At 44.3% G+C, this 288,358-nt stretch overlaps 3 protein-coding genes and 1 long non-coding RNA gene across 19 annotated transcripts; 1 reads left to right on the top strand and 3 right to left on the bottom strand.

Moving 5' to 3' along the window:
- Positions 1 to 15,163: 15,163 nt before the first annotated feature.
- On the bottom strand, positions 15,164 to 36,295 carry LOC128343328 (uncharacterized). Its single transcript, XR_008315474.1, has 3 exons — positions 36,162 to 36,295; positions 17,647 to 17,810; positions 15,164 to 15,362 (listed from the first exon to the last, which is right to left on the bottom strand). It is a non-coding gene; the product is annotated as an uncharacterized LOC128343328 (long non-coding RNA).
- Positions 36,296 to 70,171: 33,876 nt separating this feature from the next.
- On the bottom strand, positions 70,172 to 111,203 carry LOC128342786 (zinc finger BED domain-containing protein 4-like). Of its 6 annotated transcripts, none has more exons than XM_053290688.1 (6): positions 111,034 to 111,203; positions 109,566 to 109,653; positions 88,577 to 88,653; positions 74,989 to 75,182; positions 74,282 to 74,393; positions 70,172 to 73,984 (listed from the first exon to the last, which is right to left on the bottom strand). In XM_053290688.1, exon 6 carries the CDS (start codon positions 73,699 to 73,701, stop codon positions 71,110 to 71,112), a length of 2,592 nt encoding a protein of 863 aa, XP_053146663.1. In that variant the 5' UTR covers positions 73,702 to 73,984; positions 74,282 to 74,393; positions 74,989 to 75,182; positions 88,577 to 88,653; positions 109,566 to 109,653; positions 111,034 to 111,203; the 3' UTR covers positions 70,172 to 71,109. The 6 variants fall into 6 exon arrangements, with proteins under 6 accessions (XP_053146663.1, XP_053146665.1, XP_053146666.1 ...); XM_053290690.1 differs by lacking the exon at positions 111,034 to 111,203 and adding an exon at positions 78,022 to 78,173 and having other exon boundaries at positions 109,566 to 110,056; XM_053290691.1 differs by lacking the exon at positions 88,577 to 88,653.
- Positions 110,089 to 219,433, top strand: CHD1 (chromodomain helicase DNA binding protein 1). 5 transcript variants are annotated; one of them, XM_053290684.1, is made up of 37 exons: positions 110,089 to 110,414; positions 113,396 to 113,591; positions 138,256 to 138,457; positions 139,294 to 139,398; positions 154,769 to 154,836; positions 157,417 to 157,566; positions 160,089 to 160,354; positions 162,607 to 162,832; positions 165,237 to 165,337; positions 167,767 to 167,945; positions 168,315 to 168,442; positions 169,482 to 169,698; positions 174,189 to 174,278; positions 174,644 to 174,834; positions 178,594 to 178,782; positions 179,112 to 179,274; positions 180,563 to 180,715; positions 180,839 to 180,910; positions 181,241 to 181,390; positions 192,370 to 192,518; positions 194,408 to 194,504; positions 194,601 to 194,696; positions 196,267 to 196,443; positions 196,577 to 196,737; positions 197,993 to 198,034; positions 198,452 to 198,582; positions 199,321 to 199,459; positions 199,932 to 200,082; positions 200,822 to 200,944; positions 201,262 to 201,399; positions 203,290 to 203,532; positions 203,886 to 204,026; positions 211,101 to 211,279; positions 212,462 to 212,558; positions 213,236 to 213,290; positions 215,758 to 215,968; positions 218,451 to 219,433. In XM_053290684.1, the coding sequence occupies exons 2-37, from the start codon at positions 113,539 to 113,541 to the stop codon at positions 218,794 to 218,796; spliced, it is 5,379 nt and encodes a 1,792-aa protein (XP_053146659.1). In that variant the 5' UTR covers positions 110,089 to 110,414; positions 113,396 to 113,538; the 3' UTR covers positions 218,797 to 219,433. The 5 variants fall into 5 exon arrangements, with proteins under 5 accessions (XP_053146659.1, XP_053146658.1, XP_053146657.1 ...); XM_053290683.1 differs by having other exon boundaries at positions 215,755 to 215,968; XM_053290682.1 differs by having other exon boundaries at positions 213,233 to 213,290.
- A 16,078-nt stretch (positions 219,434 to 235,511) lies between these two features.
- RGMB (repulsive guidance molecule BMP co-receptor b) lies at positions 235,512 to 287,424 on the bottom strand. 7 transcript variants are annotated; one of them, XM_053298372.1, is made up of 6 exons: positions 287,050 to 287,424; positions 286,652 to 286,869; positions 285,038 to 285,127; positions 278,966 to 279,198; positions 265,248 to 265,762; positions 235,512 to 240,500 (listed from the first exon to the last, which is right to left on the bottom strand). In XM_053298372.1, exons 3-6 carry the CDS (start codon positions 285,040 to 285,042, stop codon positions 239,838 to 239,840), a joined length of 1,416 nt encoding a protein of 471 aa, XP_053154347.1. In that variant the 5' UTR covers positions 285,043 to 285,127; positions 286,652 to 286,869; positions 287,050 to 287,424; the 3' UTR covers positions 235,512 to 239,837. The 7 variants fall into 7 exon arrangements, with proteins under 7 accessions (XP_053154347.1, XP_053154346.1, XP_053154350.1 ...); XM_053298371.1 differs by lacking the exon at positions 287,050 to 287,424 and having other exon boundaries at positions 286,652 to 286,980; XM_053298375.1 differs by lacking the exons at positions 285,038 to 285,127; positions 286,652 to 286,869; positions 287,050 to 287,424 and adding an exon at positions 279,893 to 279,937.
- Between the last annotated feature and the right edge of the window lie 934 nt (positions 287,425 to 288,358).

Below are 288,358 nucleotides of genomic sequence, written 5' to 3'. Positions count from 1 at the left end.
GGAACAAAATGGCAAATATGGTTCAATGTAAGCAAGTGTAAAGTGATGCATATTGGGGCCAAAACAAAACAAAACCCCAATGTCACATGTACACTGCTGGGGATTTGAGCTGTCAATAACTGACCAGGAGAGAGATCTTGGGGTTGTTGTGGACAGATCGTTGGAAGTGTCAACTCAATGCATGACAGCTATGAAAAGGGCCAATTTTATTTTATTTTATTCATTCATTCATTCATTCATTCATTCATTCATTCATCAAACTTATATACCGCCCAAACCTTTGTCTCTGGGCGGTTAACATAAAACAATTAAAACACATATAAAAGTTAAAACAAATCAACAGTTTAAAATCAACCATAAAATTAAAACAGACAATTTTAAAAAGCAGAGAAAGCTTGGATGAAAAGATGGGTTTTCAGGTGCTTTTTAAAAATTGCCAGAGATAGGGAGGATTGTATCTCTTTTTAAAAAAAATTTATTCAATTTTATTCAATTTTTATTAAATTTTATTTTTATTCAATTTTTCACAGCATAAGATACACACATGCACACACAAAAAGAAAAAAGGGGGGAAAGAAAGAAAGAAAACACACAAAAAAGACAAGAGGACTACCAAGAGGATTGTATCTCAACAGGGAGCGCATTCCACAATCTCGGGGCAGTGACCGAGAAGGCTCGTCTCTGTGTAGCCACCAAACAAGTTGGTGGTAACTGGAGACAGAACTCCTCAGATGACCTCAATGGGCAGTGGGGCTCGTAGTGAAGAAGACGCTCTCTTAAATACCCAGGGCCTAGGCTGTTTAGGGCTTTGTATTTTGTCCAGAAACCTATTGGCAGCCAGTGTAGCTCCATCAGTAAAGGAGTAAGGTGGTCTCTCCAAGATGACCCAGAGACCAACCTGGCTGCCGCATTCTGAACCAACTGAAGTTTCCAGACAACGTACAAAGGCAGCCCCACATAGAGAACATTACAAAAGTCAAGTCTGGAGCTTACCAGCAGATGTACCACTGTTTTGAGGTCATTGATCTCGAGAAACGGGCACAGCTGGTGTATCAGCCGGAGCTGATAGAGAGCACCCCTGGCCACCGCCTCAACCTGAGAAACCAGGGAGCAGTGTGAATCCAGAAGTACTCCCAGACTGCGAACCTGTTCGTTTGGGGAAGTATGACCCCCATCTAGAACAGGCAGATCAAAATCGTCTCTAGAGTTCTGACCCTGCACAATAAGTACCTCCGTCTTATCTGGATTCAGCTTCAGTTTATTCTCCCTCATCCAGCCCATTACTGCTTCCAGGCAGGCATTTAGGGAGGATATGCCAGCTCCTGAAGAAGTTGACATGGTGAAGTAGATCTGGGTGTCATCAGCATACTGGTAACACCCAGCTCCAAATCTCCTGATGATCTCTCCCAGTGGTTTCATGTAGATGTTAAAAAGCATTGGAGAGAGTATGGAGCCTTCAGGGACACCATACTTAACCTCAGATTTCGAAGAGCAACTATCTCCAATCGACACCATCTGGAATCTGCCTGAGAGGTAGGAGTGGAACCACTGTAAAACACAGTGCCTCCCACCCCCAACACCCTCAGATGTTCCAGAAGGATACTATGGTCGATAGTATCGAAAGCTGCCAAGAGATCCAAAAGGACCAACGGAGTCACACTTCCTCTGTCAATTCCCAATTGGAGATCATCCATCAGGCCGACCAATGCAGTCTCCACCCCATAGCCCACCCAAAAACCAGTTTGAAATGGGTCTAGATAATCAGTTTCCTTCAAGACTGCCTGGAGCTGAGAGGCCACCACCCTCTCAATTACCTTGCCCAGCCATGGGAGGTTGGAAACAGGCCTATGGAGGTTGGAAGCAGGCCCAACTCTGAGGGATCTAATGCAGGCTTCTTTAGAAGAGGTCTAATGATTGTCTCCTTAAGACAAAGAGGCATCCTGTCTTCCCTCAGAGAAGCATTTATGATTTCCACCAGCCTGTCTACAACAGCCTCCCTGCTGGATAGAACAAAGCATGATGGACAAGGGTCAAGAGAACAAGTGGTAGGCCTCACCACTCCAAACAGGATTCACAAACTGAAACCGATCCAGTCGAATCCCATAAAAGGAGTTGTTTGGCACCTCTAGTTCAGACATCAAATTAATAGGGATGGGCCCGGACTGGTCCGGAGGCCATTCTAAAGGCCTCCGGAACAGTCCGGAATGGTCCGGACCTGGGCAGTCCGGTTCGGGTGGTTGGGGGGCTTTAAGAGCGGGTGGAGGGTTTACTTATCCCTCCCGCCTCTTTCTCATTCTGGCGCCGTAAGTTTAGTAGTAATTGGGGCGGCCGGATACCTCCCTGCCGCCCCTTCCCCGCTGCTGCTCTGCAAAACTCCCAAAAGTCCTTTGCGGGCGCGCACGTCATAGAGATGTGAAGCGCGCACACGATGTGCATGCGTGCAAAGGACTTCTGGGAGTTTTGCAGAGCAGCAGTGGGGAAGGGGCGGCAGGGAGGTATCCGGCCGCCCCAATTACTACTAAACATACGGCGCCAGAACAGGAAAGAGGCGGGAGGGGTAAGTAAACCCTCCACCCGCTCTTAAAGCCACCCCCACCCCAGTGCCAGACCGCAGTTTGGCGGTTCCGTGCACACTCCTACAAATTAATTGTGGAGGGCAGGATGCCTCCTTGTCTTAAGGAGGCTATTATCCAACCATTTTTGAAGAAACCTGCTTTGGATCCCTCAGAGTTAGCTAATTACAGGCCTGTCTCTAATCTCCCTTGGTTGGGCAAGGTGATTGAGCAAGTGGTTGCTTCTAAGTTCCAGGCAGTTTTGGATGACACAGATTATTTAGATCCTTTCCAGACTGGTTTCCGGGTGGGCTATGGGGTTGAGACTGCCTTGGTCGTCCTGATGGATGATCCCAATTGGCGATCGACAGAGGGAGTGTGACTCTGCTTATCCTTTTGGATCCCTTGGCGGCTTTCAATACCATTGACCATGGTATCCTGCTGGGTTGCTTGAAGGAGGTGGGCTTGGGTGGCACTGTTTTACAGTGGTTCTGCTCCTACCTCTCTGGCAGATTCCAGATGGTGTCGCTTGGAGACTATTGCTCTGAAAAGTGATAGCTGATGTGTGGGGTTCCACAAGGCTCCATACTGTCTCCAATGCTTTTTAACATCTACATGAAACCACTGGGAGAGATCATCAGGAAGTTTGGTCTGGGATGCTATCAATATGCTGATGACACTCAGATCAATTTCTCTATACCAACATCATCAGGAAATTGCATGACCACCCCTAAGTGACTGCCTGGAGGCAATATTGGGCTGGATGAGAGATAACAGACTGAAGTTGAATCCAAACAAGACAGAAATATTATCTCTAGGGGGTTGGGATCTGAGAGATGGTATAGATCTGCCTGTTCTGGATGGGGTTACACTCCCCTAAGAGATCAGGTCCGTAGTCTGGGAATGCTCCTGGATCCCAAACTCTCCCTGGTTTCTCAAGTTGAGGCTGTGGCCAGGAGTGCTTTTTATAAGCTTCGGCTGATACGCCAGATATGTCCATTCTTGGAGAGAAGTGACCTTAAAACAGTGGTACATATGCTGGTAAGCTCTAGGCTTGACTACTGTAATGCACTCTAGGTGGGGGTGCCTTTGTAGGTAGTTCCGAAACTACATTTGGTACAGAATGCGGCAGCCAGACTGGTCTCTGGGTTTACCTGAAGGGACCATATATCATCAATTCTAAAAGAACTGCACTGGCTGCCGATAGGTTTCCGAATGAAATATAAAGTGCTAGTTATTACCTATAAGGCCCTTAACAGCTTAGGTCCAGGGTATTTAAGAGAGTGCCTTCTCTGTCGTGAGCCCTGTCACCTATTAAGATCATCTGGAGAGGTCCGACTACGGTTGCCACAAACTTTTGTGGTGGCAGCTCGGGACCGAGCCTTTTCTGTGGCTGCTGCAGGGCTTTGGAACGTGCTCCCTGCTGAAATAAGAGCATCTCCTTCTCTATTTGCTTTTATGAGGATCCTGAAGATGTACTTATTTTCCCAGGCCTTCAACTGAGATTCGATTTTTAAATTTTAATGTGTTTTTAACATGTTTTTATCTAATTTTTATCTTATGGATTTTAAATGTGTTATGTTTTATGTTTGAACTCTGTACACTGCCTAGAGATTTTTATACTAGGCAGTATATAAATTAAATGCATGCATACATACATAGTGGAGTCTCCATCTAGGTCGGCCCGAATCTGGGAGATTTTATCTGCGAAAAACGCTTTAAACACATTGCAGCAGGTATCTGATGATTCCAAATTCTGGTTCAAGGGAGCAGGGGCAGATACTAGTCCCCTCACAACCCTGAACAACTCCGTTGGACATGAACTCGCAGAGGCAATGCAAGCAGAAAAGGTCCACTTCTTTACCGCACATATTACCTGAGCATAGATCTTTAAATGTGCTCTGTGTTGCAATCTGTGGGATTCAAGTCGAGTCTTTCTCCACTTGCGCTCCAGTCACCTACCTTGCCACTTCAGCCCTCATAGATCTTCTGTATACCAAGGAGCCAATTTTGAAGCGGGTTGGAGGGGTCGCTTGGGAGCAATCGTGTCTACTGCCCTGGTTTATTTATTATTATTTATTTATTAGATTTATATACCGCCCTTCCAAAATGGCTCAGGGTGGTTCACAGCATGATAAAAACAATTTTAAAAATCAACAATTAAAAACTATTAAAACAATAAAACCAATAAAATAGCTAAAAACCCTGAAAATCAGGGCAACAATTTAAAACAGTTAATCATTTAAAACCCTGGAAGGCCAGACCAAATAGGTAGGTTTTAAGGGCTCTCCTGAAGGACGGCAATGATCTCAAATTACGAATTTCTGCCGGGAGTGCATTCCATAGCCCAGGAGCAGCTACAGAGAAGGCCCGCCTCTGCGTTGCCACCAGACGAACCGGTGGCAACTGGAGATGGACCTCCTCAGATGATCTTAAGGTTCGGTGGGGATCATGTAAAAGAATGCAATCTCTTAGATAACAACTTGGTTAGCAAGTTGTTCCAATTCTCAACCAGGGCATCAACAGGATCACTGGCAAAGCCAACAATGAATCCCTCTAAGGCTTCTTGGAATCCTGCTGGATCCAATATCCTCTTCAGGCGGACCATTCTAACAGGCCCCTCGCCTATTAGCAATTCCGTGCTAGGAGTCATTAGGAAGGGGACTGAAAATAAAAATGCTAATATTGTATTGTGCTTATATTAATCTATGGTGAAGCCACATTTGGAGTACTGAGTGCAGTTCTGGTCACCATATCTTAAGGAAATTGAAGAACTGGAAAAGGTACAGAAGGGGGCAACTAAGATCAGGAGACTGGAGCACCTTTGTGAGGCAAAGCTATAGCATCTGGGGCTTTTTAGTTTGGAAAAGAGATGACTATGGGGAGACATGATCGAGGTTTATAAAATTATGCATGGAGTAGAGAAAGTGGACAGAATAAATTTTTCTCCCTCTTTCACAACACTAGAACCAGGGGTCATCCCACGAAACTAAAGGCTAGGAAATTTAGGACCAACAAAAGGAAGTACTTTTTCACACTGCACATAATTAACAGCCGGAGGCGTATTTAGGGACAATAGCACCTAGGGCAAGCACTGAAATTGCACCCCCTGTCCAAACATCTGACACCCACCTTTCAGATAACTTTACCATAATATCTGCTGAAAAATACAAGTCAAGCTTGTTAATCTTTTAATATTTCAAAAACTATATGGCAGTGGACATAGCCAGACCAAAAAATGCTCGAAAACTACAAATTTCAGTATGCTGGAGCTCATGAAATACCCAAATACTATGTGGAGGTATACTTGGAAAACTAAACAGAAGTGCCTATCTAATTCTCTACTATGCACTGTAGCATCACTATTGCATCAATAAATGGAGAATTTGACTTTTCCCAGATACTCTGAAAATAATTAAAGGATATACAGAGTAAACTGCGTCACTGCTTGGAATATATTCTAGTATTTCAGACAGTTAAAATGAGAGAAAGAGAGCAAGAAACTCCCAGTGGGCCTTAATACTAAGGATTTCACACTGATTCAAAGACAAACTCACCATTAATAGCCATATTATTAAAACATCATATTTAACTCACTTATCACAAGAAGCAAAGTAAAAGCAAATGAATACAATCCTAGCTCATAAGCTTCAGCTCAGTATTCACAAGCCCTGATTCTCTGTACATAGTTCCAATCTGAATATGTGTACAGTGACTTATATTATATTAGTTTTTTTAAAAAACAATTCACCTGTAGCCCCTTCGAGGGGCTTCCTAAAGGCCATGAGGGGGTCTGCAAAGGTTGCCCTACCCCCTCTGGCCTCTAGGGCCTCACAGGGACCATTTGAGCATGTGCGGTGGCTATTAAAAAATTTAAAAAAAAAATGGCTGGAAACAAAATGGCCTCCACGCATGCTCAAGTGGCCTCTGTGAGGTCTGGCATGGCCTAGGGACTCACAGAGGCCATTTGAACATGCACGGTGGCCATTTTGTTTTTGGTGGCCATTTTTGATTTTTTTTTTTTAATGGCGCCCCCTTCAAGTGGCGTCCGGGGCACATGCCCTGCCTGCCCCACCCTAGATACGCCCCTGTTAACAGCCAACAGCCTGGATGGCTTTAAGAAGGGTTTAGATAAATTCACAGAGGGCAGGTCTATCAATGGCTTCTAGTCTGATAGCTATAGGCCACATCCAGCCTAAAAGACAAGATGCCTCAAAATACCAGTTGCAGGAGAGCAACAGCAGGTGAGAGGGCATGCCCTCACTTCTTGCCTGTTGGCTTCTCAGAGGCATCTGATGGTTCACTGTATGAAACAGGATGCTGTACTAGCTTAGGCCTTAGGCCTATGATCAGATCCAGAAGGTCTGTTCTTATTACTCCCCCCAGCACCTTGTTACGTTTTTTACTAAACAAGACAGTCCCTCTTGTATGGGATATCATTTACAATAACAGATTATGCTAATTAACAAATATATGTCAAGGGAATAATCTGGAATAGAATAAGGCTTTAGGAAATTTTACAAGATCTGGACACCACGTATAAATACACTGATACAGGGAAGCCAGTTTGAATAAACACCTTCAAGCATGATCTACAATTTACCTCCAATTTTTTTTCTCGTGGTAGTGGGTTTGCAGTCCTGTCTGGTGCCTTCTGGACCTCCAGACCCTGGTAAAGCGTTCCCTTCCTGCCCCTGTTTGGACCCTGGTAAAAGCTGCTTTCATAAAACTAGACCAGTGTTCCAGCAATTTGACAGATGTTCATTTCAACATCAACAAGGCAAGCTTTGTTCTTCCAGCATTTTACACCAGCAATGTCACATCCCTTCTTTGTATTAACACTTGGAGTGAATGGAGCACCGTTTTCTCTCTCATGCTTCTTTTGTTTAATTCAAGGACAGCAAAGCTAATTTATGGCACTCCTTTAAAATATTTTATCTTTATGGGCCACTCCACTAGGACAACATAAAATAGACAGTAATTTATTTCTATGCAGTAGTTACAAAAGCAAGTGCCTTGATTGATGGGGTTGAGTGCCATGATGAGATATTTAACTATCACTGCTGATCATCATGAATAAAGTCCATTTAATGCTTAAGCAAACATTACCATCCACTGCAATCATGCTTCCAATGATATGCACATGACTCCTACTGAAATCAGCAGGAGTCTGGCATAAGATATGATAGAACTGCAGCCAATAATCTAGATGAGAGTGTGTGAAGGGAAGTTGAACAAGAGCTCCCCCATCCTCTCTCATGGACAGGAGGAAGATCTTTTCCAACATACAAACCTCTATTACTCTGCCTGGAACTCCGGTGAACATTGAGAAGCACTTCAGGTATCATTGCATGAAGCACTTACTGTATTTATATCTTAGGCCCAAGCAGCATGTTAAATTAAGCATGACATTGAAACTGATGTGTTCTTTTTTCCAAATTGGAACTCAGGAGGTGTAGTCCATAAGGGGACTGCAACATGTTGGGGGGAAGGATTCAAATATATGCCCTGCCGATCCCAATATAGATTGGAGGCCCCAATGGCTGCTATTTGTCCTGGGAGGAAAGCTCCCATTGGCACAATTGAAAGCTTCCATCCTGGGGCAAATAGCAGCTGTGGGGTAAATGTGATCCAGATCAGGATTGTGGTGGGGGCAGGTGGTTAAAGACCCCACACACAACTCAGACCCCACCACAGCTCCTACTTAGAAAAAAAAAGCATATCAGCTCTAATGAAGCACTTAAAGAGAATGTGCAGTTTGGCGTCTAATGATAATGCTCTACAATGCATCTTACTTCTTTGGGGAAAGCACTAAAAGTCCCAATAGGAGGGGACATTTTAGTTAGATAACTATTTTGTATATGAATTGGAATTGACTCTCCTCGTGGAAGTGGCACTGAACAAGCTGCTTACATTTGAACAAACGTTCTCCATCATAAGCACCTTTTTTCTCTCCAGAATAAAATGAGTATTTCCATTGTACAGAAAAGAGAAACGAGCTGAAGAAAACATTGCTTGCAACTTTCATGTTGAACAACTACTGCAGGGTAAGAATATCATCTTCCAGCTCAACTCAATGTGTGGCAGCTGTGGAAAAGGCCTATTTCATGCTAGAGATCATTAGGAAGGGGATTGAAAATAAAACTGCTAATATTATACTGCTCTTATACAAAACGATGGTGCGGCCACACCAGGAGTACTGCATACAATTCTGGTCACCATATCTTAAAAAGGACATTGTAGAACTGGAAAAGGTGCGGAAGAGGGCAACCAATATGATCAGGGGCCTAGAACACCTTCCTTATGAGGCAAGGCTACAACACCTGGGGCTATTTAGGTTAGAAAAAAGATGACTGCGGGGAGACATAATAGAGGTCTATAAAATCATGCATGGTGTGGAGAAAGTGGAATGAGAGAAATTCTTCTCCCTCTCACATAACACTAGAACCAGGAGTCATCCCATGAAATTGATTGCCAGGAAATTTAGGGCCAGCAAACAGCAGTACTTTTTCACAGAATGCATAATCAACTTGTGGGATTTTCTGCCACAAGATGTGGTGACAGCCAACAACCTGGATGACTTTAGGAGAGGTTTGGATAACTTCATGGAGGAGAGGTCTATCATCGGCTACTAGTTGAAGGGCTACAGGTCACCTCTAGCCTCAAAGGCAGGATGCCTCTGAGTACCCGTTGCAGGGGAGTAACAGCAGGAAAGATGGCATGCCCTCAACTCCTGCCTGTAGGCTTCCAACTGCATCTGGTAGACCATGGTGTGAAACAGGACGCTGGACTAGATGGGCCTTGGGCCTGATCCAGCAGGGCTGTTCTTATGTACTTTGTATTACTATGATTGTCATAGTAATACATAGCCTATTAATACATAATACATAGTGGGAGGAGAGCTGGTCTTGTAGTAGCAAGCATGACTTGTCCCCATAGCTAAGCAGGGTCTGCCCTGGTTGCATATGAATGGGAGACTTGATGAATATCTGCAAGATATTCCCCTCAGGGGATGAAGCCGCTCTGGGAAGAGCAGAAGGTTTCAAGTTCCCTCTCTGGCTTCTCCAGGATAGGGCTGAGAGAGATTCCTGCCTGCAACCTTGGAGAAGCCGCTGCCAGTCTGTGAAGACAATACTGAGCTAGATGGACCAATGGTCTGACTCAGTATATGGCAGTTTCCTATGTTCCTATGTCATCCTCATGAAGCTCTTTTTCCATTACTGATGAAATGGGAAGGGATGGCATCCTAATGTGAATAGCCTTCTCTTCTAAACTTTTGGTTTTATAAAGCAAGGCGAGGCTACAGTGAACAGTGTCTTCATTATGGTTCTTTACCCAAGCCACACAAAACCTCAGAAACTATCTTGAAGAAATCTCTGTAAGGAAAGTTTCAGATCAAAGAGGATACCATGGATGATTCAGGGGTTTTGCTGTTTTTCCTCTCGTAACAGAGACAGCCTATGGTTATGTCCCCAAGCATGTTCTTCAGTTTGAAAGTAAGTAAGAAAGAATTAATAGTTGCCTCCAGTTTTTTTTCTTTTTGGAAGAGGAATGAATGTTTTTTTTAAAGATGTATATTGATGACTTGGGTAAATATTAATGATGGGCAAAGCTCAGGAGAATTGAGAGCTTGGTTTGGATGACTACTCAAAACCTAACTAAAAGAGTGTGCTCTCTTTGATGTGGAAATCAGGCTGGGAATCTTGGAATAGGCTACCAGGAAATTAATGCCGATTTTGAGCTTGATCCAGATTTGAGATACCTTGCAGAATTATATTCCTTTGCTCACTGCTACTGAAAGCTCCACCTGTGTGGAGAATCACAATTTCTAAAAAGTTGCTAGCTAAAAAATTTTTTTGCTAACAAATAAAAATATTCCTTTGTTTTATTTTTCAGATGACATTGAAGTTCAGTGTTGAAGTTGGAGAAAAATTGGCATCAAGTCAGTATTTTCACATGCTGCATATTTAATATTGTGAAAACTATTCATTTATTCATCATATTTATATACCTCCTGACATGTGTGTCCCTAGGTGGTATACATGATTTAAAAATACAACCATAAACACAGAATAAAAGCAATTAAAATTGTTTTACAGAGTAAAAACAATTTAAACACAGTTTAAAATAATTTCTAACTAAAAGCCTGAGAAAACAGGTGCATCTTGAGGTTCTTTTTAAAGGTTGCCAAAGCTGGAGAAACCCTTATTTTGACAAGGAGCACATTCCAAAGCTCTGGGGCACCTATAGAGAAGGCCCGGTGCCATGCTGCTGCCAAACAAGCCATGGTAACCATAGTCACACCTCCCCATATTATTTTAAGAGGTGACTGGGTTCATGACAAAGGAGGCACTCTCTTAAATACCCTGGACCCATGACATTAAGATCTTAACAGGTGATAAATCAGCTCTTTGTATTTTGCTTGGAAACCTAATAGCAGCCTGAGCAAGATTTTATCTGTCCTCTTCCACTCTGTTCTAGAGGCCAAGCTAGATGTTCAGGGCAATGGCCTGTCCATATACAAATAGTGTTTGCCCTGTTCACCTATAGAGCAAGAATGGAGGAGGGTCTACACCTAATACCAAAAATATCACGTGAGAGAAGAGAGTACCTCTTCCACAATCTTACTTTGCTGCACTTGGTTGCTTTAAGAGTTTTCTTCCAGTGTGGTTCACTTCCAGTATTGGAGCTGGACTGGGGGGAAACTGCTTAAAAGTAGTGATAAGAAGGAGAGGGAACAGGGTTAACTACACTCCCTTCCCCTACACACTCCTCTTGGTATAAAATGTAGACCACCCCCCCACTCCCACTTCCCCACCATAAGTGGGCTGTATAGGAAGAAAATGGCTTAAAGCTACTAAGTACAGCAAAGCAAGATTGGGGAAGCAGAATTACTATTCTCCCTGACATGGTCCTTTCGGTACAAAATGTAAGACCACCCTCAATTTCCTGCTTTATGTAAACTGTCCTGAGCCTTTCTGGAAGGGTGGTATAAAAATTGAGCAAATAATTAAATAAAAATAAGTGAATGGGACAAGCAAGTGTGCAATGAACATGCAGTTTCCTCTAACATCTAAGCCCTATTTAGACATTAAACAAAAGATGCTGTGCTTGTGTACAGCATCTAAAATGAAGCAGGAAGTCCCGCCCCAGTCCCATCACTTGCCCCCATCTTTGCAGTGCTCACAGATACATCAGCAATCATCTGAAAAGGCAAACACTGTATCAGTTACCGTGGGCATTTCTGCAGTTGGGAGGTTGGAATGCCCCCACTCTCCTGATCACGGAACTGCCCTCGTATTCCACACAGTCACTTCTACCCAGGTTTTCCTCTTACCTTGCTTCCACACAACCAAAAATTGGGAGCACACACAGCTCCCAAACCTGGGTAGAACAGTTTTTGATTGTGTGAATGACCTCAAAGAGTAGCAGGGGGTAGTACTGAAATCTTCACCCAGCCCACAGCTTTTCCACTCTAAATTGGTCCCCAAACTACTTTTCCCCCAGTAGGTTTTGTTTCAAGATATGGGCAATACATTGTAAACCCTCATTTAGAGGGAACGAAATCTGGAGAATAAAGAAGTGTAATAAAGAGTGTAATAAAGTGTAATAAAGAAGTGTAATAAAGAATAAAGAGGTGTAAGTGGGGGAAATATTAAGAACCCCTTCTTTGCCCCCCTCCACATTTTTCCCCCAAATATGGAATTGGGGTTCTAATGCATATGTCTCTGAGTATCATATAGTGTGTCCCTCTGTGTCATACACTTGGCAAAGCTTCCTGAATGTACTCCAGACAATGCGTATCTCAGAGCTAGCACACACATTACAATGATGCACAACTTTAGGCCATTTGTGGACATCCTCTTCGTTGAGGTTTGGAGTATGTGTAAGTAAGAATATGTTTCTAAATAACTTTTGCCAAAGTCTATTGTACTTCACTGGACCAGTTCTGCTGATACTTTCCCCCCAGAATGGGTCTATGCAATTAAAGGGAGATGTGCCAAGAGCGTGGCCTTTATGGTTTCTTTTGCAGATGTACCAGTGTCCTCCCAGCATGTCCCTTTATAATGTGTGGTGGGATCATTTGAAATGCACATAGAGGAGGAGTTCAGATGATCCACCCGTCACACGCATCACAATCGGTGCACTCTCAAATCACATGGGTTGGAAAAATAATGTCCAAACTGGCCCATTGAAATATCAGTAATATAGCCATGGTCCAGACTCCAGGCATAATACTAATCAAGTCTTGCTTTTTGATCAGTGCAAAGTAGTCTTCAGTCACTCAGAAAGAATCGTTTTCGAAAGCAGCTTTTCTCTCAGTACTTGACTCAAAATAGTTAAAATCAGTACTGTGGGCAGGATGGCCATGAGTTACACAAAACAAAGAAAGGTATCCTTAACTGATGTTGACAAGAACTCAACTTGATAGGACTACATAGAGCCCTTGCAAAATCTTTAGCTGATTTAAAATGCATGTTTGCAGATGAAAAAGATTAGTTTTATTCTGTGCTAATTATGTACCAGCATACTTGTCCTGGAAGAAATGGATATTAGGATAAACATTTTAACTATTACAACTTTTTAGAAAGAAAGATCCCTTCAATAATGGAGTCAATAATGGATTTTGGAAACTTTAAATACTGACAAAAGCAAAGAAATGAAACGTAATGCCAAATCCTCCTCACCTGCTGTTTGCCATTTAAGGTTTTTCTTACTTCTGCATTGTTTGCAGCCTCCTTGAACAAAATGTATATGAAAGAGGTCATTTTTTAAATCACAAATTCATAATCATTTCACTGTACAAGCTCATGGAAGAGACTTCTTGCCTTTAGAATGCCTCAGCTTGGTGTACTGAATACATGTGGCTTTTCATTATTCTGTGTTCTGTATGAAAGGAGCAGGAGCTCACCACAGATGTTTCCAGGACTATTTTAATAGAAAAACAGCAAAGTTACTTTATTAAAAGCAAGATTTTTAATTAAAATGAGAGTTCTAAAAGCCATTGCATTCATATATATTAGTGGTAGTGTCAAAGTAGAGCTGGAATGAAATTTTATTTTATTTATTTATTTATTTATATTTATTGTTAAATTTATATACCACCTTTCATTAAAGCAATCCCAAGGCAGTTTACAGCACACACACACAAAAAAATTAACACAGGATGGTAAAAAAGACACAATTAAAATATTAAGTGGGGAAAAAATATTAAACAAATCTGATTAGAAAATTTAAAACAAAAGCATCAAAGCAATAAAAAACTATAAAGAGCAGCAGCAGAGAATCAAATAAATGCCTGGGCAAAAAGCCAAGATTTTACACTTTTTCTAAAAGCTGTGATGGAGACCAAGGAGCGAATAGCCACTGGGAGAGCATTCCAGAGTCTGGGGGCAGCAACAGAGAAGGCCCTGTCCTGCATGCCTGACAACTGAGCCTCACTCATTGTTGGTACCCAGAGCAAAGCCCCCTCAGATTATCTTGTCAAGCGGGCAGCAACCCTTGGAAGCAGGCAGTCCCTCATGTATCCCGGGCCCAAACCGTTTAGGGCTTTTAAGGTCAAAACCAGCACCTTGAATTGGACCCAGAAACAAACTGGTAGCCAGTGCAGCTCTTTCAAAATGGGTGTGATGTGCTCCCACCGGGCAGCTCCGGATAAGACCCTAGCTGCCGCATTTTGCACGAGCTGCAGTTTCCGGGTGTTCTTCAAGGGCAGCCCCACGTAGAGCGCATTACAGTAATCCAGCCTTGACGTGACTAAGGCATGGGTAACTGTGGCCAGATCTACCTTCTCGAGAAAGAGACAGAGCTGGTGCACTAGCTGAAGCCATGCAAAGGCACCCCTGGCCACCTCCTCCACCTGAGCTTCCAAAAGCAGAGCCGGGTCCATTAATACCCCCAAGCTGCATACTTGCTCCTTCAAGGGGAGTGCAACCCCATCCAGAACCGGTAAAATCTCCTCATCTCGATTGGCTCTCCTACTGACCAACAGTACCTCCATCTTGTCTGGATTCAATTTCAGTTTATTAGCCCACATCCAAACCATCATGGCCTCCAGCCTCCGATTCAGGACATCCACCGCCTCCCTAGGATCAGGTGATAAGGGAGAATTGCACAACAAACCTTAACATTTTTTAAATTTCACCATTCAGGTTTCAAATTTTAATGTTGAAAGTAACATTTTGCTTCATTCAAAGTTGTTTATATGTGTTTGTTGCAACTTTTGGTTGTATTAATTTCAGCAGGTGCCTAGTACAAAACCAGGCTATCTGCATGTAAGAGAGAAAACACAAAATTTGAATAATCTCTTTAACTGGAAGCAATAATTAAACTTCTGTACAAGTAATTATTTATTGCCAAATCCCAGATCTTAGTTTTTGATATTGTAAAGAGCAATACTTTCTTCTGTTTACTTAAATTGTTGTTATTACAAAACATGAACTAATAAATTATCTTTTAAAAAAGAAATAATTTCACAGACTATCTACTATCAAATAGTACATATAATTACCAACTCTCCAGGACTGACCTGGAGTCTTTGGAAGTAACATTAATCTCCAGGTGATTACTGAAAGTTGTCCTGCAGATGTTAATGGCTTGATATTGTTTAAAGATATTGTGAAAAATATTGAGGGAAAGATGTCCAGAAATAGCTTCAGTCAGAGTTGGCAAGCTACATCCCACTAAATGTTGTCTGTAAAATGCTAAATATCATTATACAGGTGGCCTTTGTCATCTGTGGAGGTTGTGTTTCCCCTAATTTCCACGGAAATGAGATCTTAAGTTAATTGCAATTGGGAAGTTAGGTTCCTGCAGGGCAAAAAAAAAGGGGGGGGTATTAAAAGGCAGAAATAACGTACCATGCCATGGTATGCAGGTCTCTAGCTGTCCAGCAATGCCCCCCACAACCCCCAATTCCTCCATTTCCCCATGAAAAATCATGGGATTTTTTTAAAAAAGAAAGAGCCACAAAATGGCTCTGTTGGCAAAAGAGTGGACGGAAGTGACCTCGGAGGTCATATACGGCCACCTAGGTCGTATAGGTGAATTTTAACCCTTATTTGTACCCATGAATAACGGGGTTGGGTCTCCACAGCCCTATCGCAGATACTCTAAATCACAGGTGCCGGGTCTGTGGATAACGAGGGCCACCTGTACAAAACACGATTGCATATGTGGAAGGAATAATGAAATGAAAACCCCCAAATAGACTCTCCATATGGCCCCCTGAAACATTCCTGACACTTCAAACTAGGCATCCATGACATCTTTTGTTTTTAGGAACAAAGAACATAGGAAACTGCCATATACTGAGTCAGACCATTGGTCTATCTAGCTCAGTAGTGTCTTCACAGACTGGCAGCAGCTTCTCCAAGGTTGCAGGCAGGAATCTCTCTCAGCCCTATCTTGGAGAAGCCAGGGAGGGAACTTGGAACCTAGATGCTCTTCCCAGAGCAGCTCCATCCCCTGTGGGGAATATCTTGCAGTGCTCACACATCAAGTCTCCCATTCATATGCAACCAGGACAGACCCTGCTTAGCTAAGGGGACAAGTCATGCTTGCTACCACAAGACCAGCTCTCCTCCTTTCTGCACATTCTCGTTTTCCTCACTTAGGTGTTTAAACCATCCAGTTCTTCTTTCTGGATCTGCCTACGTGTTAGAGTCAGCAAGCCTCTCAGATCCCTACATGCAACATTTGGCTTCCCAGTTGTGTTCCCTCTAAGCTGCGCAGATGCGCACCCACGCACAAAAGTTTAGCTACCCGATCAGCCAATTCCAGCAGCCGCACAGTCTTGCCCTGCACTGGAATGTCTGCTTCAATTGTCACCTTACCGCCTTCCCTAGTGCCATCTTTTCCCCCTGCCACCATATTGCCTCTCTCCTGCAAGCTCCGGTGTGACTCGTGAGACTCCCAGATGATGGCAGGGCAGTGAGGGCTGGCTGTGCTGTTGCCTGCCAGCCTCCCTGCCTGCAGAACAATCCAGCCAGGCTTGGTGCACATGGCAATGGTGCTGTCGAGCTGGTTGAGAAGGCTGCCGAGCAGATGGCTGCTTCTGCCTGGCCATTCAGGGTGCGCCAAGTCTCAGGCGAGGGGGAATGAGTGTGAGGCAGCAGCAACCGGCAGGCAGGAACCATGGTCGCCTGGAGCCGAGCAGCTGCCTCTCAGATCTCGCTCTCACCTCCCTCATGCATTAAGTGGCTGAGTGCTGGTGACATCAGCAGCAACTAGAGACTGCTCCTTGCCCTTCTCCTGTGCATCCCATTGCTACATTGACAGTGATCTTCTCTTTGGGCTCCCCTCCCCCTTTCTTTTCCTCTCATTCCATCTTTCCTTCAAAATCTGACCTTCTTGTTGGGAATTCTCTCTGGTAAGCGAATCCCTTTTTCATTATAGCAGAGAGCACAGAGGCACAACACAGCGGAATTTGGTTAGGCGTGCGTGTATGCTGAGAGTAAAGTAACTTGGAGCCAGTTCATAGTTTCAAATCAATATATATGGCATTTATTAAAGAACTCCATTCTAGATAGGAAAGTGAGGAGTTAGGATCTCTAATCTCTCAGTAGCTGGATGCAGATGGATTCTGCATCTTCTCTGCACATATGGTGCAGGGAGAGAGGAGCTTGCATGTTGCAAGGTAGAAGGAACAGGAAGAGATGGGAGAGAGGAAGGAAGTGTCCCTGAGAGTAGCAATCTACATTCCAAAGGGATAGTGTCAGAGCAGTAGAGAAGGGATGACCAATGTCTTGACCCTCTAGCCCTCTGACTCACTAGTCTGTCCTCCTATGTCACTGAGACAAGAGACAGCGCAAAGTCTTTCACTTCTAACACTTCTTGCCTTCTCTTGTCTGTTTTTCCTCTCCCCTATCAAACTGCATTCTTATCCCCCCCCCGCCCCTGAACATTGTCCTCACTCTTTTTCTCTTAGTTTCTCTTTCTGCTGTTCTCTTTACGTCCCCGGTGTTCCCCCTCATTTCTCCCATTCTCCCTCCCATGACAGTCCTTATTTCTGCTGGAGCTTTTACAGACAGGGCTGTTACCCTGAAACTCCTCCAGAAGAGATTGTGTGCATTCACACACCAGCCAAACTTACCCTGAAGTCCATCTGAGATTTTGGTAAACACTCCATACACAAATCAGGCTTTGTCTTCCAAATTCTAGCTTATCTTGATGTATTTCCAGGTTTTTAAAACGCTGATGTAGACTCATTGTGTTCCTAACCAAGGAGCTCTCCTTTGCTTGCTCTCTCCCCATTGGCTAGAAGGAAAACACAAAGGCATGCAATGTGAACCTGCATCAAAAGCAAACCAGATAGTGAAAGGGAGGGGCTGCTTCCCTCAGATGCCTCCAGTGCAATTCGAAGTGGCTTTGCTCAACATTTACCCCGCAGCATGAAGCCATGTGTGAATAACTCCCGGTTGCTTCTGTGCTTTAAGACCCTGAAGATTAACCACATGCAACAATCTCAGCCTTTTGTCTAGTCTATTTGTTATTTGTCAGTATTCTCTCCCGTAACTGTCCCTGAGGATGAAGACTGTGGGAGGGAATGGCAGGGTGTCCCTTTTCACAAATTCAAGTTGCATTTCATAAGGGTTGAGAAGAACCAAGCTTTTATCCACTTAAAAAAAATCAATTAATGTGTTGCTAATGGGTGGGAGGGAGGTGTTGGGGTGAAGTTTGAAAAACGATTAGGCAGCTGCCTGCAATGCATCCAGAGATATTAACTGGTGCGGAAAATAATCAGCACTCACCAACAAAATGCCTTTCCTAGCATTACCTGCTTGCAAAGCCCTTCTTTCCCCACATGTCATAGTGGGGTAGCCAAATGGCCACCTGAGGTAAGGAGGTGAGCCCAACATGGGGAGATAATGAGGCGCTTCACATGACACGTGTGACGCACCTGACAGGGTTCTGCGGGGAGAGTGGGCTTAGCCTGTTCTCCCCGCAGCCGAGCAGCCGCTCATAGCCAGGCAGCCAGATCGGCCACTCACACAGCTGACGGCTCCATGAGGGAGCCAGCGAGGGCTGCAGGGATCAAGGGCCACGCAGGCCCCAGGAGTCCCAGGATGCCCCATGCGAGCATGCAGGGCATCCTGGAAAGACCCCCTGAGCCCAGGAGGCTGTTTGCTGCCTCCTGGCAGGGCTATCCTCGTGTGTTGTCATGGCGTGGAGCCACGCAGTGGCAGCACATGAGCAACCAAATGGGGTTAGTGGAGCGCTAGCTCCACTAACTTCATTGAAGGAGAGGGGTACTTTACGTGGTTTGCTGTACGGAGCAGCACGGCTCCCGTGGCAGCAGACGACAGGAGAAATCGGGCTAGGCTCCCTTCGCCTGATTTCTCCTGGTCGTGTGAATAGCTTCAATGTTTTTAGAAAAAACTGGGCTGTAACACCTTGTTACACATGCTTGCTTCTTGCCTTTGGAATACTGTGAGGTCTCTGTTGCTTGTAAAATGAAAGAAAATGTGATTCTTTGGGAGAAAATAACTAGGGGTGTGCACAAAACCAGCTTGGTCTGTGTGGTTTGAATTAGAACCAGGGTGGGTAGGTTCGGTTTTGGTTTTGCTCAACCCCCCACCCAGTTTGGTCAAATTCGAACCCAACTCAAATTTCAGTTCTACCAGTTCTAAGAGGTTCTACACAGGGTATAATGGGGACTTGAACTGACTCATTATTCCCCATTCAGAGCACCCAGAGGTGCCTACCACCAACTGAACCCCAAAGCAATCTGACACTCTTGTAATTTTGAATGATTTTTTGGGAAGGTTTTTCTTTTCTTTTTTTAAATTCCCCCCCAAAGGGAAAAATGGGGAATTGAGGATTCCCCAATTGCCCCTCTGGGGGGTTGCTGGGCACCAAAATGGGTTTGGGGGCAAGGCATCCTGTGCCATAATTCCCCCCAGCAGCCCCAAGCCGGTGGGGCTCATGATTTTTGTTTTATAATTTTTTAAAGATTTTAACCTGTCTCAATGCAATGAATAGAAATTTCTCCCCTATTCAAAAATATAGAATAGCCTATGACCTAATGAACTCTGTGTGACCTCAGAGTTCACAGGCCTCCACTCCTTCAGTTAGCTCAATGTTAAAGTGAAATTTGAGTGAATTGGCCGATGCTCTTCATTTCTTTTGTCTGTAGTCTATTGAAGAATGTGCAGCACAATCCTGTGCACATTTGCTCAAAAGTAAATCCCACTGAGTTCAATGAATTCCCCACCCCCCGCCCCAAGTAGATGTGCATGGAATTCCAGCTTTATAGAGTTACTACTAAACTGGCTCACTTGAGACATAATAGGAAACCATGGTTTCACTCTAAGACCTGTCTTGCCATCTTCCCCACAATATCCCACGACTTGAATGAGTCCTGATTCACCTCTCCCCTCCCCGCTTGGCCTAAGTAGGAGAATGAAACTTCTGCTTTTGATTTTAAACTAACCACAGCTTTATTTGTTGTCCAAACTCAGGGAATGAAGGTTCTTCACCCAAATGATGAAGAAACCTTAATTAATTAAAATTAACTCTGGTTCCCAGAGTTTAGATGACATGATTAATTTAAAACTGAAAGCAGAAGCAATCGTCTCCAAGAAGTTTTTTACACAGGGCTTTTAAAGCCCTTAAACTCACATCTTCTCTGGAATGGAGGGGGTGCATTCACATAGCCAGATTTACCCCAAAGTCCCTGTGAGTTATCGTAACAATTCACACACCATTCAGGTTTTTCACTGAGCATTAGAGTGTAACTCAATTTATATCCAGGGTAAAAACAATCCACTATTTGTGTTGGTTTTGGGGGACATTTTGAGTTCACAGTAAAGCCTCCCAGTACAGTGGACTCACCTGTTGAGTGTAAAAGTCCCTGTGTGTAAAGCCTGCTGTGTGTAGAAGTCCCTGGTGCACCAAGGAGAAGGAGAGGGGAAGTGTGTGAGCTTGTGGCTCTCTGGGACTTGTTCAAATAGTGAGAATAGTTTCCCATCTGAACTGGGAATATCTTCTGTAAATATAATCCATACCTAATATTTTCTAAAATCCTGAAATTCTTCTTTAAAAGTGATGTGGGCAACTCAGGAAATATTAGATTGTGAAATGGATGAGTAACTTCCAGGAGTTATAGTAGAATGAGAGTAATATTTGTGAAATCCACCAGTAGAAGAAACAAAGACAACCCCATTTAGTCTTGCATTATCTGTTTTACTTTCTTAAGCACAACATATCATAACGTTACACTTCGTAGTCACAAGGTATTCATGGGACAAACTAAGCCTGTTATCTAAACTCCACATAGCCACCTTGAGAAAGGTTGGTTAGTAGACAGGATACAAAACTAAACAAATCAATATCCACTGTTAACATTTCTTACATTGCTATATTCAGGAGACAGGGTCATAACACTCTTTATGACATGACTGTTAATGGTCTCAAAAGGCATCCTAGGAGTCTGTAGTTGTTAGAAGCTATTGAAAAACAGCAAAGCTATTCTCACGACCAGCAGGAACTGGGCTATAATGATGTGCCCAGACCAGTCCGGAGGCCATTCTACAGGCCTCCGGACCGGTCTGGACATGGGCGGTTCGGGTGATTTGGGGTGGGGGGTTCCTTTAAGAGTGGGAGGAGGGTTTACTTACCCCTCCGACCACTTTCCCCCTCCGGCACCCGTAGTTTTGTTAGTATTGGGGCAGCAGGATACCTCCCTGCCGCCACTCCCTTGTTTGGCTGGAAAAGGCTTCAATAAGGCTTTTGCGCGTGCGCACATCGCATGCGCGCTTCACGTCTCCGTGATGTGCAGAGATGTGAGAACTGTCTGTCCCACCACCACCCACCACCAGTCAGTCAAGTCAGCCAGTCACCTTTGCTGGAAGCTGCGCACCAGCAGCCACACAATGAGCGGCAGGTTCTCGTGCTTGTTGTAGGTGGGCAGCAGCACCGAGTACTTGTCTGGGGAAGCAGCCATGATGATGGCGGCGGCACGGAGGAGGCCGAGCCAGAGGAGCTCAGGCGGTGCTTGCGCAGGGGAGGGGAGGGCTTCCCTCCTCCACTCGGGGCTTTCCCGGAGGCGGAAGGGGCCAGGACTCCTTGGCAGTGGCAGCTTCTTCTCCCTCCCTCCGGACTCCTCAGCCTCTCGTGCACACTTTCTCTCCCCCGCCACAGCTGAGGCGATGGCGATGGGAAACGCGGCAGGGCTTCCCTTCCATGAGCGCCCCACCGATGAGGCGGCTTCTCCCGAGGCAATTCCTCCGCTTCCGCCCCGTGCTGCGCTCAGCCGGACGGAGATCCAGCGCTGCTCACGGCAGCTGGTGCTGCCAGACCTGGGCGTGCACAGGCAGCTGCGTCTCTCCAGCTGCTCGGTGCTGGTGGTGGGCTGGGCCGCGACGTGTGCAAAAGGCTTATTGAAGCCTTTTCCAGCCAAACGAGGGAAGGGGTGGCAGGGAGGTATCCTGCTGCCCCAATACTAACAAAACTACGGGCGCTGGAGGGGGAAAGCGGCAGGAGGGGTAAGTAAACCCTCCCCCCACTCTTAAAGGAACCCCCCACCCCAGTGCCAGACCACAGTTCTGCGGTTCCGTGGACACCCCTACCGGGCTAAGGGAACCCAGCCCGGTTTCTGCAGCTCATGAGAACCAACAGGCTTGAGGGTGAGCCCAGTGGCTCCACGGCGGCAAGCCCGCCTAATAGCCACCCTCTTTAAAAAGTTTAAGGGAGCAAGCACTCCGTTAACCTCATTTGTTAGTCGTGTGTCTGCCATGGCTACTTGCAGCCATGGCAGACACACTCAGGGGTGGGGGCGGATCCCAGGAATGCACCGTGCACTCAAGTGGTGCATTACTGAGGCTCTGGGGGGCAGGATGCCTTGCAAAAGTGCTTTCCTTCACCTGGCCCCCGGAACTGCCGAGCGAGACACTGGAACACGGGATTCCAGCTGCCACTCATCTGGGTGGGGGATCTGTCCACCCAGTGATGGGTACGTGATTGTCTGTGGGGAGAGTGGGTCAAAGCCGCTCTTCCCGCAAACCTCCTCCCAGCGCATCACACTGTTTGTGTGAAGCTCCTCAGTGTTTGCAATGCAAATCTGAATTTTGATGCTGTTATGCAAGGTTTCTAAGCCTAGGTCCTGTTGTTAATTGATTTTTGGCTACTCCTGAGAACATGGGGACGCGGACGGGGGTGGGGAGGAATACCACAGAGCGCCAATATGCATGCAAATTTCCATTGGAACAAGGTGTGTTGCATTATTTACACATCATATATCATTCTTCTTGAACATTTCTCCCTGTCAGTGTCAAACCGCATTTGATTTTCTTTTTACAATTGTCTCTCAGTAAGAAGGCCTGTGCTCATTTTGTTGTCCAGAACTGAGAAGTATGCATTACGTTTCATAGGCATCCAAACACATGAAAATGATCCAACTCACCCTTGTTGTTTCCTGCATCCATCACCTTCTGAAAACCTAGCCTTTAACCTGTTAGAGCAGATCTCAGAGCTTTTATTTTATCACACTGCTTACTCCTGATCTCTTTTAGCCTATTTGGGTTATTATTCTTATGTTTTTAATGGGGGCTATAAGCTGTTTTGAATGTAGTTGGAAAGGTGAGATAAGTATGTTAAATAAATATAACACATCCTCTGACTAGAAAATAAAATTTGTGAATAATCTCTAAGGCCCAGTTCAGAAATGGAAAAAGAAAGGAGGGCGCTGAAAGTCATAAGTCTCATAAGATCTATCCTCAAGTAGGCCATTAACATTTCAATAAGAAACTGAGACTGAAAATAATGTGTGGGATCCAGTCTCCCTGACCACAAATGAGCAGAGGAGGAAAATATTTCAGTAGCAGCGGTTATGTGCCTAATGGAGTGCCACTGTGGAGGAACCCAACCTTTGAGTGCTCTGGAGGAACAGTCACAAGAATGAGGAAGCGTGCCTTATTGGTTTGGATACCAGCCAATGAATTCCCTGCGGTTACCCTGAGAGTCTGTAGTTGAACCCAAATCTTCTAGATCAAGAATGAACTGTTCCACTGCTGAATCACACTTTGTTTACAGTTGGATTATGCAACTTGTAACCCACAAGTGAATCGTGTCCACCAGCCATGTTTTCTGCCTCAAGGCCTTGAAAAACCCCTCTTTCACTGAGTGGGTTAACACATAATAGCAGCAAATAATTACAGAAGAGCCACCAGTTCCCGGTGGCCGTATGTCCCCACTACAGCTGCTGCTTCCATGTCATGCAAACCTGGAAATGTTGGGTGGAGAAGGTTTGATGCCTACCTCTGCCTGACATTTACCTGACATCTCTAACCAACTTATGAAGTTGGGAAGAGAATGTTGGAAAGAGGTAAGGTTACCTGACATTCTCTACCCAACATTTCTGGGTTTGCACAGCAGAGAAGCAGCAGCAGGAAGCAGTGTGTACCTACCAAGAGCCAGAAGTTCTTCTGTACCTATCTGCTGGCATTATGTGTGAACCCGCCCACCGTCTGCCATGGTCTGCAGAAATAAGATTAGGTCTGAAGAAATAGGATTGTCAAGCACTTGACAGACCACAATACATGACTAGTGGGCTGCGTTACAACTTTGTAGATCAGATGTTTTCTAGACTAGTTTAGTGTCCTTGCAAATAATACTGCAATTTGCCCTCCTCAGATAACTTCAGAGCATTTTCTTGTTTTTAATTTGTGATGTATTCATTTACACCTGTAATGTGTGCAAATTGCTAATGTTCCAGTTGGATTTTTTGGGTTGTTCTCACAACATGCAAGGTGGAGGAGAAAGTTTCCTGATTTTCAAATCCTAAAGAACAATCTGGAAATATAGAAAAGCATAATAGATATCTGCCTCAACTCTTTTCTCCTCACAGTCTTGTTAAAAACACTTTTCTTTCCTTGTTTCCCCACTTATTATCAAGGAAGAAAAAACTAAAGGGCAAAATTGTTCCAAAAACAATTAAAACTGAAGCATCAGAAGATAAAATCTCCTTCAGTTTCTAACAGGGCCAAGATGCTCTCACCCCAGTTACTGGGAGAAATGTTCTTCATCCTCAGTTGGAAGAGCAAGAAGTACTAACAGTAGAGTTAATGAGGCAAAGGTGTTCTAAACTTAGAACAGGCAACTAATTACAAGCTTTGACATTGTCTCAACAAACAAAGAACAGTTATGGTCATGTCTTATTCAGAAGCAAGCAGAACAAGGGTTGTCACCAACATAAAGAAAACTTAATCCATTAAGTCTGCACAAATTAATAAAGTGATCATCTGAAAGAAAAAAGCAACTCCCTTTTATTTTTTATTAATTAATTAAATTTTATATCCTGCTCTGCCTCCAAGGAGCCTAGAGCGGTGTACAGTTATGTTTATCCTCAGAACAAACCTGTGAGGTGGGTTTGGCTGAGAGGGTTGTGACTGGTTCAGAGTCACCCATAAATGATGCATCTTTTCACTGCATAATGTATCATCTTAGAGGAGTTATGTGTCTACTGTGTGAAAAGGGCATGCCTCTTCTACACATCACCTGCAATTTGCAATGTTTGGAAGTTGTGATCTTCAAAATAATTGCATGTTTTAAAAAGGCCTTGCCCTTTTCAGGGGCACCTTTTCAATCTAAATGGAACACAAGGTTATACTGCTAACTTTATTTAAACTCAATTGTTGAATGTCTGGTATACCTTTAAGACTTTGCAGTTCCTGTTTGTATATCAATCTGTATAGATTCTCAACCATCCAAGCTCAGAACTGCAGGGAATCCATTTACTTCTTTATTAATATGGTTCCTGTTGGCATTAGAACCCTGGCAGCATCTGCTCTCAGCTACAAGGTCTCAGTGACCATTTGGGGGTGGGGATAAGGGTCATGGATAAAAGTGTTGGGCTCCTCCCCTCTTTGTTCTTCCAGTGTTCATCTCCATTTTGTCTCTCCAGAGATGAAAGTAAAAGAAATTGGGCCTGTTTCACACTAACTTGGGATACACATAGAGAGAGAAGAGGATGGAAGCTATTTACTTAACCAAAAACAGAATATAAATGATTTACTAGAGTATGTGGTACTTACAGAGGCCAAAGAAATGAGTACACCTATGAAAACAGGTTACCTAAAATAGAAAGAGAGTGAACTTCTGCCGGACAAAAATAAGTACAGGACAGTGATTGGAAAATGTAGCTATGATAATTAGTATATGTAGCTATGATAACAAGACCAGATATAGCTGCATCTGTGGGAATCTTGAGTAGGAAAGTAAGCACAAACAGCAAAGATGACTGGACTGCAGTAAAAAGACTAGGCAGGTACCTAAAAGGGACAATCCATCTAAAATTGAAGTTGCCTGTGGACCCAAATTAGTAGGTTATATGGATGCAGACTGGGCTGAGGATCAAACAGCCCAGAAGTAAGCCAGTGGTTATGTATTAGGAACATAAGAACAGCCCTGATGGATCAGGCCCAAGGCCCATCTAGTCCAGCATCCTGTTTCAAACAGTGGCCAACCAGATGCCACTGGAAGCCTACAGCAGGAGTTGAGGGCATGTCCTCTCTCCTGCTGTTACTCCCCTGCAACTGGAACTCAGAGGCATCCTACCTTATATAGGCTGGAGGTGGCCTGTAGCCCTCAGACTAGTAGCCGACCTGTCCTCCATAACATTATCCAAGCCCCTCTCAAAGCCACCTCTCAAAGGTGACAGTTGTTCGCTGTCACCACATCTTGTGGCAGAGAATTCCACAAGTTGATTGTGTGTTGTATGAAAAAATACTTCTGTTTGCTGGTCCTAAATTTCCCAACAATCTGTTTATACTGTTTATTTGTTTATTTCGGCCCAAGGCCAGCATATTAAAAAAACAGCAACAACAATCAATTTCATGGGATGACCCCTGATTCTAGTGTTATGTGAAAGGGAGAAAAATTTCTCTCTATCCACTTTCTCCACTCCATGCACGATTTTATAGACCTCTATCATGTCTCCCTGCATTCATCTTTTTTCTAAACTAGAAAGCCCCAGGGGTTGTAGTCTTTCCTCATAAGAAAGGTGCTCTATTATTTATTTATTTGATTTCTATTCCGCCCTTCCAAAAATGGCTCAGGGCGGTTTACACAGAGAAATAATAAATAAATAAGTTGGATCCCTGTCTCCAAAGGGCTCACAATCTAAAAAGAAACACAAGATTTAGGCCCCTGATCCTCTTGGTTGCCCTCTTCTGTACCTTTTCCAGTTCTACAATGTCCTTTTTTAGATGTGGTGACCAGAATTGTACACAGTAGTCCAGGTGTGGCTGCACCATAGTTTTGTATAAAGGCATTATAATATTAGCCATTTTATTTTCAATCCCCCTCCTAATGATCCCTAGCATGGGATTGGCCTTTTTCACAGCTGCAGCACTTTCAACAAGCTGTCCACTACAACCCCAAGATCACTTTTATTGATCGGTCACTGACAGCTCAGATCCCATCAATGTATACTTGAAGCTGGGGTTTATCATCCCAATATGCATCACTTTACACTTGCCAACACTGAAACGCATTTGCCATTTTGTCACCCGCTTCCCCAGTTTGGAGAGATCCTTTTGGAGCTCCTCACAATCCATTTTGGATTTCACTACCCAAAAGAGTTTGGTATCATCTGCAAATCTGGCCACCTCGCTGCTTACCCCTACTTCTAGTTTTAGAAGTATGAATAAATTATGAATAAATTAAAAAGCACCGGCCCCACTACAGATCCCTGGGGGGGACCCCTCTTCTTATTTTCCCCCATTGTGAAAACTCTCTGTTTATACCTACCCTCTGTTTCCTGCCTTTCAACCAGTTAGCAATCCACACATGTACTTGTCCCCTTAGCCCATAACTGCGAAGTTTCCTCAGGAGTCTTTGATGAGGAACTTTGTCAAAAGCTTTTTGGAAGTCCAGGTAGACTATGTCAACTGGATCACCTTCATCCACACACTTGCTGACACTGTCAAAGAACTCAAAAAGGTTGATGAGGCAAGATTTACCTTTGCAGAAGTCATGCTGGTTCTCTCCCAGCAGGGCCTGTTCTTCTATGTGCTTTACAATTTTATCTTTGAGGATGCTTTCCATCAATTTGCCTGGAACAGACTTTAAGTTAACTGGCCTGTAATTTCCCAGATCACCCTGGATCCCTTTTTGAAAATCGGTGTTACATTTCCTACTTTCCAGTCCTCTGATACAGAGCCCGATTTCAGGGATAAGTTATATATTTTAGCAAGGAGGCCAGCAATTTCACATTTGAGTTCTTTGAGGACTCTAGGATGGATGCCATCCAGCCCTGGCGATTTGCTAGTTTCCAGTTTTTCCAGACAGTTTAGAACATCATCTCTTATCACTGCTATCTGACTCAGTTCGTTAGCCTCCATACCTAAAAAGCCTGTTTCAGGAACAGGTATATGCTCAGTATGCTCTGCCATAAAGACAGATGCAAAGAACTCATTAAGCTTCTCTGCAACCTCCATATCCTCCTTAATAATCCCTTTCATTCCCTCATTATCCAAATGTCCAACCTGGCAGGTTTCCTGCATGTGATGTATTTAAAGACGTTTTTGTTATTCCCCTTGATGCTTTTAGCTAAATGTTCCTCAAACCCTCTTTTTGCCTCCCTTATTGTCACCTTCCATTTCTTTTGCCAGAGTTTGTATTCCTTTCTGTTTTTCTCATTTGTGCAGGCCTTCCAATTTCGGAAGGAAGTATTCTTCCCTTTTATGGTGTTACCGTCCAGGCCTGATTTATATACTAAATATGCTCATTAGCTAGCATACAAAATTAGGTCTGGCTCATAGTGTCACTAAGTGACCAAGTTCTTTTATATGGTGACCATGTAGGATCTGGGCGCATAGAAGAAAGGAGATCAAACCAATCCTCAAAGATTCAATGGGCTTTATTGAGTATAAAAGAGTAACAACATAATCTAGCAGAAAGCAGAACACTCTATCAATATTACTAACAGTATTTTAAACAGAACATCCTAGCCACAACCAGTGTTCCTAACTACCATATGTGTGTGTATATTAAATCTTCCTAGAGCCTAATACAATTCAGATACAGATGGAAAAAAAGGGGGGGGGAAGGCTGAGGGCTGGCATGGTTTGGGGGAGATCAGGAATTAGTAGGGGGAGAGGGGAAGGGAGCAGGAGAAGGGGAAGGGATGAGGGTATTCCAGGCTCGTAGGGGCAGCATATTTACCAGGATCAGAGACTTGAGAGTGGAGATCTTTTCAGCTGAGGTAGCGAGGCTTCTTGGCTGGGGACAGGAGTTGTTGCAGTTGCTCAGATCACGGCTGAGAGCCAGAGCACCATGGCTGGATAAGTCTTGACTTCTCACTGCACAGTAGAAGTCACAGACAGCTCCTGTCCATGGACAGAGTTCCTGCCTTTAGCCCCGTGGCTTAGCAGCAAACTCTGGCATTGCTGTGAGCAAATCTTGCTGTAGGCACAAGATTGCTAAACTCTCTGTCCAGTAGCCTGCTTCTTTATAGTGTAATTTTTTTCTTTGATCTCTCTCTCTCATAGAGTCTATTCAAATCTCATCTTTTCCTGGGTTCTCAAAAGGTGACAACTTGCTGCTACCTTCTGGACAATGTCTTTTTAATTATTCAGGATATTGGCCAGTCCAGAGAGATCTCAATCTCATCTTCTGTAAACTGTATGCTTAGGAAGGAAGCGGGGAACATTGCCCAAAGCAAATCTGCATCTCAGAGCAACAAATTGCATCTTCCCCGATTTGCCGGTCTGACCCCAAAAGGTGTTAAAAGTCAGGAGTTAGTGAGAGAATTAGTTCTATTTGTGTGAGACAGCAATTACATTATTCCTTGTGTACCTCTATCTTGTGTGTAATTATAACAAGAGAATATTTAAAGTAACATGGCTAGGGCAGAAGCATCAGTGAGGTAAGAATTAAAGTCTACAGGCGGATCTCTGTATGCATCTACCTATGTTGAATCTCTATAGAGAGCGATTGAGTTAATCTTTGGCAAGAATTAGCATGGATTTCTTGCAACAGGAGAGAGCCGCCTCTGGCCTCTCCACAGACATTATGAGTCAAATTTTAGCATTTAGATATAGCAATCAGCATTCAGGCCTGGCTTTTGTATTCCTTTGAGCAGTCATTTCACAACACAATGCTGGATTGTCTCCTGCTTCACAGAGCAGTTTGAGATCTAGTATGCCAGTTCACCTCGAGTTCAGGTATTATTTCATTTCTTAATATAAAATGAAATCAGACACAGGCCTATATTTCACATACTTCTGAGTTGGTACCTCTGGTTCTGATATGTTGATATGGACCGTCCATAACATATTTTATGCCCAAATGTCCTGCAGGGGGAGTGTGTTTTACTCAACCCCTCCTGGATCAATGGGTCTTTTATTTACACTACAGTTATTTGCTCCAAAGATCTCTTGAATGGATCTTCCTGGTTTGTTTTCCTCTTCTGCCAATTTAGCGATTTCATTTCTCTGACACAGCTCTCTTGTGCAAAGCGTGATCTGGCTAGTGCTGTCTCTGAGAGGTTTTACCTGCACTTTTGTGCTTCTCAAATGACTGCTTTCAGGGGTGTTCAATTGAACCACTACCAATCCATCAACTTCCTGTTGTGATTGGACTGGGGCCAATTGGCCTTCTCCAAACTTCTGGGTTTCTGCCAGTATGTCAGATGGGGACTCCCACCCCTCACCAGACTGTTGTGTGCACTCACACGACTCAGCTAATCTGTCTGACTCCAATGCTGGCAACACCCTTTGTTGCAGGCCTTCCAATTTCGGACAGAAGTATTCTTCCCTTTTATGGCCTCCATGACTTTACCTGTTATCCATGCTGGCATCCTCCTGGACTTAGTGGTACCTTTCCTCCTTTTGGGTATACAATCTAACTGGGCTTCTAGTATTGTGGTTTTGAGTAAACTCCATGCATTCTGGAGTGAAGTGACTCTCCTGATTTTCCCTTTCAGCTTTCTTTTCACCATACTCCTCATTTTGGAGAAGTTTCCTCTTCTGAAATTCAAAGTGCCTGTGTTAGACTTCTTTGGTGATTCTCTCCTCACGTGCATGCTGAATTTGATCACACTATGGTCATTGTTCCCTAAAGGGTCGATGATACTGACATCACGGACCAGGTCCTGGGTGCCACTCAGAATTAAGTCCAAGGTCGCCTTCTTTCTGGTTGGTTCCAAGACCAACTGTTCTAGGGCACAGTCATTCAATGTATCTAGAAATTTGACCTCTTTGTCATGACCTGACTGTGAATTTACCCAGTCTATGTGTGGGTAATTGAAGTCACCCATTATTACTGCCCTGCCTCTCCTTGAAGCTTTCCTGATTTCCTCTTGCAGCTCCCAGTCACTGTCAGCATTTTGATCCAGAGGGTGATAGCACGCCTCCAGTAGCACATTTCCTTTCAGTCCTTGTATTGTCACCCACAGGGTTTCTGTGGAGGACTCCAGTCCACCTAGGTTTTCTAACTTGTTAGATTCTATCCCTTCTTTAACATACATTGCTACCCCTCCTCCAAGGCGCCCCTCCCTGTCCTTTCGCTTATGGTGGTGCAGTACTGGCTGCCAATACATTTCTGGCAAAATACATACAATGTACTTGTTATCACCTATAAAGCCATTAATGGCTTGGGTCCTGGGTACTTAAGAGAGCACCTTCTCTGTCATGAACTCTGTCACCTATTAAGATCATCTGGAGAGGTCCAGTTACTGTTGCCACCAGCTTAACACTAACTGAGATGATGTTGCTTTTTTCAATATTTTTTCCAATATTTTTCACAATGTCAAGCCATTAACATATCCAGGATTGCTTCCAATAGTCACTATTAGTCACTTGGAATATGATACTGATCCTTGAAATTCCAGGCCAATACTGGGTTGGCAACCCCACCTGGAGAGGGCTGGCATGTAATGTACATCATGAATTTGCCCCCTTGCAATATACAGGGAAGTTTCAGGAGGGAAGAAAAGAAAAAAGGAGCCTCCCGACCATCTGTCAAGCACCAGGCTTTGACTGGATCAAGGGGATCATCCAGGTCCTGGGAATATCTGGAGGAGGTCCCAGGAAGCACCCAGGAATCAGGCTGGGCCAGTCCAGGAGTTGTAGCAAGGGACCCACTTGAGCAGAGCTGTGGCTTTAGGCAGGAGCAAAGAGACAGAGCTCCTTCCAGAACCCTCATGGACCCTGGCTTTGCTCTGGAGGAAGACACAGAGACTCAAAGCCCCCACTGGTGCTGGGGCTCCCCAGCCTCCATCAACTGCACCACACTCCTCGAGGGAGGCCTCGCCCAGTCCTCCAGCCCACAAGTGACAGCACAATTGGGAAGCCCTGCAGGTGAGGCGGAGTGCCTGTTTGGCAAACTGTCAGTTGCCAGAAGATGGGTCTCCACTGGAGGAGGAGTAAGAGCCAGAAAGGCCTACTTGTGAGGAGGATTTCCAGCAACACATTCAGGAAGGACAGGCTGTGGCCTTTTTCTGGCCTTCTTAAGCCTTCTCAGTCCTCACAGTCTTTGCTGGAAGCAACAGGTTATCTAGAGCTCCTGCTGCTTGAGATGCTGTCCTGTTCTCCAGCCTCAGAGAACTGAGGCTGAAGAACAGGACAACAACTCAAGGAGCAGCTGGCCCTGGTCCTATTTCTATTAACTTGCTGGAGTCAACAGCGGGTCCCTTAGCCTTGGGGCTGTCTGGCCATATGGGAGCAGGATGATTCTCCATGGTGGTTCTGGGGAACAGCTGTTCATTAGACAAAGAGTCCCATTCCTCTAGCAGTCAGAACTGATACCAGAGGAGGTCCTGACATCTTCCCACTATATAGCAGTAAATCTCTAAGGTCTGCATCTGGCCTTTTTAGCATAATATAACATGATAGGAAGGTTCCAGATATAATTATTTATTATTATTTTATTTTATTTTAAAATATTTATACCCCACCCCTCCAGTGCGCTACTGCTCGGGGCGGCTCACAACAATAAAATAGGTACAAGACACAACAAAGGTAATAAAATTAACAAGCAAGTTAAAAGTCAGGTTAAAACCACACTCATTCATAGCTTCAAATTAAAAGTTATTTAAAAAGCTAAAATCTGAAAATTATAAAAAGCTAAAGAACCTACCAAATGTAACCAAAAATGGAGCATTAAAAAGCCTCCTTTAAAAGTTGTGTTTTAAGTTGTTTTTTAAAATACACTGAGGCAGGGAGCACTGCAAAACTCTTCAGGGAGGGCATTCCAAAGCCAAGGGGGCACTACCAAAAAGGCCCTGTCTCTAGTCTCCTCTGTGTGAAAGAAGAAAGATTATCTTTCTTCTTCCTTTGCAAGCTCTAAGCAGTGCTGCTGGCTAATTGGAGCCCTGAAAAGCTCCTGTTAGGAACATTGCAATATTATGTTGAAGGTCACTACTGATCTTTTCTATTGCTAAACAATTGCTGCTGTGATGAAGCAATGAACATTGAAGCAGTGTTCCCCAAGCTTCTGGTAGTTGAGGAAGGCTTCATTTATAAATTAAATTGGAGATACACTTCACTCTTACACTTGAAAAAAAGGTTTACTTTTAGAGTTAGTGTATGAATGACATGACCTCACAAGAAACCATCTCCTGAGTTTGTGCTCAAGTTCCTGTTCTGGACATGCCTCCTCTGAGTGTAGGTAAATCTGATGCATCCCAGTTATGTTGGCATAACTCAAACTGTACAAACCTAGGAGGAAAATGGGTACTAGATATTTATTAGTTAGTTAGTTAGCTAGCTAGTTAGTTAGTTTAACATATCTGTATGCTACCGAAGTCTCTAGGCGGTTTACAGCAATAAAACAAACACAAAAAAATTTAACAGTTAAAACATATAAAAAGATCAAATTAAAATACCTATAAAAACTACCAAATAGATAAAAAGCTTGGCTGAAGAAATGTGTCTTTAGCTATTTTCTAAAAGCCAACAGGGATGGAGCAGCTCTAATCTCAGCAGGAAGTGTGTTGCACAGCTCTGGGGCAACTACAGAAAAAGCTCCCCTTTGAGTCGTCAGCAGACGAGCCTGAGGCACCCTCAGACAAACCTCCCCTGAAAATCTTAATAGGTGGCAGGCTTCACAATGAAGAAGGCATTCTCTTAAATACCCTGGGCCCAAACCATTAAGGGCTTTATAGGTAATAACCAGCACTTTGTATTTTGCCCAGAAACCTATTGGTAGCCAGTGTAGTTCTTTTAAAACTGGAGTTATATGGTCTGTTCAGGATGTCCTGGAAACCAATCTGGGATAGAACAGACAACCAATAAGGGATGCCCAACAAGCTGCAGGAACACAAACAACACCAAATGGAACTAAGGATCCTCTAGTCACAAACACAGCCTCACTCTCTTGGTATTCACACAGAATTAAAGAAATGCCAGATAGGCACTGGCTGACATCCAGTGGGAGAAGCACCGGTGCTTCTGAAGAGTTCAACTAACTCTCCTGCTGGTTCAGCAAATTTTGATGACCTCTCAGATAAGTTCCTGAGGGTCACACAGCCCTCAGACACATATTTTCAGGTGAAACAGAAGCCTTACATGGGGAAGGGAGGTCACTGGAATTCTCTCTCTCTCTCTCTCTCTCTCTCTCACACACACACACACACACGTTCAGAGTTAGCCTAGAAATCTTCAGAAGTACTAGTACTACACTGGTGTGTTTCCCATTGCACGGGTGCTTTGTTAGTCAGGATGTCAGCCATGATTTTATGTTGAAGTAACAAGGCAACATTGAAGTAGCACACAAATATTACAACCCTTTTAAAAATTATTTTTTTAGCCTTTAAAACAGGGGTAGGCAGTCTTGGGTCTCCAGCTATTGTTGAACAACAACTTCCATCATCCCCAGCCACTATTTATTGTGGCTGGGGATGCTGGGAGTAGTAGTTCAATCAACAACAGCTGGAGACAGAGCCAAAGTTGCCTACCCCTGCTTTAAAACATCCTCATTCACTAAGAAACATGACATCACATCCAAATCGATCCTAGTCTGGGCTACTTTATGGAGCTGTAGGTTCTTTCTTTGGCTTTGGTTCTTTCTTCAGGATGAATCACATAACAAGATGAGGCTCTTAACAGACTGAATTCTAAAAATAAGTTAAAGATTGCAGCTTTCCTCATCAAACAGATGACATAGGTCTTGCAATTAGAAGAGATACAGGTGGTGAAAGGTAATCAAGAGACATGAAGGGATTCTAAACTCCCTTCAGTCAGAAAGTGCTGAGCACCCAAATAAACTTTTACAGTCTTAATTGTTGTCATTTATTCATCTACTTTAATAGCACTTTCAAAACAGTATAATTAATACTTAACTGTGTTTTATTAATATATGGAGGACATTCAAGAAATTGCAGCAGGTGAAGAGGCAGGACACTAGAGCAAAGAGAGATTTTGAGGCTATTCACACAATGGGAGAAAATCGGGCTAACAGAGACTAGCCCAATTTTCTCCCATTGTGAGAACCACCAGGCTCAGCTGCAAGCCCGGTTTTTTAAAATTGTGTGTTGCTGTGTCGTGGCAACTCACAAGTAAACCCCTGACCAGGAGGCTTAAAAGCAGCCTCCTGGCTCAGGGGTGTCTCCAGCATGCCCTGCGTGCTCTAGCAGGGCATGCTGGAGCTTCCAGGGGCTGTGTGGCCCCCAATCCTCCCAGCCCCCACCAGCTCTGTAACAGAGCTGGCAGTCATGTGGGCGGCCACTTCGGCTGCCCGGAGCAGACTGCCTGCTCTTGTGCAGGGAGAGCGGGCTGAGCCAGCTCTCCCCGCTAACCCTCCCCAGGTGGCTCCCACTGATCGTGGGAACCGCCTCTTTGTCTCAGTCTTCTCCACACATTCCCTCACCTCCATATGTATGCTGATCATGTGGAGGACAGAGTGGAGTTAGGCCTGTTGGCTCCACCTACAACCTCAGTGTATTCAGTGGAAGAAAAGAAAAGCGATTCTAGGAGTGCACATTGTTTCCATGTGATCAGGAACCCTGCATGATCAGGGTTCCTGATTGCACATACCACTGTACACATGCAGAGCCTTTTTCACCCCTTCCACAGAAAGTGTGGAAATCAGGAACAGGGTCAGTAGATGAATGGGGGTGGGGATGGGGCCAGTGAGTATATTCCCACCCCTACCACATGCATTCAGTCTGCATGTGAAGGGACCATCTGAAAAGGACTCTTCAGTGGGGTTGCTCCAGTGCCGCAGAAACCATCTCCAGATAATATGTAATTTTTGCCATTTCAGCCATTTCCCAATACGTATTTAGCCATTCTTTCACAGGTACTTTAGAACTACCATTGGCTAACTACTGCTAGGAAATTTCAGGTTTCAGGGCATCCTGATCTCCTCCTGTTGTGACTAAGAGACTAGAGAGAGATTTTGACTGAAAGCCCAAAGATAGCCCATATGCTGTTCTAAGCCATTAACTTCTAAGCCAGTAACTTGCTTAGCCAGCCTATATTTATGTCTTCTTCACATGAAAATTAGGGATGTGCATGAATCAATCTTTTTTTAATTTAATTTGTTCCTAAATCGAATCACCCCTGATTTATTTTGGGTCTGAATCTGGCCAGCTAGAACAGGGGCAATTTGTTTTGCCCACAAATCACACAAAACAGGTAGATTCAGGTATAAATTGTTTTGTACCTGAACCAATCCGCACAGATAGCAGGCTCAGGCAGTGATTCTCTCCGCAGCAGGAAAGGGGTGAAAAAACTTCTCTTCTCTTTTCCTTAATCAGGAAAGCAGGAACAAAAAGCAGAGAATGCACTCCAGGCAGCAGGCAGGCAGGCAAGGAAAACTCCCTCCCTCCCTCTCTTCTCCCATGAGGCAGGAAGGCAGAATAGTGGCTGCCTGCCTCCTTAAGTACATTTGAAAATCACTCCTTCTTTGACCCTTACTCTAGCCAATGCTGGATCAGTCACACCTGGCAACAGAAGATTTGAACGGAATTGAGCCAATCTGGAACCAGCAGTGAATCACCAGCCAATTGTTGCACACTGTAAGTCACCAATCTGAAGCTTGGGAGTGTGGGTTTGTTTTTTGTTTTTTTTTTAAGTCCTGACACAAAATGGAGACAGCAAGAGAGATCACCACAAAATGGAGCTCCGAATCTACAAATTTTTCGGGTCCGAAATCAAGTCGATTTGTTTTGGACTCCAATCTGGCCAGCTAGCACAGGGGCAATGTGTTTTGTCTACAAATCACCCAAAACAGGTAAATTTGGGTACAAACCGTTTTGTACTCAAATCAATTCACATATCCCTAATGAAAATTCTCTTCCTCAACACCTTCAATAACTTTACATGCCACATTTGTCTTTGGAGGCAAAATAATAATAATTTCCCCTACACCTATTGTTTAGGATGCAATGATTCCCTACCTTGTATTGATAAGAACTCAAAATTATTGCCTTGCAGGGAATATCATTTAGATTCTGCTCTGAACCTTGCTCCCTCCCTCTCTCCCTGCTGCTATCTTCCCCAACACACTGAAACTGCAGTTTGACTCTGGCTTTTCTAACCATTAACTGAGGTAAAAAGTTTAGCAATGCCTCATAGGGGACAGTTGTGAAATCTTCCCAGGATCCTTTTAGAGGACACGTTGCCAAGTAAGGATATGCATGAAGCATTTTGTGCACATCCAGGGGCAGGGGAGAGAGGGCACTTTGTAAGGAGGAAGGTAGGTCTTACCTGCCCCACTATTGCTCCTCTGCTGTCCCTCGCCATGCCAAAGGGGCACTGCTTGCATTAAGCAGCAGGGCCCTCTGTTTGCCGGGCTGTATTTGCTTAGGAACAGGAAGGTCCCTGTTCCCAGCAGCCTTTGGGCAGCATCAGGCAAGAAATGGTGACTGAGCATGAGTGGACATCATTTCTCAGACGTGATTAATAAAATAGAATCTAATAAAGATTTTGTAGGAGATTGATATAAAGTTCTATTCCCTTGGCATAATGATGGAATTCTAGTTTATTGGCAAATTCAGGGGTACGGTTGAAATGTAATGATAACACAGAGAAGGTGAAGAGTTATGTGGCTATCACTCATTGGCAAGCTAAAGCAACCCAGAATGTGCCAAAATCATAATAAGCCCTTGTCTACCCAGGCTCATTCTTTGGCTCATGGACTATAGGGAGCTGCAGCCAATCAGGGCCACCCATCACATTTCCTTGTGTGGGGACCATGTGTCTGCTTTCGACACATTATGTATTAAAGTTGCAGAGTCACTGTACGGATATTAGTATAGCTGTGGTAGACATTATTGCCATGCAAACCATGGTGTGGCCTTCACTAAAACAATTAGTACATAGGAAGCTGCCTTATAGTGAGTCAGACCATTGCTCTGTCTAGCTCAGTATCATCTTCACAGACTGGCAGTGGCTTCTCCAAGGTTGCAGGCAGGAATCTCTCTTAGCCCTAGCTTGGAGAAGCCAGGCAGGGAACTTGAAACCTTCTGCTCTTCCCAGAGTGGCTCCATCCCCTGAGGGGAATATTTTACAGTGCTCACACTTCTAGTCTCCCATTCATATGCAAACAGGGTGGACACTAATTAGCTAAGGGGACAAGTCATGCTTGCTACCACAAAAACAGCTCTCCTCCATGACATGGAGTACTCCAGTGACACTATTGAAAATAGTCATAGGTGGCAGGCAAACACTCCTGGTTTCTCAGTATACATTGTCTGCTCTTTCAGATTCTGAGCTTAATTGAAAATCTAGCATTATTTCAAGTTTGTAGCCCATGTACTCCATGCTGTAGTATTGCAATACAAGTATACTTTTGCTGATATATACACACACACCTGCCAACTAAGCATAATACTTTGTATATCCAGTGAAGTGGACTGTAGTTCACAAAAGCTTCTGCTACAATAAATATATTAGTCTATAAGGCTAGAAGAATATTGGTTGCTTTTATTAATGTACACAAGACATTTTTCTTTTTATATTTCATTCTTCTTATACTTAAGACACTTTTAAAAACACTCCTCCTTTTGTTTAACCCAGTTTTTAAAAAATGGGCTTGATAGGTTAACGATACTTTGTTCAGCAACTGGACATGATGTTAAATACAACTGGAGTACTGTAACTGCTATCCTGATCCACTGAGAAATATCCTAGGTAACTGCTTTGAAGTTTATTCTATACGTCAGCACCACCAAGCTCACTCTGTGGATAAGACTCTGATAAGCTCTAGAATTGCAGCAACCCAGAGAGATATATGTTGTAGGAAACAGAAGTACTGAAATCATTGTTGCCATGACAACAAACCCCTAATTCCATTTCCAACGGGAAACTCTTTCCTAGATGGGGAGGAGGGGAGCCTCGCATCTCCAAGCAAAAATAGCATGTACACATTGGGGGTGATCCATGGATCTCAAAAACAGAAAGAGAAACTGGAGCCATCTGTGGACATTTCTGTCCAAAAACAAGGTGGTTTTTCTATTTATGATGATGATGCAAATATAAAACATACACCTGAAACAGAAAGCCATTTCATATGTATCCAGGAGTTGTATTACGGAAGATGCATCCAACTAATGGTACTCTACCAAAACTTGATTACTGTAAAACATCATTATTACCATGGAAAAAAATAGAGGGGAAACTTCTATTTGTCTTTTTGTTTTCTCAAGCTAAGTGCAGTTTTTCCTGGATCATTTGAATATAAGAAACTGAAAGGAGGGAATCAGATCACTGTCTATGGATAACTGATCCATATATTATGGATGTGTTCTCAGAAAAGTTGGTGCATCCTGGCTCCCACTAGATCACAGAGAGAGGACTCTGTGACTAGAGCAGGACACTGTTTACCCCTAGGCCTGTCCTGGGGTAAAGGTTCCTGCCTATCGCAGGAAGGAACATACTCTTTATTTCTGATTATGAAGCAGAATGCCAGAACAAGAACTACTGCATCTACACACTTAGAGGTCTCATGCCAAAACAGTAAAATCATGCCTTGGTTGAAGCCACAGTGTTTCACATGAAAAAAATGTCAAGCTCAGAAATAGCAGAAGTTAGAGACAGAATTGGAAAATGAGGGAGAAGAAAAAAGAGAAACAAAGGAAGAAATTGAAAAGATTGAAACCCTAGCAATTTGACTAATATAAAATTATTCCTAATATGAACCAACTAAACAGGATGGACAAAATGGCAGAAAGTGTGGTGAAAAGAGCGACATTATCATGACTGGCTATTCTAAAATACCTAAAAGTTCTCCATATGAACTATGTCTATCCCCCCATAAACCCGTGCTGTGCTATCAGCTATCTTTTTCAATGTCTCCTGTCCTGCCCTGACCTTAATAAAATTCTCAAGTGGTAGCTTAATGAAGTAACGGAGGGTAAATATAAGGCTACCAAAAATATTTGAGTCCAGATGGCATACCCTTTTCCCTCCCACTTCAGCCTTGCCCTGCTTTCACTTCCTATTGCCTTGCCCTTTGTGTCAGTCAGGCCTGTCTCAATGTTGCTCATGATGTACAATGGGTATTATTATGGGTAACTTGTTAATTCCATTTTGCCTTTGTGACACCTGAAAGTAACCTCTACAAGCCAGAATTTAAAGGTACTCCCGCTAATTACAGACAATTGGATGAGGGAACTGAATGTGTTACACAGAAACCAGGCATAATGTAATTTGAGGACAAGGATGTCTTTGGTAGGAGAGCATGGTGATAAAGTATGGAACTGAGGACATCTGCTGACAGTTGGAGAGAATTAATTTCGTCAAGAAACAGAGGAAGAAGGAAAAGTGAATTCTTTTTTTATGTTCATTAATTTCTCCATTTAAATCCCCTGATAAACTGCTTCTTAAAAGCTAAACTCTAACCCTTAAATTTGTCATTTGGCCAGAAATCGTTGGACTGAAGGTGTAATTCCTTCATACTTTCTTGTTTCCTCTTTAAATTCTATGTGAAGGAGAAAATTTTATTATGGATATTTACTGATAGAAGATCCAGAACTTTTGAGTTTAAAGATATTTCCTGAACCCACTATGCAACATTCCCTTTTAATTTCATAAAATGCTCCAATTCTAGACTTCATGGATATAAATCAATGGATTATATATTCCATAATCTTATTTCAAGTTAAAGTTTGCTTTTACTTTTAATTATTCTCCTTGAGTGTGCATATAAATGGCAGGATATTAACATTTTAAACTAACATAAATACTACTGATGTATCTCGAGTAGCTTGCTTTCCTCTCACATACCAGTCAACACCTGAAAATAGGAACCTGTTGGCAGGTATGCTCTCATAGTTCCCACTCCTCTGATTTGGCGTTGTAGATCTGTATTTAGTATTATCTTCAGCAATAACCCTAATCAGACATCATGTTGTGTGTACAAGTGTCTGTACATATGTACACTTCCTGTGAAAAAGACTGCACATGCACTCATTTAAAAAGTAAACCTGAGACAAGGCTCTCTCAAATGCAGGATACAGATAGGAAGTCAATTGCTATATATATGCTGAACATAATGTGTGAATGACTGTATGTGTGTACAGATTTGTATGTGTACACTCTGACATCTTGACTAAATTTACTTGAAGTACCATTGAAATTAAAAGGACGAGCTAATCATGCATAGCTTGTTCTTTTAATTTCAACTAGCCGACCCCGCACAGAGCATCTGTGTGCTTTTGGGGGCCGGCTACCTCTTCCCCTCCTCCTTCTGCCCCAGTCTCCAGCTGGCCCGTGCCAGGCCCAGGCTGCTGGGCCGAGTACCACCGCTTTGCTTCCGTGGCCGGGCCCACCGCAGCCAGGCCCGCCGCAGCGACCAATTCTCCTGGGTGCGCCTCAGCCAATCAGGCGCCTCCACTGCCCAGTCAATCAGCTGGGCGCTGGGACGCACATTCCAAGGCTCACTCAGGAGAATTAAATATATAGATGAGGCTTCCTCAAGTAAATTTAGCAGGACGTCAGCCACTACACACGGGTTATATGTACATTGAATATAGCATGTAAATAGGTCTCAGATGATCAGCCAGATTTGCATTTATAATACAAGCATCCTGTCGAACATTAAATTTGCTTTGTGGGAAAGGAATAAGAAGGAAAGGTGATCACACCACTTTATGTTTTGCTTTTTTCCAGTGTGTGAGATCACAGCATCATATGCATACCAAAGTACATTACTGATTTATTATATATTCAACTCCCATCCTATATTCCTTCATCCAACACCCCTCTTGTTTCCATCCTCCCTCCCTCTTTCTTGCACACACGAGCATGCACTGCTTCAGAGAAATGCTGAAAGTTGGATCCAATAACAGTGATCTGCAGTACATGTTGTGTTTGTTTATTACATTCCATTGATACCAGACAGTACAGTATGCACCAAAATGCAAACAACACAAAATGGAGCTAGCATTCGAGGCTGCAAACACAGTGCCACGTAGCAGATCTGGCCCATACTGAACAGATTGACCCTGTGGTTATATGACATCCACATATAATGTTCAATGTAGATGGGGCAGTGGGGGGGGGGGCTCATTGGCCACCTGTTCACACTCTCTTGCTCTGCCCCAGCTGCCTCTCTCTCCCTCTCTCTCACCCTACCTTACTGCAGTGTTAACCAAGGGTTAACCCAGTGTTGCGGAACCCGGAAAATTACTAGCCCATGCACTGGGTCAATGCTGTGGCCGAGCTGGGTGGGGCGGGGCAGGAAAGAGGGCAGCCAGGGCAGGGCATGAAGAGCGCAAGCAGGAGGCAGCTGTGGTGAATGGGCCGCTATCACAGCCCCATCTGCACCAGCTGTGACTGGTTCAATACCTGCACATTCTGTATACAGTGTGTACTCGTACAGATCTGTAAGCCTGTACAGTTTCTCACAGATTACATATTTATTTAAGGTATTTAATTGTAAACCTCCCAGAGACTCAAGTTTTGGGTGTTATGGAAATATTTTAAATAAATTAAATAAAAATAATATTTATATACCGCCCCAAACTCACTTCTCTGGATGGTTTACAATAAATAAATAAAATAAGTTAAATAAATACACAATGCTTAGTCTTTACTACCCAACTAGTTAGCAGGTACGCACACCACATGAAAACTATGTGGCCTTCATTCAGGCCTAGTTTCAGGACTGCAGGGTGTAAGTAGGGATTCACACAAGTGACTGTTCCTTTGTACAAAGTATTTCCCTGCACAAAGAAAACTAGATTTCAGGGAGGCATGTTGTAACCTTACCTCCCCCCTAACATGCTAGTTGCTATGTACAAAGAATTATTTTGCACAGAGGAGCATTCAGTGACATACCCTCACTTACATTCTGAAGTGTCCAGAAACAGGTTTACTACATAATGTGCTGTTTGTGAAAATGGTGCCCTTGCAGTTATGATCATTACAATATGCTTTCCAATAGAATGAAATGAAATAAGCTCTACTTCACACCACCAGTTTTTATTTCCTTACAATTGGAAGCTAAAGAGAGAGAAAAAGCGGGAGTGGGGGGAGGCAAGCATTTCAGAAGAACAGACATCTTACTGCATTTCCCAAATAGCTGTTCAATCACCACCTCAAACTGGATTCAAGTCATAAACCTATTCCAGAAAATGCTGATGGTCCATTTCAAGCATACAGATTTTAAAAAATTCTGAGTGGTTTTCAAGACAGATCCTGCAAACATGGCTATTTTTTTTTTTAACACTAAGAACACTTTGGTATTCAAAATTATTTGGAATTATACAGACATAGTAGTACCTGATCTTTAAGTTGAAACTGGGTACAGAGAAATTAGGTGACAAGCGCCACCATCTGTCCAAATGTCATGCAGGGAATTACCAAGATACCACTGTTTGAAAATTGACCCTGAAGAAGATGATTTCACTTGTAGGCAACCTATATTTGGCCATAAATAACAAACCTTTCTTCCCCTTACACTTTCACTCTTTAAATGTGTTCACAGTCCAGGTGCATACTGTACTGGAATGTGGTCTTTTTTGGTTTAACAAAAACCTGTTCAATACGTCTTGAGATATTCGCCTTTGAAGCCTCATCAAAACAGAGTAATGAACTAAGGACACGGCTCATAGATTCTGACATATCAAGGATTTGAGGGCAGAGCTAGGTGCGGGGTGGGGATACTTGTATGTGTTGTAGGAGAGTGACTCCTGTTTCTTAAAATGGCTGCTGAGAAGTTAGTGGCTCCTTTACATTGCAATGGAAGGTATTCAGTCACTTTGAATAGCTCAGTCAAAATATGAGGAGTGGGGATAGCCATGGAGGACTCATGGGGATGTCTCCCCCTGCAGACTTGCACCTAAAATGACTGAAAACAGCACAAAATTTATGTAATGAATCCTCTGGGCCCAATAAATTAAACTAGGGCCTTTTTCAGTCACTTCAGGGCAAAATCCAGAATAAGTTGCATAGCCATCTTCTTCTGCAGGACCTACAGGAAGGGGTTGTTTTCTTCTCCCCACTCTTCACTTTTGTCCCTGAAACAACTGAAAATGACACCAGTTTAATATAATGAAGCCCCCTGGCCTTCATCAGCCAATCCCCCCCCCCGCCCACACACACACATTAAACTGACACCTTTTCCGTAAGAATTACTGTACTGTTGCTGGTAGAGTGCTCTTGCCCCCTTAACCTCTGCTTAGTATGGATATGCAAAACATATTTCAACCCTAACCAGCAACAATATTCACCCAGTGTTCCTAACTAACATATGTGTGTGTATTAAATTTTCCTAGAGCCTAATACAATTCAGATATAGACAGGGGGGAAAGGGGGGGGGGTAAGGAAGGTTGAGGACTGGCATGGGTTGGGTATATCAGAAATTAGTAGAGGGGGTGAGGGGAGGAGAAGGAAGGGAAAGGATGGAGGGATCCAAGGCTTGTGGAGGCAGCATATTACCCAGATCAGAGGCTTGAGAACGGTGGAGCTTTCAGCTGAAGGAGAGAAGCTTTTGGCTGGAGACAGGATCTTTTAGATCAAGCATGCAGTTTGCTCAGAGCACAGCTGAGAGTCAGAGCACCATGGCTAGGGAAGTCTTGACTTCTCAGTGCGCAGTGGAAGTCACAGACAGTTCCTGTCCATGGACAGAGTTCCTGCCTCTAGCCCCGCAGCTTGGGCAGCAAACTCTTGGATTACTCATGAGCAAGTCTTGCTTGTAGGCAGAAGATTGCGTGTAGGCACAAGACTGCTAGTTCAGTAAGCCTCACTCTTTATAATTGTATTTTCCTTTGATCTCTCATAGAGTCTATTCACATCTCCTCATCTTTTCCTGGGTCCCCAAAAGGGTGACAATGCTGTTACCTTCTGGATAATGTCTTTTAATTAGTCAGGATATTAGCCAGCCCAGAGAGATCTCAATCTCATCTTCTGTTAGCTGCTTTCTTGAGGAGGGGACATTGCCCAAGGCAAATCTGCATCTCTGAGCTGCAAATGGGCATCTTCCCTTGTCCCAGATTTGCTAGCCTGATCTCAAAAGGTGTTAAAGTGTTAGAAAAGTAAGACTTAAAGTCTATAGGTGTTTTCTTTGTGTGCATTTACCTATGTTGAATTTCTGTAGCAGAGCAATCATTGACAAAGATTAACATAGACTTCTTGCAACAGGAGAGGGGAGATCAGCCTCTGGCCTCTTCTACAGACATTATCTGATAGTGAGTCACATTTTAGCATTTGGATTGTTCGGGCCTGGTTTTTGTGCTTCCTTGAGTACCCATTTCACAATACAATGCTGGATCGCCTCTTCCCTCACAGACCAGTTGAGATCTGGGGTGTCAATTCACCCTGAGCCCAGGCATTAATTCCTGTCTTAATAAAATTGGAACCCGACACAGGCCTGAATTCCACATACTTCTGAGTTGGTACCTCTGGGTCTAGTATGTTGGGGGGAGGTGTGTCCCCAACAAAATGTTTAGAGCTAGAACAGGGTTATTTTGTGTGTTTCAAGCTCGAAATAAAATGCCCTTAAAATAAAGGGCCTTTTCCAAGCTTAAAACAAAATGGCACTATTTTGACTAGAAACATTTTGAGTGTTTTGAGGGCACTATTTGGGTGGGCTGCTTTCCCCTTGCTGATTGGTTTTGAAGGAAGGAAGGTTTGGTTTTGTGGTTTTCTTCTCACGGCACTGAGTACAATATGCTGTGCTATTGTACAATAGGGAACAATAGCCCTTTTGTGGAATACTACATATAACATCACAATGCACTGGGCAGAAATTAATCAGGTGTACCTGTAGCAAAGGATTAGGTAAGCTGCACCTGTTGGATTTCTGCCTGGATGTATTGCTCCCCAGCGTAATGTCGATCTGAAAGACGAAGGCAAACGTGAATTGAATGAATGGAGCCTAATTTGAAAAGCTGGAGATATTTATTTATTTATTTATTTAAGTACATTTCTATACTGCCCCATACAAAAATGTCCCTGGGCGTTAAAACATTAACACGATTAAAGCAATTTTAAAAGACAGTTAAAAAGCTCTAAAACCCAAAGCTTTAAAATTATAAACTAAAAGCCTGGTTAAACAGGTATGTTTTTAGATCCTTCTTTAAAATATTCAGAGAAGGGGAAACTCTAATTTCATTAGGAAGCGCATTCCAGAGTCCTAGGACAACTCTCGAAAAGGCCCAGTTTCGAGTTGCCACCAACCGAGCCGGCGGTAACCACAACCAGACCTTCCCAGATTACCTTATTAGGCAGTGGGGTTGATGAAGAAGAAGGTGTTCTCTTAAATACAAGAGTGTTCAAAATCTTACTGCTTGTATGGTGCAGAAGTTAAGGTGGCCACCTTAATATGCATTTCCCATGCTTTCTGGAGCATAAGTAAAAACTGTAAGAGCCTTACTCTCATTTTAAGTTGAAGTTTCTTGATATTTTAATCTACACTTGACTGGCAGTAACACTTGACCTATTATTTGAAATGCAGTTTTACATACATAGCAAAAGTGAGCAAATCAGCCCACACAAGTGCTTGAGAAGCTCAGAAACATTAAGGCCCCATTCTGTCTTACATTGTTCACGTACATGCATTTGTCATCACATTCCAAGCATTTTGGTCTGTTTCCCCTGTAAACTGACACACATTTTCTAACCAAATTCTCAATATACATAACATGTAGGTGCATGGTGCTCATGTCAGGAAGGAGACAATACTAAAGTAAGTCTGTGATTCTGAACTTATTTGAGAGTGTGTTAATTAGTGTTAATTACTTCCGAGTAAATTTGCCGTATCTCACTTTCAGAAGAAATATTTATAAGACAAAAATGACAAATACCTGTAATGGTCACTTAACCACCCCAAAGAACTAAATGTCAGAATCAGTGAAGCCAATCATTTTCAAACATTATGACTGCAACCATGAATAAAGGCCAAAGAACATGAGACATAAGGAGATGAGATTATAGAGTTCTTGGTGTCATGTCTAGTTTGGCTCTAAGCCCCTGTTCAGTCATGTGATTGGTCATATCATCCTTCGAGTCATATTCGATGTGCCGTTAAATGTTATCAATTATCCTCCTTTTTAAAATGTTTTCAAACAATGACTGGGGGGCTATCCAGATGTTTTCAAACAATGACTGGAGGCTATCCAGACTGTGCCAGGCACAGAAGAAGAGTATTCATCGCTTTCCACATGAACCACAATTCCTATCAGATCAGGCCCCTGGAGCTGCAGTTCGCACAAGAAGGGAAGCTGCTATTTTCACCTGGGGCATATGGCAACTTTGGGAACTTGACCAAGAGTGAACTATGGCACTTGGGGGAAGGACTAACCACCCTTGGGATGTGCATGAACCTTGGTTCATACCATGGTTCGAATACAAACTGGTTCATGGTTTGGCAAACCGGTTCGTTCCAGTTTGGCCGACCCACAAGTTGGTTCAGCAGTTTGAGTGATGTGCCAAGGGGCGATGAGTGGCATCTTTAAAACTGAGTACAGTAGGTGCTTACCTACATAACTGCCACTCCATGAGCTTCCTGCTGTGGCGGTGCTCCCTCCAGCAGCATGCGCACAGTGGTGGGGGGATGCCGGCACACACATGGCCGCTGTGCATGCACAGAAGCCATTTGCATGGTCAGCATGGTGTTCCATGGCTTCCGCACATGCGTGACGGCCATGTGCATGCTGGTGCCCCACATGGACTGTGGGGGGAGCGCCATGGCAGTAGGAAGAAGCATAGAGCAGCTGCCATGCAGTTAAGGACTTGCTGCACCCACTTGTAAAGGTGGTGCTTGCCTCCCCTCCCCTCCCCATGCCACACTCGAATTGCTGAACCAGTTTGTGGGTCAGTTGAACTGGAATGAACCAGTTCGCCAAACCACAAACCGGTTCATATTTGAACCGCTGCACAAACCGAGGTTTGTGCACATCCCTAAACCTCCCCTCCCTGCATTGCAGTTTCAGTCCACATGGAGCGTCCATATTCAATTATATTGTGGCCTAAAAGTGTTTTGAATTGACCTAAGGTACTCTGTGTATCATTTTCTTCACTAGTCAAACTCTCTAAAGTTGGTAGCTGACATACTGTTCAGGGACCCATGGATCCAAGATCGGACTGTGCACACAGCTTCCAAGACACCGAACAGCCCATGCTCATGTATCACTGCCTGCAAATTCGCCCTGCCTACAAATGGGGGGGGGGGCCCTGTTCCGTGCCTCTTAAGGAAATTGGCATCACTGCTGCACCACTACTGCCATTATTCCCAATGGCTGTAGCAGTACAGCACAGAACAGCCCTGTGTTTGCAAGGAATGAGCACAGGCTGTTCTTTGAGTCAAAAGGTGTATGTGAGACCCACTTTTGGATCCATGAGGCAGTATATCAGCCACTCTGCTACAAGGACACATGATACCAAAGCTACCATTTTTCGTAAATGAATTCATGGCAGCTTACAACAACATTCATTTAAAAGCACTGTAAATGGAAAACGCAGAGAAAACTCTAAAATCGCAGAAATACAGAATAAGGCAATCATTAAAATAGGGCAGTCACAGAGAAATGTAGAGTTAGGGGATGTTTTTGACCTGTTTATTATTATTTATTTCTTGTTGTATGCATTCTTTTTTTAGTGGAGTTTTTATTTCTTTGTTTTGTAGTGAAGAGTAATAATTGAAAACAAATATTTATTTATTTATTTATTTATTTATTTATTTATTTATTTAACATATTCTTATACCACCCAAAACTTACGTCTCTGGGTGGTTTACAACAAAAAATGACAACAGAAAAGTTAAAACATTATTGTTGTTGTTGCTGTTGTTAAAACTTTTATAATGCCCTTCCAAAAGGCTCAGGGCAGTTTACATTAAAACACCATTAAAATCAGTTAATAATTAAAACAAAAATTATAATGCATAAAACAATGATTAACAATTAAAAACATCATAAAACAACAATGAAATAATCAGAACAATTTAAAAACAAGTTTTAAAAAGCTGAGAAAGCCTGGTTGAAGAGATGCGTTTTCAGGTGTTTTCTGAAAATTGCCAGAGATGGGGAGGATTGTATCTCGGCAGGGAGCACATTCCACAATCTCGGGGCAGCAGCCGAGAAGGCCCGTCTATGTGTAGCCACCAAACAAGTTGGTGGCAACTGGAGATGGACCTCCTCAAGTGACCTCAATGGCCTGTGGGGCTCATAGCGAAGAAGACGCTCTCTTAAATATCTCTTAAATAAATATTAGTTAAAACAAATAAACAACAACAGAAAAATTGAAACGGTTAAAATAAATGACAGCAAAAAGTTAAAACATTACAACAATTTAAAATTTCAAAATAATAATTTAATTCAAAACAATATTTAAACTATTAAAATGGTATTTAATTAAGAGCCTGGGTGAATAGATGTCTCTTTAAAGATTTTTTTAAAAAAATTGTCAGAGATGGGGAGGCTCATATTGCAGCAGGGAATATGACAAGACTTTGTTATTATTGGTCAGGATCCAGACTAAGTTAGTCATGGTTAAGTCCCAATGGTTGTTCTGATGCACTGCCTGTGCTGCTGTGGGCATCTAAAATAACACCGGGCCGTTGAGCAAGAGCACTTTGCACAAAATACATAAAATTGCATAAGAGCACTAGCACGCCACAGCCAGCAGTCATAGGGTCATGCATATTACACACACACACATCTCCTCCTAGGTGTACCCATCGTTAATCCCATGTGTGGCAGCTCTCGTGAGAGTTTGTGAGCAGCTTCCAATTAGCAATGGGGACAGAGAAGAAAACAGGGGTGCTGGACAGTGGCAGCGGCGGGCTGCCCAGCCAGCGGGAGCAGGTGGCAGCGGGCAAGCCCAGTCGCCGGGGACAGCGGCGGCGGGCCACCTTGCCACGTGGAGCAGCAGCAAGCAGCAGGCTGACCTGGCCACTGGGAGCAACAGGCAGCAGCAGGCTGCCCGGCTGGCAGGAGCAGGTGGCGGTGGCAGGCTGGCCTTGCTGCTGGGAGCAGCAGGGGGCTACCTGGCCGCCGGGAGCAGGCAGCTGGGAGCAGGCAGTGGTGGGCTGGCCTTGACAGCGGGAATTGGCGGGCAGGCAGGAGGAGGTGGTGGGCCAGCTTTCCGGCCGGCCCACCAATCAGAAAGTGCAGGTGGTGGGGCGGGGGAGAAGAAGCAGGCTGGCCAGCCCACCAGCCAGAAGCCATGGGTGGGGGTGGGGGGAGAAACAGGCCAGGCAATGGGGGAGAAGTGGGCCAGCCGGGCAGCGGAGGTGCAGATGCTATACGCCCAGCCCAGCTAGTATAAATTATTTACATATTTGTGCAAGAGTGCTTGCACACCACAGTGCCAGCATTATTTGTGACACCCACATCATTGTGGGTGGTATGCTGCACACCAGGACAGCCATTGAAATTAATTGTAAGTGATTCATGTATTTCATGACTTCATCTGATTCCTGCCCGCCTTTGTAAATGACAGCATATATTTTGATCCCATAAACTGAAGGAGGAGCATCAGAAGGAAATAAAGCAAATTACCCAGCTTAACAGGGTGTACAGGTAAATCTTTAGTCCTCAATTTGTTTCCCTGCTTGACAGATACAGCCTCACAAACAAATGTTAACTAATGGATCTAATTCTCTATTAGTTACACTAGAATAAGCCTAAGTAATTACTGAAAACAAAGGAACAAAGCCATGGAAAGGAGGGCGGGGGAAATCTATGGAATGGGTGATTATTTGTTATGTGAGAAAGAATATATTCATGTTTGGGTCTCTTTTTTTGGCAATTAGTAAAGCTGGTTTGCTGATCAATTTAATATGCTGTTTAAACAGAACAAGCACAAACAAGCTGGAAGGTGTCATGATAAAAAGAAAAGAGACAGTAGCAATTAATGTGAAATGCAACCTCTATCTCCTGGACTGTATAGGAAATACTGTATAAATTTTTATATCCAGCAATAGTTGCCGAGTTTGTGGTGTTATCTTAAGCCAGCATCTTCCATCTGCCCTCTTCTCCATCACCATATATAGGAAATAGAACAGCTGCTTCAAGATTCAGAAGGAAAAATGGGCCCCCTGAAAAATCTCAGTTGCTGTACCACATGACTTACTTGAATATCATGCATGAAAATAGCTAACAACTAGCCTGTGCTTATTACGCAGGCAACAAGACATTCTGGAAGTACAATAAATGGGAATGCCTCCAACCCTTAATTTAGTATGAGGAGACTGGTTTTCTCAAGCAAAGGGGTGAATTGCCTGAAGTTTCCACTTTTGTGAGAGGTGGGTGCATACACAGCTTCAGAATACAGGCCACACTTGTCATGCTGCTGCTCAAAATGTCTCCAGAAGCCTTTTGGTTTCTTTTGGCACAACACAGTGCAATGGGTTGAGATGCAGTGCAGTGGAGATTCCTGATAGACCCACCCATCCCCTGATTTTGTCCACCAAGCCTTCCTCCAGTCCTGGCCCTTAAGCCCTTTCTGTGCTTTTCTCCAGCTCCAGGATGTGTCTGGAAGCCAATACACACAACCAGAATGTATGCTGAAAGGGTGGGTCACGTGTGCAGAGTTCAGTACATTGTGAAGCTGGTGTCTGATTGATTCACCATGTCATGATTTAATAACTCAACCCATTGCACTGTGCTGTGCCACCAACAGAGTAACTAGATGCTCTAACACAAGGAAAGAGGTCTGTATGGGAAAGGGCTGGCAAGCATTACATTTTCCAGTGTTCCTCACACAGCTTCCCACACAGTATCCACAGCGTCACTGGGGCTTCCCTCGGCTTCACTAAGGACCACCCTAGACCAAATATATCCTTTATTGCTATGTAGGTTGAACAAGTCCTATTCCAATGTTTGGAAATCACTCGATTGACAGACCTCTCTCCTTGTGTTTCAGGCCATATAGAATTATTCCTCAGGAACACCTATATCTCTGGTTATTAATGCAGAGGCTAGAGCATCTAGATACTCTATTGAGACAAAAGTAGAGCTAAACTTTATTTTTCTCTCTCTCCTCTAACTACTAGATTCCTTGATAGTGCCACCTGGGGCATTTCAAACTAGCTTTCGGGCACGTTATGGGGTGGAGCCTGCTTTGGTCAGTCTGATGGATGATCTCCAAAGGGGAATTGACAGAGGGAGTGTGATTCTGTTGCTCCTTTTGGGTCTCTTGGCGGCTTTCGATACCATCAACCATGGTATCCTTTTGGATTGCTTGCAGGGACTGGGCGTAGGGGGCAGTGCTTTGCAGTGGTTCTGCTCATACCTCAGGCAGAATTCAGGAGGTGTTACTTAAAGACTGCTGCACTGTGAAGCAAGAGCTTTTGTATGGTGTCCCTCAGGGCTCCATTTTGTCTCCAATGATTTTTAACATCTACATGAAACCACTGGGAAAGAACATCAGGGGATTTGTTGCAGGGTGCTATTAGTATGCTGATGCACACAAATCTATTTCTCCATGTCAGCTTAGGAACATAGGAAACTGCCATATACTGAGTCAGGTTGCAGGCAGGAATCTCTCTCAGCCCTATCTTGGAGAAGCCAGGGAGGGAACTTGAAACCTTCTGCTCTTCCCAGAGCAGCTTCATCCCCTGAGGGGAATATCTTGCAGTGCTCACACATCAAGTCTCCCATTCATATGCAACCAGGGCAGACCCTGCATAGCTATGGGGACAAGTCATGCTTGTTACAAGACCAGCTCTCCTCTCCATAGAGGTTCATCAGGCAATGGCATAAATTCCCTAAATGCCTGCCTTGAGGCAGTAATGGGCTGTATGAGACTGAACTGAGACTGAACCCAAAAAAGACAGAACTGTATGACAAATTATTAAGGGGATCACCTTTAATTAGGAGTACTACTTCGGATAGGCTAGTACAAGTCCCAAAAAGAAAACAGATCCCGGACACCAGCTGGATTTAGTTCATCAGTTTATTGTTACATCCTAAATATCAGCTAAACTATAGTTCATTCACTCACACATGCATACTTACCAGCCCCACTTAAAGGTGATCAGTTTTTAATGGGGAAAGTTGGGAGAAGCTGGAGGCTCCACGATCTTCTGTGCTGCTCAGAGAAAACCTCTGTTGATGCCTGACTTTAAAAGGGTTGCCTGCCTTTGAAGCTGTTTGCTGTTCCGTGTTTGCATACGTCCTTATCGACTACAGTCCTTGTTTTCCGAGCAACTCCTTTTCCGCTATGTTTGGCATTTTATCCAGTTTTCTCTGGTGCTTTTGGGTCATCTGCATTTCTCTCCCAACATTTATTATGTTTTGGGGGGCTGGTATATCCTTTGCTTACTCATGCACTCTTTCAGACACACACAGAGAGTTCCTTTTATCATTTGTTTAACCAGAAGTAAATCATTCTATTAGGTTTGCTAACAATCCTTGAAGTAGGAGCAATTCCTCTTATCAACATCAATACTTCATTCAGTTATACATGTAGACTATAGAACTACAACAATCACTTTTAATCAAATAATTATACTAGCTGTATTATATGTCAACTGCTCACTGTAGGAAGCCTCAGCTCAGGAAATGGGATAGATGGAAAAGGTTTGCAGTTTGAGAGTACTTCTGGGCCCAAACCTCTCTCTGATACCTCAGATGGAGACAGTGGCCAGGAGTGCTTTCTATCAGCTTCAGCTGGTTCACCAACTGTGCCATTTCCTGGAAGTGAGTGACCTTAAGACAGTGGTGCACATACTGGTAACCTCCAGGCTTGACTACTGCAATGCATTCTATGTGGGGCTGCCTTTGTACATAGTCTGGAAGCTGCAATTGGTGCAGAATGCTGCTGCCAAATTGGTCTCCAGGACATCGTATAGAAACCATATTACTCTGATTCTAAAAGATCTATACTGGCTATCAATAGGTTTCTAGTTAAAATATAAAGTGCTGATTATTACCTATAAAGCCCTTAACAGCTTGGACCCACGGTATTTAAGAGAACAACTTCTTTGTTATGAAAGAGAGAGAGAACGCCTTCTTTGATATGAACAGCACTTCCTATTAAGATCTTCAGGGGCGGTTTATCTGAGGGTGTCACCAGCTCTTATGGTGGCGACTCAAAGGCGTCCCTTCACTGTAGTTGCCCCAGGACTGTGGAATGCACTTCCTGCTGATATTAGAGCTGCTCCATCCCTGTTGGCTTTTAGGAAACAACTGAAGCCACTTCTTTTTCCACCAAGCTTTTTAGTTAGTTTTTGTGTTTTTATGGATATTTTAATCTGGCCTTATGTTTTAACTGTTAAACTCTTGGTTTGTTTTATTCTTGGTTTGTTTTATGCTGAAAACTGCCTAGAGACTTAAGTGGCAGACAGACTCACTGCTTCTACAGAACTTTAAAGCCCACTGGTGAAGCTTCTGAAGACGAGGAGGCTCTGTGCCTACTATGGAGTGTGTCCTCACGCTCCCTTTTCTACTCCCATTGTGAATAACGAATAATGTGAGAACTTACTCCTTAGGAACATAGGAAGCTGCCATATACTGAGTCAGACCATTGGTCCATCTAGCTCAGCATTGTCTACATTGTCGGCAGGAGTGTTCCTCAGCCCTATCTTTAGAGAGGCCAGGGAGGGAACTTAGGACATGCTCTTCCCAGAGTGTCCCCATCCCTAAGGGGAATTTCTTACAGTGCTCACATGTAGTCTCCCATTCAAATGCAACCAGGGCAGATCCTGCTTAGCAAAGGGGACCATTCATGCTTGCTACTACAAGACCAGCAATCCTCCCTTAGTAGGCATAGAGCCTCTGCACTTTCATGAGCCATTCCAGTGGGATTTGAAGTGCCACAGAAGCAGTGAGCACAGTGGCTCACTGTGCGGCATGTGAATCACTTTCTTCTTCTTTTTGCAGTTTAATTTTAAACATGTCCAATAGCAGGATCTTCTGTTTTATAGAATATGAATGCTTTTTTTAAAAAAGTTAACTTTTGTTTTAGTTACATGTTATGTTGGAAACCAACCAGATTTCATGAAGAACAGTGTATAAGTATTTTACATAAACCAATAATATAATCAGGGTTTCTTATGACTTGTAACTGAAGTAAGCAGTATCATACCATCAGCTTAGCTTAGTTGAAAGTCTATTCATTTATAGCTTCATGGTAGGCTAGACTCATGCTTCTATGTAAGTTGTTGGTTAGTATATGAAGCACATCCATCATATGCTGCTCATAAACAGAAAGCTGTTAAGAAAATAATTAAGGTTATTTTTAGCATGCGAATTTCAGAGCACCATTCCAATGGACTTCAAGCAGTGCTATAAATAGATAACTGCTGAATGAGAAATAATAAGGGCATATTCATACAATCAGCCTTCCTGTCCCTTTGAACAATCTTTGAACACACTGGGCCTACTCCTAGGGAACTTTAAGCAGTAAGTAGAACAGAAGAGGGAGTATGTGGTAATTTCTCTCCATATTCACCGAATGCAGGAAGGGGAGAGGAACCATGCCTGTTGACCCTGCCCTCAGATGTGCTTACTAGCCATGCTCCCTGCTGCTGCATGCTCAACTTTCTTGAAAAAGTGGCCATCCTGTTCATGAGTGCAGTGTAGTGCTTACAGTGTTTCCTCACAGACTTTCCTGAGTACCACAGATCGCAGCAGTCCTTGCAGCAGAGACAGGAAGTGGCAACAGACAACTGCTACCAGAGACAGAGACAGAGACAGGTACATAAGAAGCTGCCTTATACCAAATCAGGCCATTGGTCTATCTAGTTCTGTATTATGGACGCTGACTGGCAGCAGTTTCTCCAAGCTTTCAGAAGGAAGTATTTCCTAGTCCTACCTGGAGATGCCAGCGGCTGAACCTGGGAAACTTTGCATCCAAACTGCAGCTGGTCAGAGTAGACAATACTGAGCTATATGGACCAATGGTCTGATACGGTATTAGGGAGTTTCCTATTTCCATTCTCTGTCTCTGTGTTTGGTAGTAGTAGTACTGCAGGAAATGCTGTATACTGCAACTCTGTGTTCACTGAATGCAGGAGGGGAGTGGGACTATGCCCACCAACCCTTCCCCCTGATGCCAACTTGCCCACACACTGTATGCTCTGCCACTGAACTATGGCCCCATCCTCGAAAGTGGCATACAGGGGTCTCCCATCCAGGCACTGACCACACCAAGACCTGCTTAGCTTCAGCCACATGGTTGTATTGTGTGCCCTTAGACCAGTGGTTCCCAACCAGGGTTCCTCCAGATGTTGCTGAACTACAACTCCTAGCATCCCCAGCCACAATAAATTGGATGGCTGAGAACTGCTGCCTTTGACCATACTCTGGAACCCAATGTGCTGTGTTAAATAAACATATTTAAACATATTAAACTAAACAAACAAACATGAAATTATAATACATTAAAATTATTTAATCTATTAATAAGAAATATAAATAAAATAAATATTTAATATAGTTATTAAATACCTTGATACAATTTACAGCTCAGGGGTTCAGGGGGGTAGCTATGATTGAGTGGATGGGTTCAAAGAACCTGGGCCCCCCAGCTCCCTCCCTCCCTCTTTTCTTCATTATCTCCCTCACTCTGAGGGGCTGCCGGGGAGAGGAGTGAACACGGGGTCCTGCTCCCCTAGCTCTGCCCCTGCTGGGGTTGTTATAGAGAAAACAAAGCCACCTAATGGCGAGTGGGGAAATGACTTGACTCGCAAGTCAGAGGTTGCCGGTTCAAATCCCTGCTGGTATGTTTCCCAGACTATGGGAAACAGCTACATTGGGCAGCAGCGATATAGGAAGATGCTGAAAGGCATCATCTCATACTGTGTGGGAGGAGGCAATGATAAACCCCTCCTGTATTCTACCAAAGACAACCATGGGGCTCTGTGGTCACCAGGAGTCGACACTGACTCGATGGCACACTTTACCTTTATACAACAGGATGTATGTAGTATGGCCCCTTTCTCAAGAAAGCTAACTGTGCAGTCACCAAGCAGTTCAGTCTGTGGGCAAACTGGCATCAGGGGAAGGATTGGTGAGCATAATCCCCCTCCCCTCCTGCATTCATTGAACACAGAAATGTGAAAAACATATCAAGACGACAAAGTGTGGGACAGAAAAGGAAATCGCTTAGGAATAAAACAGCATTAGTTAGGTCTGGCCCAACCATAAAAGCAACATCTGAGAAGTGCACTGCAGAATTGCTTGTAGTATTCCAGTGGGTATCCGGGCATCATTCTCAATCACACATGATGGTGTGCATGCATCTTCTGCAGTATTTCAGAGAGCTCTGGCTTATACCTCTCAGATCACATATTACAGCTATTTGAGGCAGCAAAATATCTTGAACCAGCCTTATCAAGAATGAGTCTCTATAATCACCACAGAGGATGGATAATCAGGACAAACCAGAAAGAGAGGACCTCTTCACATAATACATGTTTTGATGCAAATCAAAGATTTTTAAAAGTGTGTACTGGGGGGGAAATGTAGAGAGTAAATGTGACCGACAGGTATTTGAAAAATGTCACGTGTCATTTATTATTATCATTATTAACATCACCACCACTATGGAAATTTGCAGAGTAATAGCTCCAGGTCACTGGTCCTAGGAGCTTACACTCTAATATTTGAATTGGGAAGCAACAGAGATGTAAGAAGATTGAGGCAAGCATAAACAGGTTAAGAATATATGGTCAGTTCAATTGCTGGTACTACTTAGGCTTAATTTCCTTAAGTGATATAGTCCGTGAGCCAGGCCCACAAATTTTGGCCATTGGTACCACTTCAGGAGACGAATGCTCATTGTGATTTTTGGCAACTTCCACCCCCTCCCCACCAGATGGAAAATAGAGCATAGCACTCTTGTACCCTACTGGTACTATATCGGGAAGCAGCGATATAGGAAGATGCTGAAAGGCATAATCTCATACTGTGAAGGAGGAGGCAATGGTAAACCCCTCCTGTATTCTACCAAAGAAAACCACAGGGCTCTGTGGGCACCAGGAGTCAAAATCGACTTGAAGGCACACTTTACCTTTACTGTTGTACTTAGAGCTGCCTCTGTGTTATCACTCCTTCTTTATCTCAGTCCCCAAACAATTACAGATAAAATTGCAGTCATTTTTGCACAGAGGAAAGGGTTAGGGTGGGGTTAGGGTCAGGGGTCAGAGTAGAATGAACAAATTGTTGTACTCTCTTCATGGAGTAATCTCTGGAGGACATCTCCACCAATTCTCATTTCCATTCCTCTGACTACACTGATAACATTCTATAGTAGTTTTTGTGTTTTAAAAACTTTTAAAAGCTTTTAAAACAGCATTGCAGATTTGGCTGCTGCATGCTCACGATGGTCAGGACAATAACAGCATGATAACACACTGAAAGCTGAAAGTATTACAATGCTATCACCTATTTTCCATCTCCAGGAGTGTAAAAATTACAATGGGCATTCATTTCCCCAGATGTAACCAACCACCCCAGCTGGCTAATGTACTAATATGAGAACAGACACACTTGTCAGAAAATAGTTGCAACTTCCTGTTGAATATACCCTTGGAGGTAAACACAGGATCGTTAGCTTGCAATGTGCAAAATGGGTCTCAGTGTAGGCAAGTAGGTCTGAGACTCAGAGGTGCACCTAGGTAATTTGGAGCCTGGCCATAAAGGCCTTTGGAGCTAGGGATGCCATATTCTGGCTTTCCAAATCTGAGTGAATTGTATTATGTGAATTGGCTTTAAAATATTTTTTATTATTTTATGTGAATTGGCTTTAAAATATTTTTTTGAGCAGAATAGTGACTGCATGTTTTGCTCCATAACTCCGCTTCTACAAGGGCTAGAGCTTAGCTTTTCTTTCTTTTTAAATTGAAAGCTGAAATCTGGGCGAATTTGGGTGGGCTAAGCAATCTGGGTGAGATGCTTAAAATCTAGGTGGAAACTTGGAATTGGGGGGGGGGGCATGGCAACTCTATTTGGAGAACACCCCCTGCTGCAAGTTAATCATCCTTCTACACACATACACCATGACACACATGGTATTTTTAACATGTGGGTTCTTGAGGGCACAAACAACAACCGAACTCACAAGAATGTAAGAATATAAAATAGGTATGTTTATGCAAATATGCATTAGCAGAAACATTTCAACACACAACATATTCCCATCCCACATATTTCTTTCACCACTCCCCGTTCTGTCTCTAAAGCACCTGGCACAGGTGACAATCATACTCGGCCACCCAGTGCAAGACCTCAGTGAGGGCCAGTGGTGACCACACCACCCAGGACAGACTAAAGATGACTTGGGGGCCCCAGTGGGTGTGGAGGTCTTGGACTTTGGTCCCAAAGTCCAGGGGTAAGAGCACCACTGCTGAGACTACATGGAGACAGGGCAAGTAGTAACTTCATCTATATGATACATGATGGTGACCCTTCTTGCAACAAATGACAGAGAGGGGGATGATTTCCATTCTTGATAAAACTTTCATAATCAGCCATATAAGGTATTTTATTTTTATTCCAGGGAATTGTAAATTGCTGGGAGTCAAAGTACAGTTTGTCTTGATTGGCTAACTTGACTCAGATGTTTAGTAATTCTGAGCAGCTAAATTCATGCAAACATTTGTTTTATAACTGTCATGACAAAGAGTAGCTACCGGTGCTTCACAAATATGGTGGGGTGAAGCCCTGCCTTAAGCCACACACGACTAGAGTATCCTCCCCAGTTATTGGCACGTGAGATGCACCATAGCTACAATGATCACTCTTACTTGACTGACTACAGTGAGGAAGGGAGCAAATCCAAAGCAATCGGCTTTGCTCCCTCAAGCTGCAAGTGAGCTTTCTTCCTCCTTTGCGTACTAAAGACCTTAGTGAAATTCAAATATTTGCTAACTCCTACAACTAAGCATTGTACAATACTTTGATATCATACATGGTGATTTGGCATTATGTACACAAGCCTAGAGTGAGTCTTGGGCTTGCATACTCTTCCTTGTTCCTATGCATGTGGTGACTTCCTGCCTCCCTCCTGGTCTGAGGCAATTCCAACAGGTTTCCCCAATCTAGCAGACTATGGTTTGTGTTTCTCCAGGGTTTGATCCATAGCTTGATACTATGTCTGAACCACCACCCACCTGTCTTTCTCTCCCTCCTTCAGATAATTGTTAATTCTCACTGGGTTCCTTGTATGCATAAAAAAGGGCTGCAGTGAACTTACTGGCAACATTTGTCAGATATACCTAGGTGTGAACAATGTCAGCTGCTTGAAGTGTTGCTCCTTCATGCTTGCCAGGAAGCCCACAAAACACACGAAATGACATTTTTGATTTTAGACTCACACTGCAGTTGAAGTCCACAGATGGGACACACGACACAATGAGCACAATTCCAAGCTCCACATCTGTGAAGCCTTCCAGTTTTCTTCCATGAAGAGTGAGAAGAACATAGGAAGCTGACTTGTACTGAGTCAGAGCATTGGTCCATCTAGCTCAGTATTGTCAACACTGACTGGCAGTGGCTTCTGGAAATGCCAGGAAGTGAACCTGGGACATTCTGGCTGCAAGCAGATGCTGTGCCACCGAGCTACAGTGCAATCCCCTAAGGGGAATAGCTTATAACAGTCACCCAATAAAATGCAAATAAATAAATAAATGAATGAATGAATAAAGTACGTGCTGGACAAACGGGTCTCCTACATATCTGCAGATGCAAATTGTCCCTTCAGATATTGTGATGTTCACTACAAGACATTAAATAACAACAACAACAACAACAACAAAAAGCAGCTTTACTGGGAACAGCCTATATTCTGCGACGATATCTATAACAACAGCAACAACATTGACAATAAAATTCTGGCATCCCAGGTCCTTGGGAAGGACTCGATGTCTGGATAAAACAAACCAGTCAATAACACCTGTCTGACTGTGTAAACAAGAAATAATAATAATAACAGATGTCTGGATAAAACAAACCAGTCAATAACACCTGGCTGACTGTGTAAACAAGAAATAATATTAACAACTTTATTTGTTAGCCGCCCCATAACAAATTGTTTCCTGGCGGCTCACAAACACTAAATCATAAAAACATTAAATCATAACAGATTTTAAAAGGTGAAAATAAAATACAATACAAAGCAGCATTAAAAACTAATTTTAAAATTAGTTAAAAGCCAGATTTAAAAACCCAAACCTAAAAGGCCTGAGTGGACAGAAAGGTCTTTAGCTGGTGTCTAAAAGAACAAAGTGATGAAGCCAGGCAAACCTCACTAGGGAGGCTATTCCATAAATGGGGTGCAACCACCGAAAAGGTCCTCTCCCTGGTAGCCACCTGCCTTGCCTCGTTTGGCAGGGGCACCCGGAGGAAGGTCTCCAAAGATCTTAAGGTACAGATAGGGACATATGGTGCAAGGTGCTCTCTCAAGTAACCCAGTCCCAAGCCATTTAGGGCTTTAAAGGTTTAAAACCAGCACTTTGAATTGGACCCAGAAACGGACTGGGAGCCAGTACAGCTGACAAAGCACTGGCATAATATGATCAAAACGTCCAGTCCCAGTTAATAACCTTGCAGCCCTATTTTGTACCAGCTGCAGTTTCCAGACCGTTTTCAAAGGCAGCCACAGGTTCAAGACATTGAAGTAGTTTATTCGAGAGGTTACCAGAGCATGAGTAATTGTGACCAAGCTATCTCTGTCCAGGTAAGGTCGCAGTTGGCGTATCAGCCGAAGATGATAAAAGCCACTCTGAGCCACAGAGGCCACTTGAGCCTCTACTGACTGCTGGATCAATGAACATCCCCAGACTGCGAACCTGGTCCTTCAGGGGGAGTGCAACCCCATCTAGAACAGAATGAACATCATTCACCCGGGCAGAGGAACCACCAACCAGCAGTACTTCAGTCTTGTCTGGATCGAACTTATTCACCCTCATCCAGTCCATTACTGCATCTAAGCACCGATTCAGGACAGTTGCCGCTTCACCTGCATCTGATGAAAAAGATAGATATAACTGTCATCTGCATATCGATGACACCTCAAGCCAAATTCCCTGATGACCTCTCCCAGTGGCTTCATGCAGATGTTAAACACCATAGAGGAAAGAATGGGACCTTGTGGAACCACACAACACAACAGCCAAGGGGTTGAGCAGTAGGCCCCCAGGACCACCTTTTGGGATTGAGCCTCGAGGTAAGAGTGAAACCACCTCCAAACAGTGCCTCCCACACCCAACTCAGCAAGCCTATCCAAAAGGATGGTACTGAAAGCTGCTGAGAGATCCAAGAGAATTAACAGGGGTGCACTCCCACATGTCACTCTCTCTGCATATGTCATCCCACAGGGCGACCAAAGCAGTTCCTGTTCCAAAGCCGGGCCTGAAATCTGAATGAAATGGATCTAGATAGTCTGTTTCATCCAAGAGTGTCTGGAGCTGGTCAGCCACAACATACTCAAGCACCTTGCCCAGGAAGGGAGTATTGGCCACAGACCTATAGTTGTTTACATTCTCTGGGTCCAGACTGGGTTTTCCAGACTGGGTTTCTTTAGGAGTGGTCAAATAATAGCTTGATTCAATAATGTTGGGACCACTCCCTCTCTCAATGAGGCTTTTAGAACCTGCTGGACCCAGCTAAAAATTCCAAATCAATTTGACCTGGATTTGGTCGATTTGGGTGCTTCAAGCTTGAAACAAATCTGCCCAGACACTCCTGGCCAAATTCGAGCTCAAATCGAATCACAGCAGATTTGATTTGAATCGATTTGAGATTTGAGTAACTCCTATTAATTTCCCCAGATTCCCAGCTTTCGGGGGGGGGCGGGGCGGGGGGAGCTAAGCTCTAGCCTTTGTAGAAGTGGAGTTATGGAGCAAAATGTGTGGTTACTATTTTTCAAGTGTTTGGGTTCTTTGGTGTATAATAACATTTTCCTCAATGAATCCCTATGAGGATTTATTACACACCTTCATTTCTTCTATTCATTTTGACTGTCTTTTCGAAAGTGCCAACTGTCAACTGCCATGTGCCAACTACACCTGCCACCCCCCACCCGATAGGCAATGGGGTACTATTCAGTTTATGTTCTAGGAATTTTTTCAAGACTCTTTGGTGTCTAATAACCTTTCCTCATAATGAATCCCTATGAAGATTCATTACACACCAAAGAGTCTAAACACCTCAAAAACTCCTAAAATATAAACTGAGTACCCCAGTGGCTTGCAGGTTGGGGGATAGTTGGCACATGGGATGCCACTCATTCCCCACCCCTACCTGCAAAGCAGTGGGGTGAAAATGAACAGAAGAAATGAAGGTGTGTAATGAAGACACCAAAGAATCTAAACATTTCAAAAAAAAAAACCCTAAAAGGTCAACTGTGTCACGCCCTTGCTCTCAGATAGCGAGGAGGAAGGGGAAGCTGACAGCCCTTCAGCTGATGCAGGAGTGCCTGAGGGGCAGAACCCGGCTGTCGGTTCCCAAGAGATGGCTGAGGCAGGTCCGGCTGATGTTTCAGAGCAGGCACAGCAGTCTGAGGCAGCAGAGACAGCAACGTACGAACTGGAGGATGAGCTGTGCAGACAACCCCCACTGACTCCACAGCAGAGGCACGTCACAAGATGGCGGGCACAGCTGGAAACCATCAGGAGAAGTAAGTGCCTTTTGCAGAGAGCTGATAAGCCTTGAATCCCTGCCAGCTGAGAGTTATCAGCTTGTACTATAAAGCACATCTACAGCTTGCAGTTAGCTGCTGGAAGGCAACATATGTCATCCCTGGTGTCGACAGCTTTCAGCCTGAGCCAGAGAGAGAGAAATATTTCCGAGCCGTGTTTCGCTTCTGCAATCCAGTTTGGTCTTTTGGTGAACTATCATCCTAGACTTCCCTACCGGGTGGCCAGATTGCTGACAAACTGAGTAACCCGGTGTATGTGTGGGGGGTGGGTAGGGGTGGGGGTGTAGTTGACACAGCTGTTGACAACTGGCACTGTCCAATGACTGTCAAAATAAACAGAAGAAATAAAGGCATATAATGAATCCTCATAGGGATTCATTATGAGGAAAGGTTATTAGACACCAAAGGTTATTAGACACCAAAAGGTTATTCACTATGAGGGAAGGTTATTAGACACCAAAACACATTGAGTACTCCACTGCTTTGCAGGTGGTGGGGGGTGTAGTTGACACATGGCAGTTGACAATTTGCACTGTCCAATGACAGTCAAAATGAAGAGAAGAAATGAAGATGTGCAATGAATCCTCATAGGGATTCATTATGAGGAAACTTTATTATACACCAAAGACTCAAAACACTTGAAAAATAGTGACCACACATTTTGCTCCAGATCTCCACTTCTACAAGGGCTAGAGCATAGCTTTAAAAAGCAAAATTAAAGCTGGAGATCCATGTTAAGAGTTAAGGATAGGGCAACTCTGAATCCCCATTATTTCCTCAGGCACAAATATACAAAATCAGTAAAAACTAAAGAAACTAAAAAAACTATTAGAAACCAACCGAGTGCCCCACTGCCTTCAAATCTGGGTGGTAGATGGCACACATGGGGACCTACCCATCACCCAAATGTGATGCTGCTAGGACTTTAGAAGAGGGCCAAGTCGATCCAAATCTGAAATGAATCGAATCCAACTCAAATTGAACCTGATCAGATTCGAGTTTGCAGATTGAGTTTGAATCGAATCTGGCTGATTTGATTCAACCTCAAATCGAATAACAAAAAAACGATTTGTAAACATCCCTTGTGTCCAACTCATGGCAAATGTGAGCGACTGTACCCGCAAGGTTCTGTGCAAATGCATCACAGCATGCTACCAATGGTTCTAATGCATCTTGCCCAGGGCCAGATTTCAAAAGGTCCTGCACCACCCAGAAGAGCCCCGCTGAATGACACTGAGAGGATGCAATGATGGATTTTTTTTTTTTAAAAAAATGTTTCTTTTGTTCCATCACTGCCACAGAGTAGGCTTGATAATAAGCTCTAATCTGTGTTCACTTAGATTCATCCCACTTACTTTCCAGCCATCTCCCAGCTTGCTTCATCGTCCTCAGCTCAGGTGTATTCCAAGGAGCTGCACGGGCTCTGCTTTGCAGGAAAGGTCACTTGGGCATGATTGTGTCAACTGCTGGAGCCACCTCTCTGTACCAGAGAGCAACTAGAGCTTCGGCAGCAGCGCCTGCCATACCAGCTGGAAAAATCCCAGAGCCCTCAGGAATCGATCAGAGTCCATCAGTCTCTGGTTGTGGACCATTTTTATAGGTCCCCACCCTTGCAGAGAGGTGTAGCCAATAAGACTCTAAACCACAGAAGGAAGTGATCTGACCATGACAAGGGCATAGATGGCATAGCTCCCAAGTTACTTCATATCATATCAGCCAAGTTACTTCAGTCATTATTTTCTTCCCAAAAGGCTTGCAGTGTTTGGGTTTGATGCCACACCCCGTCTTGGCTAGCTGTCCCCTTTGAGATCTCTAGACACCCTAAGCAAACAATAGACAACACACCATCTGCTCAGAAGTATTAGAACTAGTAATACACAAGCCAATGCACCTGTTAAAAGCTACAGTCTGGATATTTATATTTACTTTTATTTCATTTGATTGTTCATCATGTGAAATTATCCCGGTGAGAGTGAGTCAATAGCAACTTGGAGATTTACCCAATTACTGCTTAATTGTAGCTATTATAAAATCCATAACTTTTGAATTTTGATCCCGAAACCTCACACCTGCAACATAGTTATTTGCAGTACACAGAGGCTCATTCTCTCACTGAATGGAAGCCTTCACTATGTAAATCATTAATAATATTGTTAACACTGTTTAACAGCCTCAGGCAAATCTGGAAAAGGAAAGATTTAAAAAGAAAAAGAAAAAGCAGCAAACTGGATCATACTTATTTGTTTCCAGACAGAAGTAGTATAATCCTACAAAATGGATAGAATAAAATAACAGAATTTTTCAAACATGATGCATCCAACATTTCATAGGATAACTAAATGTGATAATTATAGGGGGTGGCTATAGGCCACCTCCAGCCTAAGAGGCAAGATGCCTCTAAATTAGGGTTGTGTTTGTTTTTAATTTCCCTGTTTTGATTTTGGTCCATAAGAACACAAGAACATAAGAAGAGCCCTGCTGGATCAGGCCCAAGGCCCATCTAGTCCAGCATCCTGTTTTGCACAGTGGCCCACCAGAAGCCGCTGGGAGCCACAGGCAGGAGTTGAGGGCATGTCCTCTCTCCTGCTGTTACTCCCTGCAACTGGTACTCAGAGGCATCCTGAGGCTGGAGGTAGCCTATAGCCCTCCGACTAGTAGCCGCTGATAGACCTCTCCTCCATGAAGTTATCCAAACCCCTCTTAAAGCCATCCAGGTTGTTGGCTGTCACCACATCTTGTGGCAGAGAATTCCACAAGTTGATTATGCGTTGTGTGGAAAAGTACTTCTGTTTGTTGGTCCTAGATTTCCTGGGAATCAATTTCATGCGATGACCCCTGATTCTAGTGTTATGGGAAAGGGAGAAGAATTTCTCTCTATCCACTTTCTCCACACCATGCATGATTTTATAGACCTCTATCATATCTCCCCACAGTCGTCTTTTTTCTGAACTAAAAAACCTCAGGTGTTGTAGCCTTGCCTCATAAGAAAGGTGCTCTAGGCCGTGATCATCTTGGTTGCCCTCTTCTGCACCTTTTCCAGTTCTACAATGTGCTTTTTTAGATGTGGTGACCAGAATTGTACACAGTACTCCAAGTGTGGCCGCACCATAGTTTTGTATAAGGGCATTATAATGTTAGCTGTTTTACTTTCAATCCCCTTCCTATTGATCCCTAGCATGGAATTGGCCTTTTTCACAGGTGCAACACATTGAGTTGACAGTTTCAACAAGCTATCCATCACGACCCCAAGATCTCTCTCCTGGTCAGTCACCAACAGCTCAGATCCCATCAACGTATACTTGAAGTTGGGGGTTTTCGTTCCAATGTGCATCACTTTACACTTGCTAAGATTGAACTGCATTTGCCATTTTTTCGCCCACTCCCCCAGTTTGGAGTGATCTTTTTGGAGCTCCTCACAATCCGTTTTGTATTTTACTATCCGAAAGAGTTTGGTATCATCTGCAAATCTGGCCACCTTGCTGCTTACCCCTGCTTCTAGATCATTTATGAATAAATTAAAAAGGACCGGACCCAGTACATATCCCTGGGGGACCCCTTTTCTTACTTCCCTCCATTGTGAAAACTCTCCATTTACACCTACCCTGTTTCCTGTCTTTCAACCAGTTAGCAATCCACATGTACTTGTCCCCTTATCCCATGACCGCTAAGTTTCCTCAGGAGTCTTTGATGAGGAACTTTGTCAAAAGCTTTTTGGAAGTCCAGGTATACTATGTCAACGGGATCACCTTGATCCACACACTTGTTGACACCCTCAAAGAAGTCCAAAAGGTTGGTGAGGCAAGATTTACCTTTGCAGAAGCCATGCTGGTTCACTGTTCTTCTATGTGCTTTACGATTTTATTCTTGAGGATGCTTTCCATCAATTTGCCTGGAATGGACGTTAAGCTAACTGGCCTATAATTTCCCGGATCGCCCCTGGATCCCTTTTTGAAAATTGGTGTTACATTTGCTACTCTCCAGTCCTCTGGTACAGAGCCCAATTGCAGCGATAAGTTATATATTTTAGCAAGGAGGTCAGCAATTTCACATTTGAGTTCTTTGAGGCCTCTTGGATGGATGCCATCTAGCCCTGGTGAATTGTTAGTTTTCAGTTTTTTCCAGACAATTTAGAACATCATCTCTTGTCACTTCTGACTCAGTTCTTTAGCCTCCATCCCTAAAAAGCCTGGTTCAAAAACAGGTATATGCTCAGTATCCTCTGCTGTGGACGCAAAGAACTCATTCAGCTTCTCTGCAACCTCCATATCCTCCTTAATAATCCCTTTCTCTCCTTCATTGTCTAATGGTCCAACTGCCTCCCTGTCAGGTTTCCTGATGCTGATGTATTTAAAGACGTTTTTGTTATCCCCCTTGATACTTTTGGCTAAATGTTCCTCAAACTCTCTTTTTGCCTCCCTTATTGTCACCTTGCATTTATTTTGCCAGAGTTTGTGTTCCTTTCTGTTCTCTTCATTTGGACAGGCCTTCCAATTTCGGAAGGAAGTCTTATTCCCTTTTATGGCCTCCTTGACTTTACCTGTTATCCATGTTGGCATCCTTCTGGACTTAGCGGTACCTTTCCTCCTTTTGGGTATACAATCTAACTGGGCTTCTAGTATTGTGGTTTTGAGTAAACTCCATGCATTTTGGAGTGAAGTAACTCTCCTGATTTTCCCTTTCAGCTTTCTTTTCACCATACTCCGCATTTTGGAGAAGTTTCCTCTTCTGAAATTCAAAATGTCTGTGTTAGACGTCCTTGGTGATTCTCTCCCCGCATGTATGCTGAATTTGATCACACTATGGTCACTGTTCCCTAAAGGGTCGATGACACTGACATTGTGTACCAGGTCCTGGGTGGCACTCAGAATTAAGTCCAAGGTCGCCTTCTCTCTGTTTGGTTCCAAGACCAACTGTTCTAGGACACAGTCATTTAACGTATCTAGAAATCTCACCTTTTTGTCATGACCTGACTGTGAATTTACCCATCTGTGTGTGGGTAATTGAAATCACCCATTATTATAGCCCTGCCTCTCCTTGATGCCTCCCTGATTTCCTCCTGCAATTCCCAGTCACTGTCAGTGTTTTGATCAGAAGGGCCATAGTACATCCCCAGTAGCACATTTCCTTTCAGGCCTTGTATTGTCACCCACAGGGTTTCTGTGGAGGACTCCAGTCCACCTAGGTTTTCTAGCTTGTTAGATTCTATGCCTTTAACATACAGTGCTACTCCACCTCCAAGGCACCCCTCCCTGTCCTTTCTATAAAGTTTATATCCAGGGATAACAGTGTCCCACTGGTGCTCACTATTCCACCATGTTTCTGTCATGCCTACTATATCCGAATCCAAAACACCCCCATTTTGTTCTTTGTTCAAAATCAACCAATCCAAAACACACCCATTTTCTTCTTTGTTCAAAATTGCAAAATTCGAATTTGAAATGTTTTGGATTTTAAAAAATGGCCCTGGGGCAAAACTAGTGGGTGGGGGTGGTAGTGCCCATTGGGTGGAAGGTACCACCCAAATTTCAGAGGAATTGGGCAAAGGGGTGATTTTTTTGAATTTTTGAAGTATAAGATTTTTCCCATAAGGAATAATGGAGGTTTCAGCAAAAGTATAGCTTCACATTGGCGGGGAAGGGGGTGGCCCATACTAGAGTAGGGTGGGTGGTAGTGTCCAGTGGGGGCAAGGAAGCTGCCAGAATTATTTCAAAGGAATTGGGCAGAGGGCTGATTTTTAAAGATTTAATGGAGTTTACACATCTTTAAGGTTGTTCCCCTATAAGGAATGATGGAGGTTTCCATCAGGGTGGCCCAGAGTGAGTGGTGGCGTAGAGCGCATAGGGTGCCAACCACCTCCATGGATTGCTAACCCAGTACTGGGTTCTGTTGTTTCTGAGATGTTTTGAGTGTAGATTCTCTGGTAGCATATGAGTGGATTCATGGTTTGTTGTTGAAAATCTCATATGCTACCACAAAATCTACACTCAGAACACCTCAGAAACAACAGAACCAAGCAACCCATGGGGGTGGTTGGCACTCTATGTGCACTACACCACCACTCGCTCTCGGCCACCCCAGTGCCTCTCAGGTGGCGTTATGGGTCTGCTGAAACCTCCATTATTCCCTATGGGGAAAAACCTTAAAGACACATAAACTTCAACAATTTCTAAGAAATCAGCCCTTTGCCCTATTCCTTTGGAGTCTGAGTTGTGGCAGCTACACCCCTTGGGGCACTGCCACCCAACCCACTGTTTTGCCCCTCAGGCACCCTTTCTGCCCCAAAGAAGAACATCACCAGGCAGAAGACACACACTGACAACAACAACAGCATAGTTTTGTAAATAGCCCAGTTTCCAAAGCAAGCATCATATGCGCATCAGACTAACCAGCAGCAGCATCACGCTGCCCTCCTTCCCCCACCAAAGCATTTATCATGGACAGTCAGGGACTGATACTTCCGGAACATGTGACACGGGTGAAGAAGGGAATGGCAGGGATGCAAAACTACATAATCCCACATAAACAGGTGGGATTACTGGGCACCAGTTGCATCAAGCTAGTCACTGGCCATGGCTGGGGATGGGGGCCGGGCGAGTTGGGTGCTGCATGTGTGTCTGTCTGTTCTGCCACTCCAGTAAGTCACATTACGTTCTTTATTTGCGACCCAAGGTCAGCATAACATAACATAAACAAAACATCTCATAGCATAGAAAAATACAATAAGGAAGTGAAATATGTAAATATATAGATGAATATCCACAAACAAATGATCAATAAAAATTTAAAATTAATCAAGGAAAAGCTTGCTGCCGCAACAGTACTGCAATCAAACAGAATTTAGCCACCTTAAAGGTGACATCTAAAGTTCTATCCGCAAGAAGATAGGAAACATAAAAATCTCCAGAGCAACCTGGGAAGGGTGTCAGAAGAGGAGTAAGTAAGGAACATCTTAAATTTCTATGTAATGGACAGCGCAACAAAACATGCTGGATGGATTCGACTTCCCCCATACCACATGGGCATAATCTATCCTCTCTAGGAATCCCCAGAAACCTCTCTGAGAGCACCGCTGAAGGTAACATATCAAGTCTGCTCTAAAAAAGGCCCTCTGATAGCATGTAAAGCTCAAGGCATTCAAATAAGCAGCAGGACCCCAACTAGAACTGCTCAAACCCAGCCTCCTTTTAGTACAATCAGGGATTCGAAAAAGTTCTTGTTGGATTTCGAAGTCCAAGAGTCTTTGTTTCAGGATCTGCCTGGCCTGGTACACAAAGTCCTTACTTCTTGGTTGTGTGTGTGTGGGGGGGGGGGGGGGAACCAAAGTCTCAGACAGCAAACATTATTTTTATTGCAACTCATGGTCATCAACAACACACATCATCAGCATCGGCAACAGCAGGCATGGAAGCAGCATCCTTCTTTAAAAAAAAAAAAAACCATTGGTCATTGGCATCCGTCAACCACATCTTGACATCAATGCTACTTTTTCAAGCAATTCTTAACGTCTTTCACATCAGCAGCATGCAACTTCTGAGCTGCCATGGTGTGGGAGGCGCAGCATAGGGGGGTGACACGAGTCACTCGCCCTCCACGGCCAGCTCGGGGAAGTCCAGCAGGGGGAGGTTGGCCTTTAAGAAGACCAGCTGCTCGACCAACTCAGCATCCAGACGTGAACGGAGAGGAGACACCACATCCCCGGCCATGGAGAACAACCTCTCGCTCGAGACCCTGGTAGGTGGACAGGAGAGGAGCCACACAGCAACGGTTGCCAAGTCCGGCCATACCTGGCGATGGGTTGCCCAAAAGAGGAACGGCTCCATCACCTTGTCTTCCCGCGGCTCACTCAGGTACTGGGCAACACTTTCCTCAGCACGGCTGCATTGAGGGGCAGGCTCCTCCGATTCCCCCGGCAAGGCATCTTCAAAGCCCTCTGTGAACCAACAGTTGGCGGAACGCTGAGGTGGCACTGGTGGCCACTCCTCCGGTGCCACCACCAGAGAAATTGCACTGCTGGACTTGGAAGAAGTGGTGGTTGCACTGCTGCAGGGGGTGGAATGCGCACTGCCAGGCTGCGCACATGCCCCCTCCTCCTGGTTGTCCTCCTCAACACAACCCTTGCCTGCCCCTAGCCTCTTCTCCTCTGCACACCGGACATGCTCAACAAGGATGCCCCTCCACTTTTCAAGCTCCAAATGGGGCACAACTTTTGTCTTCATCCTTGGGTCGCACATGCATGCCAAGACATGCCATGCAGATGAGCCCAAGGGTTTCCTAAGCCGCTCAACTACCCCAGCCCTCAACCGACCTGCCAGGGCAATTGCTTCCCCAGTGGTCAGAGTAGACTGGAGCTCGGCCAGGTTCTTCTCGAGGAGGAAAGCCACGGGCAAAGCCTGGCTCAATGTGGCTGCCTCTGTACTCAAGCTGCTTGTGGCGGAATGGAACGGCTCGAGTACCAAGACCAGCTCGGCAATGAGCTTCCAGTCTGAATCGGACAGGTCACACACTTCCAAACTACCATGCTTTACCATGATGTGGAGGGCTGGCCCTTGCTCCTGCAGGCGCTGGAGCAAGAGATAAGTGGAGTTCCACCGGGTAGGAAAATCCTGGGGTATCAGGTGTTCAGGCAGGCCCAGCTCAGTTTGCCTGGCCTTGAGCAGATGCCTTGCCTTTTTGCTCCGGTGGAAGTGGCCAGCAATCTTGCGGCAGCGGTCCACAAGAGCGGCTATGGAAGCATCAGTGCCTGTGGTGGATGAACCTACCCCAATCTTACTCAGCTGATTTTGCTGAAACCCAGAGGGCTTGAGCTTCGCCTCCTTAAGCCCAAGCGCATCCTGCACCACCAGGTTCAATGTATGTGCAGTGCAAGCGATGTGCACACTGTAAACCTGCTTGGCCGCCTTAGTAATGTTTGCTGTATTGTCGGTGACCATGAAGCCTCGCTTGAGGGTTGTCTCCCCAGACAGCCAACTCTCCACCTGCCAGTCCATGACCGCCACCAGCTCCTCTGACTTGTGGTCTGCGTCCATCGCCTCCACATGCAACACTGCCCAACAAGGCTTGCATGCATGGGAGGACATGGGTGCAGCTACAGCAGATTCAGAGGCCACCTCACCCCCATGCCCCCACCAGTGAGCTGTCAGGGACATGAAGGCAGTGTGCAGCCCACTTCGGCTCATCCAGAGATCCGCAGTGAAATGTACACTGGTGCTGGGCCCAGCAGCGCGCAACCTGCCCAACACAGCCTCCCTGCAAGCACGGTAAAGGGATGGCACCACTCTCCTACTGAATGTGGTGCGTGATGGGATCTTGTACTCTGGGGCGAGCAGCTGGAGCAGACGGCGGAAGCCAACATTGCACACAATATTAAAAGGCTGGTCGTCCAGAGCAATCATCTCCCCAATGGCCCGGGTTATGAGATGTGGCTTCAGACGATCAGAACGCTTGCCCGGATGCTGCACCCACCACTCAGTCAGTTTCCCCCGCCTCTGAGCAGGAGCCACTGGCTGCATCTTGGTGGTGCTGCTACTACTACTTACACGTGGCAGCCTAGTGCCACTGTCTGCAGAGATCTCCACCACATCCATGTGTCGCCGTTGCAGGTGCACCAGCAGACCGGACGTGCTGTAGTGCTTAGGGTCCCTGCCTCTGCTGACATGCACCTTGCAGTGGGTACAAATAGCATAGCTGGGATCTCCAACGCAAAGCTCAAAGTGATCCCAGACCACACTGCCGGAAGCTCTTGCGACACGACGTCGCCTAGCTGGTGGCGTTTCTTCTGCTGGTTTCTTCCTGGGCACGCTGCCAGCACTGGCCTGGGAAGGCCCAGGGAGAAGCACAGGCACTTCCTCTTCCATGGACTCCTCAGACACAACCCCTGGGCTCCCACCCCCCACAGTACCCCCCGAGGGCTGCAAGGTGGATTTGGCTGGACTGACAGCCTGCACCACCTCCACACCTGCCACTTGAACTTCTTCTTCCTCCCTGGCCGGCGAGGCCCTCCCCCCTAGCTTCTGCCCGGCCGCAGGCCGCCCTGGCAAAGTGCCATCTTTAGAGAAGTCAAGCCTGCGCGCTGAAGCAGGGGTTGGGGCTTTAGGAATAGCCCTCCGTTGCCGCACCCTACCTCGACCAGCAGGAAAAACAAAACCCCTAACCTTCCCCCTGCCTGCCATTACTCTTCCGCCAAGCAGGAAAGAAACCCCCCAAACACAAAATTCCAGATAATAGAGACCCTTGCCACCAAGCAGGAAAGAAACCCAAAATACACAATACTAGATCAGAGACGTGTTTGCGTGTGTGTGTAAAAACTACAGACGGGTACTACTCTCACTCAGTGTATTCATAAACGCCGGGTCTGGCTCTCTCTGTCTGCTGCTGCAGTCCACTTTTGCGGCTCTGGTGGTCTTCCTTCTTCAGTCTTCCTCTTCTCAGGATGGGGCAGAAAGCCAGAAGAAACTTTGGAAAATAAAGCGGGGGGGGGGGGGAGAATTATAATTCTCTCAGCAGCAGGAAGATAAATAATAATAAATAAGCAATAAACAACAAACAATATGCAATAAGCAATAAACAATAAAGACTTTTCGCGGGGGGGGGGGGGTGCCTGGCTGACTGGCCCAGCGCTCTGGGGCTGCGCTGCTGTGGTGGCTGCAACAGCACGGGCAGGCAGTAGCAGTGACATAATAAATAATCAGTGTGACCAATATAAATAAACAGTGATATAAATAAATTAAATAATAATATGCAAATAATCACCTTCCAAGCCTTATGTTCCAAAAAGATGAAAATGCAGAAGAAGAGGCAGGCTCTTCTCTTCTCAGGATGGGGCAGCAGAAGCTTCAAACAAACACAGCCTTGGAGAACCGCCCTGAGAACGTTTTTATTTAAATGAAAGGTGATATGTAAATTAAACGATAATTTCAGCAATAAAAAAAGCAATAAACAAAGATGTCGAGGGGAGGGGGGGCGCCTGGCTGGCCGGCTGGCCCTTACCTGGCCTTGCAAGGTAGAAAGGCTGTATGTTTAAAAATTAAGAGTAAATATAAATCCCCTTCTCTCCCAAGCCCAAAGGATGAAAAATGTAGACGAGGCAGGCCAGGCTCTTCTCTTAAGGATGGGATGGGGCAGAAGCCTCAGACACAGCCTTGGAAAACCGCCCGAGACGGTTTTTATTTTAATGAAAGGCGGTATATAGATTAAACAATAATTTTAGCACTAAATAAGCAGTAAACAAAAAACAATAAGCAATAAGTACTGTAACCAACAATAAAGAACATGGGGGGTTGTGTGTGCTTCTGGCTAGCGCTGGCCCAGTACTCTGGGGCTGCACTGCAGCTGTGGCTGGCTAAAACCACGGGCAGGCAGCAGCAGTAATATAACAAATAAATCAGTGATCAGCAGTAAACAAACAGTGATACAAATACATAAAATAAACATATAAATATTGGTAAGTAGATAATCACCTTCTCTCCCGAGCCTTTTTTTAAAAGGCGGTGAAAAAATGAAGTTGAAGCAGGCAGGGCAAAGCAATGGAGGAAATCCTGGAAAGTTGAGTCAAAGGTGGTGGATGATGGAGGCAAAAGCTGATGGATCAGGCACAGGCAATAGAGCTCTCTCTTCTCCCACACATGAGGCAGCAGAAAGAAGGAAATGGCACCTGCAACATCATTTAAATTATAATACCCAGGTGCAATACCCCTACAACCCCCCCCCTCGCCGTTTCTTGCCCTCCACCTGGCCAATGAGGGTGCATTTAACCTCTTCAACTTCCTTAAAAGGAATTTGGAGGCAATTGCAAGCAGATTGGCCCCTACTCTTGCCAGCCAATCTGCAGGCTTGAAAGGCGGGAAATTCAAACAGGCGTCAGAATCAAGGTGAACAGTAAACTTTAAGAAAGACTTCGCCCGCTCGTAAAATGAGGTTCCAAAATGTTTTCCAAAAAACAAAGCCTTTGGATCCGAAATAGGGGCATTTTGACCCCAAAACAAAATTCTTTGCTTTGATTTTTTCCGTTTTGTTTCAGAGACAAAACCTCTGAAATTGCAGATTTTGTGTCTGAATTGAAATGCACAAACCCACTCTAAATGCCAATTGCAGGGGAGCCACAGCAGAAGAAAGGGTATGCCCGCTGCTCCTGCGTGTGGGCTTCCCAGAAGCATTTGGTGGGTCCCTGTGGGAAATGAGATGCTCGACTAGATAAGCTTTGGACCTGATCCAGCAGGGCTATTCAGGGCATGTCACTATCTATGGGGGTACTGTCTCTCAGCTCACCTCACCTGGTAATTGGCTCATTTCCCCTGTTCTTTCTCTAAGAAGATTAGCTTCTTCCTGATAATTCTTTGAAAAATCTCAGAAAGACTAAGCCCAAAGAAAGGAGTTTGCCCCCAGCCCTCTCTGCCACCCTTTCCCAAGCAAGGGTGCACCTATGTAGGGAATTTTTTGTGTGACTTCAGAATTAAAAACATGGAAATCCCCCAGTCCACAGAAAAGCTAGTGCCTCTTATTTCAGATTCCTTATCTGTCCCCAGTCTATAAAACAGATAATAGCACTTAGCAATAGCACTTACATTTATATACCGCTCTATAGCCGGAGCTCTCTAAGCGGTTTACAATGATTTAGCATATTGCCCCCAACATTCTGGGTACTCATTTTACCGACCTCGGAAGGATGGAAGGCTGAGTCAACCTTGGTATAAGGAGCTGCTTCACCCTCAGGACTTCCAATTTTATTTTTCCACTCAAACTCCTCCCTTTGGTCTTTTCCTCTCCCCACTACTCACTCTTCCAAGGAGCATTTCTGCCAATCGCAACCAAAGACACTTCTGCCTGCACTATTATTATTATCAAATCTGTACACCTACCCCAGCTTTCGTCTTTGGGCAGTTAACAATAGCATAAAACAAGTTTAACACATATACAAACACTTAAAACAATCTAAAAATTTAAATATAAACCAGACATTAAAACATAAAAATATAGGAAGCTGAGAAAGCTTGGGCAAAAAGATGGGTTTTCAGGTGTTTTTTGAAAATTGCCAGAGATGGGGAGGATCGCATCTCAGCAGGGAACGCATGCCACAATCTCGTGGCAGCGACTGAGAAGACCTGTCTCTGTGTAGCCACCAAACGAGGTGGCGGTAACTGGAGACAGAACTCCTCAGATGACCTCAATGGGCAGTGGGGCTCATAGTGAAGAAGACGCTCTCTTAAATACCCAGGGCCTAAGCCATTTAGGGCTTTGTATTTTGTTCGGAAACCTACTGGCAGCCAGTGTAGCTCCGTCAGTAAAGGAGTAACGTGGTCTCTCCCAGATGACCCAGAAACCAGCCTGGCTGCCACATTCTGAACCATCTGAAGTTTCCGGACTACGTACAAAGGCAGCCCCACGTAGAGCACATTACAGAAGTCAAGTCTGGAGGTTACCAACAGATGTACCACTGTTTTGAGGTCATTGATCTCGAGAAACAAACACAGCTGGCATATCAGCCAGAGCTGACAGAAAGCACCCCTGGCCACCGCCTCAACCTGAGAAACTGGGAAGGGTGTGAATCCAGAAGTACTCCCAGACTGCGAACCTGTTCTTTTTGAGGAAGTGTGACCCCATTTAGAACAGGTAGATAAAAGTCATCTCTAGAGTTCTGACCCCGCACAGTAAATACTTCCATCTTATCTGAATTCAGCTTCAGTTTATTCTCCCTCATCCAGCCCATTACTGCTTCCAGGCAGGCATTTAGGGAGGATATTCCAGCTCCTGAAGAAGTTGACATGGAGAAGTAGATCTGGGAGTCATCAGATCTATCCCTCCAGGACAGTTGGGCAGATCAATCAATCAATACAAAAGACTTAATCACCACTGGCTATGGAGCCAGCTTGGCTCCATAGCCAGTTCACCTTGGATCTCAGCTCAGCTTGTAATTGGCTCATTTCCCCTGTTCTTTTTCTAAGAATAGAGCTTAGCTTCTTCCTGATAATTCTCTGAAAACTCTCAGAAAGGCTAAGCCCAATGGAGTTTGCCACCAGCCCTCCCTGCCACCTTTTCCCAAGCAAACATAGCTGGGGACTATCGCTCAGCCAAACATTACCTCCAAAGACATCCACATCACATGTTCTTCAAACACCCTTGCAGATTCCCTGAGCTATCAATATCTGCTCCCTCGAGCGGCACCTTCAACAGGATGTTTTCACCATTGGGGGAACACCATTGATCGATTTGTTCGTGACATCTCAGAATGCGCAATGTCCCAGCTTCTGCAGCAGAGCTGGTCACAATCCCAGCTCTGAATGCTTTGTCTCTGATGTTTTTCTCTGTCTCTGGAGTCAGACCAAGTACCTCCATTATATTCTGCCCCCCCCCTTCTACTGCTTTACTGGGTCATTCAAAACATCTGGCAAGACAGGACCAATTGTATCCTGATAATGCCATGGTGACCTGGGCAACCATGGTTTTCAACTCTTTTAGCCCTGTCAAGGAGAACATTCCTTCACCTATATGCTTACCCAGATCTGCTCAGGATCAACCATGGCTCCACATATCATCCAGATGTACCGATGCTCAAACTCACAGCCTGGTGCATAGAAAGGGCAGTGTAATCTCCACCGAGGTACAAGAAGTCCTCATAGCTTCTCGAAAACCATCCACTAGACATTTCCTATGAGGCCAAATGGAAGAGGTTCTCCCCTTTTACAGAGTTCATGCCTCAATTGCCTAGTACCTCCTCTATTGATACAATCTCCTATCTCTCCACCACTCTGGCCTCAGTATAGCTTCTCTGAAAATACACATTGCAGCTCATAATTGGATTCCATCACTCTTCTCACATCTGAAGTTTAGCAAATTTGCACCCCCCTTCGCTTAAATGGGCCCCACCACAGGACCTGCAACTAGTTATCATGTGCTTAATGCATAAACCTTTTGAGCCTTTGGCCACCTGTTTCCCACATCTCCTTACACTTAAGACAATTTTTCTGGTTGCAAGCACTTCGGTATTAGTGAGCTGAGAGCCATACAGGTCAATCAAGCATACAGCTGGCCCTTGTCACTCACCCACAGTTTTGGAAACCATGGTTTTGCGTAATCTAGAGACCTGGTTTCTTTATCCATGGTGCAAAAATAGGCAGAAATTTGCCTATTCACAGTTGCAGAGTGGCCAGAAATGATTTTCAGTGATTTTCATGCTAATTGGCAGGAATGGAACCCCCATAAATAACGAGGGCCACCTGTACCTCATTTTTCGGGCTGATCTTCTTCTCCCTGACATTTCCTTTTTGCCAAAAGTAGTTCCAGATGTTTCTGTCTCTCAAGACAATCTTGCCTTCCCCCTCCCACTCCCAACCCCCATGAACATCAGATTTTGAGAATGTGTGGCAATACCTTGACATCAAGAGGGCTTTGTCCTTTTATGTTCAAAGGAGTTCTTTTTGCAAACACCCAGCTCTCTGTTTCATTTGCCAGGGTCATGAAAAGATTCCAGGTTTCTTCCCAGCGAATTTCTCACTGCATTGTTGATGCTATTAGGTTGCCTTGTGAAATTCTTAAGAAACCTTTACTTTCTATGGTTCGCGCCCATTCCACGAGATGAATCTCCACTTCGACAACTTTCTGCAGGGGAATTCTGCTTGATTCCATTTGCAGAACAGCCACCTGGTCAAAGCCAGGCAGTCACTCAAGACTAAGAAGATTCTGAAGGGGAGGTGCTATAGCAGGGATTATAGAACTGGAGCTACTGCCAAAATTCTTTAAGCTATAGCTTTGGAAGTATCTGACCATGACTGTGCACAGGCATATTTCCCATGCATGTGAATGCACAGAGGAAGACCACTTAAGTTACAGGTAAGTAACTTGTCTTTTCCAATGCCTTGCAGTGTTCATTATCAAACTGGGATTCATTGGAATGTACAGTTCCTATGCACCCCAGTGTCGGTGGTGTGCTGAAGCGTGCATCCAGGCACATTAAAACCTCTGCAACCACCAGCTAGCTCTCCTTGCTTGGGAAGGGGAGGGAGAACACACAAGAAGGGCTGATTGGCAGACAGATTGCCCATTACCAACCAGTCCTAACTTTGAATGGCGCTGAATGAGGGTTCTAACGAGCATGGGAATCTCAAACTCACAATCATTAACACAACAGTCCTTGGTGGGTTACAATATAAATTGCATAATACAACAACCATTTTTTTTCTACACACCAGAAACAAGCCTGAGATAGAGAATTTGCCCAAAGCCATTTAGTTTGTCCATCACTGACTTGACTTGAAATCCCAGCTGTCTGAGTGGAAAGTCACACTGATATCCTGCCTGGCATAAAACGCTGAAAGATATGTTTTTCTACCACAGCTGCTTGAAAAGAAATCTGGAGCTGAATGAAATGATTAATGGCATTTGCTGTATAAGATACTTGCAACTAACATCCATCATTGGTTATTGTTAATTTATATATATTATAGAGTACAGAAAATGCTGGGGAGGGGAAAGGGCAGCAAAAATATAATTACACTGCCTGAAAAGAGCATATCAGTAGGAGCAAGTGACTCACTCTATTGCACTTGTTCATCGGAGGTGACCCCTACTTTAGTATTTTGCCTAAGGCCACCCTGAAAGAGAGTTGTAATATCAGCATGGGGGCACGTGCAGACTCATTACTGTAATAATGTTCCTCCATAGTAGAGCTCTAGCCAGCTAATCTCCATCTTATGTGCAAAACAAAATCCCACAAGTGCCTTAAATTAGTGGAGCAAGACCATTAACCTCTCACTTAAAAAGCACAAGTGACATACAATTATATTGATATAGTTAAGCTTAACCTAGCAATTAAACCTTAATGACCAAGACAGGGCGAACTTCCTGGGGATTAATGGTAAATGAGCACAATTCACCTCAGGTCAGCAATTCTCTTCAGAATGAACTAGGATGTGAGGAAGTCATTGCTAATACTTTGTTGTTAGGGTTTTAAGAGGATGACAGTTTGGCCATTTCTTCCATGTGGGTGTATGATATTATGAGACATGTTAAAGCAGGGGAACTCACAAGTTTGATTGATTCTAACAAGAATTCAGTTATAAAATGTTCAACCAGAATTAGGGATAGTTTGATCACAACCTAACCCAAAGATACACATGTAATTGGAAAAGTATTAAGGCAGTATCTAGGGTGTGTATGAACTGATTCCAGTGGTTTGGCTGGAGACAAACTCAAACCGACCCCCAGTTTGGTCTCAATGTCAAACCAGGCCAAACCAATTCAACAGTTTGAGGGGGGTATGCCAGTAAAGGGGAATCTGGTGAGGATTCCTCTTTACAAGCAAGAGGAGTCTGCCTACCTAAAAAAAAAATCCTAATGGGGCAGACGGGAGAGCACCTGTAGTCTGATGGTGCGGTACTTATGGCAGCATGGCTTCTCCTGTCCGGACCAGGCCTGGTGCTCCAATGCAGCCCAGTTCTGGCCTCTGTGCATGTGCGGTGAGCCATCTTGTGCAGTGACCCACCAATCAAAGAGAGAGGCGAGCTCCCTACTTCCAAGATACTCTGCAGCCTGATGGCCAGAGCTGCAGCTAGGTAATTTTGGATCCTGGACCTAAGAAGCTTACGGACCGCCCCCCACCCCCACAAAATAAGCATCCTCTCCACACACACACTTCACCACAAACCCACAGGACTGGGCCAGAGTACATTTAGAAGGGGGCAGGAACACTAAACAATCCCCAAAGGAACCATACATATTCTTGATCATTCGCCACAAACCCACAGATATGGGCCAGAGTGCATCCCTCCCCGCAAATATACTCTAGGCGAAACCATTCTGGAAATATAAAAGGGGTGATGCTTACCCTTTTTTAAATTAAGGAAATGGGCAGATTTTTCTACATAGGAATGTCTTTGAATTTTTTTTTAAAAAATCATTAAAATGTTAGCTTTTTAAAAAATCAAAAAATCATTAAAATTGACAGATTTACTGGTCTGCTTCAATATCAATACACAGATTCCTGATAACCTGTCCTACATCTGTGCCCTACATTTCAGAATTCTAGGCCAAGCCATTCTGGAAATACAGGTGAAACTCGGAAAATTAGAATATCATGCTAAAGTCCATTAATTTCAGTAATGCAAATTAAAAGGTGAAACTGATATATGAGACAGACGCATTACATGCAAAGCGAGATAAGTCAAGCCTTAATTTGTTATAATTGTGATGATCATGGCGTACAGCTCATGAAAACCCCAAATCCACAATCCCAGAAAATTAGATTATTACATGGAACCAAGAAGACAAGGATTGTAGAATAGAACAATATCGGACCTCTGAAAAGTATAAGCATGCATATGTATTCAGTACTTGGTTTGGGCCCCTTTTGCAGCAATTACTGCCTCAATGCGGCGTGGCATGGATGCTATCAGCCTGTGGCACTGATGAGGTGTTATGGAAGACCAGGATGCTTCATTAGCGGCCTTCAGCTCTTCTGTATTGTTTGGTCTCATGTCTCTCATCCTTCTCTTGGCAATGCCCCATAGATTCTCTATGGGGTCAGGTCAGGCGAGTTTGCTGGCCAATCAAGCACAGTACACTGTATACTTTTCAGAGGTCCGATATTGTTCTATTCTTCAATCCTTGTCTTCTTGGTTCCATGTAATATTCTAATTTTCTGGGATTGTGGATTTGGGGTTTTCATGAGCTGTACGCCATGATCATCACAATTATAACAAATTAAGGCTTGACTTATCTCGCTTTGCATGTAATGCGTCTGTCTCATATATCAGTTTCACCTTTTTAAAATTTGCATTACTGAAATTAATGGACTTTTGCACGATATTCTAATTTTCCAAGTTTCACCTGTATAAAGTGGCCCTCTTTCCCTTGGGAAACAGCACTGGGCCCTCTAGGAGAGTGGGCACAGAGACCTGGGCCCCCAGGTCCATGCCTAATGGTGCCCCTGCTGACAGCAAATAGCAATAGCACTTAGCACTTACATTATACAAATAGCAATAGCACTTAGCACTTACACTTACATACAGCAAAGCTTCATGACTACTGAGTGCATCATAATATTTCTGATGCTACTCCCATTGGGAATGATAAAAGTAGCATGGGAAGCACAACACACTTCTTAGTAGCCATGGAACAGCCCTGCTATTGGAAGTCGCAAGCTCATCTCTCCCTTCAGTTGGTTACTCAATGCGCAGAATGGAAGACAGTGAGAAAGGAGAAAGTCACGTCTTCTTCCAATGCAGTACTGCACAACTTTTGCCCTCCTGCAGATATTAGCCTCCAACTTCCATCATACCTGACTATTGGCCACTGTGGCTGGGGATGATGGGAGCTGTAGTCAAAAAAAAAAAGACCCAGATACCCAAAGTTATGCACTCCTGTTTCATTGTGGTCCTTCTCTGGTCTCTCCATGCACCCAGAGGTGCACCTAGGTAATTTTGGAGCCTGGACCTAAAGGCCTTTGGAGGCCTCCCTGCTGCAAGCTAAGCATTGTTATTTAACACACAGGTTCTTGCGGGCACAAACCACACCACCCAGAACAGACTAATGAGGATTTGGGGGCCTGCAGGAGTGTGTGGAGGCCCTGGACTTTGGCTCCAAAGTTCAGAGGTAAGAGCACCTCTGCATGTACCTGCTGTGGAAACCAAAACTTGCAGTAGCAAATGCAAGAAGAGGGTATAAATGCTCAGGGAGGAACCGAACAGGAAGAGTGATGGGAACATTACTTTCATGCTTGCTCACAACTGTGTATTCTACATATATGCACAACTGGGATTTGGGGGGGGGGGGGGAATGGGGTAATTACTCAGAACCAGATTTGCAAATCTGAGCAACAAAAGAATCACAGTATAGATGGGCAAGATGTGTTGGGGTACCCTAGAGGAGCAAATGGACACAGAAGCAGGACTTTTGAAAATCAGAAATAAAGTGTATTGTTGTACAAAGCAGAGGCACAGTGTGAAAATGTGGTATTTGGCAAACTTGGTAATACCAGGAGAGAAGGCAGGGAGGGAGACAGAAAGAAGAAGCAAAGGAGAAGGCAGAGACCTGAATAAGCTAGCGGTTGGTTAGGCTAGGGCTAGGGGTTCCCAACTGGTGATACTTCAGTTGTTGCTAAACCCATCACCCCTGGCTACAATTTATTGTGGCTGATGTTGATGGGAGTTGCCATTCGGCAACATCTGGAGTACCACTGGTGGGAACCCTTGGGCTAGGCAATGGAGTGTGGGTAGAAATGAGTGCACGAGAGAAAAGAGCAGCTTTTGTATCTGTCCCTTAGTCTGCCATCTTGTGAGTGAAGCCAGTGGGGTGGATCTCATCAGGGAGATCTGAAGGGCTCCATCTACAGAGATGCTGCCAGAACAGCAGGCAAGGAGACAGCAGGGTACCAGCTTGGCACCAAATTCCAAGGCCTATAGCACTTCTCATGCTAATAGCCAGCTGGGGGAACAGTGGGATTCCAAGTGGTAAAGCCTGTAGCAAGCCAACACAGGGAACAGTCCAGCTTCAGTGGTTCCATCTAGGGATGTGCATGGTCCGGACCAGCACCGAGGGGGTGTCTACCTTTAAGGGCGGGGGGGGTAGAACTTCCCCCTCCCGCCGCTCTTCCCCCTCCGGCGCTGTAGTTTGAAATGAAGTTTTTGGGGCGGCAGCGTTCCTCGCTGCCGCCCCTGCCCCCGTCATCGCCTGGAACTCTCCGTAATACCAACACGCATGTGCGCATGGCGGCGCGCACACGGCAGCGACAGGCGCGCGCGCCGCCACACACGCATGCGTGTTGGTATTACGGAGAGTTCCAGGCGACGACGGGGGCGGGGGCAGGGGCGGCAGCGAGGAACGCTGCCGCCCCAAAAACTTCATTTCAAACTACAGCGCCGGAGGGGGAAGAGCGGCGGGAGGGGGAAGTTCTACCCCCCCGCCCTTAAAGGTAGACCCCACCTTGGTGCCGGACCGCCGGACCGGTCCGGAGGCCTCCAAGATGGCCTCTGGACCGGTTCGTGCACATCCCTAGTTCCATCCAAGTTTCAGTAATTTGGGTCCAGGGGATTGCCAGGCAATCAGATATAGAGGTTAGCCCATAGCAAGCCCACACAAAGAACAGCCTAAGGATAGTGACTTCCAGTTTAAATTCGAAGGATGTCTAGGGCAGTCCTATGAGTTTCTCTGCAAGAAGCCCCTAGAAAGAATCATATCACCAATAATGACTTTAGCTCAGCATTGAGACTCAGCAGTCCAGTGAAGGTAGATATGTTTTTATTTAGCAAGACATACAGTAAGAAACAGTAAGAAAGTAGTCCAGTGATTCTGCTTAAGAAGGGAAGAGGGTTTGCCCACATGGGCACTCAGCCAAATGAGCTTCAGAGCTGTACAGGGCATTCTACGTCACCATGGTCCCATGTAGGAAGCCACACAAATGTCTAAAAGCAAAGACTATTTAAAGAGTTCCCCCTCCTTCTGGGACTCCTTGTGGTAGCCTGCAAAGGCAAGAAGGTTCAAAGAACAGAGACAATAATTAGGAATTTCCATTAGGGAGACAGGAAGAGATGCATGAACGGGGGGGATTCAGACGGAGAGCCTGACAGAAGGACACTAGTAAGCCAGATGATTTATTTACCTTTATTTTATTTATTTATCAAATTTGTACACCGCTCCAAACTTTTGTCTCTGGGCGGTTAACAATAACATAAAACAAGTTTAAAATATACACAACACTTAAAATGATTTAAACAATTTAAGAGACAAAAACAGATTAAAACCTAAAAATAAAATAAAAAGCTGGAAAAGCTTGGGTGAAGAGGTGGGTTTTCAAATGTTTTTTAAAAATTGTCAGATGGAGAGGGTCATCTTTCAGTAGGGAGCGCATTCTACAATATCGAGACAGCAGCTGAGAAGGCCAATCCCTGTGTGGCCACCAGCTGAACTAGCAGCAACTGGAGATGGACCTCTCCAGACCTCAATGATCAAATCAACTTATGCAGAGCTTGCAATGATAACATTTTAGGGTGTGGCTGTCAAGGTTTGTCTTTCTTCTAAGGCCCCTGCTTGCTCCATATGGAAATTTTCATCTTAAGAATTAAAGGTTTCTATTGAGTGCTTTTGCCTCTCCAGCTTGCTTGCACCTGCACAGGTTTACACGACTCTGCTATGTGGTCCAGATGGAGGCATGCTCCCTTCCTGGCAACAAACTTTGTCCATACCTTTTCTCTGTCTCAAAGCTGAAAGGCCAAAATGAGTGCAAGTTGTCCAATTACAACATCGTCTCTAACTTCCTCATCACTTTTTATGCTGCAGGTTCTCTCTCCAGTTTGAGATCCAGCAACACAAGGCAGAATCATCACTGAGAACTTTATTTGTTCCAGCAAACACATATTTAGAGTGAAGGGACCATTTGCTAGAGTGCTCCAAGGGAATACCAATGCTAAGTTAAAAATTATGAAGGCTGTGAACATGGGTAGATTTTTCTTAGATCTGAGTAGGAGAGAGAGATTGGCAATGTGGCCTCCTCCCACTCTAACTTGGGAGACAAATTATACTCATTTTGTTGAAGGGCTGTCTTTATTTTACTTCATGCAAATTCACTAGATGAATGCCATGACAGTCTTCTTGATAAGAAACAGAACCAAAAACTCTCTCTTTCTCAAAAAATAAAAAATAAAAATGCTTATTGAAATGAGCTAGCCAGTGTTCTAATTTTTTTCATCTGTGCACGGAATGAGTTTTATTCTGGGCAGCAGTATCAAGGAAATGTGTGCGCACTTGCATTCAGAGTGGGGCCTTTCTGATTCAACCTGAGCGGGATCTAAAATCCACTGAGCGGACATCAAAAAATGTGTGAGCACATGCACGTGTGCATGCCTTAGAAGGAACACTGGAGCTAGCCCATATCCCATCTGAAAATGCTAAGGATTCATCGATAGATCATATACTGATGCGGGGACCCTAGGAATGCATGTTTACCTCAATTTCAGCATCCTGGGGATGTAAAAAGACTAAAGGGCTGTTTTTGTATGAATGACTGTACATGTATCAAGAGTGGAGTGGGATAAAAAAAGTCACCCTCCTCTAGCTGTGAGGAGTCCCGGGTAAGCTACCACCATCAACTATTTAATATGAACAGATTCGCCCTTCCAAGGGAACATTCTGAGAGAATAAAGCAAAACAAAAAACAAACAAACCCCAAAACCCAACAACGCTCCCTACAAGAAAGGCTTGAGCATTCTTAGGCCTTTGGATGCGTGTGACTGGGGCAAACCACAGCAAGGAGCAACACTTTAACAGGGATTTATTAATAATTGGATAAGGAAAACCATAGAGATGTCAACAACCGCTGCTTCAATCAAGTAAAACCCTTCTCCAGGAACTACAAGAACCATGCAGTCAGATCCAAGCACTTAAACAAAAATAAATTCCCTGATGCATCCAGCTAAACTGGTCCCTATCCTTCAAGATAAGGAACTCCCAGTTGATTCCCAGCCCAAGGCTGTTGGACTCCCTTTATCCTGCAGTAGTTGCTGATCAGACCTCCTTCAGAGGCCTCCGGGGAAGAACTGAACTATAACACACCCATCCCCTACTTCTCTATAGGCTATTGTCCAGTAAACCCACCCTCTCCCTCTGGATTGGTCACAGGGATTTGATTATCCTGGGCTTTCTTATTTGTAGAGGCCCGCCGTACAAGCAGTTACTCTAATTGAGGCCTAGTGCTCCCTCTAGCCTGGCTATCACTACAAGGGCTTTAGCTAAATCTCTTAGCAGGGTACTCACAGCAACCTGAATGCCACAATCAATTTATTAGTAGAAGAGACATAAGAACAGCCCTGCTGGATCAGGCTCAAGGCCTATCTAGCCCACCATCCTGTTTCACGCAGTGGCCCACCAGATGCCTCTGGGAAGCCCACAGGCAAGAGGTGAGCATGCCTATCTCTTGCTGTTGCTCCCTCACAACTGGTATTGAGAGGCATCATGCCTCTGAGGCTGGAGGTGGTCTACAATGAGCAGACTAGTAACCATTGATAGGGATGTGAACAAACATTGGCCACTTCCGGTATGATGCTGACTAGGGCTGAAGGAAGGTACACTGCAGCCCCCACAAACACATTTGGGGAGAGTGTCAGTGGGCAGTGTGGGGGGAGGTGGCGGGGCAGGTAAGGGCACACTCCCTTCACTCAAACGCTGGCATTTTGAACCAGTTCGGCGCTCCAGAAAAGGAGCGCTGAACCAGTTTGTGCACATCCCTAACCATTGATAGACTTGTCCTCCAGGAATTTGTCCAAACCCCTTTTAAACCCATCAAAATTAGTGGTTATCACCACATCTCATAGCAAAGAATTCCATAGATTAATTATGCACTGTGTGAAAAAGTACTTCCTCTTGTCGGTCCTATATTTTCCATCCTTCAGTTTCATGGAATGACCCCTGGTTCTGGTGTTCTGAAAGAGGGTGAAAATTTTGTCTCTCTCCACTCTCTCTACTCCATGCATAATTTTATATACCTCCATCATGTTTCCCCTTAGCTGTCTCTTTTCCAAGGTAAAGAGCCCCAAATGCTGTAGACTTGCCTCATAAGGTGCTCTAGGCCCCTGGATCATCTTGGTTGCCCTCTTCTGTACCTTTTCCAGTTCTACAATGTCCTTCTCAAGATATGGTGACCAGAACTGTACTCAGTACTCCAAATGAGGCCACACCATAGATTTGCATAAGGGCATTATAATATTAGCATTTTTATTTTCAATACCTTTCCTAATGATCCCTAGCATGGAATTTGCCTTTTTAACTGCTGCCATGCACAAAATTGACACTTTCAAAGAGCTGTCCACAACAACCCCAAGATCTCTCTCCAGGTCAGTCACTGATAGCTCAAATCCTGTCACCGTATATGGGGAGTTATGGTTTTTTGCCCCAATATGCATCACTTTACACTTGCTTACACTGAACCACATTTGTCATTTTGTCACCTACTCCTCCAGTTTGGAGAGCTCGTTTGGAGCTCCTCACAATCTGTTGAGGATTTCACTACCCTAAATAAATAGTTTAGTGTCATCTGCAATCTGGCCACTTCGCTGCTTACCCCACCTTATAGATCATGTCAGAGCCTGTCCATCCGGTGTCCAAGTCAAGGTCGCAGGCAGCTCCTTAAAGTTCTTTCCAGTCTGCAAGAAAACACAAGAGAACACTTTACTGGAAGTATCAGGTTCAGACAGTCTCCCCCGCAAACACAGTCCGCTCACCAGATAGCACGGTTCCAGAGCAAAAGGACTGCAAGGCGTTCCAGCTAGGGCAGCTGCCAGGACTCGGTCAGGTTAGCAGAGTAGCAGCAGGCAAAAGCCTGGGTCTCTAGAGGCCAACATGAGCAGGGCTTCCAGCATTTAGCTGCTGCCTTCGGGCTTGATTTATAGCCGGACTTAATTGTTCTCCGCCTTCAGCCAGCTGACAGAGATTCAGGATTTATTTGGTTTGTAAAGCAGCCGTCTGCTTCTCCCGAGTTCTTCCACCTGTTGTCTGCATCTAATCAGTCTCCTCTCGTGAGGATGCAAAGATGCCTCAGTGTTCTGCTCTCCATTCCCTGTCTCTGCTACCTCTGATGGCCCCTGTTGTCCTGAAGCTTTGACTGGACCTGCCTTAGGTATCTGCTGTGGGCTGACAGCTGGGCTCTGCCCTTCAGGTTCTCCTGCAGCTGCTGGCAGACTGCCAGCTTCCCCTTCCTCTGCGCTATCTGAGGACGGGGGCATGACAGATCAGTTATGAACAAGTTAAAGGGCACCAGTCCCTGTACAGATTTCTGGGGGACCCTACTTCTTCCCTCCATTGTGAAAATGTCAATTTATTCCTACCCTCTGTTTCCTGTCCTTCAGCCAGTTACTGGTCCACACATAAACCTGTCCCCTTATCCCATGACTGCTAAGTTTACTCAAGAGCCTTTGGTGGGGAAATCTGTCAAATGTTTTCTTGAAGACCAGGTATACTATCTCAACCAGATCACCTTTATCAACATGCCTGTTGACTCCTTCAAGATCTCACAGCAAATGCTGGATCCCTGGAGTCTCAAGTGTCAATTCACAGAAACAGAAAAGAAACAGACAGGAAAGGATCAGACCTACACCCCTCATCTTTATGGCAAATACATCAGGTGAGCTCACTTACTGCTGGGTGAGCTAAGCCTGGGGGCTCCGGCTTCAGACTTCTTGTACAGGACACTTGCTAACAAGCAAGAATTATCACTGCCCATTTAACTGCAAAATTTGCAGAATCATTAAGAATTATGAACTACAAAACACTTCCCTTCCATTGTGCACACTTTCTAGAATTCCTTTTTAAAAATACAGGGCAAACTGTGTGCACTGTGGGGCCCACTGTTTTCCGAGTCAAGAGATGTTATCTTTGCCATTGTTGGCTGCATGATTAGGTGGGGAGGTAACCCAAATACTCTTGGGAATCAGAAGAGTTGCCTAACAGAGCTTATTGGGGCATAGAGCGTACTAAACAGACACCTGAGAGATCTTTCTGTACTTTTCTGCAAGCAGTTTTGGGGTGGTTGTGTGTGTGCGTGTGCTTATGTGTGCTTTTCAAAGGATGAATAATTGTTGTTGGTCCAAGAACTTAACAGGTAAGGGATAAAGATACATTCTTCCATTGGACCAATTTCAGGAAAGGCAAGCTGTTCAACACCAAAGGAGGTGGGTGGGGAGGGAACAGTGTACCCCCTCCCTCTGAACATTAGAGGGCTGGATTTGCATATGGGGAACTGTTTGCCATAATGCAAATAGTTCCCCATATGAATTGGAACCTGTTGATAATTACTGTATCTGTTAGTGCATTTGTCCAAGGCCTGATCTACACATAGATCTGAATGAGATGGTAAGAATCCTGAAGTGGTAGAGTGGCCTCTACCATTTCAGACTACAGGTAGCGGCACAAGTTTCGAATGTTCCACCATGTAAGAACTCCTGCATGTAAAAGCTGCACATCAGAGGAAGAAGTTCTAGCCCAGCTCATTCCCTGTTGTGCCAAGTTTCTATTTGCAAAGTCTTTCATGTAACATACATTGAAAAAATGTCATTCTCCCTCCTACAGTCTGAAGTGGGGAAGTCCATTGTCCCTCCTCAGAACTCTTCTGTCTCATCCTGCTGCATGCACAGACTAGGCCTAATTGTGTATCCTAGGCATCTTTAAAATTATCTCAGTACTCAAGTAGTTTTCCCTCCATCAGCCACTGTTTGTACTACATTAACATTCTCATTACACAAGTTTACTGAAAGAAAAGGGAATTAACTAGCTAAGAGCCAGGTCAGGTGATGAATAGGACTAGCAGTCTTCAGGGAGTTCGACATAAGGATCTGGAGGGGACTTGGGACACATACTTGATCCCTGCAAGTCACATGACATATTGGACAGATATTTTTTAAAATTTCTTTTGTAAAGTTAGTTCTTTGGCATTAGACCTGTAGAAGCAGGCTGTTCGTTCTGCATAGGAGCATGTGTAGCTTCTACATACAGCTGTGAAATACAGTTCTGCAACTGACTTCTAACATACAACCATTTTACACAGCAACATGGGCGTGCATCTGAACTAACTTCATATTGTCTTCCTCTCACATCTCCGGCTATCTTCAGCTATGCTTAAAGAATCCATCATATATCTCCATTAGGGGGAGCCAGAATCTTTAACTACTCAAGATTATAAAGAAACAACACGACAAAATGAATGCTGTTTTTTATAAACAGATTCCAAAATCATGAGACTTCTTAGGAATTCATAAATATCACTATATTCAGTCTGATTTATGAGCTTATAATTTCTGGAATACTAAATGCAATTAACACACACACATACATACCAGCCAAAAAGATCAAAGCAAAACAACACTACTTTTTGGAAGTTAGATGACATTTATAGCAATGATTAAGTATCTGACAAAATTGGAAATTTTGATAAATTTATATTTTATTCACCAAAATAACTTGACATAATTATGAGATTTAATCATCATAGAATGGGTTTCTACTGAATATGTTTTGAATCACAATACATCAAAGTTTATGCCATCTTTAAATACATTATCATAATGAGTCCAACTTGCCCTCCACATCACCTGTACCATTACTTCTTTGATGTTATTTGGCAGCTCTTTTCTTTGGATACAAAAGATTACAGTTACTGAATTAAGTACTTCAGCTGTTTAGAGTCTATCAGCAGGAAAAGTTGTACTTTTGTTCTTCCTTAAAATTTCTTCCTCAGCTTCTTAACAGTCTTCCTGCCTCTCCTCTCACTGCCATTGGCTGATCCCCTCCAACTTTACAGTAGGCCTGTGTTGGCAGAGACCACAATCCCTTTACCTGAACTGTATCACATAGCGTATGGAAAGCTGGAGCCATGAAGCAGAGCATTTTGGGGAACATGACGGTCTCAATTATTTTTATATATGTATTATTTTAGGTCACAAAAATATGAGAGAATCAGAATAAAATATCACAGAAGGATATCATACAAGTTATTTACTTTGTCTAATAAACACAAATGTACACCTCAAGATTAAGCAGAACAGTGCATATGGCCAAATATAATTATAGTTTATCATCCCAAAAGGCTACAAATAAGAAGCATATCTGTATAAATGTCTTGTACTGCAGCATCACAAATTTGAATGCAATATGTTACCTTGGATTTCCTAAATCCTATAAAACCAGTTGGAGACTGGGAGTCTGCTAAAGCCCATATACAACTTTTCTTAAATTTAAAGCTTCATCTTGGTCTGCATGTTGCTACCATGCCATGTCCCTTTAACACCTAGCTGTATGTCCTTTGCTGGCACACAAACTCAGGTTTTCCATAAGAATGTTTAGACCTGGAAGCTGGAAGAATTACTCAAATGCTAGGACAATCCTTTCCTTTCTGCAACCAGCTCTACTAGCCAAGGGGGGAAGAGGCAGCTATCTGTAGAGTGAGCACAGAATGACTAGCAACAACAACAAGTGTGCAAAACTTTCAGATCAGGTCTGGATAGCAGAGTGAATAGCTGACTATTCATTCATATAACAATCAACAAATTTGCCAACATAATATCACCACTGGACAGGAGAGTACCACATCAGAGTACCCCAGAACAGCAAATATAATCAAGAGACAAGTACTTTCCCAAGAGGATAAATAAGGTTTATTTTTCAAGTTACAGCATAACAACTAGATACTGACTATTGCCTTAGGCCAGGGCTGCTCAACTTCAGCCCTCTTGCAGATATTTATTTTTATTTAGCAAATTTATTGACTGCCTGACTTCTTTAGACTCAAGGCAGTTTACATAAATTAAAACAACGGAGACAAGGAGAAGAAACCCCCCCCCCCAACTAAAAGCCTGGCAAAATAAATAAGTTTTCAAAAGCTTCTTAAAGGACAGAAAGAAGGGGGCATTATGAATCTCAGAAGGCAAGGTGTTCCGTAAGGAGGGTACTGCAACAGATAAGGCCATCCCACAGGTCCGGGCTCCACGTACCTCCCCTGGCCTGGAACTCTGAGAAGGCCCACCTGAGATGACCTCACAGGGTGGGTCGAAGTTGGACGGGAGAGGCGGTCCTGAAGGGCTTTATAGGTGATAACCAGCACTTTGAATTGGACCAGGAAGCAAACTGGCAGCCAATGTAGCAACCTCAACAAAAGGTGAAACATGATCATATTTTCTGCTGCCCATAAGCAGCTGGACTGTGACATTTTGAGCCAGCTGAAGCTTCCTAGTCGTCTTCAAAGGCAACCCCAGGTAGAACGCATTGCAATAGTCCAACTGAGAGTTGATGAGGGCATGAGTTATAGTTACCAGGGAGTTGTATCTCCCATGCTATTGGCCACAATGGCTAAAGTATAACAAAATTATAGTGATAACCTATTCACAATAATCAAACGGAAATCTCAGCAATATTTGAGGACTTTCCTTCTGAAACAATGGGCAGCCATAATGTAATTAGACAGTTATGTTCAAACAAACCTTTATTGCAGTAAAGGACAATGCCATTTCTTATGTTAAATGGCTAAGCATATTAGAATTGCTTACCTTTTATATATGTAATTTCCTGAACCTCTCCTAGCCTCATTTTACTACACCTCCATTGCCACTCACCTCTCACGTTCCTTATCCTTACCTTTATTCAATCTCAAACCTCTATCCATTTAATGTTCCATCTAAATATGTACAGCAGGGACTGCACCATTTTTAGGTTCTCTGCAGTGCCTAGCACACTGTGGGTGATAACTAAATGTTCCATAGCAGAGTCAAGTTACAGCTATTTTGGCAACAAAGATTTGTATTTAGGCAACAGCCGTTGCGCATAACAGTACTGAAATACTCTTGCAGCTCATAACCCATACTCATTCCTTCTACCTTTATCCCTACAAAAAACAAACTGTACTATTATAAAGTCTACATGCACATAAGGAAAACCCAGCTGGATCCCAAAGGTCGAACTAATCTAGCATCCAGTTTTCCCAAAGTGGTTGCCCAGAATCTTCTAGGAAACCGTCAAACACAGTACTGGTTTGAATGCAATAGCCTGCTCCAGTTGTTTCTCCCCAGCAACTGATACTCAGTGGCTTGCTATTTCTGAATGTGAAAATTCATCATCTTGAAGAGACCACACTACTCCTATATTAAAAGTACACTGGCTATCAACATGTTTCTGGGTAAAGTACAAGATGCTAGTTATAACCTTCAACAGCTTAGGACCAGGGTGTTGGTAGCAGCTTGCTACCAAGCCACTACAGGGAGCCATGCGGCTCCCGTTGCTGCACACAAGCAGCAGGAACTGGGCTGGGCTCCCTTAGCCCAGTTCCTGCTGCTCGTGAGAATAGCCTCACTGTCTTAAACTAGGCTATTCTCACGAGCAGCAGGAACCGGGCTAAGGGAGCCCAGCCCAGTTCCTGCTGCTCGTGTGCAGCAACGGGAGCCGCGTGGCTCCCTGTAGTGGCTTGGTAGCAAGTCCACTTATGAAGCTCACTGCTTACCGTATTTTACGGACTATAAGACGCTACAGACTATAGGACGCACCTTAATTTTAATCCAGTTTTTCAGGGTTTTAACATATTAAACTGTTATCAACTGTACCGAAAAGTCCTGCTACCGGTAGCGCCAGGAAAGGACTCTCAGCCTTTCTTCTTGCCTCAGATAAGTCCTCTTTCAATTGCTGCTACTCCACTCCTTGTTTTCTCTTCAACCTGCTTCTGACTCTATTAAAAAACAACAACACCTCTTTCGTTTCCCAGCTCTCCGCTCCTCACCAGTATGCACATACCAGATGAGGGAGCTCTGCTTTCTTAATTCTTTTCACTTTCTTCACTCCTGCTAGCTCCAGGAAAGGACTTTCAGCCTTGCTTCAGTTTGTTCTCCTCGCCTCAGATAAGTCCTCTTTCAATTGTTGGTACTCCACTCCTTGTTTTCTCTTCAACCTGCTTCTGACTCTATTTTAAAAAAAAACACCACCCTCTTTCGTTTTCCAGCGCTCCGGTTCTCATCAGTATGCACATACCAGAGGAGGGAGCGGCTACCACTTCGGCTTTCTTAATTCTTTACACTTTCTTCAGCTGAATATGCTTGCAGAAAGTAAAACAGAAAGCTGAAAACAATGGTGTTGCTGGTGGTGATGTAATTGCACGATCGGGGAGTCCACAGGCCTAGCGGCGGAGGGTGAGCTGGAGCAGCAGTCCCCAGGCTGCACAGAGTTAATAGCATCGTTTAGCATTGTTTGCTGGGGGATACTCCCCCCCCCCTCGGGCAGGCTTGCGAGTAAAAGACGCACCTGAATTTTGGTGGCTATTTTTCAAGTGAAAAAATGCGTCTTATAGTCCGTAAAATACGGTAACCCGGGTTTTGGGCATGAGAACACCCGAAAAACAGGTTAAAAGATTTGTGTGGCCGTGGTGTGGCTCACGAGTAGCCTCTTAACAAGGGGGGGGGCTCCCCACAAGGCACCACACATTCACACAGGGCCTTATGGAATTTCCAGGGGTCCGAAGGCCCCCAAGCCCCACCACCCCACCCAGCTCCATGACAGAGCTGGTAATTGTCTGGGCGGCCAATCCAGCTGCCCAGAGCGTGCTGCCTGATCGTCTGTGGGGAGAATGAGTCAAACTCGTTCTCCCTGAAGACCCCATTTTGGCTCTCCACACAGATCGTGTGCAGAGCCTTAAAATCTCCTTCACTATGAGCCCTGTCACCCATTGAGATCATCCAGAGAGATCTGTCTGCAGTTGCCACCAGTTTGTCTGGTGGCTACTGAGGGACAGACCGTATACCGATTCAGACCATTGGTCTATTTAGTTCAGTAATGTCTTCACAGACTGGCAGCGGCTTCTCCAAAGCTGAAGGCAGGAATCTCTCTCAGCCCTATCTTGGAGAAGCCAGAGAGGGAACTTGAAACCTTCTGCTCTTCCCAGAGCAGTTCCATCCCCTAAGGGGAATATCTTACAGTGCTCACAGGTGGTCTCCCATTCAAATGCAACCAGGGTGGACCCTGCTTAGCTAGGGGGACAAGTCATGTTTGCTACCACAAGACCAGCTCTCCTCTGTTGCTGTCCAGACACTCCCTACTGAAATAAGAGCCTCCCTGACAGTTTTTAAAAGTCAGATTGGATGACACATATATACACCCAAGCTTTTTAACTAGAATTGTTTTCTAAACTGTTTTAATGCTTTGATTTTTTAATTTGTTTTATCTTCTTGTAAACTGCCCATAGACATATGCTTGGGGTGGTGTACAAATATAAGAAGTAAATAATCTAAATCTATGGCTATCATTGCATCCTGTAGCAGCAAATTCCATTACTATATAGGCATGATGGTTCCTGTACAGTTAAGCTGAGGTATAAAAACTGTATTCCACCTTTGTAAGCCCTGGAATATCTACCAGTCATTAAACCCAAACCATTCATCTGCTCTGCCTAAAATATAATGGAAATGTCCCTGCTCAAAATGGGGAAAGAGGAATTCATGGAAAAGTTTTTTTAAAAAAACACAAGGCTTGGGAGGCATCCTTTTGCAAACTGGGGGCAGGTGAGATTAATCAAGCAATCCTCATTAAAAAGGGAAGAATAAACCCACCCAGCACACATTATAGTGTTGTAACTCTGACATAATCCAAAGATAATAATATGGGAGCATACACAATGCCATGGGATTTTTGTGATGAAAGCAAACCACCTACACAGTTCTCTTCAAAATACCTCAAAAAAAAAGAAAAACCATGTTGGCAGCTTGAGAATCTGCTCTGACTGTTGTGCTGATCTGTGAAATTTGTTAGTGAATAATTAAAGATAAATAATAAACATCTGGCATAAATGACTTTTACTACAAGTTTTGCATAAGGTGTTTTTGGGGGTGGTTTTTTGTGTGTGGCAAAAATGAACTACCTTCACTCAAGTAATATTACAGCATATGAAAAATGTTCATAATTAATTTTTTTAAGTTTTTTTGCACTTTGGCACACGACATTCTGTGTATTAATTTGCTTCTTCCTAGAGATCCTCATCATCTTCTTCCTCTAGTTCCTCTTCCTCTGGATCTTCATTCTCCATCATGTTGTCACAAGCATCCTCTTGGTTCTGTGTATTTTGAGATGCACAAGAACATGTTGCAGCAGATCAACCTTGCTTTACAACAGCTGCATCTTCCTCCTTGGCATCTGGAGATAGTGCATACACACCTCACCAATTGAAGTAAAGCCTTTGGAAGTGGGAGCTGATCAGTCATTATTGGTATCCAGGCATCCCCTTCCATTTTCCAACCATATTTTTCAGGTGATGGGATTACACGCTTCATGATCACATTATTATTCCAAATGATTGCCTGATGGTGTGCTCATAGTATTGCGTGGTGTAATACATCTCTTGTAGGTGGAAGGCTCTCAGATTGGGCTTGTTTCTAGGTGAACATCCACCACCTTAACCTATCAACCTGTGAGATCTGTGTATGAGGCAAGTAAACCTGACGTATAAATTCCTCAAAGGCAGGCAAAGGTACCATCACTGGGGAGTAAATCCTTCCCCAGGATTTACTTATAATACGATCATTAGCATTCTTGAAAGCTTTCCAGAAACTTAGTTTGCCTTTCCCTGCAAAACCTCCAGTATTGTCTGCACCACTGATAGCATGTAAGCCAGGCAAAGCAAAAACCTTGGTGGATCCAAGAGCTTCATATATGGGCAGTAGAGGAATAGTGCGGTCCAACTCTCCTTTTCCAGTAAAACAATTCGTGTCAGTACATAATTCTGGGTACTGAAGAACTAGCACAAAAACATCAGTGTCTGGTGAGTGAATGTTAATTCTGGAAGCCCCCTTGTTTGTTGCATCAGTAGCAAGAAACAAAAGCTTTGTATCTGCTTCTTCCTGATTATTTTGAAGATGGCTCATATCTCTATGTGTAGCTCTGCATTCACATCCCCATGCCACTACTGTTCCAAGGCATGCACACATGTGCACGCTCACAAGTTTTTGGATGTCTGCTCAGTTCATTTTAGATGAGTTTGAATCAGGAAGGCCCCATTCTGAATGCACGTGCACGCACACTGCCTTGATACTGCTGCCCAGAACAAAATTCATTCCGCACAGAGATGAAAAACATTAGAGGGACCACTGCATGCCACTACCACATTTTTACCATTTGTATGTGCTTTTTCAAGTACCATCTTTAATAAGTAATGTGTTAATTCCATCTTTGTTTTCACATGTGAAAGAGGCCACGTGATGTGGTAAGCTATCATTGGTTGTTGCCCTTGTCTTCTTTCACATGTTGCTGTCTTGAGTGACATACCAATGTCATAGCAATCAAAGACCACATGAAGTTCATCATAGTTTATGTTTTTTGATAGAAAATAGTCTGTACAATGTTCAGAAAGCTGACCACAGGTTTTTTATACTGCCCAGAGTGACTGGAGTTCTGCCATCCCATCTACAAGTCCCACCTCAAATCCAGCTGACTGATTAGGCTCACTATAAATGGCTTCTGTTTTTTTCTTTTGCCCATGGCTAGTGGCTCTGCATCCTCATCATCAGGCAATGTGCCTTCCCCAGTGGGTAATTTTTCCAGAATAGCCATCAGACTGCTTTTGGGGTGGGGGGGGGGCATTTCAGCATTGTACCATCAGCAGCAAACACAGACCTTGGTACAATCAAGAGTTTGTACCCTACAGAGTCTTCAAGGTTTATTTCTGATCTAGATTTTGTCACCAATAACATTTGAGCAAAAAGGTTTCTGTCTTCTTTCAGCTCAGTTGTACTACCTCCAGGGATCACTTTTTGTTTTCCCCCAGTGTTCTTAAAAGCCTGCAGCTTACTTTTCCTCATTTTTTTCTGGTTTAATATGCTCAAGATACAACACGTGCAAGTAGTTTCCTACCAATTTCACTTTGCTTACAGGTATCTTCTTTGACTTTCTCAGGCATGACTGCCTTTGTGACCACGTTGAAGAGATTATCACTTTTCTTAGTAAACTCAGTAAATGACTTTATAAAGCTGTGGAGAGTGGCAGTTATTGCTTCAATGTTTTGATTTTTCTTGAAGTTGCTGGCATTTCATGGGTGGTCCTTAAAGTCTGTGGTTTCTTATTTTGGACCCAGGTCTGGACAGAAACAAACAAAGACACTATAGTCTGAGCTTAACTCATGGCATGATGGTTGACTGCAGTGCCTTTTTTTCCCTATGGAGAGGCTTGTGTTTGGTCCCTTTAGAACCCAACGGAAGAAGCTATACAATTCACTTGGAACGTTCCGATCTATAACTTCTGTAAGTGAACTAGAAAATACCCATCTCTCTGCTTTGGTAATAGTTTTAGTAAAATCTTAGCAGCAGCATAGAGTATTTTCATGTCATCATTTCCATCAGTGTTGCGATCTTCTGCTAACTGAATTATAGCATCTCTTATAATTTCGATAGAAAAATATTCTGATTCATTCATTCATTATGGTTTATGGAATTCTACACTTGGTATATCATGCTGTAAAAATTGGGGTTTTTTTACAGCTGGGATGACTGTCCACATTATTTGCCATAAGGATTCCTATGTATGCCTCTTTAAGATGAGCCATGGTGACTATATTTCCATCTAACAATGTATTCTCAAGCAGGCAAAGGAATTCAATTTCAGCTACCGCCTCATTCACCTTGCTTGGTTTTTGTGGGTTGAGTACTGAACGACTGACATTTGTTATATGTGTTGCCCAGCACCATTTGTGGTATTTAATGTCAATAGTCAACAGTATCTGCATCTTGAGGATCAATGGATGTACAAAGCTTGACAAGAAGTTTCTCATTCCCACTTCTTTCAACTGCATCTTTAAGTGACTGACCAGCATTTTCTGTAGCAACTAAATGCAAAGGGTTCTTGTAACCCAGTCCATTCTCACAAAAGAAATACAATTCCCTTTTGTAAGGTGATGATTGAGATAAGGTACTGCTTGACGGTATTGGGTCTTCCTCGGTATTTTATTTTATTTTTTTCACATCATACTTTGGCACGTTTGAGCATTTTGGTATGAACAGTCTCTTGATCACATTTTCTATGCCACAAACATCCTTTTGCTTGAAGATCTTGCCATGTGACATCACTGAGGTGCCTATTAATCTCAGGAAAAATTTTGTCTCCATATTGAGCATGCTCCCTGATAAAGCTCAGTAATTTTTCATCAGATATAGCAACAGGCTTCTTCACCAGTGCCTCATTTCTGACAGATGATACCAATGTCTTTCTCTGACAGATGATACAAAGCGAGTAGTTATTGTCATATCTTGCTACTTTCGCTCCACAAACTTGAGGGTGGGAAGTGCCTTCCATTGTTAATCAATGAACAACAATCTCAACAATATTTAAGTGGCTCTGAGGATCTGAAACACACAAAAAACCACAAATTGAAAACTATACTAAAACAAACTTGTACACATCATAAACAACCTCAGACCCTTAACTAGGGAAATGTCATGATCAGCTGGGGTTCAGCTGGTTTTCACAATATGCAACTCCCCCCGCAAACCTCTGATAATGTTGAATTACATTTTTATGTTATAAAGGGAGTTAAATCATTGCCTGTGGTCAATTAACTTGTCTTTTGGTTTAACAGACATGAATATTGCTTTTTTACATTATAAAATACCTTAAAAATTAACTTTCTATTTTAATGGATTATAAAAAACAGAACAGATTCTCAGACTGCCAGCATGCACATCCCTATGGGGCGGTTTGAATTCATGTATCCGTGGGTCAGAGTGGCCGGAAAACACCTTGGAGGTCATTTCCAGCTGCCATATTTGAGCATGGGAGCCATTTTGTGGCTCGTTCAGTTAGAAACCTTTCCACGAAAAATGGTGGCAAAATTCAGTCGGGGGGGGTGGGGGCATTGGTGGACTGCTGGAGGTCCATGAAACAGGATAGAGCATGCTGAGTTTTTAACCAGTTTTTCAGTATTTAGGGGAAGATTTTTGGGCCTCCGGGAATCTAAACCCTGTGATCCCATAGGAATTCTCGGTTTTAGTATCCGCAGTATTATTATTATTTTTATTTATCATACTTTTATACCACCTGCTAGCGATACACACACATATATATCTGGGTGGTATACAAAATTTAAAATATGTAAAAGTCACAAATTAAAATACATGACAAAAACAATAGAATAAAGTTATTAAAACAAGTTTTTAAAATTATTAAAATTAATTCTAATTAAAAGCCTGTGAGAACAGGAGGGTATTGAGCTTCTTCCTGAAAACAGAGAAGGAGATGCTCTTATTTCAACAGGAAGCTTATTCCAAAGCCCTTGGGCAGCCACAGAGAGAAAGCCCGGTCCTGGATCGCCACTGAACGAGCTGGTGGCAACTGTAACCTGACCTCTCCAGAAGATCATAACAGGTGGCAGGGATTATGACAAAGGAGGAGCTCTCTCAGCCTGGAACCAAACTGTTAAGGACTTTATGTGTAACAACCAGCATTTTGTATTTCACCCAGAATCATATTGGCAGCTAGTACAGTTCTTTTAGAACCGGTGTGATGTGGTCCATCCAGAACAGGAAGATCTAAACCATCTCTCGGGTCCTGGCCCCTCACAGTCAGTATCTCCAAAGGCGGGCACCAAAGGCAGCTTTGGCAGCTGCCTACAGGCAGGCTGCACCTCTGGCTGCAGCCCACTCTAGTAAAGGCCAACAGATCAAAAGCCCAATATGTGTGTGTTTCACTCCACCCCCCCCAATCGAGAGGTTTGGCCAGGTGTAGATGATCAAACAGATGATAAAAAGGAGAGGAGAGCTGGTTTTGTGGTAGCAAGCATGATTTGTCCCCTTAGCTAAGCAGGGTCCGCCCTGGTTGCATATGAAAGGGAGACTAGAAGTGTGAGCACTGTACGATATTCCCCTCAGGGGATGGAACTGCTCTGAGAAGAGCATCTAGGTTGCAAGTTCCCACCCTGGCTTCTTCAAGATAGGGCTGAGAGAGATTCCTGCCTGCAGCCTTGGAGAAGCCGCTGCCAGTCTGAGAAAACAATACTGAGCTAGATGGACCAATGGTCTGACTCAGTGTATGGCAGCTTCCTATGTTCCTAAACACACAATTAGAGTGAGCTCAAGATAACAAACAGCCTGCAAAGAGGAGGGGAAAAGCACAGAAAAGCCTCAGCTAGACCCTTTTCCGACTCAGAAGGAAGTTGGAGTGAACCCCCCAATGGAACACTCACAGATACAATGGTCCACCTGTATCACAAATCACATAGTACATACTATTATGTAATATCTCATACAATTTAGCTTCCTAAAAATCAGATCTTAATTATTAACATAGATGTTACCAATACATCTATATGTATGATGACCTAGAAGAATCTAATCCAGTGATTCTCAAACTTGGGTCCTCAGGTGTTATTGGACTTCAACTCCCATAATCCCCAACCAAAGGCCACTGAGGCTGGGGATTATGGGAGTTGAAGTCCAATAACACCTGAGGACCCAAGTTTGAGAATCCCTGATCTAATCATTTTATGAAAATCAAAGACCTTTCTAAATCTGAATACAACAAGCAGGCAAGACTGTACCATAATTTCTATGATTAATAAAATATATTATATCTTGCCAAAGTGCAAACATGTTGTTCTGGTAATAACTAATCAGCCTACTTTTTTTTCACTGTCTCTACAACTGGACTAAATTTGGTTCAAATCAAGGTCCACAAGTTACATCTCTTATGCCTCAAATGCTCATGTGTCCACCATCTTGGATCAGGGCAGATGACATCATTACAAACTATACCATTGAGGTGTGTCTGTGTGTCACCCACTACTACTGTACCAAATTTGGTTCAAATTGGTTGAACTGTCCACAAGTTAGTGCACTTGCACCTCAAATGTTTGTGTCTGCCATCTTGAATGGGGTTGGATTACATCGTCACAATCTACGCCACTGAGGTGTCCCTACAGCTGTAGCAAATGTGGTTCAAATCAGTTAAGCGGTTCACAAGTTAGCCCACTTGCATCTCTGAAGCTTAAGCGTCTGCCATCTTGAATTGGTGTGGATGACATCATCACAAACTATGCCACTGAGGTGTCCCTGTGTGTCATTCACTGCAACTGTATGGGTCCCTACAGCTGTACCCAATTTGGTTCATATTGGTCCAAGCATTTCGAAGTTGGTGGTGGTGGGGATGGGACTCACAGACACACACAGACACAGACACAGACACAGACACAGACACACACAAAGAGAGAGAGAGAGAGAAAGAAAGCCGGGTGATCTCATAAGCCTGCTGGAAAGTAGGCTAAAAACTTATATGGTTTTGATTGTCCCATTCTTTACCATTTTATTAAAACCATGATGCAGCAAATGGGTTAATTTCTCAGTCATAGCTACAAACCAAAGCTTATTATACTATTCATCTTGTCTACTATTCCAGGCTTCCAGTTTTTATTTATCACCATTCTGGCCACTATCAACTCTTTGGATTTTATTACTTTGTTATCTTCAGTAAATACTCCGAACAATGCTAGCTGAGAATCTATTTTAATTTCCCGAGTAATGATTTTATCCATTTCTGTAAATACCAAGCCCCAAAAAGATCTTTTCCTTGGGCACATCCATCAAAGATGAAAATATGTGTCCTTCTCATTACAGTTGTTCCAGCAGAGCACAGTCTATTTTAGTAATATATGCCCAATTTCACAGGCATCATATTCCATCTATAAATTATTTTAAGATAATTTCTCCTAATTTGAGCAGAGGATGGAAATATAGCTTGAGAAAGCCAAATACTATTCTAATTCCCTTCATCAATGACAGTTTGTAAATCATTTCCCCAAACCAATTTTAATTCTTCCAATGGGGGTATTTTATACTCCAGCAGAACATTTGGATATTAGCTCTTTATTTGGTATAGAAATATCCAATATTAAATTTTCAAACTTTCAAAAGTTGTCTTTTGGCTTCTTGGGTATTTTGTTGAGAAGAAGAAAAAAAGAACATAATTACAACCAAATAAGATTAAAATCTGAATTTTTTTGTTTTATCTGTTCCAAAGAAACCAAAGTACCATTGCAAAGCATGTCTCTCACTCTGACCCAGGCCTACACAGCGTGCAGCCCGCAAGGCCTTTTTCCCTGGCCCCCAGGGCTCCCCCTGCTGCTTAAAACACCCCCCCCTTCTGGCTGCTGCGCGGCTGAGGAGATGGCTACGGGGGTGCGAGTGTTCTTCCTTACCCTCCCCCATGGCAGCGACCCAAAGCGGCAGAAATCAGAGCGACTCTCGGGCCTGCTATTTGGCCCAGCATCGCTTCCCAACTGCGAGGCACGCCTGCGCAGTTAAGTCTCTTAACTGCGCAGGTGTGCCTCGCAGTTGGAAAGTGACACCGGGCCAAATAGTCGCTCTGAATTCTGACGCCGTGTGCCGCCGCCTTGGGGGAGGTTAGGAAAAGACACACGCACCCCCACAGCCATCTCCTCGGCCGCACGGCAGCTGGAATTTGTGGGGAGGCGGCAGCGAGACAAATGGCGGCGGTGATGAGGAAGGAGGCGGCGGACAGTGGCCCCATGAGGGAGTCTAGCGGCAGCAGCGGCATGCCCTGGCAGAGGGGGCGGGTGAAAATGGCAGGGATGGAGGGAGCCCGGTGGGGAGAGAAAACGTTGCCGAGGGATGGGGAGGGAAAGCTGTCAGTGGCGGAAGGACAGGGACCTCCGGAACAATGGGGAATGGACTCTCTCTCTCTCTCACTAAGTCTGCTCCATTCATTCATATTCTCTCTCTCTCTCACCAAGACTGCTCCATTCTCTCTCCCTCTCTCCAAGACTACTCGATTCATTCTTTCTCTCTCACCAAGACTGCTCGATTCATTCTCTCTCTCTCCCTCCAAGACTGCTCGATTCATTCTCTCTCTCTCTCACTCACACCAAGACTGCCCCATTTTCTCTCTCAAGCCAAGACTGCCCCATTTTGGCAGAGGTGGAAAGGAAGAAGAATGCATTTTATTTTTATGTAATTTGTACAGATTGCACTGTATTTATTTTATTAGAATTTTAATTCAATTTATTTTATTTTATTTTAATTTAATCTTGGTCTGCCAGAACTTCAAAAGTTAAATTTTGATAAAATTCATTTTAATTTCACTTTAATTTAATTTAATTAATTGATATTAAGTGCTACTTTAATAATCAGCACCCTAAAAATTGACCTCGGCCCCCATGAGCCATGTCACGGTCAGTTTTGGCCCACCAGCTCATTTGAGTTGTGCACGCCTGCTCTAACCCAATTATCCTTTACCCTATCATACCCTCCAAATATTCCCACACAAAATGCGTGACTTACAATTAGTATGAATGGTGAAACAGAGGGGGACAGGCAGCATTGCCATCCCCTCACAATCTTCATTGTTGACTTTTTAAAAAATGCATTGAGTTAATGATCTTTTTAATGAGTTCAGACAAAATGGTAAGTGAAACATTGCTTGTGGCACCAGCTGCCGGAGCAGAATAGAAGCATTTCTATCCAGTGTTCTCTCTAATTTTTTCATCTGAATGCAGAATGAGTTTTGTTCTGGGCAGCAGTATCAAGGCAGTGTGTGCGCACATGCATGCAGAGAGGGGCCTTCCTGATTCAACCTGAGCGGGATCTAAAATTAACTGAGCGGACATCAAAAAACTTGTGAGCGCATGCTCCTTAGAAGGAACACTGTCTCTTTCTCTTCCCTGCCCCTTTGCATGGAATCATTATAGTGTGCCAGACATATGGAGGGCTGGTAACGAGTATTTTTTAGTGCTTCTCCTGTGGGTTATTAGTGCTGGAAAGACTACAACTCCCAAGCCCAATTCAGACATTAATAAGTGCTATTCACAGTTAAAGTGCCAAAAGTGGGTAGGAAGACCTGCCATGGCACAGTCACTCACCTCTTTGACCTTGCTGCTCACCGTTACAGCAGTGCTTATGTGAAAATGGAAGTGCAATAACTGTGAGGGCAAGCACTTCATGATCAATACCCCACAACTCTCGTCATATCTTTATAAATACTCATCGCCAAGTTCTGCCTTATCCCCATTTAGAAGACCCAGAACACTTACTCCATCAATGCTTAGGGAAGAGTTACCCGGAACGAGATGCTTTCTTCCAGAAGTCAATTTAAAAGTTACTCTGCAATTTTTATTTTTTTTAATACAAACTGCCAGTAGTCTGGGTCCATTGTAGTTTAAGCGGAGCCCATACTTTTTGTACAGATTTAAAACTATTCAAAAGTGTTCCCAAGTGCCTAACTAATCTGAACCCTTCTTCCCGTGATCACCATCTTATCCACACATTACCGCCAGCTCAACCAGTAGGTAGGCTTGCATGTGGAAAAGGTTGCATTTCTAAGAATGCCACCTTAGAGGTCCTGAACTCCAACACTTTACCTAAAAGATTTTCTTCCAGGATTGCACAACTAACCTTCTCTGCATCACTGATGCTAATATGTACCATGACTGCTGCTGAGTTCTCCCCTGTACTATTTACACAGTATGCAATATGTTTCCAGTCTTCATACCAGACAAGCAAGTCACTATGTGGTCATCATACCTGTCACAAACACATCTGTATATTCCCAATTATTCAACACCCTCTCTTACATACACACTGTCAGAGGTATATCCTTGGTACAAGAGAATATCTGTTCCAACCAAATGGGGAAGTTTTCATCTTATTCAGAACCACTCCAAGATCCCAATTCTGTGTCACAGGTGATGAGCTGTCAGCATGAGTCAGATGCCTGAACCACAACCTTGAAGGTCTCACCAATCTCTCTCTCCAGGTTAGTTACCTTAACCTCAAAAGCTTATTTCCTAAGAGACAGAAGCAGATTGCTGCCACAGTAGTATGTGGGATAATGTCATTCCTCCCCTCACCCTGAGAACCTGAGTATCGTTAAAAGACCAGTACATCTGTTGTGGTTTGTGTGGTCAGTGGTCATAGATAAAGCCTTATGGTTATAGATAATTATGGCCATAACTATACTACAGATAGGAACAGATTTAACAAACATGAGTTCTTACTTTAAAAACCCCCCCAACTCTGGGTAGAAAAGAATATTCAGAATTTTCAAGAAACAAACATTCTCAGATTTCATTGGCAGAAACTATGGCAGTTAGAACTATTAAGATGGTAGTGCACTGCCCTTGAGACTAGGGCCGGATTAGGACATAATGGGGAACCTGAGGCAGAGCAGCCAGAGGTCCCCAAACCTGAACATCCAAATGTGGGAAACTGCAGTTCGGACCCTAACTCAACCCGAAGGTTCACTCAACAAACTCCAATTTGAACACTCAGTTTGAAGTAAGGTTCGCTGATCAGGCCTCTGGTTTGCAGCTACATTCATTATGTCTGAATTCAGTGATGGAGGCAGTCTTCCCTGGGACCAGAGTTGAGGGAAGGAAGCTCTTCCCTCTCTCCATCCTGATCAGCTGCTGCGGCTGTCTATCAATCAAAGGAGGAAATGCAGCAGCCAGTGCTCCCAACCCTGCAGACTACAGAGAGCAGACCAGTGCTTACGTCCAAATTTGGACAAGATGTGTTGGATATCAGAGCTCTTTTTAGGTTACAATCCTATATGAACTTTATGGGACTAAACCCCATTAACAAAATTTGATGTAAACATGCATAAAATTGCACTGCTTACAATAGCATGCAGAATCAGTGTTAGAGAGTAATGGATATCTGTTGGGTGATGGACTATGCATTTGTCTCATCTTCCAATACAGTAACATATGCTCAGGAACCATATGTATCTTGCTGACATCTAGAAATAAAGTGGTCAAAAAACATTCTTTTGATAGGATGAAACACAGAAGATGCTGAAAAAAGCATCACTTTTTTGCTGACTGGGGTTTCTTCCTCCTGACCCTATTTTGATTTAAGAGGAAGAAACCTGTTTAAAAATTTAGAGGGCACTTTACTTGTCTCAAGAGAAAAAAATAAAAAATTGATAAATAGGTACAGGAAGGATGTCCCAATCCTGAAAACCTCAAACACACAAATAACTATCACTAGTATTTTGTAGGGATATACACTGAACTGTTTTACCAGTACAGCTCCAGAAAGCAAGAATTCTTAGCCAAGCTTAGAATAGCTCAACATTATCATTTCCTTGAACTATTTTTTGTAAACTTATGTCACACCCATTTAGGGATATGCACAAAAAGGACTTTGTGTTTTGTTTCAATCTTGAAACAAAATGCAAAATGCTCAAAACATTTCATTTAAACAGCAGCCAAGCTGGCTGTTCCAATGAAACAAACTTGAAATGTTTCAATTGCTATTTTGGAGGACTGTTTTTCCAGGCAGAGCTGGTCTACCAATTGTCATTGATCCACTAAGTCAGGGGCAGAGGCCTGGTCAACCCATCTCGCGCAGTGGGTAGACTGCCCTCCAAGGTGAGCCAACACGCTAGTCCTGAGCAGAGAACTGGTCCACCCACCAACCTCAATCAGTAGACCAGATATCTCCAGAAAGAGAGCCCTCCAAAATGGCACATGGAAAACTCAAAATGGGGTCATTTTGTTTTGAGCTCAAAACAGGCCCTTCATTTGAAGGGCATTTTGTTTCTTGCTCGGAAGACTTGAAACAGCCTGTTTCAAGCGCAAAACATTTCATACATCTCTACCCCAGTTATTCAGTTGCTTGAGAAATAAGCTACACGAATGGAAGAGAAATTTCCAGCAGTAAAAACCAGTGTGCATCGATTTCCAGTAAGAAAAAGAGGACCAACAAAGATAGCTTTGATTCTCTGCCTGGAACTGGGAGTAAACCAGTTACATTTTGCCAAAGTGTCCTCACATAATAATAAAGAACTAGCTAACCTGGTGCATCTGCACCTCTAGTTCTCCCAGTCTCCTCCCTTCAGTCCCAGTTTATTCTCCCTCAGTGGCCAACCTGCCTCCTTCTACCCACCTGTCGCCATTTTCTCCTCTGGCCAGTCTCTGTCACCATTTTTTCCCCAGCCGGCTGGCGCTGCCATTTTCTTCCCTCACACATGGCTATCTGGAAGCTCTCTGAACAAATGCGAGAGCAGCTACGCATGGGATTAGCTACGGGTATGTCTATATATATGTATGTGTGTGTGTGTGTACACACATATATATGAGAAGACATACCCGTAGCTAATCCCATGCGTAGCCGCTCTCAGGATAGTTCGTCCCATCATCTTTAGTTCTCCCATCATCCCAATTTTATTAACGTATAACTTTCGATGAGTTTCCCATCTTTGGGAAACTTACTGAATATCTATCTATCTATATAGATATATAGAAGATGGGGAACTTATTGAAAGTTATACGTTAATAAAATAAAGACGAGGAGAAACTAATTGGAAGTTATACATGAATAGCATAAAGACATATGAGTGGCCAGGTGTAAGCATTAGCATTCAGTGGCTACACGTGGAGCAGTATCAGCAGCGGAGCCCAGATCTGGGCATGCTTACTCGGCGGAAGGCAGGCCCGCCGAGTTCAGTGCCGTTTCACCATTTCCGCGCAGTTAAGGGTTTGCAGAATTGCAGCCCCTGAAGAACAGAACCACCCTCCAACAGCGACGAGGAGCATACTCACTCTCTCCTTGAGATGCGGCCCTTCTCCTCCATTCTGCGGGCAGCCCCACAGAATCCAAGAGAACCCTTTAGGGAGACTAAAAGCCGATCTGCGAGAAACCAAAACCAAGGGAGAAAATAGACATGGGAACACAGGAGAGGTTTCGGGCAGCGAACCACACCAAAAGGCAATCAATTAATATAAGTGTCTGTCCGTAGGGAGGAGGAAGCCCTGCCGCACCCAGACAGACATGCGCGCGCCCAAGAGCGAGCCCCAAGGCTACGACTCCCACCAACCCCGCCGCCTAGCCACCCAAGGGCGAGTTCCGGCGCCCGCCTCCTCCCCGGTGGCTGGGTGAGTGGCCCTCTCCTCCTGTGAGCCGGCCGCGCGTCCCTTCGCCAGCCAGCATCGCTCCGCCGCTGACTCCTCCCTCCCCTTCCCGCTCTGTCCCAGGGCTGACATCACGCCCGGGGTTTCCATCGGGCGAAGGGAGGGGGGAGGAGGAGGCTGCACTGAGCGTCTGCGGCGGCGTGATGGCGGCGGCGGCCGGGAGGACTTAAAGCAACGGCGACGCGCGCCCGCCCGCTTACCTCGGGCTCTTTTTTTTTTTTTAATTATTAACCCATTCTCTCCCCCCGCTTGTCTCCTTCGGAGGGACTCGCTTTCTCCCCCGCTTCCCTTCTTTGGCTAGGCCAAGAGGGAGGGCTCAGCAGCGGCGGAGGGAGAGCGAAGAGATCCAGACAGGCCCCGGAGCGGCAGCTTCATTTCCTCCTCGCCAACCCTTTCCAGGCCGGGCTGCAGCGCTCCCCGCGGCTCGCTCTCGCTCCGCCGGGGAGAGAGGCCCAGCCAGGCAGGCCTGGCCGTGCTCAGGTAGGAGCGGGCGGCCCACCGGGGGCTGGGGTCTAGAGGAGTGTGGGGAGGGAAGGTGGCGGAGTCGGGGGACGACGAGGGGGAGGAAGAGTTGGGGAGCGAGCGGGGGTGGGAGGCAGCGCTGCCCTCGCCGGCAGGTTGTGCGGGGTCGGAGGCGCCGTCGTGGTGGTGGGCGCCGCCAGGCTGGGGCTCGTGGTCCATGCACGTCGCCTGCCTGGCGCAGGCCGCAGTGGGGCAGTGGAAGGGCGGAGAGAGGGAAGAGGAGGGAGTCTCTGGCCGAGCGGGCTGGAAGCCGAGGGGAGGAGAGGGCCTTCCAGGCTGCTGCGCCCTTGGAGGGAAGTCGGCAGCCCTCAGGTGGGCAGCTGGACAAGGGGCGAGCGTGGGGGGAGCTTTTGTTCCGCCGCCACCGGGTCTTCTGTCTCAGGGTGGCGAGTCGCTCCCTCGCCTGCCTGCCTGCCTGCCTACCCACGCTCGCCCTCTTGCCGGCCTGGGCCTCCTTCCTTTCCTCCCGCAGAGAGTCGCTGCGCTCGGGAGGCGAGCCGACCATGCTGCTTCCTGGGCTTGAGTCGTCCCTTTTCTCCCCCTCTTGCTTCCCCCGCCATCATCTCCCTTTGTTTACCAGGAGGCCAAGGAGAGGCGGTTTTGAGAGACGCAACGAGGCTTTCGCGAGCGGGCGAGGAAAAGGCAGGAGGGCTGCCGCCAGCCTCGAAAGAATGAACGCTAATAAAGCAAAAGGCGCCCTGTGAGGAGCTTTGAGAGACACCCGCCACGCTAAGGGGGGGACGGAGGGAGGGGAGAAAGCCCATTTGTTTTGGCACCCACTAAATCCACGAGGCCCGCTCCTCATTGGCTGACAAGCTGGCTATCAGGGACTCTGTGCGGTGCCTTCCTGCTGCTCTGAACAGTGGCCCCGCCTTTTGCCTGGGTTCCCTAAAAAAAAATACCCGTACATAACTCAGCCGACTGAAAACATGTGGGTAATCTTTGGTGCTTTGATATTCTGATGTTCGCTTGTATAGTTCCCAAATAGGTTAGGCGGTCTTTTCTTGATAGGCAGGAGACTCATTTCTTGTCAAACAGTATTTTAAACTTTAATGTAACATGTTTAAAAGAGAATATACTATAGAAATCCTGACCAGCACCTCCACTGTGTAACATGGCTATTGTAGAAGCCAACTAAATCAAACTATACTTTGTTACAGTTGAGAGCTATGTGTATTTTGGAAGTGGGCTGTTTTCAATAGGGCTTGTTCCCAAGTAAGCTGACAAACTGCAACCACTATGTGGTAGTATGCAGTACAAGAAGCATGCCATGTCCTTGTACTGCATACTACCATATAGTGATTGCAGTTTGTAAAAATGGCTAATATATGAAATGGTTTATTTTCATTGACTAGAGGGCTGCTAGAAAAAGAGCCCACACTCTGCAGCCATACTGTCTTTCCCTTGGCCTTGCCACTAACATTGCTGCCTCTTCGAAGACTCTTGAGAAAACTTAGTGGTCATGGGATAAGGACACACGTTCATGTGTGGATTGGTAATTGGTTGAAGGACAGGAAACAGAGGATAGGTATAAATGGAGAGTTCTCTAAATAGAGGGAAGTAAGTGGGGTCCCCCAAGGATCTGTACTGGGACTGGTGCTTTTTAATTTATTCATAAATGATCTAGTAGTTGGAGTAAGCAATGAGGTGGCCAAATTTGCAGATGACACCAAACTATATAGGTTAGTGAAATCCAAAAGCGATTGTGAAGAGCTCCAAAACTGGGTGAGTGGGTGACAAAATGGCAAATGCGGTTCAATGTTGGCAAGTGTAAAGTGATGCACGTTGGGACGAAAAACCCCAACTTCACATATACGTTGATGGAATCTGAGCTGTTAGTGACTGACCAGGAGAAAGATCTTGGGATCGTGGTAGACAGCTCATTGAAAATGTCGACTCAATGTGCAGCAGCTGTGAAAAAGGCCAATTACAAGCTTGGAATAATTAGGAAGGGGATTGAACATAAAGCGACTAATATTATAATGCCCTTATACAAGACTATGGTGTGGCTACATTTGGAGTACTGCATGCAGTTCTGGTCACCATACCTTAAGAAGGTCATTGTAGAACTGGAAAAGGTGCAGAAGAGGGCAACCAAGATTATCTGGGCCTAGAGGACCTTCCTTACAAGGGAAAGCTACAACACCTGAGGATTTTTACTTTAGAAAAAAAGATGACTGAGGGGAGATATGATAGAGGTCTATACAATCATGCATGTTGTGGGGAAAGTTGATAGAGATAAAATTTTCTCCTTCTTGCATAACTCTAGAACCTGAGGTCACCCCATGATACTGATTGCCAAGAAGATTAGAACTGACTAAAGGAAGTAATTTTTCACACAACTCATAATTAACCTCCAGAATTTTCTGCCACAAGATGTAGTGACAGTCACCAACCTGCATGGCATTAAGAGGGGTTTAGATCAATTAATGGAGGACAGGTCTATCACTGGCTGCTAGTTTGAGGGCTATAGGCCACCTCCAGCCTCAGAGGCAGAATAACTCTAAATACCAATTGTGGGGGAGCAACAGCTGGAGAGAGGGCATGCCCTCAGCTCTTGCCTGTGGGCTTCTCAGGGGCATCTGGTGGGCCACTGTGCGAAACAAGATGCTGGACTAGATAGGTCTTGGGCCTGATCCAGCAGGGCTGTTCTTATGTTCTTATTTGATCCATTTCATGGTGCTACTGAAAGCTTCAAATGAAAGTCTGCCGCTAGATTGCCTCTGAAATAAGCATGCAAATCCACCTTACAGGGTTGTTTTAAAGATCTCTGAGATAATGCACATGCAACTTTGAATATCCAAATATACTGTAAATGCTTATTATTATATTTGAGAATCTGATGTTGTAACACATATCTTTAGGTAATTTATTTTTTATCTACAAGGATTGCAGAGAGATGTAAAGGTTTCAGATACTATTTGTCTTTTCTTTTTTAGGTAACTGGCAAAACCATTAAGTACTGAACCCAGTAGAGCAACGTACATGTGAAATATCCTGAAGTGCAGGGAAGAAGACTTTTATATCCAGCTTGCAAACTGGAAGACTCTTATTTATATTTTTATCTTGGTGACTATTTACAATGAATGAGCACAGTGATGAAGAAAGTGCAAGGAACAGTAGTGGAGAATCTAGGTAAGAAGTTATAGTTAAAGATTTGCCTTTGATATTTAACATTTTTCTTTAAAAAAATGTTTGATTGTCACAAAAATTAAGACTCTACCTCTAAGCCATGTTTAACAAGGAGTAAATTCTGTTGGAGGGAAATGCTTCTACACATGTTTAACAAGGAGTAAATAAGCCATATTTAACAAGACCATATTTAACAAGGAGTCAATTCTGTTGGAGGGTAATGCTTCTTAGTCAAGAAGCAGAAGGTTGCTGGTTTGAATCCCTGCTGGTATGTCTCCCAGACTTATATTGGGCAGCAGCGATATAGGAAGATGCTGAAAGGCATCATCTCATACTGCATAGGAGGAGGCAATGGTAAATCCCTCCCGTATTCTACCAAAATAAAACCACAGGGTTCTGTGGGCGCTAGGAATCAAAATTGACTTGAGTGTGGTGGGACCCATATCTGATTAAACATGTGTAGAATCATTCCGTAAATGGTTTATTTTGAAGCATCGGACCAAACATGCTTGTTTGAAAATAACTTCTATTGAAATTAACATTTTAGGCACCTAATAAGTATATAGGGAAGGACCTGGGCCACAATTATAGTATATCCATTTTATGATGTGCCTCAAATAGTAATGGATGAGAGTAATTAAAACTAATATATATATTTGCAACAATAGTGACTGACATGCAGACTAATGTGCATGCTGAAAAATGTTGTGTGTACAATGGAGGATAGTTTTTTGCTGATCCCTGTTGCATGCACTAATTTATTTATTTATTGACATGTGCAAAGTTAGTCTGGATGTCAGCCAGTATATTTGCAGTCCAGATGGGCTATTTGTCAAATGGCTAGTAATCTCCATAGGAGAAATATACTCTAATAGGGTTTGAGCTGTCAGTGACTGACCAGGAGAGTGATCTTGGGGTTGTGGTGGACAGTTCATTGAAAGTGTCAAATTGGTGTGCAGCAGCTTTGAAAATGTCAAATTTAATGCTAGGGATCATTAGAAAGGGTTTGAAAAATAAAACTGCTAATATTGTAATGCCTATATACAAATCTACGGTGTAGCCACATTTGAAGTACTGTGTACAGTTCTGGTAACCATATCTCAAAATACTATAGAACTGGGAAAGGTGCAAGCAAGATGATCAGGGTTCTAAAGCACCTTCCTTATGAGGCAAGGCTACAACATCTGAGGCTTTTTAATTTAGAAAAACATGATAAAGTTTGTAAAATTATGCATGTCTGGAGACAGTGGAAAGAGACTTTTTCCTCCCTTTCTCTCAGCACTAGAACCAGGGGTCATTCCATTAAACTGATTGCCAGGAAATTTAGAACTGACAAAAGGAAGTCCTTTTTCACACAGTGCATAATTAAACTATGGAATTCTCTGCCACGAGATGTGGTGATGGCCACTAACTTGGTTGACTTTAAGAGCAGCTCAGATAAATTTATGTAGGAACTGGACTGTCAGTGGCTACTAATCTTAATGGTTATAGGTTGCCTCCAGGCAGAGGCAGGATGCTCTGAATACCAGTTGCAGGGGGAAAACAACAGAGGATGAGGCATGCTTTCATCTCCTGCATGTGGCCCTTCCTCTTGTAGCATGCAAATTCAGGAGCAGTTGCCATATAAATGATATAATTCTTAGCTAATCAAGCATGGACAACCTGTCACGCTGGTCATGGTTTGGTTTGTGGTCAGGGGAAACCCCTTGACTACTGCTTGAAGCAACCTACAGCCTAGAGTGAAGTTTGCCGCTGTGTCTTCTGCAACCTGGTGGATGATAGGTTGAAGTTGCTCAGGCTTCCTCACTCATTTCCAGCTCTGTCGTCCTTCTACTGGCTGTAAATGACTCAAATAATGGGGCACGGGAGTGGACTAATCTTGAATCCTTCCCCAGTATATATTTGAGGATTGTTATTATCAGTTGTTCAGTGTAGATTCCTCTGAAAGCCCTGGAATTACTGTGCAATGGACAATAAAATTGTTTCTGTCTGGATCAGACACATGAGACATATAAAAGGGCCAGTTCTTACATTTTAAAATTATACCAGTTTTCTACCAAATGCACTTAAGGCACTACACAAAAACCACTCCAAAACAAAAACAAAATTAACCCCTTCTGTATTAAAATTCTGATAAAACCAGTATGGTTTGTTCTAGGATACTTGGTTGAATTCATAAACCTTACTATATTTGCCACAGAAATGGAATTCAGAACAAATCTTTGTTAGAAACATCAAGATTAATGTTCATATGTCATGGCTGGTAGTAGATTAATGGAAGACAAGATGCAGTATTCCAAGTCAAGCCGTCTCAAACTATTTATTTACATGTAATCCATCTATGTACATGGCATTTTTACAAGTAATGGGAAAACTGGTCACTGTTCCTATAGGCTCACACTCCAAAATTGAGACAAGGAAAACAAGAGAACAAGGAAGGCAGCAAGAGGGATGAGGATATGCAATTATTTCATGTACTTAAGGGTTGTTGCTGGGTTCTTGGTTTTTTGACGGTATAGAACTATACTATGTTCTGTGGCTTGCAGGATGTGCAGTTCTCTGTCATTGGAAGGAGGTCTGCAAGAAGCTTTCAGCATCCCTGTGCTTAAAGTTTCTTTGCGTAGTTCAGAGAGGGAAGGATTTTTGCGTCTCTTCCCTCCTGCCAAAAGCCCTTTCCATGTATATTAATATGTTCATGAGGGTCGTACAGCCTTTGGAAGCAGATTTATACAACTGGAAAGGGCTTTTGGATGGAGACGAGAGATGCAGAAATCCTTTCTCCTCTGTGTCCAGTCCACTGTGCAAGGAAGCCTTCAGCACAGGGACACTGAAGACTTCTTGCAGACCTCCTTCTGGCAACAGAGGGTTGTAGATTGTGCTGGTCTGTATGGCTGTAAATGATTTAAGTTTTCTTGTCTACTCTCTCCTAACCTGCTTTGCTGATATGAGTGGGAAAAGTATGATCAGAAAGAAGAGGGAAAGGAATGTAGTAGGCTGTGTATGGGAAATTTTGAGGAAGCCTCCTCAAAGACTTCCACAAATGCCCATAGGCATTTCCCATAGCAATTTTATAGGGGGAAGGGGAAAGTTACTTTAAGGCAGGCTGAGAAGGGAGCTTCTGATATCAGCTTCTGATATCAGAGAATGGAGCTTCTTATATCAGTACAACAATTCCATCCTTCTCACAGCAATTTGCATTTCAGTGGCAAGTGTATTGCAAAAACTATGAATGAGCTACAGTTGAGTAAGACTGAAAGAAAGATGGGAAGGAGGCAGACAAACTAGGCAATAGATAACAGGCAAGGAGACTGAGGGAATGAAGTATGGAGAAAGCTGGAGCAGGACCTGTAGAGGCGAGGGTAGATAAGCAGGAGGGAAGCAGAGACCAAGGCAAGACAAAGTAGCTGAGTGTGGTTCTCATTCAGCCACATTTAAAGACACGTTATCCAGAGTTGATTTGGATAAGAGTTTTAAATCAAATTAATTTAAATCTTGATCTAAATTGCTTCACAGAAGGACTCAATTTTAATTATTTAAATCACAATTTAAATTACTGGTCAGGTTGATTCTGTTTAATCATCATTTTCTATAAAAGTACTTTCTTGTTTTCTAGTAAAACCTTAATACATATTCAGAGAAAGATGTAGGTTTCATTTATAGAAGGTAGGTACACACTTCTCATAATGCTGTTTCGTTCAGGCAACCAGGCCTTGCATTTCATTGTTGCACTGTTTGCATATTGCATGCCTGTCTTACCCACAAGTACAGGAACTTCATTAAAATATTCCCAAATGGGGTCTCTCTTACGGCTTGCTGCCATGATAGGTGTTTCCCTTCTACAATACAGAATACACTTGGAAAAAGTTTCCTCAAAACTGACATGAATATGTTCTGTTCACTTTCGGTTTCACTTTGTATTCCCCTCCCCTATTCCATGCATTTATATCCAGACACCTTCTTGCTCAGATCTACTCCATTCTCCAAATCCTCTATTCATTCATTGACCTTCCTTGTCTCTAGACTTTGAGAGAGCGGGGTGGGGCAAGGGCTTGACTGTGCATACGGGCCACATTTACATCACCTGCAGAATAGGATTGATCAAGTATGTTCAATTCAAGTATGTTCACCCCCATATATGGCTGTTAACATGTTCATGTAATATAATTAGAAGTTATGATTAATATTCTTGATGATATCTTTGACCTAGGTTCTTTATGAATTAAGACGCGACTCAACGGCACACCTTACCTCTTACTTTAAATAAAAAAAGATCTGATTTAAATTTAAAAATCCAAATTAAATCAAAAATCTTATTTTTTTAAATCCATTTTTAGCAACCCTGATGTTGTTCCTATTTGGTGAGAATAGAAGGTGTATGAATTGGGAAACCCCTGGTTTGAATCTATCAAAGGTTCATGAAGTCTTTGCCACTTGAATGATTCCAGGTATACTTAGGGGAATATTAATACAGTATTTGGCTTAATTGAAATCATGAGAAAACATGGAACAAGTAGGACTGCAACATTTAATAGGTTAATTGGAGAAACTTGTGTTTAATAAACAGCTTCTTGATAAAATACTGTGTTAATACAGGTACTCAAAACATAGCAAGGACTATATTCCCCTTACACATTGAAGAGAGCTGCTTTTATGACACCTACAGGGCATGCATAATCAAGAAATAGAGGATGCATTTTGCTTCAATACTATTGTTTACTCATATGCAAATTTAATTGATAAACTGCAGACTTGCAAAGCTAATTGACTATTACTACTTTAACCCTCACCAGATATCATGGGGTATTTCTGTGCTTCTAGGAGCTCAGCATTAATTAATTGGTGGTTTTTAATTCTAACATTTTGTCCATTTAGGACATTGTCAGTGACACCCCAGTAAACAACATCTGCAAAGAGCAGGTCATTGCCATAACTGTTTTTGCTTCCATGATCAAATAACTGCTGGGGTACAGTCATATCCCCGAGTTATTTATTATTTAATATTATTTATTACATTTATATCCCGCTCTTATCCTCAGAACAACCCTGTGAGGTAGGTTAGGCTGAGAGATACATGACTGGTCCAGAGTCATCCAGTGAGTTTCATGGCTGAATGGGGATTTGAACTCAGGTCTTCCCAGTCCTAGTCCAGCACTCTAACCACTATGCTAAGCTGGCTTGTTTGGTAGACTTATGGGTCAGGGTGCATTCTAAGTTCACCATAATGACAAATTTTCAGAAATGTTCAGCATTTTGGTCCAAACAATGACTGCTCCTTGTGTAACCCCTCAATATCTTTTGTAGGTGACCTATTGGTCAGGATGTGTTCAAAGTTCACCATAATGGCAACTTTTGAACAATCTTACCTAGCAATGACTACCCCATAACACCTAACAATGCTATCTGATCTCTCCTCCACTCAGGTGGAGGAGGAGAGCAAAGCATAACGGATGCTCTTTCAATAGTAAGTACTTCTGTGTACATCTCTGCCATGGTTGCCAAGGCTGGCCAATGTGGGGTACATAGTTACCCCTTAAAACGTTTGCATTTTCATGCTGTCTGGTGAAGGTGAATGGGTTGACAGCTCAAGTAGTTGATTAGGATAGCGCTTATGGGTCCTGTTTAATAATCCAAAACTACTTCTAGATTCTCTCCCCTCTGGAATAAATCAAGTTAATTTATCACTTCCACTTATGTGTTAGAGGCTCACCTTTGACTACATTGATAAGTTACAAGTCAATAGTTGATTTCTGTTGGCACTCTGTCTTTCACCTTGTAGTACTATTATCCAAATGAGTAGTAGCAACTTCTGTAGTTGCAAAAAGTATCTTCTGCTCAACCAGTTTGCCCTATAACAGATTATTCAGATGTGCCTGGAGAGTGTTGAGTTTCCCCCATATCTTTGAAAAACAAAAAGCAAAAGAATGATAGCAGTATTTATGGCAGTAAAACACAACCATAAAGCTAGATTTCAAAGGTCAGTTTTCAAATCTTTGTAACTTCGATCTGGTCACAGGTCACTGTGTGGGAGGTAAAAGAAATTCAACTTCTGAGAATTTTACAGATGTAAAATGAGCTGTTACAGGAAATTTTAAATCTTATAGCAAATATAACAAATATCATTCTGCTAGGAAAGCCACATGGTTCTGTGGTCACCAGGAGTCGAAACCAACAGCACAATCTTTCCTTTTTCACTGATCTTAATTATAAGTTAATATGATGTGTAGATCTTTAACTGAAACAATAGAGTATCTTATGTAATGTGTATTTGAGCTGTAATACTTTTGTGCATTTGAGATTTTAACTTGGTTATTTCCTCTTAATTTTGTTCAGGCAACATATTTAAGCATTTCAGACGTCTGAGATGTACTACTATGCTAGTAATGAACCAGTGCCTTCACTGTTACCACTTTCATTATTTTGCTCACATAAAATGGTTATGCATAATAGAATAGCATGTAAAATTGCTGGTTCTTTTGGGGGCTACAAAAACAAATCTTATTTAGAGAAGAATATAGATATGTTTCCAATATGACCTTGAAATATAGATTACATCATATGCCTTGCTGCTTTGAAATGGTAACATTAGTTGCTTGGCTCTTGCTTGAGACTATGTAATATGAAAAAGCTGTGCTATATATACATACATATTATATATATGCACAACATTGTCAGGCTTGTAATCCGTCTTCATAGAAACAGGATCAAAAACCTCCAAATACAGTAGACCAAGATTACACACAGTGATTTAGACACAACTGGAGAGGTTGCCTCCTGCTTTTAATATTTGAAGACTTAAATATTATTTTGATTATTCTTAGCTACTTTGAAATCTACAAGCTCTAATAGTCAATGGAATTTAAACCAAGGTGGTGGTTGTCCTAAAATTGAGCAAACAGCCTAATGTGACCAACAATGGCCTGGTTCAAAAGTACAAATTGACTGCAGTTAAAGCTGCCAGAGTTTGTAACTGTAGTATGCCCAAACGTACAAAACCATGGTTAAGGGTCTAAAGTTAACTTCAGTTTGCCCCGCCAAACTCCAATTGTAACCTGAGGTTTTCTCTAAGCTTCACCTCCGACAACCGCACTTTTGTCGCCGAACTGTTACACCTGAAGACAGACTCAGCTATAACTGCAGTTAAGTGCCTATCTCTAACACCAGTCATAGAGGTGGTCATGCAGACCCTCCCAAGGACGCGGCTGCTCCAAACTGCTTTTGGCACTTCTTGCTGGCAGCTGCTCAGATAAAGGCCATGCCCCTCTTGTTAGCCATGCAGCTATGGAGTTGCCAGGCTACAGGGATGCCAACACGCCCCATCCTGGACTGGGCAGCCTGTCAAGCCACTCAGCCGCTTGGAGGGGGAAGCAGTCATGGTTGTCCACAAGCACAAATACCCCCAAGTGGAATCACAAGCAGGGCACCCCGTTATGGTGCCAGGAGGAGGAAGCCAAAAGGCAGACCCAAGCAGGGAAGCTGGAGCAGCCATGTTCTACTTTTCCCACAGAAAGGGTGGGGAAGGGGGCCCCAGCCCCTTCCCGGGGGGGGGGGATGTTTGTTCCCTAAGTCTTACTGAGGAGCAGAGCAGTCCACGGGTGTCACCACTGTAACAGCAATGGTTTGGAGCATGACAGAATTGCCCATTTGCCCATGGACTGCTCTCTCACGAGAGTGGCGGAGTATGCTCCGTGTAGGAAAGTTGCAGGGGTACTTGGGCAAGTGTTGTCCAGGTTTCAGCAATTGCCACCAAGCCACTGTCAAACCTTGTGCCCTGCCAACCCATCTGCTAATGTGGAGATGTGCACCTCTTCCCTTCTACTCTTGGGAATCACTGTGCCTTGAGATCTACATATGCTTCAACGCTGGCCCTGGCCTGGGAATTTTGAATGTCTGGAAGGGTCTGCTCCTCAGCCCACTGCCCACACCATCCATAAAGATCCTGCTACCTGACCCAGGGCTCAGTGGTCAGGCATGTGTGTGACAGGCCATGGGGGTATCCCTGGACAGCTCATGAGAGGAACCATCAGAGTGGAGAGGAAAGAAGTTATTTGCTCGGGAAAAGCATAGCTGATTCAAAAGGACAATCCATCCCCTTATCCACCTCCCTCACTTGAGCGTCAGGCATGGATACTCTGGATAGAGCTAGGATGGTTTCTGGTTCGCAGCTACGGAGAGTTCTATCCCAGGAAACACATTCTTAGTCTTGGGAATCGCAGACAAGCTGCCGCAATACTGTGGCATAATATTTTATTAGGCTAACAGAGGCTTGCTGTTCGTCTGCGGCACGAAGGAGTTAGGAATTGTAACTCCGGTTAAAGTATACGTCTGAATCTGGCCAATGTTTATTTGATGCCTGTTCCCAGAACAAAGCTTAAAGCCCTTGTAGCAGTCTTCACTTAAGCCTTGAAGCACAGCAACTCAGATCTGAACATGTGGGGTTTTTTGCCTGGGACAGACTCAAAACTCATTCATACTTATGTAACTGCTTCTTATTAACTGATTATTGGGTGAACAGAGAACTGGGAGCTGCATAATGAAATGGAGTGGCAGGAGGGAAAAGGGACTTGAAAAACTTATTTAGTGTAAGCTACATACATGGTGTGAGAAATATATGCATTCTGACCAAATTGGTTAAGACAACACCAGTCTAGCTTAGGAATATTTTGACTTAATATTAAGGAATAGCATCAAAAGCAAGATTTGTTGGGAATTACATCCATCAAGCTACAGGAGGGTAGAAATTATTAGATAACACTACCTAATATTCCATTGAATATCAATTTCAAATGAAATTTTTTTTTACTGATATGGGATTAAAAAAATCAAAACTGCATCAGCTGATAAGAGAGCCTGTTCTGTTCAAAAGTTACTACTATATCATTTGGGAATCATTTGAATATATGCTGCTTACATGAATAATCTCCTTTCACATTCTCTAAATACCTTATGGACCATGATAATGATTATACCTTTTTTCCATTCTACTAACTGGGTGGTTCAGATACCTTTGTAGCACATTTGTATAGGTGGGATAAAGTTAACTTCATTGTAGGGTTGCATTTTGTGTTTGGTTGCAAATCTTCATATAGTAGGAACATAGGAAACTGCCATATACTGAGTCAGACCATTGGTCCATCTAGCTCAGTATTGTCTTCACAGACTGGCAGTGGCTCCTCCAAGGTTGCAGGCAGGAATCTCTCTCAGCCCTATCTTGGAGAAGCCAGGGAGGGAACTTGAAACCTTCTGCTCTTCCCAGAGCAGCTCCATCCCCTGAGGGGAATATCTTACAGTGCTCACACATCACATCTCCCATTCATATGCAACCAGGGTTGACCCTGCTTAGCTAAGGGGGCAAGTCATGCTTGCTACCACAAGACCAGCTCTCCTCTCCAGTAAGTAAGTCTATGGATAATTACAACTACTCATTTAGTTGGCTGAATTTGCCCTTTCAAGTGTCCATTTTATTGTATTTGCTATTTCTAGAATTCTGTAGTCATGCGTAGACCAGTTATTGGTTAGATTGATTGATTAAGTGCTGCCAAATTGCTGTTGACTCTTAGCGACCACATAGATGGATTGGCTCCAGGATGATCTGTTTTCAACTTGGTCTCAACTCAGTGGTGCATTCATTGCTGTCATAATCGAGTTCTTCCACCTTGCTGCTGGTTGTCCTCTTCTTCTCTTTCCTTCAAATTCTCCCAGCATTATGGACTTCTCAGAGGAGCTGGGTTTTCGCATAATGTGTCCACGTGATAGTTTGAGCCTGGTCATTTGTGCCTTGAGTGAAAATTCTGGAGTGATCTGTTCTATGATCCATTTGTTTGTTTTCCTGGCTGTCCATGGTATCTTCAAAAGCTGTCTCCAGCATCAAAGTTCAAAAGCATCAAAGCTTTTTCTGTCTTGCTCTTCAGAGTCTAGCTTTTGCATCCATAGAGTGTCAACGTTAGGGCAATGGGAAAATCCATTGCCTGAACAATTCTAATCTTTGGTTAAATAGCGCTAGTTTACTGAGCACTAGTGAAAGTTGTGTGTCACAGCTTGAATTCTTTCAGGTCAAGGTTAAAGAATCTGCAGTTTCTTCAACATGAGTTAAAAATGGCGGGGGAGGGGGTGTTTCCTAGAGGAATACTATTCCATACCGACCAAATCAAAATATTTCTCCTAATCACTGTCTGTACTATCTTGTAACAAAAGTACTAGAAAGACAAGACTATCTGGATGAGATTTCAAAGTTATCCCTAGATAGTAACATGGGCTCACATGCTCTTCAGTTTAGCACAGGTGGTTCTGAGCTGCCTGTGCTGCTGCAGGCTTCTAAGGATCGGCTGGTGGTTTTGCACAAAAGTGCAGATACTTAAAGTAGCATGCTTGCATCCCAGGAATGCTGCTTAGATTAGAAACCATCTAAGAAGTGTGCTCCAAGTGCAGGCACACTTCCTTAATCATTTGCACTCTTGTGCAAGATTGCTAGCAGTTCCTTAGGGGCCTGCAGTAACACGGATGGGTCAGAACCATATTACACTGTGGAACACATGAGCCATGGAATACTTCTAAAAACAGATTGGGTCTGAAATCATTTTTAAAACGTGATTTAAGCCTTTGTATGGGTCGAGTACCCCTTATCCGGACTGCTTGGAACCAGCTGTGTTCCGGATTTTTTAAAGACTCTGGATTTTGGAGTCTTCTATTTACAGTACATGTGGAACTCTTGCGAGAGAGCGTGAGAGTTCCAGTGGCGAGCAATAATAGTGGCGGCAAGGAGGTGGACAGTTGAAGAGGTGAGCAGAGGAGGCAAGTGGCGGCGGGATTGCCTGTCCTGGCCCTGAGGGAGGCGGCGGCGGCGGCGGCGGGACGTCCCAGGCCCTGGGGGAGGCGGTTTGACTGAATTTTTAAAGTGAGCTGAGGCTGTTGTTGTTACGATGTGGTGTCTGGTTTTTGGAGCATTCCGGATTTTGGGTGTCCCGATAAGGGATACTTGACCTGTAATAACAATGTCACAACTGGTTCTTAAAAGGGTTTATTTTTCTTATAGCTTGCGCACAATTTTAAGCCACCACACACTCGATTTATGATTGACAGTCTACCTAAGCCTGAGAAGCATAACTCTATATGGATGCATTCATAAAATCACAATCGCAGACCCCTTTATCAGCTTAAAGTGCAGGGATGAGAAACAGGAGAGGGGAGGCTGAAATCCAACCCAGGGTTAGATGCAGAATTAGGCCAACTTCGTAATTTCCATGCCAAAGTAGCAACAATCCTGTCAAAAAAAAAAAAAAAAAAAAGCAAGCAGGGAAAGTAAGACTGGAAACCACACTTTACACAGGATTTCCTCAGCAACACAGCTCACAATCACAGAAGCAGGTGAGAAATGTGAACTAATGTTTTCACAAACATCCCTTCATATACCAGGTGGTTACATAATAGAGGCATAGCTGAATAGAACAGCGCTATGGATCAGAGCTGAGGTCCTAGGTTTGATCCATGGATGTGGCCACAGAGCAAGAAGTGCTAGGAAGAGGCCCCAAACAGAATGCAGTGCTAGAGCCAATCTGAGGGAGTGAGGCATGGACCAGTTAATGCACAAACTGCCTGGCTCCCACCTGAGCCACAACTCCTTTTCTTGCACCCAGCCCTGTCATTCCAGTCAGCCACTCCTCTCCCCTGCTCTTTTACTTGATTGCGTATGCTGGTGCTTCTGGCCCCAGCAGACCTTTTTATCCATCTTCTTTTCCTCTTCCTCCCCCTGACCAGCTGTATGGTATATCATGCCAGCAATAACCAGAGAGATTAACCACAGGCAATGATGAGCCTAAGCCCCTTACCCTTGCTAGAACTTAAGTTGATAGGGTTGATGCAAACCCTACGGTCTGGTGAGTGACAAAGCGAGCAGCTCTTGGGTCCTCCTTCCATCATAGTATCATCCTAAAGCGGCTTGAAGAGATTAATAAGGAGTGGGGGAAAGGAATTCCTATCTGTTAATCCTCATTGACACACAGACAACAGCTGTAACAAGTTAACAAGTGAAAGCTTTTATTGAACAGTATTTGAGAAGAAGTGAATTCTGAAAGTAAGACTGATGACTAGGATTTCCAGCTTTCTTCTTCTAGCAGGCCTCCTGCACTTTTGAAAGCTGCACGACAGGCAGCAAAAGAACAGATGCAGCTTTCCCAAGCATTGCATTCCCTTGCTGTTTATTCATTTACCTGATACACAATTGTCTGTCAAGGATCTTTTGAGGGCACTAGAGACCACAAGAACAAGAAGCTTGGCAACTCCACCAAGAAACAGCTGACGCATCTTGGTTGTTGATGGTGATGGACTTGCTGTAGACCTCACATTTCAGTGGTTGGTTTTTTGCTGGGCATGGGAATTATCCTTGCACCTGTTGAAGGGCTGCCTGTGGAGAGCCAAGAAAGAGACAGCAATGAATTAATGGTGCATTGTCTGTTGCAGGAAGATGCAGCAGATAATGCTTGAGCCTAACTGTCAGTAGGTGTTAATGAGTGAATGAGAATTTGTGAATGAGAATACTAGAAAAGCCTCCCTCCTTGTGGAGGGAGAGATTGTAGTACTTTGAACCATGCTTTTGCTGCTCTGTGACCTTATCAATAAAGATTGATTGAAACTGCAACCATGCTAACCCATCTTTTATTGGGAGTTGTGGCAGATTTCTGTGCAGCAGTTGTTGTGCTGTTTGTGCCCAGGCTGTGATTCTGCAAGACAAAAGGGATCATTAGACCTTGGTGAGAAATAGCAATGATTGGAGTGCAGTGCCTGATATTCACCCACAGAGCATTTACCTGGATGTTGGGATTCATGGCCAGGAGTTCTACCCACCCTTCTTTGCAATGCATACTCTGTGTGGTAGAAGCTGCTGCTAGCTATTGAATAAGAAGCAATTGGGTAGCCAATACTGTTTAATATTGGCATGTGCAGATTGAACACACTTGTGACACACTTCTAACAGCCATACTTAGTCATGGTGCTCTTCTGGTTACTTTCCTGTGTGGTTAGAGCCTTGTCCTTTCATTCCTAGTTGCATGAGCAGTGATGTGAATTTTTTCAAGAATTATGAGCTGGAAAACCTTCCAGCACCCTAAATTGGCTTTGGCATGTTTATTTGACTTGCATATGTGGTAAAGAAAACATGCCCCCATGTTAATTGTATGTGCTGTATAAATATCTCAAAAGTATTGTCAACCATAAGTGTTTGAACTGATATATTTGATTAGAAAAAACAGTGGCGTAAAAAACAGTTATTGCGACTTAAATGCTCTTATATTCAAACATACTCAAAATCATGTGTGGAAATTTTTTTTTGGAAGAATTGTAAAAATTTAAACGTATAATACACAATGGAGTTTTATACAGAGGCTTCCAATTTCCCCAGCTCCATGAGGAGGAAGCACTTCTCTGTGTGCTTGGTAGAAGTGAAACCAAAACTAATCATAATTTTAGGTTTGCTTTCACTTGTAATCCGAGATGGAAAAATAATTTTAACTTCCACTCTGCAAATCAAAATTAGGTGAATTCATAACTTTATTTTGAAAATGACCAATTTGCCTGATATTACATTGGTACACATTCATCATGTAGCACTGAGCTCGACATATCTTGGATGCCATAGCACCTATAAATGTAATTGTGGGGCCTAAGGAAAACTGTTCAATGATTGTTGCATAGCCATCCCACCACTGGGCCACGGCCCTCCTCCTCTCTGCTGTTATATCACTCTTCCTACCTCCTCTTTTCTTCTCCGAGTCCTCCTGGGTGCATCCTCCTCCAGCTTCATCATGTAGGGCAATGGGCCCCTTCCTATTTTGCATGGATCAGTAGTATAAAAAACAGCCAGATTGCAAGATTGACAGCTGCTGCTCTGTGTAGGCAAGGAGGTCTCTGTGGTGGAGTGGCTGGTGGTGAGCAGCACTTATTGATTGCCACAACTTTGGAGTAAGAGGAGAGCCCATGCTTGCTGGCTGAGAGGGGGGCAATGAGCAGCCATTCTTGCTGCAGCAGCATTTCAAGGAGGATAGGCTGGGCTGTCTGCTCCTTCCTTGCCAGGAAATGGACACTGCCCCTTTTCCCTTCTCCCTCTGCTGGAGGGCTCTGGCATCCACCACTGCTGCTATTCTTCCAACTTTATTATTTTTAATACAAATTTTTTAAAAACTGCCAATGGAAAGCGCTATCTTAGAAGAAGCATTCCCTCTTCTTTCATGCATCATCTTCCAAGAGGATTCTCTCACTCACACACACGGGAAATAAAGAATGTATGCTGCAGCACTATTGCATTTACATATATACAAATTTAATCAATTAATTAGTTGACTAAGAGTTCTTCAGTCAGGTGTTAGCTCTACTTCAAGACTTTATCCAGGGGTCAATTCTTCAGTTCCAAACCATCTCCTCATAAGATTGCTTGAAAAATCACAGCCCTCTAGGTTTTTTTCCTTGGGCTCCTATTAACATGAAATATTTTCCTGTGCTGACTTACAATATATGAAAGCAAAAGAGAACCCCAGAACAAGCAATGTCAAACAAGACCTCAATAACTAACTAAAAGCAATATAACATTGTGAAGAAGGCCCAGCTCTGTGCCCTCATCATCCACCTCTCTAGGGGAAGCGACAAAGAACAGAGCCACCTTTACAAGAACAGGGAGGTATAGATGAGTGCAACTACTGGAGTTTAGGTTTAGGAAAGTCCCTTTTTACCTAGCATTCCCACTTAACTGGAGAACAGGACAGATGTTCTTTTCATATGTTATATCCCAGTTGGTGTTTGCCCTAGATACTGAGAGACTGGAAAGACTCCATTATAAAAGGGTTTGACGGAGGAGTCATAGACTAGCCCTTAAGCCTAACACAGTGTGCTCTCCTAAGCCATCCCTCAAAAGTAAAAGTAAAATGTGCCGTCAAGTCGATTTCGATTCCTGGTGCCCACAGAGCCTTGTGGTTGTCTGGTAGATGGGGGTGGTGGTTTACCATTTGTCCCCTCCCACGCAGTATGAGATGATGCCTTTGAGCATCTTCCTCAATCACTGCTGCCCAATATAGGTGTTTCCCATAGTCTGAGAAACACATCAGTGGGTATTTGAACCAGCAGCCTTTTCATCTTTTCATTTCATTTCATCTTTTTCATTTCATCATTTCATCTTTTATCACCTATATACCACTTCTGCTTGTTAATCAAGCATTTCCCTGCTGAGCCACTTAAGGTGGTAATAAGCCATCCCACTAAGGCAGGGATGTCAAACTGTGGCCCTCCAGATGTTTTTGGACTACAACTCCCATAATCCCCAGCCACAGTGGCCAATAGCCAGGGATGATGGGAGTTGTAGGCCAACATCTGCAGAAGGGCCACAGTTTGACATCCCTGCTCTAAGGGGTCTGATATAGGGGGCTGAAGATAGCTACCTCTTCTAGACTGTTCCACAGAGGCAGGAATTATTAAAACATGCATTTCACTGTGTAAAAGTGAAAATCTGCCTGTCCTGGATGAGGTTACACTCCCCCTGAAAGATCAGGTACATAGCTTGGGAGAGTTCCTGGACCCAAAGCTCTCCCTGGTTTCTCAGGTTGAGGCAGTGGCCAGGAGCACTTTTTACCAGCTTCGGCTGATACGACAGCTATGTCCATTTCTAGAGCCGAATGACCTTAAAACTGGCACATATGCTAGTAACATCCAGACTTGACTACTGTAATGCGCTCTATGTGGGGTTGCCTTCATATGTAGCCTGGAAACTACAATTGGTACAGAATGTGGCATCCAGATTGGTCTCTGGGACAATACGAAGGGACCATATAACACAGGTTTTGAAACACTGGTTCTGCACTGGCTGCCAATATGTTTCCGGTGAAACACAAAGTGCTGGTTAATACCTATAAAGCGCTTAACTGCTTGGGTCCAGGCTATTTAAGAGAGCATCTCTTTTGTCATGAACCCTGCTTCCTTTTATGATCTTCTGGAGAGGACCGGTTACGGTTGCCACCAGCTCATCTGGTGGTGACTCAGGACCGGACTTTCTCTGTGGCTGCCCCAGGGCTTTAGAATATGCTCCTTATTGAAATTAGAGCGTATCCTTCTCTGTTTGTTTTCAGGAAAGACTCTCCTATTCTCACAAGCTTTTAATTAGAAATAATTGTAATAATTTGATTTATATTGGTTTTACTGTGTTTTATATATTTTAATCTGTGATTTTTAATGTTAAAATTTGTACACCATCTAGAGATATATATATATCAGGTGGTATAAAAATATGAAAAATAATAAATAAAAGGGGGTGATTTTATTTTACATTTATATCCCGCTCTTCCTCCTCAGAGCAGTGTGCATGGTTATTTTTATCCTCATAACAACCCTGTAAGGTAGATTAGGCTGAGAGATACATGACTGGTCCAGGGTCACCCAGTGAGTTTCACGGTTGAATGAGGATTCAAACTCGGGTCTTCCTGGTCCTAGTCCAACACTCCTAACCACTACACTATGCTGGATCAAACTCACTCAGTTGAACGGTTCATACTAGATGGCATTTCCCAGTGAATCACTAATTTCCAGATTGGAATTCATTTTCTTCCTCTACCCCCAAAATGTACTTCACGTTATATTTATTATGTATTTACTCATTACATTTCTAAAATGCCCCATCCAAAGTCTCTGGGCAGTGCACAAGAAGTTTAAAAAATATGGGGCGGGGGTTCCCCTCCCCCAGAAGGAGCAGGTATGCAGCTTGAGAGTGCACTTGGATCCAGGCCTCACCCTGGTATTCTTTTCTCCCTCGAAGTAGGAGGTTACGGCTCACAGGGTTAACTTCCACTCCTTGCTCCCGATAGACAGGAAATCTCAGGTGTTTTTCAAGTAGCTGAAGTCCGTCCCCCTTCTCCCAGCATGCTCAGGTGTGATTCCCCAGTTCCTTCCTGTCTTCGCTCCTGATCAGACATGCACCTGGGCTCCTGCCCAAATTCTAATCTGCATTCATCCTTCTACCGGTGAGCCTTTCCCCTTTCTACAACTGGGCATAGGCAGCTATCAACCTGGGGACACCTTAGCAGGTTCCCACAGAAAGCATTGGGGCAGGGGCGGTCAAAAGAAGGCCCTTAAACAGTGCTGCCGCAATTTCCCTGCCCTCAAAGAAAAGAACCCCCTCCCCCAAGAAAGGGGGGGGCAAGGGACCCTAACTGCCTTTTTCAGTCCTCAAACTGAGAGTCTCGATTGCTCCTTAGAACTCTGAGCATCATTGTGAGGTGAGGTCTCCTCCTGCCTGCTACTGCAGCTGCAGCCTCACCTCCCTCCTGCACAGGCTCAAGCCTAAAATTGTCCTTGGTGCTATTCTGCTGCAGCAGTAGCCACTTAATGAAGGGTTTTTTTCCCTACTTCCCAAGTTACACTCAGGGGAAAGAGGGCTGGTTTTCTCCCTGTCCTTTCCAACAGGCAGCAGCCCCTGGAGGAACCCCTTATCTTGATCCCTGCCTCAACACCTGTGGCTATGCTAATCCTCTAGGTCTCAGGTTAACCTTTGACCGTGACTCAGTGCTAAGCATCTAGCAATCCTCCTCCTATTAAAAAGGAGGAAGTACTGCAAGTATCTTGGTTGCTTAGCTTACTATGCTAATTCTCAGGAGGCAACCAATAGGATTTACCAGATGAATTCTAAGCATGGCTAGCACTTTAATGAGGAGGAAGTACCCTCAGCTAAATAGCTGGGGAGAGGAGGCTGTCTCTTGATACCGGGAGCAAAGGCGAATCTCCCCTTTGCCTAGCAGAGTTTGCCCTGGTTTGCCTTAGCCAACTCTCTTCCTTCCTCTAAAGGAGAGGTAGATTACTGCCAGTGGGAAGACTGCAACATGCAGAAGGTCCCAGGCTCAGCCACTGACAGCATCCCCCAGTAAATTCTGGAGAATTATTTGGCTCAATAAAAGGTTGATTCCTATTTATCCCCGCTTCTGGCCACCTTGGTTGGCCTGGCCTCTGAGACGCGGGTGAGCTGCCCAGCTGGGGTGATGCAGACATGAATTTCTGCCAGCAAGGTGGACTTTGGGCATGACACCAATATGGGAGGACCTGAATGACCTCAACCTGGGGTTGGCGACCCTCTCCCCAAACAAGGGGAGCTGTCGTTTGGATGAAGCCTCTGGCCCCTCACCCACGCCACAGGTGACTTGGCACATAACAGATGCTGTGAGGAGAACCCAGTTGGCATCGATCTGGGGTTGGCAGCCCCCTCCCCAAACATGGGGAGCTGGCATTTGGGCGAAGCCCCCAGCCTCTCACCCACACCACAAGTGGCCTTGGTGCATGACAGATCCTGGTTGGATAACCTTGGTTGGCCTCGACTGGGGTTGGCAACCCCCTCCCCAAGCATGGGGAGCTAGTGCTTGGGCAAAGCCTCTGGCCCCTCACACACGCCACAAGTGACCTGGCTCATAACATATCCTGCGAGGACCAGAGGCGTCTGCTCAGTGAGCATCTTGATGCGCTACCGTGCTCAGCGGTCAATGAGCGGGCAACCAGGCTGGTTGGGTTAGGGTTAGGGTTAGAGCCTTGGCAGCTCTAGCTCAATTTTGTAAGGATGAACAGCTAAAAAAACCCCACAACAACCCCAAAATCATGGCGTTTGCTAAAAGACCCAAGACTTGTTCATGGAGTATAGATGGCCATATGATTGAGCAAGTCATCTCTTTTAGGTACTTGAGGTGGTTCTGCACACCCCCAGCTCCAGAAGGGCCCACAGCAAACATGTTGTCCTTGCCGTGAAAAGTTCCTCTGCCATCCTGAAATTTCTCTGGGCTAAAGGAGCCCACTTCATCCCTGCAGCGCTTAAATTATTTGAAGCGATGTTGCTGGCACAGCTCCTCTATGGTGCACAATTGGGTCCTCCTAATAGCTTTGCCACCTTGGAACTAGTGCAATCCAAATGTTTAAGAGCTGCCCTCCAGTCCCACAATGTGTGTCAAATGCCACCCTGTGACTAGAGACAGGAAATTATGAAGGTGGAGGCTAGAATATGGCTGGCCACCCTTATCTATGGGGTTAAACTAGCCCTCCTCCCTTATGAACTGGCCTCCCTGACTTTACAGAACTCCTGTCTTCTTGCTATCCGGACCAAACTGTCATACTTGGGACTCTCCCTCCCCGCTTTACTAGCTATGTGATATGACCAGGCCAAATCTATGCTAAAACAAAGGATAACTGACATAGAGCGCCAAACAGACATAGTCAGAGTCCCAAACTTCCCCACATCGGAAAATGTGAGATACCTCCCATCTTCCGCTGTGTATCTGTCATTGCGGAAGTCCCAGGCCATAGGAAGGCCTTCACTTTGGTGTGCTGCTATTAGGGATGTGCAAATAGCTTCAACCTCAAACCTGTTTGGTTCGACCGTTCAGGGTCAAACTGAACCATCCCCTGTTCAGTCTGACACCGGACCGAAAACCCTCTGACTGTTTGGGGGATTCGTGGGTTTTTGTGGATTCCCTTTGGGGGAATTGTTGGAGGCGGGGTGTGCGTGCGTGTGTGTGTGTGTGTGTCCGTCCGTCCGTCCGTCTGTCCGTCCGTCCCACGGAGGTTCCCCCTCCCTCCGCCGGCCTTCCTTTATGCCACCACTGGCCGTTCGGCCAGCTTTTTGGCCCATTCGGGCTTTTTTCCTCCGGCCCAGTGGCCATTTTGGAGACCACTGCGCCTGTGCAATTGACCTCTGTGTGACCCAGACCCTCAACTGGGGGAGTTTGAGGGGGTGCCAGACCGAACTGGCCCAGTCAGGTTGGGGTCCAGTCTGGACTTGAACTGGACCAGGCAGTTCCGTGCACACCCCTAGCTGCTATGCCTTCCCGTCAGCTGTTCTAGAAGGCAGGTTCAGGAAGATTCCACCTGCAGAGAGACTATGTTGTGGTGACACAGGGGAGGTTGAAAACCACAGTGCGTGTTCTCCTCTTTTGCCCCTTACAGAGAAAGTTGTGCCGATCTTATTTTGTTTGTTTGTTTACATTTATATCCCACTCTATCTCTGAGGAGCTCAGAGCAGTGTGCATGATTATTTTTATCCTCACAACATCCCTGTGAATTAGGTTAGGCTGGTTGCTTATGTAAATTTTATACCTTACTGCTGCTCTCGGATGAAGATTCCACCATTATGTACAACACTGCTAAGTTGTTAGCTTTAACTTCTTTAGCTTTTTATAATTTTCAGTTTTAATTTGAACCTAATAATTGTTTTTAATCTGACTTAAAAAAATATATATATATTACTTATATCTGTGCCTATGTTATTGTTGTAAGCCACCCCAAGCAGTATTGCACTGGAGGGGTGGGGTATAAATATTTTAAATAAATTAAAATAAATTCTGTGTTGCAGCATGCAGAATCCGCAGGGCCTTTAAAGCTCCTGCCTAGAGGGACCATGGGCTGAGCTTACAAAACCCAGTGTTAGCCTCATCTTTCACATAACTGAGCCATTTTTGGAAGGGTGGTATAGAAATTGAAATATTATTATTATTATTATTATTATTATTATTATTATTATCATCATCATCATCATCAACAACAACAACCTATTTTATCGTGTAAAGCTATTGTAATTGCATACTTTTAATTTTTCCCCAATGTAACTTTAAACACTCTTGCCTATTTTTAAGTACTCTTAAGTACCGTGCTGGTCCACTGTTTACTAGGATGTAGACTTTTCTCTCATAGACAATTTTAGCTCTATTTTAAATTTTATATTTTAAATATAAATCTTTTTCTACCTTATTACTACTCCATACTCTTATAGTTTCATACAGTAGTGCTATCTTTTATCTCCTACTCCCTGCTTATATCTCATGTATTTTATTGTTAATATGCTGGTCTAAGACCGAATAAAGGTGGTTGATTGATTGCTAGGTGTAACCATAAATGCATGTTGCTTTAAAAGTGAACAGCCCTTCCTGGAATCTCAGATGGTGCACTAAGTTTGTCCTGCTCTGTTTTACCCTCCCAAAAAAGCTACTGTATTTACCCAAATACAAGACGACTCTGAATTTAATCCAATCCTCTTTAATAATAGAGGTTAAATACAGGTTATACCTATATTTACCCAAAAGCGAAGAGGACCCCCTGATTTCTGACATCAAAGAACTTGGCAAAAATCTAGTCTTGGATTCAAGTAAATCTATATATATATAATACACTAAGGTCATACATGGCAAGCCCCGCCCACACAATGCTTTACCATCTGGAGGTAACAGAACAGAAGCACTGTAGTGATTGGGCAGTGGGATTCCATATGCAGATAGGGAAGAGGAGTGGGTAGGGGGCAAGTGAGCGAGCGAGCAGTGGCGGGAAGGGGGAAGTTAAGAGTGGGTGGCTGACACTGAGCAATAAAGCAGGGGCTGTGGCGAGGGGCAAGCAGTGTAACAAAGTCCTAGAACACAGATGCTTTGTATGGGTTCAGCTAGTACCGTAAATAATCTCAATCAGAAACAAGGACTGTTAGTAGCAACTAGGCAGATCAGTGTTTTCCATGTGATGGTAGGTAGAGTCATACCCCTGCTAACTGGTAAAGGAGGCATCTTTCAAGTGATGGCTTTCTTATACTTAGCAGAGGGAGAACAATTATCCCTATTCAAAGTTCAACCTCAGCACCACATTCCAGTGATTATTGCTGGTGGTGGTGGTGGTGGTGGGGTGTGTGTGTGTGTATGTGTAAAAGCTTATGAGCCCTTTTGGGAAAAGGAATCGTCTACTATTTTAACTTACTATGTAAGTTGCTTTGAGAACTTTTATATACATATTATAATAATGATAAACTTGGTTTGAGTACTCTGAAGATCTATGGACCATTAATAAAATTTGAATCGAGTTGGACAGTAATAACTCTGAGGCCATTGCAGAAATCAGCTAGTTTACTGGGTATAAAATAGGAGTAAAAGGCCACCCAAACGGATCAGTGGATGACACCAATGGGTGACTTGCAGTTCCCTGGCACTCAGTATCAACTCATAATATCAGTACATGTGCTGCATGATGATTGACAAATATGTTTTCCCCACAGTTTTATTTATTTAACATATTTTTATACCACCCAAAACTTACGTCTCTGGGTAGTTTACAGCTCCTACTTTACAAAGAAAAGCAGCCTCTCATGAAAGGATCAAAAGTTCATTAAAGGATCATGAATTCCATTTAAGAGATTATATGGCAGCGTTAAATACAAATTTCCTTTGAAAACAGCATATTTTCAAAGTGAACACATTTACAGTGAAAATTTTCAAAAATCTGATTTCAATTTATAAAATTCAATTCTTGATTTTTATTTGTTTAAAACAATCAATTTTTCCCCACACTGCATAAAGCTGAAAGGAACTCCATGCAAAAGCAGTTTATGGACTGGTTTCTCTTAAGGCAACTGTAGCTTTTTCAATAAATGCAAATTAGAGTTTATTTCACACTTTGACCTAAGATTAGGCTCCTGGCATGGAAAATGTAAGCAAGAGGAAATAGGAGCTCTTTCCAAAGACAGACACACTCACACTCACTCTCTCTCTCTCTCTCTCTCACACACACACACACACACCACGAGGCGCTTCACACGATTAGTGTGAAGCACCAGGAGGGTTCATGTGAACAGTTGCTCATGGCTGGGCGGCTGAATCAGCTGCCCAAACAGGCAGCTGCTCCAGTCAGGTGGTCCCAAGCCCAGCTGCGGCTCCGTTGGGAGCTCTGGGGATCGGGGAAGGGGGAGACCCACCACACGGTGCCCCGGCCCCCCGAACCCCAGGAACGCGGTGCCTTCCTGGGGTCCCTCTCCCTTCGCTCCCCCCCCCCCGAGTGTGCCAGCCATGGCTGCAAGCAACTGTGGCTGATACATGAGCAGAAAAACAAGGTTAACGGAGCACTTGCTCCATTAACCTTGTTTAAGAGGAGGGTTTGTCAGGCAGGCTAGCTGCCATGAAACCACCGGGCTCGCCTGAGAATTGGGCTGGGAAAACTGAGCTGGGCTCCCCTAGCCCAGTTTTCAGTGATCATCAGAATAGCTTCAGAGAGTTGTTATCTTGATTTACTGGGTTTTGATTAACACAAAACATAAATAGCAGAACTCTTTACAAAACAAAGGAGAGTTAGGTTAGACTTCTGACGCAAAAGTACTGACTCAGTAATTGAGCATTCAGGCACCATTGGACTGAGAAGGTCCAATTGTTTTTTTTTTTTTTTAAAGGGCGGAACCCATGCTGATGAATATATACAATGCAAATTAAGGACTCTGATTTCCTGCATTATCACTTGGCAGTTTCTAGTCTTCAGTGGCAATTGGGTGACATTAGATCATGGGAAAGCCATACGTATACTACTGTTAATAAATTCTGTGGTCCTCTTCATATGAATCCTTTCAAAAAGGAGTTAATACCTCTTGCAGTATGCCATTTGTGTTATGACATGTCTTTAAAAATGACAGCTTATGCCAGTATTTTCCAGCTGTTTGTTGCCTCAGGCACACTTTTAAAATGAAAACAAGATTGTGGCACACTCCGCCCGCCCCCGTATAGACATTTACACCTTCTTGCCCTCCAACACACACACACACACACTTTTCTTTTCACACAATTTTTACTTATTTACTTATTTGTTAAGCATCAAGGAGGATGGGTCCTTCCTTGTGCATTATAGGGCAACTCATCTGCAAAGACAGGGAGATAAAATTCCCTGCTTTTGGAGATAACTCACTCCTCTTGCTGTACATTGTAACTCCCTCTTGGTGCAGCGCATGGCAGGTTGTCTCCCAAAAGTGGGGAATTGAAATTCTGCGCTTTTGTAGTTTACTCAAAAAGTCAGTGCAGCGCACTGGCTAGTGTTCCGTATGGCGCACCAGTTGAGAAATGCTCACTTAGGTTGTGATGTGTGTCTAAGGCTGCCACCGCCTCTTCTTCCTCCTCCTCCTCCTCTTCTCTTAGATAGGTGAATGAAGACGGAAGAGACTGAAAAGAAAAGCATGTGCTTTTTTCCTCTCTTCAGATGTAGGCAGGAACCTTTTATATCATATCTGAGTGTTTATGCTTCATATTACCAACATGAAAGCTATACCAATTTATCATAGGCAGAGAATGAGTGTTTGAGATGCTATACTATTATTATTTTTTACAGATTTTTGAACAAATTTGGTTTGCAATCTAGAGATCATTGCATATAGCCAGGTGCTTGTATTTGCACAATTGGGCTTGTCAAACTGAATTTTTAAAAGACATTTTAAACTTGTGTTTGTTGGAGGGGGCTACTTATATGCAAATATAAGCAAAAGCTTGTAGCTGCATGTCCATAGAACCAATGTATGTGGTATGGTCTTGATGAATTAGAGCTGAAAATCTTCAGGGATGGGGAAGCATTTATATTCATTGCTCTGGTATGAAATGGCCCGTTTCATCCATGTACCTTAATCTGTGCTCTGAGAATAGGTGTTGAAAAAGCGTGTTCAAGGCTCTCAAATCAAATGAACTTCCTTTAGATGATTAATGAGGAAGTGTCTCAGCTGCATTACAGTACTGCAAAGGTATAAAATCAGCTGGATATTTTACCCAGCCAGTAAAATTTATTACCCCAAACCTCACATTAAGAGGCTTTTCGATGATGGGTGTACATCTGAATTAATTGTCTTTTTCTCGCCTGTGTGGTAATATTTACTTTTAACTTGTGATTGCAGCCAATCGGATGATGATTCTGGTTCAGCATCAGGTTCTGGATCTGGTTCAAGTTCGGGAAGCAGCAGTGATGGAAGCAGCAGCCAGTCGGGAAGCAGCGACTCAGACTCTGGTTCAGAGTCTGGCAGTCAGTCAGAATCAGAGTCTGACACATCTAAGGAAAAGAAAGTCCAAGCTAAACTGCCAAAGGTTGCTGGAGCTGAGGTAAAATAATCTATGTTGCTCTTCTATATATACACTCCATTTTAAGTGGATATTGTATTAAGTGGGCACCTGCTTAAATTGTCTAAATTCTAAAACCATTTCCTAATAAGAGACCTTGCAAACTGATAGAAGTGCGCAGATGCCATTTACGTGACGATGATGCGGGATGCTGGGAACAAGCCCCTCCACAGTGTCGCTTGTAAGAATGGACAGCGAGGCTGTTTGTTATGGACAGCACTACGCTGGGGTGGCGGAGGGGCAGGTAAGACCTGCCTCTCTCTTTTTAAAGTGCCTGCTCACCACCACCCCGGATGTGCATGAAATGCTACATGCACTTACCTAGTAACTGGTATAATTCTGTTCCCGTTGTGACATCAAATTTTATTTGCTTTAAAATACATGCAAGCTCATTGTTAAGACTTTCAGTTGGAGTGGTTTAAATCTGGTGTATCATATTTTGCTGCATCTACCCATTAAAAAAACTTACAGCAAAGTCACCATTAAGTGTGTTTTTAGTATGAAATAAGCCCTGAAATCCTAGTCTGGCAGTAGGCTCCATACTATAGCATGCATGGTGACATAGAATGGTTAAGCTTTTTGTTCAAATGTTCCAGACAGTCATATTTAGGATTGTGTTTCGTAGATAGTAAGAAGGTAAATATCTGTTAAGATTGTGTGTTGTTTTTGTTTTACTACATAAAACCTCAGTCGTGATTAGGATAATATTTCTTACAATTTGGAGCTACTGATTACTTGTGAAATCTGCAAATTTAGATAATTTAGATTGCTTGTGTCCTGTGTGAATACATAATTTTTCTGTTTGAATTCCAATTCAGTTTTGGAAATCCAACCCAAGCATTCTGGCTGTACAGAGATCTGCAATGCTTAGGAAGCAGCAGCAGCAGTCAAAGGCAGCATCCTCAAACAGTGGCTCAGAAGAGGTAAATAATTCATTAGAGTTAATTTTTTAAATGTAAATGTAAGTTTTTACTGGCCAGTACATTAAAAGGAAAAAAAATGATTCAAATTCCCCTTAGACAAAAATTATACTCCATATCAATGACTTGTGCAGCTGAGTAGATGCCAACTGATCTCTTTCTTGGGAGCAGTACAGTCTCTTTATAAGACTGCACAACATACCTGTCAATATTCCCAAGATTATAATTTACATTTCTGTGTGTCTGCATAATTCAAGGACATTAAACTCAAACAACTTGAAAGAGCCAGACTCCCCATCCAGCAGATTCCACCTGGGAGTGTGCAGAACCAGTTCTGTTTGAACTTGGTTCAAATAGAACTTGCCCAGTTTGGACTTGATCCGGACCCCCTAAAAAGGGTGTCAGTTTGAACCAAACAAGCCCTGGTTCTAATGGAGCGGTTTGAGGGGGAATGCCTATAAAGGGGAATCCGGTGAGGATTCCCAAGCAAAGAGGGAACCCTGCCTACATTTTAAAAAATCCTAATGGGGCAGGCGAGAGGGAAGCTGTAGTCTTTTTCAGGCGACAGCACAGTTGCTCCTCCTCGAACTGGGACCAGCACTCCAGCGTGGCCCGGTTCTGGCCTCCATGCATGCCTGGAGGCCATTTGTGTGACCTCTGTGCATGCGCAGAGGCTATTTGTGAGACTTTTCAAATTTGCATTGTCATGCAAATAGCCTCCGTGCATGCTGGAGCGCCGGGCCTGGTTTGGGAGGTGGAGCCCTGCCCCTGCTTTCCTCACCCAGCCCTGTTAGGAATTTGTTTTTAAAATTTATTTATTTATTGATCATACTTTTTTTAATGCTGCCTGATATGTAAATATCTAGGCAGTGTACAAATAAAAGTTAGGCAGGGCTCCCTCGAGCTGCCAAACTGGTTCCAAACCAGTTCAGCCTGGTTTGACACTCGTACCGAACCGGGGCTGATTCAACTCGAACTTGCGGGCCAGTTTGCTGGTTTGAGTTCGACTCAAACCGAACTGCTGGAATTGGTTCGTGCACACTCCTAATGCCACATCCATAATTGTGCATCCAAATAACCTGTGAGTTTTAGTGAATGAGGGAGGCAGTATTATGACTAGTCATTTGCTTTTAAAAATACCCCTACCATCTGTCCACATCTCTTTTGCCCAAATTTATTCTTCTACTAGTACTACACCAACACTACTCCAAGTTGTCACATCTTTTTCCACAGGCCTGAGTAACCACTTGTAGCTTCTTGGCATCCATCTTATTTATGTATTTTTTATTTTTCTATGTAAATTCCTGAGAATTGTGTTGAAGAGCAGTATATAAATATCAGTAGTAGTAGTAGTAGTAGTAGTAGTAGTAGTAGTAGATAATTTCCCCATATTTCACTTGACCTCTAAAATCCTCTTGCATGTCAGAACAGTCATCTGGATCTTTTTCCCTACCTATCAGCCATCCCCTGCCTTTCCTTTTGGCTGCAAATGCTGGCAAAAATTGCAGATCACACACTCTCTGTTCTCCTTTGACACTTGTGCTGCTAATTTAAATGGTAATAGGGGAGAGGCTGATGTTACTGCATACAGTAGCAGCCAAATGTAGGCCAGCCCTTTTGCCTACTAACTGCATCACTTCCTAGGCCTGAAGCGGCCTAGGAAGTTAGTTGTGTGGAGTATGGTGGTGGTATGCCATGAGCCACACTTGAGAACTCACAAGGTCTGGCAGACATCCAGACTAAATTACTCAGTAGAACTATATAAGAGGTACTCTAAAGGAGTACTTACTTTCAGTAGAACTTCCATTGAGTAATTTAGTGAGGATGTCAGCCCTTATGTTTGGCATAATAAGTGTGTTAAATTAGTGTGGACATTGTAGCCATTATGGATGAATGGACTATTAGATCTTTATACCACCTTTCATTAAAACAATCTTAAGGTGGTTTACAAAACATTTAAAACAATGTAAAACTATAAAACAGTTACATAATAAAAATATTAGATTGGAATATAAAAATACAAATCTAATTAAATGGTGTGTGTGTGTGTACACACACACACACACACACACACACACACACACACAATAAGACCACAAAATACAGAGCAGCAGTAACAAAAACAACACTCATATAAAAGCCCTGGTAAAAAGCCAAGATTTCACTTGCTTTCTAAAAACTGTAATAGAGGTTGAGCAACATTACCTCCTTGTTGCTAATGATCTGGATCCTGACCCGTTGCAAACCAGGAAAAATAGAATGTTTGCAGGCCGCCCTTTATGACAACATGCTGTGCCACCGCATGCTGATGCCAGGGACTCCGGTTGACGCCCCTGTGCCTTCGACATCTGGTACAGTATCGAGGTTGACATCAGGCACGGTGTCTAAATCAATGTCGGGAACTGCTGCCGTGCAGTCTAAAACCTTGACACAAACTGCCTCGGCGTCTGCTATAGGCATGTTTAAGGTGCTTGAGCCGCCCTCTGACTTGACCCACCATAAGTGGCACAAGTCTCAACATCGGGGGTCCGATGCTAAAGTAACTCCCCCTCCCAAGAAACATCGGGAGAAGAGTGCCAAGACTGGGCGCTAGGAGATTCCCGCTGCTCCGCAGGCTACACGTTCTGCAACAACTCTCCAGTCGGCACCGGTGACTTCTTTAACTCATCCTACAACTCCAGAAGTTGTGGAGCTTGACTTCTGTGTCCATGACTTGACACATTACTTCACTGGTGATACCAGAATCGATAACGGCCATGGTGTCAACTGCTTGGCACTGTGAGCGCTCTCTAACACCCGCTATGACGCCGATGCAATCTCCGTCTCCAGCCACTGTTTGTACACAGCAAACTCTTCGTCCTTCATCTTCCCCTGTCTCTTCCCACATCGACACCAAGGATGATGATTTGCAGGCCGGCTTGGGACCTGGTGATGTCCCCAACATTTCTTGAATATGCTGGATTCCACTGAAAGCACTCCATCGGCATTAACCTTTTATGGGTTCCTAAGCCACGGTCTTGATGCCGAGGAGGATGGAGGAGCGTTCTTGATACCGAAAACTCCAGGAACTTCACCTTTTCGGACCCATCTCTCCACTAATTCCACACTGTCAGCATTCCAGCCTTTTCCAGTCAATGCAGACCTCCAGCCCACATCCATGGAAAGCCCCAAGGGACTGTGCTGCCACACAGGGCTTGGTGCATGGAGGAGGTTTGCTTCGCAGGCACAGCTGCGCTCCCTTGGACTTCTGTTGGATCACCAAAAGTATAGACTCTGGAAGACCCATCGCCATATGTTGGCTTTGATGGTGCCTATAGCCACCAAGTGACGCCTTCACCCGAATTACCGAAACCAGTCGCAACCATAGTCTCAGTGTCAACCCAGATCACTCCGTTGCCTATGCTGACCATTGCTGGGATCTCGATGTTGACCCAGGTTACGCCACTGAGAATAGACAATGCTTTGATTCCTAAGCACCCAATTCAGCTTGCTTGTGTGTCCACACAGACTATGGAGATACCTAAGCCTCGTCATCGTAAGAGTGGTCCTTGACACTACTTAGTCTACTATTCAAACGGTCACTAAGAAGAAAAAGGTTCTGCTCCTTCTAGGCTACGTACTGTAATCTTAACAGATGACTATGATTCTGATTCATCTTCCACTAGCACAGGTTCCTCTGAACACCCTGATAACCCCCCACTCAAGGTAGTGCCAAGTGACAACATGTCTCCTAACGCGGAGATGCGTTCCTATTACCAACAAATCTCTGAGATGGCATCTGTGCTTGGATAAAGAAGCAGGCGGAAGATGTGGATGATCCTGTCTATAAGTTCTTTAACTCAGTGGGTACCACCCAACCAGTGCACCTCCCTATGCTGCCTATGATCAAGACTGCTAAGTCAACGTGGGAAACTCTCCAGTTTTCTGCTCCCACCAAACGAGCTTGCAGAATTTGTATAGAATTCAATAGGAGGGAAATGGCTTTCTGTTGAAACATCCACATCCCAACTCTGTCGTTGTGGATTGCCCTTGTAATCTAAAACCGGCAGAAGACATACCACGCCAGGGGACATGGAGGGATGAATGTTGGATGTCCTGGGTCGAAAGATCTATTCTACCTCCTGCCTGGTGGTAAAGATTGTGAATTACACTGCCTGTTTTGCTAAATATGGTCACTTCCTCTGGGATGAGTTCCGGAGGAATTTCTGGCCAAGTTCAATGACATCCATTCCAAAGTCACCCTCCTAACTAAACAGCAATTGAGTAATGCCAAGCACCTGGCGGAAACCAAATCTCGGACTTTGGCGACTGCCGTTTCTTTACAGAGGTTCGCTTGGCTTCACTCCATCACGCTTCAACCAGATATGAAAGATTGTGTGGAGAACTTACCCTTCGATGGGAAGGGTCTCTTCTGTGAAACCACAGACTCCACCATGGAGTTCATCAAAAAACAGAAGTTCACAGCTAAAACATTTTTGGCTCCTTCCCAGACCCATAACTCTAAATACTGCCAGTACGATAGGAAACAGTACTCCTACAAGCAGACTGACCTTCTGTAAGCGGTATCAGTGCTTCAATAGGAAGCCCTTTAACCAGAAGTCCAGAGCCTCATAAGGCGCCTGCCCAAAGACTACCAACTCAGGAAAGCAACATCTTTGATTGAAGTCAGTCTGCAGCATCCCCTCGTCCAGGAGTCACCACCTTCAACTTCTTTACAACCTTCCATCTTAGCTGCCTCTGGCATCTAGCTGGCAAGTCATGCCTTTACATGGTGCAACATAACATCAGACCACCAGGTCCTTTGCATAGTCTAGATGGGCTATGCGATACAGTTCACAACCCTGCCATCGTTCAACAGAATAAAGTACACGCCTGCATTCCCACTGTCTATGGAAGAAGTTCAGACACTCTTGGACAAAGAGATGATATCACCTGTTCAGTGGACAGATCAGTAGTGGATTTCTTAAACTCCCGCTGCTTCCAGGTCCTGAAAGGCACAGGGGTCTACGACCAATCATGGACTTACGGTGACTGAACTGTCACGTGGACATGCGCAAGTTTCACATGGTGACATTGCAGAGCCTCTCTCCTCCACAGGGAGGAGTGGTTCGCAGTGTTGGACTTCCGAGATGTGTACTTCACATTGAAAACCAGCACAATCAGAGGCAGTACCTCAGGTACACGGTGGGGCACCAGATCTGTCAGTACAATGTTCTCCTGTTTGGTCTGGTGACAGTGCCCCCATGTATTTACATGGCTGTGATCATAGCACACCTCCAGTGACAGGGGTTGGCAATTTTTTCTTTCCTCGATGACTGACTCCTGTCAGGAAGAATAAAAGATCAGTTATCTTCACAGGTCTCAACAGTACTGAGCTTGCTTCAGGACCTGGGTGTCCAGGTCAGTTGGTCAAAGTTGATGCTGCTTGTGCATCAAGACCCTGATAACCACCTTCATAACGCAACCAAGACAGAAAGCTCACAAGAAACAGAAGCTGCTGGGCCTCATGGCATCATGCAGTTCCACAACTTCAAAGTTTTCAGCTCTGGTTTTTGTCAGTTCTTCGACGCGGTCTCTGTGCTTTACACGAATGGGCTTTGCGCCTGCGCAGAGACCACACTGGAGCTTCCAAGCTAGAGAACTGCTTTTTGATGGTAACCCCGCCCCCTTGGTATATAGGCGGCTGCGTAGGCTTCTCTCTCCAGTCTTTCTTTGTCCGCGATTGAAGACACATTGTTGAGCTCTTCCTTGCTAGACGCTTCGCAAGTACTGCATTCTCCTTCCCTCTTTTCTCCTCATTTTAGTTCAGTACTTCCCTTCTTTAGCATTTTTATTTCACCCCGCCCCCCCCCCCGAATACTCTTTAGTTTCGTTTTTCCACCTCGTCGTGGCCTTCGGGCCCGGCGTCCTGCAGATCCTTCACCTCTGCTTCTTTTCGTTTACCTTCTTCGGCCTATGGCAAAGACTACAAAATTTAATCAGTGTGATCGCTGCATATCCAAGATCCCTTCGACGACGGCCACAAACTCTGCCTTTTTTGCCTTGGTGAGTCCCATAAAGTTGGCTCTTGCATACACTGCGCGGCCTTTACCAAACGGGTGCACAAGAACTGAGACTCTCGTCTTCGTTCTTGGCTTTGGGAACAGTCGTTCCAACCTACGGGCTTGGACAAACTGTCCACCATGTAGGTTTCGTCCAATACCTCTCCTGCAGCCCAGGGCTTACAGCCCATTTTGGTCCCTCCGGGAGTCTCGACAACTACCCCTGAGGTGAATGTGCCCGTTGATCCCACGGCTCGGGCTTCGACGTCGATACCGAAGATTTCGGTGGCAGTGTCAATCTTGATGGCGGCGTTGATTGAACCACGTTCCATCCAGCCATCCAAAAAGAAGAGGAAGAAGGACCGTCGCACCCCTTCTGAACCTCCAGCAAAAAAGCACAGGTCAACGCACAATACCGAACGTCGATCCCGAACTCTACACACTGAAACTGCCCTAAATACCGAGGTCATTTACGACTCCAGCCCACACGATCCCATGTACGAGTCTGACCATGACTCTCAGCCTGAGGAGCTCCCACCCGAACAACCATGCCACTGGACCAACCGAGAGTTGGAAGCTGCTCTGGACAAGCGCTATGCCAGACAAATTGAGGAAGAAGCTGACTACTTCTACGCTCATCAAGAGGTTCGCCAACGCCATCAGGCCTCCACAGCTGCGGAGCCACCCCTTTGACGTTCTGCCTCCCCTCACTCTTCTATACCAGCCTACTCAACCTCGGCTCGCTCCCGAACCCACCTTCGGGATCGACAACTTTGCCTCCTCCTCCCCCTCCCTGGACCACATCTCTTCTGCCTCCACGAGTTCCATCCAGAAACCCGCCAGTGCAGGCAGCCACGGCTGCTATTGCCCCCGACTCCAGGCCAATGCCTCGGCTCCGGATTCGACCCCTTCAACCTCCGGTATCAACTGACTCGTCAGATTTGTCTTCGGACGAAGAGGGCCCTGAATCCTCCCTATCCGATTGGATATCTCTGGGCTCTTCGCCCCCTTCTTTATTGCTGGACCCGAGGCCCAGCTGCCCATCAGAGGACTTCCGTGTTTATACAGATTTTGTCTCACGTATGGCAGCTTCCCTTGGAGTCCAACTGGCTCAGGGAGACAAATCTGAACCTGACCCTCTTTTTCAATTAATCGAGGAGGAGGCGCGCCCATCGGTATCGTTACTGTTGAACCTGTCCATTCTTAAAGTAACCAAGACCTGTTGGATCAAACCATCCTCTCTCCCACAGACATCTAGATGGCTGGACTCCTTTTACAAGGTTCATGCCTCCACAGAACAAGATGATTCCTTCTTAAAACAGCATCATTCTACATATTCGATTGTGGTCGAATCTTCCCTTTCCAAATTCAGGGGCTATTCCTCTTCCACCCCACCTGACAAGGAGGGGAAAAAACTAGATGGGTTTGGAAGACGATTATACTCAATTGCTTCTTTATTGACTAGAATCACAAATTACCAGGCATACTATGCCAAGTATCAATCCTTTCTTTGGGACCATGTTGCTCCATTCCTGGACCACCTTCCGGAAGAACAACAGGCCCCAGCCAAGGTTTTCCTTCGGGAGGCCACGCAGGTCTCTAAACAAGAACTGCATGCAATTTGCCATTCCACAGAAGGGGCCGCTAAAGTAATGGCAACTTCAGTCGCCCTCCGCCGCCATGCTTGGCTCACATCTTCTGGTCTCACGTCCGATGCCAGGTCCAGAGTGGAAGATCTACCCTTCAATGGCTCCTCTCTATTCGGAGAGAAAACGGATTATACTCTTCAGAAAGTACAGAAACTGCGTAATGCAGCCCGTTCCATGGGCCTTTAACACTCCACAAACCGTCACTATAAACCACAAAAATGGCAACGCCAATCATACTCCTCTAAACAACAATACTATCAACCCTTTCGCTCCAACAGATGTCAACTTTACAGAAAGCACTCCAACTTCACCGGATCCAAAATGCAGCACTGATCCAAAAGATCTCAACCCCCAGCCAAGGGACAATGACTTGCACCCTCTGCCCCACTGGGGAACCAGGCTCTCCCCTTTCATCGCTGCTTGGTAAAATATCACCACGGTCTCCTGGGCCTTGACCATAGTAAGGATGGGTTATGCTATAGAGTTTGCATCAACTCCTGCATACAATCCTCCGTTATCCTCTCCACCCACCCCGGCTCTCCTTCAGGAGGTCGACTCTTTACTCTCCAAATCTGCAATAGGACTGGTTCACAATCCACAAACCCCGGGATTCCATTCCCGATACCTCACTGTTCCCAAGCCGGATGGCTCCCTTCACCCCATCCTGGATCTTTGGGAACTCAACTCTTACATCACCTATCGCAGGTTCCGTATGATCACGATTCCTACACTCATCTCCTTTCTGCAAAAGAACCAGTGGTTCGTTTCCATCTATCTCAAAGATTCATATTACCACATCACTATCAGACCTCAGCATCATTGTTTCCTCCGCTTTCAAATAGCACACAACATTTACCAATTCCGCACACTCCATTTCAGACTGGCATCTGCGCCCCGGGTGTTCACCAAATGCATGGCCCCGGTGGTGGCAGCCCTACAACAACAAAATATTCAGATTTTTCCATACTCGACAATTGGCTCGTGGTGGCTCACAGCCCACAATCTCTCCTCAGAGACCTCCACACGGTCATCCTCCTCCTCTCCAATCTGGACCTGCAGGTGAACTATGACAAATCGAAGCTCAAACCCTCCAAAACCATAGAATTCCTGAGGATCCTCTTCGACTCAGTGCAATCCAAAATCTTCCTTCCCCAACGCAGAACCCAGGCCATCCTGGACTTGTTGGCCCACCTACTCTGCCACCCTACCCAATCAGCACGCACAGTGCAGTGCCTGCTAGGACATATGGCCTTCACCACCCATGTCCTCCCTCATGCCAGACTATGAGCTAGGGCTCTCCAGCACTGGTTTCTCTCTTCGTTCTCTCCCCATGAGGACTCCCTCGCCATCAAACTGACCCTTCCGCCTCGGGTTCTGCACTCCCTTCTATGGTGGACAGACATGACCAACCTCACCGTCAGCTCCCCCTTCCACCCTCCCCGTCCAGCCCTTCTACTCACCACGGATGCATCCTTGGATGGTTGGGGTGCCCATGCCAGCAATCACAACATCCACCGCTTCTGGACACCGACAGAAGCCTCCCATCATATCAATTATCTCAAACTCTTAGCAATATTCAGAGCCTTGAAAGCCTTCCTTCCCCTGATACGAGGCTCTCATGTCCTCGTCCAGACGGACAATACTACCGCCAAAGCTTACCTGAACAGACAGGGTGTCACCTCTTCCACCCCACTCCTGTTCCTGACCATGGACCTATGGCTTTGGTGCATTCACCACGATATCACGCCCTTGGCGGTCCACATACAAGGACAGGACACTGTCACGGTGGACAGGCTAAGCAGGACTCAAACAACATATCACGAATGGCAACTACATCCCCCCATGCGCCGCTCCCTCTTCCGCCGTTGGTTTCTCCCAGAAATAGACTTCTTCGCGTCAGAAGCGAATGCACAGTGCCACCAGTATTGTTCCAGGTCCGGGATCAGACCCAATTCCCTGGGAGACACATTTGCCCTACCTTGGACGAACTGCTTCATCTACGCCTTTCCTCCAATCCCTTTACTTCCTCGAGTCCTTCCTAAGATCTCCCAGGACCTCCCGCACTGCATCCTCATTGCCTTGTGGTGGCCCAGGCAGCCCTGGTTTCCCCAACTGCTTCGCCTATCCAACCATCAATACCACCACTTCCCGAACATCCCTCACCTCCTCTCTATGCAGAACGGTTGACTTCTCCATCCAGACTTACAACGTCTCCACCTCACAGCCTGGCACATAGTCCCTGCAGACCTACTACGAATAGTCCAGGCCTTGCGCAAACCCTCCACAGTCTCCTCTTACTCCCACAAGTCAACCCGTTTTCAAACCTATCTAAACGACAGAGAAATTCCTCTGCACTCTGTTTCTGTAGAACATATTTGTGCCTACTTTCTATCCCTCAAGCAGGCTGGACTTAAGATCCCGTCCTTGCGGGTCCATCTGGCAGCCATAGTGGCTAACTCTCCCACTTCCACACCCTCGTGGTCCCAGCTTCCCACTGTCAAGCGCTTCTTTAAAGGTCTCACTTACCTTTATCTGGACCCTCCAGTCATGGCCCCGTCTTCGGACCTGACCTTGGTCCTCTCTTCGCTGATTAACGCTCCCTTCGAACCCATGGCTACAATTTCTCTCGACCTCCTTTCCTGTAAGGTGGCCTTCCTCACAGCTATCACCTCGGCCAGACGAGTCAGTGAACTCAGGGCTCTTAGAGTTGACCCTCCTTATCTCACCTTCCACAAGGAAAAGGCCATCCTGCGGCCGAACATTGCCTTTCTTCTGAAAGTAGTCACATCGTTCCACCGTTCCCAACCTATCTCCTTACCTGCATTCTTTGCTGAGCTGACAACTGCGGCCGAACGGTGCCTCCACACTGTAGACGTCTGAAGGGCACTCGCCTTCTACGTCGACCGTACCTCTGCCTTTCGAACCTCCAATTCTCTCTTTGTGCTCCACTCTGGCCCTAACAAGGGCAAACAGGCCTCTGCACAGACTATATCCAGATGGGTGGTCCGCGCCCTCTCCCTGGCATACCAGATCGCCAAGAAGCCTCCTCCACCCTCTCTTAAAGCACATTTGATGAGGGCGGTTGCGGCGTCTACTGCTTTTGACAGATCTATTCCTCTAGATGTCATCTGCCAGGCAGCTACGTGGGCGTCAAAGCACTCCTTCATACACCATTACGCCCTGGATGTCCAAGCCGGAAAAGACACGGCGTTTGGCAGGGCAGTGCTACAATCCATCTTCGCCTGATCCTGCCTCCAGGTGAGCATGGCACGGGTGCAGCTTGCTATGCGCCCATTCGTGTAAATCTCAGAGACCATGTCAAAGAACAACAGGTTGCTTACCTGTAACTTGGGTTCTTCTAGTGATAATCTGTGCTCTTACATGCCCACCCATCCTCCCCTCTTCTGATGTCTTTTCTGCTAGTCTCTTTCAGATTGCAGACTCAGAAGACTGGAGAGGGAAGCCCACGTAGCCGCCTATATACCAAGGTGGTGGAGTTACCACCAAAATGCAGTTCTCTGGCTTGGAAGCTCCGATGTGGTCTCTGCGCAGGCTCAAAGCCCTTTCATGTAAGAGCACAGATGACTACTAGAAGAACCCAGGTTGCAGGTAAGCAACCTGTTGGTTTCTAGCCGAATGTGGACAGCACTCAAATACTGCTGACAATTCCTTACCCAATCCTGGTTTCACGCCAATGGTGGACAAAGGAAGTCAACCTGCTGTCAGGAGTCCCCTTCCAAGTGCCTCAACCATATGCTTAAGTCACAACGGATGCTTCCTTGCAAGGCTGGGGAGCCCACTGCAGGGATCTTCGAGCACAGGGTCTGTGGTCTCTGAACCAGCACCAGATTCATATCAACATTTTAGAACTGCTGGCAGTGTTCCAGGCACTCAAGTCCTTCCAACCGTCTCTGACGGGCAAGTCAGAGCAAGTCAGCCTGGACAATACACAGCGATCACCTATTTACACTACCAGGGAAGGACAGTCTTCCTCTTCCTTTGCATGCTAAGCCTGCAAATTTGGAACTAGGCCATAGCACAGCAGATTATCCTGACCGCGATCCGCATCAAAGGTGTGGAGAACACCTTAGCGGATCATCTCAGCAGATCACAACTTTTTCTACAGGAACACGAATGGGAGCTCAATCAGCAATACCTCCAGCCACTGTTCAGGACCTGGGGGACCCCAGAAATCGACTTGTTTGCAACATCCATGAACAAGAAGTGCCCCCGTATTGCTCGAGGGCCAGCATCGGCTGTAACTCCAGAGGGGGATGCCTTCCAATTCAACTGGGGTCGAAAGTTGCAATACATCTTTTCTCCTTACCCTTTTTTGAACACAGTTCTGGCGAAAATCCTGCAGGAGTCTGCAGATTGCATATTGATTGCTCCATGGTTTCAACAGGCACTCAGACTGTCGAAGGGTCACCACAGAAGTCTGCCTCAACGTGAGGATATCCTGGTACATGAGGCTCCATCATCCCGACCTGAAAACTCTAAACCTGATTGCCTGGAAGATAGGCTTTGAAATGATATCCTCCTCAACGGGAAGAAATCTACTCACGTAAACTACAACAGCAAATGGAAATGATTTACGCTGTATACACAGAGGCACAGCTTTCTGCCTCATTCTGCTGCTTCTCGCCAAGTCTTGCTATACCTCATGAACCTGAAGCAGCAGAAGCAGGCCAATATTTCCATCAAAGTTGGCCGCTAATTCTGCTTGTCATCCCAGATCAGACAGAATGACAGTTTTCTCTCATCCAGACTCCAAAAGATTCCTAAAAGGTCTGAACAACTTCTACCCTCCTATCCAGTGACCTACTGAACAGTGGAACCTGTCCCTTTTTCTGTCCGCTCGAACGGAACCTCCTTTTTAGCCCAAGGCAATGGCCCTTCCAAAACATGTGGCACTGAAGATGGCCTCTCTGTTGGGTCGCTGGTCAGTGAACTAAATGCCCTTTTCATTGATGTCCCTGTGGAAGAAAACGTGGTCTTCACACTATGTTTGTAAATCTAAGTAGATTGCTTTATTGATACAAAGACAGTTTCAGCTGAAAATGGGTCAGATCAAGCCCGTGCAGGTAACAGATCTGACCAGATTCCAAAGACCCCGTGCAAAATACAGGACACAGTCTTATCTTGTCAAAAGAGGAAATTATGTCATTTGTCTTAGTTTGCGCAAACATTTCAATCAGTTAGCTGGTAGGTTACACATGTATATTAAAACAAGGAAGTTACAGTGACAATCCATATTTGTCCTGCATGATCAGATTGCTCTAGACAGGGTCATGCAAAGTATTAGCTGCCATCATTGTCTGCGAAAATATTTTCAAATTTCTAGGGACCTTTTCCCCAAATCTATTTCAAGCTGAACCCCAAGCTTGCCATTTCCTACCTGCCTGCTTGTTTTCTCCTTGCATAGCATTTCTGCTTTAAAAGCTGTTGCATCAAGCTAGCAAAATGGCTTTGGTTTGGTCAAGCAAGCGAAATGATTTCCACATTCTCTACAAGGACAAGATAGTGCCTCTACAAGGACAAGGTGGTGCTTCACCTAGACCCTGAGTTTAGGCCTAATTTACAATTACAAACTTTCATATCAGCAGTGATATTGTCTTACCTACCTTCTTCAGGAATCCCATGACAGTGCTCGAGCGTTCGCTGCATTCCTTGGATGTAAGGCATGCACTCCTCTTCTACTTGCAGTTGACCACCTCTAGGAAGACAAAACGCCTTTTAGTCAGCTACAAAGGCAAGGTGAAAGGTTGCCAAATTTCTAGACAAAGACTATCCCACTGAAATGTGGAATCTGTTTTCTAAGCGTACAAGCACCAGAAAGTAGAGCCCCCAAGGACCATATGGGCTCACTCTACCAGGACTTACACTACTTCTGCTGCCCATATGGCTGGCAAGCTCAGAGACATCTGCACAGCAGCAACTTGGCCCTCTGAGCATACCTTTGTGAAGCATTACGCATTGGACCTTCGCTCTGCAACTCAGGCCACCTTCGGGAAGGGTGTGCTGAAAAGGGTCTTACCTTAGCATACTACACCCGCCTCCAGACTGACAGCTTGTTAGTCACCCACTCTTATCAATCAATCAACTTTATTACGGTCAAAGACCAGCATAGGTAAACGCATACAACTATCAGTGAATATAAAAATGTCTAAGAAGTATAAAATATTTAAAATAAGCTATCAGATATACCAAAGGATAAAAGTGGAATAGCTAAAAAATAAGGGAAGACAGCTGATAAGACTAATAAAACTGATACAACAACTAACTGATATAAGCAATTTAGTGCAATCTATATATAAAATTGGTCTATAGGGAGATATATCCGCTCTTATGAGTGCAACATTCACAATCCAGATAGACAGTTTGCTCAACTGTAACTATTGATCTGGAAGTAATTCCTTTGCAGTCATAAGACCCTCCCGCCAGCCTTGCTTCAGTATGCAAAGTGATAAAACGTATGTTTACAAGAATACTTCAGGCGACTCACCTTGTTGTACTGTAGTCTGTTTCCATACAATGATTGCATCCAAATGTCAGTCCTTCAGGAACTGAGAAGAGAAACACTAGCCAGCCCAAATCAACGAAGTGCATTGAGCGCTTCGAGGAGCCTAGTCAATTCTGTCCAAACGGTCCTGCGCAGAACACACTCTGACTGCAATGGATCACTTCCAGATCAATAGTTACAGTTGAGCAACCTGTTTTTCCCCCCTTTCTGACAACAGTTCTAGAATCTCATTCCATCAGTAAGCCAGTTCTTTCTTGTGATAGGATTTCAACCTCATCACCACCACCATCTGACCGCACATGAAGTCTTCCCCATTAGCCCTATTCCACAATATCACTTTTCTTCTGTTTTGTGCTTCTGTCTTCACACATCTTGTTCCTACACATTCCTTCTATAATAAATTATCTAATACAGTAATCTTCACTATTTTTCAAGCAAGGAACACTTCAGCACAAAGCCTTCAGCCATTTCCTATTGTGCTGACATCTGCACAGTACTGCACTTTTCTCAGTGCTGAGAGGGTCCTCCTCCTAAGAGCTCTTTGGGGAAAGTGTTGAGAAGGGCTACACCTCCCAGCATTCCTCGCATTGCCTTCCAGGATGGTTCAGGGGCTCAAGAGGGCTCTGCTCCCTTAAAGGAGCCCATTGTTTCTGGAAAAGGTGCAGCACTTCACAGTGGGAATGGCTGCCTCTGCATGGTACTAGGGAGACAGTACAGAGTATTCTGTTTTGGCTGAAGCTTTGCAAGGCCTCCTTTAGTCAGGGAACCACAGTTTGAGTTTATGGGAGCCGAGCCGTCACTGCCTCCCAGGCCTTACAATGAAGAACACTGGTCTACTACACTTACAGTCTAATACAGTCTTTGTCCCTATTTCAATCTCTTCATAGAAAACAGGAGAGTCAGAGGATATAGAGACAATCTGTTTTCAAGATCACATTGAGAAAAATTGTAGCTTGCCTGTACGTTATAATGTTCTACTTTTGTTCTAAAGCTGGAGTCGGTAGAATTAGTGCATTCTAAATCACACCAGACCTGTTTTTCAGACCCATTAGTATTGCAAACATCCTTCAGATAAATTATCCTGAAGTGGAACCGCAGTGCTTAGAGCAGAATAATCTGTCCACATCCTAAATGGCTTTATGTATTGGCTTTCTATGCAGGACTCATCAAGTAGTGAAGACTCTGCAGATGACTCATCCAGTGAAATCAAACGGAAGAAACACAAAGAGTAGGATATGAACCTTTAAATATTTTGATTCTTAATTTATCTCAGATGTTGTTTGCCCTGCTTAAGACCTTCTCTTATCATGGTTATTTCACAGAGGAAAAAATTACTGTCATATCCAAGGAATAATACTGTATTCTTATATTTGTTTATCTTACTATTTGCATAGCAATCTGTAGAGTAACTTTTCAGGATTTGCATTTTTTTAAATTAAGATTTTATTAAAATTTAAATGAGATTACAGCATATATTCTAATTACAGAAGATCAGGCAACTGGAACAGCATTAGGAATGTAACTGGCTGAAAAATATCCCTTCCTAACTAGGGATGTGCACGGAACCAGGCGGGGGAAGTTCAAAGGTGTGGGGGGATTGACTTTAAGGGTGGGAAAGAGTGCACTTAACCTTTCCTCCGCTTTTTCCCCACTGACGCTCCATTGCAATCCGGTCCAGTGGGGCAGCAACGTCCCTCCCTGCTGCCCAGTCCACCCCTCGGACCAGAAGTAAGCAGAAGTACCCGGCGCGCTTGCTCGTGCACAGGTGCCCAACATGCGCACGCGGGGTACTTCTGCTTACTTCCGGTCTGAGGAGCAGACCAGGCAGCATGGAGGTACGCTGCCGGACTGGTTTGCAGTATAGCTCCAGCAGAGGGGAAAGCAGAGGGAGGGGTAAGTGCAACCCCCCCTGCCCTTAAAGTCAACCAACCCATCTTTGAACTGGCAGACCCGCTGGTCATTCGAACCAGTTCGGAGGCCCATAAAGGGCCTCCAAACCAGTTCCGTGCACATCCCTATTTCTAACCACTTAAAAACTATGAACTGCCTTGGGATGAATTTCATGAAAGGTGGTACAGATATTGAACTATAAATACAAATTAAAAAATAAACACAATCCACTGAGGCCTTTTCCTTTATGGATCTCCAGTAGTCCACAGATTTTGACTGGCCATGGTAACCAACCAAAATGTATGGATGCAAGTATCTCAACCATTGGCGGGGGAAAGCTTGGGTCTTGTCTATGAACATCAACAAAGTACAGAACAAGGTTGGAGATAATTCCACATACATAACACCCCTCCTGAGCTTGAAATTGGGAAGGATGGCAGGGATCATCCCTGCAGTCACAGTGCACTGCTGAGATGGCTGGGAGCACCTCCAAAGTGCAGCATAACATGGGTGAGCCCTAGCATTCCTTTGAAGCTAGGGGATGGGAACAGGGGATTGTGTTCACAGTGATGCTGTGCTTCATTTCAAAGGTACTGCACCTCAGGGAGCAGCCCTGCAGTTACACTTCACTTCTGCAATGATCAAAATGCCTATAATGAACAGCACAGCTGTGGGGATAATGCCTGTCCTCACCTGCAAGCTCAAAAGAAGGGCTTGGGCTCATCAGAGAGGGAGGAAGATTTACCCTGGCAAGTGTGATTAGTGTATTTGTGGGCCCCAACAGTTTCATTAAATTGAGTGGAATTTACAGGACACAGCTATGGTATCAGGCGTTTCCTCATTTCACTGGGGTTTAATGGCATTTTAAAACATGATTTCATGAACAGTTTCATTTTGTTGATGTGTGAAACTAGTGCAATATTGATAGCAGATTATAATAATGAGTGAAAAGGGTTAATATTGAAAATATTAATGTTAGAAATAGGTAGTAATCAATTTTAATGAATCTGGAATTCTTTCTAATAATGCTTCCAGTGTGTGAAGAGCTGTGGAGATACATACTTTTTCAACCAGAGCCCACTTCAGACTTTTTATTTATTTATTTATTTTTAAAGAAGGGAAGACGCTGCTTTAGGGGTTTGCATGGACTGGTTCTCAGTTGAACTGGTCCACTGTAAACCGAGCGGTTTGGTTGGGAATTTTAGCTGGTTTATCAGTTTGATCAGCCCTCCTGGTCAGTCCGATGAACCTGTTCACAGAATGGCAGTTTGGTACAAATTTGGACCGAACCACAGCACATGGTCCGTGCACACCCCTGTGGGCATAGTATCCCAGCAGCACACCCACAAGTCCTGTTTCAGCACTGATGTATTCAGAAACCTCACCCTTGCCAGCCTTCTGATAACAGACAGAACCTCTTCACACTTACAGGATTGCTTTCTGTAGGCAAAAACTGTAATTGTATTGAGCTTGGGATTGATACTTCTGAGTGGCCTTGCAGCATGCTCTTGGGGCACTGTATCTGTGTACAGAATCCCCATTTTTAACATCTGAAGAGGGCTTACAGTTGTATATAAATGCTAGCTGAAATCTGTTATAAATTCCTGTTTGATTTTTGACTATTCTTTTCAATTAAACTCATTGGTGTAAGTGACCTTGGGCATTTAAAACAATACACCATGCATCCTTTTATTGTAATTGCTTCTACATTAAATGTTCTGCTGTTCTCACTACTAATCCAAACTGTTAGTTCCAAAATGCTTTAGTGTAGTGATTCCTCTCTCCTTATAAACATATGATTGAATTGTCTTAAATTGTTTCTCTCAGTAAGTTTATACTTTTTTTCTGTTGATCTAAGATACACAAAAATGTATATTTTATTTGGATACTAATAACCGTGTACTTTGGATTTATGTAGTGAAGACTGGCAAATGTCTGGGTCTGGATCTGGATCTGGAACTGCTTCAGACTCTGATTTGGAAGAAAACAGAGATAAAAGTACTTGTGGGGAAAGTGAATCTGACTATGAGCCAAAAAACAAAGTCAGGAGCAGGAAACCCCCACGAAGGTATGGAACAAGTTTGAAATATGTCTTGTTTTTGATGAAAATATGAGCACTCTTCCTGTATGTCACCCTGTAATGGTCCTGTCACTGGATGATGCTCTCTCCATGCAGCAGGAGGCAGATTCTTTAGAAGAAAATCTTGACCTGGGGACTGGACTAGGAGGCATTTCCCATTTCTTTTCTGTTCAGATATTTGGTCTGCTGCCAGGTTTCCTTTGTTTTAGGTGAACTTTTACCTTTGTTTGCTGACCAGGCTGAAGGAAGTAGTCATCAAGATCACCGAACCTTGTTGGATTGAGTTCCTTCCTCACTCATAATTTTTGTGTACCAATCAGTGTTCTCTAATTTTTTTTCATCTGTGTGCGGAATGAGTTTTGTTCTGGGTGGCAGTATCAGGGCAGTGTATGTGTGCACATATATTCAGAGTCGGACCTTTCTGATTCAATCTGAGTAGGATCTAAAATTAACTGAGCAGACATTTAAAAACTTGAGTGTGCATGCACACATGCGCACACCTTAGAGGGGACACTGGTACCAAGTTTTGCTAGAGTTGATTCTGAAGCTATCTCTTTTCCCCTTCACCTTATGTGAAGATAGTGAAGAAAATCAGAACCTTGCAAGAGGGAGAAAAAGTACCATGTGGTCTTGCTTCGTAGGTCAGTTCCCATAGGCACACCCAGCACTCAGGCTCTAGGTCCTTTCCCCTTTCCCTACCATCCTTGTCTGTGGCATGGCTGTGCTTCTAATCTTTTCTTTCACTTCTCCTGTGCCAGAGGCCTTAATTAATAAACCTCACATTGTTACTTAGGGTGGAGATGACCCTTAATGTGAGGGCCATATGGGATTGAAGGTTGCTGTATTCACAGGAGGTGCAAGAGCTGAGGGGTGGAGGTTGGGTTTGACTCTCAGGGCCACTGTGCCATCAAGATGCCCCATCTGAGCAAAGTATTTAAAAAGATTTTTCTCTTTGCTATGGACTGGAATGATTTTTTGGTGGTTAAGATTGCTGAGACAGCTTTCTCCTTAGGCAAGGATTCTTGTCTGTCCTTCCCTCTACAGAGACATATAACAGAGGAATCAGATGGATAGAAAAGTCAGTCTTGTACTGTGTAGATCTATCAAATGTAGTGCAGTAAGAACAGCCCTGCTGGATCAGGCCCAAGGTCCATCGAATCCAGCATCCTATTTCACAGAGTAGCCTGCTAGATGCCTCTGAGAAGCCCACAGGCATGCCCTCTCTCTTGCTGTTGTTCCCGTTCAACTGGTATTTAGATGCATCTTGCTTCTGAGGCTGGAGGTAGCCTATAGCCACCAGACTAGTAGCCACTGATAGACTAGTACTCCATGAATATGTCTAAGCCCCTTTTAAAGCCATCCAAGCTAGCAATCACCACATCCTTTGGCAGAGAATTCCATAGATTAATTACACGCTGTGTGAAAAAAGTACTTGCTTTTGTACATTATTGCTAGTGTTATCTTGCCTTTTTCATATATAATCCTAAGTAGACAGTGGCCTTCTAGCTACTTGCACTACATGTGCAGGAAACACCTATGACCATGGCCAGAAGGAAAGTCTGAGATGCTAGTGGGAGAGGGGATCTGTCAAGTTGGTCCTCATCTCTGTTAAGTTGTATTGAGAGTGCTTGTTTGGAGAACAGATGGAAGACAGTAGTGAGGCAAGTGTTAAATCAAGGCACAAGATTCTACCTCCTTTCTGTGAGCCTCTGTCTAGTTCCTCTGAAGTCCTAGAGACCTAGGACTTGGCTATTCACAATCTTTGCACCTACAAGTCCACATGTATGATAAGCCCTTTAAAGCCTCCAGGCAAGCCAGGGGTAACTTCTCTGTGGCAAGCACAGACAGAGCTCTTTTAAGAAGAGAGGCCTCAAGAAGTTATACTCTTGGTGATGCGTTCAGCTGTTTTTCTCAGTCTAGAAACTTATAACCTTACACTGGGCTGTAGGAAATGGTTGCTCTTGGATACTTTTGGTGTTCTGGGAGGCACCGTGACAAATATCTAGAGTTTTTATGCTCAATGCTGCCAGCAAAGCAAAAACCCATACAAGAGGCAGTAGAGAGCTTGGTGGCTATTGAAGTAGTGGAACTCAAGCCTTTTTCCTAGAACCTGCCTCTAGTAATTGAAGAGATCACTTAGTGTCTGGACTGTCTGGAGACAAAGTAGAAGGAGAATTCACATGTAGGGCAGATTTTCCATTTACAGTATTCAAAATGCATTAGTAGTTTTTAATTGTAGTTCACTATGCTTAATTCCTTCTGGGAAACTGAAGTGTTGGTGGCCAGTGTTGGGAGAGTAGTGGGTTGTAGATAACTACTAGGGTAATAAACTGGCTATAATGTAGTGTCCAAGGCTTTACAGGTTAATAGTATTCCACTTCACTTATTTTCTGCTGAATGTTCGCAAAAATCGGACAACCCACAGAGTTCTGAGCATAATCACTACTTATATTTCAGGGCATTGCCTGGTGAGTAATTTGAAAATCTGTTTTGTGTGTTTAATGTTTAAGAATTAAACAAAAAAGCGGGAAGAAGAGTACAGGGCCGAAAAAAAGACAACTTGAATCATCCGATGATGACGACGACGATGATGATTATGATAAGAGAGGATCTCGCCGCCAGGCTACAGTAAATGTTAGTTACAAGGAAGCTGAAGAAGCAAAGACAGATTCAGATGATCTTCTGGAAGTCTGTGGAGAGGATGTCCCTCAACCTGAAGAAGATGAATTTGAAACAATCGAAAAATTTATGGATAGCCGCATTGGAAGAAAAGGAGGTAATCTTGATCTAAATTTCACAGGAATATAGGAAGACTCTTAAAATGTGTGATAATGGTAAAATAAATGTAGAAGAGAGGCTCTAAAAATGTTGGTAATTGTCATAGATTGTACCAAGTCTTTTTAGGGCTTTCATGTGTATTGTCCTTAAACCGAAACCAGCCATGTTTAACAAGCTGCTGTTTCTAGTACAAACTAGGAAGTCATGCATTTTGAATTTTTTATAAAAGAAGATTTGTAGTCTTATAAATTTAAAGCTAACCTGATTTCTGTAAAATTTGATTTTTCAAACTCTCTAACATCAACAAACCTTATTTAATTTTCATAGCTTAACTAAACAGTGACTAGTACAGATGGTTCTCATTACCTGCAGTTTCACATATCCATGGATTAGTCTTAGAGACATGGTTTATTTATCTGCAGTATGAAAATAGGCTAAAATTCACCTATTTGTGGTTTTGAGTTGCCGTAAATGACTTCCAATGTCATTTCTGGCTGCAATTTTACAGTGCGGAGTCATTTTGTGGCTCTCTTCTTCAAGGAAAACAAAAATCCTGTGTTTTTTGGTGAAGAATCAGAGGAATTGGGGGGTTGTGGGTGGCATTGCTGAAGAGCAGAGTACAGTACTTTATTTCTTTTATTTCTGCCTCCTCCCTGCTTTTTTTACTCTTTTTGTGTGTGTAGAAACCTAACCCCTGGATTCCCATACAGGTAAGGTTTCGTTATTTGCGATTTCTGTATTTGCGCCTATAGGCGAGAATGGAATCCCCGCGAATAATGAGGGCCACCTGTATACATTGTATCTCTAACACACAGGTGTGACAATCAAGATAATGAATAAAATTTCAAATTCCTTCTCTTCTGTGAGATAACCTGTTTTGAAAGAGGAAGTAAAATTGCCTTTCCTGAAGCTGATATATTCTAGAATATAAAAGGATTTATTACGTATATGCTGTTTAACCACTGCCATCCTCCTCTCTTCTTTTACATGCTGTAGGTTAATGGAATATTTTAGTTTTGTCAAATCTTCCCAGCATTAATGTAGTTTACAGTAAAATTTTAAATGTCACAGAATTTACTAGCACTCCAGCAGTACTGTACTTCATCAAGTGTTTACTTATGGTTATATTCTCTGAAAAAATTTGGTATGTGTACAGTTCCTTGAATAGTATCCAGACTGATGCTGCACTTGCATTAAAGCTTTCGGTGACTGACAAGGAGAGGGATCTTGGGGTGGTGGTGCACAGCTCGTTGAAAGTGTTGACTCAATGTGCGGCAGCTGTGAAAAAGGCTAATTCCATGTAAGGGATCATTAGGAAGGGGATTAAAAACAAAACAGCTAATATTATAATGCCCTTATACAAAACTATGGTGCCACCACAATTGGAGTACTGCGTACAACTCTGGCCACCACATCGACAAAAGGACATTGTTGAAGTGGGAAAGGTGCAGAAGAGGGCAACCAAGATGATCAGGGCCCTAGAGCACCTTTCTTATGAGGCAAGGCTACAACACATGGGGCTTTTTAGTTTAGAAAAAAGACTACTGTGGGGAGACATGATAGAGGTCTATAAAATCATGCATGGTGTGGAGAAAGTGGATAAAGAGAAATTCTTCTTCCTCTCCCATAACACTAGAACCAGGGGTCATCCCATGAAATTGATTGCCGGAAAATCTAGAACCAACAAACAGAAATACTTTCACACAACGCATAATCAACTTGTGGAATTCTCTGTCACAAGATGTGGTGACAGCCAACAACCTGGATGGCTTTAAGAGGGGTTTGGATATCTTCATGGAGGAGAGGTCTATCAATGGCTACTAGTCGGAGGGCTATAGTCCGCCTCCAGCCTCAAAGGCAGGATGCCTCTGAGTACCAGTTGCAGGGGAGTAACAGCAGGAGAGAGGGCACACCCTCATCTCCTGCTCGTAGGCTTCTAGCAGCATCTTGTAGGCCACTGTGTGAAACAGGATGCTGGACTAGATGGGCCTTGGGCCTGATCCAGCAGGGCTGTTCTTGTGTTCTTAAAACGTTGCACCTGTTCAGTTATTCTGTTGTCCCCAGTGCACTCTGAAAATATGTCCCTGAGGCCTGGGGGATCCTCAGGCACATATATCAGGGTCAGCAGAGAGGGGGTGGGATCAAGGAAAATAGCTGAGCACTGGCAATGTTTAATGCACTGGCAGCATTAGTCTGGATGCTGCTCATTCAGTATTGTAGCTGATGATATGATTTTGCTTTCCTTCTCAGCCACTGGTGCTACTACCACCATCTACGCAGTTGAAGCTGATGGAGATCCAAATGCAGGATTTGATAAATCAAAAGAACCTGGTGACATGCAGTATTTGATAAAATGGAAAGGCTGGTCCCACATCCATAATACTTGGGAAACTGAAGAAACTCTGAAACAGCAGAATGTTAGAGGAATGAAGAAACTGGACAATTATAAGAAAAAGGATCAGGAGACAAAACGATGGTGAGTGTAGTCGTATCATCACCTAGCATAAAACATTCTATTACAAGCATGTATATTGCAGTAGTATTCCGATAGCATATATCTTATCCATGTGAGAACATACTTGTAGTATGTTTAGATAAGGCAGTTTTAATGCAGCATCCAGAACCACTGGATGGTGGTACAGAAATGTAATAAATAAATAAATAAATAGCTTGTTTTTAAAATTCAAAGTCCTTGAGTGCTGTTGATGTTCAGATTCAGTGTGTCTTCAGTACTCATTGAATGAGTAAGCTATTCAGCCCTCATTCAGGATGCTTAATATTTTAATTTTGAATATTAAAATGAGTTTGTACATGCTAATTGGGCAAAGAGGCACCTTTCAAATTGGTGATTCTGTTTATATTAAGCAGGGCAGGGGCGTAACTATAATAGGGCAAGGGGAGACAGTTGTCTGGGGGCCCACTGCTTTGGGGGGCCGCCAAAGGCAAGTCACAAGACTGACTCCCCCAGCTGTGCACCCACCAGGTTAAGACCTGGAGCTACCAGAACATCATGTCTTTCTCTAGTACCATTAAATGACTTGCATTGTCCACAATTTACAAATCCTTTTTAAAAATAATTTAGGATGATGTTTTATTGTGGCACATAGGTTTATACACACACACACACTTTCTGTTACCACTATTCAGCCTCATTTAAGATTTCTTTACTTTATGAGCTGAGCTTCAGTGAGGGGGGACCATTTTAAAATCTTGTCTCTGGGCCCACTCCAACCTTGCTATGCCCCTGAAGCAGGGGAAGAACAACTGATCCTATTGTATGTACCTCAGCACACTATCCCTCCAGTGGCTTGTTGCTAGTGTCTACCTTTTGTGTTTCTTTTTAGACCTACTGGGCCCTTTGTGAACAGGGTTTTCTTCCCTTTTTCTTCTTTTTTCTGATCAAAGCAGCTCAGACATTTTGTTGGAAAGTGGTATATAAATAAATAAATAATAGTCATAGTAAGTAATTTAGATAAAGGAGGAAGGTTATAATGGCTGAAAGTGTATACCTTAGTTTTTCATGAGAATTAAGTATTTGTAATGTATTAATATATGGCTGACTGTTAATGGAACATTTGGATAGGCACAGAACCTCTGCAAGTTTTCGTTAATGGTGGGGGGCCTTTGAGGGTGTTGAGAGGGACCACAAGGCGTGCTCAAAAATGTTAGTTTTTGGAAGAAGCCCAAACCTCCCCCTCCCTGAGACCCAAAAACCACACCCTCAAAAGCATGGAGCACATATGGTTTGCAGCCTAAAATAAAGGTTCTGAAAAGAGGTTCACCTCCTCTGTCAATGAACAGCCGATAACACTAGAAGTGTGGGGAGAGGAGAGTGAGAGAGGCAAGTGGGAAAGGGGAGTGAGGGAGAGAGCAAGACAGACTATTGGCAGTGGGTGATAGTTGGTGTTAATAGTTTCATGGCACAGGCTATATAAGGAAAAAAGGAGGAGATAATGCCAAGCATAAAAACAGAGAAGATATCCTAAACACAAAAAGAAACAAACCTTAACAAAAAGAAGCCAAAAAAGAAATAATTGTGAAAGTGACGAAATAGTCTAGGACTTCACAGTTTTCTATCTTCAGCTGTCAACTCCCATCATCCTTCACTATTGGCAGCTGTGACTAGGGTTAACAGAGTTGTAGCCCGACTACAGCTGGATTGCTGAAGTTGTGCAGCCTTTAAATATACTATACCAAATAAGAAGACTGTTCTGATGAGACCCTTCAAACTCTACATTTCACCTTCCTGCTTCCCATCAATGCCCTATTCTGCTCCTTGCTCACCAATATAATACATGAGATTTCAGATCTGATGTAACATATTGTCATGGGTTCCATTTGTTTTCTTTAGTCTATCAAGTCTGCATTGCTTTGCTATTCTGGATGGAATTACTGATTGATATAATCCAGGATACTTTGTTGTCAGCGACAGGTACTCAGTGCTTCAGTGGGAAGTGATTGATATATTCATCAGTTAAATTTCCTGTGTCTGCTTCTATAAGCCAGTGGCCTGGGAAATCGTGAGAAGAGATGCATTATTTGCCAAATGTATTGGCAATTTCCCCTTCCAGGTACATCCCCTTTTGCTACTTTGAGAGGCCCATTTTTCCTATCTCTGGAGGGTCCTCAGACCTTAAGGAGTGGCTTTTTAGGCAGTGAAGGGAGATGTAGTGGAAAGCAGGGTGTGAAAAACCCCACTGTGCATGCTGCTCTTGAATCCCAACCATTAACCTTTTACTTCCGTAAAGTTAATCTTCTGTGTGTTTACAAAGAAATGTTTCTAAATAAATTTCTTCCTCTAATGCTTTGGTTGAAAGCTTTAAGAATGACAAACTATAACAATCCTACAATGATGTAATAAATATTGTACATCTTTCCAGGTTAAAAAACGCTTCTCCAGAAGATGTGGAATATTACAACTGCCAGCAAGAACTCACAGATGATTTGCATAAACAGTATCAAATAGTAGAGAGAATAATTGGTAGGTGACAGTTTTTTAAAAACTAGAAACAATAATGATGTACCAGGATAGCACGCTTATTATTATGTACTTAGAAGTAATTTGTATTCATAGTAGTAATAGTATTCAAATAACTAGCTGGCCCTGAGCAGAACATCTGCGCTCTAGGACTTTATTGCTCTCCTTAAAGTCCCACCACAGCCCCTGCTTTATTGCTCAGTGTCATCCACCCCACTTGCAGCCACCCCCCTCCCCATCTCCACTCCACCACTTTCAGCCACTTCACTTGCAGCCAACCCCTCTCCTCCCCTTCACCACTTTCAGCCACCCCTCTCCTTCACCACTTGCAGCCACCCCATTTGAAGCCACCGCACTGCTCCCCACCATTCAGCCACCCCACTCACAGCCACCTCCTCTCCTCCCCACCAATACTGTGTCCCACTCCCCCACTTGCAGCCACCCCCTTTCCTCTCCTCCCTCCCTCACAGCCACCCCCTTTCCTCCACTCCCCCCTCAGCCACCCCACTCGCAGCCACACCTCTGCTCCCCACCACCACTCGCAGCCGCACCTTCTCCTCCGCTCCCCCACTCTCTCAGCTCACTCAACCACCGTTCACTCCCTCAGCTCCAACTGCTGAACTCTGACGCCTTGCAGAGTCTCCTCACGAGGAGGATGACCAAGCCTGAGTGGGAGCCTGGGAGAGAGTACTGAGGGCCATCCGTGCAGGCCAGATGGGACGTCCCAGCTCAGCCATCCTCCTCGCGAGGAGGCTCAGTGAGGCGTCAAGACTCTGACAGTTGGAGCTGAGGGAGGGAGTGAGCGATGCCACTGCTCTTTCTTTGACCCTCCTGCTCCTTCTTGGCAGCAGCTGCCCCTCCATCTGCTCCTCAGCCTCCTTCTCCATGCCTCCTCTCCTCTCCCTCTTTCATTGAGTGTTGTCAGAACTCTTGTGAGATGTGCCACGTACCATGAGATTTGTTACATACGTCCTAAGGCTTTTAAGTAAAAAGAAGATGGGTAGCATCTGCAGTGGCACTCCTGAAAGTATTTTGTGTGGCTGTGGTGCTCCACTGAGATGCACTATAGCTAGCAGAAAAGAAACCATCAGAGTGCATGCTGAGCATGGAATTCCTTATTTGAACATATATGGTACTAGCTTATGCAAGAAGTTGTGCAAGGCATTCTACATTTGTATATATGCAGAGTTGACAAGAGGTAGTACTAGTGTAAGAATTAGACTGAAATAGGGCTGCATTTCTTTCTGCAATGACTATATGCTATGGCCTTTTACTTTTACAACATCATTTATGCTATTGCAAAACTAGTCTGTGTTGTGCCAAATAATTTCTCCCCTCTTAAATTTACATGTTGTTAGTATTTAGGAGATTTTTACCCTTTTATACACATTCAAATTCTATAGCTGTATAAGTAAGTAACACATTAACTCCTGTCCTGCACGAAGCCTGTCCTGCACGAAGACCAGGAAGGGTTCCGTTTGACCCTTTTGGTCAAGGGGCGGGGTTTCGGCCAGGACTGGCCGATCCCCGCCCCATTCTTCATTCATTCTTCATTCATTCTTCATTCTCTTTTCAGTTGGGACCAGGCAACCACAGGAGAAGGAGCTCTCCCCTCCCTTCCCCCCCGGTACAGAGCGGGTCTAGCGACTGGCTGCCTGAAGGGGCCGAGTAGGAATTTTTTGCTCCCAACGCATTGGCCACTGTTGGGGGTTTTTTCGCCTACTCCGTTCTGTGTCCTGGGTGCATAGTTAGAGTTAGGTCAGCCACAATGGCAGGAACAGTGCGGGCGGGGTGGTAATTTGAGGGTTAGAACATCGGTGAGCACCCTTGGATATGTAAAAGGGGTGATTGGTTAATCGCTCCTCTGTAGCCTGTGTGGCACGGGGAGAATGATTGCCATGAACCCTGCTTCAGGACTTCTCCAACCTTTGGGCTGTGCGGTCCGGGGTGGACGAATGCCTAGAAGTATCCAGATCCTCTCTTACAGAAGCGGGGGTCGGCTTTGAAGGAATTGGGTGGAGTGTACCTGCCCATTCCCGAGCCAGGGTGTGTCGCCCAGTAGGGCGCTGGGTAGGATTTCAGAGTTCTGACCTGCTTCTATTGGCCCGCACTGTTCTCTAAGGGTGATTAATCACCTGGTGTTCCAGTCTGCCATGCTTTGTGTAATAGTTAACAAAGTTGTGGCCCTTTTCTTCTATACTAAGTCTACGTGTTTTCTTGAGCTGGGGTCTGGGGACAATGTTTAATTTTTGTTTTAAAATGTTTTTAAATTGTTAGTTGTTTTATTGTTTTTAATTTGTTTTAGCTTTTCATTGTTTTATGAGTTGTTTTAATTGTAAACCGCCCTGAGCCATTTTGGAAGGGCGGTATATAAATTAATTAAATAAATAATAATAAATAAATAAACTTCACTTTTAAAATGTATTCCATAGCCCATTCTAATCAGAAGTCCGCTGCAGGTTATCCTGATTATTATTGCAAATGGCAAGGTCTCCCTTATTCAGAGTGCAGCTGGGAAGATGGTGCTCTCATTGCAAAAAAATTCCAATCACGCATTGATGAGTATTTTAGCAGAAATCAGTCTAAAACCACACCTTTTAAGGACTGTAAGGTAAGTGTACTTTTCATTATTTTAGTTTTATGATACACCTACTTCTCACAAACAGCAGTTGAAATGGTATCCTGTATGTGGGCTGTACCTAAGACACCATCTGGTGGTTTGAAGATGGTTTTTAGAGGCATTATGATATCGGTGGAATTTGGTTGTTTACTGTAGTAGACTCATAGGCTGATTTCCAGACTAAGGTATTCATGAGTAGTCCCACTGAAATTAATGGGATGAGATAGTCATTTAAATTGGACTACTCATGAGTAGTTGGAATGTCAGCCAGTATTTTATCCACTTAATCATAGTTTATTTTCTATGTGCAGTTTAAAATAGGGTTAGCAGTAGAGCTAATATTTCTTCTTGCTTTCCCAGGTTTTAAAACAGAGGCCAAGGTTTGTTGCCCTAAAGAAACAGCCATCTTATATTGGAGGTCATGAAAGTTTAGAGCTTAGAGATTATCAGTTAAACGGACTGAACTGGTTGGCTCACTCTTGGTGCAAGTAAGTACATAATAATATAAGAACAATCCTGCTGGATCAGGCCCAATGCCCATCTAGTCCAGCATCGTGTTTCACACAGTGACCCACCAGATGCCACTGGGAGCCTACAGGCAGGAGTTGAGGGCATGCCCTCTCTCCTGCTGTTACTCCTCTGCAACTGGTACTCAGAGGCATCCTGCCTTTGAGGCTGGAGGAGGCCTATAGCCCTCTTACTAGTAGCCGTTGATAGACCTCTCCTCCATGAAGTTGAGGGCATCCCCTCTCTCCTGCTGTTACTCCTCTGCAACTGGTACTCAGAGGCATCCTGCCTTTGAGGCTGAAGGTGGCCTATAGCCCTCCGACTAGTAGCTGTTGATAGACCTCTTCTCCATGAAGTTATCCAAGCCCCTCTTAAAGCCATCCAGGTTGTTGGCTGTCATCACATCTTATGGCAGAGAATTCCACAAGTTGATTATGCTTTGTGTGAAAAAGTACTTCAGTTTGTTGGTCCTAAATTTCCTGGCAATAGATTTCATGAGATGACCCCTGGTTCTAGTGTTATGTGAGAGGGAGATGAATTTCTTTCGATCCACTTTCTCCACACCATGCATGATTTTATAGACCTCTATCATGTCTCCCCACAGTTGTCTTTTTTCTAAACTAAATAGCCCTTGGTGTTGTAGCCTTGCCTCATAAGAAAGGTGCTTTAGGCCCCTGATCATCTTGGTTGCCCTCTTCTGCACCTTTTCCAGTTCTACAATGTCCTTTTTTAATATGTTAAATACACATACAAAGTTATAGAAAATGCAACCAGATACGTCTGTCATTTAACCAATGAACAACTTTCTGTGTGTGGCAGTTAATTTTAATTGATGCTGCAAAAATGAAAACAGTTACCGTATCCTGTTTTGTTTCCATTCTGATGTAAAGTGAATAAGCTAAAATTGTAAGCCAACCCAAATCTTCAGATATGTGTTATTTCCAACTATTACCTAATATGTTGGTGTAGATGGTGCTCCAGAGTGGTATTTAAACATGTATATTTCATCCCACTTTGCAGGGGGAACAGTTGCATTCTTGCAGATGAAATGGGATTGGGCAAAACCATACAAACAATTTCCTTTTTGAATTACTTGTTTCATGAACATCAGTTGTATGGACCTTTCTTGCTGGTAGTGCCACTTTCCACTTTGACATCTTGGCAAAGAGAAATCCAGACATGGGCTCCCCAAATGAATGCTGTAGTTTATTTAGGAGACATTACAAGCAGAAATGTGGTAAGTGAATCTTTGTGTTCAGTATCAATGTCAAGAAATGACAAAAATGTCAAGGAATATTTCCTATCAATCCCAAATTAGTAGCTTAGAAATACAATGTTAGTATTTTAAGGCTATTTTGAATTAATTTAAATACTGAAAGGGATTTGTTTTATGTTCCAGTTTGTTTTGGAAATTGACATTTATGCAGAAAGGCTGTAAATGAAGCTAGTATTTGATTTTTTGTTGAATAAGAAAGAAATACTAAATCTAAATCTGACTTGAAATACTAAATCTATATTTCAAATGCTACTTTTTCGTTTAGAAATGCTTAATATATTATCCTAGTTTAGGAAGTAGATACTTCCAAACTGCAGGCTTTATCTATTCTGTTAAAACTACCACAAACACAATTTGGTTATGTACTTTGGATTTAATTTTCTCAGTTTACCTTCAGTTGCATATTATTTTAAAACAGCTTTTTTATTTTGCAAATGTGCTTATCCCTCAAATACAAGAGAAATAAATAATAATTTTTCATAAGCATAATGCTGTACACTTTGTTATTGATCAGTTATAAAGAGGTTCTCTTATAGCAGTGACAACACATTGCCACTGAACTCTATTAACCCTTGGAGGGAATCTAGAAAAGACATTGTGTGTTCAGTCTGAATGCTTCTTCCCCACAAGACATGAAAGGAACAGATTCTGAACTAAACATCTATAGACATCAATAGTGATTGCATTATTATATTAGCATTTTGTAGGGTCAAAGAGACACTACAAAATGCTAATAGAATAATGCAATCACTATATGTTAATAGCACAATAACTTAACACAATAATTTAATATGTTTCCTATGCTACACCATGCAGTAGGGGTTGATTCCCCAATATCCATATTAGTATAAAGTACAATTTTAAGTACAATACCATCACCACCACCACCCCAAGTCCTGCTATGCTGCCTCATCATGGTGGGGAGGTGTTCCTGTAAGTGATGAGCGAAGTATGCCAGGAGGTATGCTCTCAGTAGGGTCACCCAAAGTACGGAGGTCATCCCAGCTGCCCAGTTAAAGCAAGCAGGGACCTGTATTGGGCAGCAGCAATATAGGAAGGTGCTGGAGGCAGATGATCACTTCAGTGACAACGACAAAGGCATCATTTCATACTGCGCGGGAGAAGGCAATGGTAAACCACTCCTGTATTTTACCAAGAAAACCACATGGATAGACAAAATGGAATGATTGTCGATGTAGTGCCAGGTGATCTCAGGTCAGATGGTACTCAGCCTGCTACTGAGGAAGAGCTAAGGATCTCTCAGAGTACTGATGGTGTTTATTACGCAGTTAGACTAAAGCCTTTTGGACTTCTAGCAACTGATGTTGCCATGCGGGAAAAGAAAATCCGAAGCTGCAAAGACAGAATTACAATGGGAACGTGGAATGTAAGAAGCATGAATATGGGAAAGCTCGACACAGTGAAAGATGAAATGAATCGACTACAGATTGACATTTGGGGCATCAGTGAATTAAAATGGACTAGAATGGGACACTTTCAGTCAGAAAACAGATAAAAACCTCAGGAAGGAACTTAATAGGGAATTTCGGAAAGCTGTTAGAAGAGACAATGAGCAGTACTACAATGGCATCTGTAAAAGACCTTGAGGATGGAAATAGGCACGGGAAAACAAGGTAAGTTTTTCAAAAGATCTCTGAACTCTCAGGGAGGTTCCAACCTCGAATTGGTATGTTAAGGGATGCCAAAGGGCAGATAGTAACTGATTCAGAGATGGAAGGAGTTTACTGAAAATCTGTACATCAAGGACATCAACATCCAAGATAAGATATTGCCTACTTGAAAGAACTTCTAGTTCAGAAAGATTAGATCAGCACTCCGGTCATTACCAAGTCGGAAGGCTATAGGAATTGATGGAATAGCTACAGAAATATGGCAGGCAACAGAAGAAAATCAGTCAAGGCTCTAACCAAACTATGCTAGCAAATCTGGAGAACAACACAGTGGACAACAGATTGGAAGAGGTCAGTCTGCATACATACCAAAGAAAGGAGACTTAACAGAGTGCTCAAACCATCGCACAATATCCTTATTTTCACATGCTAGCAAAATAATGCTCATGATCATCCAACGCAGATTAGAGCCCTACGTGGAAAGGGAAATGCCATACGTTTAAGCTGGTTCCAGAAAAGGCCGAGGAACAAGAGACATTATTGCTGATGCATGCTGGATAATTGAGAGAACCAAAGAATCCCAATATGTGCTTTATTGACTACAGAAAAGCCTTCTGATTGCGTCGACCATGTCAAGTTGTAGAATATCCAGAACACCTCATTGTTCTCATGAGAAATCTATACACAGGACAGGTAGCCACAGTCCAGACAGAACATAGGAAGCTGCCATATATTGAGACAGACCATTGGTCTATCTAGCTCAGTATTGTCTTCACAGACTGGCAGCGGCTTCTCCAAGGTTGCAGGCAGGAATCTCTCTCAGCCCTATCTCGGAGAAGTCAGAGAGGGAACTTGAAACCTTCTGCTCTTCCCAGAGCTGCTCCATCCCCTAAGGGGAATATCTTACAGTGCTCACACATCAAGTCTCCCATTCATATGCAACCAGGGTGGACCCTGCGTAGCTAAGAGGACAAGTCATGCTTGCTACCACAAGACCAGATCTCCTCTCTGGTGAACATGGTGAAACAGACTGGTTCCAGATCAGCAAAGGAGTAACACAAGGCTGTATACTTTCTCCTTCTTTATTCAGTTTATATGCTAAACATATACGAAGAGAAGCTGGACTGGAAAAAGATGAGCTTGGTTTTAAAGTTGAAGGAAGAAACATCAATAACCTGCACTTTGCTGATGACACCACTCTGATAGCTGAGAATGCAGATGATCTGCTAGCTCTAGTAATGAAAGTCGAGCATAGTGAAAAAATGGGAATGCAACTAAATGTAAAGAAGACTTAACTAATGACAATGGGTACAGCACCCAGCCTCATAATTGGCAATCAAGGCATTGAAGTGATCGTGAGTTGCGTTTTGGGTGGTATAGAAATGTATTAAATAAATAAGTGGTGGATAGCTTCTGCCTTTTAGGATTGACTGTCAACAGTAAAGGATCCAGCAGTCAAGAAATACGCCACAGGCTAGCACTTGGTAGAGTTGCAATGAAGGCCTTAGAAAATATATTTAGATGCTGTGGCATGTCTACACCTACAAAGATTAGAATTGTTTGGACAGTGGTTTTCCTCATGACACTCTGTGGATGCGAAAGCAGGACTTTGAAGAAGCAAGATAGAAAAAGCATTGACGCTTTTGAACTTTGGTGCTGGAGAAGACACTTGAGGATACCATGGACAGCCAGGAAAACAAACAAATGGATCATAGAACAGGTCAATCCAGAATTTTCACTCGAGGCACAAATGACCAGGCTCAAACCACCTCCTTTGGAATTTCTTCAAAAGGGCCTCCAGCAAACACACAGACACACAGATAGATATTTCCCTCCTCCCTTTTCTTTACTTTTCTCTTTCCCCTTGCAAAGTTGCTTGGGGCAACTTGCATAGTTTTCTCTTGTCATCCCAGATAGTGTTCCCTCTAAGGCAGGCAGCCCCAAACTGCGGCCCTCCAGATGTTGCTGAACTACAACTCCCAGCATCCCTAGACACTATTTTTTGTGGCTGGGAATGCTGGAAGTTGTAGTTCAGCAACATCTGGAGGGCCGCAGTTTGGGGATGCCTGCTCTAAGGCATGCGTGTGTGTATGCTCACACGGTTTTTGATGTCTGCTCAGTTATTTTTAGATCCCACTCAGGTTGAATCGGGACAGGAAGACCCCACTCTGAATGCATGTGCGCGCACACTGCCTTGATACTGCCGCCCAGAACAAAACTCATTCTGCACACAGATGAAAAAAATTAAAACACTTTTCCCAGAGGGCCTCATTGTCTTCAATGAGGCTGGAAAGTTAAAGGCAAAACTCTGTTTTCCTGTGTGAAATGTGCAAAGGAAGGCATATTCAAAAGCCACTTTCCTTTCTTCTGCCTCTAGTTACAATGTCTTTCCAATGCAGCCTCCTGTTGTTGTCAAGAGAGCCAGCTTGAGCAAGGGAATGGAGTAGGCTATGCAGTGTCCGTATGTGATTTATACTGAGAGAGGTCAAGCCCTCTGACTCGTAAGGCAGCTACCAAGAACAGCTACAGTGATTTGCAAAGGAATAGGCCAAGTTGTGCTGGTGAAAGAAGTGTTGTTGGTTGTGTAGTCCTTTGAACTGCACAATAAAAATGCAGTGCAGCACTACAGGTAGCTACTCATTTTGGGATGAATGTCTGTCCTGATCCCATTCTACCTATGCTTCCTTCACATTGATTGGCACTTGGCATATACCAGTCTTTATATGAACATGTACACATACTACGCTTTAGAAGCTAACAGCATTAGATGGAAATAGTTACAAATTATGTAACCAAATATCTCATGGAATTTATTTGTAGATAAGAATGCACGAATGGATGCATCTGCAGACCAAACGGTTAAAATTTAACATCCTACTAACAACTTATGAAATTCTGCTGAAGGATAAGGTAAGTAATTTTACTGCCATTCACTTCCAAATATCAGAGTATGGTCAGAGTAATTTATTTATTTATTATTTCTCTCTAAACCGCTTTGGAAACTTTTGTTGAAAAACAGTATATAAATATTTGTTGTTGTTGTATTAAAGAAACAAGATATACCTATCAGCATTTCTTTTTGAGAGAGAGAGAGAATAACTTGTGAGTCTTGCTACTGGGAAAAGTCAGTTATTTTCAATTGTTCTCTTGTAGAAGAAAGTTTTTAAAAAGAGGGAAAGTGTTAAATGTTCTTCAACATAGCTTGTTTTCATTGCCATCCTAAATGCTTTTTCTATGAGGCAGGATGTAATTAATTTTTATGTTCTTTTGGAAAGTCATTCCTTGGTGGTCTGAACTGGGCATTTATAGGAGTGGATGAAGCCCATCGATTAAAAAATGACGATTCTCTCCTGTACAAGACGTTAATAGACTTTAAGTCCAACCATCGTCTCCTAATCACTGGAACACCTCTTCAAAATTCCCTGAAAGAACTCTGGTCCTTGCTGCACTTCATCATGCCAGAAAAGTAGGTCAACTTTTTATACTGCATGTGTTGGTGGCCTTATTTCATGATCAAACAATGGAGTAAGGACTACTACAACCTTATAGCTACTGTCTTGCTCTGCAATATCTTTACTACTGCTGACAGTGCATTTAACTTTTGCTTTTTAAAATGCCAGTAATTGCCATAGCAAGAGACTGAATTGGCTGGTCTGGTGTTATCATTTTTTTAAAAAATAGATACAATTAATTGCTAGTGCTAGCTGCTATCTGGACATCTGCTTGAAAGAATCACTCTTTTGGAAATAGTTTTCCTATCCTCTTGTGTCTGATGGTCACTGGGAATTGGGATTGAAGAGGAAGGGATATTACATCTTGATACTGCTGATATATACAATGTATTTATTTATTTATTTATTTTATTTAAAATATTGATACCCCGCCCCTCCAGTACACTACTGCTCAGGGCAGCTCACAACAATAAAATAGATACAATATATAATAAAATTAACCAAATTAAGTAAACAAGTTAAAAGTCAGGTTAAAAACCACAATCAGTGTTAAGTTTCAAATTAAAAGTTATTTTAAAAGCTAAAAATTGAGAATTACAAAAATTAAAAATTAAAGAATCTACCAGATATTTATTTTATTTTTTTACATTTCTATACCGCCTTTCGTTAAAAGAAAACCCCAAGGTGGAAGATGGGGGAAAGCCTTTTTAAAAAGATGTGTGTTTAGTTGATTTTTTAAAAACACTGAGGGAGGGAGCATGGTGAAGCTCTCCAGGAAGGGCATTCAGAACCTAGGGGGCCACAACCAAAAAGGCCCAGTCTCTAGTCCCCGCCAAACGGATATCTGTTAGTGGTGGGGCCACGAGCAGGGCCTGAGACAATGAACGGAGGGGCCTGCCAGGCTCATATTGGCGAATGTGGCCCAACAGCTACCCTGGCCTCAAGCCGTGTAGAACTTTAAGGTCAGGACCAGCACCTTGAATCTAGCCCAGAAGCGGACCTGTAACCAATGAAGCTGTCGCAGGATGGGTATGATACTCATAAAGTGACTTGCGCCCATGAGCATCCTTGCAGCAGCATTCTGGACCAGCTGAAGCTTCCAAACAGTCTTCAAGGGCAGCCCCATGTAGAGCGCATTGCAGTAGTCTAATCTGGATGTTACCAAAGCATGAGTGGCTGAGGTCAGGTGTGACTTCTCCAAGTAGGGTCGCAGCTGGTATATGAGCTGTAGTTGGTAAAAGGAGCTTTTGCACACCACTGCCACCTATGCCTTCAAGGACACCGTTGGATACAGAAACACCCCCAAGCTGTGGACTTTGTCTTTCAGAAGGAGTGTGACCCCATCCAAGACCAGATTTACCTCATTATTCAGATTTACCAATCCAGAGCACTTCCTTCTTATGTGGATTAAGTTAAGTTATCCAAGCCATGGTTCAGAGCACCCACTGCCTCCCTGGTGTCTGCTGACTTAAAAGATAAGTAGAGCTGGGTGTCATCAGCATATTGATGGCACCGCAGCCCACACCCACAGACGACCTCTCTCAGAGGTTTCATGTAAATGTTAAACAGCATGGAGGACAGAATAGATCCCTGTGGCACCCCATAGGCCAAAGGCCAAGGGGTGGAACAGGCATCCCCCAGCACCACCTTCTGAGTACGATTCTCCAGGTAGGAGTGGAGCCACCAGGTCGAAAGTTATTTAGGTCATCTGGGTCCAATGAGAGCTGTTTAAGGAGGGGCCTAATGACTGCCTCCTTCAGGCAAATGGGGGCCACCCCTTGCTCGAGAGACATTCACCACCCCTGCCACCCATGGATCCAGTTCCTCCTTAGAAGCCTTCACCAACTATGAAAGGCAAGGGTTGAGGACGCACATGGTAGGCCTCAGCCTTCCAAGCAGCCTGTCTACCCCCTCAGGCAACACAGTCTGAAAACCATCCAATATAACAAGACCAGACGGTGCACTGGCAACATCCAGTTCCAGTGCTGCAAAAATCTTAGCATCCAAGTCAGAATGGATATGGGTGAGTTTCTCTGCAATAAGTAATGCAAATTGGTCACAGCAGGCTGCCGAAGGTTCTGTTTGATGGTCTTTGGGGTCCTCACCTAGGAGGTCCTGAACCACTCAAAAAAGCTCCACTGGACAACATTGAGTTGACGCGATGGTGGCGGAAAAGTAGCATTTATTCACTGCCATCACCACCATAGAGTGGGCCCTAATATGGGTTCTAGCCTGTGTTGGGTCACATTCATTCTGAGTTTTCTGCCAACAACGCTCAAGCTGTCTACCAGCCTGCTTCATTGTCTGCAACTCACCTGTATACCAGGGAGTCGCTTGGGCTCAGCAGCTCGGGAGAAGCCTCCTAGGCACGATCGTGTCAGTCTCCTGACCCATCTCCTCATACCAAAGGGAGACCAGGTCATTAACAGGATCATCCACTCTCTCAGCAGGAAACTCCCCCAGAGCCATCAGCAATCCATTAGGATCCATAAGCCTCTGGGGGAGGACAATCCTAACTGTTCCCCACCCCCCACCCACAGAGGTATAGATCTACCCTCAGTTCAGTCTTCACCAGATAGTGATCTGTCCATGATAAAAGTATAGAGGCCTCCTGGACTATCCATGGAGCACCATTGACCCACATGTGTGGGACCAGAAATCAGTTGAGTCAAGCCCATGGTCATCATGGAGCACATGAAGTCCCGAGCTACACCAGACTAGGCAGCCTCAGCACGGACATTAAAGTCACCCAAAACTAACAGCCGTGGGGTCTGTTGCCATCAATGGCTGTTTCCATCAATGCTCCTGTTCAGCACCAAGCTCGCTGTGCTTCTTCAGCCCTCTGGATACTGCAGTCCACTGGCCATTCCCCACTTAGCTAAGAGCCACAAGGATGGGAGCCCTTGTGTTCTCGCCCTCTGCTCACACCTAGAGGCTCACACCCCTGGCTCAGTTTGATCTTAAATAGTAGTCACCTGGAAGGGGTGGAGCCAAGGCAAACAATCAGGGCCCTGCCCAACAGAGCTCTCATCCCATCTCCGATTTTGCACACAGCACTGACGGGGGAAACAGGCTGGGCGCTAAGAGCACCCTCCCCAGTCCTTAAAGCTACCCCCTCCCCCTTCAAACCAGTTCAGAGGTCCATAAAAGGGCCTCCAAACTGGTTCCGTGCACATCCTTACTAGTGAGATCACCCCTTGTTTGCAGGCCTTCCATACTGGTAGGATCTCTGTCTTGGATCTTTCTACTATCTCCCTCAGCAAAATCCTTTTTGCTCACTTTTACTTGCATGTGATAAAAGAGCAAAATCAGCATAAACATTAATTCTTTGGTTTATTTGCCCTGTGTATATTGGGACTATTGTCAGGTTCCCAGATTTGAGACAAAACCTTTCTGAAGTTTGAGCAGAATCAGTGAGAGGAAATTAAAATGTAGATGAGGCCCTGAGAAAGGGAGGGGTGGATAGGAGAAAAGGGAAAATACAATATAATAAAGTCCTTCATTACACTTTAACTGTCTCAAGATGCTTTAAACCCAGGTATCCTAGAACTTAGTGAAGTATATTTTTAATGCCATAACCCAGACATCATTTTTAGTGTTTTATTTTGCTGCTATATTTGTGAAACTCACAAGCTATTTTCCCCCCCTAGACTGAGTAAGTTTTTCTGGTATGTATGTTTTACTTCCAGAATTTAATGTGTAAGATTACAGTGATCTTTTTAATCACTGATATGTTTAAAATCTATTACAATATAGAGTATTTTATATTGAAGGTTTTCTTCTTGGGAAGATTTTGAAGAGGAACATGGGAAAGGAAGGGAATTTGGCTATGCAAGTCTTCACAAAGAACTTGAACCATTTCTCCTAAGAAGAGTTAAAAAAGATGTAGAAAAATCTCTACCTGCGAAGGTTGAGCAAATTTTAAGAATGGAGATGAGTGCATTACAAAAGCAATATTACAAGTAAGTTATTGACTATAAAACAACTGAATAATTCATAGGTTGATGGTGAGGGATATGGTGCCATTTGTAAAGTGTAGATGATTTTTCTCATACAGTGCCCACTTACCTGCTGTTTGTTTTTATTTCTCCTTGTCTACTGTGTAATTGTATCTTATGTTGCTTTTTTAGATTGTGAGCTCTTTGGGGACAGGGAGCCATTTTATTTTTTTTATATAGCCATTTTATATTTTTATTTCTCGATGTTAACCACTTTGGGAACTTTTGTTGAAAAGCAGTAGATAAATATTTGTTGTAGTAGTAATTCTTAATCTGTCGTTTTTGTATCGTAGATGGATTTTAACTAGGAATTACAAAGCCCTAAGTAAAGGTTCAAAGGGCAGTACCTCAGGCTTTCTGAATATCATGATGGAGCTCAAGAAGTGTTGTAATCATTGCTACCTCATTAAGCCACCAGATGACAATGAATTCTATAATAGACAGGAGGCCTTACAGGTAAATTTTTCATGTCTCTTTTTACAACTGTTCTGCATTCACACAGTTGGTTTATATTTGAATGTGTTGCAGTTAAAGTGGCTGACTTTCCATACAGTGGAACATCGACATTGTGACCTGCTGCACAACATGGGAGGCAGCCCACACAGTGCTGCCCAAGAGGGCAGTTGCACAATGACTTAAGACATCATCTGAGCAATCACCCAGCGCTATTTTCTTTGGAAACCCTTTCATAGTTTCCATCAGGTGTAGGGCTGCACAAGTGCCCAGATGCTATTTTAAGTCACTGTGCAACTGCCCTGTTGCGCAACACTGTTCAGGCTGCCCCCCCACATTGTACAGCAGGTCCTGAGGGTCCTGACCCCGGCAGTCCCAACGCCAGTATTTTGCTGCACAGGATGCTGGCCATGTCAAATGACTACCAAGCTTAAAAGCATCATATTGCACTTTTCTTCGGTACTGATCGTATTCTTTTCTCAAACAATAAAATACAAATGCAAATTTTTGAACCAACAATGCCAAGCTCTGCTTCAAATGAGCAGTGGAAATTTGCCTAATTGACATGGTGTTATGTGCAGTATTTCAGACGTGGTTTTATAGAATAAATTCCATCAAATGCTTGTTGCATATTGGAACTCCATATACATACACAAGGAACTCTTGAGAAGGAACAAGCAGGATGATGTGCAAAAGGATTGACCACTGGAAACCTTGTTTGGGATTTGGTTGGTTTCTGAACCTTCAGCAGATGCTACCAGTGAATCTTTTTAGTCTTTTGTGCTAGGAACACATAAGCTGGGATCCTGTTTTTCTTTTTTTAAAAATGTATTCAGAGTTAATTAGAACACGATGGTTCAATGTACAGCCATTCTCACTCACACCAGAAAGCAACAAAACTTGAAGAAAAAAACATCTGAGAAGCTAAGGGCTGCCTTCTTTCATTTGAATGCCAGATAATAATAGAGCTGAAAGGGGGCCTCCAATTGCCTAGATGTTGTGCTCACAAGGGCAGTTGCTATCTATCTATCTATCTATCTAAAAACTGGCTCAGGCTAATTATTAGCACCAGGCTAATTATTTTGATTGCAAAAATATGACATACAGGAGTCTCTTTCTGCCTTCCTAAAGGAAGCTGATCAGCTCTAGACATTCAATTATTTGTGGTCAATTTTTTTTTGGTACTGCTAAGAATTCCCTTAAAAATGCATTAATCTTTACATATGTACTCTTCCTGTACCAATGTAGTAGTTATATTTTAAAAGAGGTATACCTTGCTTTTTCTTTAAAGAATTTAATCCGAAGTAGTGGGAAGCTGATTCTTCTAGACAAGCTACTGATTCGCTTACGGGAACGTGGCAGCAGAGTGCTTATATTCTCTCAAATGGTGCGGATGCTGGACATCCTAGCTGAATATTTGAAATATCGCCAGTTTCCTTTTCAGGTAAGAACTTATTAAACTGTGTGACTGTGCATGCATTTATTTCACTTAGTGACATCAGATAGTTCACACATTTGCAGAGTCAATGATTTAATAGGTCTTTTTCTCTCTCCTCACCACCCCCAGAGACTAGATGGTTCAATAAAAGGAGAACTGAGGAAGCAAGCACTGGATCATTTTAATGCAGAAGGTTCTGAGGTAAACCACCCCACCCACACCCCAATTGATCATTTAGGGAGTGTATTGTCTTCCTAGGAATGGAAGGAGTTTATTTTTTCATAAATAACTGTAACAAAATCTAACATTTCACATTACAGAAGAGAGCAGAAGTACTTAGACAAAAATTTACACCTGAAGCTACCTCCGCTTTTGTTGTAGACAAATGTTTGGGTGGGTATACATTATTAAGAGTGGGTTTATAATATCTCTAACCTAATTTTAAGAAAGTTTATCTACAATGACAAACACATTGGTTAACTTTCTTGTTCTGTGCATGTGTTCTCATTGTAATCTATTCTTTAATTTCAGGATTTCTGCTTTTTACTGTCTACCAGAGCTGGAGGTCTGGGTATAAACTTGGCATCAGCTGATACAGTAGTTATATTTGATTCTGACTGGAATCCTCAGAATGATTTGCAAGCACAGGCTAGAGCTCATAGAATTGGACAAAAGAAACAGGTATTTATGTTTTGATTTTGAACTCGGCACTTGTGTAGCTCAGAGCAGGAACAATTTGTTTATTAAGCTATCCAGTTCTGTTTGGGACAAAGGCTTCAATCCTTTTTCTTATAGCTTTTATTGTTGTAGTTTCCATTTGTGCTCTTGGTGTTCATGGGTGACTACAGCAAGAAAAGCCATGCAGGTTTTATGGTTGTATTAATTGACTTGCCTTTTAATGCTGAGGTTTTTGGCTTCAGATTATATTGAAGGAGTCTAATTGAAGGAGTCTCAGTCTCTCTCTCTCTCTCTCTCTCTCTCTCTCTCTCTCTCTCTCTCTCTCTCTCTCTCTCTCTCTCTCTCTCTGAAGACCCTTGTGATATCCATAGTGCACCCTGTTCCCAAAAGGAGGAGCTTGATCTAAACAAATGCAGTGCTAGCATATTAAGTAGCAAGGTAGAATGTAACAGTGACTATGCTAATGCCTTTTTACAGCAGTAGGAAACTGCCATATACTGAGTCAGACCATTGGTCTATCTAGCTCAGTATTGTCTTCACAGACTGGCAGCGGCTTCTCCAAGGTTACAGGCAGGAGTTTCTCTAAGCCCTATCTTGGAGAAGCCAGGGAGGGAACTTGAAACCATCTGCTCTTCCCAGAGCGGCTTCATCCCCTGAGGGGAATATCTTGCAGTGCTCACACTTCTAGTCTCCCTTTCATATGCAACCAGGGTGGACCCTGCTTAGCTATGGGGACAAGTCATGCTTGCTACCACATGACCAGCTCTCCTCTCCTAAAGGGATCTGTCAGCATTTGCTTCCATAGTAAAAGAGTAGTTCTGCACCAGGTAAATAACTTAGCAATAATCTGGGAAACTTGGTGAGGTACATGCTTAGCTGCTGAATTCTGGACGTCCTCCTCCTCTGTGCTTATTCCACATTATTCCAATATGAATGTGGTGTGCAGCAAGGGAGAGGAGAGGAGAGGAGAGCTGGTCTTGTGGTAGCAAGCATGACTTGTCCCCATAGCTAAGCAGGGTCTGCCCTGGTTGCATCTGAATGGGAGACTTGATGTGTGTGAGCACTGCAAAATATTCCCCTCAGGAAATGAAGCCGCTCTGGGAAGAGCAGAAGGTTTCAAGTTCCTTCCCTGGCTTCTCCAAGATAGGGCTGAGAGAGATTCCTGCCTGCAACCTTGGAGAAGCTGCTGCCAGTCTGTGAAGACAATACTGAGCTAGATAGATCAATGGTCTGACTCAGTATATGGCAGCGTCCTATGTTCCTATGGAGAACACTGACAACAAGGCCAGAGCAAATTAGAATGGGATGTCAACATTATTCCTGTCTGATATAACTTCTTGTGCCATCAGTGAAATGGAGCAAGAGAGCATTGTGGCTGTTAGCGCAAATGCTTCCATCTCCCTTTGGACAGTGGGTTCTCATGCAGACTAAGGAACCACCAGCACTTCTAACAAACTGCTGTGTTGTTTACCAACAGAACGTACTCACCCATGGGAGGGTAATTTTTGCTGATCTCCACTGCCCTTGGAGGTGCTCCCTGTGACCTGAAAGTAGCTCCCTGAAACCTCCATGATCCTCAGGGCTCTATTTCCAGGTTGTGTGAGCACTTCTGGGTGCAGGAAAGATAATCAGAATGTGCTCCAGGATTCAGCAGATAGGCATTCCGCTTCCCATAAGGTGAACCCATGAGAGGAGAGCTGGTCTTGTGTTAGCAAGCATTACTTGTCCCTTTAGCTAAGCAGGTTCTGCCCTGCTTGCATATGCATGGGAGACTAGAAGTGTGAGCACTGTAAGATATTCCCCTCAGGGTATGGAGCCGCTCTGGGAAGAGCAGAAGGTTTCAAGTTCCCTCCCTGGCTTCTCCAAGATAGGGCTGCTTGCAACCTTGGAGAAGCCATTGCCAGTCTGTGTAGACAATACTGAGCTAGATAGACCAATGATCTGACTCGGTATATAGTAGCTTCGTATGTTCCTAACCCCGGTATCCGTGGGAGTTCTGTTCTCTGCTACAACCATGGATAACTGAACCACGGATACTGACTCATCAAAATGAGACAGCAGGGAGGCTAAAACCTTGCTAAATTCAAGAAACAAAGTGATCTGGGGCGTGAACCGTTTAATCCATTAGAATGGGTTCTGCGCCTGCACGGAAGCCTCTCGGTGTCGAGTTCCACAGCTCCTTTACGGCGCCTGCGCCCCGTCCCACGTCGCTATTTAAGGTGGGAGGAAGCGCAGGCACCTCAGTTCCTTTGCGACCACCGTGGAGATCGGTACACTGGTTTCTATGGCTCCTCGTTCGGGTTCCTTAGCTATTTTATTCAGATTCTACTGTTTTCAACGGATATCTGACTACGGACTGCCCTTGGATAACGCTTTTGGACTTACCTCTTAACTGTCGACGGACTTGACTGATATTCGGCTTTTTTGACATTGGACTGTTTTCTGACCACTGCTTGTTTTCGTAACTCTTGAAGGCGGGGGGGGGGGAATGGATACCCGAAAATCTAAAAAGACCTTTAAACGCTGCAAGAATTGTAAAGCGAAATTGCCCTCTCATTGTAAAGCGAAATTTGTAAAGCGAAATTGTAAAGCGAAATTGCCCATAGTCTCTGTTTGTTCTGTTTGGATGAGGTGCACAACACTACATCGTGTAAAAATTGTCAGTCTTTCTCCAAGCAAACACAGAGAAATTGAGAACTACACTTGAGGGCTTTGCTGTATGACGATGTTTTGACTGCTCCTTCAACCTCTATGTCACCCCATCTTTCTCATGGCTCGAGGGACCTGGATGCTACCCAGTCTAAAACCCCAAAGCCCACCGAAAAAACCCCACACGCCTTGAAAAGGCAGGGGGATAAAATGGCTGCCGCGACTGATCCCGCCAAAAGGGCTAGAAAGCTGTCTACATCGGGCTCTACCCACTCACCCAGCTCGGCCCAGGATGTACTGTTTGTCTCTGAATCGAAACCTTCGACGCCGACACATCCGACATCGAAACAAACAGCCTCTGGATCGAAGCCGTCAACACCAACGCGCCCAGCATCAAAGAAGAAATCTGTGTCGAAGCCTTCGACACCGACACAGTCAGCATCAATACAATCACCCTCCATGGCAAAGCCTTCGACACCAACCCACACAGAATGGAGACCGAAGGCATTGACTTCAATATCGAGCAGGACGACATCGAGAGAACCTTCCACTTCAATGCGGTCGACTGAACCAGCAATACCCGACGCCTTACCATCTATGTCGACATTCTCGATACCGGCAGGAAGGGATTTGATGCTGGCACCAACGCCGATTAGGTCCCCTTCGTCATCGAAAGATATCATCATCGAAAGATATCCCCTTCGTCATTGAAAGATATTGAGCAGGCATCGACCCTGAACACACCGGTCACCCCTCGTTTTAGGGCTCCTATGACATTTGCCCTTGAACATGAGGATCTATCCGATAATGAGGGAGCTTCATTGGCTCCGGGCACCGCTCAGTCTCTTCTGAACATGCTGGAATCCAACACTGCCACGCCATCTACCTTTAAAGGTTTTCCATGCTTGGAAGAGGAAGCTCCTCCCAAACTTGTGGTTCCCGCGTCACAAGTACTAACTGCAGCCCAGCTTTCTACACCTACACCATGACACACCTGTGGATTTAGCCATGAGGTTTATCCATCAAATGAAAGGGCTTTGCCTGGCACAGCATCACCCAGCTTAGACTATGACTTTGGTGAAAGCAGGGTTTGGCGTGTAAATGCGTTACCAATTCGTAACCTCTCGGCAGGTGATGCACCTTCTGCCCCAAACCGGAAGCAACATTCTTCCATTGCGACGCAGACTTGAGTGGCATTACAGCATTCTTCCATTGCGACGCAGACTCGAGTGGCATTGTCTACAACACACACACAAACTTCCATGCTACAGCTATCTTCCAAGGCGGTGCAAACGGAGGAATACATCCCATCTAGCCCACTGCATCAGCCGGTAACACCCATACCGCCAGCGCCACACTCTCCATCACTGCATGAGACAGAGGACAGTCACCATGGGTCTTCGGATTTTGAATCTGACGTAGAAACCGTGGAGGCAGATCCCTCGCCAGATGTGGCTACACCTTCACATGTCTCCCCAACAGAAGAGCTGAAAGCCTATCATCTCCATGTCAAGAACATGGCTGCAGCCCTAGGCCTGGACTTAGCCTCACAGGTTAAAACAATTGATGACCCAGTGTATAATTTCATTGCCCGGTCTCAATTGGCCCAACCAGTCACCCTGCGTCTCCTGCCAATTATTTCAAATGCTGCTCAATGTGCATGGGCAGTTCCTCATACTTCCACTCCGACATCTAAAAGACTAGAAGGTCTCTACCGAGTACAAGAGCAGGACAACACATACCTTTTTAAGCACCCAATACCCAACTTTTCAGTTATTGACTGTGCTACCACATCACGTTCTGGAAGATGACATACTATACCCGTGGACAAAGAAGGCAGGAAATTAGACGTATTAGGCAGAAAACTGTATTCAGCTTCTTGCCTCACGGTCAAAGTGGCCAATTATTCGGCATGTATGGCTAAATATAGTTACTGCCTTTGGGAAAACCTAGAAAAGGACCTGGACACGCTCTCACTCAACCAACTGAAAGCCCAGTTCAGGAAGACTCTGCAAAGGGCAGGAGATCTGACCTGTCAACAGCTAAACACTTGGCTGAGTCAGAATCTCGATCAAGTACAGCAGCAATTACTTTAAGACATCACGCTTGGTTACGCTCAGCCTCTTTACAACAAGATATGAAGGATAAGATTGAAGGTCTGTTTTTGATGGCAAAGGCTTATTCTCCGAAGAGACTGATGCAACGATGGAGAAGATTGGGTCTTGAAAATTATCATGTCAGGCTATGTGATAGAGTTCAAGACCCGACCACAATTTTGGGGCCTACGTTTCACGAAGACGACTCCTGCCTTACTGCAAGAAGTACAAGAACTCCTACAAAAGAAAACAATAGCCCGGGTGCGATGGGCCCATCGGCGGGAGGGGTTCTACTCCCACTACTTTCAAATCCCGAAGAAGGATGGCGAACTCCAGCCAATAATGGACGTGAGACGTCTCAACAAGTTTGTACAAGTGAAAAAGTATCGGATGACAATGTTACAAGACATCCTGCCACTCTGTTTCAGGAGCGCTGGTTTGTGACGTTGGATCTAAAAGATGCCTATTTTCACATAGGAATCCGCCCTTCCTACCAGAAGTACCTGAGATTCACTGTAGGCACCTCAGTCTACCAGAACCAAGTCCTGCTCTTCAGACTCTGCATGGCCCCTCGCGTATTCACCAAATGCATGGCAGTGGTAGTGGCCCATCTCAGAACAAAAGGCCTGAAGATATACCCGTATCTCAATGACTGGCTCCTGACATCGCGAGACAAAGGAGAGTTACTTTTGCAGATAAAGTATATGTTGTACCTTCTCAAGGACCTGGGGATCCAGATAAACTGGAAAAAATCTCATCTGACCCCAGTGTCCACCATATCTTACATAGGAGCAGTGTTGGACACCGATGCAGGATGCGCCTTCTTGCTGGAGGACCGCTATCTGACTATTACAAGTCTTTATCATCAATTTCAAACCTCCCCACTACAGCCAGCACAACAAATCCAATGCTTACTGGGTCTGATGGCCTCATGCAATTTGACGGTTCGTTACACACGACTGAAGATGAGAAAGCTCCAACTTTGGTTCCTGTCCTCCTTCCATTCGCACAGGGACGATACCAGGAACAAATTGTTGATACTTCTTGTCAGTTCTAAGGTCCCTATCTTGGTGGACACAGAGTACCATTGTACTAAGAGGGTTCCCATTTCGATTACAGCCCCCATCGGTGTGGTTAACGACCGATTCTTCACTCAGAGGTTGGGGAGGTCATTGCAGTTCAAGAATGGCACAAGGTCTGTGGACAAAGGCCCAGGGGCTGCTTCACATAAATTTCCTGGAACTTCTAGCAGTTTTCCAGGCCATGAAGGCTTTCCTCCCGATGCTCAGAGGTCGGGTAGTGCAATTGCAATTGAACAACACCACTGCAATTGCCTACATCAACCGTCGGGAGTGGGGAACGGTGTTCAGATCTCTTTGCAGGCTCAGCATTCAGATTTGGCATTGGTGCATCAGGAACAGCATCACCCCCATAGCCCTACATATCAAGGGGACAGACAACGTCCTGACGGACAACCTGAGCCGCACCTTCTGGACAGACACCCGTCACAAATGGGAACTGAACGACCTTTACTTGTGGCCGATATTCGACCTCTGGGGGTCTCCGGAAATAGACTTATTTGCTAAAGCACAGAATGCAAAGTGCAAACGCTACTGCTCAAGAGTGGGCCACTATCCCTCCTCCATGGGAGAGGCGTTCCAGATAGACTGGTCACTGTACCTGAGTTACATGTTCCCACCGTTGCCCTCGGTGAGCAGGGTAGTGGTGAGGATTCTGGAAGGACCTGTGAAGTGCATTCTGGTCACACCAAGCGTGGTTTCCACATCTACTCAAACTCTCTTCTCACACCTACAAGAGACTTCCTACCTATCCAGATCTGTTGGTGCAGGAAGACAGCCTGGTGCTTCACCCAGGGGTCCTAACTCTACAACTCACGGCGTGGAGGATCGGCTTTTGAGAAAGATAACTGCTAAATGAACGAAAACCCTCCACTACGAAGAATTATGCAGGCAAGTGGAAGCGATTCACCACCTATGCTGCAAAACATGGCTTCCGTCCATTAAAAACATCAATATGTCAGATCCTTCTCTACCTTACTACACTTAAAACCACAAACCTTTCTAACGTCTCTATCAAGGTACACCTAGCTGCACTGTCTGTTAAACATCCGAGATGGGATGGCAAAATGGTTTTTTCACACCCTTCCTGCAAAAGCTTCCTGAAGGGTCTCTCTAATCTATATCCTCCCGTTCGACAACCTATAGAACCATGGAGCGTATCCTTAATCCTTTCAGCTTTGACAGAGCTTCCTTTCGAGCCTTTTAAGTCGGCTAGTATAAAGTTAACGTCCCTAAAGACTGCATTCTTGTAGCTATTACTACGGCCCGTAGAGTGAGCGAACTTACAGCTCTCCACATGGCTGTGCCATATGCCCATTTTTACCAAGACAAAGTGCTCTTACGCCCTGACATCACCTTCTTGCCGAAGATTGTGTCGGATTTCCATATCAACCAGGACATTGTGCTGCCAACTTTCTTTAAGTCCCCTACTTCTGCTTTGGAAAAGGCCTTACACTCTTTGGATGTCCGCAGGACTCTGTTATATTACCTCTCAAAAACCAAACCAATAAGGAAAACAAAGAAACTCTTTATTTCTTACAAGGGAAAGTCAATGGGACGGGCCTTGTCCCGTCAAAGGCTCTCATTGGCTAGTGGAAACCATCTTAATGGCCTACACGTTACAAAACATTGATCCCCCTAGGTCCATTAAAGCACATTCAACAAGGGCCTATGGGACTTCGGCAGCACACCTATCTAGCATATGTTTCCATGACATTTGTAAGGCCGCTACTTGGTCTTCCGAACAGCCTTTTGTGAGGCATTATGCTATTGACTTACAGTCTGCAGCAGAGGCGAATTTTGGGAGAAATGTTCTCAAAAGGGTGTTGCAATAACTCTACTGCTCCCTCCTCCTTTATGGACCCATTCTACTGGATTCAACGGATCACACCCCAGATAAACAGGTTGCTCACCTGTAACTATCTGGTAGTAATCCGTTGACATCCATTAGACCCTCCCGAACCTCCCCTGTAGTACTATTTCTACAGCAGAACTTACCTGCTACATCAAATGTCGCGACTGCCTCAGCGGTCTCCAAGGAACCGAGGTGCCTGCGCTTCCTCCCGCCTTAAATAGTCACGTGGGGCAGGGTGCAGGCGCTGTAAAGGAGCTGTGGAACTCGACACGGAGAGGCTTCCACGCAGGGGCAGAACCCATTCTAATGGATTAAATATAAATGGAGGGATGGCTGTCAGGGCAGCCAACCCTTTTTATTGGGGGGGGGGTTCTCCCTCTGCCCGCCTCACCATTTTTATTTTTATTTTCCATTTTTTGGGTGGGTGGGTGCCTGCCTGCCAGTGGTGCCCGCCTGCCCTCCCCACAGCTGTTCAGTCCCAGTGCCAGACTCCAACAGAAGAGACTGGAAGTGTAAGCCAAAGCACCTCTCCCCTCCACAACACACACACACCCCTTGGTCAGGTTAGAGTTGTTTAAATAGGGCTTAGCTTGGGGAAAGGCTTTAGGTGCATTAGGACTGTAGGACAAGAGAGGTGGGTTAGGAGACAGGAGAGGCCACAGTAAAAGCCCTTCCCTTTGATGTACCCCATTGTTGCTCACTCCCCTCCACAAAAAGTCCCCCCCCCAAGAAAGTGTGCTTCTTTATTTGGAGGGATTTTATTTTTTCTACCTTCTGTGTGTGCACTACAGTGCTATAGATAGTGCATAAGCAGACCACCCTGACCCCACACCCCCTTAAAGGCGCTTCTTCTCCCCCCACCATCAGAGTTAGGGCTTAAATTTTTGAAAACCCCAAGATGTCCAGGAAGGTGTGAGGCAAAGCCAGAAGCAGATTGGCAGGCAGAGGGAGGGGTGATTCTGCTGGTCATGGTGGGTAACAGTGAGAGGGGTCTACTCCCCAGGTCATCCCCACTGATGTGGTTATGTACAGGCTCTCTTTTCTGCAGGAGCCTGGTCCCGTAGCACAGCCACCTGTGGCGGCTGAAGTAGAAGTAGAGAGGAGGTCCTACCCTGTCAGGGAGGAAGCTCTTCTTCCCGTGCCAGCGGAGGAGGATGTGTCTTCAGCTGCTAGCCCAGCCAGATCACTCTCTCCATCCTCCCCGACCCCCATTGGCAGTGCAAACCCCTGGATTGAGGAGCAGGAAGTACTTCTGCTTCCTGGACCTTCTCAGCCCTGGACTGAGGGTGGTAGTGGCTCCCCCCTGAATGAACCAACTTCCCCAGTACCACCAAAATGGTCCTGGACCAATAGCCTTGTGTAGGGACCACTTCAAGCTCTGTCCTGGTGACCCAAACCATGCTGTCTGCATCCACTGTGGGACACAGGTCAGCAGGAGTGAGGACCCTAAGCCTCTTACAATGTTGGGCATGCTTCAGCACCTGCAGTGGCATCACCCTGCTCCTGCTGGCATCAGTAGGCCTGGTGTGACCTCGAGTAGCAGCAAGGCTACTCCTCCCAGCAGATGCATCTCTCAAGCAGGGGAAGTTGTTTTGCACAATGGATGCTGTTGGTGGGCAAGTGGTCTGATAGCACAGAGCCCTATCTCATCACCTGGGCGATTGCCAAGGATGACCGCTTTGGATGACCAGCCATTCCAGGTGGTGGAGAATGCTGACTTCCACCAGCTGCTCCCACTGCTTGCCCCGACCACACCATCCCCTCTCGCAACACCTTCAGCAGGCGGGTTGTGGCCTTCCCTGTACCAAGTGTGCAGGGAGTCCATGTTGGGGCTGCTGCGTGCAGCAGTGCCTGACAACCAGCGTGCACACCACCAGTGAGAGGCATGCTGCTTTCCTGTCCCCTCATGGCTCACTGGTGGGGGCAGGAGAGTAAGGGGCCATCAGCAATGCACAGATGGACTGTCCTGCAGGTGCAGGTGCTGGAAACTGACCAAATAGCCCACAGGGATGGCTGCTGGGGGCAGCCAAACCTTCACTGAGGGTTCATGGGCACCAACCAATGCTGTGAACATAACTAGGGCAACTGAGCAGGCTCAGTTTGTATCAGCCTGTTGTGTGGCGCACACTCTGAACCTGGTTGTGCGGGATGCACTTGGCCCTTCGGGGCTGGAGCCAGGTGAGACATTCCCGCTACAGGCCCTGGGTGCCAATATGCTGCTGCCACAGCTGCTCTTGTGAAGTGGTGCCACATGATAGCAGCTTTCTTCCACTGGAGCGAAAATAGTAGGCTTGAGCTGGGCCTACCTGAACACCTGATCCCTCAGGATGTTCTGACGTGTGTGTGTGTGTGTGTGTGTGTGTGTGTGTGTGTGTGTGTGTGAGAGAGAGAGAGAGAGAGGAGAGAGATTATTCACTGCTCTCTGGTCTGATCTGCATTGCAAAGTATACTCAGTCAAAATGTGGCTGAAGACATTGCTGTAGTTGAACTTGTGGCTATAGTTGCTGCTTCAGGGTTTTGCTGTGCTGTGGCAGCTGTTGCAGTGCTGAAGTAAAGAGTCATAATTGTGTGGTTGGCAGTAGATTCTGGGTCAGTGATTCTTTTTTGGCCATTTTTGGACTTTGAAATGTGTTTTCAGTGTTGGGAGGGACAGATTCCCTTTTATTGTTTGCTTGCAGTGTTTTTCAAGGCAGGGTTGCAAAATGTATGCACAATCATAGGGAACAATGGGAAACTTGAAACACCCAGTTCCCCGTGTATAGCTCCTAGGGTTGGGTGGTAGGACATGATGGGTGCTACCTACCACCCAACCCACAAAAGAAATGGGCAAGTAGGCAATTTTTAACTGACTTTTCCCCACACGATCTTATGGGGGTTTGGGGGGAAGGTTAAAAAATTGTTTTAAAAATGCCCACTTGCCCCTTTCTTTGGGGGTTGGGTGGTAGGTAGCACCCATCATGTCCTACCACCCAACCCACTTTGGTGTCCCTAGGAGCTACCCATGGGGAACAATGGGGTGCTTCAAGTTCCTCATTGTTCCCTATGACCGAATCTTTTGAATCATTTTGAGCTGGATTCATCAGAACAATTGTTTTGGCCGCTGTTTCAATTAATCAATTTGAGAATTTTGCAATTCATTTCGAGCTCGAAACAAATATCAAAATTGTACACATCCCTATTCTAGTTACCTTATGGAAGGAAAAACATCCCCTTTTCCAGTTTTAATATAGTTATGAATAAAACTGCATATCTTCATTACTTATGCAACTTCTTTAATTTTATCCTTTGTTTACTTATACATAGGTTAATATTTATCGTCTTGTAACTAAAGGATCAGTAGAGGAAGATATCCTGGAAAGAGCCAAGAAGAAAATGGTCTTAGATCATCTAGTGATTCAGAGAATGGACACAACAGGGAAGACTGTGTTGCACACAGGTTCTGCTCCATCTAGGTATCTATTATATTAATTCTCGTAGACGTGCCTCTGTGGGGATGCGTCCCGGCAACCCAGCGGATTGGCTGGGCGGCGGTTGGCCGCATAGGGAAGTGGCCGTTTGGGGAGGGGAGGAAAGGAAGGAAAGCGGGTAAGTGGAGAGGAGAACTGAATGGACTGGGGCAGAAGGGAGGGGGGAAGCTGAGGGGAGAGAAAGCGGGGGAGCCTTGCTGGGCAGAGACAAACAGTTGGCCGCTTCGGAAGATGCTCTCTAGAGGGAGGGCTGTAGGAAGGAGCTGGCTGAACCCTTGGCGGCTCGACACCAGGGACTGGAGGAAGGAGGATGCGGCAGCGGCCAGCAGGGAAAACACAAGCAGGCTAAAAAGCGGAGGCGGGGGGGTGGGGGAGCACGAATGAGAGAGAGAAAAAGATATAGAAAGAGGTGGAAACGGAGGAGGGAGCAAGCTGGGGCAGAAGGTTTGGGGGGAGGGGAGTAGGGCAGAAGGTGGGGCGAGTGTACAGAGCGAGCGGGAGAGGCGCGCGGGGGGGGAGAGACAGAGCGAGCGGGAGCGGCGAGCGGGGGGGAGAGACAGAGCGAGCGGGAGCGGCGCGCGGGGGGGGAGACAGAGCGAGCGGGAGCGGCGCGCGATGGGGGAGACAGAGCGAGTGAGAGAGCTGTGGGAGGACCAGCCAAACAAATTCTCCCAACTAAACCCAAAAAGGAAGTGAACTACCGCACAGATGCTCTGTGTGGGTTCAGCTAGTACTATCTATTTATCTACAAAAATTAGAAAGAATTTTCCAAGAGAGTCAGAGTGCTTGAAGACAGTAGATGGCTGAAAAATACAGAGACTTGAGGAAATGATGAGTAATGGAAGCATGTAGTTGAAAGAAGCAGCCAAGGATAAAATTGTAGGAGGGCAAAATGTATGGCAATAGGAAGGGCTATGTATTGTAGGCAGGACAGTAGTTGGCCAGCAAAAGAATGTTGGAGGCTCAGGGAAAGTGAGCCAAGGAACAAAGGGCATGTGGGTTGGCAGATCTGAAATCTGTAAAGTCTGCTGTACATTTGAGAATGTGATTGAAGAAGGTTGACAACCCCTGGTCTAAAAGATTATAGTGCTTATATCATTTAACTCTTTCCCTCAGTATAAAGACACAAAAACAGTCCAGGGACCCTAAAAGCCCACAGACAAAGAATTGGCTACTCACTTAATTAGAAATGTAGTTCTTCTCCCCCAGACACACACAACTTTTTTCTCTTAGGTTTGCCAAGTTTAGTATTACACAGTATTAGAGAAATTCTGTGTGGGAGCCACATAGAATTTCTCTAATACTGTGTAATAATAAGACTTGGTAAACCTAGGAGAAAACCTGGGAGCCACCCTGTATCTTGTGTCTTGATACTGAGAGAAGGTTAAATGAAATAAGCACTGTAATCTTTTAGACCAGGGCTTTGTCAACCTTGTGTCCCCAGATGATGTTGGACTATAGCTCCCATCGTACCCTGCCATAATGGCTGAAGGCAGTGGATGGTGGGAATTGTAGTCCGGCATCTGATTGTTTATAAATGAGTTTGGAAAACACACCTATTTTATCAGGCCTTTAGTTTATGATGATTTTAAGTTTTTTTTTTCTTTTTTTCTTTTTTTGGTAATTTTAATCTGTTTATATGATTTTTAGGTTTTGGTTGGTTGATTAGAATGTAAATCGCCCTGAGTTTTTATATGGACTGGTATATGAATGTGGCAAATAAAATGCATTAGAAAAAATGTACTCATTTTTCTTCATTGAGAACCCCTGCTTTAGACCAACAACTGTTTTTGGAAAGGTTACATTGAATCAGGGGTTAATGCAGTAATTGTTCTGTTAATAGCTAAAATGAAAACTTTTCTCCTCATTTTCAGCTCTGCTCCTTTTAACAAAGAAGAGCTGTCAGCTATTTTGAAATTTGGTGCTGAGGAACTTTTTAAGGAACCCGAAGGTGAAGAACAGGAGCCACAGGTGAACAAAGCTTAACTTTCCTGCATTTTCTTGATTTATCTTCTCATATCTGAAGCTGTAAAAATACATGTATACATGTACGTATATTTTTTTCAGGAAATGGACATAGATGAGATCTTGAAGAGGGCTGAGACCCGGGAAAATGAAACTGGCCCATTAAGTGTGGGAGATGAGTTGCTTTCCCAGTTTAAGGTACTACACCTTTCCATTCTGCAATGCATATGAAGTATAGCACAATGTGTGTTTTAGAAGTCCCTTTCCTTGCCAGCTCCAACTAACTTTTCTCCCGATACAGTTTGTTGAAGTAGGTCACATAGTGGCTCATTTTGGTTTTGACATGTTTTCTTCATACCCTTAAAAAAAATTAAAGATAAATTCAAATATAATTTCATATCGGGAACCTTTGAAAAACTGTGCTAAAAATGTGTCCAAAAGATGTGAAATGTAAGCTTCTGTCACCTTTTTCAATATTTGTGTTTTATGAAAATGAAAGATCATGAACACAAACTACTGAGAACGTTTATATCTATTTCTTCTGCTCCCTTCAGGAATAGGAGTGTGATTTCAGAAGAATCTTACTTGTTAGCCCTTTTATTTTGTGGGAAGTTTTGGAGTGGGGTATAAATGTTCTAAATAAGTAATTGTATGTTAGCCAAATTTTCAGTAGTTTTAGGCCATGGCTTCTAACACAGACATGCAGAAAAAGTACGTTTGGTCAAAAGTGTACAGATGACATGTATTAAATAGATAATTATCAGATTAGACTTCCTTGTGGCACGAGGATTGTATTACCTGTGTCTTTGTCCAGCTGTGTTTAGTGTAATGCCCGTTCTTGCATTGCATCTTTTGGTGCAGTAAATATTTTTTTTTCTTTAACTGCAATGTAGGGTGGAATGAGATTGTTGTATTGGTGGCGTATTCCAGACATCTGCCAGCAATGCATTGCAAGGATGATGGGTTCAAAAACATTTGTCATGGGTACCAAATTTATCTCAATTTTGCAGATTTGACTTCTTCCTGATTCCAAGCTACAAATGTATATTTTTAGGCTAGTTTATGAATAGTCTGTTTTCCATTTCATTCTCATGTTTGCAGCTACTACTTTTGCTACAGATGGCATCTTGAAGCTGTTGCTACCTCCCACAAGAATGTGCTGATGTTTTTAACTAGGTCATAGGTAGGGAGTTTCACTCTCTCAGCAAGGAAAGAATGCATGCCGGATGAAATGTAGAGAGCAGATACTGATTCTAGCATCCAGATAAAATTGTTCCTGAGTAATCCTACTGAAATAAGTACTCCTTTAGTAATTCTTGAATAACTTAGTCTGGATGTCATCCAGTATTTATAGTCTTTTAAGTGCATTTTGAGGTTTTGTTGCGACTGAAAAAGAGGCTGTGTTGTCTTCTCCTTCCCCCCCCCCACCGCCCTTTTTGGCCATTTTGTGCAATAATTAAAAAGTTGTGAATTTAAAAAAGTAATTTGGGAGTTCATGATAGGAAGTACTGAAAGTGAAAGTCTCAGGAAAAACTCTGGTATGTGCAAATCTAAGTGGTTGCCTGTGGCTTCAAGCTTCTTTCTTAACACACTCAAAGATATTCTGCACATTTACTCCATTTATAAATAAGGTATTAACTGTTCCAATTACCTCTGTTCTTTTGTTGGATTTGTATTAAAAAGGGGAGTTTATTTGGTTTTTATAATTATACATCTCTCTTTCTGCCATGAATAAACAAAAGTTCAGTAAAAACATATATTTTAACAGGTGGCCAATTTTTCTAACATGGATGAAGATGACATTGAACTGGATCCTGAACAAAACTCAAGAAACTGGGAGGAAATAATTCCAGAGGTCCAGAGGCGAAGATTAGAAGAAGAAGAAAGACAAAAAGAATTGGAAGAAATTTATATGCTTCCAAGAATGAGAAACTGTGCAAAACAGGTACACTCGAATTTTGAGAAGACTTCTTCTGCCATTGTTTTTTGTGCTAAAACCAGTTATGTATGAAATGCTGAAAATGGCTTAACATCAAATTTGGACACACATCTTTTGCATTTCTTTTTGAAAAACATAGATCAGCTTTAATGGAAATGAAGGGAGACGTTGCAGGAACAGAAGATATTCTGGATCAGATAGTGACTCCGTTTCAGAAAGAAAACGACCCAAAAAACGTGGAAGACCACGGACTATTCCACGGGAAAACATTAAAGGATTTAGTGATGCAGAGATCAGGCGGTAAGAAACAGGAAAAGATCTACAAGTGGAAAATAGCAAACAATGATTCTCTGGACTGTTGCTGAAATCTTTTTAAGCTTTAAAAGATAGAAATGTTCCTCTGTTATTAGACAGTGCTTCAAAATTATTTCTTTAAAATATTTGTTTCAGTTAATATATATCTTCAGATGACTTTTTGCTTTTGTTATAATAAAGTGAAAACTTTTAATAAAGGTACTGTAAGAACACTTAATTTATGCAGGTTTATATTAAGCTGAAAATAAAAAGCACTGCTGGAATAAGTTAGGTGCATATTTGTTTGAATAAAGTGGGGGAAAGTATTTGAATTTTGGGTTTTTATTGCAGTTCTTATAATTTATCTCTCCCACCTTCCAAAATAGCTGGTTCTAAAAGTCATTTTAGATTGAAAACAGATGACTGCTACTGCTTGGATTGCCAAAATAATATGGTTTGTGTATTAAGAAGTAAATTGCTATTTATTCAATCCATAGTTGCACAACAGATAGTGAATTCAGTATCAGGGGAGTAGCTACTGCTGTTCAAAGGTGTCCAGTGAACACAGGCGCTCCCAGTTTTCATGGGGGTGGGGGCTGTTCCATGGCTTCTCTCATTGAACTCCTCACTGTGTGAGCCAGCTAAGAAATTGAAGGTGTGGAAGCACCCTGAAAATATTCAGGTGGGGTGGGCAATGTTCATTTATGGAACACAGGTGCCTGCTGACTTGGCTATGCCCCTGTCCATCAAATATCCAACTCCACCCGCTCCTTTCCTCCAGGATATTTAATAGTATATGAAGAGATGTTTCATCTTTTGACTATAAATAAAAACTACTGTAGTAAACATAGATCCACAGATGCTTTCCTTGTTTAATATAATCTGCCCTGAATCTCCTTTGCCTTGTTTTAACAACATAAAGCATTGATTTTAGAAATAACTATAAACTGTAAATCTACAATTGAACGTATGACTAGACACTTCTGCTTTTTATATTTCTGTTCTCTTGAAAAGAAAAATTCTGAGTCTAGTTTTATTTGTATACATCACTCTTTGTGTTGAATATTCTTTATTTCCTTTATACGTTTAGTCGTGTGTGTGACATCCATTTATAGATCATTCAGTGAAATTTCCCAACACATTTCCTTCTTAACGCTATCTAGTTTATTCTGTGTGTACGCTATACATATTCTAATGCCATATCTTAAAACACGTATGACAAATAAATCTCGCACTTAATTTATCCAATTATTTTTATTAGGTTTATCAAGAGTTACAAGAAATTTGGCGGTCCTCTTGAAAGGTAAGCCTACCTGATAACTGTAACCTTGATCACTTGATATTTTTCTTATTTTTATAGTGCTGAATCAAAAAGAGGTATGAACAGATGTTAGTGTCTGATCATTCACTGAAACCATTTGGATAGATTTTTCCAACGCAAACATGTTCCTAGCTGTTAAAATTAATCAATTCTTGTACATTTTCTTTGCATTAATTTTGCACCCTCCTAGAGCCTAACATAAATGGTCATTTAAGTCCCTTCATGTGATTTGACTAATCTGTTGAAGTCAGTGGTTGGACATCCTGATTAATGAAGTGAGCACACTTTGAGGTACTCTGGGGGCATGTCAGGAGCCCCTACCTGTTTCCATTTTGGAAAAAAATCAAAAATCTGTCATGTATTACAGCTAGAGTTGTAATATTTGTACTCTTGTTACAGGTTAGATGCAATAGCTAGAGATGCTGAACTAGTGGATAAATCTGAGACAGACCTCAGAAGACTTGGAGAGCTAGTGCATAATGGCTGCATCAAGGCTTTAAAGGACAACTCACCTGGACAAGAAAGAGCAGGTATAGCTTGCTTGAGAAAAATGGGAAGGATTAGAACAGTAATCAAAAATAAGAGAGTTCACATGTCTGCATAAGCAGCCCCAAAGTATGCCACCCAGTGGACAAACACAGCACATAAAACTGGGCTATCACTAATATGGCTGACCTATCAGAGCTACTTCTTATGACTGTTGTCACACTATTTTGCAGCCAATTTTGCCAGCCATGTCCATGACTACCCTGCTCATATAATGTTTGACTGCTTGGAACTGGCACTAATCTGAAAGAGACTAAGTCTGGGTAGAGCCCTTCCTCAGTGACTCTACTGCACCAAGAGACTCAGTCTGGATGTGCCTGTTGTATGTTTCTGGAGAGCTGTATGAAGGCCATACTGTCTTCTGTGATGATATTGCACAATGCACATTGTTGCTCCACGATTCCAGCACTGGCACATGCAGCATGTAGGGGACAGAGCAGCCTGGACTTAATGCAGAGGCCACAAAACAGTTTCCTAAACTGGATGTTACCCATTATCACTCATGATATGTGCTCTATCAGTGAGGTAACTTTATCTGGGAGTTGAACTCAATTCAGCACTGCTAATTACCGTGTGTGCCTCAGATGCATTGCTGGTTCATCTTGGAACTTGTTTGTGCTGATCGCCTCTTTCTGCTAGTGGTGTATCATGTTCCTTCACATTTGGGGTTATTTTGGAACAACTATATCTGGTATTTAGCTGTTTTGTATTCTTGTTTTAAGGGGGCAGACTGGGAAAAGTTAAAGGCCCAACATTCCGAATATCAGGCGTGCAGGTGAATGCAAAACTAGTCATCTCACATGAAGAAGAGCTAGTGCCATTGCATAAATCCATTCCTTCAGATCCAGAGGAAAGGAAGAGGTTTGTCATTCATTTATTCGGTTTATGTTGTTTTGGGGGAGCCCTAGCCGTACCAAGCCTAAGGAATTCAAATGGTTCCACTCGCTTGCTTTTGCCATAGCTTTCCCCTGTTCTAGCCACTTTTAACCTAGATATGAAGAAGGAGACAGTGGAAGAGAGTCAGTGTGGTGGGTGTATCATGGCTAATGTGTCAGGCTAGGAGCAAGGAGACCAGGTTCAAATCCCCACTCAGCCATGAAGCTCCCTGTCATCACCTTTTGGCCAGCCGCCGTCAGCCTAGGCCACCTCACAGTGTTTTTATGAAAATCAAACAGGGACCCATGTATGTCACCTTGGAGGCAGGGCAAGAGAGCAAACTTAATTAAATATCCTATTTTCATTCTGTTTTTGTTAAGTTTTATGTTGGCTCTACTGTGACTTCTATGAACAGTGGTAATATAGCTACTGAATATGCTCACTGATTTTTCTTCAGATACACCATATCTTGTCATACTAAGGCTGCTCATTTTGATATAGACTGGGGCAAGGAGGATGACTCCAATCTTCTGATAGGCATTTATGAGTATGGATATGGTAGCTGGGAAATGATAAAAATGGACCCTGATCTCAACTTGACACAAAAGGTAAATCCTACTTTCCATCTGTTGCACATAATGTTAGGAGGGGGAAAACTGCTAGTTTGGGGGATAGCCAAACACTCAGCTGCCCCGAGCAGAGTGAAGTGGAGGGGTGGGGTATAAATATTAAAAATAAATAATAGAGGTGCTTTCTTTCTTTCCTACAGAGGCCTTTGTCTTCTTACTGACCCATTATTCATTAAAAGGGTGGCCAACATTCTCTGCAGCGGGTGGGGCAGAAGCTCTGACCTTGCAGGGAGCCAAGAGAATAGCTACACTGAAGGCTTGTGGCACACCCCAGTGCTTGGGGAGGGGGAAGCACTTTTCATTTCTCTCCCCTCCCTGCAAAATTCCTTTACAAATATGCCCCTGAAGGTCACGCATTCCTGTCTCATTGCAGGAACACCTGCAGTGGGTTCAGTGCAAGGGATAGAGGCCAGACCACCCATTGTTAGGAATGATGTGTCAGCCACCGACCGCACATGTAGTGTTGTCTGTCCGGAGATACACACTCTCTCACACACACACACACCTACACACCTACCTTGGCTACTATGTAACTTTTTTTTAAGCACCCAGAAGGCCAAACTACTATTTAATATAATGCTTGACCTTATTTGTAGGATTAAGCTGGAGTGGAAGAAATTCAAACATAGAAAGGCTTTCCCTATTTAGCCAGTCTGTTTTTATCCATCAAGCTGATGAAAGTCAGTATGTAAGAGAGGTGTTTAAATTGCCATTTTAGATTCTGCCAGATGATCCAGATAAGAAACCCCAGGCCAAGCAGCTGCAGACCCGTGCAGACTACCTCATAAAACTACTCAATAAGGATCTTGCAAGGAAAGAAGCACAAAGACTTTCTGGGGCAGTAAGTCATTTCGTTGTCAGCAAGATGATAAAATTGTTGTGTTACTGTTCAATCTTATCTAGAGCTAGTATATTTCTGCATTGTTTTCTCCATCTTGAAATTAAATTTAAAGCTCTACTGACGTAAATATATCAAATCAAGATTTCATATGCATTTTTTGTATTTTTTTTTTCTTTTTTCCTCAACTACTTCTATTCCGTTTTCTAATATGTTTGTCTTGTTTGGAAGAATGCAAACTGCTTGAACATGGGGAATTGGTAGTAGTTATAAAACAGTCTGGAAATAACGTGACATGCTAAAGTCTTTCTGGTGTTTAGGGAGGCTCAAAGAGAAGGAAGATGAGAACTAAAAAGAGCAAGACACTAAAAACAGCAAAAGTGAAAGAAGAGATAAAAAGTGATTCATCGCCACCTCCTTCAGATAAGTCGGATGAAGAGGAAGAGGAGGATAGCAAGGTGAATATCTTGAGATTTGTATTGGAAAAATTAAGTATTCTTAATTTATTTTTTGGACTGAAGTGTTATGTAGTTTTGTCATGAGATAATCTTCATATTGTAGACAGGAGCTGAGACAGAGAAAATAAGGCTTAGCCTAAGGTTGAGGTGAGATTTCATCTGATGAGTTCCTGTCATACTTTTAGGCAGCTCCCCAGTCCGAAGCAACTGTGTATGAAATATGGCCAAAATAAAATTGACCTGGTGTTATAGTTTACTCCCACCCACTTATTTCATTCCTATTAGATTCCTATTAGAGGTTTTTAGGCAGCAGTGGCTTTAGGTGTACTTATTTAACCAGTTTCTTGTGAGTTTCTTGTGGAGCCACCTGATGGTGCAGCGGAGAAATGACTTGAGTAGCAAGCCAGAGGTTGCTGGTTCGAATCCCCACTGGTATGTTTCCCAGACTGGGGGGAAAAATCTATATCAGGCAGCAGAGATAGACAAAGATGCTGAAAGGCATCATACTGCATGGGAAAGGGCAATGGTAAACCCCTCTTGTATTCTACCAAAGACAACCACAGGGCTCTGTGGTCGCCAGGAGTTGACACCGACTCAACGGCACACTTTACTTTAACTTTCTTGTAGATTAGAAAGTGTTTACTTATTCATGCAACAATTACTGCTTTTTCTGCAGAACACACTTTTCAACAAATCATGAAACAAGTTTAATATGAATGATGTACATATATAAATATAACACTGAGAGAGGAGATTTAATTTAAATTGGGAAGGAATTATCCAGTCTCCTTGCCTTTTCTTCCTCTGACCCTTATCCATCTTTTCCTAACTGAGAGAGAGATAAATATACTCATGAAATGGCTTGCAGTTTACAAGCATGTGTACTTTGCACCACAAAGTCTGGATTTTCTGTGTGTAAAAGTACCCGAGCAAACTGCTAGTTTGATAAAATCCCAGCCTGAACCCTATGTCCAGCCCTAACATCAACCCAACCCTGACACTAACCCTCATGTTGTAAACCTAAAAACCTAATCCCAACCTTAACCCTAACCCTAATCTATGCTTTTCAAATGGGGTTTTCCCTTGTTTTCTAGCAACTTAATATTTCCCAGGTTTTCCTCCCCACCCACCCACCCACCCACCCACCCACCCACCCTTCTCTCTCTCTCTCTCTCTCTCTCTCTCTCTCTCTCTCTCTCTCTTTTAATAGTTCGGGCGATGTCTGGAAAACAGACATCTTGCCTGTGAAAACAGAGGCCAAGTTCAGATGTAACAGGAAACCAGAGGTCCCTCACCTTCATTTTCCTCACCTGCACATCCAGATGTGGGGAAATTGAGTTTGTGGTGGAAAGGGACTCACAGTTTCCCTCCCCAAACTGGACTCTGAACCTTCAGTGAGAGTGAAGGTTCACTGCTGCAAACTCCATTTCTGCAGCACCAGCATTACATCCAAACACTGGCACTGAAGTTTCGGCCCCATGGAACCAGAGTTGAAGGAGGAGCTCCCATCTGATTGTTTGTGCAGGCTGCCATTCTGTCAGGAAGGAAATCTGCACAGCCAGCTCCCCTGCCTCTCTGCAGTCTCGTACATCCAAATGCGGAGTGGGAGGGGGCGCAACACATTATATCTGAAGGCAGCCAGAATGTTTCTGTATTTTGTGGTTTGGTCTGGGAGTTTCATTTCAGTCATTGAGACCCAAGCAGCATTATATTATAGATATAGGTGAAGGAAAAACAGTTGTTATAGTGCAGTCTGCCAAGAGAACAAAAGGATGCTTTTTAAAAAAGTGATTAAATGCTAACTTATTTCATCGTTTCTAAATTAAAATATTAAATCTTTCTTCATTTTATGTTGGATTCTAGATTTTTCATTGTGCTTTTATATTCCAGGAGGAAATGTCTTCAGCAAAACATCCAAATAAAAAGATAAAAGCAGAAAAAGAAAATGAAGAAAACCCTGATGGTGATACTGGCATGAAAAAGGAGACTGATGAAAAAAGAGAGATGAAGGAAAACAAAAGGGAGATAAAAAGGGAGAAAAAAGAAAAGGAGGACAAGAAAGAGTTGAGAGAAAAAGACATGAAAGAGAAGAAAGAAAGCAAAATAAAAGAATACATACAGAGAGAAAAAGAGGTAAAGGATCAAAATGTCTTGAATGCTGCAATCCTGAACACACTTACTCAGCAGTAAATCTCACTGAACTCAACAGGACTTAATTCTGAATAAATTTGCTTAGGGTTGTGCTGTAAATTTAAGCCTTTTTAGGTGTCTGTCATCCCACTAATGGGCTGGCTGTCCTTTTAGTACTTCTGCTCACTTAGCTTAAGGCTGTAAGCTCCAAAAGGGGAAGGAATTCTTCTCTGCTTCTTTCTACATTGTACTTTTTCAGTATCTAGATATGTCCTATGCAGAATGCTGGCTTGCATGATGTACTTTCCTATCTGTAGCATGTCATCTTAGAACCATGGGCTCTTTTTAATCTATAGACAAATGAATCAAAATCCGACATCAAAGACAAAACCAAGAAAGTCTCATCAGCAGACACCCCTGTTCATATAACAGCAAGTAGTGAACCAGTTCCTATATCTGAAGAATCTGAAGAGCTGGATCAGAAGACATTCAGTATAGTAAGACTCCTTCTTTGTTATATTGAAGATTTAAGAGTACTTTGTCATTTTGTTGTACCATTTAACTTGAGGTATTATGAGGCATTTGAGTCACTGTCTGCATTATCAAGAAAAGCATAAGGACCAGCACCTAGCAGACCCTGAGCCAAATGTGGCCCGTGGAAGGGTAATGCCTGCCCTCCCCGTCAGTAGCCAGACCAGGGCAAAAAAAGAAGGTGGAGAGAATGGTGATTACAGCAGTGATATTTCCCAGCAGATCATTTTTTGGAGGTTGGGGTTGAGATTTTGGCCTGTTATTCCCACTTCCTTAAGGGTAACACCTTGGTAAAACCAGATGCTGAAAAAGATTGAACAGTGGCTGGTGTGTAATGCATTTGTTATAGGGAAAATGTTAAAATATATGTTCTCAGGCATGTAAACGTTGCAACATTGAATATTGTGCTTTTTTGTTGGAGAACAGTATATAAATAATACAGGAGACCCTCATTATCTCCGGTTTCATGTATCCATGGATGAGTTATAGAGACAGGTTTTTTTTATCCGTGGCATGAAATATAGGCGATTTTCACCTATCCATGGTTTCCTTGTGGCCAGAAATAACTTCCAATGTCATTTCCAGCCACTATTTTGAAGCACAGAGACATTTTGTGGCTTTTTATGTTAAAATAAGAAATGTACTTGAAAAATAAGAGCATTTGGGTAGCATTCCTGGAGAACAAGGTGCTATGCCTTTCTCGGTTGCTGAGCTGCCAGGGACATCTCTATGGGTTATCCCTCTCAGGAGCTCCAAGGCAGGACAGGAATTAAATGGTTAAAAAGAAGACATGCCTACCCAAGCCTGAGAGGGATAACCCCGCCCCAGTTCTTTCTGTCCTCGGCAGCTCCAGCTCCAGGCAGCATTTCTCTTTAGCTCTGCATTCTTGCAGAAATCTTTTCACTTTCATCACCTAATTAGTTGCCTATCTGTTATTATTCTGATCCCTGATTTGACCTCTAATTTTTTAAAAAAAACAAAAAACCTGGTTTTCAGCTGTCGCTATTCTCTCCCCCTCCCCCCCTTTTTCCTTCCTTGTATGGAGCCTGTGGTCACGGGTACTGCCATAATTTTAGTTCCCAGGGCCAACAAAAGAGGTTCGGGCCTGGGTGTTCCTGGCCCTTTTGAGGCCCGCCACCCACCATCGGCTCTTTGAGCGCGGCAGCAACGGCCGCTCAAGGATCACCCGTTTGTGCCTCTGCATCTCAACCAGCAGTGCTTTCGGCCGACACTCAGTCGCCCGAAGCCCCTGCTGCTGTAGCGTCAGCACCAGCCGCTTCTCAGCCTTGCACACCGCTGGGCCAGCTACGCGTCTCCTGCCTTCGGGCTGTGAAATGCAATCCTCCGCTGCCCGGCACTCCAGCGCTCCTTCAGCCTGCCAAGCTTCAGAAGGGGAGTTGGTGTTTTCAAGGCGCCCAATCCTGAACCCTCACCCGACTTCGGAGGAGATCAGGCTTATTGGACTTTGAGCGCGACGCAGTGAGTTGGACAAAATTGTGGCTTCTTCTCCGTCGGCCTCTGAAAAGCCCGCGGATGTGTCGCGAGTGGGGGTGGGGCAGAAGGGACATTCCACATCATCCCCAAAGGCATTAGGATCCCAAGTGGCTCAGGAGCGGGAAAAGTCTAGCCATAAAAAATCAGTAACAGGAGCAACACCTGCTGTAGCCATTACACTTCCCACACCCATACCACCTGAGTGGCAGGCCTGGTTTAAGAACACAATAATAGACACAGTCTATCAGGTACGGCCCCCTAGGAAAACTAAAAAGGCTAAGGGGGCACGAGACATAGATCATCTAGCCCCAGCTCTGCATCCAGCACTTCTACTAGTCCACCTCCTAAGAAAGCCAAGGCAAAAACCAAACATACCCAGCTTGTTTCAGCCGCGGCTGCAAGGTGGGAGGCCCACTCTTCAGAAGCCTCTGACTGTGGCCGTGAGGACATTGTCCCTAACCCTGAGGACACAGACCCAGAGGCCCCCAGTGATAGGGAGGAGGGCGAATGGTCAGGTGGAGAGGACGCAGACCCCAATCCGGTCTCTCAAAGATTATTTGTGGCAGAGGATTTTACTCTGCTTATGACAAAAATTATTAAGGCTATTGGCTTGAAGTCAAAGGACATCACAACCCCTGAACCAACAGCTAAGGGGGATTTGGTGTTTCCCAGGGCTAGGGCGAAGGACGTTTTGATACCTATGCCTGATCTATTCACTGAGGTGATAAGGGAGAAATGGGTGCAACCTGCATCCAATCGCAGGCCTATGTTCATTGCTAATAAATTTTATTCCTTCCAGCAGGGGGCATCAGAGAAGTTAAAGACTCCAAGTACATATGCCCCAATTTCTCAGGATTGGTGTCAGGATCTCTGGTGCCAAAGGATGGTGAGGCCTCTCTGAGGGACCTTGGAGATAGGAAGGCCGAGCTTGTGCCTTCATGATAATTCCGCCTTCATGATAATTCCGCCCTGGTCACACAAGCAGCGGCGGCGGCCTCTATGACGGCTAGGGCCTTGTTGCTCTGGGTAGATGACTTGATTAGTAATCTACCTGCAGACCCAATAAAGATGCGCCAACAGTTGCTGAAATTGCAAAAAGCACAAGCCTTCATGGCGGATGCCACGTTGCATACCATCAGGTTCTCCACTCGTGTCTCGGCTTCAGCAGTAGTGGGCCGATGCCACTTGTGGCTTAAAAATTGGCCAGTGGATGCGACCTCAAAGATTAACTTAACCACAGTGCCGTATGACTCCTCCAAACTTTTTGGAGAGTCAGCTTTAAAGGATGTGTTGGTAGAGTCAAAGGATAGACGCAAAACAATGCCTCCTTCTTCTAAAAAGACTGGAAAGCCCCCCTACAGGAGGCCTTTTCAGTACAATCAGACCAACCAACTGTCTGCTCAGCCCTTTCGTGGGTTTCACTCCTTCCGGGGCAGGGGAGATAATAAGGGACAGAGAGGGTTCTGGAACCGACAACGCTAACCTTACAAGGATTCCGCAAATTTCAAGCCAGCCTCCATGCAGTCCAAGTCCAAATCACAACAATGACAGGGAGCATACCACGCTTAGAGGGCGTTTGTCCAGGTTCATCCAGGCATGGGAAGCTTCCACGACGGACAACTGGGTACTGCAAATCATTCACTACGGTTACAAGATAGAATTTTCACACACCTCCCTCCTACAGGTTTCTACCAATCCCAAGGTCTTGAGCCTTCCTCAGACATTCAGAGATGCTCCAAGCCATACAACATCTTCTGGACGGACGTCGGTGCAGTGGAACCAGTCCCTGCCTTGCAGGAGAGGGGAGGGATTTATTCTATATTGTTCACCGTACCCAAAAGGGACAGAACCAGAAGAGCAGTGTTAGATTTGAAGTTCCTGAACAAATGGGTTCAACGGGAGAAATTCTGCATGGAGACCCTAAGATCAGTCTCTGAAGCACTGCACCATATGGACCTTCTATCATCCATAGATTTGAAAGAGGCATACCTGTACATCCCAATACATCCAGACAGCAGGAGGTTTCTATGCTTCAAATATGCGGGTCACCATTATCAGTACACGGCTCTGCCGTTCGGACTCTCCTCTGCCCCCCGCGTCTTTACGAAGGTGCTAGTTCCACTCGTAGCACACCTGCGCTTACACGGGGTGCGAATATTTGCATATTTCGACGACCTGCTTCTTCAGTTGCGCTCTCTACAAGAAGCTCAGAAGAACGTACAACGAACCCTGTTGTCTTCACGGGTTTCTAGTCAACCGGGGGGAACATCAGCTTACACCATCTTACAGGTTGTGTCATCTGGAAGTAATTCTGGACATGGGAGCAAACAATCTCACTCTGTCTCCAGATCGTCTTCTCGCCCTTCAGTCAGAGGTCAGGGCGGTCCTATCCACTCCCAAGTCACCACTGAATGTCTTGGCGAGACTGTTGGGCCTGATGGTGGCCACACTAGACTCAGTCCAGTGGGCGCAGTTCCATCTGCGTCCCCTGCAGTGGTTCTTGTTACCCTATCAGAAAGCCATTGCAGCAAAAAGGAAACGGTTGCTTTCAGTTCCAAACCAGGTCCAAGCATCACTTCATTGGTGGCTGATGTCTGACAACTTTCTGAGGGGCAAGCAATTCCTGGATCCCTCCAGAGTTCTTCTGTTGACCAATGCCAGCGACGGGCTGGGGGGCATTCTGTTGCAATCAGTCAAGGCAAGGTCTGTGGTCCCCTCAGGAAAAAATGCACAGTATAAACTGGTGGGAATTACGTGCCATCCATCTGGTGCTGCTTGCCTTTCAATCGCAACTGTCTACAACCCATGTGTTGGTCAAAACAGACAACACAACAGCAAAATCATATGTCAACAAACAGGGGGGACTCGGTCTCGCTCCCTACAACAGGAAGCGGTTCTTCTTCTGACCTGGGCAGAAGGGCATTTGGAGTCAATCATAGCACATCATGTCAAGGGAGAGTTAAATGTGATAGCGGATTGGCTCAGCTGCTCGGATATTGATCCAGGAGAATGATCGCTACATCCGAGGGTATTCAGTCAGGTCAGGGACCGCATGGGGGACCCAGTCATGGACTTGTTCATGGCTCCAATCAACGCAAAGCTGCTGGCATTCATGAGCAGATTTCCCAGTTAGGGGGCAGCAGCAGTGGATGCGCTCTTGAGCCCATGGCCGCAGGGGCTGCTGTATGCATTTCCTCTGACCCCCACTTACTGGCCAGAGTCCTATGCAAAATGCACTTGCTGAAGGCCGAAGTACTGCTCATTGCACCATTTTGGCCCTGAAGGCTGTGGTTCCCAGAATTACATCACCTGTCGCTGGAATTTCCCCGGGAATTACCCACAGATCACGATCTGCTCTCACAGGGCCCAATTTATCATCCAAACCTGGAATGGTTACGTCTATCCATCTGGAGACTGAGCGGCAGCTGTTAAGTCTACATAGATACTCAGGTAATGTGCTCAAGACCATGCTTGCGTCCCACCGCGCATCCACGGAGAGAATCTACCAGTATACCTGGAGGGCTTTTTTACGTTGGATGGGCCTCCACTCCATTCCCTGGGGCACAGCCACTTTACACATCTACTCCAATTTCTTCAGGAGGGGCTAGAAAAAGGTCTACGTCCAAATACTCTTAAACGACAAGCGGCTTCCTTAATTACTCTATCTGGTGAATCTGCCCTAACCACTCAGTATCCTCACTTGCGTCGTTTTCTACGGGGTGCATCCTTAATAGCGCCACCAATGGCTCATAGATTTCCCACGTGGGATCTACATACCGTCCTTCGTGCCCTTCAGTTTCCTCCGTTTGAACCTATTAATGCCATTCCGATAAGAGTTCTATCATTCAAGTTAGCTTTCTTGGTGGCGGTGACTTCCTCCAGGCGCATGTCCGAACTAAGAGCTCTGTCAATCAGCAAGGCGTTCTGCATCTTCCTGAAAGACACAGTAAGACTCATTCCTGATCCATTCATGCGCCCTAAGGTGTCGTCACCATTTCACCTTTCACAGGATGTTTTCTTCCCTTCGTTCTGTCCTAAACTGTCTCACCATACTGAAAGGCAGTGGCACAAACTAGATGTCAGGCGTTGCCTCAAGGTCTATATTAAGAGGTCGGTTTCCTTTAGGGTATCGGAGGCCATGTTTGTCTCTTTTCATCCACGGGCGATGGGAACAGCTGTACCATCATCAACAATTGCTAGATAGATAAAGGCCTGCATCGCCGGCTTGTGAGGCTCAACATCTCAAGCCACCCACCCGCATCCTTGCGCATTCAACAAGGGCTTCAGTGGTTTTTTCTACAAACCATCTGTGGAAGAAATTTGCAAAGCCGCTAATTGGGCCTCTCTAAATCTACCTTTATGAGGCATTACAAAATAGATGATAATGCCTCGGCCTGGGCCTCTTTCAGTAGGCAGGTTTTACAGCAAGTACTTCCTCGACAGTAGTCCAGAGCACCCCGCCCGAGTGGCCTAGTTGTGGTATGTCCCATAGAGATGTCCCTGGCAGCTCAGCAACTGAGAATGGAGCATTGGTTCACTTACCGTGAAGGCTTCTTCTGGTTGCTGAGGCCAGGGACATCTCGGCCCACCCAGCAATTATTGGCACTCTGACCTAATATTGATGAGAGGAGATGGATAAAGTTAAGTTAGCACTTGTACGGAGTTCATCTGTATCTGTTTTTCTCTGTACTCAAATCTGAATTATATCTCTGCTACTTGTTTCTCTTATGCTATCTCGACCCGAAAGAACTGGGGCGGGGTTATCCCCCTCAGGCTTGGGTAGGCGTGTCTTCTTTTTAACCATTTAATTCCTGTCCTGCCTTGGAGCTCCTGAGAGGGATAACCCATAGAGATGTCCCTGGCAGCTCAGCAACCAGAAGAAGCCTTCACGGTAAGTGAAGCAATGCTCCGTTCTACCCTTATTTCTGCCCTCTCCCTGCTTTTTTTAGTCTCTTTTTTAAGTTCAAGGAACCTAACCCCGCAATCCCCATAGACTCAGGGTCTCGTTATTAATGGTTTCATTGTCCACGGAAATTGGCGGGAACGGAACCTGTGCCAATAACAATGGCCACCTGTAGTATTATTTAACTGCTATTTTAATTAAGGAAACTTGAGACACTTAAGCTGCAGTTCTGAGCATTTACCTGGGAATAAACTCTGTTGAACTTAGTGGGACTTCCAAGTAAGCATGCATACCTTGATGCTACCCATAGCTCCCGATGATTAAATGTGTGATTCAGTCATTAATGGGATTGGTTGGATACCAGTCCCATTAATGAGCACCATGCACATCGCTCCTAAATTCTCCAAGCTCCCATTCTCTCTGTTTTTAAGCATGCCCTTAAAAACCTTTTTAAAAATAGCCTTTCATTAATTGGTTTTATTAATCTTTCAGATTCGTCTGCTATGCTGCTTTGTTTTGGGCGGGGGTTGGTCACTGTAACTGGTGTTTATTTTAAAATCTACTACCTATCTTCTGAGGGCATAGTCCTAAAAGGTGGACTTGTAGCTGTATTAATTCTACCATATGTTTCATTATTTTACAGTGCAAAGAAAGAATGAGGCCTGTCAAAGCAGCGCTTAAACAACTGGATAGACCAGAGAAAGGTCTTTCAGAAAGGGAACAGCTGGAACATACTAGACAGTGTCTTATCAAAATTGGAGATCATATAACTGAGTGCCTAAAAGAATACGCAAATCCCGAGCAAATAAAACAGTGGAGAAAGTAAGTAACCTCAGAGGTGGCGGCGGGGGTGGGGGGGCGGCGGCGATCTCATCCAGTGCCTCTATCAGCAGCCATATATTAATGCTAGTTCTGTGATACTTTTTCCTGATAGGCTTTGTGTTTTTTATCAAGCGGAATCGTGGGGGTGGAATCTTGAGCGGAGACGTTGGAGTCATGTAACCCTTTCCCTGACAGCCACTTCATCTTCTCACCACTGTTGTCCCACCCCACTTCCTGCATTTGGTGGTGGCCGATTCTGGGCCCACAAGCAGCTGACAGGAAAAGGGTTAAGCAGCCTCCCCTCAAGTTCACAGCTTCCCATAGGAGCCACATGTAATATGTAGCATGGCTTTATGTATCTTGTTTCTTGTTCACATTATTTGCTTGGGAATTAATAAAACTTATTGAGAAAATTCAGAATTGAGTTATAGATTTGTTTTTTGGCCACAAGGCACGTCTTGCAGTTACTTTTGTGAATATTGTTACTTCTGTGTATATTTAGCGTGTGTGTAACTGCCTTACCCACAGCCCAGCAAAATCCCACTTTCAGCTTTGCTGGGCATGGTACAAGTACAGGAGGACTTGCTGCCTGCCCAGCTTTTTTTAATGCCCAAAATCTGCTTATTTTTAGAGGCCTATTGGATAGGGCTATTTAATTCTTTTTAAAAAGGTAATAAACCTGCAGTGCAAACCATATATTGTGCTTGTTGACAACAGAAATATGTTTTATACAGTTCTCCATCCCAAGGTAAGAACTGAGTGATATTTTGAGATAGAAAATAGTGGTTATGTGAACCACTTTTAGTTTTCAGGGTCTCATAGCTGCTGTATCATAATGCAGTCTATAAATTAACCACTAGATGGAGGCTATACTCTCTGAAATCAATAAAGCCTTCAAAGAAAATTTGCTCAGTTTGGTCAAAATGCTCATTGAAATGTATAGCCGTAAAGATTGTAAGGAATAATGGAATAGAAAATATTTTTAGTGTGGATGGTTGTTATACTTTGAAGTTTATGAAATTATATTTTGGTTTTTAACGTGGTACAATGAATCACAAAATAATAAATTCAGCCATAATTTAAACCACTGAATTCACGTTGTGAAGAATCAGAACGATGATCTATTAATGGCATTTCATAAGACTAATAATTAAATCCTTTTCCTTTTCTCTCCTATTCTAGAAACTTGTGGATTTTTGTCTCCAAATTTACAGAATTTGATGCAAGAAAACTGCACAAATTGTATAAACATGCAATCAAAAAACGCCAAGAAACTCAGGTAAAGCTTGACAAAAATGTTTTGACTCCTAATCCATATTAATAGATTACACTGTAGTTCTGAGCAAAGTGACTTACAGGTGGACCTCAATATTCACAGGGGTTCCGTTCCAGGCTGCAGCCGCGGATATGGAAACTACATATAGTGAGTTAAGAGAACCTATGGGATCGCAGGGGTTAGGTTCCTGGTCGGCCGATAATCGGCCAAATTATTTTTTTTTAGGGGGGCGGTTGGTGAGCTGCTTACCTTGCTCTGCTGCTCCCCCTGAGTCGTGCTGTGGCCCCAAATTGGCCCACAATCAGCATGTTTGGTTCCCCGCCCCCCATTTTTAAACAAAGCTGAGAGACATTTTGAGGCTTGGTCGAAGAAAATGGTGGCTGGAAATGATCTCCACGGTCATTTCCAGCCACCTCCGACACACGGATACATGAGGTCGGCATGTTTGGTGGGGGGTGTACCCTCCCCGCGTATGCTGAGGTCAGGTGTCTTTTTCCCGACTCTGGATTCGCGAATCTGCGGATATGGAATCCATGTATAATGAGATCCACCTGTATTTGTGTTAGAAATATTTCCAGTGGCATTAGAGAATGTTATTGCTCCTTCATGAAAAGGGGTCTGTTTAGCATTTTACTATTACCAAATTAAAACTGAATCATTTCCCATATTTCTTGCAGCAGCACAATGACCAGAACGTCAGCAGTAATGTGAATGCACATTTGGTTAGAAATCCAGGTAAGAAGATTACATTGTGCATGTTCAAATGTTTAAGGAAATAAGAATGGATAAATCATTTTCATATAAGATTTTGTCTGTTGTTTTCCATTTATAAATATCAATATCTGCATACTTGTGAGCAAATCAAAGTCTGTGGTGATATACTGTGCCAGTGGCTGACAACTAACGAAGTGCATGTATGAGGAGGGATTGTGAGGACATGATGTGCAGCTCTCCCAGTCCCTCTACAGGTGCACTATTGCAGAAACCGGCAAAATTTCCCACTCTGGACATGCTCTGTAAGAGGAAGCACATCGCTAAGGGTCAGTGATGTGTCTTTTACATATTGCTTCTGAAGCACAGGCAGAGCTGGGAGGTTCCTCCCTCTTGTGTAACAGCACAAAACACAGAAGGACTGGAAGACTTGCATGCGGGCCCCAGTCTCATCCCTGCAGTCTTGCCTCACACTTGTGCTTCATTAGGATGTCAGCTGCTGTGTGGTGATGTACTTGTGCCCTACGTGGTACAAATAAATAATGTATTGGTTGGAGCAACACTTTTTAGGATTCCCTTGTAATTTACTCAAAGCATTAAGAACACATACAGGTTTGTAGTTCTTGTCTTGAATTATAGCTAACTAGCCAACCCGCACAGAGCATCTGTGCTCTCTTTGGGGCCGGCTGTATCCCCTTCCCTCCCTTCTGCCCCACACTCTTGCCCCTCTTCCCCACTCTCTTGCCCCCTCCCTCCCCACTCTCTCTTGCCCTCCCTCCCCCTCCCACCCCTCTCTCTCACCCTCCTGCCCCACTCTCTCTTGCCCTCCCCTGCCCCCTCCTTCTTGCCCTCCCCCTCGCTCCGCTCTCTCTTGCCCTCCCCCCACTCTCTTATCCTCTCTCCTCCCCCTGCATTTTATTTTACAGTACTTACTGGGTGGCCACCACCGCTCCTCCCCCCGGGCAGCGAACACGGAAGTCCTGCCGCCCGGGTCCCTCCCACCCCAGCCTCCCGCGGGCGTCTGGCCTCGGCGGCCAGTTCCGCCGCCGCCTAGCCATGAGCCGCCTCCGCGGCCTGGCCTGCCGTCGGGCCAAGTGCTGCCTTTGTGGCCGGGCCTGCCGGGCCCGTTGCCACCGCTTGCTAGCCTCTGCGGCTGGCCTCTTTGAGGCCAGCTACCTCTCCCCCCACCCCCACCTTCTTGCCCAGGCTACTGGGCCAAGTCTCGCTGCCTCGCCTCCGGAGCCGGGCTGGGCCTGCGGCCACCGTCGCCACCCGCAGCCTGGCCTGCCACTTGCCAAATTCTCCTAGGTGCGCTGCGCCAGCCAATCAGGCGCCTACACCGCCCAGCCATTCAACTGGGCAGCCGGGACGCATATTCGGAGGCACACCCAGGAGAAATATATATATAGAGAGAGATTACAACCAGTCATGGTTACATTAGGAATCAGTGGGTTTTAGGGATATGTATGAATTGAGATTCGAAGTGCGATTCGTAACACACCGCCCGATGATTATAACAAGACGCGTTATTACGAGGACCAATGCTGGAACTCTTCTTGCCTTCTATCAGAACACATCCCCTGCACCTTTAAAATGGAGGAAAGCAGGTGTGTACCTGCTCCACCATCGCCACTTCCTGAATTGGCGGCACCCCTCCCACCTATCTTCACTTGCTGGTGGCACTCTCCCCCAGCTGCCCCCATGTGACACCGGCACGCACATGGCCTCCATACGGAGAGGCCATGTGCTTGCTGGCTTCACATGAGGCAGCGCACGAAGACAGGTGGGAGGAGCACCGCCGATTCAGTAGGGGATGTGTTACGAATCACGCTTTGCATCTCGATTTGTGCACATCCCTAGTGTGTTCTCTTTTCACATAAGCATTGTGACCATTCTCAATGAAGCTTGAATTTACAGAAAGTGTAAATATTTTTGTGGTGTTAAATTAATTACATCATTTCCTTTAAGTGACAAGATCTTATGAGCAGGGGTTTTGAGGCATAACTGAAAGAAAAGTATTTGTATAGGGGTTGGGAGATGAGAAATATTTTCAAAAAATGCTATACCAGCGCTATGAGTTAATATTTATTGGTTTCCTCACCCCCATTCAAATACCTCTTTTGTTTTTGGTAATGGTGCTCATAAAGCTCTTACTCATGACAAGATCTTTTTCATGGTCTTCTTCCTAAAACACATGTTGGATTTTTTTTTTTTTTTTTTTTTTGCCCTTAACCAATTTGCTGCCATAAATGCTCAAAAAACCTGACCGCCCCCCCAGTAACCTTTTTCTTATTGAAGTTAGCCGTTTACCCTTGTTCCTTTATCTGTGTCTTAATACTTTACTGCCCCTTCTGCTAAAAATCACCAATACTTATGTATGATAAATCTGGTAGTCCTATATGCCCATTTGCAGTCTCAGAAATTTTCATCTAGTAATTTATATTGCCTAAACGTCTTCATCTAACAAATCACTACACTTCTATTTAAGCAGATGTGGAACGGCTAAAAGAGAACACAAACCATGATGAAAGTAGCAGAGACAGTTACTCCTCTGACAGACACCTATCACAGTATCATGATCATCATAAAGACAGACTTCATGGAGATGCCTACAAAAAAGGTGATTCTCGGAAAAGGCCTTATTCCACCTTCAGCAATGGAAAAGATCACAGGGACTGGGATCACTACAAACAGGATAATAGGTGAGCATTCAGAGTACTTCGAGTACTTCAGGGGTACCTGCTCTTTCCAAAATGTCAGTATGTTCAGTATTTCTCATGGATTAGATGGGTATGTCATTTAAACTTAGAAAATGCTGAACACAATAAGGGAGATATTCTAGGAAGAGGTTGTTGTGCTGTTGTTTCCTACCCCATCCTGGAAAAACATGAGAGCTTTACCTATGGATACACTGTCAGTGGAGAAGGCATTGTATTGGCTCTAGAACTGTGGTTTTAGCTTTTATTCCAATGCAGGTCACTCAGTTGGATGCAATAGATTAGAGTGGTATTACTAGGGGTGTGCATTTTGGAATTTTCTTGTTTCGATTTTTATCCGAATTGAAACACCCCCATTTTATTTTGTACCCAAATTTTCTGAATCCGAATCAGCCCTGTTTTGTTTTGTAGCCAAATTTTCTGAATCCGAATCGATTTGGATTTTTTAAAAGGGTACCAGGGCAAAAAGAGTGGGTGGTGCTGGTAGTGTCCAATGGGTGGAAGCTACCAACCAAATTTCAAAGGAATTAGGCAAAGGGCTGATTTTTTGTGAATTTTTTAAGTTTACACAGCTTTAAGAATTTTCCCATAGGGAATAATGGGGATTCCAGCAAATGTATCACTTCAAATCAAGGGGAAAGGGATGACCCAGAGCGGAGTGTGGTGGGTGGTAGTGCCCAAAGGGAGCAAGGAAACTTCCAGAATTATCTCAAAAGAATTAGGAACATAGGAAACTGCCATATACTGAGTCAGACCATTGGTCTATCTAGCTCAGTATTGTCTTCACAGACTGGCAGCGGCTTCTCCAAGGTTGCAGGCAGGAATCTCTCTCAGCCCTATCTTGGAGAAGCCAGGGAGGGAACTTGAAACCATCTGCTCTTGCCAGAGCAGCTTCATCCCCTGAGGGGAATATCTTGCAGTGCTCACACATCAAGTCTCCCATTCATATGCAACCAGGGCAGATCCTGCTTAGCTATGGAGACAAGTCATGCTCAACCACAAGACCAGTTCTCCTCTCCATTGGGCAAAGGGCTGATCTTTTGTGAATTGTTGAAGTTTACGTGTCTTTTAAGATTTCTCCCATAGGGAATAATGGAGGTTTCAGCAGCCCCATAATTCCACTTGGGGGGCACTCGGGTTTCCCAGAGCAAGGGGTTGTGTAGTGCACATAGGGTGCCAACCACCTCCATACCCACAAGCCCTTGGGGTACTGGGTTTTGAGTTTCTGAGGTGTTCATTGTAGATTCTCTGGTAGTACAGGTATATGAGATTTTCAGTGAAAAACAAGAATCCACTCTCATATGCTACCAGAGAATCTACACTCAGAACACCACAGAAACAAGAGAACCCAGCACCCCATGGGTTAGCAACCCTTCCCCTGGCCAATGTGCGGTCAGTAAAGAGTGGGAAGAAGCAAAAGAGCCAATGGGGAACAAGGACGGAATTGTCAGCAGGTCAGCCCATGATTTAGGTCACCAATCATGCTGGAAGGGTGGGAAATTCAAAGAGATGTCAAACACAAAATGGAGACTGACTCAGAGATCACCACAAAATGGAGGTCCGAAACAACAAAACATTTTGTAGCCGAAACAGGGACGTTTTGTTTTGTATACAAAACTTTTGGATCTGGAAAATGGGTGTTTTGTTTTGTCTACAAACACCCGAAACAGGCTGTTTTGGGTACAAAATGTTTTGTATCCGAAATGTTTCACACATCCCTAGGTATTACTGTATTTGGCCTATAGTCCATAGCCCAGTGCAAGCCCTGCACCTGAGGTGTATAGTCACTCTCATTAGAGAAATATGTTGTAATAGAAAGGAGTGAGGTGTGTAAGAGTTCTATGCAAAAGGATGGATGGTCTTCATTGCAAGTGAATGCAAGAAACCTCTGCTCTGGTACGCTGTTCCAGGAGACAGAATAGCAGCAGCTCTACATCATGGTCTCTTGCAGTCACAGCTTCCCATACGTATGGTGAGATTTGGGGGATGTTAAATGTATTCAAAATATTGAATACATTTAACAGCACTATGCAAAATAGATATAACAGTTTTGAATAGAAAAGGGCAGAGACTTTGTCCTTGCACCAACTATCATAGCTGTATCACTGAGCTTGCTGAGTTCTGTGAAACACTGTTGCCCTTTTTGCAAGAATCACACCTGAAGTGCTCTGTGCCCTTCAATCAGTGTGGCCTATCCCTGCTTTTTCCTCTCCCCGCACTCTTGGAAAAAAAGAGTGTTACAAGGTTGATAAGATCATGCTTGTGATTTATAAGCTTTCAATAATCTTTGATTCTGCTGATCTCATCTTACTGTTTTCTGACACACATCAAAAGGCAAGGAATGCCACATGTCTAACAAAATAGTTTCTCTTTTAGGAAACCATGCAAAAAAAAATTAAGGATTAACTCTTCATACAGTTATTTTATTTTGCTTCCACCAGTATTATTTACTGTTCTTCCTTTTCAGATACTACAGTGATGGTAAACATAGAAAGCTAGATGACCACAGGAACAGAGATCACAGGTCGAGCCTGGAAGGAAGTTTAAAAGAGAGCCGGTCACACTCAGATCATCGGATACATTTAGACCACCGATCCAGTTCAGATTACAGCCATCATAAATCTTCAAGGGACTATCGATATCACTCAGACTGGCAAATGGACCACAGAGCTTCCAGTAGTGGGCCTCGGTCACCACTAGATCAGAGATCTCCATATGAGTCAAGATCTCCCTTAGGACACAGATCTCCTTTTGAACATTCAACAGATCACAAAAGTACACCTGAACATATGTGGAGTAGCCGGAAAACATAGCAAAGACTAACATTTCCTGGACTTGCTTTTTTTTAGCCATACACAATAAACTAACACAGCAATTGCCTTACATGACTTGAAAGACATGGACCGGATGTGCTCTAAGTAGCAGTATTGTTACTACTTTCCAGTATGCTAGGTCTATTATCCCAACAGAAGAAATATTTTTGTATTTAAAGTTTTAATGCTGCACTGTGCTGCAAATGTTGTAGCACTTTTTTTAAAAAGAATTGAAAGATGTTTACTTTTTACAGGGACCTCAACACTGCCCCACTCAGACTGGATCTTAATCTGAACTCCTCATCAAAGTGGTTTTATCCTGACCTGAATGCAATTTAAATTATGTTTGTAGATGAGCATTCACATGTTAACCTGTGAGCATATTTCAGGAAGGAATCAAGAGGAATTTTTTTTAAATAACAAAGACTCTCAAGGACTTTGTTCACTTTCCAAAGCTACTTGTTTACATTGTACACTGCGACCACCTTGCCGCTTTTTCATTACAAGCTTGAATATTTAAATTCTGTACCTATAATTGTAAAATAGCCAGGCGTTCTTCAGTTTGATCAATTGTAATGCCTTTTTACAAAATGGCTGTAAATTATTGTAAATTAATTAAATGAGCTTTCCCCCCTCAGGCTTTCCCTTTCTAACTTAACCTTACTCAAAGGACAAAAAAATAGCATTGACTGATGTCCAGGGTAATGGAGCATGGACATGCCAGGAAGACACAGCTGTGCCCATATGTGGGGGGGGGCAGGGGGGTGAGCAAATTTAGACTGCTTGCTCTGATTCCTGAAGTGCCCTGTATCACCTTAGAATATAACATAAAGGTTATGCAACCCTCAGGGACACATCTTCGAGTGACACAAGGCACTTCCAAAGCAAAGTGTTGAAATCCTCCCCACACACTACACACACTGTGCACCCAACAGTAAGGAAAGCTCTTCAGATGTGGGTGCATCTTCCTGGCGCATCCATGCTCCGTAGCTCTGGCTGTCAGCCACAAACTTCAAAAATAAAATATCTGATGGGATCATTGCTCAGAACATAAAAATAAGGAAAAGGAACCATTTTTTTTACCATTGCTGCTTATAAGATATATCTAGATATATGATGGGTTAGATTTGTTGCTGTGAAGTTCTACTGTGAAAACGTACATTGATGAGGTCATGCTGAATTTTTTTAGTGCAATTCTTTTATAGCTTAAACGTTTAACTGAATGAGCATGAATGTAACAATTTCAACATGCATAGTAATGTCCTTTTAAAAAGATCAGATTTATTTTGTTAAGCCATTGGTCATCACAATTTCAATTTATTTAGGGAGCCAGACATTTTTACAAGATTATCAGAAACATAATGTATAAACACTGTAGCTAGCTGCATTGGTCTGTTAGAAAATATGCAAAGTACAATGTTATCTTTATCAGGACCACCTAAAAAACCACCGAATAGTTGCCAAGCTTCTTGTCTTCTCCAGAACAGTTCTTCAGACGAATGTTAAGCAAAATTAGGATGGTGGGAAATTAACAGGAAGAGCATGATTGATTGGGCTACTTTGGGTTTGGGGTTTTTTCTCATGCACCAACATGGCTACATACAACTTTTGTGTGTTTAAGAGAACTTCAAATTTAGACATCCAGAAGAGAGATTTTTGGGGAACTTTTGGGAGTTGCAGGCCTTCCAGTCATAAATATTCCTTCCCATTTTGGGTTCTGTTGACCCTTTTCCTGGTGCAGCACCTAAAAGTCTCCAGCTTTGCCATTATATTTTAAATGTACTTTTAAAGTACTTTTACTCTCTGCTTTGCAAGGGGCCTGTGTGCTCCACTTAGTGCTGGAAACAAACCCAAGTAATTGCTCGATTTTGTTATCCAGGAAATGGGGATGCAGCCATTTTTTATTTTGTCCCAGTAGCTCTTAGTGCTAAGTGAAATTGGTCTTGCATTTAGTAGATGGTACTTGGGATACAGAAGCCACCTAGTGGTGCAATGTGGAAGTAACTTACCTAGGGAGCAAGAGGTTGCTGGTTCGAATCCCTGCTGGTATGTTCCCCAGGCTGTGGAAACACTTATATCAGGCAGTAGCGATACAGGAAGATACTGAAAGGCATAATCTCATACTGGGTGGGAGATAGCAATAGTAAATCCCTCCTGTATTCTACTGGATTCTACCAAAGAAAACTACATGACTCTGGTCGCCAGGAGTAAACACCGACTCGACAGCACAACTTTACTAAGGATACAGAGCTATAGTATCTCTCTCTGTCTGCTATTCCCCAAGGGCATAGATGAGCAAATTTTTTTTCAGTAGTGAAAGCCAGTTCGGAAATACACCATGAGACTTAAGACGATAGCAAATCCGAATTTAAAGTATGCTCTCTCTCAACAATTTTGCTAATAAGCGGTGACTAGAGAGTAATCAAATAATAACATGCTGTAGTAATGAGTTTATAAAGCAAAATAACACGTCATTTTAGCACAGATCATTTCATTGCTTGAATTGCTACAGTTTAGCTTGCAATGAAAAATCCTGTGACTGTATCTAAACTTGACAGGAAACAGAATGAAAATACATTATCTTCTATCTGGATTTTATAACATAGGCAATGCAATCCTAGGCAGGTTGAGTCAGAAGTAAGTCATGCCGCTTCTGATGAGACTTGCTCCCAAAGCAAGTGCATAGGATTGCAGCCTTGGGTTTTAGTTTAAAGAAACTAAGCAGGACTCTGATCCAAGAAAATTTAGAGTAGCCAGGGCAGTGTTGCCCTTTTCAATGAGTGGAGATCCTGCCAAACAGCTGATTAACAGAATTTTGGGTGGGGGTGGTACAACCGCCCCTACCAATTCAATTAGCCTGGGCAATGGTATGCACAACACCCACTTGTACATGCAGTTTCCCATCCATGTAAACTATTTCATCTACAAGTCTACTGCCATGAATATAACTTTTTTCAGCCAGTATATTAAATATTTCATGTATATTAAAAGTCTGTTCTGAGGCTGAAAGAATACTTTCCCTCAAAAACAGGCATACAGGATGGACCATCATAATTTAATGCATGCTGTTGATAGACTGGAACAAGTAAAAGGTTTCAGTTCAGAAATGTTAATGGTTAATTGGTCTGCCATAAAAGTGGAAGCTTGTGGCAACATTACCCAGGCTGAATGGAGGGAGATGTTTTTGCTTTTTAATATTGGAATTAGCCCTGTTCCAGGAGATTGATCATTGGCTTTGGAAAAGTTTCTATTCCTATCCTTACTCAACTCACTAAATATTATGGACAAGCTGCTATACTTCACAGTTGTAATTTTTTAAAATTATTTTTAGATGCCCATGCTGCCCTCTTGCCAAGACCTCAAGGTAGCTTACAAAATTAAAATGGGAGTACAGTCACCTTAAGTGGCACAGAAAGAAAATGACTAACAATCAGAAGGTTGCCAGTTCAAATCCCTGCTGGTATGTTGAAGTAACTTACCTAGGGAGCAAGAGGTTGCTGGTTCAAATCCCTACTGGTATGTTTTCCAGACTATGGGAAACACCTATATCGGGCAGCAGCAATATAGGAAGATGCAGAAAAGCTTCATCTCATACTGTGTGGGAGGAGGCAATGGTAAATCCCTCCTGTATACACAGGATCGACTTGACAGCACACTTTACCTTATGATAATATAGATGATTAAGTTCACAGATGTGGATGATATGCAAGGGAGGAGAGTGAAATTAGACAATTCTGTCCCAATGAAGTACTTAGTTTTGAAAAGCATCTGTCCTACAACAGCCTTGTTGACAAGTTAGTAAAATGTGGACTAGATGATCCTACTCTTAGGTGGATTCACTGCTGGTTGAACAATTATGAGTATTCATTAATGACTCTACCTCATCCTGGAAGGAGATATCAATTAGAGGGACATCACTGTTTGGCCTGGGCCCTGTGCTGTGCCACCTAATGGCACAGCAAGGAAATGCTTGGCTCACAAGCAGAAGGTTGCCGGTTTGAATCCCCGGTGGTATGTTTCCCAGACCAAGGGAAACACCTATATCGGACAACAGCAATATAGGAAGGTGCTGAAAGGCATCATTTCATACTGCGCAGGAGATGGCAATACAGGAGATGGCTCCTGTATTCTACCAAAGATAACCACGGGGTTCTGCGATCGCTAAGAGTCAAAATCGACTTGATGGCACACTTTTTACTTTACTGTGCTATTCGTTTTTATAAATGACTTGGAGGAAGAAGTAGAGGGGATGCTTAAAAATTTGTAGGTAACACTAAGCTGGGGAGAATAGCTAACACCTTGGAAGACGGAATCAAGATTCAGTCTGAGCTACACAGGCTTGAAAATTGGAGCACAATCAAGATTAAGCTTAGCAGAGACAAATATAAATTCCTGTATTTGGAAAGAAATATCAATTGCACAAGTACAGGATGGGGGAGACCTGGCATGACAGCAGCACATGTGAAAGAGAACTAGGTGTCTTGGTGCACCACAAGTTGAACATAAGCCAGCAGTATGATACAGATGTGAAGGGAAATGGTGCAATCTTGGGTGGCATTAACAGATGCATAGTGAGAACCATGTAATTCCACTCTATTCTGTGCTGGCCCAGCCTCATTTGAAATACTTTGTCCAGTTCTGGGACCTGTATTTTAAGGGCATTGATAAGCCGGGAAAGTGCTCAAAGGAGAGCAACAAAGATTGTGAGGTCTAGAAAGTGAGGATGGTGTTGGAACAGTTGAAGGATCTGGGTATGTTTAGCTTGGAGAAGAAAAGACCAAGGAGAGAAATGATTGCAGTCTTCAAATATCTGAAGGGTTGTCACAAAGAAGGAGCTGATTTTCTCACACAGAGTAGAAGGCTATGCTTTATAATAGGTTGTCATCTTCTTGCTCCATTGCTGGTCTCAAGGGGGAAATCAGGTGATCAGCCAGATAGTTGAGCCTCGTGATCCAGCAGGCAGTGGGCGCATGTCCTTCCCAGTTCCAAACGGTCACAGCCTCTGGACAGAGTCCTATTACACAGTCATATTACAAGATAGTGGCATATTATAGAGAAGTAAGAATGGTTGTTAGATGGCTATGAAATAAGGTGACCCACTGCTGCAACATCTGGCTCACCTTTCACACGGTAAGCTTTCAAGGTTTTGTTTCTCACACAAGGTCATGCTTTATAACGGGGCATATCGGAATGGAAATGTATGGGAGAGAGCGGATTACACTGCAACTACCTGAGCGCCCCAAGGTAGCCCGTGCAGAATGGAAGGCGTTTATTTTGTAATGTTTGATGAAAGGCAAAATGGGGGACCAGGAAGCTGCCCTAGAGATCTCAGATAGCGGAGCATGTTCAGAAAAGACAGCCAATGTGGAGGCACTGTGTGTGGAATGTGCATGGAACCAGAAAGGATAGTGCCTCCTCTGCCTCGGCAATACATGCTCTGATCCAACGCTGAAGAGTGGCTTTTGACACTTTGGAAACCAAGGGTGTGGGCTGGAAAGAGATGAAGAGGGAGTCTATACCCTGTGTAGAAAGAACTTTTCACAGGAAGCCCAATGGTTCTTTTTCTCTGATCTTCTTCAGGGCAGGACTCAGACTAATGGGTTGAAATGACAGGGAAGCAGATTCTTAACTGTCAGAGCTGTTTGACAGAGGAACAGTCTTTTTGATGCAGGTGTGGGCTCTCCGTTACTGGAGGTTTACAAACTGGACAGTCAGCCATCCGGAACGCTGGAGCAGTTTCTTGCACTGAGAAGGGGGTTGGACTAGAAGATCTCCAAGGTCCCTTTCCCCTCTAAAATTGTACAAAGACTGAAGTGGGTCCAAAAACAAAGCTTGCTTTGGGTAAGCATTCACAAATACAATGTACAGTTACTCATGAGACTGTCCAATGTGTTGTCTGCCTCAACAAAGATTACACCACTATTCAAAGGCAAATATTCCTGGATGTCTTCAAACAGGAGCAATAAAACAGGTACTTTGAGAACAGGTAAGAAGGAAATGTACTAAAGGGCTTTGTAGGGTTTGTTTTTTTTAAGGGTGAAGGAATAAGATCAGTAAGAAATTTAAGGAATCAGAACAAAAACATTCTTACAAGAAGTTTAGCATGACCACGATACACTGTCAAAGATGCATGGTTTGCCACTCTGGATATTGAAGGTGTCCCACTTCCATCTATGTGCTGGTACCATTTGGGCTTTCAGTTACCCCATTTTGATACACCCCTCCCCTCCCCTCCCCATTAATACACAATATTGTCAACAAGGCAGGATCTGCAGGTTTACGACATCTCGTGATTCTGCCAGCAAGGAATTACAAAAGAAACTACTTATAAACAGAGGTCACAATTCTTAGGAATAATGTTGGACTGACTGTGTGCAAAGATGTGCAGTCAAAGAGAGAGATTTATTTTATTTTCCTGTTAGTAAAGTGGTCATGAGGCCAATTTTTCGTGGGTTTTTTTAAAAAAAATCATTTGTCGATGCTCGGGGCTGATCACAGCAGTGACTGCGACAGCCAGGCTATGAATGTGTGTTCACTGCACTACTTTGGTTGACATCACACTCTAGCTTGGATCCAAAGGTGTCCCTCCACTCGTCTAGTAGTAGTATACTTTATTACAGTCAATGACCAGTCCAGCTCCAAATACACAATGGCAGTCCCTGCACTAGTGTGAAATCTCTGCTGCTCGCTGAAGGCTTGCTTCTGTCTTAGTGGAGAAGTGTGGCATATGAAAAGTGACCCCCCCAAAGGTCTTGTAACAACTGGATGAGATCTTGCACCAGAACTTTCAAAGGCTGCTTTATGGCCCACTGGCATTTATAGGCTACAGCCTAGATTTTCCTTTTACATCATGTTTCAAACTACAATGTAATCCCCGCTAGGCTGCAGCTAGGCTGGGCAAGGAGTCTTCCACTAGCATTTGCAGAAGAGCTCAGAGAACAGCTCCAAGTCCTGTTCTCCTTCTGCTCACTGTTCTTTGGCTCCAAGCCTAAGTGATGATCACAAAGTTACACCAGAAATTACAGAAGATCCTGCAGCCTCTATGAATTTGGGCACGCCCTCTTTGCTTGCCCAGTGAAAAGCAGTTTGAGGTTCCAGAGACTGTAATAACAAAGCAGGGCTGGGACATGCATAGCACAGGAAGATGGGGTGGGGCCGTCGCTCAATGGAAGAGCATCTGCTTTGCATGCAGAAAGCCCCAGGTTCAATCCCTGGCATCTCCAGGTAGGGCAGGGAGAGACTCTTACTGTTAGTCAGTGTAGACAATTCTGAGCTGGATGAACTAAGGCCTAACTTGGTGTAAGGAATTTCCTATGCTCCCTTAAAAAAGGGCACTTCACAAGGCAAGATTCTTTGCCCCGCAGCAGCCTTTTAGAGTTAAGGGTGAGAAGATTAGCCCCAATCTCATGAGTCCTCCTTTTGTCAGGGAAAGTTAGTTGCAATACAGCACTTGCTAGCAAGGACAGATCCCATCACAAACTTTAAAGTAAAAGGTAAAGTGTGCCGTCAAGTTGATTTCGACTGCTGGCGCCCACAGAGCCCTGTGATTTTCTTTGGTAGAATACAGAATGGGTTTACCATTGCCTCCTCCCACACAGCATGAGATGATGCCTTTCAGCATCTTCCTATATCGCTGCTGCCCAATATAGTACTAGTGGGGATTTGAACTGGCAACCTTCTGCTTGTTAGTCAAGCATTTCCCCACTGCGCCACTAGCCTAGTATCTGACTCCACTGAACCATTTCCTCACTAGTGGTTTGTATATCCGGGGAGGAAAAAGGCATTTGGCATATGTTTTCAGCAAGGAAGAGAGCTTGCAATCGGAGCGGCCACTGAATTCTGCCATGGTGAAGAAATTTTCAGCATCAGGGGATGCCTCAAATAGTGGTGTGCAAGGAACTCTGGAGCTGCGGTTCGACGCCAGGTGGGAGGCTCTTTAAGGTTGGGGGGTGCACTCCCCCCCCCGCTCTTCCCCCACCGGCGCTCCATTTTTTGGTAAGTATATGGGGCAGCAGCATACCTCCCTGCTGCCCCTTTGCTCGTTCTCAACCGGAAGTAAAGTCTGCACATGCTCCCGGCCCACACGCACATTGCACATTGCACACATGTCACACATGCTGCCGCACCCTCCCCCCACCCTTAAGGAGCCACCTCCCCGGCGTCAAACTTTCGAATGCCGCCACATTCAAACCCAGTTCGGAGGTCTCCACAATGGCCTCCGGACCAGTTCGTGCACACCACTAGCCTCGAAGAGGCATGTGTGCAACAGCTCTTCTGCTCAAAGATGGGATGTGTGAAAGAGATGCCACGGCACTAGCAGTTGCTTTTGTAATAAAGTGAGAAGACAATTTTCAGTATGTGTGCAATATCAGTGATGTCCCAGGCAACTCAGAAAACCATTCACTTACACAGGCAGATTGTACCGTGATTATCTGATAGTCATCTCAGCATCATTTATTTGAAGTGCAGCATGTTTCCATTCTGTTGCCTTTCAAATAAAGAGCAAATGGTTCTATTCCAGATAATGTTGACTTTGTGTTTTCCATATTATCGAAGAAACTGGATGAGAAGTCTGCCTTTCTCTGCCAGAGAAGCAGGTAAATGCCTTGCGGGGGGTTTAAGCCTTTCACATAGCAGCTAGGCAGAAAGCTCTGAGCTCTGCATGCTATACAGGTTCATTTGGGATCTCTGAATGGACGGAGGAGAACTTGAAGAACATCCTAACAGAAGTAATGTTGCAACTGGGGCTAAACAGCTTAGGCCCAGGTATTTGAGAGGACACCTTTTTTTGTTATGAGTCCTGCTGCCTTGTGAGATCATCTGAGGGGGTCTGTCTTTCTGCGGTTGCCACCAGCTCCTGTGGCGACTAAGGGATGGGCCTTCTCTGTTGTCACACCGAGGCTTTGGAGAGCACTCTGCCAAAATAATTGTCATTTTGCTCTTTTTGAGTTTTCAAAGATGCTTTTATTTGGATGGAACCCACTTCAAACAGTGAGCAAAGCAGCATATAAGTATTTCTATAAATAAAGGGCTACTGACTTTGGTGAACCAGCCCTTTGTTGCTAGACTTCAATTCATTTTAAGACCTTTCCACTCCAAAAGATAGCTTACAAAGGGAGCGTTCACATGACCAGTCCTACCCAGGCTTGCACAGCCCTAGCCGGTTAGGGCTGGTTGTATCGAGTGCCAGGATCAGGACTGATCTCGATGCCGTCCCGCCAGATAGTCTGGGTTTTCTACTCAAGCTAAAAGTGAGATTGGTGGACATGTGTGCACCCTCCTACCCCACCCCCTGGTCATGTGGCAGCACAAACTGCCAGCAGCCTGTGCTATCATAGAGGCCGAGGGAAGGAGCATCCTGGCCTCGAGAGTGACTGCAATGCTGGATTACTGTAATGCACTCTACGTGGGGCTGCCTTTGGTGGCCGACCATGAGGGAGGCTCGGCTCTGGTGCACATGGGACAGAGCCTTCTCAGTAATTGCCCCCAGACTTTGGCATGCTCTCCCAGTGAGCATCTGTTCCTCAGTCTCCATCAGCATTTTTAGAAAGCAAGTGACTCTTGGCTTTTATATTAGTATTGCTTGTTGTGGCTGCTGCTTTGCATTTTATGGCCCTATTGTGTATGTTTTTTAAGCTTTTAATTAGATTTGTATTTTTATATTCCAATGGAAAAATTGGCCCATCCCTGCCCATCAGTGACAAGTGGTCTCAGATGTACCAATTCAGCACTGCCCCCTTCATCTAGAAGTGGCAGCTTTGTAAGAAAAGCTCCAGTGGCAAGTTTCCTTGTCCATCAAACCAAATTAGTCTCCAGTGGTGCAGAGAACAGGGTTAAATCCAACCTCTCCGGAGAGGCCTTATGTACAGCTAATCGTAGCAGCTTTCATTAGGCACAACTTAAGGGAAACAGGTTTTCTGTACTCTAGATAAACCTGTGGGCATTAAAGAACCGATAGTGTAAGCGAGGCAGTAGGCCATATGTTGACAGTGCCCAAGGACACACTATGACACAGCAACACCTGTTTGCTCCAAGAATCTGCCCTTTAATGTCAGTCCTGCTGAGCATATTTTGCAAATATATGTCCAAAATAGTGGCCTTGCTTAATCTTTATACTACGAAAAGCAAAATTTGCAGGGAAATTAGGTCTCAAAGACCTAAAAGACTCTAAAAGGTCTTCATGCCAGGTCAAGACATAGGAACATAGGAAGCTGCCATATATTGAGTCAGACCATTGGTCTATCTAGCTCAGTATTGTCTTCGCAGACTGGCAGCAGCTTCTCCAAGGTTGCAAGCAGGAGTCTCTCTCAGGCCTATCTTGGAGATGCCAGGGAGGGAACCTGGAACCTTCTGCTCTTCCTGGAGTGGCTCCATCCCCTGAGGGGAATATCTTGCAGTGCTCACCCATCAAGTCTCCCATTCATATGCAACCAGGGAAGACCCTGCTTAGCTAAGGGGACAAGTCATGCTTGCTACCAGATGACCAGCTCTCCTCTTTCTGTTCACTCAGGCCTTTTAAAACTACTTCAAATTCATTTTTTAATTTTTTAAAAATGTTTTGTATTGTATTTTGGTTTTTGTTTGTTTTGTCATGATTGGTTTGTTGCGTTATGTATTTTTATTGGATATTTAACATTGTGTTGTGAACCACCCAAAGAACAATTTGTTATGGGGCAGCTAACAAACAAACTTCTTCTTCATCATCATCAAAAGTAGAACCGACAAATGATGAAAGGTGAACTGGTTCTCATTCAGTTCTGTGGCCTTTTGATGGGAAGAAACAAGAGAAAGATGTGCAACTGAGTGAGGAAGAGACTTTGAAAAGATTGTGAAAATTCATTTGGATTGGAAGGGTAAGTTTGTTCCCCATTCTGCTTTACTAGGTGATGCATATAGGGGCATAGTAGGGGAAGTGATCTTCACAGAGTCTGATTGTCCTAGTGAGAACAATACATGGAAAGTCACTGAAGAAGACCAAAGGGTCGAAATGTGTATGACTTCATAAGGATAATTCACCTGGAACTGCAAGATTAAATTATTTAGACAGCATATGTCTGAGGACCTTTATGGTACTAGAACTAATTATCTAACCAGCATATGTCTGAGGACTTTTAATATATGATTTAAAAAAAACAAAACAAAACACCCCACCATTCTTAAGTTTTAAGCACTCTTATCAAGCACTATTAACCTTTATTATTAAAATATTGATTTATATTCTTATTTCTTGTGTGTATATAACACTAATCGTGGAACGTATTACCATTTTTCCTGATCTTTTGAATTGCTTTGGTTTCTGTTAGGAAGATACTCCAATGACCTGAACTGGGAAACAGACATTGCAATTATGGATATTGCTGTACATTTAGAAGGCATTTACTTATAAGTGGGTGTATTGTAGGCTCTGTTAAATACAGTGGTACTAGAACTAATCTAAATATGCAGAGCATCTATGGATTTACTAAACATGTATTTGCCTATTTGATGGAACGGTGGAGTCTTTAAAAAAAACAACTAAGGTGAGTGTGTTTGGGGGCTGTGTATAAGAGACATACAATTGCCCCCATGTCAAATATTGCTCTTAACTAGCATGTGTGTTTAGAATTATAACTCTAGGGTGCCATCATGCTATCAATAATAAATTCAAATTATTTCACTGAACAGAAGAATAAGGAACTGTGGGCAGATAATCAAGCCGAAAGTGGCCTTTACTTGATTACAACAGGCACAGTAGTGCTTGTATAGTTAAAGAGAATGACACTTTATAATAAAGAAGCTGATGGGAGCTGATGAAGGGTTTAGTGTTACTCAAAAGCTTGCTTGTAAACCTTTCAGCTTATGGCTGGGTAAAGGGGGGGAAAGGCAACTCACCAAGTCTGCCCTCCACTTTGTACAACGTGGATGCTAGCATTTTTATCCGAGAGCAGTGTCATGTAGCAGACAGAGTGCTAGATGTCCAAAGCCAGATTCAGCAAGGAGCTTCACTGGGTAGCCTTGAGCAAGTCACTCTTCCAGCTTAACTTTACAGGGTCAGTGTGACATTAAAACCAAAGACCCTATCAGAAGAGTGTAATAAAGAGGCATCTTCATACAATGACTTTGACACGACACCACTGCTTGGATCATATTCTACATGGGTTTCTCCTCTATCATCATAGTTCATTCAGCTTTACATACAGGCTCCATTAACATGTAATGGGCAACTGGAGTTGCAGGGACCTGTGGTTTCCTTACTGTTACATCCGAACACATGCAACTCCGGTTGCCTCTGTAGCATGACCTGAGGTTGCACTCAGGAGACTCAAATTTGAACCCTCCATTTGTAGTGAGTTTCACTGCTCCAAACTGAGGGTCCAGGGAGCCTACATTCCATTTGAATGCAGCAGGCCGTATTCATCTGGATTAGAGTTGAGGGAGGAAGGCCCTCCCACTCTCCCTCCCTGGTTGGCTGTGCAGGCTGTCCTTCAGTCAAGAAGGAAGCCAGCACAGCCAGCTCCCCTGCCTCTCTGCAGTTGCTGACTGCAAAGAAGACACTCTCCAGTACATCTGAATTCAGATGAGAGTGGGGCAGAAACCGCAGGTCCGGATGTGAATGCATATGAATCTAAGAGTGTAATGCTCTTAGAAGATCCTGATTTCAAGCTGACAGGCCCTTCACAAGATCCAAACTTCCCCAGTGTTAAGGCTCTAGAACAGGGTAACCAATCTGAGGCTCTCCAGCTGGTGTTGGATTACAAGCTCCAATCACAGCTGAGGATGAGAGGAGTTTTAGTCCAACCACCAGACTGGCCACCCCTGTTCTAGATAATCAAATTCTCTATCCACAAACTAACCTACCACAGCCTTCCAGAGCTACAATTACCACACCCCTCCCCTGTTGGAACAGGGACCCTAGTAGCATCTGCTCTCAGCTGCAATGTCTCATAGTGACCACAGGGGCAGCTTTAGGGTCAGGGATGAAAAGTGCTGGACTCCTCCCCTCTTTGTTCTCATAGAATTTGTAGTCTCCATTTTGTGTCTCCAGAGATGGCTGTTTATTCTCTTTCTTCAGCCATGAACTGCAGCCAAAATAAGCTGCAGGTTCTCTTTTCCATTTGTTTGTAGCCTTCCTTAAATAAATCCTTGTAGTTCTTCAGTCCTCAAGACCTCTTGTTTTGCTGCATTCTCAGACTGGTTTTGCTCTGCTTTTTGGAGACTGAGCTGCCATTCTTCCCTTACATCCACCCCACCTCCACATACAGGGGCAGCACCTGAAGAGGAGGTTGAGATTGCCCAGAAGGGGCAGATTTATGAATGGGCAAGCTGTGTCCCACATCTTTGATTTCAGAAACAGAATCGGGGAGGACACTATTTGTTTGAGGGGATCCTTGCCTCCCCTTTTGGAGCTACTCTTGCATGCACATACAGTGATCCTGTGGCATTTGGTATCATTGTATCTCAAGCTGCAGGAAGAGAGAAGAATTCAGAGTTCAGTTGCAGGAGACCTACCGAGTCGAAAGCAGACACTTACCCTTTGCTGAGCCCACAGGGAACTTGTGGCACTCTTCAGCTGTCAAAGTTAGCAGCTCTTTCAGTCTTGACATTTCCCATTTCTCTTCCAAGTCTATTATAAAGATAGGAGCGCTGGTCTTGTGGTAGCAAGCATGACTTGTCCCCTTAGCTAAGCAGAGTCCACCCTGCTTGCACAGGAATGGGAGACTTGATGTGGGAGCACTGTAAGATATTCCCCTCAGGGGATGGAGCCACTCTGGGAAGAGCAGAAGGTTCCAAGTTCCCTCCCTGGCTTCTCCAAGATAGGGCTGAGAGAGATTCCTGCCTGCAACCTTGGAGAAGCTGCTGCCAGTCTGTGTAGACAATACTGAATTAGATGGATCAATGGTCTGACTCAGTATATGGCAGCTTCCTATGTACCTTCCCTTCCAGAATTTTCCTGCTTAACCCCTCCCCCAAGAAACCCCCCAGATTCCTACATGCTATTCCACCTCCCACTCATATAAGCTCGACAGCCTCCCCAACAATCGCTGCTCCAGTCCCCCGCTTCCAGCTGTCCCAGCCCCCAGTGGCTCTCATGAGCCAATGTATTTGTCAGCTGAAAAGAAGAGCGTAAAATTGTGAGCCCATGTTACTTCATTAACAAATGATCTGGGAGTACGTAGACTGCCCTTTTTATTCAAGCTTTTGGCCAATGAGCTTTCCCTTGCTCTTTTTGAATTTATAGCCACATTTGTTCCATTTTTATTGAATGGTTTTTTTCTCTTAGTCTTGTTATTCAATTGGTTTATCTTGTCTTGCCCTGAAGTGTTAGGATGAAGGGTAGTATATAAATATAAATATATACAAGGAAAACAAAGTGTTTGTATAGGCCTTGGATTCACTGCATGGGCACAAGAACAAATGCATTTTCATATCAGGACTGTAAACTCAAGAGTGGAAAGGCAGTCACAGGACTCCTTGCCTTCTTCCACCTCTGTTTATGCCTGCTAAAGGAAGTAATACCAGAGACTTGTGCCTATTTAAAGGTAAAGTGTGCCGTTGAGTCAGTTTCAACTCCCGGCACCCACAGATCCCCATGGTTGTTTTTGGGGTTTTTTTGGTAAAATACAGGAGGGGTTTACCATTGCCTCCTCACACACAGTATGAGATGATGCCTTTCAGCACCTTCCTGTACCGCTGCTGCCTGATTTAGGGGTATCCCATAGTCTGGAAAACATACCAGTGGGGATTCGAACCGGCAAGCTTCTGCTTGTTAATCAAGCATTTCCCTGCTGCACCACTTAAGGTGGTACTGTGCCCATTTAGAATCCCTGAATTCGGACTCCATTAGCTGAAGAGACGTGGTGTGTGTGTGTGTGCCTGAAATTATGTTGAAGAGAAGTGTGACTCATTCCACTGACAAATACAGCCACAGCAACCTTCTAGAAATGATTACAGTTCCAACAGAGCTTTTCAAAGCACAACAGTCTCAGGAATCCTGACCCATTGCAGCTGCATCTACGGACAGGCTGCCAAACACATATCCTCCTGGGGGATGCATGAGAGAAAAGGATTTTGACTGTGCAAGTCTGATTCTCCCTGTATATCTATATAATAATTCACACAGGGATGGGAACTGGTTAAAAAGATTACCACCATTTTACAGTTATAATTGGCTTCCCCCTCTTTAATAACAGCCACAGCCCATGCTATGTATACACTGAGATACAGAGTTTAGGGGGGAAAGGGAACATTTTTACAAGTAATATACATTTTTTACAAGTTTGTTCTTTATCCCTTAGCCATGTGCTCCTGCCCTCTCCTCTTCCCCAAACCAATGGACTCAAATCAGCTCTGGATGATTGGACTCCAGCCCAACCTACCAAATGCTGTAAAGTGTACCATCAAGTCGGTGTCAACTCCTGGTGACCACAGAGCCCTGCTGTAGTAGAATATAAATGCAGGCAGTTCCTAAGGATGCCAGCAAGGAAACAGTTTCCTACTTCCAGCCAAGGCAAGTTATAGCATTTATACGAATGAGTAGCAGCTCTTGTCCAGCAAATGAAAGGGGGAAGAGAAACAATATAAAAGAACCGTTTTTATTTTCTCTTTCTTTCTTCCACCTTGGTTTCAAATATCTAATTTGAAGAAGGTCTGACTGAAAGTGAAAAACAGGAATCCTCAATAACTGAAGACTTACCTGCATCGTCATCTTAAATTTGTTTTAATGAGACTTTAAATGCATGTTTTCCCCACAGCATTTCTGTGAAATATATAGCCGAGTACAATGCAGTATCCAAAGTCAGTACACTTAAAACCTTTTCCTAGTCACCCTTGTGTAAATAATAGACTTTACTGCTTGCATTTACTACTCTTCAAAGGTAAAGTGTGCTATCAAGTCGTTGTCGACTCCTGTTGCCCACAGAGCCCTGTGGTTGTCTTTGGTAGAATACAGGAGGGGTTTACCATTGCCTTCTCCCACGCAGAATGAGATGATGCCACCTTTCAGCATCTTCCTATATCGCTGCTGCCCTATGTTTCCCATAGTGTGGGAAACATATCAGCGAGGATTCGAACCAGCAACCTCTTGCTCCCTAGGCAAGTTACTTCCCCGCCAGTTCTTTAGCCAAGACTAAAACTTGGTGCTACACATACTTTCTTTCCTCACAGAACTGACACCATGAGAACGTACAATGAAATTTTGGACCTACTGTATGCCTTTTATTGAGCACACTAAAAGCTACTGCCTGCAATTGCAGAAAGTGGCATTGCTGAAGGCCAGTCAGAGATAGGCGTATTTTGTTTGCCAAACATAAATTGAACAACCCCAACCCCACCCCCGGATGGGACAAGCTAGAAAACTAAAACAATGTGTAGCTCTTCTAGATCTGCACACGTGAGGGTCAGTTCACAGGATTTTTAGTATGTGTGATCACTTTGCATTGCGTCAATGTAACACTGAAGCAACACACCCCAGTGTGCCCCATATTCCCTGTACTGCTGTCAACCCACCCAAACTTTGTTTTTTTCCTCTGCCATTCCCCACACATATTCTAGCCATTAAAGCTGGACCACTTCGTAGCTGCTGCTCAGCATGCAAACAGGCAGAAGGTGGCAAGTGCAATCAGCATTGTAAACATTCAAGCCCAGCCACTCATCCAGCTTGAGGACAACACATTACCAGTCTTTCAACTGTCATATCCAAGCAACCACTAGGGGTCAGTAATAGCACATTACAAACATTCCACAGCATGGTATGTAACTTTATTCTTCTATCATAATAATTTAAAGTATTTATACACTGCACAATCACTTTCTTTTTTTTCCCCCTACACAAATGTATACTTATTAGTATATCCATGAACCACATCTAAAGGGTTTTTGCAAAACACTGGGCACACTGTGGGCTTTTCAAGCATAAAAATAAGTTTTGAAGCCTTCTAAAAAGACAGCCATTTGGAGTGTGTCTGTGAAAACCAGTGTTCCCTCTAAGCGTAAGCTCTCCCCAGAGACCACTCACTAGCTTCAAAATATCCATATGTTTGGCATTAACTAAAGCTCTCTTGGCTGTGGTGGACTTCCAAGAGCCAACATGTGCAAATAACATTTTCTCAAGAAATCCCACCGCAGGAACAAGAAAATTAAAAAATACACTCCAGGTACTAACATTTCTGAAATATTACTTATCTCTGGGCTTCATGATTTAGATATTAGTGTACATATATACTCATGGGGCTTGGGAACACAGGAAATTAGCTAGCACGCAGCTGTGTACGAGGGGGCTCACATTGCAGCTACAACTCTAGGCTTGTCTACCAGACTTCTTCCACAACTACCTTTCCACTTGGCACACAAACGGGCAAAATGCAACTACTCTAAAACCATCATATTTCTGTCCATAGAAGATCAAAGGGGAAGGGGGGGTATTTTCCTTCAAATTCTACTTGCAATTAAACTAAAACCGTTTAAAAAAAAAAAACAGTTCAAGATTGAATCAATTAATTCATGCATGCAATGAGGAAACTGGTCTAAGCAGCAAATTCAGCACACGTTATTCTGAGCCCCAGAATAATCTGACCCAACAATGTCCAACTTGGGCATTAAAAAGGATACAAGTACTTCCTCCAGTGCCAGCACTAAACAGATCAATATTAAGCCAAGGGAGCCATTATTTATTACAATCTCTCTCTTTGGTTTTATTCCAGTATTCCTTAACCAGCCCTGTAAGCTAAATAATATGATGCTGATATTTCAGATGGAGTGGGAGGCTAAGGGCAGGCAAGTGAGAAGCTGCAGCTTCTCCAAGGCCATTAGTGAATTCACAGCTCATGGTTTCCTAACTAGACTAGAGCCCCATTCAGAATAACTCCTCTTTACTCAATATTTGACATTTGGGAAGCTTCACCTGCCAGCTCCGTGTCCACTCTTCAGTAGTAAATGATCTGAAAAGCATGTGGGGGGTTGTGTGTATATTCCATACAGGTGTTGGTGCCTGTTTGACACTCCACTGAATAAGCAGAGGTCACGTGTAATACACAGCTAGGGCCGTGCTGCTCAACTTCAGCCCTTTTGAAGACGCTGGCCTACAATCCCCATAATTCCTAGCTCTTGACTGCTGTGGCTGGGGATTGTGGGAGTTACCAACCAAAAACAGCTGGAAGGCCGAAGCTGAACAGCCCTGAGCTAGCGTAACTCGACCAGTCGAGTGAGTTAGACAGATCAGTAGTCAACACATAAGGCAGCTTTGTTGTTAATAAGAAGTGCCTTCTCTTCCTGGCTAGCATGCACTAGGTGTTATGGAAGCTCCCATGCCTTTACTCTACTCTGCTATCCTGAAACACTCTTCATCTGGAATTAGAGGCATCTGGCGCCAGGATTCTACACAGTTCTGCTACTCTTCTAGCAGCTTGGGAACATAGGGAACATAGGAAACTGCCATATACTGAGTCAGATCATTGGTCTATCTAGCTCAGTATTGTCTTCACAGACTGGCAGCGGCTTCTCCAAGGTTGCAGGCAGGAATCTCTCTCAGCCCTATCTTGGAGAAGCCAGGGAGGGAACTTGAAACCTTCTGCTCTTCCCAGAGCGGCTTCATCCTCTGAGGGGAAGATCTTGCAGTGCTCACACATCAAGTCTCCCATTCATATGCAACCAGGGCAGACCCTGCTTAGCTATGGGGACAAGTCATGCTTGCTACCACAAGACCAGCTCTCCTCTCCTCTCCTCTCTCTCTCTCCTGTTGGGCTGACATTGAGGACATCCGATTCCACTGATATGTCACAGTGGCATACCCTAGGTGAAAATACTCCCCCCACTCCCCTGCCCAAGATACAATTAAGAGACCAAACATGGCTCAGCTGGCAGAGCACTTTCTGGCCGGCGGTGGGCAGGTAGGTAAAGAGAAAGGTAGGTAAAAGAGTGTGGATGCTTATCGTATACTCTGAAGGTCCCAGGCAGTAAAACCAGAAAAATATGGGAGGAGCATTAGGTCCCTACTGCAAATAAACCACTTCCATTATGGAAAGGTCACACGGTCTCCTTTGCTACACTTATCCAAGGGAAGTCTTGTGGCAGATTTATCGCAACAAGCTTATGTGGACCAGAGCCCACTTCATCAGATGAAAGCTTAAACCACAATAAATCAGTTAGCCTTTTAAAGGTGCCACAATACACAGTCTGGCATTTTGACAGATAAGCAGGACTGCCCTCTGCAATGTGTTGCACTTAAAACAACCAGCGAAACAACTGACCTAGGCCTGACGACAACCATGCAATCTCAGCCTCCTTTCAATATCTGCTCCTGTTTTCTCAGCCAGGCCTTCCTTGCACCAGAACCACTCTTCAAGCATTTAGATATGCTGGCACAGCAAGCCTTAGGATCAGGCGGCTGATCTCTCTTTCTAGACAAAAACCTAGAAACTTCCAAGCAGAGAGATGAACCCAGTGCTGAATATCAGGGAGGTCTTTCCTAGAATGAATCGGAATTTCAACTTGAACCTAAAACCTCTTGCTTGCTGGGAAGCTGAACTGAACCCATAAACACAGAGCAATAATCAACTCACTAATTAAGCACCGAGGAGATTGTTTCGGGGTGGTAAGGGCACCTCTCTGCTTCAGCTATATATGGAGAACCTTGGACATCTAACAAGAAGAGAAACAGAGGAGCAGGAGGGAGTGGCAGGCAGGGTCTAGACTGGTTGTCCTCCTGGTGCTGAGGTAGAGGCTTACCCACCCATAGGCTGTTTTCCAGCAACAAGGCCTTGGTGTGGAGCTCCTTGAGTTCCCCTTGGCAGCTGCAAGCTGTCCTTGCTGTTCTACCATTTATCTTAAACTGGCCATTTTCCCGTTTCATGCATCTACCTTTAAAAAATTCTAAAATAAAAATATTTTCTCAAGTAAAAGCTATTGTATTCATTTCAGAGAGTTGCACTGCAAGCAAAAGATAATGATGATAATTCTGCATGAAATGTGTCTGAACCGGTTACTGATCCATAAACTGGCACTGAACTCAGAATTTATAATGGTCTGACTCCCTGTTGCCAAACTTTAGAGAAAAGATTTTGCAAAACACTTTTTAGATGAACTGGAGATTTCCGCATTTTTGGGTGGGGTAGGTAAATCAAACATTATTAACCAGGTAGGGTCTACCACTATTGTAGGGTACACATTTAATACAAACAACTTGCAGACATCCATATATAATATCTATATCTATATCTATATAATCATCAAGAGATGGAGTCCAAAACTCTCCCAAGGTTTTGAGAGAGGTTTAGGCCATACTCATACACATTTGGAAGGAAGACGACACAATTTTCTACACTTGTGTGCCCTTCATCACCAATACAAGACGTATGTATTTTGTACTTGTACACTGGAACCTAGCTCAGGTTCAGATACCTAAGGACCACTTCCTATGTACACTATGGTACACAGGAAGTGGTCCTTAGGAGGAAGCAAAATTGCCTGCATCAGAAACAAACAAGATGCAGCTGCGAGTGATCAAATTGCAAGGGTCATTGGCAAGCAACTTCTGAGTTCCAATGAAATAAAAGGCTACTGGGTCAGGAGCCAAGGAAGAGTCTGCTCTTCCCAGACCAGTACCTGTATTTTTCAGCCAGCTTCTCATTTTGCTTCAACTGGCCAAAGAAATGACAAAGAGGGAAGGGATCACGGAAGATCGTAAGTATGTAAATTAAGCTAGACCATACTTAGAGGGAGCACTGGGTATGATATATGTACATGTGGATAAATGCTTTACATATTACCTAGATACACATAAATATTTAATATATAAAAAAATAAAGTGCTTTCTATCAGGTCCTGATGAAAGGACATTATAAAACATTTCACCAACTGCAAAGCAAAAAATTATTACAATCAGATAAAGAATATTACATCCAACATACATGGAAAAATGGTAACACAATATGTACAATCTGCTGGGTGTCCCAGGACAAAAAGCATCCCTTCATATACATGGTATATACATATATACTCTTTACTCAATATATTATGACAATATATATTTTAAAACCTTTGTTCTTGACCAAAAAAAAAAAAATCCCCTACAAAAACACAACAAGCATCAAGCACACGAGTCCAAGACGGAGAGACAACGTGCTCGGCTGTCCGGCGCCCCCCCTACTGGGGAAGATGTGCCATCGCTCCTTCCTAGGATGCAAGGCCTCGACATCCTGCAAGGCACTATGGGCAGCGGCTGTGAAATTGGCATCGCCAGTGGTAAGCAAGTCAAACACACAAGAGTAAAAATAGATGTCCTTCACCAGCATCTTCTCGTGGCATTTAATGGTGGCACTCTCCAGTGTGTACACAGGCCGGGTTGGACTGGCAGCACCATGAGGATGGAGCTGCCCCATCACCGACAAAGGTAGATGCCCACTGTCGTCAATGCGTTCACTTGAGGGGCAGCCATTCACACAGAGCTGTAGGTCTTGGCTCTCTTCATAAGCCATGGCAAGCTCTTCCGGCATGCGTATGGCTAGTGTCAAGTAGCGTCCGACCTGCCGGACAAATACAGTGGTCCCAATGTACCTGGCATGCATCTCCACGTATTTGCCACTCACTCTCTCCACAATACGCAAGCTCTTGGTGTCGCCATCACCACCGCTCGTTGTGCCATCTACAAAAGCTGCTGGTAAATCGTCAGTCACCGCTTGATACACCTTCTGTTCTGTACAGTCTCGGTAAGATTTAAAGATAATGGTTATCTGTAACGAGGGGAAAAACAAGAAGAATCAAGTCAGAGCAGAACAACAGTGCTCCATATAAAGCACTTGGGCATATGCTTATGGGTTTATTGAGAAGAGGAGAGCTGGTCTTGTGGTAGCAAGCATGACTTGTCCCCCTAGCTAAGCAGGGTTTGCCCTGGTTGCAAATGAATGGGAGACTAGAACTGTGAGCACTGTAAGATATTGCCCTCAAGGGATAGAACACAGCTCTCAAAAGCAAGAACTAATTAAAAGCCTGCACACAAAGTTCATTTCTAGAGTGTAACTATGTTTCATTTCTGGATTATTTAACACTGTATCCACCATCTCCTAGGTCAGGAATGCACAACTTCAGTCCTCCAGCTGTTTTTGGACTAAAACTCCCATTATCCCAGCTCCGGCGGCCCAAAATCTGATATTACAATTGGTGTAATCCAACATCTGCAGGGGTCTGAAGAAGTGCAATCCTGTTCTAGAATTCTGGACCGGGGTGGGGTGGGGAGGGAAGGTGGAAAAATCACAGGATGATTAATGTGCAACATTTCTGAGAATAGATTCCCATAGCTTGGCCTCTTTCTGTAGCAAGTCACTTCCTCCTCCAAGGAAGGGCAGCTTACGATGGAAGGTAGAAATGCAAGACCAACGACTCTTTACAGTTGTAGCTTAATTACCAATTAACTGACTGTGCAATGATGGGAGGGTGTTTAGACCTCAGCATGATTGCACAATATTTACAGAGTGATAAAAAGGGTTTTACTGCACCTCAGATAACATGAAATGAAGAGAGTGCATTCATGCGCTACAGGAACACAAATGCTTTTCCAACAGTGGCCTCAGAACACAGACACCTCTTAGAGATGCCCCTTGTGGCCAAGATAGCTTTTAGGCAGGTTTGGGTGAACCTTAGGAGAGCACAAATTTATCGCATGGTGAGCAAATGCGCAAACATCATCACTGCATAGATACCATGTGGTTTCCCCACAGGTGTATGTTTATCTGAAAACATTTTTTATTCCACCTTTAATGAGAGGCTCTGGCAACTGATGAACAGTACAGTACAATAAAAAGGAAAGAAAATGATACAGAAAACCATACAATAAAAGTGACCAGCAGAACCAAACCAATTTCAAACGAATTGTGAGAAGGCTTGTGGGGGTGGGGGAGGGGGAGATAGAGTCCCTGCCAAAGACACTTCCAAGGAGCCACCAGTCAGAGCTCTTGCGGCAGGGAGTTCCACAGGGCAGGGGCCACCGCTGAAAATGGATCAGAATTGCAGCCATGTGGCTGCAAATGGATCTCTGATAGATACAGTGCACACAAGAGGGCCTCTCAAAATGACCTTATTGTGAGCAGACTGGGAGAAGGAATAAATGCCTCCTAATCATGCAGCGAGGGGCATAGCACAGCTGGAGCGGGCCCCTTCTTCAGAGGAATACGAGAGAGCAAAGAGCAAACTCTCACCCAGGTGATGGGCCTAGGGATATTTGCCCCCCCCCCGCCCACACACACACACCCTTGTTCAACTGTAGTTACACCCCTGTACACCAGTATGAGTACAAACTTGAAAAAGTGGGTGTAAAACAGCTCTTTATTACAGAGATCGTTTAAAATTGAAACAAGTTAGGGGAACCATCAATATTTCAGTCTTTGCTTTTAAAAAGTGATGATAGTTACAACTTCAGATGACAGACACTAGAGATTACACTAACTCTTGCCCAGTGGGGTCAAACAGACCCAGAAACGTGGGAGCAGGGGAAGCGCATATACACTTTTCGTTTCGGCCTTCAGCAACTCCATAGTCCACATATGCCTTCATAAAGCCAACTGCCCTGCACTGTTTAATACACCTACCCCATTTCCCCCTTTCTCCTCCTCTCGAGACAGCCTGCCTACGATTTCTTGTTCAGGATAACTTGGACCTCCACACTAGATTAGAAAAGTGTACCTTTTGCTTGGACAAGCATTAAAGGCAATGCGTTGCCCAATGCACTGATAACATGCCCAGACGCAATGGGGAGGGATAGGGACTGGTCAGAGAATCCCGAGGACCTTCACTGTGCATGCACTTTCCCCTTACAGCCATGAAGACGAAGGAGTCCAGACCATGACTGGCAGACCGGAATTGCCATGTTGCAGCTGAAACAAACACTGGAACTGGTACTTATTCTTTACCAATCTGTTCTATACGGTTGCAGAAGCTGGCAGATGTCAGGGTCCTCGCACATGGCAGAGCCACTGGCCAACATTCCATGCAGTGCTCTTGTGCAACTGCAAGCACAAAGCACCACCTGCGGTGCTAACAACGCCTGCAGGCAGCTGTGCAGGATGCCAGGTACTGATCCACATACGTCTTCTACCACAAGAGCCATGCCAATTTAAAAAAACAACAACACAGATGTGGGAATCTCACACAACCAGAAGGAGCACCCCCTTTATCATGTGCTTTTCGCAACTGCATAGAAGACTGTGCCTATGGAACATGTTCGGCAGTTGATTTTATCAGATGTAAAGAGCCAGCGTGGTGTAGTGGTCAGAGTGCTGGACTAGGACCAGAGGCCCCAAGTTCAAATCTCCATTCAGCCATGAGACTTGCTGGGTGACTCTGGGCCAGTCACTTCTCTCTCAGCCTAACCTACTTCACAGGGTTGTTGTGAGGAGTTAAGTTTGTGGTGCACCGCTCTGGGGCTTCTTGGAGGAAGAGCGGGATATAAAATGTAAAAAATTTTAAAAGCAGCAATAGAGGAAGATGCTGAAAGGCATCATCTCATACTGCACAGGAGGTGGCAATGGTAAACCCCTCTTGAACTCTACCAAAGACAACCACAGGGCTCTGTGGTCACCAGGAGCCAACATCGACGGCACACTTTTATCTTGTTAAACTCTGTTCTAAAATGTAAAAGGTCATTTTTCAGAACTGTGATTTAAAAAAAAAACAAAAAACACCTGTATATACATGTTTTGCTTTACAGCTTTGTACAAGACTCTCTAATGTTATTTTACAATTCTGATTTTGCTGGCACAATTAAATTAGATTCCTATTCATTTGTAAACGCCTCCAAATCTCTGTAAGAGACATGCCGATTACCAAAAGAGCAGGACCCTGCCCCAAGACATATGATTTATCAGTGTATTGATCAATATACCAATATCAATACGAACATTTAAAAAGCGACTTCACATTGGACACCTGAAGAAGACACTAGCAGTCCAGCCACTGGCCTTTATTAAAAGAACTATTTATCTCCCCATTCCCCACCATCTCCCCCCGCCCCTGGCAAACACACCCCTCATTATTTTAGCTTCATGTGTTCCCACTGGTGTTGTCTGACTGGAATTTTCCAACAGTTCCTTCAGTTTAATCACTTCGGTGGCTGACTCTAGACCAGCTGCAGTCAAGCAATCTGTTAAACACAGAATAGCCATGGGCCACAGCTGGGATTGGAGGGGAGGGGTCCTATTTGTGTATTGTCTGGATTTGAGCAAGAGAACAGCCCTTTTCTTTAAAAAAAATTATTGGAGTAAACCACAATTTCTCTTCAGAATAAATCACGTTAGGCTCAATTCAGTCCAAAAACCCTGAGGGAGAATATTCTGGAGATTGTTTCACTCATAATTTGTTGTGTAGCCAACTTCTCTCTCTTTAACTGGGGGAGGGAGGGGAGAGGGAGAGAGAAGCTCCAAAGACAGCTGCTTCCTACAGGAGAGGAAGCCAATTTATCTAGAAGCACTAAACACAAAAAACAGCATGAGACTGGAAACACCCCAGTGCCACTCAGCAAGGGAAAATCATTTGACAACCCAGCTGAAATAGGAGTTCTGTGCAAGTCTGCTCACATCTAAGCAAGATATTAACCATACAAATTACTCCTAATAAGACACATTCCTTCTTCCTGCCCCCTTCCCCCACACCACTGCCATCTTCACTCTGTCAGTGCAATAAACCTGCCACTGTCCACGGTGGAGGAAACATTTCCAAGAAATATTGTCTCCAGTTTTCACAAGGGAGTTCCCCCCGCCCCAATTTGCCCTTTGAACAGGCAGCTTGTATGCTGTCACAAATTGTGTTTATAACAGGGGTGTCCAACCTGAGATTCTCCAGCTATTGCTGAACTACAACTCCCATCAGCCCCAACAACAAGAAGTTGCAGCTGGGGATGGTGGCTTCAGAGGAGATTTAAAAACAAACAAAACTGGCAGGCATAGTTGCCTCCAACAGTCTAAGGAAAAGGCAGGAAAGGGATCATCGTGCAATTCCAAGGTGAACAGAATCAGGCATGTTGCCACTTGTTCAATGATAGCAGGAATAAGCAAACTTTCTAGTCGATATTTATTTATTTAATATACCACCTGATATACACATCTCTAGGCAGTGCACACAATCGCATTGGCAAGAGAATATCTCCTACTATAAGGCCTTATTTTTACAAAACCCTTAAATATTATAGGGCCTGAAATATGCAAATTGCACCTGTAATGGAATAAAACATTTTGGACAGTTTCTGATTCCATCACCACTGCATCTGGCACATTTCAGGGCTTTACAGTATTTAACAGTTTTCTAAAAATATGGCCTTATTGAAGACATTCTTTTGCCAGTGGGTATGCAAACTTGAAAATTTGCTTATGACTAAAGACATCAAAAAATTGTAACTTGCCCGATTCTATTACTCTTGGAATTGCTCCATTATTATTAATGACATTTTTATTCTGCCCTGAGAGCAGCATAGGTGGTGTCCCCTTCCATTTTATCTTCACAACAATGAGATAAGTTGAGCTGACTGGCCCAAGGTTACCCAATAATCTTTGGGTATACAGGGATTTGGCCTCTTTCATAGGTGCATGCAAACTTGCACAGAACCCATGCATCTGCTCACCTGGTCCTAGTCTAGCACCCTAGGAGCTACTATTGCAGAGGACAACAGCTGGGTGTGTTCTTTTGGATTCAGATCAGTGTGTTCTGTAATTTTTTTCATCTGAGTGTGGAAGTATCTCAGTTCTGGGCAGCAGTATCAAGGCAATGTGTGTGCACATGCATTCAGAGTGGGACCTTCCTGATTCAACCTAAGCGGGAGCTAAAATTAACTGAGTGGACATCAATTTGTGAGTGTGCGCATGCCTTAGAGGGAACATTGATTCTGATGTCATTATATACAAATGGAGAGAGAAAGTAAAGCCAAAGGGTCAAACTAGAGACATTTAGTATGTGCTTGGCACATTGTCCTGATCCTCCCCCACCTGCTATTTGCCTGGGAAGGGGGGCTCCCATTGCTGCCAAAGGAGGCTTCTCTTCCAAGGCAAATAACTGAGGGCAGAAGGATATCCAGATCTGGATCCATGGCAGAGAACAAGAGATTAAAACCCACTTCTCTCCCACACACTGACTTCATCTAGCAAGTATCAAACATGCAAGAAACGGCTCGTCTAACTCAACGTTAAATTTTAGATTCACATGGTGGTAGGACCCACTGACCAACAAGACTGGTAGGACCAAATGACCAGAGGAAGTACTTTTCCCACAGAGTGCATAATTAATCTATGGAATTCCTTGCCATGGGGTGTGGTGATGGCTACCAGCTTGGATGGCTTTAAAAGAGGCTTAGACAAATTCATAGTGGACTATCAATGGCTACTAGTCTGTTGGCTATGGGCCATCTCCAGCCTCAGAGGCACGATGCTTCTCGATACTAGTTGCAGGGTAGCAACAGCAAGAGAGCGGGCATGCACATACCTCTTGCCTGTGGGCTTCCCAGAGGCATCTGGTGGGCCACTGTGTGAAACAGGATGCTGGACTTAGATGGGCCTTGTGCCTGATCCAGCAGGGCTGTTCTTATGATGATGCCGTGAGAACATTCCTGCCGTTCTACCAACTCCTAATATCAAGGCAGATTTATGTAAATGCAAGCCACTGTAGTTTCTTCGTAAATGCACTGTGAGAGTTTGATTGATCCAACCAAGTAGCTAACGGAAATAACACCACAGACTAGTGGAACAGGCTGTGGCAGGAATGTACCCAGTTAGCATGAAAGATGCCAAGCACCATTTGCTCCCTCGTCTGCCGTGATGAGCACAGATACTCCCCTCAGCTCCTCCTCAGGCTACACAATGCCCATTAAAGTGCAATAAAGTTCCAAGACTTAATAACCAAACTGGGGCAGTTTTAAAAGCACCACCCACACAGGGAATGCATTATGCAAGACAATTTTAAAGTCTCTCTTGTCTTCATTTAGAAACAAAGCAGTACGATCTGAAATGTATTAGTGTGTTTGTGAGAGCATTCCAACTTTGGCAAAGCCCTGTTTAATCTCTTGAATGCTGGCAAACGGCAAGCAGGATAAATTCCGCACAACCTGGAAAGGCCCAGAGTGGAGGAAAGAGAAAGCCTTAATTAATTTAAAAAAAAGCAGATCTTGAATAAAGGCCAGGTGAACAAACACCACCCTACACCAGGTGCAGTTTTTCCAACCAGCTACAGAATTCCATGGCTTTGTACAGAGGATATTCATCCAATTTACCCCAAGATATAGGATTTGTTCTTTTAGAAGGTGAAAGCTTTCAAGTGTCTTGCTAGTCAAAGACCTGTTCTTGCTTCTTCATTTTGTAGAGATCCATAAACATATACAGTACACACAAATCATCCCTAAAGGGGATACTGGTACTCCCCCCGCCAACAGCTGGCCATATGAGCAGTAATAATTGAAGCCAATTAGTACCAAATATTAAACAGGAGTTGCAAATGATCTGATGCTCCTATGAAGCCTTCTTGTACATCCAGCCTCAGCTGTCAATAATTTCAAGGTGTCATTTATACAAAGCAGCGGTTATTAGCACCACTATTAATTTATATGCAGCTTAAGCACATAACCTGTGGAACTACCATGCAGGGATCTACCAGACTGCCAAATGCCTTCAGAAGACTAGTTTCCCCACAGATATATCTGAACAAGCTTTCAGCAGGTAAGCACAGGCTAGAAAAGGCGTCGAGTTCTAAAAACTGTTTCCATTTTGAGTTTGTATAGGCTTTAAACGGCTACTAATTGTGTGCATTTAAGCAGGCGGAGATCACACTACATGCAATACATTTAAGAGACTAGTACTGGCTGGATGTTGTTATTACCCATATCAATACACCCACAGGGTCATAAATGAATCCACCCAGCCCATGAGAGCTTTTAGAGAAGCACGTCTCCAGGCACCACCTCTGGAGGTCCACCCAGCCATTACATGGGATCGGAATCTCTCAGAGGTGGTCCCTATGGAACTCTCCCCCACTGGAGATTTGACTGGCTCCATCTCTCTTGGTGCAGCAGGAAAGTAACTTGCCTAGGGAACAAGAGGTTGCCGGTTCGTATCCCTGCTGGTATGTTTCCTAGACTATCGGAAGAACCTATATCAGGCAGCAGCGATATAGGAAGATGCTGAAAGGCATTATCTCATACAGCACGGGAGGAGATGGCAATGGTAAACCCCTCCTGTATTCTACCAAAGAAAACCACAGGGCTCTGTGGGCGCCAGGAATCGACACTGACTCGACGGCACAACTTTACTCTCTTTATGTTCCATTGCCTTTCAGAGACCTGGCAATTAAGGCTCACCTTTCCTTATCTGCTCTGAGCTTTTTGTTATGATTTTACTGTGACTGTTTACAGTCTTTTTTTTGCCCCTTGTTGCTATATTTTATTTTAAACTATATTTATGACACTTTGAGTTTCTAAAGAAAGTTAGGCTAAGTTTTTTAAACAAACAAATTAACAGGTGGCAGAGAACAAGTTGTAAGCCTCATCCAAATGTCCCCAGAATGTTTCTCCAAAAGATGTCCATTTTCCAGGGAACAATGACAGCCACATACATTGAGGACACAGAACAGTAGGCCCTCCTGAAGGAAGAGCACACTGCCTATCTTGAAAAAGGTGAGTCACAAAACGGATTTAAAATGACCGGCTGAACAAGAGATTACCTGAGGCTGTTTCAGAAGCCAGGAATGATGAAAAAGTTTTTAAAACTGGCAGACAGCCTAAGTTACCCATGAGTAGCCCCACTGAAATCAATGATTATTTGTCCCAATAATCTCAATAGGACTACTTATGAGTAACTTAGTCAGGATGTCAATCACCATTACTAGCTTCCAGAGGGCCCTTTCTTGATGGAGTGGTTTACCTTTCCTGGGAGAGAGGTTTATAGGTAAGAGGAACTATTAGAATGGCTGCAAGATGGAATGCTTCAGTCATCTCACCTCACCCAGGGCAGCCTCTGTTTCTTAAATACTTCTAGTGATGTGCCAGCATAGAGAAGCTAAACTGGGAAGAAACTATCATTGCAATGCAATTCCCCAATGTTAGAAAAAATCCTGAAACCAGACTCCCAAGTATTTCTGGGCTAGCCTGGCTGGAGCTCCTGGACGCTTTCCAGCTTACCCGTTCAACAGCAGCAAAATGCTTCGGTTCAGGCAGATCGCATTCAAAACGTAAGCAAAGCTACCAGCAGGGGGAGCAGTCTCACGAAAACTAACCACTGGAAAATACAGCAACCTTTTTACATGGGACATATGTTATAGCAATAAGTCGCAGTGATTAAATCCGAAACAAGGCATCTGAAATGCAAACAGTATCCTGCTGACAGTGTAGGAACTGCAGTGACACAACACAAGAAGTGTGGAAGCACGCTTTGCAACTGCGCCATGACCCTGTTGCAGGGTCTAATCTGGAAAGCACCCTGGAGATCTAGAGCACACAAACGGGTTGTGAACATGAGTGTCTAGGAGGATCTTGCATTTGGTGTAGGAAAGCTCTTAGCTGCCGGAGTACACCACTTTATTTACAAACATGCTATTTTGCAGTTTGCAATGAAAACCAAGACTTAATCCATTCATCTTGAAGTAGCATCACGAGTCTCCAGTGGCCACATGCCACTTTCCAGCTCTTGCTAGCCAACACCTAAGTGCAAACCAACCCAACCCTAGATGGAGCTAGGCATGCATGCACCCACCATTTTGCCCTCTGGGGCACCCAGTTACAGATAGAGAGGCTGAAAATGCAGTTCTTAGTAGAATTTCAGACTTCAAAGTAGGTCTCCTCTCAGGAAAGTCTGTGTAGTCATGCTGGGCCAATCACTGCCCCTTAACTGTTTCTGGAAACAAAAAGCACTCAATAGATAAACCTTCCCACTGCTCCCACTGCCCACCCCGCCGCCTCAAGAGCATGTTCATGGAAATGCTTTTTAAAGTCTCTGAACCTCCAAACATCATCTGCATTGCTTACTTGTTTCTCTGACCTAATCCATACGCTGAAATAACTTACTCTGGCACATTTGCCATACACCACACCATTTATTATTAATAGAGAATATTGCTGTGCATTTAAAACATCAATGCCTTTGTTAAAGATTTCACCTCTCCCCGCCAACTCTGCCTTCCAAGCTACTTTGGCTCTGCTCACAGCATCTTACTCAATTCCATCCCATTAGCCAGTGCTGCTCATGGACCTCATAACTCCAGTTTCACAAATCCCAACTGCCCAGGCTGTCAGTGACATCAAAGCTGCTAAGCCAATGGCAAGCCAGAAAAGCTTCAGCATCTCTAACCACAGAGTCCAATTGTGACATTGCAACAGATCCAGCAATGGCATCTAGAGAGGCAGGACAAGGCAAGAGTTCTGCGAGGGAAGCAGAACAGGAGAGTACAGGAAAAACCAGATGCATTCCATTCAGAGGAGGCTTGGAACCGCAGGAGACCAGGCAGAGTGTTTAGACATCATCTGAAGAAAGCCCAACAAGCACTGGGATTGGTGGTGGAGGTATGCTTGGTCACAGGAGTAAGGAACACTCGTGGGGGAAAGCAGTAATGGGGGGGAGGGCCAGTGGACCTCAAGGGCATCTCTACAGCTCCACATGAAGATATATGGCTAACTAGGGTGTGTGCCCAGAGCCCAACATGCCAACTGCTTTGTAAACCACCGACACGAATGGGCTTTGAGAGACTTATCAAGGCAGAAGGAGACAATGCCTGTGGCAAGTGGTCCCCCCTCCCTGCAAGAACAGCACTTTTTGAAGAGCAGGTGCTGTGCCATAGGTGTGGGGCTGCCAAGGGGAGGAATTCTAACTCCTCAAAAGGAGGAGAAACATAGGAAGCTGTCTTATACTGAGTCAGACCATTGGTCCATCTGGCTGAGCATTGTCTACCCAGACTGGCAGCGGCTTCTCCAAGACTGCAGGCAGGAGTATCTCTCAGCCCTATCCTGGAGATGCCAGGGAGGGAATTTGGACCTCAGATGCTCTTCCCAGAACCGCTCCATCCCCTAACGGGAATATCTTACAGTGCTCACACATGCAGTCTCCCATTCAGATGCAAACCAGGTTGGACCCTGCTTAGCAAAGGGGATAATTCATGCTTGCTACTGCAAGACCAGCTCTCCTCCCTAAGTCTGGGGGCCCTAAGAAGTAGGTGGTGGGGAGACAACAGGCAACACCCTGCACTGTGAGTGTAGACAGGAAGTGTGTCAAAGCCAACCTGACAACAGCCACTTGCTTGGCTGTCCAAGTCAAGCAAGAGTCTGGGCAACCAGGCAAGGAAGAGCTTGCAAGCTGGTTAGGAGTTGGTTATTTCAAGCCATTAATGAGCTACTAACTCTAACCTGTGTTAAGGGATCTTAAGTGTTAGAAGCAGACAATGGTCTCCGCAAAGCCAGTTAGTGTCCTTTTTCATGGTCTCCATGCAGTCCCACCTTCAGGATTTGTACAGAGCTAGCATCAGAAACCGTCAGAGCCTTAGCCAGGGAACTGGTGCTCCCTCCCAGAAGAGGAGATACCAAAGCTATGAGGTAGGACAAGTATCTTCCAACTCAGCTCTCTTTTATCCACATGAGCCTCAAACATCCATCATCCCCTTATGACCAAAAGGGATGATGTGAGTTGTAGCCCGACAACATCTGAGGACCCAAGGTTTGGAATCCCTGACCCGGAACATTTGTACAGCCATGTGCATGTTGTGGCTGATCAGGTCTCTCCGTTCTGCTCAGGAGAATCTCACAGTTCTTGTCAGTGGTTTACAGAGCAGGTGAGATGCAGCCAGTTCACCGGCTTTAGGCCTCTTGGCACAAACACCCATGCAAATAACTTTTAACACTGATTAAGACAGTGGTTTCCAATATCAGGCAGCAGCGATACAGGAAGATGCTGAAAGGCATCATCTCATACTGCGTGGGAGATGGCAATGGAAAACCCCTCCCATATTCTACCAAAGAAAAACCACAGGGCTCTGTGGTCACCAGGAGTTGACACCGACAGCACACTTTACCTTTATGTAGCTCTTAAAGGTGTAGAATAAAGGTACTGTTTTACATTCAGGTGGTTGATACCTCTGATATGACATGATATCTGTAGTTTGCCACCTCCCCCCGCACCCCGGCCAGGTCTTCTCTCCTACTGTGCCCTATGTACAAACAACCACTTTTTATATTATTGTGCTTTGGCAATGTACTGTATGCTTTGGTAGTTTGTTGGTTCAATAAAAAAAATTGTCCTATAAAAAATAAATACATCTTGTCCTAAAGAGAGACAGTATATTTTACTACTGCAAGTTCCCTTCTGTAAAACATCACTGATGTGCAAATAGAAGGCAATCCAGAAACAGGTCTGTCTAGCTGGCATATCTATCTATCTTTTCAAAATGCACAGTAGCCACGCAGAGTGCTGAACTGGCAGTTTGAATCAGCGGAAAGTATAGAGACAGTATTTCTGCATTTTGCACTTTCTGTCACGGGACACTTGTTATTAACGTGTGTTCAACTGCACTTTAGGATAGGGACTATTGCTGCTACTGAAGAGAATGGCAATGATCTAGACTTAATAGTACTAGAAGATGAGCTATTCAAGTCCTCAGGAAAGGGAAAAGTGGGCAAGTGTGAAGAGAAACACAATCCCATTAAAAAAACCACAATGACTGTGCACAGGTGTAAGCAGTTACAAAACTGGCATTTCAAATGACACTGTGAAACCGAACAACCTTTCTATTGCTTCCAGTTTCCATTAAAGGAACTGAAACCAACCCCATAAAGACAATGTTGGCGGCCCTGAAGCCAACTGTATATATTCCATCAGTGTCCTTTAAGAAAATGACAATCACTTCTTGCATCCAGTTCTATTCAAACATATACAGTGAGGTGCAGGATTGTTTGCAAGCTATTTAGGCTGATTTTTGAAGAATCCAGCCAACACAAGTGGCTGATCCATGCCAGGATAATGGAGGAGGCCAGGATGCTCAAGAGGGAATTCAGGATTTACACCTTTGCTCAGTCAAGACTTCATTCAGATTAGCCCCACCTGTGACCTGACTAGCTGATCACTGCCACAATTTGAACCTTTGGGACAAAGGAAGTTCAAAATGGACCCTCTTGCTGAGAGATTAACGTATTAAACGTTCCAACTGTTGACGTTTTATTATTTGCATGGGGACTGCTCAGGCGTATATATGAAGCAGGGGTGTTGCATTTGTGTACAGCTTCCCCAAGAGCGCCCTTGCAAGCTCTGCACCTGCAGAGATGCACTTTGAACTGCCCCCAACTTGCAGTGTTTGCCAAAAAGAACAAGCACAGTACACTAGTGGACAGACCCTGCTGGCAATGTGGAACAACGGGATGCCAGCATTCTCCACAAAGCAGGCGGGTTCTCAGTTGACGAAAAAGGACCCCACAGGAGAGGGACTGAACACAGTACACTCCTGCTGCATGCTGGTGCTTTTAAGCCATTCTCCAGCCTGGCTTACTTGTGCTACAGGAGCACAGGAGCGATGTCCTCCCAACAGGGATCCCCAGATGTTGACTACAACTCCCAGAATCCCTAGGCAAAAGCCACTGCAGGTGGGGATTCTGGGAGTTGTAGTCAACAACATTTGGGGATCCTTGTTAGAGGGAACACTGAGCATGATTTGTCCCTTAGCTAAGCAAGGTCCACTCTGGTTACATATGAATGGGAGACTAGAAGTGTGAGCAGTGTAAGATATTCCCCTCAGGGGATGGAGCCACTCTGGGAAGAGCAGAAGGTTCCAAGTTCCCTCCCTGGCTTCTCCAAGACAGGGCTGAGAGAGATTCCTGCCTGCAACCTTGGAGAAGCCGCTGCCAGTCTGTGAAGACAATACTGAGCTAGATGGACCAATGGTCTGACTCAGTACATGGAAGCTTCCTATGTTCCTAAGTATCGGTGATGGAAGAGCCCCCTTCTCAGCCTTTGGGCTTTGGAAAAGTCTCTAAATTTCCAATCCAAAGAAAGAGAAAACAGAGTGTCTGTGTGTGTTTGTTTCCTGGCATGCATGATAAGGCTAGTCAGCAAGAGGGACTTTTCATCAAGACCAGCTTTAGTGGCAATGCAGGTCAATGCTTGTTAAAGCCAACAGCCCATCCAACCAAGTTGCTGAGACAGCCAAGAGCACGAACAGCCCGTTTGCTGGGACCCTGCTATCCACAGACACCCAAGGTACTAGCATGCACAGACAGACCACTTCCTGCCACTCATCTTGAAGAACAGCCATGAGTTGGTGCATTTTTCAAAGGTCCACCGCATTAATTATTACACACATTCCAGTTGGGAGTTTCCATTTCAAAGCAAATCACTTTGCCCGGGGTCATTCCAATCATCTGACTCATCCCAACAAAAGCTGTTCATCCGTAAACTGGTGCACTAGAACCATCTGAGCTATGGCAAGTTTGCAGCAATTAAGATTTTAAAAAAGAAAAAAATTGTGCAGGACCAAATCTGTCTTATGACCCTGCTTAGAATGCTAGCAGAATGACCACTGGATTGACTAAGAAGTATTAAAAAGAAGGGGGAGGGAAGAGAGGTACTACATGCATCAGAAACATATTCGCGAGAAGAGATGTTTGCAAAATATAAAAATATTGCATAGGATAAGCAACTTGCTTTCTACAGCTTACAGTGAGGGAAATAAGTATTTGATCCCCTGCTGATTTTGTCCGTTTGCCCTCTGACACAGAAATGACCAGGCTATAATTGGAATGGTAGGTTTATTGTAGCTGTGAGAGACAGAATAACAACAAACAAACCCTCAAAAGCCCAGTGCCCAAAAGTCAGCGATGGATTTGCATTGTAGTGAGGGAAATAAGTATTCGATCCCTTCACAAAAGACGTCTTAGTACTTGGTGGCAAAACCCTTGTTGGCAATCACAGAGGTCAGACGTTTCTTGTAGTTGGCCACCAGGTTTGCACACAACCCAGGAGGGATGTTGTCCCACTCCTCTTTGCAGATCCTCTCCAAGTCAGAAAGGTTTCGAGGCTGATGTTTGGCAACCCGAACCTTCAGCTCCCTCCACAGATTTTCTATGGGATTAAGGTCTGGAGACTGGCTGGGCCACTCCAGGACCTTCATGTGCTTCTTCTTGAGCCACTCCTTTGTTGCCTTGGCTGTGTGTTTTGGGTCACTGTCATACTGGAATACCCATCCACGACCCATTCTCAATGCCCTGGCTGAGGGAAGGAGGTGCTCACCCAAGATCTGACGGTACATGGTCCCGTCCATCGTCCCTTCGATGCGGTGAAGGTGTCCTGTCCCCTTAGCAGAAAAACACCCCCAAAGCATAATGTGTCCACCTCCATGTTTGACGGTGGGGATGGTGTTCTTGGGCTCATAGGCAGCATTCCTCCTCCTCCACACACGGCAAGTTGAGTTGATGCCAAAAAGCTCGATTTTGGTCTCATCTGACCACAACACTTTCATCCAGTTCTCCTCTGGATCATTCAGATGTGCATTGGCAAACTGCAGACGGGCCTGTACATGTGCTGCCTTGAGCAGGGGGACCTTGCGGGCACTGCAAGATTTCAGTCCTTCACGGCGTAGCGTGTTACCAATTGTTTTCTTGGTGACTATGGTTCCAGTTGCCCTGAGATCATTGACAAGTTCCCCCCGTGTAGTTCTGGGCTGCTTTGTCACCGTTCTCATGATCATTGCAACTCCACGAGGTGAGATCTTGCATGGAGCCCCAGACCGAGGGAGATTGACAGTTATTTTGTGTTTCTTCCATTTGCGAGTTATCGTGCCAACTGTAGTCACCTTCTCACCAAGCTGCTTGGCAATAGTCTTGTAGCCCAGTCCAGCCTTGTGCAGGTCTACAACCTTGTCCCTGACATCCTTCGACAGCTCTTTGGTCTTGGGCATGGTGGTGAGTTTGGAAGCTGAGTGATTGCTTGCTTCTATGGACAGGTGTCTTTTATACAGGTACTGTAACAAGCTGGGATTAGGAGCACTCCCTTACAGAGGGTGTTCCTCATCTCACCTCGTTACCTGCATATAGTGAAAAGACACCTGGGAGCCTGAAATCTTGCTGGTTGATAGGGAATCGAATACTTATTTCCCTCACTACAATGCAAATCCATCGCTGATTTTTGGGCACTGGGCTTTTGAGGGTTTGTTTGTTGTTATTCTGTCTCTCACAGCTACAATAAACCTACCATTCCAATTATAGCCTGGTCATTTCTGTGTCAGAGGGCAAACGGACAAAATCAGCAGGGGATCAAATACTTATTTCCCTCACTGTAACTGTAAGAGCACATTCAGTTCTCAAAAACAAATTGCTGCTAGCATTGGGCAAATTGTAGATTGCATGGTTGTGATCCAGGGATGTTGCTACAAGCCCACATCCTCCCTCTAATTCAAAGAGCATTTTCATGCTCTCTGAAAGGAATCTTTTCCAGTTTTTGAAGCCATTAATCACCAGTACAGGCTGTTATAGATGGTGTGTTTTGACCAGGGACATTGCTAGGGTCCTGTTAGGGCTTGGTCATGGCCCACAATACTTGTATATCTGCAAATGACCCTCCCCTTTGCAAATCACTTCTTGCAGTGGCTTTGCCACTGTGAGACATTTGGGGGAGGGGCAGTGTTCCCTCTAAGTTATGCACACACTCAAGTTTTTTAATGTCCGCTTAGGTTGAATCAGGAAGGCCACACTCTGAATGCACGTGCACACACACTGCCTTGATACTGCCACCCAGAACAAAACTCACTCAGATGGAAAAAACTCCGCTCTCAGATGGGGAAAAAAAATATTAGAGGGAACACTGGGAAGGGGGTTACTGTGTATGGGAGGAGAGCTGGTCTTGTGGTAGTAAGCATGAATGGCCTCCTTTGCTAAGCATGGTCTACCTGTTTTGCATTTGAATGGGAGACTACATGTGAGCACTGCAAAATATTCCCCACAGCGGAGGGGGCCACTCTGGAAAGTGCACCTGCACGCAGAAGCTTCCAAATTCCCTCCCTGGAATCTCCAAGATAGGGGGCTGAGAGAGAGTCCTGCCTGCAACCTTGGAGAAGCTGCTGTCCTGGGTAGACAATCCTGAGCTACATGGACCAATGGTCTGGCTCGGTATAAGGCAGCTTCCTATGTATTAGCATCTCTAACACACACGCGTGCAGGGGCTTTACCACCATGCAATTTTTAAAAAAACAGTTTGTGGGGAGGTTAACAGTTCTAAATCTAACTAAAGAGAACAAATCCATTTGCCAAATCAAGTAACTCAAAACGACCTCTGAAATCCATTTTTTAAAGTAACAAAAACAGACTCCTCCCTTTCCAATAGAAGAGTAGAGAAAGGAGAAAGAAGCTAACAAGCTTGATGAATAGATGACCAAAAAACATGATCTGAGCAGGAGCTCTTTCCAAGTGCAGTCAGTCAGAGCAAGACAGGACCGGAACTGGAACTTGACTGACAGCTAACCTAGCAACCGGAACTAGCCTGCTCAAATTTAATTGGCCCTGTCTCAGAGCATGTGGTGGCTGATAACCTAGCGTTTAGGAGAACCTCCCTATACCCTTGCTAACTTGGCCAAAAGGCACCTTTTAACATGGCGATTCTCTTTATTTAGCAGGGGAGGGAGGAACTGGCCCTATCCACCCCCAGCACAGTACTTCCAAAGACTGTTGCTGGTGTCCACCTTCTGTTTCTTTTTAGATTATTAATCTGTGTAAACTACCCTGAGCCATTTTTGAAGGCCAGTATAGAAATCAAATGAATAAACAAACCAACCAACAAATTGGGGGGGGGCAGTTTTGGGGGAGTTAACAGTCCTTTCTGTGGAGGAGTTGCCCACCTCTCTCTCCTGAGCAGTCACCACTGCCCCTGCACTGAACCCAGTAGCTGGTATGATGGCTACTCACCACCCCCTCCATCGAGCCCAGAAGCTCTTGCAGCTGGGCCTGAGGGAAAAGGCCCCCACACTGAGTGAGCCAGCCCTCAGCACAATTACCTTTCCCTCCCCTTTTTGTGCAAATGGAAAGGGAAGGGACAGAGTGTAGAAAAGGAAATGGGAAGGCGGCCATCAGCAATGGAGGATGTAGTAGCAGGGAGCAACTGCTTTCACCGTCTCCTGCTTGGTCCAAACAAGGTCAGTGATGGGGAAGCAGAAGGCAGACAGGTTCGCTGTCCCACAATTACTTATGGCAAGTGGCGCCCCTTGTGCCCAGTGCTAGCAACACCAATGCTGTGATCCATTGACCTTGTTGTAGACACAGCTTGAGAGATGGGGGGGGGGGCGGAGTCAATAAAAACCATCCAGGCTCACAGCAAAGTCACAAAAAATCCTTGAGAAAAACCTTCCCCTTCATCCCAGTGAAAGTAGGCACAGAACTTGCAGTAGAACAGAAAAAGAAAACAATTCTCTGCAGAATGCCAGATATAACTGTACAAGTGTAGCAACCAGTGTGTGTGTGTGTGTGTGTGTGTGTGTGTGTGTGTGTGTGTGTTTAAAGGCCAACACAAAGGAAGTGGTAGTGTCCCCTTAAGAATCAGAAAGGTTGCACAATATGGCTCCATGTGCCAAAAGAGAGTCACCAAAGGTAGGCAGGCCAGAAAATATACAAGCCTTCCTGGGGCGGTTTTGCTGACTAACATATCAGCTGGCTGCTTAAACTATGTTAACTGAGTACTGGACGAGTTAGTGTTAAATGTGTCAGGAACAACTGTGGAGGTTGTGTAATAAGCTTATTTGTGCAGCTGGTCTCCATTGCATTTCCTCATTCTGCAAGAGGGCAATACATAGCGAAGTTTCTACATAAATCTGGAATCCTGCATTTACCTGCAGCACCTTTTCTAACTGATAATAGCAGAGCCAATAAGAGACATCCCCCTCTCCTGTGAAGGCCTGACCTCATCCGGCCAGGTGACATACAGAAAGTCATAACTTTAATATAGGATATCTTCCCACCCCCGACATACAGAAAGTCATAACTTTAATATAGGATATCTTCCTACCTGACCCCATAGTTTCCACATAGCTTCCATTTCCATAAACGGAAAACTAGCAAATCGCTAGGGCCGGACAACATCCATCCAAGAGTCTTCAAAGAACTCACATGTGAAATTGCCAACCTCCTTGCTAAAATATATAACTTATCCCTGAAATTGGGCTCTGTACCAGAGGACTGGAAAGTAGCAAATGTAACAACCATTTTCAAAAAGGAATCCAGGGGTGATCCGGGAAATTACAGGCCGGTTAGCCTAACGTCTGTTCCAGGCAAATTGATGGAAAGCATCCTCAAGGATAAAATTGTAAAGCACCTAGAAGAACAGGCCCTGCTGGGAGTGAGCCAGCATGGCTTCCACAAAGGTAAATCTTGCCTCACCAACCTTTTGGACTTCTTTGAGAGTGTCAACAATTGTGTGGATCAAGGTGATCCAGTTGACATAGTCTACCTGGACTTCCAAAAAGCTTTTGACAAAGTTCCTCATCAAAGACTCCTGAGGAAACTTAGCAGTCATGGGATAAGGGGACAAGTACATGTGTGGATTGCTAACCAACTGAAAGACAGGAAACAGAGTATAAATGGAGAGTTTTCAAAATGAAGGGAAGTAAGAAGTGGGGTCCCCCAGGGATCTGTACTGGGACCGGTGCTTTTTAATTTATTCATAAATGATCTAGAAGTAGGGGTAAGCAGCGAAGTGGCCAAATTTGCAGATGATACCAAACTCTTTTGAGTAGTGAAATCCAAAATGGATTGTGAGGAGCTCCAAAAAGATCCCTCCAAACTGGGGGAGTGGGTGACAAAGTGGCAAATACAGTTCAATGTTGGCAAGTGTAAAGTGATGCACATTGGGATGAAAAACCCCAACTTCAAGTACCTGCTTATGGGATCTGAGCTGTCGGTGACTGACCAGGAGAGGGATCTTGGTGGACAGCTCATTGAAAGTGTCAACTCAATGTGCGGCACCTGTGAAAAAGGCCAATTCCATGCTAGGGATCATTAGGAAGGGGACTGAAAATAAAGCTGCTAATATAATGCCCTTATACAAAACTATGGAGCGGCCACACCTGGAGTACTGAGTACAATTCTGGTCACCACATCTAAAAAAAGGACACTGTTGAACTGGAAAAGGTGCAGAAGAGGGCAAGCAAGATGATCAGGGGCTTAGCACACCTTTCTTATGAGTCAAGGCTACAAAACCTGGGGCTTTTTAGTTTAGAAAAAAGATGACAGCAGGGAGACATGATAGAGGTCTATAAAATCATGCATGGTGTGGAGAAAGTGGATAGAGAGAAATTCTCCTCCCTCGCACATAACACTAGAACCAGAAGTCATCCCATGAAATTGACTGCCAGGAAATCTAGGACCAACGAACGGAAGTAATTTTTCACACAACACATAATCAACTTGTGGAATTCTCTGCCACAAGATGTGGTGACAGCCAACAACCTGGCTGGCTTTAAGAGGGGTTTGGATAACTTCATGGAGGAGAGGTCTATCAACGGTTTCTAGTCGGAGGGCTATAGGCCACCTCCAGCCTCAATGGCAGGATGCCTCTGAGTACCAGTTGCAGGGGAGTAACAGCAGGAGAGATGACATGCCCTCAACTCCTGCCTGTGGCTTCCAACCGCATCTGTTGGGCCACTGTGCAAAACAGGATGCTGGACTAGATGGGCCTGATCCAGCAAGGCTGTTCTTATGTTCATTTTAATTGCATGTGTTGGTCAACCATTTTCACTGCTGAGGTTTACTTCTCAAAATTATCCTTCCTATAAGTCCCTTAATACTGAAGCCTGTTCATCCTTTACACTTACAAAACAATTTTCAAGGACATGTAGAATATCCACATCTGATGATTAAGAACCTCTTTTATTTCAGTGAAGTAGTTATCCTTGCTATCAGTATAACAAAGAGCAATTACACACCCTGCACCTAGAGAGAGAGGGAGTACGCAGGTCAATTATACTGCCAACAAGGAGAAAAGCGCACCTTGGCATTTCTGGGACATGGGCAGTAGTCAAGAATCTCTTCCAACAGAAGGGAAATTAGGACAGCCAGTTATAATATGTCAGAGATGGCATGGTATGGCAATGTGAAATATAAGAGCCAGCAACCTAGATCAACCCCAGGAAAGGCCAACTTATGAAAGATCCATTTTTTAAACCTGGATTGTTGATCTTGATGTAGGATATTTCCCACCTTGCAGAAGGAACTAGTTCCTTGTATTTAAACGACTAGAATTGTCCTCTGCACACTTTTACTATGAATATGAGACAAGTACATTTTTAAGACCAACCCAGGTAATCTTCCATGCTACATCAGAGCTTGTCCTTGATGCCATGTCACTGCAGGGTGTTAAGGAACAGATTTCTACAGAATGACACTATCATCATTTACAGCACAATGCAGTTACTTATGCTTGAAGCATTCCTCCGGGAATATAAGTAACTGGGCACAGGCCTTGACTGACCTGTTCCCAGCCCACTGGAAACAACTGGAAATTTTTTGCCAAAAATTCACCAGCAAAAGACATACTCTCAGATTTCCCTTTCCCTGAACTGTCAATGAAGGCCCACAAAAAGCTTGTTTTAAAATTGGGGGGAGGGTACCATGACCCTTTAATATTCACCACATTTGCACTGAAGCCACAGAGCACACAATTTTGGAGGCATGGGATGAAAATCTAGCAATTTTTCTGTGGGTATTAGGGTTATGCATGGAATTGGCTGGCCCAATCCAGTCTGAGTCCGGATCCGACTCAGGGGGTGTCCACAAAGGCTCCCCATCTCCCTGCCAGCCTTGGTCATCATGCTTCAGGCCTCTGTATGCTGGCGCAGCAGCCATGTTGTCATAGCCCTCGGCCATGCCAGGCCTAGCAGAGGCCATTTGCACATGTGCAGCAGCAAACAAAATGGCCACCGCGCCAGCATACAGAGGCCCTAACAAGTTAAATAAAGCAGTCGAACAGGTTGTGGCGGTGATGACCGAGGCTGGAGGGGGAACCTTCATAGACTCCCCGCCCTTCCCTGTGGCCTAGAGGAAGCCGCCTGAAGGAGATAAAGGTAAAAAATTAAATTTAAAAAAATCATGAACCCCCCCAACTGTTGGGGGGGGTTCGGTCCGAGGTCAAACCAAACGGGGGGGGGGGTTGGTTCAACCCCGAATGGTCGAACCAAACTGGTTTGATCTCCAACAGGTTTGGGGTTGAACCTGTTTGCACATCCCTAGTGGGTGGAGTATTGTTAGTGGTGGCAGCAGGCCTCCTTTCCATCCTCTTTTTAAAAGTTGTTTTATGTCACACCTTTGTGGGCACCAACAGCTGAAGCTCTAGTGGTCTTCCTGGCAGTCTGCTTCTGCCAGCCATTTCTTGTTAACCAAAATGCAGCATCACAATATTTATTCAGATCTAAAAAGGCATTCCACTCTCTTTTTCTCTCCTCAGATGTACATACAGCGAGAGATTCCTGGAATGTGACAGTTTGCTTATTGCATTCTGAAATTTCAGTCCAACACAAAAGTGATGTTCCCACTCTCGGAGTTTGCTCAACAAGTTCATTAGGTCTATAAACATGTTGATTTTTAAATAAAACACTTGCTACCATTAAGGTAGCTTCAAAGCTCCCTTAAAAGTGGCAGAAGCTTCAGCCGTAAAAAAAAAATGGAAAAAGTTAAGGAAACTACCCCACATGGGGTGTATAGATGTGAACTTTCCCAGCTCACATATAAAAGGGGATTTAGCACAGAAATCAAGGAGCTTCAAGTGATGCATTAAGGCTTTCAAACATACACCCTCTCCATAGCTTCCATTACAATGGAAATAAAACCTCGAGGCCTGTAAACCTTGCAGTATGATCACCAGTGCCAAAGAGCCTCTTTCAGACATCCTATCATGAATTCATACTTGCACATAGTACACACCCCATTAGTCTCCTTTGACTATTTTAACATCCTTGTGGATACAGAAGAGAGTTTGGATCAATCGTATCTCAATGACAGGTTCCCCCCAACCCCATTAAAAGGATAGGTGTTGAACACAGTACCTTCCCTAGGCTTGTGGGCTCCAGCAAGGAAGCAACATAGCTTTAAAACCACATAGACCATGACCGCCTAGGGTTCACAAGGACATTCACTTCTGTATCCAAGAGCTTACTCACAGCTTTCTATTCATTTGATAGAAGTAAGAGTTGCAAATCAAAATGCCAGCATGCATACCTTTCTTCAACTATTGTCTGGCAACAAGTCCAAGATGTCTAGTGGACCATAAAAAGTAGTTTTGGCAGGCCCAAGTTGCTCTTCTCATAAACAGTACATTTATCTTTTGCATCAACTATAAGCAGTACAAGACACACTCACTCACTCTAGAATCTTGGGGAACAGCCGAGTTCTTTATGGGGTGCAGAAGGTAGTTTGAGAAAGCAAGAGGTATACTAGCATGGACCAAGTGCCACTGCAAACATTATGCAATTGCAAATCCCAAGTTGTCGCTCCTCAGGATGCCGAAACCAACCCTGCCTCCCCGGCAAGTGCACTTGGATAATAAATGCTTTTGCAGCACACAATACATACATTTCTGGGCACACACTTTCAACCTTATAGCCAAAAGTGTACCTATAAAATATTGAATTAGCCTGGAGTTCTAGTGCCAAAAGAAAGTACACCGTCACCACCACCACCTATCTAGCAAACTTTTACTAAGCAGCCAAGAATGCACAAATGTGAGATTCTAACTTTCCCTATTGTTAATGCAATCTTCTTCAGCATCTGCATTCAGTAGAAATTTAAAGCGAGGACTGAAATTAGAAAGCTGGAAGCCAACCATGGGAAGTGTGCATTTTGTTTTAGTGCCCAGGTTACAATTGTTGACATGGATGACGATGCAGAAGTGTCCCAAGTTTTGAACTTCTAGGGGTTGGCCCAAGTTAAGAAAACTAAGATCCACTATCACTCAGTTTAAAGTTTAAAGTAATTCTTGCTCTTGAATCCTGCGCTTTAACAATGATCCAAGGCCCCCAAACCAAAGCTATCCTTTGTTAATGCAGTTAGTTGGCAAGAGTTATTCTACTTCTTTAGACCCAGGTCCTTAAAACAAGCTACAGATTCTTCATAGGCATCAAAAGAGATGCCCATTAAAAAAAAAATTTAAACGTTCAATTTTAAAATTCAAATTTTGAACTTACTATGCAGTGTAAAGCAATCAACCTGTACTACAAATCCAGTCCAAATGTATGTCTTTGGCATTTTAGTCTTTAGGTATTTGCTTTAAAAACCCCCACTGAGGAACCACAATAGTGGGGGCTCAGGCGGCAGGGCAAGAAAAGAGAAGCTAAACTTATTGTTCTCTTAAAGTCGTCTTACAGTTTGAAATGTCCGTTGTACGCTTTCAAACATCAAAACTCTCAAAATTAGTTACATGGAAGAAGCATTTTCTCTCTGGCTCCTCTCTCATTCCTCTCCTTATCTTTAGCCCAAAGCTTGGAGCAGTTAACAGCATTTCCTTAATGAAGTCGTCCTCCCAACAAGCTCGCTAATTCCACTTGGAGACTAATTGGGAATTTGAGCCCAGGCCTCCAAGGTCCATTTCATCTGGTGGACCACAACACTGGCTCTATAGGAACCAAAGCCATCTTTTGGATCAAGATGAACATTACCCCTCAACTAGAAAAATATCACCAGACAAATCTGTCAAATGCAGTCATCCAGTTGCTTTCCAAAGCTTTATTTCTCCATGTAGGTTCAAATGCACCATCCATTCCTCACCAAATCATAGCCACTGCTATCAAGTGTCCATCCAAGGGTCCTTGCCAATCAAGAGACTCTCCATTGGTCTCAGCACAGTAGATCAGTAGCTGCATTGGCACCTAGAGATTAGCTCACTCTCAGCCCATCTTAGAACATGTCCCTTGCGCCATACTTCTGTGCTCCAACTTGCCCAAATGCTTCCCAAAGGCCTTGTTTCCCACAAGCACCTCTACCTCCCAGATCACTTCTTCCTCCCCCATATAGTTCTTGCAAGATTTCCTAGAAGCCCTTTCCTCCTTTGGCTGAGGCTCAAGATGAAAGTTAGCTATCCAACAGTTGACATTTGGGCTCACTACTGCCCCTACATCCCCTTGGCTATTCCTCATCCTCCACCCACCCAACATTTTGCCAGTAGACAGCCCCTGGGAAACCGCTTGCCAGAATCTGTATGCTTACCTTCTTCATACACAAGGAACAGTTTTCAAACACACAAATTTAAGCAATAAGTGTAACAGTTTCCATGCTTTAATGAAGAAATAGAGCCAGCAGGTTTGCTTGGGGGAACAAAATCTTCTGTGAAATTGTTTGAAAACAGCCGCAAAATGCCCTCTAAGGTTGGTCAGTCATGTTCATGACTTAATGTTTACAGTAAGACTCACACTCCTCTCATTTGCTGTGGAATGCATTTCACAATTACCAAGAAATTTTAAAAAATGCAACACTCATTTTTGAAAGCAGGAGCCAAGCACGTGTGTACGCCTAGACATACCTTATTTGTCGCAGTAGCACTGGATCCTGAGACCACAGGTACGTTTGTCACTTGAACAGACAAGTAGTTGTTGTCTATGAGAGGCCAGGCCCCTTCCACTTTGCACGTCTGAAAGTGATCCTTAAAGGTCCGTAGATGTGGGTCTCCAAATAAGCCACAGAAGAGGTAAGCAGGAGGAGGCTGTGTTTGCTCTCCTCCCCGATGTTCTTTGGCTGCCTGGCGGCCACTGTAATTGCAGGGATCATGAGTAACTTCAGGGTTTGTAGAGGATGTTGGACCATCCTTGGAGCAATTTCTCTGGCTCATGAGATCACTGATCCCCAGCACAGCAGAATGGTAGACCAGGTTTCCGCGACAGACTTTGGAATTGCGGTAGGTACAGGCAGAATAAGCACGCAGGGCTTTGCAGAATTCCAAATCAAAGCCATCAATGGCAGAGTTTAGGTGAGAAGTTAGTGATACAAAGTCCGTGGTGCACTTCTGGATTCGACATGGTGTTTGCAGCTGGCAATCACCTAGGTACAGGAACAACAGAAACATTACTGGCATATCTGAGGAATCTGAGAACAATCTCCACCACTTCAAAATAACCTAAGGGGGCCCTCAGATTCCAAGAGATGCACTGGTGGAGTTTCACTGAAAGTTCCTAATCCACAATGGTATGGTCAAGATGTGCAGCCACCTCCAATCCATAGCTTTCACGAGTGCCACTGATTTCAGTCGGGACTTAATCCCAAATATGTATACTTTGGATTACAACCTCCATCTATAGTTAACAAGCCATTCAACTTGGCTGGTGGCTGACACTACTACAATGTGAAGCCCAATCATGTGCGTGTTTGACCAGGACTAATTCTAAACAACAAGACTTACTTCCTAGTAAGCATGTTTTGGTTGAAATCCAAAGTGTCTTTAAGATCCTGAGAACAAATCAACATTTAAGGCAAATCAGAAATTCTAAGGCAGCTCAGAATTTGCTTTCAGTTGAAACATGCAGCTCCAAACTATAGAAGCAGGGGTGTGTATCCCACACAAAAACCCTACATAAAGAGCAGATTATTTTGGAACTATAGATTCCAGAATTAAGCATTGTGGGGAGGGGGGCAGAGGCAGACAAGAGATTAACAGCTTTATTCAACTTCGACAATTCAAATTTAAACAGCTGGAACCTTGCTTGCAAAGGATAAATGAGAGTGTAAGAGGTGGGGGGAGGGGGAGGAAACGGCATCTGCATGGCAAGAAATTGGAAGGGGGCAAAGTATTTATAGGAGATTGAGCTGTACACAGCAATAAAGCTCCACCGCTCATGGCTATAGTTTGAGCCTTAAGGCATCTCTCTCTCTCTCTCTCTCTCTCTCTCTCTCTCTCTCACACACACACACACACACACACACACACCCCGCTGCTGCTGCTAAACTTCTATGTAATTCCAAGTGTCATACTTTTTTAAAAAAATGAGAAAATGTGAAGATTTACAGGATTCAGAAATCACACAGTGATCCTAAGACACACAAAAGACATACAGAACTCACAGTTACACACTATTGTGCGAGAAGGGAATGCAGGCTCCCCAGAACTTCTTTTGACTCTGACCAGGAAGGCAAACAGAGTATTTGCTGTCTTTGGGAAAGATGAGATTTCACTCCACCCTCCCCAGTGTCATAATTAAAGCTACACTTAATATTTGCTAACTACAGAAACCACACACTGCAGCTACGCCTTGTAGCCTGGGGGCCAGACAAGACCATGAAACCCAAGTGGTAAACTTACAATTCAATTCACATTAAAAAAACACTCAGACTTGAATAGTTTCACACTATGTCATGATTGCCTGGCTTCTGGAAAGAAGGCTGTCTCAGCCAGGGGCTGCAAAACAGCTCTCCCCACCCCGCTCCTACATCCTCTTGTACACAGTTCCTAGGGAGACTCAACTGAGAGTCTTCATACAGAGCCAGAGTGAAACCAACCCAACATTTGCAATTGCAGTTTAGGTTTTTAGGACTACTTCACATGTTTTGAGGATGTACCTATGGCAAAACCAATGTGCAAGGAATCAGGTAGGTTGGCTGATATTTCTTGCTGGCTGTGCTTGTCTTTAGTGCGCATGCGCACGCACACACACACACACACACCTACCTGCCTCCCACAAAGCATGAAATAGTAACAGAGGGAAAGAAGCAGCCATACAGGCAAACCTCACTATTCACGGAAGCAACATCCATGTACCCGTGGTTGAGTATACTGTTCCCTCTAAGGCGTGCGCATGTGCTCACACATTTTTAATGTCTGCTCAGTTAATTTTAGACCCTGTTCAGGTTGAATCACATTTTTTCCTGGGGGGGAGGGGGGTTCACTGATTTCTGCTCATTTTTCCAGCCTCGAAGAATCTAGCCCCACCATTCCCATTGACTTAATGCCCCATTATCCGCGGTTCCATTATCCATGGTTGTGGTGAATGGAACCCCACGGATAATGGGGTTCACAATATAAACTTCCAGCCAAAGAACAAGCAAGGGAAGGGATCCATTGACTGCCAGTGTTGGCTCTAAGAAGAAACTTTGAGAGGGCTTAACATTTATATACCACTTTTCAACAACAAGCAGCTCTCAAAGTGGTTTACATGCAAAAAGGAATAAAAAGATGATTCCTTGTCCCAAAAGGCTCACAATTTAGAAATACACATGTTGGACTCATTCAGACAATACCTTAGCAGCCCACATGAATAAAAAGGGAACACACCAAAAGCGTGGTTGCCATGACATCCTACGTGGATGTCTGAATGCCCTCCTGCCATGCCCTTTATACCACAGATAAAACAGGAACCACACATGTAATGAAGAGCCAAAAACAACCAATAAACCATGTGGACTCAAAAATTATCTGTATAAACATGAAAGCTAAAGGAATAATCAATATAATAAATAATGTATTATTCTAAATATACATATAATCAATAATGGTTCATATACCTAAATAATGAGGAGTGTGACCCAAGCCATCCAAAAATACTACACATAAAAGATGTTCCATTCACAGTAAACATGCATTTTTCAAGAGGAAATCGTACAGGTGCAATGTCCACTATATGGACTAAATGACCATCCTCCTATACGCAGTGAGGTAAACACTTTTCAGACTTCATCTGAAGCTCATGGAGATTATTTTTGATGCAAGTCATATAATTAGTCCTTGAAAAACTGTCCAGATTCCAGCTATTTTTGCTGAAGCTTCTTCATGAAGGACTTGTATGCTCTTTAATTGTTCTTTATGGTGGCATTTCCTGTGGTAACACCACCTGTGGTGCCTATGGTAACATTTTACCATGCCCTTTATACCAGCACCCCTTATGGAAAGGGGGTGGGGGCTCTTCATTTGAATGGCCTCTCTACTCATGGCCCAAAGGTAGACACCAGCAATAGCCACTGGGAGGGCTATGCTGGAATAAATACACAGTTACTCTCCCCACTGCTAAATACAAGATAGCCTCCACATTGATAATGCATATTTACCCCGTTAGTGTATAAGAATCTCAGAAGCCATAGTTCAACCCCAAGTTTGGCAGACTGACACATCTTATGCAGGCATTAACAGAAATGAAAGAATCTCACACATTTTCTTCAACACACACAGCACATACTCTAAAGAAAATCCATTCATTTCAGGACACTGGGGCAAGTGCATAGCACCCATGTTTAAATACCAATGCACTCAGGGGTCAAAAAGGAAAGAGGCCCCAGTCTCAAGCAACACGGGTAGAAGCAAGCAAGCAAAGAAAAGGGGACAGCAAGAACGTGTGTGTGTGCGCGCGCACACACACGCTCGCCACACACACACACAGAGCCTTTTGAAAGAATTTGTTCTTTCAAAATGCTTACTGAGAATCATACACCCTGGCAACCCCATTCACAGGGATTTGAGATCTACTTTCTTGTTTTGTTTGAACACAAGTTATTTTAAATTTTTGTGCAGTTTTGTGTTTTAAAAAAGTGTTAGATTTAGACTTTTAGGTTTAACAAGTTATGAGAGAGGATGTACTTTCATAGTTTCCATGCGTCTTTAAAGAGACATTTCAATAAATCCTGTTCGCCAGTTAAACACTTAGTTGACTGTCCCCAAAACAACAGAAAGAGCAAAGGAGGAACCAAAGTGCATTTTCATGTTTCACAGAGGACAGAGAATGCAGAAGTAGAAAATGACCAGACAGGATATTAATACAGGTTTTACACACTCTGGTATAGCAAACAAAGCCAGAGACTCTAGGAGGACTCATGTCACAGGATCACCAACTCTTGAAAATCCAACAAAATCTGATATATAGGCTGGGTATAAGAGCACAGTGCAGTGTAAGGTCTCCACCTAGAGTCCCCAGATGTCACTGGACTCCCATCTTCCCCAGCCACAGTGGCCTTTGATATTGTGGCTGGGGATGATGGGAGTTGTAGTCCAACATCTTCTGGGGACTCCATGTTGGGAACATGTTGTAATGTTCCAAACATGTTGGGAACATCTGGGGACTCAAGGCTGGCACAAGTGATAAAGGGGTGGAACTAGAGATGTGAAGGCCCAGAAAAATGGGGAGCATGAAAGAATTAACACACACACCATTTTGTTCTCTCTCTCGCTCTCTCTCAGAAGAATTTCAGAGCATGCTTGAAAACCTGTTATGCAACTGTTTTATTTCAGAATGCCCAGCAAGTTAGCAACAGCGTAGGCAGGTCAACCCACTGTACCTTTGCACTGCTTATTTATAATTGTTGGTGTCACAGTCATAAGAACAGCCCTGTTGGATCAGGCCCAAGGCCAATCGAGTCCAGCATCCTGTTTCACACAGTGGCCCACCAGATGCCGCCAGAAGCAGGGTGGATTTGATTTAAATCAAACTGATTTAAATCACGATTTAAATCACGATTTAAATCACTAGCAGGGTGGATAAAAATCAATGATTTTTTTTAAAAAATAAAAAAAATCGGATTTAAATCAAAAAAATCCGATTTAAATATAAAAAAATCCATTTTTTTATTTTTTTAAAAAAATCATTGATTTTTATCCACCATGCTAGTGATTTAAATCGTGATTTAAATCAGCTTGATTTAAATCAAATCCACCCTGGCCAGAAGCCACAGGCAGGAGTTGAGGGCATGCCCTCTCTCCTGCTGTTACTCCCCTGCAACTGGTACTCTGATTTTAAGATTTAAAAATCCAGTATACCTAGACACAAAGAACCCATTAAGTGTGCCAGACTAGCTCAAGATCCCAAAAGTAAACTTGCCTCCCTGATAGCTAAAGTCTGAAATCTGGCAACCCTTGATTCCCAATAGTTAGTACTGTATGCATGTTGGCCACTATATCCTAAGGTAGTCATGACCAAGTCTCACTAAAATTAATAAGAGTTCAGTTAGTCATGACTAGCTTTGTCTCATTGATTGTAGCAGTGCTTAGACATGATTAACTAGTCTGGATATTGCCCTGAGTGCCAAAATTAAGTACTAGTCCAACTCATTTAAATTAAGATACTAATTTTTTTCTCCCTGTCATTATTATGCCTACGAAAGAACCGCCGTGCTGCGAAATCAGTGGAAAAAAATTAAAAGCTCAGCTTTAGCTGAACTGCACCCTTCTATTCCAATGCAAAAATTTTCAATGCTAATTTTAAGATCAAAAAGGGCTGCAGGGAACATAAAACATAACCACAAACCAATGGAACCACAAACACAAAAAATACCCAGGAACACACTTTATCTAAACTACAGAAAATAATTCAAAAAAGTACTTTGATGAGCCTAGGGATTTTTAAGAGTGCATTAAAGAAATCTAAGTTCCTTACATGGGAAATCACCATCCACAGTGCATTTAGCACCCTCAACATGTTGGGAAAACCAGTGATCTCTGTGGTAGCAGCCTACAAGAACACATTACTGACTAGTGCACATGTAATAAGCCAATTTGAGAAATATGTTTCAGTTTTGATAGTAAAGAATGAAATAGCTGTGTATGTTGCAGAAGTGGAATACATCAACATAATTAAATCCTTTTTTAATGCACTCACTAGCAAGCATAAGAGTGCCATCTCAAATATCTTAAAACACTTGGCTTTTTATACCCTCCAGCATTCCAGCCAGGATAAACTTCTGAAGAAGCATTCCACACACAAAGCCTCCTACTTTTCAAAACAGTATTAATTACATATTGCCTATTGAAAAACTAGCCATATTAAATGACTCTGCATTTGTATAAGAGCACATATTTAGAAAGAGAAATTTTACGCTAAGTGGCACGATTTCTCGCCACATCACACTGGAATGTCTCCAAGAAGTAGTGCAGTGTGTTTTGTGCTTTTAACCAAGGCTGGCATTTTCGGAGCGGTAGCCCAACCTGTCCAGTACAGGTAGCAAAGGAATACCATGGTACTGTAAGGGTCAGAGCAGATATTCAGAGCAACTACGTTCATTAAATGCATTCTTGCCATGACCACCTATCAAACAGGGGGGTTACTTTTAAATACCAAGAAGAACATGGGCGGGGGGGGGAGGGAAGTAAAAGCTGCCTCCCTTTTACTTCGCTGTTTTAAGCCTTTTCCCCTGGTCTTCCCTAGAACAAGTTGTTCTAGTAAGAACTAATCTACCTACTTTCCATTCACTGTCCCTACAATTGGACTAAATTTGGTTCAAGTCGGTTAGATGGCCCACAAGTTAGACTTCTTGAGCCTCAAACATTCACATCCTCCATCTTGGATCGGCGTGGATGATATCATCACAGGCATCCCTGTGTGTCCCTACAGTTGTAGCAAATTTGGTTCAAGTCAGTTAGGCAGTTCACAAGTTAGCCCACTTGTGCCTCAAACATTCATGTGTCCACCATCTTGAACTAGGATGGAGGACATCATCACAAACTGTGCCATTGAGGTGTCCCTACAGCTGTACCCAATTTGGTTCATATTGGTCCAGGCATTGCAAAGTTGATGGGACACACATACACACACAGAACCAGGTGATTTCATAAGCCTATTGGAAAGTAGGCTAAAAACTACACACTTGTCTGCTTTAAATGAAGACAGACAGCTTTATAGCCAAATGGGGCAAGCACATGTTTAACAATGCAGGTGGTTGCACTGAACTGCTCTAGTTTAGGCCTAAGGTAACTTGACAGACAGCCCGAGGACTTCATATGCAATTCAGGTAAAACTTCTTAATCATACTGTATTTAAAAAAAAAAACAGTCATGTTTACATTTTGAAAATTAACAAATGTAACCAAAATATCAAGATGAAGAGGAGCATGGATATACTTCCAAGAAGGCAACTGTGTTTAAAGAAAATGGTGGTGGGGGGAGTGACAACATCATATTAAATGCAGTTTTTTCCTCCAGTCCTCTTGCCTCTGGATGCTTCCACCCTACTGTATTCATTCCCCCTTTTAACTAACTGGTTTACATGGACACCAGTATGCCATGGTGGTTGTTTTTAAACTCTGTTTTAACAAACATGCTCAAAGGGATAAAATCCAAATAAAGGTGATACCATTTTTGTTGTTTTTACTGTTCAGGAGAGAAGAAAGGAAGAGCAGTTTTATCTGTTTCATACTCTGTATTGATAGGCTCATCTGTTGTGTTACTTCAGGCATAACCAAGAAATAACCAGCTGCTGGCAGCATAAATTAAAGTACTAGTTTCAGAAAAGTCTCTGACTTCTAGGGGATTGCTCTAGAGGAGGACAAGGAATGTTTGGACCAGGCCTATGCGTGACCCTACAGTACTGTTGAAGCTAAGCGGGTCTGGGATGAGGAGGAGAAGGGAGAAGGACCTACCTGGAAACCCTACAATAGGTTACCTTGTGTTTCGTAAAAGCTAGCGTGGTGTAGTGGTTAGTGCGCTGGACTAGGACCGGGGAGACCCAGGTTCAAATCCCCATTTAGCCATGATGAGCCAGTCACTTCTCCCTCAGCCTAACCTACTTCACAGGGTTGTTGTGAGGAGAAACTTAAGTATGTAGTACACTGTTCTGGGCTCCTTGGAAGAAGAGCGGGATATAAATGTAATAATAATAAATATAAATACAAGAGCAGTCTCTGCTTGGCCTTGATAGCTAAAGCCAAGTTTCCATGTGCCCTGTAAAAATATCAAGGGGGGAAAAGGCGGGGGGGAGAATACTTTACAACCTAATTCTATGCGTATTTACTTAAAAGTACTTCAACAGCACATTAAGGGAAGTGTACTTAGACTGTAGCTGCTTTACTCAGAAGTTCCATTAAATTAATTGTGGGACCTATTGTAAAATAAGGGTACAGAACTGCAATCTTTGGCTCTAATTGTCAAGAGACTGACTACACTTGTAGGAATAGAGTTGTTCCTCACCTTAGAAGTGTAAGAACACTAGGTCCCTAAATACTGGCATCAAGTGCTTCAACTTTAGCTTGGATTTCCTAATCCAAATTACGGCAGGACATATTGTATCTGAAGCGTTAAAAATTTAGAACTCTTAGCACACTTAAAGTCACTGCTAAGCAAACCAGCAATACAAAACAAAAGCAAATACAGACTATTTTAGTCCAGCTTCTGTCTTTTCTTCCAAGGTCCATATTCATGTTTTACTCACTAGACACATTCAGGAGTTTAAAAGCTGCACAAGTGAGGAAGCAGGTAATGTGGGTGTAATAAAAACATATGGCTAGCCATCTGTAAGGGGGGGGGACCAATTGGCAAATCACTCCCACTTTTAGGATCTTAGTAACAAAGGATGGGGGAACGTACAAGTTATTTAACTCCTCCTAAACGCACAGCAGGGAAGTAACTTGCCTAGGGAGCAAAAGGTTGCTAGTTCAAATCCCCACTGGTATGTTTCCCAGACTATGGGAAAGACTATGTTTCCCAGACTATGGGAAACACCTATATCAGGCAGCAGTGATATAAAAAGATGCTGAAAGGCATCATCTCATACTGTGCGGGAGATGGCAATAGTAAACCCCTAAAGAAAGTCATATGGCTCTGTGGTTTCCAGGAGCCGACACCAACTCGATGGCACAACTTTACTTACTGGGTGTTAGTAGGAGTTATCCAATAACTAGGCTTGTGCCCGAAACTTTTCGGAGGCCATTGTAAAGGCCTCCGAAACGTTTCGGCGCTGGGGCAGGATTCGGTGCTTCAGCACCGGCGGGGGTACTACCTTAAGGGCGGGGAAGGGTGTACTCACCCCCCCCGCTGCGTTTCCCCCGCCGGCGCTCTCCAAATTTCAAGTCCCTCGGGGCGGCAGTGTTCCTCCCTGCCGCCCCGTTCCCACTGTCAGCCGGAAGTGGCCGGAAGTCGCGAGCGCACGGGCTCCCGTTGTACGCGTCCGCCCACCGTGCGCACGCATACACAACGGGTGCCCGTGCGCTCGCGACTTCTGGCCACTTCCGGCCGACGGGGGGAATGGGGCAGCAGGGAGGAACGCTGCCGCCCCAAGGGGCTTGAAATTTGGAGAGCGCCGGTGGGGGAAACGCAGCGGGGGGGTTGAGTACACCCCCCCCCGCCCTTAAAGTAGTACCCCCGCCAGTGCCGAAGCCTATTCGGGCACATCCCTACCAATAACCATGATTTATTTTCAATGCCAAATGCCTTCAGAACAAGAGTCCTCAAACTTGGGTCTCCAGATTTTGGACTACAACTCCCATCAGCCCTACCATAATGGCCTTTGGCCATTGTGGTGTGGCAGGGGATACTGGGAGTTCTAGTTCAACCTCTGGGGGCCCAAGTTAGAGAACCCCTGCTTTAGAAGGTTCAGAGCGCAATCCTGTCTGCGCTTACTCTGAAGCAAATCTTGCTTACTTCCAGGAAAGTGCGCATAGGAGTTAAACCTTGGTGTGGTGCATTAGGGTGAAATGCACGCATCACTTGCAGCTGGGTATTGCATGCCCTTATTAAGTCATCCTGCCAGTAGTCTCCATTCAAACCAGAAGGCTGACTAAACCAGAAGTTAAAACTCATATGAATCTGCCACTTCCACAACTGGAACAGAATCTGAAACATCTTAAAGTCCTTCTTCAACATCAACAACAGAATAAATCTCTCAGGTTAACAGTTTGGAATAACAGTTTCACTAAGAAAATATGATGGTGTGCTGTGCTCATTGATTTCCAGAGTGAAATTTTTAAAGTTAATTTTTTATCAAAAAAACTGACAAACCAAAACATAAAAGATCCCTCAAATAATTTCTCAGAGTTTTCAGAATTACATACGCTAAACAATAAGTCTCAGACACACATGTAGACAGCTTAATGTAATGTTTCTGTATTCCATCAGATTAAGAGTGCAGTGAGAGTACATGCAGAGGCTTTCCTCCCCACAACCCTCCCCCTGAATACACTGTGGGCTCTCCAGTTTCTGTTCTCAGGGAAGCAGCAAACAGGATACAGGCCTGCTGCAATCTACCATAGAGCAGCCTATGAACATAGGCAACCTAGTGAAGAAAGAAACCGAGTCTCTGCCAAGCAATACTGCTCAGAGAATCTTTGTAACTGTTCAAGTATTGTAGTTTGACAGTGTCTCTTTCTAACCTGAAGGCCAGAATATGCCTTAAGATGTGGACCCCCTTAGGGACAGGTTGCATCTGTGGTGGTTAGTATCCAAATACTGAGGCAGGCAGATACAAAGAGGAGGGTGGGGAAACAGATCTGGTAGTACAAGGTGGGTTGTATGCAAATGAGGAAGAGAACAGATGTGTTACTTTTTTAGTTTAGAAATGTACTCATACTACATCTACATCAGCAATGATCCATGATCAACATATTCTTCCTGTGATCTTTCCCCATCACCTGCTCCCACAATGTTCCAACTTTCCGTACAAGTTGCATGCTTTTCTGTCTGGGAAGCTAGTAATCTAATATGAAGATCAGGCTGTAATGTCACATTGTATATGCAAATTGGCACAATAATGTGAACATTTAAAACTTTCCTGCATGGACCAGAACTGAATCAGACTGTTCAAATGTGTTGAATCACCTACCAAGCCTTTACAGGTTTTAATCAGAATAACTTCAATCACATACAAATCTAACTGGACTGGAGCCAAGCAAAGAAAAGCAAAGAAAAAAACATTCAATGGCTTGACTCTATGATTCAAGCATTCTTAAAAACTGTCAAGCTGCATTCAATATTAACAAAAGAAAGTAAGCCATGTTGTTGCAAATAACTAGTTTGACCAGTCTTATCAGGCTACAGTCTGTCCTTGTTCCATTTAGAGATTGTATTGAGGTCACTGGATTGTAACTTTGCAAGTATAAGAAATGGAATATTGCTGCCTTTTATCTTTCCAATGAAGAATTGAGCTGGATGTATTGTTTTCGACCATCAGTCCAAATCAAAACCACTCTATATGCTGACCCCTGTGTCTACACTGCACAGCAGCACTACTTGGCAGATCGCTTCCAGTTCTTTTCTACATTAAAGTTTCACATTTTTGGTTCCTAGGGCTTGTAATGAAGTACCTTGCTGTAGGGCTTCTTTGTAAACAGAAGTTCTGACTCTGAAGCAGTGATTCCTGCATATTTAATAAGGGAAGTCAGGAAGAGAATTCATTCTTTGTTCAGGACCAGCTCAACACCACCCTTTCTGCAAAGGAAACACACAGCCTCGCACATTCTACTGCTAGTGGGCTGGTGACCTATGCACAAGAGAAACAAACTAATCCACCACCACTGGGTCCTATCTTACATATTGCAAGCAGCATACAAACAGCTAGAACAATCTTGCACCCCAATCCTAAATTGTGCCTGCAGAGGCATTCTTACTCCTGGACTTCAGGGCCCATGTCCAGGGCCTCCAAAGCTCCCGGGGGCCCCCAAATCCTCTTTAGTCTGTCCCAGGTGGTGTGGATGCCTGGCCGAGCATGATGATGTGAAATTTATTTATTTATATTACATTTGCACAGGCAGCCCTCCAAAGCCCTTTAGGTCCAGGCTCCAAAGTGACCTAGATGCATTCGAGGGTGCCTGCATACTTGGGAAGTGACAGAAGTCAATACACCAGTTTATTCTTCCTCTATGTAGGCGATAATCCTATGCACTTACTCAGGAGCAAACCTCACTAAACTCAGTGGGACCAACTCCCAAGCAAACCTGCATAAATCAGATTATTAGAAGACAAACGGTGTGGAAATACAGAGGCTCTACTACCCCAGTGGGGGTGCTCCATCAGAGACTGAACAAATTCAAATATTTGCACTCATGCTTATTAAGATGCTGCCTGCAAAATAAAATTAACTCCTCCTTAGTGGGGCAAGAACTTCTCCAGCAAAGCTTCTCTTTGTTGACTGCCATACATACATACATACATACATAGAGGGGTGGGTCGTTGGGATACAGGTGCTCTTTAAATTAAAAAAAGCAGCAGGTGAAGCTTTCCATGGCATGCAGATACAGTGACAGGAAAAGCTTTACCTGCTGAATTTCTGCTTACCATGCAGAAATAAGAGTTAAATGCACAGAAGCCCATTACAAAAATAGTTGTAACTCAAGCCTACTTCCATACAATGTATTTCGCATCAGGATTTCAGTTACACCAGACAAAGCTCAGTTCTCTCCCCTCCACCCCTTTGATTTAGAAAGATTTGCTTGGTATCTTGAGAACTGCCTTTTCTTTCCTCTTATCAACAGACTCCAATCGATTCCTATTCTTAGCCTCTTGAAAGGCCCCATTAGACATGTTAGAAACGCATCCTCTTTTCAAAAGTTTGCCTGGATAGTAACTTCTTTGCCAAGCTTTCGCAGGGAAGCGAAAGGGAGCAGACTGTAACTCCCTTAAGACCCAGTTCTTCTAAGTTCTAAGCAACACACAAAGGCCAAAAGAAACACCATAAACATGATGAATTGCTCACAGCTGACAGGCAGCAGGATCATGCAGCAACAAAACATGGAGGCAAGCCTCATCAAGTTGCACCAGAGAAAAAGGCTAAACCTACGAATTCCAGCCGTGCAAGCCGATTCACATTAAAGTTCCGTTTGTAAAGAGAAGGCAACGACTTTTCACCGAGATTGCCTTCCCTTCCCCTCTCAAGATCCTTCAGCGCCAGCTGCAGATTAGAAGAGCCCAGGCTCTCTTCCTGCCCCGCGGAGGAGGAGGCGGCGGCGGCGGCGAGAAGAGAAACCTGATCTCGGGGCTGACTTAGTAAACACCATGGAAGGGAGGGAGCTGTGCCAATCAAACTCACCCAGGCACCGCAGCCCCCTCCCTAGAGCGTGGCCAACTCCGCGCCCTTCCACGCTGCGTTGCTAGAGAGAAGCACATTACTAGACTGTTTTAAGCCGGGGGGGGGGGCAGAGAAAGCATTCGTGTGTCAAGGTTTTTCGGAATTACAAACCGGAAATTTGCACGAGACAGCAGGGGGGTAGGCTCTAAGAAGACAACATGCCTTTAGCTTTAGCAAAGCGATTCGCCCCCTCTAGTCTCCAGGTGAGCTACACAGAAAGCTTCAGCTGCAGATACGTCTCTCCCGTTCCCTTCCCTTCCCTCATACCCCGATCGTTTATTTACGATTAACGCCAACTTCGAAATATTCGACTCCCAGGAATGGAGCCTGGGTCGAGTCCCGTTAAAATTCGCGAGTCCAGTTTAAAACTCACGAGCTAACGTGTTTGGACAACTTCGCTGCCCGTCGGGGCGTCACTCGCGTCCCACCCTAGCCCGTTTTCAATGCGATCCCCCAGTCCTTCCCTCCCGAAAGGGGCTCTTGAGGGAGCAGGAGCGGGTACCTGTGTGTAGGAGCAGCCCGAGGCTGAACAGTAGGGTGAGGGTAGGCAGAGGCGGGGGGCGCAGGCGGCGCCGCTGCTGCTCAGCCCTGGCGGCGGAGGCGATGGCGCAGGAAGGGGCCGCTCTCCCCATGCCCGTCCATGCAGCTCTTCGGGACTCCAGCGGCGGGGCGGCGGCGGCGACGGGGCTGCTGCATGAGCAGGCGATCGGGCCGCCGCGCTTCCTCTTCTTCCTCCTTCGATCAAGCCCACAGTGGAAAGCGCCCGCCAGGCCACACGCGAACAGACGCAGAGGCGAGCAAGGGCGGCATCGCGGAGGGAGGAGGAAAAGAAACACAGACACAAAGCGGGTGAGCGAAAATCCGACTCTGCGAACGAAGCGAGCAATCCAAAGAACGATCGATCGCACTTTCCCCCTCCCTCCCTCCGGGCGTGGAGAGACCTTGCAGCAGAGCAGACCGCCACCCTTCCTTCTCTCTGGAAGCAATCTCGGCTCCGCGCACACTGCTCGCTCCCCCCCTGCCCGCCCTCTCCTCCTCTCTCGGAGCTCGACACTCCTCTCGGTAGACTCTCATTGGCTCAGTCAGGCCGTCCAACAAAACAAAGGCAACCCTCATAGGAGGCCGGAACTTACCTCCTCCCTCCACCTAAACCAATTCCTGGAGTAGGTTCCAAGGAGCCTTGCTGCTGAGGTGTTTACAGCTTGCAAGGGCTGATTGTGTGAAAGGAAATTGGCAGAGTGGCGGGGGAGGGGGCCGAGAAAGCAAGCAAGCAAGCAAACAAACGGGGGCGGGGGAAGCATTGAAGTTTCACGTGCCTACTTTTCTTGCGTTTTTGGAGTGAAATAAAACTCTCCCATAGTAGAAGGGAACTGCCTGGCACTCTTATGCTTCAAGAACTCTTGCACTCCAATGATCCCCACTCACACACCACTGGAGCTCTGTTCCCCAACACTGCGATACTCCAGGTGTGTCTCTCCTCCCTCCAGCGCACGAATTCCAGCCAAGTCTATACTAGAGATCCGGCCGACGCTGGGTTTGGTATAATCCAAGCTCTCGTTTCGAAGTCACGTGATTCCACTCTGTTCTCTCCTTTGCAGCAGCCAATCTCATTTCCCCCACAGCCCAGCCAATAAATTCGTTGGAACGCTGGCAAAAGCTTACGTTCCAAATCGGAATGCTAGAACAAGGTTGCAGGCGGTGCGATTGGTGGAAAGAAGTATGTAGAGGGCCCGTAGGAGCCGGCCCGGGAGGCAAAGGGCGCACTTTACTCCCCCCCATCCCCAGCACAGATTCGACTTAAGCTAGTTTCCTGCAACATCTGTGTCCTTAGATTAATAACGAAGTACTATTTACTAGACTCGGGGGAAACATGGTGTTTCCATTAGGCGACCCTGAAAGCAAGTCCTGGAGGATTTTAATGCTGCAGTCTTAAGAAATAAGTGCGATTGATCAGTCTAAACATGGATAGTCACTGAACTCTGAAGGAAAACTGAAAGCGTAGTTCTTTTGTTGGGATATTTGAAATCCTCACATGAGTCACTTCCAAGTCTCCTTAAAATGGTTTTGTTAGTTTTTCTGTGGAGAATCGACTTAATCCGTAAAAAACCAACCACTTCTATCCCCCCGACACACATAATAGTGCAGGAAAACTGGCCACTTGTTCGTAGCTATTTTACACCCGAGTAAATGTGCTGAGTTTATAAATGCCATCGATTTCTAGGTGGACTTAATCCCAAATAAAACTGCAGTGTTAGTCAACAGGCCCGCGGACAAGGGGCGAGTGTGCGTGCGTGGAGAATACACACAACCTTCAGGCGGGAACTCTTAACAGCGTCCAATTTCCTTATCAGTAAGTGTAAAGTGGAATCTAATCTTCATGAATTGCTTGAACACTTGAATACACTTTCCCTTTCATCAGCTCGGCACGCACATATCTCCTTGGGGCGGTCAAGCAGCAGAGTTTTTATTAACCCTCTTCTGCCCAAGTTGGAGAGTCTGTTTCTGTTTCTTGGGAGAGGCGTTATGCAAAAGGCAAAAAAGAAAGGGGGGAAAGGGGGGGCGGGAATCTTGAAAGACTTACTTCCAAGTAATCATGCATGGGATTGCACTGCAAGTCCCGCTGCGCTGAACAGGATTTACATCTGGGAAAATGGGCCTAGGATTGCAGTTTAGAGTTTTGATAATGAAGAAATTTTGGGATAGGTTTTTAAGACTTAGCTGGTTAACAGCTGCCTTCTTTTTAGTGGGGGTCAACACACAACAGGCAGAAAGGGCAGCTGAGTAGACAGAACCAGTGTTCATCAGGATTACCTAAACTGAAACAGTTCTACTCTCCTAAAATGACATTAAAGCAGAGGAAGTGTTTAAGATTGTACCTGACCGAAGAAAGGATGTTTGTACAGTGGCCACAAAGTAGCTTCTAAAAGAGCCTAAACTTGTTTACTCAGAAGTAAGTGGGTTCAATGAACAAGCTTGCTAAACTGGTGTCCTCACCCTAACTAAACACATGGCTTGGAAGCAAGAGCTATTGAGGCCAGAGAGACTTGTCTGATGCACAACAAATCTTTAGTATTTATCTCTGAAAAGTGACGTGATTAAGGATTAAGTGATAAACAACAGAACCACCACACACACAAAGCACTTGCATAACAAGCAAGTTGCGCTAGCCCAAACAGATTGTATAGTTGGGCTAATAAGACAAGGATTTGTACAATGTACAAGAGTTCCATTTAGAAGAAATGAGAAGCGCTGCAGTTGTACACTGTGGATCTTTGGCCCAAATGCCTATGTTTATAACTAAGCACTTGTGGAAGGACACTACTCTAGCACGAAGCTGGAGCGCTAAGTTTGGTGCTTGTGTTCCAGACTAGTGTTGTGCTTCTGCAAGCCTGCTTGCACAACAGTGTACAACTGCAGCGCTTCTCATTTCTTCTAAATGGAACTCTTGTGCATTGTACAAATCCTTGTCTTAGCCCAATGATACAATCTGCTTGGGCTAGCGCAACTTGCTTGTTATGCAAGTGCTTTGTTTGTGTGGTGGTTCTGTTGTTTATCACTTAATCCTTAATCACTTCACTTTTCAGAGATAAATACTAAAGATTTGTTGTGCATCAGACAAGTCTCTCTGGCCTCAATATAGCTCTTGCTTCCAAGCCACGTGTTTGTGAGGAGAAACTGAAGTATTATTATTATTATTATTATTACATTTATATCCCGCTCTTCCTCCAAGGAGCCCAGAGTGGTGTACTACATACTTGAGTTTCTCTTTCACAACAACCCTGTGAAGTAGGTTAGGCTGAGAGAGAAGTGACTGGCCCAGAGTCACCCAGCTAGTTTCATGGCTGAATGGGGATTTGAACTCGGGTCTCACTGGTCCTAGTCCAGCACTCTAACCACTACACCACGCTGGCACCACGCTGGTACACCGCTCTGGGCTCCTTGGAGGAAGAGCGGGATATAAATGTAGTTAATAATAATTATTATTATTAATAATAATAATAAACCAGGGCTGTAACACTCTGGCCCTCCAGCAGTTACTGGACTATAGCTCCCATCATTTCTAGCCACTAGGACCAATAGCTAGGGATGATGGGAGTTGTAGTCCAGCAACAGCTGAAGGGCCAAAGCTGTGCAGCCCTGCCATAGATCATATAAGATTCTATCTCTGGAAATTGTGCTCAGATTCAAGAGCTAGTCTCTCCCCTATGGCTCAGTTCACACTGTACGCCACCTCCAGCAATTAGTGCATTGTTCAGTATGGCAATGAGTGGGAAGGAGAGAGCACTGCCCAAGTGTCATTCCCAGTTTTCTTATCTTTTCCACTAGATTTAAAGTTAAAAGTTTATAATAAAGAGAGAGACAGAAATACCACCTCCATTAACTCCTCCTTTTATGAGTTTAGCAGCTAATCCAAACTTGCATGCAAGTTTGTTTCTTTTAGAATTCACTCCATGCAAGTACTGGAAGAATATTAGCCTTATTATATGCAAATTTCCCCATGCAGTTAAGTCATTAGCATAAACTGACATCAAATGAAAGCCACTACTGGCAGCTGATTCATAGGGGGGAAATCTTGAGGAGTCCAGCTTTCCTATACACTCATTGCCTTGCATGTCAGCCCTCACACCGTAGAGGGCGTTCTTGAGTTACTGTAAACATCCAGGTCATTAAATGTTAACAGCTTTCATTAAAAGAAGCTACATTTCATTCGAGGTGCTTTATTGTTCAGCTGTAAAGGCTGAAAAACTTGAATTTGATGCCTTCCATTTGTATCTTTTACAATGATATAAATGTAATCAGTGGCAGAATGTTAAACTGCTCTTTAAAAAAGTGTTTACTCCAACATAGTGCCCCTGAATTAAGTGCCAACACCCCACCCTTCCCCCACCAAGTTTCTGCCAATGAATTTTCGTACGTTGATCTGCTGTGGCCAAAGGTTTGGAGTTTTATTTGCAACGTGCTGGCATATTAAGATGGATTGGTGGGTTTGTGGGTGTGTAAAGATCAAATGAAACCATAAACTGGAAATAAGCCACAGACCATTATCTAGTTTGATCCCTTTGTACTAAAGCAGGATCCTAAGTCTAAAGCTCTAACTGATAAACTAGTAGTACTGCTCTGACTCTCCTTGCCATCGGAGTGCTTAGATGCTGTACATAGCTCATCCCATTTGTATTCCAATGGCAGAAGCAGCAAGTGCTGTTCTGCAAAACAGAAGTCAGGGGGAAGGAAAGTCCATTGAGATCCTGAATGCTACCATACCAGGCAATGAGACTTCCTTCTGAGTAGCCATGTGAGTTAGGTTTGTGTTTTGAGAAATCACCAGGCTTTTAAGAAATCACCACATCAAGACAAATCTAAACAAAGCTTTCCCAGGGAGCCACACAATGAGCCAGAGTACTCAACCTCAGGGTGATCAAGAGACTAAATACATTCCTTGTATAAGAACATAGGAACATAGGAAGCTGCCATATGCTGATTCAGACTTGAGGTCTATCTAGCTCAGTATTGTCTTCACAGACTGGCAGTGGCTTCTCCAAGGTTGCAGGCAGGAATCTCTCTCAGCCCTTTCTTGGAGATGCCAGAGAGGGAACTTGGAACCTAGATGCTCTTCCCAGAGCGGCTCCATCCCCTGAGGGGAATATCTTGCAGTGTTGACACATCTAGTCTCCCATTCATATGTGGACTCTGCTTAGCTAAGGGGACAAGTCATGCTTGCTACCACAAGACCAGCTCTCCTCTCATATAAAATCAGCAACACTCACGGACATCCGCCTGGTATAGTCCTTGACTTAACAGAAATCAAATGGTAAGAGCACGGTTGACCTAGCCCCTTTTACTTGAGCAGCTTCCATTAGTTTCACTGGTACATTACTTCCAAGTACATTTACTTTAAAAAAGAAAGAAAAAGAAAGAAAGAAAGAAAAAGGTGGTTAGATTTGCAGCCTTTAGCACTGCTATGTACATCTACTCAGAAGTAAGGTCTACAGCATTCATTGGAACGTACACCCCCAAGTGTGGTTGCAGTTTTATTTGGAAGTAAGTCCGATTGGATGCAGGGTTACTTCCAAGCAATGTGTACCCACTAATTTTAATTGAAAACATCTTAGTGGTAGAGTCTTCCCAGTTAGATGGTGACCTTAAGACTCTCACTGAGTGCACAGCAAACTTATCGCGGAAGAAGCGAAGGCATTATGCAAGGAGGGAACTAGGGAAAGTGTGTGAGAGACAGAAAGTCGCCTAGCGGGACATGTGTCAAAAAGACGTAAAGAGCATTAATGGATCAGAAACGAGCTGCGATTTCTTTTCTTTTCACGTGCGGTGTCTTAAAGCAGTCCTCCTCGTTGAGACGATTTCCGTTTGCAGAAGCCCTTGCCAGCACACGACTATCCTCACGACTTACTGAAGGGGTGGGGTGGGTTAGATCTGGATGGCCCAAATCTAACTGGGTCCTCGAACCCGGGGCTTATGCGCCTATCCTAGATCCCGCCATTGTTTTGCTTCTCCGCCCTTCTGAGCAAGTATCAGCACAAATACGCTTAATAAATCGGCCTCGACATACTTCGCTACTTACATCATCTTTAACCCTTCGAACGCTGAGCGGATCTCCGGGTTGATCAAACCTGCATCGCGGAAGACGGCGGGGCGTTTGGCAGTTCAGGACCTGATAGGCAACAATGAGACAAAAATAAACATCTAGACGTAGTTCTGAGACGGTCCTCTTTCGAGGCCAGGGAGAAGGGTTTCTATCGAATCTGAGTGGAAGGAAGTGATGCGATCCGGGGGGACGGGTGCAGCGAGGAACTGGAAAAATGCAGAGTAGCAGGTGCAAAAAGCATTTGGGAGCCCCTGGCCAGAGCAGGGAAGCAATTCGCTTCCTGCTCATTTATCTCAGGAAACCGGCACGCTCGTCCCTCTGAAACACAGTTAACCTCTTATTAGCCGCCACCAAGCCTCAAGAGCTCTGCCAGCTGCTTAAAGTCTTTCTTTCTTTCTTTCTTTCTTTCTTTCTCATTCGTAATTCACAGGGTAATTACGATTGTGTCAGTAAGACGCCTGGGGGACTCCTGCGCTTGGTAGCCAAAGCCCGAGCTGACAGACGAAATTGACAAGGACATCACAAACACAACTTATCTCAGGAAGCCCAACAGGCAATCTGGGTCCCTTCCTGGTTTGGGGTGCGACCCTGAATCGGGATGCCAACCGAATCAACCACTCCTTCCGCCGCGCCAGATTAAAACCGCGATCTCGAGCCCGTTTTACTCGAATCGGAAGTGAGAAATCTGGTTGAAATCCGTGGAATTTACTACGCAGGATGGGATGTTAGGGCTTCGGTTACTCCGTTTGGGCCGGAGTACTCTCCCTTCCTGTAAGTCAGATCCGCTACGGAACAAACGGCCTAAAGATCACAGCCTGACACCCCGATTTTAGGCTCTTCATTTCCAAGCAACGCTTAATTTAAGAAAGCAACCTTTCCTCCGATTCACTAAAATCGCGCGCACTCTAATCATACGTTTCATTCATATATGGAGCGTCGACTCCATATAAACCCACGTGGCTTACTTGTTTTTAAGTTTATGCCCTAGGAAATCCCACTTTAGACTGGAGTTGCTGCTGGATAGCGGAGAGCAAGCGGTCAGCGCCCTCGCCCTCCATTCCTTCTTTCCAGGGACTAGGGGATCTTAAATAGCCATTTCTTGGCGATGGATTAGCAATATACCGGTGACTGGTAATATACCATATGATGATCGCGGGCGGCTGCTTAATGTTACTGGTCATGGCTTTTCACAGCACACTTGTTTAGCGATCTCCTCCGTTAACCCAAGTTAACGACCAACCGGCTTTGACAGACGCTGGCCATTTGTGCCCTGGCCTTATTCAGAGCCCTTCCTGGCAGCCGGAAGAACCAGAGACCGAGGCTGCCGCTCAGAGCCCTGCACTGGGCGAGTTCTTTTTCCGACCGCGTAGGAGGGAGCTCCAGGTGTTAGGCTCGCCCGAGGCAAATTCCCGCCATACACAAGTGAGATTCCAGGTTCTGTTCGGGCCGGGGTGGGGCCACCGCCCTCGCCTCCCCCCCTCCTCGGAGAGCTGCTGTTTCTCCCAAAGCGGAGGGAAGAGCGCAAGTACCCCGCGGTCGCCTCCTCCTCCGCCTCCTCCTCCCACTCCGGCGCCCAAACAAACCACTCACCGCGAGCATCGCCTTGTCAGGTTCATCGCCGACGTTTCCTCGGCTGGAGCAGCAGCCCCCGACGGCCCTCCGACTAGTCCGAGGAGGAGGAGAAGGTGGGGCGGCTGCCCCAGGCTCGGCTCCTCCGCAAGTGATCAGCAGCCCCGCGAAGAACAAGCTCGAGCTGCCTCCTTCGCTTTCCGCCCCGTTGACACAAAAGGGAGGAGGTGATGAGGTGCCTTTAATGACAGCAAGATGATCTCTCAGCAAACAAATGAGGCAAGAGAGCGAGTGAGAGTAGCCCTGGCAGGCTCAGAGCCTCGGCACCCGGCAAGCTCCCAGCCGCGCGCTCTCCTCCTCCTCCTCCCCCCGCCCCGCCATCAGTGCCCCTCCTCCTCCCGAAAACCGCTGGAATGTACCTGCACATCTGGACGATCAGCTGGCCATCCCTTCTGGTCCTTTTCCCTCTGCTAATATACAAAGGAGGCTTTCTCTGCCTGTCTTTTATAACACTTCATTTTCCTTTCCTTTTTTAAACTTCGCCTTTCTTTTCTGCCCGGCGCCCCGCAGCTCACAGTGCAAAGCAGCCTCTCCGGTTTTTAACGCCCCCCCTTTCTTTCCTACTCCTATGCTAGCTTCTTCCAGATGTTTTATTACTACCACACAACCTGCATTCCTTCCATTTCCGACTGCCAGTCGATCAGCTTCTTTTGTTGTCGTTCATTTCCGGAGCTAGCTTGCACTTGAAATGCTGTAGGGTTTTTAAAAAATTTAATGTTTAGAAAAAGGCAAAGCAGAATCTCTTGACGGTGGTGGTGGTGGTATTGTTGCTTTGAATCCTGAAGAGCAAGCCTCCAGGACCTCTTGCCTGAGGGTAGTTCTCCTGAAGTCCGTAGGGCTGCTGTGCACACCTCAGTAAAGCTTCTGAAGAGTGCAACCTAGATTATAATCTCCCGTGAAAGTCAAACTCTGACTTTGCCCTCAGCACTTTTTCAAATCAAAGGTCACGTCCATGAATTTCACACAGTATCTGTTCTCCTGCGCATCCACTTTCTTTGGTACTAGAATAAATACATAAATAAAGACTATAGAGTGCAGTGACCTCACTCTATTGCTTCCCTTAGTTCAGATTTGCCCTTAGTATTTATTTTGCTACATATAAAGAGCTCAAAGCACTACACATATATCCTACTTTTCTTCCATCAAGGAACTCAAGGTAGTGAAGGAAAAAGATTTAGTCCCATTCAGGTTTCAGGAGGCGAGGAGTCTCCACTCCCCAGCCTTCTTTAAATCTCTGTTCTTTTCCGTAAAACCCACCATATTAAGGGAGAGAATCTGTAAACCGCATTAAGACTTTATTATGAATTTGCTTCAGCTAGCAAAGAAGTGTCAAAAAGACTGTAATCAGTGTTGATTAAATTTAAGGCTCAAGAAATTTTCTCCGCAAAAAGGAAGTTCTCAAAATAACAGAAAAATCAATGTCCACATCACTGGTGCCAATAAAATTCAATTCTTCTGTTTTCTAGGCCTTGCCATTACTTATCCCTGCATTTTAGACTCTTTTTACCAACAACCACCACAAATATTTATAGCTTTTCAACAAAAGTTTCCAGAGTGGTTTACACAGAGAAATAATACATAAATAAGATGGACCCCTGTCCCCAAAAGGCTCACAATCTAAAAAGAACCATGAGAGACACTAGCAACAGACACTAGCAACAGGTACTG

The sequence above is a fragment of the Hemicordylus capensis genome, chromosome 2, assembly GCF_027244095.1.
Source record: "Hemicordylus capensis ecotype Gifberg chromosome 2, rHemCap1.1.pri, whole genome shotgun sequence".
In the NCBI taxonomy this organism is placed as follows: domain Eukaryota; kingdom Metazoa; phylum Chordata; class Lepidosauria; order Squamata; family Cordylidae; genus Hemicordylus; species Hemicordylus capensis.
Note: the sequence above shows the minus strand (reverse complement) of the source record. Positions and strands in the feature narration are given on the sequence as shown.

What these genes read in the sequence shown, in the direction of transcription:
- LOC128342786 (XM_053290688.1), bottom strand. Translation starts at nt 73,701, where the DNA reads ATGGCAGGCAGGGGGAAGGTTAGGGGTTTTGTTTTTCCTGCTGGTCGA.
- CHD1 (XM_053290680.1), top strand. Translation starts at nt 113,539, where the DNA reads ATGAATGAGCACAGTGATGAAGAAAGTGCAAGGAACAGTAGTGGAGAA. An exon ending in GAATTGGACAAAAGAAACAG is followed by an intron (nt 181,391 to 192,369) that starts GTATTTATGTTT and finishes ACTTATACATAG; the next exon opens with GTTAATATTTATCGTCTTGT. An exon ending in CACAAAGACTTTCTGGGGCA is followed by an intron (nt 200,945 to 201,261) that starts GTAAGTCATTTC and finishes TCTGGTGTTTAG; the next exon opens with GGAGGCTCAAAGAGAAGGAA.
- RGMB (XM_053298370.1), bottom strand. Translation starts at nt 279,821, where the DNA reads ATGGGAGAGTTTTATTTCACTCCAAAAACGCAAGAAAA. An exon ending in ACTCCAAAAACGCAAGAAAA is followed by an intron (nt 279,199 to 279,783) that starts GTAGGCACGTGA and finishes GCTTGATCGAAG; the next exon opens with GAGGAAGAAGAGGAAGCGCG. An exon ending in GTGCTACTGCGACAAATAAG is followed by an intron (nt 240,501 to 265,247) that starts GTATGTCTAGGC and finishes CCCTCGTTACAG; the next exon opens with ATAACCATTATCTTTAAATC.